The 285,048-nt window shown below is 46.8% G+C and overlaps 6 protein-coding genes and 1 long non-coding RNA gene across 16 annotated transcripts; 5 read left to right on the forward strand and 2 right to left on the reverse strand.

Annotated features, from left to right (window-relative positions):
• Nucleotides 1-12,444: 12,444 nt before the first annotated feature.
• DUSP1 (dual specificity phosphatase 1) lies at nucleotides 12,445-15,481 on the reverse strand. The gene is made up of 4 exons (XM_019741327.2): nucleotides 14,880-15,481; nucleotides 14,477-14,622; nucleotides 13,889-14,108; nucleotides 12,445-13,465 (listed from the first exon to the last, which is right to left on the reverse strand). The coding sequence occupies exons 1-4, from the start codon at nucleotides 15,244-15,246 to the stop codon at nucleotides 13,095-13,097; spliced, it is 1,104 nt and encodes a 367-aa protein (XP_019596886.2). The 5' UTR covers nucleotides 15,247-15,481; the 3' UTR covers nucleotides 12,445-13,094.
• A 9,559-nt stretch (nucleotides 15,482-25,040) lies between these two features.
• Nucleotides 25,041-56,262, reverse strand: LOC109452450 (uncharacterized). Of its 4 annotated transcripts, XR_012489882.1 has the most exons (6): nucleotides 56,015-56,262; nucleotides 50,156-50,215; nucleotides 49,169-49,269; nucleotides 36,324-36,423; nucleotides 34,609-34,693; nucleotides 34,256-34,384 (listed from the first exon to the last, which is right to left on the reverse strand). It is a non-coding gene; the product is annotated as an uncharacterized LOC109452450 (long non-coding RNA). The 4 variants fall into 4 exon arrangements; XR_012489884.1 differs by lacking the exons at nucleotides 34,256-34,384; nucleotides 50,156-50,215 and adding an exon at nucleotides 25,041-25,570; XR_012489881.1 differs by lacking the exon at nucleotides 50,156-50,215.
• On the forward strand, nucleotides 55,193-143,524 carry ERGIC1 (endoplasmic reticulum-golgi intermediate compartment 1). Its single transcript, XM_019741339.2, has 10 exons — nucleotides 55,193-55,363; nucleotides 97,667-97,728; nucleotides 103,966-104,038; nucleotides 113,796-113,890; nucleotides 117,631-117,755; nucleotides 120,271-120,375; nucleotides 123,789-123,849; nucleotides 128,672-128,772; nucleotides 131,372-131,494; nucleotides 141,671-143,524. The coding sequence occupies exons 1-10, from the start codon at nucleotides 55,344-55,346 to the stop codon at nucleotides 141,776-141,778; spliced, it is 873 nt and encodes a 290-aa protein (XP_019596898.2). The 5' UTR covers nucleotides 55,193-55,343; the 3' UTR covers nucleotides 141,779-143,524.
• A 4,867-nt stretch (nucleotides 143,525-148,391) lies between these two features.
• RPL26L1 (ribosomal protein L26 like 1) lies at nucleotides 148,392-151,370 on the forward strand. 2 transcript variants are annotated; one of them, XM_019741351.2, is made up of 4 exons: nucleotides 148,392-148,493; nucleotides 148,897-149,073; nucleotides 150,345-150,485; nucleotides 151,064-151,370. In XM_019741351.2, exons 2-4 carry the CDS (start codon nucleotides 148,906-148,908, stop codon nucleotides 151,190-151,192), a joined length of 438 nt encoding a protein of 145 aa, XP_019596910.1. In that variant the 5' UTR covers nucleotides 148,392-148,493; nucleotides 148,897-148,905; the 3' UTR covers nucleotides 151,193-151,370. The 2 variants fall into 2 exon arrangements, with proteins under 2 accessions (XP_019596910.1, XP_019596920.1); XM_019741361.2 differs by having other exon boundaries at nucleotides 148,457-148,503.
• Nucleotides 151,371-156,769: 5,399 nt separating this feature from the next.
• On the forward strand, nucleotides 156,770-180,966 carry ATP6V0E1 (ATPase H+ transporting V0 subunit e1). Of its 2 annotated transcripts, none has more exons than XR_012489880.1 (4): nucleotides 156,770-156,957; nucleotides 160,895-160,942; nucleotides 173,692-173,914; nucleotides 180,478-180,966. XR_012489880.1 is itself a non-coding variant. In XM_019741393.2 (4 exons), the coding sequence occupies exons 1-3, from the start codon at nucleotides 156,854-156,856 to the stop codon at nucleotides 173,783-173,785; spliced, it is 246 nt and encodes an 81-aa protein (XP_019596952.1). In that variant the 5' UTR covers nucleotides 156,775-156,853; the 3' UTR covers nucleotides 173,786-173,819; nucleotides 180,478-180,966. The 2 variants fall into 2 exon arrangements, 1 of the variants encoding a protein (XP_019596952.1); XM_019741393.2 differs by having other exon boundaries at nucleotides 156,775-156,957; nucleotides 173,692-173,819.
• A 10,815-nt stretch (nucleotides 180,967-191,781) lies between these two features.
• Nucleotides 191,782-244,253, forward strand: CREBRF (CREB3 regulatory factor). 3 transcript variants are annotated; one of them, XM_074313904.1, is made up of 10 exons: nucleotides 191,799-191,923; nucleotides 200,642-200,882; nucleotides 208,841-209,038; nucleotides 211,462-211,587; nucleotides 213,027-214,134; nucleotides 218,852-219,046; nucleotides 220,430-220,619; nucleotides 221,785-221,858; nucleotides 228,279-228,401; nucleotides 244,078-244,253. In XM_074313904.1, the coding sequence occupies exons 3-10, from the start codon at nucleotides 209,030-209,032 to the stop codon at nucleotides 244,251-244,253; spliced, it is 2,001 nt and encodes a 666-aa protein (XP_074170005.1). In that variant the 5' UTR covers nucleotides 191,799-191,923; nucleotides 200,642-200,882; nucleotides 208,841-209,029. The 3 variants fall into 3 exon arrangements, with proteins under 3 accessions (XP_074170004.1, XP_019596963.2, XP_074170005.1); XM_074313903.1 differs by lacking the exon at nucleotides 200,642-200,882 and having other exon boundaries at nucleotides 191,782-191,923; XM_019741404.2 differs by lacking the exons at nucleotides 200,642-200,882; nucleotides 244,078-244,253 and adding an exon at nucleotides 235,054-240,677 and having other exon boundaries at nucleotides 191,782-191,923.
• BNIP1 (BCL2 interacting protein 1) lies at nucleotides 244,212-258,219 on the forward strand. 3 transcript variants are annotated; one of them, XM_019741425.2, is made up of 7 exons: nucleotides 244,212-244,351; nucleotides 246,131-246,227; nucleotides 247,403-247,548; nucleotides 249,483-249,571; nucleotides 251,823-251,924; nucleotides 252,137-252,255; nucleotides 255,297-258,219. In XM_019741425.2, the coding sequence occupies exons 1-7, from the start codon at nucleotides 244,268-244,270 to the stop codon at nucleotides 255,491-255,493; spliced, it is 834 nt and encodes a 277-aa protein (XP_019596984.2). In that variant the 5' UTR covers nucleotides 244,212-244,267; the 3' UTR covers nucleotides 255,494-258,219. The 3 variants fall into 3 exon arrangements, with proteins under 3 accessions (XP_019596984.2, XP_074170006.1, XP_019596975.1); XM_074313905.1 differs by lacking the exon at nucleotides 247,403-247,548 and adding an exon at nucleotides 247,798-247,890 and having other exon boundaries at nucleotides 246,131-246,223; nucleotides 249,480-249,571; XM_019741416.2 differs by lacking the exon at nucleotides 247,403-247,548 and having other exon boundaries at nucleotides 246,131-246,223; nucleotides 249,480-249,571; nucleotides 255,297-258,138.
• The last annotated feature ends 26,829 nt before the right edge of the window (nucleotides 258,220-285,048 follow it).

Consider the following 285,048-nt stretch of genomic DNA (forward strand, 5'->3'; position numbering starts at 1 on the left):
GGTGCCAGACTTTTGGTGCTAAAATGGGGACACCTCAGGGAAAGCGGGAGGGATGGTCACTCATAATGACGCTGGTGTTTTAAAACTCCGCACTAATCTCCAAAGGGCAGGAGGATGGCTGTTGCATGCTCTCAGTGCTGGTGAATTTTCCCAGAAGCCTTCGGGCCCCACGCCCTTTGTCCTGGTCTCCCTTTTCTTCCCTTGCATAGCTGAAGGGAAACCAGACATTCCTAACATGAAAATTTTCCACATCCTTCAGGGCAATCTTCTGGTGCCAGAAATAGTCAGCAGGATTTGGGATTCAGCCCAGGCCACTAAAAATAGCTCCCAGGGCCCCCCTGGAAGGCCTGCACCATCTCGGTCCCAGGTGGCCTGCCACCCAATGAGCGGCCTGCCCCAGCCAGCACCTTAAATGACCATGAGCTCTGCTCATCCTGCTGACCAGTGGCAGCAGACACAGAGAAGCCTGGCTCCCACTAAGCTTCCTCAGGCCAGCTGTCAGGCCTTCCACCCAAAATGTGCCTTCCTCTGCCCCATGGCATGTACTTCCCCTCCATGCAGACAGGACAGCACACTGCATGTGTTCACACCTGGACAATTACACGAGGGCCTCAGCGCTGCTCACACAAGCAGGGACACACAGCTGCTCCCTCCCTGCCTGCCTATACCGGCACACCTCAGTACCCACAGAATAGCCACACATACACACAACAGGCATCTCATCTTCACAACTCAAATGTTTCCACATTCGTAAGGCAGTGTTTCCAAATCTTTATTGCCTTCACATCAATTCCTCCACGACCCCCACCCCTGAGAAGATTTTTGTCAAACTTGTTTTTCGCTGTTTGTACCTGGGGTTGACAATAAAGGTTGAATATGCACTTTCAAACTATTCCCAAGATTTGACATCTGCACGCCTGCCTACCTCCCATCGAGTTGGTGAGAACCCAAGGCCATCAGATGGGGAGGATGCCTGGGGGACACTGTGGGGGCTTGAGATTCTTGCCCAGCCTCCCGGCCTGAGCCTCACAGCCCTGGTCTGAGGTGCTCTACCCGGGGACAGGGCCCAGGGCTGGAGGCAGGGACTCCTGGGGATGTCACCACATGCTGGAGCAGCATGGCCTGTGCTCCCGGCCCACCCTAGTCTGTCTGCCTGCCTGCCTGCCCTCTGTGGGGGAAATGGAAGCGGAAGAGGGAGTGCGTTCCAGGACCAGCCCAACCAGGGAGCAGAGGCCACATCCTTGTTCTTGTGGGAAAGCAGAGGAAGGAGAAGTACCTGTGGGATTTGACAAGACCCAAGCATTGAGGAAGGAAGTTGAGTCCCAGTCAGGCAGCCCCACTCTGACCCGAGCAGGGTCCTTGCCCCTCACTCAACCTCAGCTCTACTGGTAGGTGGTTTGCACGGGGTGCCTTCCTGCACAGATAACCTGTGGCCCTGTTTGTGCATTCATCCCCCTAAATACTCATATGCATTGGAGCCTGTGTTGTGTTGTGTTGGGTGTGGGGATTAGAGTTCCAGACAGAGGGAAGGTTCAGTATAAATAAAATCAGTGTGGTTTATTGCCATGGTTGGGGGAAGAGGTACTATGCCAGTAGCAATATATACTGAGCACTTGACATGTGCCAGACACCGTGTTTACTAACTCATTTGGCCCTCACCACAACTTGATAAAGTAGTTCTATTTTGAATCCATTGTACAGATGTGGAAACTGAGGCACCAAAAGTTAAAGCACTTCCCCTAGGTCACAGACATAGGAAGCACGAGAATTTAAACCCCAGAGGCCTTGCTCTTAGCAATTCTGTCAGGGACCACACTAACGGGCCCATGGAGGCCACAGAGAGACGTGAGTTTTATTCTGGGTATGATAGGAAGCCCCTGGAAGGTTCTATGACTTCATGTATCAGTTAGAGTTAGGTTCAGTTGCAAGAAAAGTCCAGCGTTAGCAGTGGCTTAAACAGCAGAGGAATATAGAAATACAGTTTTTTCTCACCCAAAAATGCCCACCAGATTTAAGAGAAAGAAGATAAGTCAAAGCCTGGGAGACAATATTTGCAAAAGGCATATCAGATAAAGGATTGTTATCTAGAAAATACAAAGAACTCTCAAAACTCAACAATAAGAAAACCAACCACCTGATTTTGCAACTGGGTAAAAGATCTTACCAAAGAAGATATAAAGGTGTCAACATAATATGTCATCAGGGAAATGCAAATTAAAACAACAATGAGATACTGTTACATACCTATTAGGATGGCCAAAATCCAAACCACTAACAAGACCAAATGCTGGTGAGGATGTGGAGCAATAGGAACTCCCATTTATTGCTGGTGGGGATGCAAAATGCTACAACCACTCTGGATGACACTTTGTCAGATTCTTGCAAAATGAAACAGTCTTACAATACAGTCAAGCAATTGTGCTCCTTGTTATTTAACCAAAAAAGCTGAAAAAGTTATGTCTGCACAAAAACCTGCACACGGATGTTTATAACAGCTTTATTCATAATCGCCAGAATCTGGAAGCAACTAAAGTGTCTTTGAGTGGGAGAGTGGATAAACTGTGGTCCATCCAGACAAAGGAATATTATTCAGCACTAAAAAGAAATGGAAAGACATGGAAGAAAGTTAAGTGCGTATTACTAAGTGAAGGGAAAAAGCTAGTGCTTTTCAGCCTATCTCCCCTGGGGTCGTTTCCTTGGCTTGGGGGTATTACCGTGCCTACACTTTGCAATGTTCACATAGGAGGTACAGGGCACTGGTCCATTTGTGTAAGAATAGGGACTCTCATGTGGGCTCTGGAAAATTCAGTTCTAGGGCAAGTAGATTATGCCTGGGACAGGTCCTGAGGCCCTTCTTCCATCCATAAAATCTATTGAACAACAATAAATTGGCTTCAGACCATTCGTTCCTCATCCCCTGGGGACAGGGGTCCTTCCTGTGCCAGACTTCTAGGGCTCAAGGGTCGCTTTTCTCTAGGAAGCCTTTGCACCTTGTTCTTCCCTCTACCTGCTCCTCCCTGCATCTCCCCATCCCCTTGCCCATGCCCACATCTTGCCTGGCTTCCAGATCACTGCACTAAAAATCATGGGTCCACCCATCAGTCTCTGCCTTTGGCCAGGAGAACCCAAGGTCAGGGATCGTGTTTTCTCCATTCCTTTGTGTCCAGTGTCCAGTGCAAGGCCTGGTACCAGAGCTCAGTCGGGGCTGGTTTCATGACTGGACTGTGGGCTACAGCACCTATCTCACCAAGGACCATCTGCCTTAGCCTCTCTAGTGTCATCCACAGTGGACACCAAACCCCAACCCAGCTGGCACTGACAGCGCCCCCACCACCACCACTTTGAGGCTCTATCAGGCTAGCAATCCTAGAATGAGGTCCCTCATGATCCCTCAAATATGTCTTCATTTACTCAATCATTCACCTCCCCAACTTATGCCAAGCTGTGCATTGGAGGCTGGGGACACAGAAAGGAAAAAGGCATGATCCTACCCTTAGTGGCCCACAGTCTGGTGGGGGAGGCAGATGTCCTCTCCCCCGTCCTCCCTCCCTCCTCCCAGCTCTGTCCCTCCTAGTTTCCTTTCCTTTCTCTCTCTCATATATACTGATTGAGCAGCAAGCATACAACTACACAGAATGATGAGCGGCAGGAAGGTGCTGTTGTGAGCTCCGTGGGGGAGAACCCCCAAAGGTCACTAGAGACCTTGGCAAAGGACATTTCCAGGAGATTCCACATGGATATCTAATCCTCCTATTAGATGAGAAGCTGTGAGTCATAAGCCCCAAGCAGCCCTACAGACTTCCCCATGAATCACCCACTGCTCCGTTCTCCTCATTAGAGGCACACGCATGGGGAATTCTCCTTCGGACAAGAGGGAAGAAACATGGGGGAAGTGGTGGGAAGATGGGGTTCAGAGTGGAGTCTCTGAGTAGATTTTCCCACCATCGTCCTTTCCAGGATCACAGTCCTGACCCCAAGAACAGAGCCCCAGGATTGCAGGTCTTGGATAGCCAGGCCCCTCATGTTTCCTGCTTATAAAGTGCTTTTATATATTTTATTTGCACACCACTGTGTGTTACTGGAACGTCTCCAAGGGAAATTGCCTCATGTGGAAGGGAAAGAGGTTGGTTGAGCAGAAAAGAATCACTTCCCCATAGCTTGGGACCAGGATCCACCCCAAAGTGGGCGGGGGAGGGGAATTGTTTAACATCTTCAGAGTTCTTTCATTGATTCATCAGTTATTGAATACACTCTACATGCCAGCCAGTGTTCTAAGAGCAGGAGGCCCCCAGTGAACAAGACGAAGTCCCTGCCCTCAAAGTTTTACTTCCTAGTGGGGAGATAGACCATATACAAATAAAGGTGGTTATAAGGTGCTGTGTTGAGAAATAAAGCAGAGAAAGAAATATGGAACTGCCAGGGTTGGGAAAGGATGGTCAGGGAATGGCCCACTGATAAGATGACTTTTGAACAGATATCTGAAGGAAGATCGGTCCGGGCAGAAGGAAGAGCATGGGTGCCTGAAGCAAGAGTGAACTTTGCTCTTGCTGAAAAGAGTGACGGGGCCAAGTTGGCTGGCAGACATGAGAGGGAATAGTGGCAGAAGATGTGGTCAGAGACATATCATCAAGACAAGTCGTGTCAGGTCTTATAGCCTTTGTAAGGACATGGCCTTTATTCTGAGAGAGCTGGGAACCATGGGAAGGTGTTGAGTAGAGGAGAAAAATGATGTGTCAAAAGTTTCACTCTGGGTTTCTAAAAGTCTAACTCGCTTCCAGTCATGGCAGACCACATAACTCAAAACCACCCTACTGCTGAGCACTAGGAAAGTTGGACAAAACATCTTAAAATATTTCAGTTTGAGGACATTTGAGCACTAAAAGGGCAGTGAGGAATTATGGGATTAAAATCTGGAAGAAAACTCTGAGGGAAGGACACCGTATCTGGGGCCTCCTTTCCCCAAAGCGCAGTTGCCTCTTGGGTATTTGAAAGGTATCTGAAATAGGAGACTGAAAGGCTAAGAGGTAGAGAGCTTTAAAAAGACTCATGAGTCGAACGGGAGAGAAAGTAGAGTTCAGAGTACACCAAGGGGGAATCTGGTACGTCCCTAGGCTTTTTCGCATATTACCCAAAAAAGTAATCCAAGCTAGGGGGGGCCTGGTAAATTCCCCACACTTTTAGTTGAACCCCCTAAAGGATATACCCTCAGAATAAAGCTCAACTTCAAGTCCTCTCAAACCATCTCAATCTCTGCTTGGATTATGGTGATCTGGGATTCCTAGGCTCCCTAGCCACGTGCAATAAAGTAAAATCTCTCTAGAAGAGGGTAATACCACCTTAAGCAAAACTATTACTAAAAATTTTTATACACAGTGTCTGACAATCAAAAATAACCAGGCAAGCCGGCCCGGTGGCTCAGGTGGTTGGTGCTCCGTGCTCCTAACTCCGAAGGCTGCCGGTTCGATTCCCACATGGGCCAGTGGGCTCTCAACCACAAGGTTGCCGGTTCAACTCCTCGAGTCCCACAAGGGATGGTGGGCTCCGCCCCCTGCAACTAATATTGAACACGGCACCTTGAGCTGAGCTGCCTCCTGGATGGCTCAGTTGGTTGGAGCACGGCCTCTCAACCACAAGGTTGCCGGTTGGACTCCCGCAAGGGATGGTGGGCTGTGCCCCCTGCAACTAGCAACGGCAACTGGACCTGGAGCTGAGCTGCGCCCTCCACAACTAAGACTGAAAGGACAACTTGAAGCTGAACGGCACCCTCCACAACTAAGATTGAAAGGACAACAACTTGACTTGGAAAAAAGTCCTGGAAGTACACACTGTTCCCCAATAAAGTCCTGTTCCCCTTCCCCAATAAAAAAATCTAAAAAAAAAAAAAAAAAAAAAAAAAAAAGCATCTTATTAAAAAAAAGGTAAAACATTAAAATAAAACTACTAATGATGTATTTAAAAAATAATAATAAAAAAACAAAATAAAAATAACCAGGCATATGAGGGAATAAAATATGTTTAAAAAAACACACACAAGAGAAACAATAAGCAATAGATATAAACACAAGAGGATCCAAATAGTTATTGGTCACAGACATTAAAATAACTAGGTTTACTATGTGAAAGAATAGAAATGGAGAAAGAATTGAGAATTTTCTAAGCCTAATGAAAGACATTAGGCCCCAGATTCAAAAGCACCACAAATCACAAGCAATATAAGTAGAAAGAAAACTGCAGAGACATTATAATAAAACTGCTAAAGAAAAAAGAAAGACAAAGAGGAAATTCAAAGCAGCCAGAGAAAAAGACAGATTACCCTCAAAGGGACAACACTAAGATATTAAGCCAGCTTCTCATAAGATACAATGAAAGTCAGAAGACCATGGGATGTATCTTCAAAGCCGTTTAAAAAAATAAGGTTGCAACTAGAATTCTTTGCCCAGGGAAAATATTTTTTCAATAATGAAAGTAAATAAAAACATTTGTAGGGAAGCAAAAACAGAGACTTTGTCATAAGATGTGTGCTATATGCAATGCTAAAAGGATGCTTTGGCTTCTGGTTGCAGATAGACTCAGAGGGATGGTGCAGAAGCAGGGAGAACAGCCATGAAGCTTTTGCAAAAACATAGGCAGCATGATGGTAGCTGGACCAGAGAGGTAATTTTGGAAGTGATGAAATGTGGGTATATTTTGAAAACGGTTATATTTTGAAAATGAACCTGTCTCAATTTGTGGATGAATTAAATATGGATTATAAGAAAATGAGAGCAGTCAAGGATGTCTCCAAATTTTTTTACCTGAGCTAATGGAAGGATGAAGTGGCCATTAACAAGGGTGGGAAGACCGTGAGAGCCGGTTTGGGGGTAAATCAAAGGTTTGTTTTTGGAATTGCCTGGTTTGGAAGTCTATTTGACCAACAAATGGTTATGTCAAGGAGGCTATTGGATATACAAGTCTGCAGTTAGGGGAGAGGTCTGGGTTAGAGATTAAAGTTTGATAGCTGTCAATATATATTTGTTCCTTTTTTCATCTTTCCCTGATGATAATGATGATGAGGATGGTGGTGATACTGATGATGATGGTTAAAATCATTAACATTTATTGTTTACTGTGTGTGGAGTGCTGTGCAAAGCATTTTATGTACATTATTTCATTTAATCTTGATCCCATGTGAATGAAGCAAATAGCTTCATCCCTCCTTTCTTAAAGATGTAAAAACTGAGGGTTTGAGAGGAGAAGTAATCCACACGAGGTCATACAAATGTTAGTTGCCTATCAATTTTGTCCCAGGCTCTTGAAAGAATATCTCAGAATTTTCTTTGGATTAGTCTAACATCTACTGAACACCTTCTAGGGAATAACTGTTTCTCACTCCTTTATTCAGAAGACATATGTAAGTGCCAGCTGCTCACTCAGCCCTCGGCTGAGTCCCGGGGCCTAGAGATGCGTAAGGGAGGACCTTGACCTTGACAGACTCACAAACAGGTAGCTCCCAGCAGTCACACACACTCATAGCCAATGGGCTAGATCACAGCAAGGCTGCAATTTTTTGTTTGACCCACACAAAGTTTCTGAAATCAGTAGATTTTACATAAAAATGCAAATTCCTGTCTTCTTTTAAAAACAGGAAGTTCTGGCGACACTGGGTCTACATTTCCACCTTGACTGGCAGCTTTCCTGGGGTACAGAGCATGGACTTTTCCAATCACCACAGTCCTAGTGGCCCAATTCTCATTTATATGGCCTGCCTCACCCACGAGGTGGTTGGGTTACAGCAGTGGGGTGTAGCCAGATGTACTCAGGACGCCGTGTGATACACAGACAAGGAAGTCTTCAAGGTCAAAGAAGACTTTATGGATTTGGCCATATGTTGAATGGGGGGGAGATTATTTAAGCCACAGGAATAGCATTTCAAAGATAAGGGTAGCAAGAAACCATATTGTGCTATGATAACTACACGTCTCAATGTGCATGAAGGGCTAGTGGGGACAGGGAAAATGATGCTGGACATGAAGGCAGTGGTCACATCCTGGAGGGTCGTGGATTCTGTGCCCAAGTGACTCTGGTCTGAAGAGTGTAACAAGTTGAGAGAGAGAGAGAGAGGGAGGAATCAATAAACACATGAATGAATATGCAAAGAATGAAGAAGGAGGCAGCCAACCTCAAATGTCCATTCGTGGCAGCCTTGATGAAGCTTTTAAACCTGAGCTTTGCAATGTGGTACATGACAGAGGATTGCCCAGAGTTGGAGAGAAGAGCGGGCGAGGGGGCAGGAGTATGTGATGCTCCAGCAGGACATTGCGGGGGACCCATTTCTATAGGGATGAGTCATATCTCCATTACACCAACCCACCTTTCAAAGGTCTAGGACCCCTTTCTGCCCCTTCCCAAAAAGTGTCTATTTTCTCTCCCCTCTGTCTCCCTGAACCAGCCCAAATGAACCCCAGGGATTCCAGAGTCTTCCCAGGCTTGGGTGGGTGGGTGGGGGTGAGGGGACTTAAAGCTGACATTTGGGCCAGAAAGGAGGATAGATGAAGGTCACTTCAGGTGTTTCTTACAGATGAGAAAACTGAGGCCCAGAAAGGGTCACACCTTGCCCACAGTCAATGGAGCAGGGCTGGTGGTCTCCAAACAAAGGCCAAGCCCAAACAAAGCTCAACCCAATGTGAATGCAGGCCTGGGGTTATGTGTCAGGATGGGGCAAGACTACCCACTTCTCTGTTTCTTTTCTCTTCACCAGAACACTCTAGGGAGGGGTGCTGTTGCTCAAGTGACAGAATGGGGACCTGTTGAGTCACAACAGGACAATGAGCCTTTCCCAAGCCTCTCTGATGTGTCCAGAGGTGACCGCCTTTTGTTTAATCCTTGAAGAGCCTTTGAAGGTCACAGGTTATTGCCCCATGTTAGAGATGGGGAAACTGAGGTTTAAAGAGTTCGGTAAATTACCCCCAGTAAGTCACACAGCTAATAAGCGACAGAATCAGGACTTGAACTCAGGTCTAGCTAACCCTAAATCAAGTGCTCTATCCACCAGTCCACCAAGATCCCTCCCCCACTTCAAGTCTTTGCTGCCCGCTGACCTGGAACCCGCTTCACAGCTCACCCTTTAAATGAGCAACAGGGTTGTTATCATTCAGATCTTAGCTTAGCACCCCCAAAGAGGCCTCCCTGATCACCAAAATCTAAAGGAGCCCCCTTTCCCTTTCATTAGCCCACCTTCATGGTCTTCATCATCTTATTTCTTAATTACCTTATTTATATATCCCTTTCCGCACCCCATTGTTAGCTACTGGAGAGTAGGATCTGTGTCTTGTAAGGAAGTATCCTGGGCCTATAGTCAATAAATATTTGACGAGTGAATGAACGACAGGACGTGCTGCTTAGCTTAAAAGGCCACAGTCAAGATAAAGGTGGCTTTACAGTAGGTATTTCCTTAGTGGAGAAGTTTTGTGGTGCTAGCAACATGCGTACACTTTGTTTTCAGGAGGAAAGGGGAGCAGACGCTCCTCTGTCCCCAGAGATTGTTCTCCAACAGGCTTGCCCTGTAGAACTCCAGGAAAGTCCCCAGAGGTGGGCAGCCCTCCCACCTGCTCCCCAGAAAGCAACCTGCGGAGAAAAACAGCCTGGGGTGATTGAAAGCACTGGGGCGGCCAGGGAGGTGTGGGAAAGCCAGCTGGCCCGGCGCTGGGAGGGCCTACCCTGTGTGGCTCGGGCTTTGTTTGCTTCTGTGTATGGCAACCAGAAACCACCGCGGCCAGCACTTCTCACTGCCGCCTGCCGCCTCCCGAGGCCCCTGCCACCCCACTCCCCTCCCCCCTCCTCCCTCCCCCCCATCTTAATCTCTTAAACTGATTTGTCAGCAGCAGGAAGTGACATGACAGCTTTCCTCACAAAAGGGAAACTCCTCCGTGTTACCATGGGGATGGAGGTCACTGTATGATCACAGATTTATATAATCTTAAAGGTGTACACACCACGATGGCATCTTCGATGGGTGTGGGAAGGAGGGAGGAAAATGGAAATGGACGCCGGAGGCTGCAAGTTCAAAGCAAATTAGCTACGATTTGCAAAATTCCAAGGAAAGGAAAGGATGCTGTGGAGGCGTTTGGAGTTCAAAGTTCCTAATGGGATAATGGGTGCCTGGAAACCGCAGAAAAGCATAAAGTGTACATTGATACATTTTCTACGTCCTAGAATTAGAGCTGGGAGGAGCCTTACCCACCAGATCCAGTGCAAACTGACCATATTATGGTGGGGAAAACCCAAGAACTCCAGAGATCATTAGGAGAGGGAAAAAGGTCTAAGTGTTTCTCCAGGACCCACTCCCTACCAGGCACTTACATTCATGAGTCCATCTCCTCCTCACAAGTGAAGCAGGTTTTATTATCTTCATTTTACAGATGAGGAAATTGAGGCCCAAATGGATAAATAGCTTCCCAACCCCAAATTACATGATACGACCATGGTGACATCTGGTTGGCTACAAAGTTCATCTTTTCCCCACTCCCTCAAGCTGTCTTTTGGACTCAACTAGGACTTTGGTCCCCATTCTTCTTACAACGTCCTTTACTTGCTGTATGACCTTGAGCTAGAATTAGAGGGCTGTCGCTTAACCTCTCTGAGCCTCAGTTTCCTCCTCTGTACAATGGGTACTATTAAAGGTTTAATGCGAAGATATGCAAAGCAGTTAGCACAGTGACAGGCACATGGTACTAGCTCTGAAATTAACAGCTGTTATTACTACATTTCAGTATTAAATGATTGTCTCTATTTCAATCTCCCACTGAGAATCACACATTTTAATAGTTTAAGCATCTTTTCATCATGTTACCTTTTTTCTCCCCCCTAAGAAAAGCAGTTTCAGGCTAAAAGTGACATTTTTCTGGAGGACCTGAAGACCAGGAATCAGATACATGGGGAAGGGGGTTGTTACGGTGGCTCTCCCTGGCTGGCAGGAGGTGGAGTGGCTTGTGCTGGGAGAAGTGAGTGAATTGTTTTCACTGGAGGCTCTGTTAGGCAGCCGCTGTATTTTTCCACTGCGTGGATCACATTGGAGATTAATTTTGGTTCAACCAGTGCCTGCCAAATAGAAAGTGATGGCCGGAGCCCATGGGGAAATCAGCCGTGGCATCTGCATGGGCTTGAAGCTGCTGGTACATTTCCACGAAGGGAGATGCTGGCAATAGTAAATTCCTAGGGTTTGATAAAAACACTGGGTACAGTTTGTTTTGAAAGGTGTGAACAGACTTGCAATCGGAAGCCCAGTGGAGGAAATGAGCTTGCCAGCCCAGGCTAAGTTCTTAGAACTTAGAACACAGGGATCTTTCACGTCCTGGGAGGCAGGTGGCAGATGGTGAACCAGTAAAGAAAGGTCAAGGACACTGATTCTGTGTCAAGACCTTGAATGATGGGATTGGACAAGGATCACTACTCAGGGTGCTACTAGAGTTGAGTAGGATGTTTTCTTTCCTGCTTCCTACAACACTTTGTCCAGAAACAAGTAGTGGGGGCAGGAGTCAAGGGGCCAGTAAGCCAGGAGATTCACTCTTATTTAATTCAACATTATAGATTAGATTATGGGTTGGTGGTCAATTACACCTGCTGTTTTGGCCTGTTTGGCAATAGAGAGTAAAAACCCAGAATATTGCCCTAGAGCAAGTCAGATTTACTTGCCTATCTTTTTCACCAAAATTATGAAATCAGAGCAAGTGACCTGGAGGCAGCTACCAAAAACGCTGTGTACATAGGTAGAGATGGTGACTGGATGTGTGCCAAACGTAAGCCGTCAGGTTGGGGGTGGGACTTTCAGGTGATTTGTCTATGTTGTACTTGTTTCCAGTGCTTGGGTTTTTAACCATCTGACGTGTTATTTTCACAAAAAAATAAAGGTCTTTTCAAAAGCATAAAGAGAGTATCTGAGACAGGCAAGTGCAAAACATAGGATTAGAAAACAAAACAGATGTAGGCCCCATTCCCCCACTCCAGCCACTTGGCCCTGTGGGTCCCAGCATCTGTTTACAAAAGCTCTTGCTGAGTTGTTTTGGGAGCAGGGAGCACACACCGCTTTGCATGTAGTAGGAATGTATGTCAAGTGTTTTGGAAAACTATCGTCCTCATGACTAGCTTTATATATTACGCTGGGGAAGGTAGTAAATGAAAAAAACCAAACCCAAGCAAATGACAATTTCTTTCTAGCTTTGGCTCTGGGGACACAGGCCCCCTGGGTGACATGTTAAGGGATACATGGGGGGACACTTGGATACAATACTATGTGTTCAGCTGCGCCTGTCTACCCCCCTTACAATCTGGCCATCTTGTGGGACCGAGGGGCCACCAGAGTATAGCATCAGATCCCAACACACATCCTGGAGGTCCTTGCCCAGAGTCTCCCTCATTTCACTAGTGGGACAGGGATCAGGGGCTGCCCAAGAAATAAAGCATTGCGAGTTCAATAGAAATGCCATAATTTATTCTGTTGTATAAAAAAAGTCATCCTTATATAACAAAATGTCTTCTTAGAAGAAGAAATATATTATTTCAGGTCATAAATAATCAGCAAACATACAACTAAAAAAAATAACACTGGTGCTTTCCATCAGTGCTGAAAACAAACCTACTTAGGATATATTTACAGGGTATTACAGTACTCAAAACACAAAAATTGAGGTATTTGGTTCTAGGAGTTGACACATTTGTGAAGGCAGACCGCCTACACAAAAATAAATAAGGTATATTCTCATATGTATATGTCGTCAGGAATGGTAATACTGGTAGGTATGTCAAGCATGAAGTTTCTACAAAAAAAACAGGGGCAAGCAAGAAGAAATGGGCTCACACAGAGTCCTTTCTCTCTGCCTCTTTTTGTCAGGGGGACTTGATGTACCCAATATATATATTGGTCCCGAATGTGCTGAGTTCAGCAAACGTCTTGACACTAAATCATCACTGTGACTGCTCAGGAACCCAGTGGAACTCGGGTGAAATTAAATAAATAAGGACCAGCCCTCTTGAGCTCTCTCCCTGGGGTTATTGCATTTCTCCCCTCAAGAAGGAGCCTGGAGTCCCAGTGGATTGTGAAGATGGCTTCCCGTGGCCTTTCAGCAGCTGGGAGAGGTCGTAATGGGGCTCTGCAGGTAACTCAATGCACTGTTCGTGGAGTGAACGGGGATGGAGACTGGGAAGTTGAAGACTGTGGTGGTGGAGGTGCCCCGGTCCAACACAGACATGGCGGGGCTCCCAGCCTCTGCCGAGCAGTGTGGGGCCAGGACCTGAGACTCAAACTGCAGCAGCTGGCCCATGAAGCTAAAATTGGGGGAGATGATGCTTCTCCTTTGCTTCACAAATTCAAAGGCCTCGTCCAGCTTGACTCGGTTAGTCCGCATGAGGTAAGCGAGGCAGATGGTGGCTGAGCGGGAAATGCCTGCCTGGCAGTGGACAAACACCCTTCCTCCGGCATTCTTGATGGAGTCTGGAAAACAAAGGGCGGCTGGTTACTTGAGAGCTCAGGAGAATGGCCCCAACTCCAGGCATAGGGTGGCTAAAAAATGTCATGTGTGTCCTATGCAGACAATGTCACCTCATGCCATCACACAAACACTGTTTAGGCAATGTGGGCACTGTGCAAAGAACAGAGGGATTTAAACCCAGACTGAGCATCCAGTAAGCAGATGGATGTTGGGCAAATCAATTCAACTTTCTGAGCCTTAGTTTACTAATTTGTAAAGTGGGACATCAAATCTCTAATTTGCAGAGACGTTAACCCACACCAGACGGGTATTTAATGTCTGGAGGAAGGCTGAGAAGAATGCCATTCAAGTCCTTGCTGTAGTTTGGGCTCAGTGGCTAAGATTGGGGGAGTGAGGCAGAAGTCCCAGGAATCTGTTCCATTTACCTATAAAGTCGATTGCCTCGTTGAACCAGGAGCTGATGTCTGCCTTGTGGTTGTCCTCCACGGGAATGCTCTTGTATTGGTAGTGACCCTCAAAATGGTTGGGACAATTGGCTGAGACGTTGATCAAGGCAGTGATGCCCAAGGCATCCAGCATGTCCTTGCGGGAAGCATGATAGGCACTGCCCAGGTACAGAAAGGGCAGGATCTCCACCGGGCCACCCTGAAATTCAGAAATATCCAACACTTGTCAAGCTTTGCTCAAAGTTACTGCCAGTGCCCACACCCCCACAAAAACTCCCTGCTGGAAAAGTCAGTTTCACATATTGGCTGAACTTCTCAGCACTGTTGCTGGAGTACAAATAGGGGACTGAGCCCATTTGCCTGGGCAGGGCCAATGGTCATTTCTATGGTGCCAACGGTTAAGAGAATCAGCTCCATCAGACCATTTAACCACGGAATAAATAATATCCCTGAGTCCCCTCTGTTATAAATAGAGAAAGCCACTTTCTCTATTCTCACTAGCACTGCTTTTCCAGGCCTTTGCCAGCTAGCTGTTCCTGCTTCCCTCTGGCACGGCTCCCTACTAACCTGATCGTAGAGTGGGGTGCTGCAGGAACTGCACCCCGATTCGGCGCTGTCAGGGACGCTAGTACTCAGGGGAAGGCTGAGCCCCATGGGGGTCGACTGTTTGCTGCACAGCTCTGGGCAGGAAGCTGAAAAAGCTTCATATCCTCCTGAGAATACAAAGACATTCATTTTTTTCCATTAGTACCGCTGGGACAGGGCGCCTTCGTACAACTCCCCCACCCACCAGGACTGGAAGGTTACCCCGGGAGTCTTTGTTCCTGGAGCCAAACAAAGCCAATGACGAGTCCCCAGAATACGACTTGGGCGACCCCGCGGCTCCAGGTGGGGCAGGAGCTAGGGGCCGAGTCCCGCGCCAAGGCAGCAGGGGGCGTGCAGCCCGCCGCGAGCTTCCCGGAGCGCGTACCTTGGAGGAAGAAGACTTGCGCGGCGCGCGCCTCGCGGCAGAGCGCGCCGGCGGCCAAGGCCAGGGTGCCGTCGCGCTTGGCGGCGTCCAGGGCGGCGCTGCGCTCGTCCAGCAGCACCACGGCGTGGTAGGCGCCGGCCAGCAGACGGCCGCGCAGCTCGGCGTTGGGCACGATGTGCTCCAGGCCCATGGCGCCCTTGGCCCGGCGCCGCACGATGGTGCTGAAGCGCACGTTGACCGAGCCGGCGATGTGGCCGGCGTTAAAAGCGAAGAAGGAGCGGCAGTCCAGTAGCAGGCACTGCGCCGCACGCTCCCGCAGCAGCGTCCGCAGGCTTCCAGCATCCAGTGAGCCCACCTCCATGACCATGGCCGGTACCAGTGCCCCCAGCGTGTAAGTCCTCCTGTACTCTTTGTCTTCCAAGCCAAGGGCAGGGAGAAGGCTTTCCAGGAAAAGCCCGACCTTGGTGGCTTTCTTTGCGCGGTACCCAAAACTGCCTTTGGACTGAACAGGGGCTGTGTTGCGGGTTTCTGTGCTGCTCTCCTGACTACCCCTTTAGCCCGCGTCGCACCTTCAGCCTGGTCGTTCTTCGCAGTGAGCCCAGCCCCAAGAGTGCCTTTTTATGTGCCCTGGACAGGGGCGGGGCGGGCGCGCAGGGGGAGGGGGTTTGTTTGTTTGAATGGCGGTCACGTGACCGGGCGGTGACGTCACCCGCCCTGCCCATCTTGGCGCCTCCGGAGCTAGAGGCGAAGACGTCATCGGCTACAGAACGGGATCCGATGGCCGCGCGCTGGCTTGGTCCGCGGCCCCCAGCTCGGCCGTCCGGCCTGCGCCTGACGCGTCCCCGGAGACCCGGCTCGCGCCGCTCTCCCAGCCTAGCGCTGAGTAGAGGAGGGCGCGCTGCCAGCCGAGCGATGGCGGGGATGCGAGCGGTTGGGAGAGCAGGCAGCTTGCCACCGGCCTCTGCCTCCCTTCCCCACCTGCCGTGCCCCCTCCCCACACCCTCGCCGCTTCCCCGAGCGGAAAGTGGCTTCCTGCGCTGTTGCATACACGTGTGCCCCTTCTCATTTCCTGGCCCCAACTGGGGGAAACAGAGTCCCAAGGAGAAGCGATTTACTTGCCCAGTATTACACTGCCAGGTGGGGGATGGGGTAAGAGAGGAGCCTGAAATGAGGGTTGGAGAAAATTTTAGCAAATTTGTCCATAGAAATGTTCCTACCAAGAACAATCAGGGTGAGTTGGGATGAAGGGGTTCAAGGAAATGTTTTCCAGACTCCAATTACTTAAAAATACATACATTTAATAAGTAAAATGCGTTCCAATCCAACCCCTAGTAAAAAAAAAAAAAAGTTCTTCCTACTCGTGTGGCCTAGAAGACGTAGAGCCTAAAGCTAGCGGGTCAGGGGACTGAAATCTCAGTGGGGGGGTCGCAAGGCGCCCTTGTGAGGGGTTTGCCTTTTGAGAAGGCGATAGACAGCGCCCCCAGAGGCCACCAGGCATGTTTCTGGTCACGTTTGCTTAAGACAAGATGGGGCTGCTCAATCTCTTTACTCCACGAATATATACTGATTGGGGGCTTACTAGGGGCTGGGCTCGGGGGCCGCAACTAGGAACGAGAGCCGAGCCCGACACCCTCGCCCTGGTTCTCGCCATCTATATGGGCTGAATTTGAAATCCAATACTATGGCGCTTAAGGAGGATAGGATTTCCAGGACTTGGACAAACGTTTGGGAAGACCCCATGCGGTCACCAGCGCCCTGAGCCCTAGCGACGGCCCCCTGGGCAGTGGAGCCCGCTGCGTAACACCAACGTGCTAGGTACACAAACAAACATTGCGCCACCGGACCAGGGTGCCGAGTCAGGAACATTTTGCGGTTTCTTCCGCTCTCCTCCTGGGGGGGGGGGGGGGGATTTCATTGCCACACTGTGTCGTTGATCAGTGATTGTATCACCAGAGGCGACTTCTGCATTTGCCTCCCTTAGCTACCGTGTTCACACATGCCCAAACTTTGTGCCTAAGTTCTAGAAAAGTTCAGGGCTGAGTGCTTTTTTTTTTTTTTAAAGGGTGTCTTCTACCTGCAAATGAACATTGGTTGAGGGCAGCAGAAAGGTCCTCAGATAATGGTAACACCCACCCTGTGTTTAAAAAAAAAAGAATTTTTTTTTTGTTTATACTACTTATTTAGCTGAGGAATTCATATTTTTTGCATTGAATCATAAAATGTTACAGCTGCTGACTTTTCACAGCATACCAATTTGATCTGCCCCAATTTCTTTTTTTTTAACCAAGAGCATTCATTATACCTTTCCCTGCCCACGTTTTTAAAAAAGAAAACTGTTGGGGGAAAAAAAGTTTTTTAAATTAAAATAAAATACAAAAAGAGAACCATTGTATACAAATATTGATTGGTGGTCTGGCCCTGGAGTCAGGTGCCTGCTGAGTGCTGTGAAGTTTTCCTCCTTTTCCCCTTCTGGAAAGAGTATAGCTTGGACCCCAGGCTGTCATTTTGCTTCTCTGTGATCCTAGGTGAATCTCTTCCCCAACTAAGTCTCTGAGGTCACATCCATACAATGGGTTTACAACTGGCTACTTTGTGGATGATTGAGGTCCAGGTGAGAGATGGTGGGTGTAAGGAACCCAGGTCTTACTGCTCTCCTCCTTGTGATTCACTAAATCTCTTGGTTTTCTCCTTCCTGGCAGAGCAGTTCTTATATCACCATGGCACTGTGTACTTCCGGGCCTGGCACCAGAACCTGGGGAGGAGGTCACTACAAGACACCAGAAGGTGTGGTTAGGGACAGAGGCCCAGCTCAGGGAAAGGTCCTTCCTTGAGACCAACTAATACACCTGGTCAAGGGGTCTGATGGTAAAGATGTAGCCACTGAGACACCCAGTCTAGGCAGTGGAGATGCTGCTTCTGGCTGGCGAAGGAGCCAAAGAGAGGTCCCGCCTAATCTGGTCTGTGGTGACAGAAGACACAAAGGGCTGGAATTGTGGGCCTGGTGGGCAAAGGGCATGGAGGAGGATGAATCAGTGGACGCTGACTCGGAACAGAACGGGGCCTTTCAGAGCTGGGCTCTTCCTGATTTTAGACGTGCCTAGGAATATACCTGGAGACAGTGCAGGGTAGTGGGAAGGGTTTGACTCAGAAGGCCTGGCCCAGACACCCCACCTTTGTGTGTGGCCTTGCGGAAATCACTGCCCCTTGCTGAGCCTCTACTCGCTCCCCCTGTGATGGAGATAATAACATTATGTCTAGGGGTTGTGGAGAGACTCAGTGTAGCCAGGGTTGGCATTACCTAACAACCGTTGTCCGAATCCTGCCCTCAAAGTCAACTTTGGATCTGTCTTGGGGTCACAGGAGAAGAAAGGGTGGCACTCCCACAGATGACAGAAAGTAGCCCCAGCTCCCTGCTCTGTGATGTTGGACAAGAGGTTTAATGTTTCTGAGCCTCGGTTTCCCTATTTGTAAACTGGGAATATGATCCATGTAGGACTAAGTAAGACCATGTCTCAGAAAGGGCCTGGGGCTCTTGGGAAAGGGAGCTGGCTCCCACCATTCATGTTCTCTTTCAGAATCCACAGCCCTTTTACTGTCCTCCTTGGGCTGTCTGGTGGCTCCTCCCTCTGCTCAATACCCTCCATGACTCCCCTTCTCCCACCAGATCTAAAGCTCACCGTCACTGGGTCTCACCTACCCATCTGGCCCAGCTCCCAGCTACGCTCATTGACTCTCCAGTTGTTCTGTAGACAAACTCGGTGGGCCTATGTTCCCCGGATGTTTCTCATCCTTATCCACCCCCACACCTTTGCTCACACTGCTTCACCTCTCCCTGCCAGGCTTGAGTACAATCTTCCCTCATCCTTCAAGACCCAGCCAAAGTGCCATCACCATGAAGCCTTCCCTGGTTTTTCCAACTTCTCAGGCCCCTGGGCCCTGGGTAACTTTGTCCCAACATTCCGATTGTGTCAAAGTCCCTTAGGTCCTATCTTCCCCTCCCTGAACTTGCTTGAGGGCAGCGCTGTGATTATTTTTCCTCTTTGACCTCCCTACCTTCCTACCTTCAGTGCAGCCCTGGCACGTAGTAGGTCCACAATTCGTGGCATGCTGGAAGAATTTTTTCAAAGCACACTGTTGGAAACCACCAGAAGAGCAGGAAACAGACATGGCCATTTATTAGGTCTCTCCCCTATTCCAGCTGCATTGCAGGTATCATTTCATGAACTAATCATGAGAGGATTATGAACCGTGAAGTGGTTGTTACCGCCCGTTTCACAGGCAAGGAAACAGGCTCAGAGAGAGGACGAGTTCAAGGTCACACATCGGGTGATCATCAGACGGAGGTCCAGACCCTGGGCCTGTCTGACTGGGAGATGGAGCGGGTTTCACTGTCGGAACGTCCGCCGGTTGATGCCTCTGCCTGTGCGTTCCCACTCCAAGCAGCACTGGGAGGAGCCTCTGACTCCCAGCTTGCCTGGATCTCTGCTCGCGGGGCACAGCGGTCCCTGGCAGCAGTTTTGGGGGGAGCCTAGACTTCCTAGGACCCCCAATTCAGGCCCTGGTGTCCCTGCTGCCTCTCTGAAGCTACTCAGTGCTTGGGCCTTAGGGGCGCCACAGGCAGAGACTCAGCAGCCACTTGGCCCATCCTATGGGGCTGCTGAAGGGTGACTTCACCCTCCACACCCAGTCAGTTAGGACAGAGCCGGCTGCCATTGCACAATCCTTACAAACAGATCTCCACGGTCAGGGACCACAGAAAGTCATCTCAGCCGGCCCCCTCTTGGAGACAAGGGCCCAGAGAGGTTAGGCAACCTCTCCAAAGTCACTCAGTGTCCAGAACATTCTAATTCTAGTCAGCGTTGTGGGAACTGTATATTTTAACCCTTAAGTATTTATCCGTGGAGGTTAGGATTATTTTCATGCTCTTCTTTATAACTGTATGGTTTGAATAATTCAGCACAAATGTGGAACTTTTATAATCAGGAACAACAATCAGTGAAAAATATAAACAGGCAATGATAATTAAGGTTAAACCACATTGATAGTATTTAGGGTAACTTGTTAAAAGCAAGTTACAGCATTAGACTGCCTGGGTTATAATCCCAGTTTAACCACTCACCTGCTGTGTGTCTTTGGGCAAGTCACTTTAATCTCTCTGAGACTCAGTTTCCCCATGTGTACAAAGAGGGTAATAATAGCATCTGTCTCGTAGGGGCTATATCAAGATCATATGAGATGGTCATGCCGCAAACTATATAGCCCATGGGCCAAATCTAGCCCACTCCCTCCTTTTCTACAACCCACAAGCTAAGAATGGTTTATACATTTTAAATGGTTGGGGGACAAATCAAAAGAATACTTTGTGACACGTGAAAGTTGTAAAATTAAAATTTCAGTGACCATAAATAAAGTTTTACTGGAACACAACCACACCCATTCAGTTACTATCTTCTGTGGCTGCTTTCAAACTACAGTGGAAGGTGAGTAGTTGTGACACTGCATGGTTCACAAGCCTAAAATATTTACCTCTGTCCCTTTACAGGAAAAGTTTGCCAACCCTTGATATGAGGTCATGGATGAAAAGCACTTTAGAAGAATGCCTGGCACAGGGTAAGTGTTGAGTAAACTTTGATGTTATTAACATATGGATATTTATAAAATCTTCTCCCCCTAGGATGTGTTTAAAAGCAGTAATTGGTTTTATAGTGTATTTCGTTGGGCCTAAGGCAAGTTAAAAAATAAAATTCAATCGAGTAAATTTGACGATCTAATTTGCTTTATGAAGCGATTCATGATGGGGCCGTTAGCAACTAGAAGCGTGCTTTGAGGGGTTGTACAAAATGGAATGTTTTGATGGGCAGAAAGAGGGTGAGGCTAAGAAGTTAAAAGAGTGGATTATTTCCGGCAAGAACACCTTCCTTTAGGGGGAGGCAAGGGGTCTTATCAGGCACATGACCTCGCTAGTGTTGGTCAGGAAATTCCAGACTGATTAGTTTAAAATTCCACTCCTAGGAAAGGCTAAAACTGAAATTAGGTTAAGAATTAAGTTTGGTTCGGTGACGTGGCTTAGCAAAGGTGACTCCATTTTGGTGGCTGTTTCTTTTTCTGAATAGGCACATTTCTCATATTTTCACATTCGTCAAAGTGGAATAATTAGTAGTGTTTTTCTTTCTTAATGGTACATAAGTTAATGAGCGAAGGTCTTTTAACTGCTGACATCTTAGATCCAGTAGAATACAGTAACTTAAAACGGTTTAAAATGGGCAGTAATTAAAATGCTGCAGTCATTCAATTAGCACACATTCTAGCAGGGGGACCGACTTGCTAATAAACAGGTATAATCCAGGTGCTAAGTGCCAGGGTAGACATTGAGGAGGCCAGACAGGGTGCCCCCACTCACCTGAGAGAGGGTTATGAGGAAAAGATGCCGGGAGGAGGGCATGCCTCCCTGCAGACAAAGGCTGATGTAGAATAGAAATGTCTGGACGAAATACCTTGGAGAGATAGGTCTCTGTTATCTACCACTTTCCCCTTGGGAGCCTCAGTTTCCTCCCTTATAAAATGCGGCAGTCATAGCCCCAAGAGACCACCTCTCAGATTCTCTCTGAAACAAGATGAAGCCCCAGTAGCATGTGTGAACAGTCCGTAGGGCTGCCCATTTGTCTGTCCCACTAGCACAAACCTCAAAGCAGGTTTTTTGTTGGATAAACTCATGAAGATGAGCCTGGGAGCCCAGCAGAGGGACCAGGAAATAGCAGGGTCTCCATGAGTCAGGCAAGCCTGTCTCTGAACCAAGGACACAGCCCGCCAACACGGCCCGAAGCCACACCCCAGCTGCCGGGGGAACTGACACTGGGTGAGAAGTGACAGCTTTCTGTTATTAACTAATTTTTTTAGACAGAATACAAATGGAGATGTAACTTCCTTTTTGTAATTAGAAAACACTAATTAATGTTGGAGGGAGCAAATGAGGTCATAGTTTGTCTATTCCAAACTCTTCCCTGAGGGAAGGAGAAGAAAACGTTATTGTCGGTGTGTTCACCATCAATGGCTGAAGACGCCAAAATTGTGCACCCCAGTTTCACCTTTGTGGGTGACCTATTTGGGGGCACCTCTCATTAATAATACTTACCAATCTCTTGAGCACTTGCTATGAGCCTGGCACTTCGCTAAGTGCTTTATGGCTATTTCCTTGTGTGATAATGACACTGTGAGGCAGGAACCATTACCACCCCCATGCGAAGAGATGAGGTAACTGAGGCCCAGAGAAGTTAACTCACTTGTCCAAAGGCGCTCAGCAAGTGAGTGGCTCAGTTGGGTGCCTGGTGCTCCCTCCCTCCGTTTTCTAAGTCCTTTGTCCTTATCTCTCCATAGCACACAGTGGGTGTGTCATGAGGGTAGCATGTCACACCATTTCACCATTTCTTGGGATGATGACTCTTAGGGAGCTCCTTCTAGTTTCAAAAGGAAAGGGGAAAGGAAACATGCCCCACACTCAGGCTTTCTGCCTGGCGCTCCCTGACTCACCAAGCCACATTGCACAAATGATTCATTCACTGGCCCTGAGCTCAGTGGCTTTGGCCACCCATTGAGAGTGAAGTCACACCTCCAGCTTTCCAATGCATTCATTGGTTCACTCACCCAACTTCAGGCAGGCAAGAAGCAGGCCTGGTTGGGCTGGATTGGGTTCAGGGACAGGAAAGCACACAAGCGCCTCTTGATGTCCTAAAGTCACAGCTGGGCTGATCACTTCTGGCCTAAGAGACCCTCCGAGGGGTCTGTAGTAGTTTGCTAGGGCTGTTGTAACAAACTACCGCAAGTGGCGGGGCTTAAGACAACAGGAATGTGTTGTCCCACAGCTCTGGAGGCCAGAAGTCCTAGAACAAGGTGTTGGTGGGGCTGGTTCCTCCTGAGGGCTGTGAGGGAGAATCTGTTCCGGGCCCTCTTCTCGCTTCCGGTAGTTTGCCGGCACTTTGGCTTTCCTTGGCTTGTGGAGGTACCACCCTGATCTCTGCCTTCATCTTCACATGGTCTTCTCCCTGTGTGTGTGCCTGTGTCCCGATTTCCTCTTTGTATAAGGACACTAGTCATATTGGATTAGGTCCCACCTAATGACCTCATTTTAACTTGATTAACTCTGTAAAGACTGTGTTTCCAAATAAGGTCACGTTCTGAGATACTGGGGGTTAGGACTTAAGCGTATCATTTAGGAGGCAGATAATTCAACCCTTAACAGGGCCCGTACTTCCAAGATAGCCCCCTGATAATAATATGTTTAATACCATAAAAATGTCCATTTGGTCCAGGTAAATACATCCATTTCACGTGATCCTCATTGAAAATACTGAGGGTGTTCCCTCCCCTCCCCCAGAGTTAAATAAGTTGATTCTGAAGTTGATACAACATAATAAACAATCAAGAATAGCCAGGAAAACTAAAAAAGAAGGGCAGTGTGGTGGGGGTAAGCCTTATCAGATACTAAAACATGCCATAAAGCCTTAGCAATTAAACTGGTGTAGATGGGAACATGACTAGCCAGACAGATCAACAGAACAGAATAGGAAGGCCAGAAGTTGGCCCAAGTACAAGTGCAAATGTGGTGTATGACGAAGGTGGCATCTCCAATCACTGGGATGCAAGGGACTTTTTAATAAGTGATCTTGGGACAATCGGACAGCCACTTGGAAAAAAAAGACTCCAGACACCACAAATGGGCCAAAGATCGAAACCTTACCACTTGTAGAAGAAAACGTGAGGGGATTCCTTTATCACCTGTGAGTGAGGAAAGCTTTTTTCAATGTAGGACTCAAAAATGCAGAAATTATAAAAGAAAAGCCTGATACATTCAACTCCATAAAAATGAAAGCTAAAGTAAAAAAATCTTTTCACGGCAAAAGAAGCTCCATAAGCAAAGTTAAAAAAAATAAAAACCAAAAAACAACAAATGAGAGACAATATTTGTAACTTAAGGACAAAAGCTAATTTCGCCAATAGTTAAGGGGTTCTTAAAAATCGAGATAAACAACAACAACAACAAAGGATTTTAAAGTGGACAAAAGCCACAAGCAGATAGTTCACAGACAAAGAACTGCAGAAGGACCCTGAGCATGTACAAAGATGCTCATTCGTAATCACAATGTGAGACAAGAAAATTATTATAACTACAGTGACAGATTCTCATCCATCAGATTGGCAAAAACCCCCCAATTTGTCAGTACCCTCTGCTGAGACAGGGCAATTTGAATATGGACTGGAAGTTAGATGATATCATGGACGTGTTAGTTTTGGTGGTTACTTAGGAGAATGTCTTGTTCTTATGAAAGCACGCTGAAGAATTTAGCAGTGGAAAGAGATGATGTTAGCAACTTGCTCTAAATGTTCAGAAGAAAACACACACAAAGAAGGAAATATAGCAAAACGCTTAACAATTGTTGAGTCTATGTGGTAAGTATAAGGGTGTTCAGGGATGGTATTTTTCTTTCAACGTTTCTGTTGGCCTGAAATTTTTAATAATGATGTGTGGGGACCGGTCACATGGCCTCACAAGTGAACCCTGGGTGAAACGGAAGCTGTGAGCAAAAGCAGCTAGCTCAGCGGAGATGGTAAGAATTGTGAACCCGATGCAGAGCTTACTGTGGGTGCCAGCCCCAGTTTCAACAGTCAACTCATTAATCTTCATACTGTCCCCTCGAGGATGTCCCCACCTACAGACAAGGAAACCAAGGCCCCAACAATCTGCCACTTCCATGGAGATTTGTATTCCCCCAGCTCTGCCGATTGATTTTAATCTGATTCGTGAGCCAGTCCCTGGGAATCATGAGTAGGGTCTAGAGAAACAGCCTCACATTGGACTAAGTTACTAAAATTGGACTATGTTATTTTACTTAATGAAGCATCCAAAGGATTAACAGGGATCTTTCTGATACATCTTATAAGCACTGGTCATTTACAAAGACTAACATTCTGTTCTCTAATTTAGACTCAATAATTTCAGACACTACTTAAGGAGAGAGAACAAGGAGACTGTAAAAGAGAAACTGAGCCTTCAATCTAATAATTCATCTAGCAGCTGGGCAGTGGAAAACTATGGTATTCTTTATTTTTTTAACTAATTTATTTTCCAATTACAGTTGACATACAACATTATATTAGTTTCAGGTGTGCAACATAGTGGTTAGACATTTCTACCTTACGATGTGATTCCCCTGAGAAATCCAGTACCCATCTGACACCATACATAGTTATATAATCTGTTTAACAAACAGTGCTGGGACAGTTGGCTACACATCTAGATGCAAAAGGAGGAACTTAAACCCTTACCTCACACTACACATAAAAATTAATTCAAGATGGATCGTTGGCCTAAATGCTAAAAACAATAGAAGAAATTATAGGGGAAAAAAGTCTTCAAAACCTTGGGTTAGGCAAAAATTTCATAGCATGGTTTATTAAAAAAAAATTGTCACCCCAATAAATTAAAAACAAACAAACAAACAAAACGAAAAAAACAACAAAAAACCAATCAACCAGAAATTTACATTTCCAAAATGGAGGCATATAACGAGGGTCAGATTTGCAAGATGATTAGTGCCTCATACCAAGTCCCACAGCACAGGTCTGGGGAGACTTACACATGTCCTATGCCTGGAACTGGAGGTAAGTTCAGATGCCTGATGTGTTCATGTATCCTGCTTATGAAGAATAAAGGGATTCAGAAAACAGAAAAAAAAAAAAAGAATTGAAATTCATCAAGATTCAAAACTTTCATGCTAACCATTAAGAAAATGAAAAGAAAAGCAATAGACTAGGACAAAAATATTTGCAAAACCAAATCTCATAAAGCACTTCTTTCCAGTATTTACAAAGAACTTCTACAACTCGATAATACGACAAACAACCCAATCAAAAAAACCATATGAACAGATATTTCTCCAAAGAAGATATACCAATAGCTAATAGGCACAAGAACAGATATTCAACATCATTAGTCATTACAGACGTGCAAATGTGAAATGAGATCTGTATCATAACCCACTAGAATGACTTTAAGCAGAAAGACAGATAATAACACATGTTGGCTAACAGGTGGAGAAAACAGAACCCTTATGCATTATAGGTGGGAATGTAAAATGGGATGACATCTTTGGAAAATAGTTTGGTGGTTCCTCAAAAAGTTAAACAGAAACTTGCCATGTGACCCAGCAAGTCTGCGTTAAATATCTGCCTAAGAGAAATGAAAACATGTTCACACAAAGATTTGTGAGTCAGTGTTCTTGGCAGTATTATTCACAATAGCCCCAACTGGAAACAACCTAAATGCCCACCAACAGATGAATGGATAGGCAAAATGTGGTGAATCCATACACGGGAACACTGTTTAGCAATAAAAAGGAACAAACAAATGACGGGCTACCATGTGGATGAACCTCAGTGATGTTATAATAACGAAAGGAGCCAGACGCAGAGACCACACGGAGTGTCATTCCACTTCTATGTCCAGCAAAGGCAGATTGATAGAGACACTAAGTGGGTTAGTGGGTCTCTAGGGCTGGAGCGGGGACAGGGAGCCCCTGTAAATGGACATAAAAGAGGGATCTGACCAGGGGAACCCTGAGAATGTTCCAAAATTGATTTATCGTGATGGGTGCGCCACTTGGTAAAGTTACAAAAAAAGCATTGAATGGATAAGCTTATGGAGTTAATTTGTCATATTTAAGATCTAGCTCAATAAACCTGTTTTTTAAAAACCCTAGGTTGGGGTTGAGATTCAGTTTACCCCTGACCGAGGAAACCTTCCTGGGTTGTCATAGGCTGGGATAGGTGGCACCGTTTATCCGTAGAGAGCCATGGTTCATAGTGCCAGGCACAGCCTCTGTGTAGTGTCAGAATTGGTTACATACTGGACTCTCCATTTCAGTATAAGCTTCCTGAGGACACTAACGTAGTGTGTATGTGTGAAATCCTAGAACAAAGTCCAGGACTCCTGTGGGACTCGACAAAGGCTTGCTGAATGAATAAGTGTGGGTGGAAAGGCAGAGCCAAACAGAAAGAGAATGTGATTTCATGAGTGAGGTCTTTGATTGGGACCTACATGAGTGTGAGAATAATAAAAAAGAAAATGATAATGTGACAAAAGTACAGTATATTTACTATAATGCGATTTTATCCTATAAATAAGAATTTTGGGCAAAAGGGAAAAAATAAACCACCTGTATGTGATGAAGTGAGTAAACTCTTTCTTTTAAAGGGTTAGCAGGGATTAGAAAGTAAGAACAAAGAAAATATAGATATAGGTGAATGAAAACCTTGGTTAGGGTATTTGATGTACCTGGAGGATAAAGATACGACATGGAGGGGAGGGGAAAGCGGGAGGGGACAGGAGGGGGGGAAGAAAGGAAAGAAAGGGAGGGAGCGAGAGAAAGCATGGCTAGAGCAGCAGCGGGCCAGACCCCGTGGGGCCTGGAAGGCACTGAGAGAACCTGGGCTCCTCCTCCGAATGGAGCAGGAGCGTGGAGTCTGTGGGGAAAGCAGTGACAGGGAGGACGTGTGTCATCAACAGGATAATAATAGGATTCACTTCACTTGGGAGTGTGAGGACGCGCTGACTTCACAGTACAAAGTTGAAGCACAGTGACACATAGCAAGCACCAAACCCACTAGTTAGTGTCACGATCACTCTTTTCTCCCCCTAACACTGTAGGTCCAGAGAGGTAAAGCACACGCTCTCTTAAGGTCACAGCTGTCCGTCTTATGGCCCGTGGGCAGCCAAGGCTAAGCAAGCACCTGCTCTTCAGGGTGCTTGCTTAGGAAGCCCTACGGCAGATGGTCAGCTCCTAGGGGACGGGTGCTGGGCAGTGAAGAACAGGCAGAGTACAAGGTGACCGTGACCCACCCACCACCCCCACTTCCTTAGCCTCTGAACCTCCATTCCTCATCTGGGGATGGGAGAGTAGCAGCGTCACCTTCTACAGGGGCTCTAAGGGGCCAGAATAAGGCTGGGCCAGTGAGCCCTCAGCCCAGGGCCAGGAGTCGGCATCTCACAAACGGTGCTGCGGATTCCGGTTCCTTCATGTGACACATACTGATTGGTACACATCACTGGCTACACCAGCCGGGACGCTGGGGACACAAGGTGAACAAGAGATACTTCTCCAGACTACACACATACACACACACACACATACATACACACGCACCATTAGTAAGCTACCTGTCAAAACAACAAATTCCAGAATAGAGGTAATAAAATTCTTTCTGTAGAAATGAACACAGTGGGAGATACTTAGGCTTCCTTTCTCTAGGATAAACTGCCATTTTTCACTCGAAGCACGCATCATTAAAAAATATTAATAGTAAAGGAAATGATTTGCCAGCTGTTAAAGAAGCTACATGTTGACCTTCTTTCACTTCCTTTTTCTTTACCTATTCAAGGGACAGGAAACACCCAAAATTAGCCAGTAGGAAGGAAAGGTCAAGGTGGGGGCTGAGTCAGTGAGGCGAAGCCAGCAAGGGCTGAGCTGCCCCCACTTAGGCCTCCAAAATCCCTTCCAAAGTCCCTGGGCCTCTTCTGGGCCCGCAGCCTGGCCCCCCGACGGGCCGGGGTAATGGAGAAGCAAGGGCTGGAGCAGGACCCAGAGTCCTGGGCTGGTGGGTCCTGGGCTCCCAAGCCAGCTGCCCCACAGGAATCCAGCCTCAGCACTCCAATGGGTCATGGTCCCGGGTGACTCATCCTGGTGACCTCAGTGTGACACAGCCAGCTGGCCCTGCCTCTGGGTGTTTCAGAGAAAATTCCAGGCATCTGGTATAGAGAGCCCACCAAGGGCTGCGTTAGCTAACATAACTGCCACGTGATGCTCTGTGAGGGCTGTACCAGGGTCCTCCTTGCTACTGCTGAGGACACTGAGGCCAGGCTTAGGGTACCTGGGTGCTGGTCCTAAGCCACACAGGCCCCTGAATTATTTCAGGTCCCACAGCACCCTGTGGCCCACAAAGCCGGGCTGTGGTCAGGTGGTCTCCCTGCTAGACTCAGAGCAGGGGACCTGATAATGTCTGTGACCGAGATGAGACCCCCAGGAAACCTGAAGCACAGCAAAGCACTGAGAAAGCCCCTCCCCCAGCTGTAGGAAGGCCAAGGTCCCAGCAGCACCTGCGTCCCACCTACCAGAACAGAAACTGGCATTACTGGGACATCTGCTCCGTGCCAGGTGCCTAGAGAGATTAAGGTCTCCCCGGGTCCCCAGGTGACATTACAGACCAGCACTGGGGCTCAGAGCCATCGAGCACATGTCTGGAGTTCTGGAAAAGGGGGCAGAGCCCTACCCAGCACAGGCCCTGCGGCGCTCTCAGAGGACCCGAATGGTGAGGGGGCTGGATGGCTTTGTTCTCGGCCCTGGCCACCTCACCCAGGTCTCCGCCTCTGGCATCTACCGAGAGGCAAGCTTAGAGAAGGATCGGGGTCGGGGTAGGTCACAGCCTCACAGCTGGCCTTGGCCACCTGCGTGGGCTTAGCCAAGCTGGGCTGGAGGCTGGGGCCGCTGGGAGAGCCAGCCTCTGGGCCAGGAGCCAGGCTGACCTGCGGCCCTCAGGCTGGGACAAGTGTGTCCCTTCCCACCTCTCTCTTTCTTAGAAGCCCTCTCAGCCTTGCACTTCCTGAAATCTCTGCCTCAGTCCCAGCAACCTGCTTAATCCCTCGTCTCTCGGGGCCTCCTTTCCTACCCCAGGTGGGGCCTCTGGTTCCTGGGAAGCTGACTCAGAAGCAGAGGGGAAGGGTCCCAGGAATTCAGCTGCCATGGGGCTCGAGGGGAAGAGAATACACATCTGGGACCTTTGAGGGCTGCATTTCAGCATCAGCTATTACTCTGTGGCCTTGGAGGCATGGCCCCTCAGAGCCTCAGTTTCTTCAGCTATATATGGGGCTGAGCATGACAGCAGCTTTGCAGAGCACACTTGTCGATGGAATAATGAAACTTTGATAAGATACAAAATATGTTCTCTGGGCCAGGCACTGTCTCAACTTCTGGATATGCATTTCCTAATTAATTCTTCCCTTCACAACAAGCCAATGAGGCAAAAATCAGTGTTTTCCTCATTTTTCAGCCATGGGACAGAGAGGAGAGATAGTTGCCCAAGGTCACACTGCTGGTAAATGCTAGAGCTGGGGCAGCTGAGCCGAGACAGAGAGATCTTCCGTTTTGCCTCTGATGAGTACTAATACCACCTCATGGGATTTTTATATAGACTGTGACCCATGCAGGGAGCAGGCTGGCCCATTCACTGCGTGCCCCACCACATAGTAGGGAGCCTGGCACGGAGTAGGTGCTCTGAATGGAAGAAGAGCCAATAATTGGAGATTTTGGAGAGGAAGTACCCTGGGCTTATAATGAGACACCCCCAGTTTGCCAGCTCAGTCATTCCAAGTTTTGTGACTTTATATAATTGCCTCTACCTCTCGGAACCTCACGTCTCCTCATCCCAAAATGCAATAATAGTTACAATAATAGTATGAAAGGGTCACTGTGAGGATTAGAGGCATATAGAAAGGCCCCTTCACCTGCAACTTGGAAATGGTACCATATTATTCTTTTGAATTATTAATTCAAACTTTTGAATTTTATTCATTGAAATCAGAAAATGCCCGCAGAGAAACTTTGAAAAGCGTGACTCAGTATCTTCAGATGTGTTTTGATGCTATTGCTCTGCCTGAGGACACGGATCGAAGGAGACCTTTCCCAAGTCAGGATGGAGGTGGAGGTTGTCAGCTTGAGGGAGGGACGTGCAGGGACATTTGGTATCACGCTGTGAGCCAACATGTGATGAGCATGAGCAAGGATCTGAGACACAGCCTGAGACCTGCGTGGGGCCAGACCGGGAGCAGGCCTCCCGTGGGACGTTCAGACCAGAGCCCACTCCTGACTGCAGGCCAGCTGAACGGCCTTCACAAGACCACGCCTCTCACCTCGGCCTCATCATCCCAGTGGAAAAATGGACATCCAGAAGGGGCAGGGGCTGGCCAAGGGGACTGCAGACCATCAAGCACAGAGCAGAGGCCAGAATCTCCCTCACCTGACTGAGCATTCCCACAGAAGCCACTCTGCCCACTTCTGGTGCTCGGGTGGGTGCAGACTGTGGACAGGTGGGTTCCAACCCAGTGATGGCCAGCCCCAAGACTCATCTGACTCCCACTGTCACCTGTCCCTGGCTCAGCCCAGGCATGTGGTAAGGATCAGAAATACCTGCCAAGTCAATGACACGCTACTAGGTGCTGGGCCCAGGCTGGGACACTTGGAGCCTGAGAGGGCCGTGCAGGAGTTGACCTTGAGATCACAGATGTGAAAACTGGGGGAAGCAGTGAGAAGGGGGGCACAGATGTGAGAAGGGGGCACACCCCATCGGGGCAGAGGGGTGGTGTGGAGGGGCACAGGCTCTGGACCACACAGCCTAGGTTGAAGTCCCAGTTCCCCCATGGAATCTGGGGGCCTTGAGCCAGTTCCTTAGCCTCTCTGTGCCTCGGTTTGCTGGGGTCACAGCGTGCTCATTCCCAGGGTGCCGTGAAGACTCCTGAGACGCACACACTTGGCACAAGGCATGGCCCACAGTCCATGTTCAACAGATGGTAGCCGGTGTTATTGTCTAGCGTGGTTGTCTCTGAGCCACACATTTGCTCCCGTACACATGTGGCTTCCCCGGTAGCTGGATTGCTTCTGAGAGCAGGGCTGTCACCTCGACTCATTGGGGCAGAGCTCTGAAAGGCACCAGCGTTGCCCAGCTACTACCCTTGGTCCCCTCCAGTTCTTTCTGGATGATTCCAGTCGGTCTGAAGCCCCTTAGTTCCCGCCCTGGGCGGTCACACAGCGATTTTCCTGAAGCTGAGAAACTGAAGCCTGTGAGTAGCCTGACTCTAAACAGTCCCAGTCTGCTGGTGAAACAGGGTCAGCCAAGAGCACTGGACAGGGAAAAACGAGCTCGCAGCGACCCCCATCTGGGCATTCTCCCCTGTGGGCCTCCACATTCCCTGTGGTAAAATAAGGGGTGATCTAAAATAATGGCGATCTCCGTCCGCTGTCCCTTTGATGGCTCACTTCGCTCTGTGAGTCTCTTTTTGTGTTTTCTGTTAACAGAGGCATCATTCCCACAGTAGCCAGCACGGATGGAACACCTGCTGTACCCCAGAAACTAAACTTAGTGATTGATCGGATAACCACGATCAGTTATCAGTGATCGGATGTGATGAGGCACCGGCCATGAACACGTTACCAATTATCTCAGTCAGTCCTCACAGCAGTCCTATGTGTGGGGTCCTGACCATAATGGTGAGCAAGTAGTTTCCGTGGGAGGAGATGGCCTCATCCTGCTGGGATTGGGACCCGAGAGCCAGGCTCGTCATCGATAGCTGATGTCCAAGTCACTACCATGAGGTAGGAATTATCTCTGTTTTACTGATAAAATCAAAACCTGCAGCCCAGAGTGGGGAAGTGACTCAGCCCCTGTCACACTGTTGGAGATGATGGCTTCTGAGGATGTCCTGCTTCTACATCCCTATATTCTGATCGTTTCAGCTGAGGCATCAAAGAAATGCGCTTGGGGCTTTGTGACTGTCCCTTGCCACTCCGGTTAGTCCAGGCCCAGAGCTGAGCTCCAGATAACTGAGGGGCCAGCCTTTGGCAGGTCTGGCTTCCAGAGAAGCAGAGTCTTCATGCGGGAACAAAGACACAAATCACAGAAGGTCCCGCCCGTCCATGACCTGGTTCCTCAGTGAGATTCGGGGAGGGATTTATCCCACCAGGGCCCTTGCTCAGGCTTCACATTCGTCATCTTTGTGGCCCAGGACATTTCCAGATCCATATGACAACCTTCACTTTGCAGGAAACTGAGGTCAGAGGGTTTATCTATGCAGGAATCCATGACTAGTGCCCCCAGCAAGTTATATCATCAAGGAGACTTTTGAAAATTCCTGCAGATTATGGAGGTTGGGTTGTTTTTCCACTTTGGGGGAGAGAATTCGAAGGTGCAGCCAGGCAGAGAAAGAGGTGCTGAGGAGGAGAGGTGGCTGCGGCTTTAAATACGCCTTCACTGAGAAGTCTGTCCCCTTTCAGTGGCTGCCATGGAATGAATGGTGGCTTGATTCCTCTTTGCAATCTTCCCTTTATAGACTCACCACCCCCCACCCTTCCAGACCTCAGGAGCAAAGAAAAGGGGAAGCCGCTGTTTGATTTCTGAGGGCCCAGGCAAAGTGAGAATGGGAGCACTCTTAGGAGGAGGGTGACTCATTCCCCAAGCAGAAGAGGCCTTGGGAAGACCTGGGCTTTTGTTCCCTTTGGGACCAAAATGAATCACCGATCTCACCAAGTCACACAGGCCAGTCCCAAACTTTCCCAGGTAGAGCCAGCACGAGCATCGATGAGTCAGGTGAGGCCCCATCACTGGACAGGAGCCAGGGCCTAAAGCCTGAGCTGTCCTCACTCGTCCTACAGTTTGGTACGTGGAAGAGGCCAGACTGGTCTTGGTTCTTCTTGGAGCAAAGTGGAGACTGGAACCAGAAAAGGAAGTTTTGAGGCACAAGGCCTCTAACTGGACAGGTCAGCAAGGTGAGGACCCCATCTGCACGCTGGCTGTGCAGGACTGCAGCCAACGAATGTGCTTGTGCGTCCATGGATTCAGGCGGGAGAAGAGCGCTGACTGGACGCCCGCCCACCGGGTGCCGGGCGTGTGGCCTGCTATCCCTTCTCCAGAGCCTGCAAAGGAGGAATGCGATCCTCATGCACAGATAAGGAAACTGAGGCACTGGCCCGGGTGGCCCAGCCAGGGATCCATCCAAGAGCCTTGCTTCTTTTGACCCTGTGTCTGCATCAGCGGGTGGACAATGCCCTGTCCCACATGTCACCACCTGAGTTGGTCCAGGAGAGCCTAAAAAGCCCAAGACTTTTCTCAATGAAGCTGCCTGGGTTATTTCAGGAAAGGAGCCTGCTGCAAGGAGAAGCAGAAAGTTGGGCCCGTCCTGTGGGGCGCCAGCATTCCAGAGGCCAGATGTGTGAGCCTGATGTCACTCCCCATGTCGTGGCCCCGGTCCAGGCTGTGCTCTGCTGGCTGTGACCCTTGCTCCGCATGCGCTCCTCCTCCCATCCTCAGCATAAAAGCGACTGAGTGGTGCTGGCAGCTGCTCCGCAGCATCTGGCGGAACATTCTGGCCCATAGCTGGGCCCCTCTTACTCCCCAGCCATCCCTGGGGGCCACCAGTGACTCATATTTCCATTTTCAATGCAGAGCCAGGCACCAGATCTTTCCATGACCACCAGGACTGGCCATATTGGCTTCGGGATTAAGGACATGAGATATGACATCAGATAGGTTGAGTTCAAATCCTCCTTCTGCAGCTTATGGGCTGTGTGATTGCAGGCAACTAGCTTGCCCTCTCTGAGCCTCTGTTTCCCCATTTGTAAGTAGTGACCTCGTCTATCAACTCTGATATCTTCTTTGTTGAAAAAGTTTCTTCCCTTTTGCTTGCAGCTCTGAAAAATGAACCATTGCCTTCTATTAGCTTTCTTTTTTTATATACTCACCATTCATAAGCCAAAGAAAGAGGAAGCTGCTGGTATTGGAGTTCTTAAAATGGAACAGTAATATTTATATACAATTTACTACGTGCTAGGATTTATTATAAGGTGCTAAGATCCATCGTCAGCCCCATTTTATAGATGAGGAAACTGAGGCCCAGAGAGGTAAAGTAACTTACCTATGGTCACACAACCAGTCAGTGGCAGAGCTGAGATTCACACCCATACTGTCTGGCTTCAGAGTCCATGCTCTTAGTCGTTACGCTGAGAAAAGTAAAGATGAAACACATAAAGCACATTGCATGCTGCTGAATGTTTGCTGCTAGTATTATTACTATTATATTGTTGCTTTGCCATTACCAGGTCTCAGTCTTATTTTTGACCATGAGAAGAAGCGGGTCAGGGCTCCCTGCCCTTCTGGCCAAATCCAAGAGTCAAGAAACTCTTGATTTAAAGAGGGCCAGCTGGTCTACCCAAATGTGTGGTTCCCTTGACATGACAATTAAATGTTCTTTCCATCTGCCCTTGAGCAACTGACTTCATGTCTCTGGGCCTCAGTTTCCCCATATGTCAAATGGAGATGCTCTGTTATAACGTATCCGTGATTGGGAACAGGACAGAAAGGGCTAGGGGTGTACTGAGTGCACTGTTAAATATTGGCAGGTTCTCAGCAGACCCTCCGGCCCAAGCAGCCTGGCACCAGAGGCCTATATTAACCACTGGGACCTACTGCTTCCCAGATAGAATGTTCCTACTAAAAGGCAGAGCTTACAGTTTGGGCCCCAAACCCCCAAACCAAAAAGCCAATGAGATGCTCGTAACAGAAGAGCCACCTGAGACAAAGTGTCCCTGTGAGGTTGTAAGTGAAAGGCTAGATGTAGGATTATCAGGAAAAGACAAAAAGAGAGAAGGGCCAGCGATATTGATAACAGACAAAAGAGAATTTGAGGTAAAAAGTACTCAATTGAATGATACGGGGACCCTTAACCCTCTTTACCTCTGGGTGCGCCCCTCAATTGCCTTCCTGTTCTGTTAGGCTTCCCAGACCTTCTCCACTCATCTCATTCTTCCCTTGTCACTGCATGACCCAAGGGCTTGTCTTCATATTCCATGAGGGACTAGTTGGCTCCTCATGGCCTCTGCTCTGCTGTTTGGAGGCTGCTGGCATGTTGAGATCTTTCCTGCCTGCTCCTCTTTGACCAGACGGGGTATTGCCCCTCCCTCCCCCTATTCCCAAGGCCCCATCCTTGCCCGCTCTCAGGGTAGGAGGGAATTTGTCTTCCAGAAGGAATGGGGGGCAGCTGGGTACCCAAAGGACCGCCACCTGGTGAGGTGCTGGCACGGCCATCTCCAGCACTAGCCTGTGAGTGCAGGGCCTGGCCCACAGTCAGTACCTACTAGAGGTGTGTTGAGTGAACTTAAACTGAACCCTTCGTCTTTAAGATTTTGTTCTTTCAGCCTGAAAAATGTGATAAGGAGGTCTTGTCTGGCAGCATTTGTCCTGAGCTACAGAGAATTTTAAAAAAATTTCCTATCTAAGGTATTCGGCTACAAAATATGTCCACTGGAATCTTCCAAGCCCATACCCCACCCCTTCCTTCCTTCATTCAGTGTGTGCATTGATTGTTTGTGCTACCAAGTTCTCGGTGTTGCAAAATTGTGTAAAGCTTCGAACAGCTAACACTGCAAAAGGGACAGGAAATCCTCTAGCCATTGTTCCATGTCTATGGAGCATCAGCTATTGAGCGCAGATGTTTATTGCATGCGATACAGTTAGGGAACAAACACTTTATGGGGCTTACAATCTGGAGAGGGGAGGGTGATGACATCAACACCATCAGCATGGCAAGAGCCAGGCAGCCCCACACAAATAGCTACCTTTCAGGACACTCACTCTGGAGTCCAGCCAGACTGGCTTAGCATCTCGGCTTCTTCACTTTCTTCGGGTGACCTTGAGCAAGAGGTTTAAGCTCCTTGAGGCTCAGTTTCACTATCTGTAAAATGGAAATAATAATCACTTTCTTCTTAAGGTCATAATAAGAAACAACTCAAGTTGCTGGCGGGTTGTTTTTATTGTTATGATAACGATGATGACAATAGAATAACTACCAGATGAGTGGTACAGAGGAGGGAGGGGAATACTTCGCCTAGAGGGGGTGGTATAGATAAGGATAATTTTTAGGAGAAGGTGGTTGCTAGTGTTGAGTCTTAAAGGAGGTGTTGGATTTTTATACAAGGAAGTGGCCGAGAGTGAATCAGTTCAAAAGCAGAAAAATGAATGATTCAGAAGGTCATTAAAATAAAACAAAGAATCTAAACCAAATGACTGGATCCCTTAAAAATAGGACATTGCATTGCCAAACTAAGAAAGCATTAGTCAGGCGGGGGAGGTGGTTACTGGGAAATTTCACCCAGTTCAGCATTATTGAGAAGTTGGGGGTTCCTGGAGCCTTCAAGTGGGTGTTGTGCAATCCTGTGGGGTCAAGTTTGGTCCAGGGACTCAGAGGGAAGTGTTTAGGGCAGGATCGATACTAGAAAAAAGAAGCTACTTGAAAAGTAGAGCTGTCTCAAGAGAAAGTGGCTAAATGTGTTGGAGGTGTCTGCGGTGGCCCCATAGGCCAGCATACATCTGTCCCCAGGAACCATGACGTGGGACATCGGAAGGCAGGGATGGTGCATATCCAGGGGTCTGGGTCTGACCTACAGGGAAGACATACCCCAGTCCTTTCCCCCCAGTGTCCTGCAGCCCCTCCTCACTTTTCCCCACACTCTCACACTACAGGGACACAATGGCCTTCTCCATCCACCTGATGGAACTAGGCAGACAGGGCTCAAATCCCCGCTCTGCCATTTACGTGCTGTGTGATCTTAGGCAAGTCACTCCACCTCTCTGTGCCTTCATTTTTGTCTATAAAAAGGGGATCATTATATTCACTTCACTGGATTATGGTGGGGCGTTAATGAAACATACACCTGGCATATATAGGTGCGCAGAAAATGTCAGTTCTAGCACCTCCTCCCATTCTGTTTCTTTTTCTGACTTCACCCTTCCGTACCTATTCTGCTGATTTCTTGCTGGGGTAACCATGGATTCTACAGGCAAATAATTGAACACCTCCTACCTGGTGCCCTGCAAGTAAGGTCACTGACTCATTTGTATCTTTCGACTTACATTTATAAATACCTGTAAAGTGATGAGCATTGTTCTTTGGGTAAAGGCTATTATTATATAAAGACAAATGAGGGGCATACAAGAGATAAAGTGCCACAGTGCAAAGGAAATGAGAAGGAGAACCCAGCATTCACAGTGCCCCTACTGTGTGCTGGCTGTGGAGATGGACGTGCGGCATCAGGAGGTCAGGGTGGCACAGTCGGGCAGACAGACACACAAACCCAAATGCCAGTTGTGGGAACGCACAGAAGGCCGTGCTTTTATTGTCTCGGGCAAGATGGGGAAGGCTTCTGAGAGGAGGTGACAGATGAGCTGAGTGCCGAAGGGTGAGTATGCCCCAGGTGAATAAAGCCAGGAAGGGCATTTTAAACTGAGGGACAGCGTACGTGACAAAGGCCCAGCCACGTCAAAAGACAGAATATTTGGGGAACATTTGGGTGCCTCTTTAGAGGAATTGAAATACAATATTTTCATTTAGTACAAGAGCTGGCACAGAGTAAGTGCTCAATAAAAGCTGGTCATTATTACCATCAAATGGTCCATGAACTTGACTCCCAGTGGTTAGCTGATATTGCTAAGACTCGCTGCAGGCTCAGGGTGAGAAGCAGGAGAGAAGTAACTTTCAAACAAGGAGAGGCTGTGGTATGGGCCAGGCCAGGGCTCATTTCCTGTTTTAGGGGGCCGGGCTGGTGTCTGTTCTCCCTGGGGCTGCACGTTCTGTTCCCTTCTCCAAACATCTTGCCAGCTGAGCAGCGCTCTGCTAACGGGAAGGTGGGCTGTGCTGGGCCCCAAGTCATCTGCTCGTCCTGATGAGCCAGGCCCTGGGGATTCCGCTGGCCTCAGGGAGCATTTAGAGAAGTACCCAGCAAGTCATCTGCCCTGTGTGGTCACTGCTTGTCAGGGGTGCGTGGGGTAGGCGGGGAAATGGGCGGGTTGCAGCACTGAGCGCTGGGCCCGAGCTGCCTGCCTCCCTGGGTCTGTTACCAGATGACAGTTATGTAATGGGTTCACCCATGCCCTCAACAGTCGTGTGCTGAGTGCCAGCCAGGTGCCAGGCGTTGTTTCAGGCTCTGGGGACACCGCGGGAACAGACACAGCATCCCTGCTTCAGGGAGTCGACATTATGGAGGAAAAATATGTCCCCTAATGATGTCCTCTTGAATTGATGGAGGGTTTACTCTGTGCCAAGTCCTGTACTGTGCACTCTGCCAGCAGGATCTCATTTAATCTCAATCGCTTACTGTCTCATCATTTTAACACGTTGTGTACGGATCACGAGAATCTTCACGAGGGATTTAAACCCCGCCGTACGCAACGTGTTAATCCCGTTTTATAGATCTTATTCTCCCGCTTTGAGAACACACCCAGAGGGCCCCCCTTCCCCAGATCCATTCATCATTGCCTCTCAAAGGGGGTGAGCTGAGGTGAGGTGCAAACAATGACACCTAGCTTTACTCTCAGCTGGCTCACGGTGACCTAACGGGGCAGGAATGAGGGGCCTGGCAGCTTCTGATAACAGTCAGGCACCGCCCGCCCAAACTACTCTCCCAACTCCGAGAGCTTTCAGATGCTTTCAGGGCCTTGTAATCACATCCTTTCCCAACATTCCTTAATCATCATTACTCTGGACTCAGGCATTTAATTGCTCATCTGTTTCTTCCTTCTCTCATGAATGGAGAGTTTCTTTCATGATTGGATCAGGGCCAGAGCAGCCTTGGACCAAATGGTGCTGTAGCTGAGTCCCCCGCCCCGGGAACTGCCCTTCTGCCACTCACTCCCTTTACCTGTGCATGAGCCTCGCTATGTGCCAGGGTCTTGGGTCAGGAGCCCCCAGGGAGGCGCAGGAAGAACCAGGCCTGTGTTACGAGGGTGACAGATGGGAGGCTACTGCAAGAATCCAATAAATGCATTTGAAAAAACTTGAATGGATGGATGGCAGGCTCTTCTAGCAGCAGAAGCCATCTGTGGGCATGAGATCTCGTCTACTTTCAAGAATATGTCTTCTAATACCTGCAGCCTTTGGATAGATGATCGTGGGCTGGCAGCTGTCCAAGAGATAGTACTGAATTTTAAAATTAGGTTGCAGGAGAGTGTAATCCCTTTTGTACAAGAAAAGTGAGTGGATGGTAGATAGATGATAGCTAGCTAGCTAGATAGACAGATGCATAGACAGATAGGGAGGGAGGGAGGAGGGGAGGGAGGATGAAAACTGCATAGATACGTTACCCAGGGGGACGTGGCCCCTCCAGCTACCCTGCCCCTGAACTGAGGCTGGTCTCAGCATAGCCTGACCATCTCCCAAACCACAGACCCAATCCTGAAGTATTGCCAAATGTGTGAATTTTGTTTTTAATTTTCTTTATTATGGAATATACATGTAAAAAGTATAGAGGATCCGGTCTACCAAATTGCCAGAAATAGAAATCTCAGTGACAGCCTTTACTGCTGGTTTCCTATAGAAACGGAGGAGGGCTGGGGAGCCTTCTGGGAACTCCACTTAATCACCCCTGCTCCTTTCCCAGAGCCCCTCCGTCCACCTCGGCCCTGGCTCTCCACCCCCAGCTCTACCTGTAAACTCTCCTCCCGCTCTCCAAGCGCCTGGCGTCCTTTCCTTTCTTCTTGCCCTTCCTGGCATTTCCCACTTGGCAAGACCACAGCTAAGGGGACTGAACATTTGGCAACACAAACAGTGGGCCGATAGGCTGGGGCACGGCTGTGCTTCAGTGTCCCCAGGGTCTCACTTGTACCCACCAGAAACTATGCCATTTTCTACTCTTGGAACAATTAATTTCTTCTCTGGATTATATTAATTTCACATTTTAAACATAATTATACCCCTGTCCAGGCCTGTCCCCAACATTGCAGGGCCCCTGAGAGAGAGCGGAAGGAGGCCCCTGATCTCCCCTTACCTTCCTGTCCCTGATCAGCCTCTGGGCAGCTGTGGGGACAGCCCAGCCTGCATTTGCCCTGCCCACTCCCCCACACTCAAAAGCAGATCCTTTGTCACCCCAAGCCCTAGGTTGCCTTGAGAGCTAGGACCTGGAAAGAGGTCTCAGGAAGTGGACTTAGAAACAGTTAGGCAGGGAACGCCCAGGTCCTGGGTGCCCAGAACATGGAGAGGGCTGTTAATACTGCGTCCAGCCAGTGACAGGACTGCCAAGTCTCTCCTAAATTCAGTATTTTTGGAATAGTTTACATCTAGCGGCACAGTGTTAACCTTTATATGGCCCTCAAATTATCCAGCCACAGTTAGAGGAACCAAGACCATTGCAACATGCCGCAGGAACGGAGGACACAGCGAGGGGGAGGGCTGGCACTAGGTAGACCTGTAATGTATTTTGGATTTTGTCACGCCTCAGCTGAGGGTCCTTGAGCAAGTTCCCTTACTTAACTCTCTGAGTTTCAGTTTTCTTCTCTGTCAAACAGGAATCGAAATAACCACCTTTCAGGGGTATTGGAGAGATTGAATGGCCAGGCAAATGAGTGTCACAGAGAATTTTTAACATGTAATTACTACTATTTTTGAAATGTTAATCAATGCCAGGAATATTTTGACAATCCTCATGGGGTGGTTTCAACATGCTTATTTCCTGGTCCTACTCACTTTCTCCGTCACCCCTTCTGTCATTCTCAGCCCTTACTTACCTCACCACCATTCTCCCTGCCCTGCCTTTCTCTTCAGCCACCTCACCACTCCTGCCCCCACCCCCGCCACCTGCCTGGCTGGCGCAGCCTTAGATGTAAAGGGCCAGGGTACATACTTTCTCTTTTCCTTCAGGCTGCCCTTTTGACCTTCACCCTCTCCCTGACCCATTTCAGACCCTCTTTCTCACCTCTGTAGAAGCAGTGCGAACGAGGTCAAATCATGGGCTGACAGCTGTCCAAGAGATAGCATTGAATTTAAACATTAGGTTGCAGGACAGTACAATCCCTTTGTACAGGAAAAGTAAGTGGATGGTAGGTAGGAAGGCGGATGGATGGATGGATGGATGGATGGATGGATGGATGTGTCACCCTTCCCAGGCTCATTTGCATGTTACACTGGATTAAGCTGAGGCTTTGGTGCTTGGTGAGCAAGCCAAGGTACAGAGGGGAATAAACTGGCCCTGAGATCCAGAGACTCGGATTCAAATCCTATGTCTGTTCTTCCTAATTGTGGGGTCTCTGAGGAGTCATTGCATCTCTCTGAGCCTGAGCACCCTCATCTATAAAATGGAAGAATGATTCGTACCCAGCAGTGTTGTATCGCAGATCACCAATAGCATGGTTCCAGGATTTTAAATAAACAAAACAGCTACTATGACCTTCTAGTACATATTCCCCAGTGCACATGGGCAAGAGTTTTTCTAGTCATATAATTAAGAATGGAATTGCTGGATCATGACTAAAGCTGGCAAAACTGGCAGTTCAAATGGGGAAACAATACCCTTTGGCACACACACACACACACACACACAAAAATCAGGTCCAGGTGAGTGAAGGCCTTAAATGTGAAAGAAAAACCTGAAAACTCCTTTTAAAAGGAGAATTTTTTAAGAGAAGGAAATCCTGCTATTTGTGACAACATGGATGGATCTTGAGGGCACTATGCTAAGTGAACTGAGTCAGACAGAGAAAGGCAAATGCTATATGATCTCACTTACATGTGGAATCTAAAAAATACCGAACTCATAGAAAAAGATTGGTAGAGAACAGGGTCTGGGGGTGGGAGAGATGGGGAGATGTTGGTCAAAGGGTACAAAATTTCAGTCATAGGTGAATGAGTTCTGAGGATCTAGTGTACAGCATGGTGACTATATTACAATATATTTTATACTTCAAATTTGCTAAGAGAGTATCTCTTAAATGTTCTTACCACACACACAAAAATGGTAACTATGTGAGACGATGAATGTATGAACTAACCTCATTGTGGTATCATTTCACAATATACACGCATATTAAGTCACGTTGTATACCTGACACTTCTTTGATGCTATTTGTCAGTTATAGCTCAATAAATCTGGGGGGGGAAACTCTTAGAAGAAAATATGGGGTATCTTTATGATCTTAGATTGAGACAGATTTCTTAAGCAAAATACAGAAAGTACATCCACAAAGAAGAAGATTGATGCATTTAATGAAATTCAAATAATTTCTGGTCATCAAAAAAGATGAAATGACAAACCGTAAATTTGTAGAAGATATTTGTAATGTGTAATCAATACGTGATTAGTATCCAGAATAAAGAAGTCCTACAAGTTCATAAAATGAAGGCAAACAATCTAATAGGAAAATGTGCAAAAGACTTAAGCAGATATTTTACATAAGAGAAGGCAAATATGACCAAGAAACCTGTGACAAAGATGCTTAATCCTGTAATTACTCATGAACATGCCAACTAAAACCACATTGAAATATCATTTCACACCCACCAAAGTGGTGAAAATTACAAGTCTGGCAGTAAGTGTTAAAATGTGGAGCAACTAGAATAATCATCGACCTTTGATGATGGTGTACATTTGTACTGCTGCGCTGGGAAGTAACACGCACACGTATCTGATGACCTGGCAATTCCATTCTTAACTATATGACTAGAAAAACTCTTGCCCATGTGCACCAGAGTATAGGTACTAGAAAGGTCATAGCTGTTTTGTTTATTACAAGTCCTGGAACAATTTCACATACACATTAGGATGACTATTAAAAAACAAACAAAAACACCAGAAAACAAGTGCTGGTGAGCATGTGGGAAAATTGGAACCCTTGTCCTTTGCTCGTGGGAATATAAATGCTGCAGCCATTGTGGAAAATAACATGGCGGTTCCTCAAAAACTGAAAACAGAATTACCGTGTGATCCAGCAATTCCACTTCTGGGTAGATACTCAAAAGAACTCAGAGCAGGAGCTGGAACAGATATTTGTACACGCGTGTTCACAGAAGCATTATTCCCAAGAACAAAAAGTTTCAAACAACCCAAGTGTCCATCCACAGAGAAATGGATAATTTGTCAGGGAGGAAAAGTTTCCTCTACCCTTCAAGATTCTCCTGGGTGGCATAATGACCAAATTGACATGAGCCAGATTAGCAGGAGAACAGCAAAATGAAGATTAATAACACGAAGGGTTCACAATGGGCCTCCCCAAGACCTGCCGCTTGGGCATGTGAATTATTTTTGACTGAAGGCAATCGAGACCCTGCAGGCTCACGAGAAACTTTTACTTCTCCCTTAGAGAATTTAAACTTAAGACTTTGCCCATATTAAGAGTTATTACTAGAGATAACTTTTTATGACCTATTAAAGGGCAGGGTAAATTTCTAATGTTCAGTGACCTTCCTCCTCTCTAAAGCCCTAAGATGCCTTATCTCATCCTTAGCTCAGAATGTCACGTGTACCTTATTTTCTCTTTCTGTCTCTGAACTTTTCATGTGTTGGGGGCTCTGACTGTGTCATGTATGTGGGGTTCCCATACAAATATATGTAATGAAATTTGGTTATTTTCTCTTATTAATTTGTCTCATGTAAATTTAATTGTTAGACCAGCTGAAAGAACCTAGAAGGGTAGAGGAAAATTTCTTCCTCCTCCACACAACTGTATCTCCTGTATACATGGGAGAGACCCATGGACACTGAGTAACTCACCAAAATGGCAAAAGCCCTCCCCTTAAATATTACCTTCAGCTAAAGATAAAAGAAGATGTTGGGGGTGGGGAATCAGTTACAGAGGTGACCAGTAAGAGCACAGCAAACAACAGTAAGATTGTTCTGCTGAATTAGGTCCATGCCTTCTCCACTGATAACAGTTTCTAGAGATGTGGCAATCTTCCTCTTCCTGGTACAGTGAGGGAAGCACCCTTACAAATGGAGATTTCCCTTAGAAAGGTAAATGTCCTTTTACAAAGGGTAACTTCTACTTGGTTCTCAGAGCTTCCCCCATATCTGCTTCTTGAAATTATCCAGCCTAAAGCAATCAGTATCCCAAAGAGGCTTATTTTGGGGTGGCAAAACTGCTCCCCTTCAATAAACAAAATGTGCTAGATACAACAGAATATTATTCAGCCTTAAAAAGGAATGAAATCCTGACACATGCTACAACATGGATGATCCTTGCAGGCATTATGCTAAGTGAGATAAGCCAGTCAAAAAGATAAATACTGTATGATTCCACTTGTATGAGGTACCTGGAGTAGTCAAATTCACAGAGACAAAAAGTAAAAGGGTGGTTGTCAGGCGTTATAGAGAGAAAAGAGTGGGGAGTTATTGTTTAATGGGCACAGAGTTTCTGTTTGGATGATGGAAAAAGCTCTGGAGACGGATGGTGGTGATGGTTCCTAAACAGTGTGAATGTGCTTAATGCCACTGAACTGTACACATAAAAATGCTTAAAATGGAAAATTTTATGTTTATATATATTTTATGTCCTTAATCATTTCATTTACTAAAATATTTTAAAGATGAAAAAAATCCTGGAAACCATCCACATATCCATCAGCAGAAGAACAGATAAATCAGAGTACAGTATACCCATGCAATGGATCACTGTAAAACTATAAAGAAAAGCAAAAGGAGTAAGTCATACAAAATTCAAGATCATGGCTATCTCTGGGTGGGTTCAGAGGGAGGGGCACACGGGCTTCTAAGGTATTGGTGATGGTCTGTTTTCTTAAGCTGGGTGATGAATACATAGGTGTTTAGTCAATAATTCTTTAAATTGTACATCTGTGTTAGATACACTTTTTGGTATATCTGTTACATAATTTTAAAAAACTGTACATAGAGAAAAGGCTGGAAGAATGCTAAATGAGATGATGTCTCAGTAATGGGCTTTTTTCTCTTTCTATTTTTCTGTAATGTTAAAATATTCTTTTGTACTTTTATAGTGAAAGAGACATTAAATTATACTGAGAAAAAAAGAAATGAAGAGAGCTTTTCCCTCCAAGTTGTTCGGAGAAAAGGGAAGTGAGAGGAAAGGGGTGGAAGCTTTGGGCTTCCCCTACTTCTAGTAGTAACAGAAGATGACATTGGAGTTTTGAGGCAAAATGCTAATTAAGAGATAATGATGAGTTCTGTCCCCTTGAGGAGGGGACAGTTCCCCCAAAAAAGTGAACTCCCATGTCCTTCTTCTCAAAAAATCCCTGCCAGTTTCAGGAGTGGGCAGAGGATTTTAATGCCCTTTTGAAAGAAGGGACATAAGTCAGAAGATGAAGCCACGATGCCCAACCAGCCCTTGGCAGGATTGAGTTCAGAGGAAACCCTTGGTGTGCGCATCCCCTTTCAGTAGCTTTAAAGACCAGATGAAAGAGAAGAAAAAGAGCGCCATCGTGGAGCTAAGAGAAACCCTTGCGCTAGGAGATGGTTTGGGAAACTATGATCCCACAGTCGGCATACTTTTGGGTAATATGATTGCCATTTGGGTAAATTTAACTCAAGAGATATTGGGTTTGTCTTCCCGGTGCTGTCATGTTGCTGACCTTGTCATTCTCCATCATCACTGAAACGCCCCACACAAGATGAACTCAATCGTTTGCTCTCCAAGAAGCATTCGTTGTACTCCACACACGTGTAGGCAGTACCCCCCATGTCTTGCAGGGTTTGTTTGGGGTCGGGACGTATAGGTGAAGGAGACCGCCACTCACTTCAAGGAGCTCTCCCTCAAGAATGGGAGGCAGATATAATGGCGATTAGAAAGGATGGGAAGTGCTTTGGTAAGACGTTGTGGGCCATAGGGGCGTGACATCTAACCGAGCCTGGGAGTGACAGGGAGGGCAACCAAGAGGTCACGGCCGGCCTGCCGAGTCCTAAAGGAAGAGTTGCGGTAAACTAGGCAAAGGGGTCAGGGTGAGGAGCTGTCTTCTAGCCAGGGAGGATCGTATGGGTGAGCACATGGCATGACGCTACAGCCTTAAGTAGTTTGTTTTTCCTAGAGTGTGATATTGTGGTTTACAATAAGGAATGTGGATTTGGTCTTCCTCCCGTCTCTGGCACAGAGCTCCTAAAACCCTTGGAATTTTCTAAGTGATGAGAACAAGGTGTGTTGAAATTCATAACAAACCTCTAGCAATTACACCTGAGTTTATGTTAATGAGTGACTTTTGGAAAGTACCTAAGGAATGGGGCCGGTTCCCCTAGGGAACCAACCAGGCAATTAGAGGGTTGAGACTTAGCCCCCACCCCACCTTCAGGGAGTGGAGAGGGGCTGGAGATTGAGTTCAATCACCAGTGGCCAATGATTCAATCAGTCAGGCCTATGTTATGACTCCTCCATAAAAGCCCAAGAGGACGGGGTTCAGAGAGCTTCCAGGTTGGTGAACGTGCAGAGATGTGGGGATGGCAGCTGCCACAGAAGGCATGGAAGCTCCATGCCCTTTTCCCGTACTCTGCCCTATGTACTTCTTTATCTGGCTGTTCACCTGTATTCTTTATAATAAACTGATATACATGAGTACCGTGTTTCCCCAAAAATAAGACCTAACTGGAAAATAAGCCCTATCATGATTTTTCAGGATGACATCCCCTGAACATAAGCCCTAATGCGTCTTTTGGAGCAAAAATTAATATAAGATCCGGTCTTATTTTTGGGGAAAGACGGTATTAGGTTTGTGCAAAAGTAATTTCAGTTTTTACAATTATTTTTAACCTTTTAAACTGCAATTACTTTTGCACCAACCTAATAAATGTCTGTCCGAGTTCTGTGAGCCACTCTAGCAAATTAACTGAACCCATGGAGGGGGTCTTGGGAACCTCCCATTTAGAGCTGTTCAGTCAGCAGCACAGGTGATAACCTGGACTTGAGAATGGCATCTGAAGTAGAACAGTCTTGTGGGACTGAGCCCTTGACCTGTGGGATCTGATGGGCTCTCCAGGTAAAGAGTGTCAGAACTGAGTTAATTGCTTGGAGGTGTGGAAAGCGCATGTCAGTGGGAGGTTTAGCTTAATCTGTCAAGTTTTCATTTTGTTTACACAGAAAACGTATTCCTACACTACTTGTAGTATATTTAAAAATTAGTTTTAAAATAACCTAATAAAGCCCTTGACAGAGAGTGGGTGTTCAGTCAGTGTTCTTTCCTTTCCTCTTGCTTACAGTGAGATTTGGGGTCTCTCCAGGTCCATTTCCTAATTCACCCCAATTCCAACCCCAGCCCAAGGCCAGAGTTATTTCTATCCCATCGTAGTCACTCAATGAATATTTGTAGAACTTCTCTGATACGGTTAGTGGATCTCTTGGGAGTGAGTTAAAGGACCTGTTGGTGGACCCCTGACCCCAAGGTCTCCCCTGGAGACCACCCGAGGGACTGAACTCAGAGCTTGGCAGGGTCCCTGAGAACACTGCTGTCCCTCTATCCTTGTGGTGGACGCTCAACTCCTTGGCAAGTGCCCACTGTCCCTTCTCCATTCCAGGCCCAGAGCTCCTGGCTGGGAAAGCCGAGTGATGCCTGCCTCCATTGCCCTCCCAAAGAAAGGCCGGAGTCACCCCTGGCCCACCAGAAAGCCCAGTTCAGTGAAGAAAACCTTCAGAAGCGGTCAGTCGCCTGTGCTGGAGGCTGAGGGGACAAGAGAGACTTCACTCTCCATGTGGACCCTTTTCCCAGTTTGAATATCTTTTTTAATGTTACATTTTAAATTAAATAACTACTATTGCGTTAATTAAATAATTAGTTCATGTGAACAAACAGAAAGTTTCAGAAAAGCTAATTCTGTTTTAAAAACTCTGATTTAGGTCAGATTAGAGTTTTTGATGAATGTATGATGGTGGGGCAGGGCAGAAAGAACATTGGTTTCTTGATGGCTAAATATGAAGGATGGGGGGGTGACTCTTCTGGCGAGGAGGGTACAGCTGACGTCTGTGTCCATAACATAAGCACTTCCTGGGGCTAAGTGAGGATTTCTCGAGCTTAAGCCACATAGAAAGCCCTATCTAGGGTCTGCTGAAACTGTAGTTGTCTTGTAAAGGAGAAGAAAAGAATGACAAGGGAATGGATGAACTCAGAGTGAGGAGAGGCCTTGGTTATTCTGACAGATTTCACTTCACCAGTATGGCCACCAGACTAGTGAGGACGTGGGATGTGAGGTCCAGCTAGAACCAGATGCAAAACAGTGGGAGCTCTAACATGACCACAGAATAAACACTGGACCCTTCAACTACTCTGTGAAGTGGTTCTGTCTGCATTTTGCAGAGTAGGAAACAGGCTACGGTGGGAATGAGACGTCCTCAAGGTGGCCCAGATAGGAACTGACTGAGCTTGGCTTAGGACCCAGATCTCTGACCCCAAAGCTTCCTCTTACGCCCTTGACCTCACCTCTAGTGCGGTTCTTGGGCTTTACAGGGAGCCAGGTTTTCACTGAGCTTTCTCCATTTGCTGGCATCTTGGAACATGTGGATCTGGCTGGAGATGCCTGAACATATTATTATTGGGTTTATATTTATCATTATTTATGGTGCGCTTGCTCTTGTATGTGAAGGGAGTTGCTGTCCTGTTCGCTGGTGTATCATCAACTTGCAGATGGATGGATGGATGGCTTCTAATCCCTGCCGATGACCAGTTTACAGAGGAACAGGTTGGGACTCAGAGAAGTAAAGGGACTTACTTCAGTGACTCAGGAATCACACCCAGAGTCGCCCAGGTCTCCCTTTCCTGTTTCCTCTTCAGAGTCAAGGTCGATTTGACACTCAGACAGTCTCAGTCCACCTTGAGGAAGCATAGCACACTCATCAGCCAGGAGGACAGACCCACCTGCCCCTGGGTGTCAGAGCTGCCAACACACGGCGACACCCATGCACCATGACACACATTCACACTGAGGTCACACAAAGGTGTCCCGAAGCTCCCCGGGTCCAGCCAAGGAGCAGGAATGGAGGGAAGAGCCCGTGGGCGAGGGGCAGCAGCAGAGCCCTCTCAGAAGGAACCCACAGTGCAGACCCAGCCCAGTCCCAAGCCACGCCACTGGCAGTGGAGGGAAAGGTCCAGGTGAGCTCCAGGTTGGAAAGAGGTGAAGGTGAGTGAGCGGCGCTGAGTCACACAGCCTGCGAAGCTGACTGTTGGAGGCAGAAGTTAGCGGTGTCTGGCGAGAGACCTCAAACTTGTGAGCTTCACAGCTCTTGGAAAGTGTGGATAACATGCCAGACACTAGGCAGGCCAGAGGTCCACTGTTTGAGACAGAGGCCCCCTTCCTGTGTGGACCAAATGCTGCTACTCTGTATCCACCCTCCCTAGACTTCTCCTTGGAGTAGAAGGGTGTGGACAAACTGCCACTTTACTGAGCATGTACTATGTGTCCAATTCTATGTTAAGCTCTAGACCTGCATCAAGTAATTTAATATGATATACTCGTAAGCATTACTAATCCCAATTTACCAATGAGCAGATTGAGGCACAGAGTGGTTCAGTAACTTGTCCAGGCTCACACAGCCAGGAGAATGGAGGAGCCAGGATTGAAATGCATCTCCGTGTGTTCACCAGCCTGGAAGCTCTCTGAACCTGGTCCTTTATGGGTGTTCAGTTTTGAGTAATTTGTTATGCAGCAATAGATAACCAAGGCACCCAGCCTGTCTTCCTCCCCCTGATTAACACCTACTTGTTCTTCAGGTCTCAGCTCAGAGTCTTCCTCCTCCTCCTGGAAGCCTTCCCTGGTTCCCTGTAGAAGACACCTGATGATTTAGCCTTCCACCATCCTCTCCATCTTTGGCAATGCTGCCCTAACTCTTTTTTTGGGAAACCACCCTTCTCCCGTCTGAATCCGTGTGTGTGGCGTGAGACTGATCCTACTACAGGCCCTAAGGCCTGCCGTTCAGCCTAGGCCTGGCCAGTCAGCATGCTCCATGCTCCTGGAAGCCACTGTACAGGGCTGTGACCCGGCCAGGCCCCTGGGGGTCAGCCTAGGAGCCTTTTGCCGGAGGTATCAGGAAACAGGTCATCTTTATCTGCTGGAATTGCTTAGCTGGAAAACCTTAGCCTGCAGCTACAGGCAGACATTTTGCCAGCACGAAGGGGAGTTGGAGCCAGAAGGAAGAGCCTAGGGACGGGGGGAGAGATTCCTGATGCAACTGTGGAAGTGCTTGGATTAAACTGTGCCCGAAACCCAAGTCTACCTCTGGACTCTTCTCTTTGCCTGCCTGAGACAGTGTGCGTTGATTTGAGATGACTTCTGTCACATCAACTGAAGGAGTGCAGACCAGTTCATCCCATGGGTAGAATTAGGCACCCGCTCCCGGCCTCCCAGACCTCTGGTGCTGCCCTTACCACACAAAACTGCATCCACACAAGGACTTGGTGCCCCTGACCCTGGTTTTTGTAATGGCACTACACTCTTGCTTACCTCCTCCCTGCTTCTTCCAAACAGGGATGTGTCATGTTCATTTCTACATCCAGAGGACTTGTCATAAAGAAGTGCTCAGTGAGTAACTTGAATGAATGAATGTCTTCTGGTTGGTCAGGAGACTTTAATAGAGCAAGAAAGGAGAGTTGTTCGGTTGAGGCCCAAGTTACCCTTAAGACCTCTCTGAGCAGACACAGAATTATTATTTCTTAATCTCTTCATCTAGCTCACAGCTGAACCAGCCACACCCCATGGAACACAAACAAGTCTTCTATTACAGAAAAACAAATCTGACGTAGCCATTCCCCTGCTTAAAACAACTTTCAGTGATGTGTTTGATGGGAGGGGTGGAGGGGAATGAGCATTTGGGTCCAGGGAACATTCTATACTATAGAACATTCCACTGTTTATGGATTGATTCATTCAGCAAGCATTTAATCAGCACCTACTATGTGCTAGGCAATGGACATGTTATTTCACCTTCACAGCAAGCTTTTAGGGCCATGTATTTGTTATCTGTTGCTGCATAACAAATTACCCCAAACTTAGGGCTTAAAACAACAAATATTTGTTATCTTGCAGGATCCAGATACAGCTCAGCTGGATGCCTCTGGGTCAAGGTTTCCCATGAGGCTGCAGTGAAGCTCTCTGCCAGGGCTGCGGTCGTCTGAAGGTTCAATTGGGGCTGAAGGATCCATTTGCAAACTCACTCCCAGGGTTGTTGTCAGGCCTCACGATTCACTTACAAGCTCACCCACATGGGCTTCTGTCCCGGGCTGCCTTATGGCATGGCAGCTGGCCTGTCCAGGGCGATTGATCTGAGAGTCAGAGAGAGTGTCCAAGACAGAAGCCACCATCCTTTCATAACGTAGTCTTAGGAGCAAAATGCCATCACTTCTGTGACACTCTGTTCTTTGGACGTGAGTCATTAAGTCCAGCTTACACTTAAGGAAGGGGATTCCACAAAGACACAAATACCAGGAGGTAGAGTAATTGGGGTGGTGTGATTTTAGAGGCTACCTGCCACAGGTAAGGTATTATCCTTCATTTCATACTCAGACACCCAGCGAGTTACGCAGTGTGTCCAGGTTACCCAGCTAGAGTGTTGTCTGACTGAAGTGGTTTTCCGTTTTACTAGACCAGCTGGGGGATAGAGTCTGTATTAATTATCTCCTCTGTGTAACTGATTACCCACAATTTAGTGTCTTAAAATCAACATGTATTATCCACATAGTTTCTAAGGGCCAGAAATTCAGGAGTAGCTCAGCTGGGGCAGTTCCTTGCCACATGGACCCCTGTACAAAGGTGCTTGAGTATCTTTATGACACAGAAGCTGGCTTCCTCCAGAACGAGTGAGTCAGGAGAGCCTAAGCAGCCTCAATGCCCTTGACAGCCTGGCCTCAGGAGTCACACACTGTCATTTCTGCAATGTCCTGTTGCAGAACAGGTCAGCCCTATTCATTGAGGGAGGTGATTACACAAGGGCATGGGAATATCAGGAGACGGGGCTTACTGGAGGCTGGCGACACAGGGTGCCACCAGATTAGGAATCCTGAAACTCCACTGTTATTAAGTCACTGCCCTGTCAAAGAGCCCGAGCTTTCCCACTTACTCCTTAGCTCCATCTCCCTCTGTCTTTTGGGCAGATAGACCATCTGGGACTAGGAACCTCATTGTTTACAGACCTCAAGAGCCCCCAGAGATCCTTGTTGATGTGCCCCCTGCCCACCCTCTTTGTCTGTGGGAAGGCCTGCCTCCCTGGGAAGCCTCCATTCAGCTTTCCCCACATACTTATCGCACCCATTCCATGTGCAGACTCTGCTTGGATGCTGGGGTATGACAGTGAACAAACAGGCATCCATCGTCCTTGGAGAGCTTCCGGTCAGGATGGGAAAGTAGTCATTAGCCTATTAATAATGTAACAAGTTCTCCCAAGGAAAATGACAGGTGCCATGGCAGCCTATAATGGTGGGACCTGGCCCATGCTGCATATATTATTTGAGCCGAGTCAAATAATTAGTCTGGGCAGGTGTACTAGCACCTGGTTTGGGTGTAAGTGTCTGAAAATCCAAAATAACAGTAGCTCAAACAAGATGGATGTTTATTTCTCTCTTGCTTAGACATCTGTTGGTGTTTGAAGACAGGTACTGTGCCACTCAGTGATAGGGACCCAGGTTCCTTCTATCTTGTTGCTCTGCTCTATGTGGCCTTCACCACATGGTCCAGTCTGGTAAGCCAGATGGAGAAAGGGACACAGTGTAATATACCAACTATCCCTGAAGCTGTCATAAGATGCTTCCCTTTACATCTCAATGGCCGGAACTTAGTCAAGTGGCCACACCTAGCTGCAACGGAAGCTTGGAAATGGAACTTTCATCCTGAGCACCTATATGCCCAGTCAAAAGTTGAGAGCTCCATCATCGTACAAAAACAGCAAAGATAGTGAACCCTATCTTGCATTTGCTCTGTGCCAGGCACTGAGCTAAGTCCTTGACATACATCAATGCACTTCATCCTCATGATAGATTTATGAGGAAGGTACTAGTATTGTCCCTATTTTCCAGATGAGGAGACTGAGGCACAGAAATAAAATTAAGAAGTGCACAGGAAGCTGGACCATGAACTCATGCAGTTTAACTGTAGTCTGTTCACATAGTTAACAGGAAGAAAGGGAGAGTAGCTGATGGGAGACATGTGCATTCTCTGTCTATACAGCAGGGTGGGAGGCAGAGAGGGGAAAGTGCTCCAGGGAAAAGGAGCAGGAAATGCACCTCCAGGAGCCAGGTCCTTCATCACAGCAGTGCCTCTCAAATTTAAAAGTGCCAACAGATCGCTTGGAGATCATGTGAAATGCACACTTGATTCAATAGGTTTGGGCTGGGGCCGAGAATCTGCACCCTGGTACCCCAGCAGCTGGCCTGTGAACCACCAGCATGCTGCGGACCACATTTTGAGGAGGGAGGACTTGTGGTCAAGTCCACCACTGCATGACTCCCTCCTGCACAGAGCCAGCAAACAGTCCTTTGGGCCCAATGGCTGCTCAAGGCCCCTTCATCTTCCTGTTGCCCCCAGCTTTCCGGTTTAGGCTCAGATTGCCTCCTCTCTCCCTAGAGTACAAGGCCCCTTGTTGAATGATGAATGAATGAATGAATGAATGAATGAATGAATGAATGAATGAATGAATGAAAAGGGAATGCCAGAGGTCAGAGAGAAGGAGAGACAACTAACTGATCAGGCCATCTGCGTGCTGCAGGGCAAGAGATTGGTTCACAAGCCCACTCTGCACAGACCCTGTGCTGGCACTGTGAATTCCAAATCCTTCCAGAGGAACAGGTACCATGTTACCCTCTATTTATAGAGAAACAAACTGCCTGCAGGCCCTGCTCTTTGAACATGAGCCCCACCTTCCTCTCTTGGGATTTTTCAAACCCCATGTCACCGCAACCTAGGAGGTGGGGCCAATGACAGAACCTGGGGAAATTCAGAAGGAGTTTCCTCTACAGAAGTCTTCTGTGTTACCTCAACCACCATCTATCCTTTAGTCTGGGGAGATGTTGATTTACCTCGAATTTCACAGAAGGAAACAGGCTCAGAGAGGTCCGCCCTGGGCCAAGTCTGCCTTTATGACAACCTGCATTTCCTGACTACCATGGGAAGATGGAAGCAGAGACAGCTACTAGGCTAAGCACAGTAGCATCAGGTGACTGAGCCCTTAGAGGTGCCAGACGCTGCACTAAGCCAGACTGCAACTTTCTCATTTGAATCCCAGAAAAAAGCACCTCGAGTAATTGTCATCTCTGTCTTTGAGCAGAGGCGAAAAAGGGTGTGGCTCAGAGAGGCCAAGTGACTTTTCCAGAGAGGCACAGCAGTGAAATGCCCTTCTTTTTTTTTTTTTGGTAAAAATGTGCACTTTACAAATCTGCCCGAGCTCCTCCTTTCTCACCCAGTATTAGGCCCTTACTCGGAGCTAGACTCTGCACGGCCCAAATCAGGACCATTCCATTTAGTCTTCACAACTCAAGGAACCTGTTCTACAAATGCGGAAAACGGAGGTTCAGGTAGAGGGATTTGCCTGAAGCCACCAAGAGAAAGAGAGGGAGGCAGTGAAGGAAAACGCAATGGGGGTGGGGGGCTTGGAAGGACGAGTGCATCTTCGGGGGTTCCCTTCCCACCCGAGAGCCTCGACCCTGGCAGGCCAGCTCCTCCGCTGCCCCGGCCCGCGGGCCCCTTTAATCGAGCGGCGGAAGGGGCGTCCAGGGCCGGCGGCGCCCAATGGGCTGCGCGGAGCGTCACTTCCCGGCGGCGGGAGGTGAGCGGCGAGTGTCTGGGCTGGGGGCGGCCGGCGGGGGCGGGGCGGCCGGAGGAGGCGTTGGCAGCCGGCAGGGACCCACGCGGCGCCGCGGCCCGCCTGGCCTGCAGCGCTCCCACCCCCGGCGGCGACGGCACGATGCCCTTTGACTTCAGGAGGTGAGTGTGGCGACTCCGGCCACTGGGAAGCCCCCTCCGCGGGCACGGGGTGCTTGGGCACGCCGCGGACCCCTCCCGCCTGGCACGCAAATGCGGCCCCCGTCCCAGTGCATGCCTCGTTAGGCCCTCAGGGGCCCCGGGCCGGCCGCCATCCGCACACAAAGCCAGCCGGAGCCTCCGAGGGCTCCCTCGTGCAGCCCCCCACTTCCCCGCGCAAAGCCCCACCTCCCCGGGCCTCCCCACCTCTTCCCTCCGCGGAGCCCCTTCCACAGCCTGTCCTCACACCTCTCAAATCCGCATCCTTCTCCCCCCATACTGGGAAACAGATTTGCTCCTCCTCTAGATGGGAATACAGAAGCCATCCCCTTCCTCCTTTCCATAGAGCCCCCTTTCGTGGAACCCAACCCAGCTGACAGGTGCGACCCCCGGCACCTTGAATGAGCCCTCAGGGATCCGCAGGAATCTGCAGCCCAGCCCTGCCGGGTGGCAGCTGGAAGGTTTTAGGTTTCCATAGGCTCAGCCTGCCCCAGGCTGGGCAGAAGAGGGGGCCTGTCTCCCAGCCAGTCCTGGTCCTGTGCGCTGGGTATGGGGGCGCTATAGGGAGGGGAGGAGGCCATGGAGCTGGGGGCAGGACTCAGCAGAGGGTCTGACCTTGGCTTTCTGCAGTTACCACAATGGGTCCTTTGTGGATCCAACTGCCTCATGGTCCACGTTGTACTGGGTTAGGCCTCTGGAAGCCTGCCTGGGAAGGGGTATCCCCACACTTCTCCTTGAGGCATGGAGACCCAGGAGATGCCCTGGCCGGAGGCAGGCACACTGTGGGTGTCTGGCCAGGAAAACTAGCTGAATTCGAATCCTGGCTCTGTTCCCTCCACTGAGCAGCTGGCTGTATTCTAGAAGTTCAGATATTCTAGAAGTTAGGGCAAAGGCTCTGGGTTCAGACCTCCCCTTGGCTGCTCAGCTGGATGATCTGGGCAAGTGTCTTTGCCCTCTGAGTCTCCACGTCACCACCTGAGGATTGGGGCTAAATGTTAAGTTCCACTTGTGGGGACTGGGTACATGAGAAACTCTTTGTCAGCCTGGAGGGTTTAGAGCTTAGAAGTGGGAACTGGTGGATGAGCAGCTTCTCCATGAGGCCACAAAAATAGGGATTCTGGGACCTGCCTCACAGAAGGGAGCTCTCCCTCCCTGCATGCTCATTCCCTCCCTCCAGGTGTGAATGAAGTTGGTAAAGTGACAGCTTTCCGAAGTAAAGCCTGGCAGTGACCCCCATGGCAGGTGGGGATTAGGCCTGGAGAGGGTGTTGGCCTCGGACTTCTTGTACTGGCTGACGTGGTACTTCGCTTGTCCTGGGCACCGATGCCATCTTGCAAACATCTGTCAGCTTCCTGCCCCTTCCATGCATCCCTGAGGCTGGCACCAGGGTCTCAGACAAACGTTTGCAGACACTGGGCAGTTTCGAACAAGGAAAGCCCCTCTGATGGAATTCAGGGGCAGTCTTCATACCAACATTGACATCCAGGCTATGTCAGCTATGCTTGGCACATCGACTCCTGGATCCACAAAGCCTTCTCTCTTACCAGGCTGATAATTCCTGCCCCTTCCTCCATCCCCATGTGATTCAGTGATTTTGACCTTGTTGGGGGAAATGACTGCTTTTGGTCATTTCATCCCTTCACTCTGCACCTAATTCCCCCATCATCAGAGGAGGAAGTTGAGGTCCAGGGCTGAGGGTCTCGCCCTGGACCTCACAGCAGCTAGACTGAAGGGTGGGCCAGAGGCCCATTCATGGACAGCTCCTGACCCGGTGCCCATTGAGTTGGAGGTTGGAGTGTCCCGTGCCATGAGGGCCCCAACTTAATGAGGCATTTGAATTAATTCCTTGGGTGGCGTAGGCTCCCCATCTAATGGCAAGAGTGGCTTCAACACTTTACATTCACACCTTGGAAGATGAGCCATTTGTGCCCAGTAACCTGCACTCTTTAAGATGTATTAAATCCTTGGCTCAGGTTCTAAGAAAGGTTCCACCGTCCCAGGCACCTCTTCTGTGTTCATTTATCAAACCTTTACCACATTCGGCCCTCTGCCATGTGCCCCACGGAGCGGAGCTGGGAGACACATGGCCCTGTCCTCTCAGCACTGAAGAGGAGAAGGGAGGTGGGCATCGTGGGGTCCCGGGAGTGGGTGTGTGTGTGTACAGGCACTACTGTGGGGTGCAGTCTTGACGTCTGTTCCCTTGCACCTGTGAGAGAGTTTTAGTCTCATTTTAAATCAGAAGCAGGGAGACCATTTGCCGGTGGCCAAGGTGAGCTGGCAGAGCTGGGATTTGACGTTGGGGTCGTTAGCTCCAAAGCCTTAGCTCTGGGAAAAAAGGGAAGGCTTGGAGTGTCCCACAACCCTGTCACGTCTCTTAAAAACCATGGGGAGTGGAGGGGGGCAAACTCTGATTGGACCCCCTCCCCTACTTTGAGGCTTGGGGAAAAAACAGGTTTCCTGCTTGTTTTGTTCTCCTTAAAACAAAATCAGGAGGATTTTGCCCTTTCTTATCAATACTTTTTTTTTTTTTTTTTTTAACTGCCTATGGGACCTTGTGCAATTTACCTCCTGTGTGTTTTTCTGTCTGTGAACTGGGGATGACAACAGTATCCATTGTTGAGAAGATACATGGGATAATGTGTAAAGCATTTAGGCACAGAGTAAGCACCCAATACATTTTGGGTACTGTTTTCATTATTTGTGTTTTTTTTCATTTAAGGAGCTATATTTCCTAACATGGTATAATTCACTTAATTATTATGCTCATTTGCTTTCTCCCTTCCATTAAAACAAGAGCTCCCTAGGGCAAAGATTTTATCTGTGTTATTACCTGGTAACAACTAGAATAGTGCCTGGGCCAGACTGGCCCCTGGGAAGTGCCTCTCAAGGCCTCCAGGAAGGCAGAGGCATGTGCGATTTGACAGCCCCTTCACCAGGCAGATTTTCAGCTATTGGAGGTCTTCCTCCCTTCTTGCCTTGAGTTTGCTCTAAATTGTTGGGGTTGGGGGAGGAGGCAGAGTGAGAGGAAGGATCCGGGACCTTCAAAGGTTACTTGTGTTTGCTTTGCTCCTGTTGCATTGGACGTTGCCTTTGTGGAACTGGCCTTGTGACCCAGATCCGTGGGCGTTGGCCTGGATCAAACCCAGTTCCGGCTGGCGGGGGGCGGGACTGGTACCACCTGCTGCCTCGGGCTCCGCCTAGGGTAGGTGATGGGGGACAGTTCTGCAGCCCAGGTCCAGGGGAGACTCAGCACTGCTCTCAGGGAGGTGGAGGTGGCCAGCTTCCCCACAGTGGTGGCCCTCGAGTTGAAACCCGAAAACCTCGGGTGTGCGGCTCCCTGCCACTGACCAACGGCGCCCTGGGACAGTTAACTTACCTTCTTAGGGCCCCAGTTTCTTCATTTTAAAAAACGGGAGCATAACTTTCACTGCCTCACCTGGAAGGGTAGATGTAGGGCAAGTGAGATATTCCTGCAAGGTAGGGCTGGCTACATAATTTGGGGGGCTGAGTGCAAAATGAAAATGCAGAACTCCTTGTTGGAAAGGTGTTAAGAATTTGAGGATGGTGACAGCAGAGCATTAAGCTAAGCACGAACCCTGGGTTGGCTACACAGGTCGCACACCCATGACGCCAGTCCTGTTGCAATGCCTCTCACCCTGGCCTCCCCCCGGAGACCCCAGTGCTCTAACTCTGGAGCAACCCCGAGTGAGCTTTCGGAAGTGACCTTATTTTTTCATGTCCTGGTTTCAGCCTTCAAGCAGGGCCCATTGTTCTGAGAATCAAGTATGAATTCTTTAATTCCTCATGTGGTCTTGCCCAAGGGAGTCCCTGCAAACCCTGTACCCCCCTCACTCCCGTTGTCAAGCTGTACCCCAGCCACCACAGGGGGAGTTAATTAACACTCAGCAGATAGTAGCTAATTTGAGTGCCTGTATGTCTGCCCCATCTCCTTCCAGAAAGAATTTGGGGAAGCTGACAGGAACACAAACTTCACAGCAAGTTTTAAAAAATAGAACTAGACTTAAGCAATCAGGGCAAAGGGGAAATAAAGATTAGACCAGAGGAAAATTTATGTGGAAATTAAGCCAGTATTTCGAGTTTATTGAGCATGTACTAGGGCCTGGCCCTGTTGTAACGATCTTACGTATATCAACTCATTTAATCCCCCAGCAGCCCTACTAGGCAGACACTATTCTCCCACTTTACAGGTGAGCCAGCTGAGGTACAGCAGTTCAGGATCATGGTGGGTGGGCAGAAGACACTGGGATTGAAACCTTGCCATCTGGCCCCAGAGCCCCACTTGTGTCCTGTAGGCTCATCTCTGAAGCTTTTCCCCAAACATTCACTAAGTTCAGAGAGACTGGAACCTCCTCTCATTGGATTCCTTGACTTTCTTGTCACTAATGCTTTCCCAGCAGTGCTCATTGAGAACCTTGCAGTCATCAACCTCTTTTGCTTTTTTTTTTACTAGCCTCATGCGGTCTGATTCTGAAATTGTCTTTAAAGACCCCCACTGTGGTCTCACACCAATTTCTGAGCATCTTGCTCTAGAAGGTACAGGTTTTTCCTCTTCGGAACCCTGGGGCTTTAGAGCAAAAGGCATGTGTGTATCTGCTCGTCTGGACTCAGAATGGCGTGGAAACTCTCTCTTCCTGAGGTGCTTTGGATTCTTGGCCATGATATCATAATATCTTGAGACCCGGCTTTAGCCAGCTGTGGCCTTGTTGAGTTCCATTCCCCATCTGGTAATCCTTTCATACTTTGGAGTTGCTGTAGGCGGTTTTCCTCAGGCGTTGGCCAGGCAGGCAGGGTGTGGGGAGGGCATTTGGGGTGAGGCTCACCCGCATCACTGAACCTCCATTCTGGCTGTACGTTAGAATCACTGGGGGAACTTAGAACATCTCCAAACTCAGGCTGCATACCAGACCCAGCATTCAGGATCTGAGGGTGGGGACCCCAGGCATGAGTTTTTAAAGCTCCTCACGTGATTCCAGTGCCCAGCCAAGACTGAGATGGGTCTACGTCGGGAGAACCAATAGCAGCCGGATCGGGGAGTGGGTCCTTGGAGGGGAGGCCGGGGAGCCGAGTGTGGGCCCACCTGTCACTCCTGCATGACCTTGGGCAAGCCAGTTCCCTCCTCTGGGGTTGATCTCACCAGTAAAAGGGTCCCTAAGGGGGTCTTATCTTTCCACTGATATCCTTGCTCTTCAAAGTGTGGTCCCCAGACGAGTAGCTGCAGCATCACCCAGAGTCTGTTAGAAATGCAGAATCGGTGCCCACGCTGAATCGGAATCTAGGTTAACGAGACCCCCATGTGATTTGGATACACGGAAAGGATGAGGCCCTGTTCGCATGACTGACTTGATACAGCATCTCCCGGTCTATACTCCTCCACAGTGTCCCCTGCTTGGAGATTCACAGCATGTGCGAACTTGCTAAAGGCTCTGAGAAGTCCTGCATGAAAGGAACCAGAGTCACTTGGTTCAGCCCCGCTTTTGCCAAACTTACTGTCTAAGCCACCCTGTTATTCATAGAGCGCTGGGTACCATTACTCAGTGTAGTTGGGAAACAGCTCTAATTGATCCTTTAGAGGAAGTGGTGATTAGCCTAATTGTCTGTTGTCAACTTTAACATTTAGGTCTGTTGATTTAATTACGTTGGTTGTATGTGCAGCAAAAGTAAAGGACAGGACAAAATCTCCAACACTAGTATGTATTGGTTTTTAAAAATCTTGACGCTTGGGGGTGGGGTAGGGGTTGGCCAGTTAGCTCAGTTAGTTAGAGCGTGGTGCTGGTAGCACCAAGGTTGCAGGTTTGATCCCCGCATGGGCCACGGTGAGCTGGGTCCTCCTTAAAAAAAATCCTGACGCTTGGGAGAGGCAGGAACAACTCAGGGTTGCTTCTCTGTACTGCTGAGAGCTAGGGGACATGCAGAATGCTTTACTACTCTCCTGCCCTCTGAGTGGGCATCATTATTCCTGTTTCAAGTCCAGGGAAATAGTTTTTCAGAGATGCTGGGTCACAGTGAGGGGCCCTGGGGATCTATACACATCCGACACTGTATTCCTCCCCCTTGAACTCCAGCCTTCCTCCCAGAACCTGCCGGGCAGCACGGCTGGACAGGAAGCAAATCTGTTTGAAATGGACTAAATGTTCTGTTTAGCCAAAAGGTGGAAGCCCTAGAGGAGATGAGTGGAGATGAGAGGTCTGGCTGTTAGTCAACTTGAGGCTAGTCACAGGTCCCTGAAACACTGGGGAAGGGTGTTGTGACAGCCCCTCCCCAGCTAGTTTTAACTTTTTTCTCTCACATCCCAGTAACGCTGATCTTATAAGTAATGCCTGCTGGTTCCTCAACTTCTGACGTATGTTGCACTGTGCTGGACTCAAAAGTCACCCTGGCCCGCAAGAGAGATGTGATTATTAGGAATTTATTTTCTTTATTTTTTACGTTGACATATAGTCACATTGACCTTGCGGGAAGTGTACTCTCCTACGAAATTTAAGGCGGTGTATCATGTAACCACCCCCACAATCTAGGTACAGAACAGTTCACTCACCCCCAGAAACTGATGCTTTCACTTTATAATCACATGATTGATTCAATTTTTTACAAACTGTGGTCAGAACACTTAAGATGAGATCTACCCGCTTAACAGGTTTTTAAGGGCACAGCACCGTGTTGTTAACTCTGGGCAGTGTTGTCAAGAACTGACTCATCCTGTGTAACTGAAACTCCGAGGGGATTGAATAGCAGCTTCCCGTTTCCCCTTTCCCCGAGCCCCGGACACCCACCATCCTGCTTGCTGTAAGCCTGACTGTTTTAGATACGTCATCGAAGTGATGTCAGGTAGTTTTTGTGCATCATGACGGGCTTATTTCACTCAGTATAATGTGGTCCACGTTCATCCATGTTGTCGCATATGGCAGGATTTCCTTCTTTAAAGGCTGAATAATACTCCATTGCGTGTGTATATCATATTTTCTTTAGCCATTCATCCGTATGGGGGCATTTCGGTGGTTTCCCCCTTACTGTGAAGAATGCTGCAACGAACATTGGGGTGCACCTATTCCTTCAAGATCCTGATTCCAACTCTTTTGGATAAATACCCAGTCATGGGATTGCCGGGTCATATGACAGTTCTATTTTCAATTTTTGAGGAACCTCCGTACTCTTTTCCATAGTAGCTGAACCATTTTACATTCCCACCAACAGTGCACAAGGGCTCCTTTTTCTCCACATCTTTGCCAACACTTACTATCTCCTGTCTTTTTGATAATGGCGCTCCTAACAAGTGTGAGGTGACATCTCATGGTGGTTTTGTCTTGCATTTCCCTGATGATTAATGGTGCTGAGCACCTTTTCATGTACTTGTTGGCCATTTGTATGTCTTCTTTGGAGAAATGCCTATTCAATTCCTTTGCCCAGTGTTTGACTGGTGTTTGGTTTTGCTGTTGTTATTTTTGTTTGTTTGTTTTGGAGGGAGTGGATTTGAAGGAGTGTCTTATTGTTTTGGATATTAACCCCTTTTCAGATACATGGATTGCAAATATTTTCTCCCTTTTCACTCTGTTGTTTCCTTTATTAATTCAATTTTAAAACAGGAAGCTAAGGCTCAGCGCTGGGAAGTGACTGGCCCAGGGCACACGGCCGGGAAGGGCAGGGCTGGGAGTTGAACTGGGTGAGTCTGGAGCCAGGGGGCTTTACCACGTGGACACCTGGCCTCGCTGATTCCTTGTTGTTATTAATTTTTATGATTCCCCACTAGGTCTTCTCTCTCTAGCACCAGCCGCTGACATACTGAATTTCACCAAAACGTCCCTTGAGAACTTTGTGGGACCCTGGTGATATTTGGGCTGTGGTGATGTTTTGCCGGGTCCAAGAGTACGTTCATGGTATGGAAAAAGTGTCTCCAAATTTGCAGGGGAAAGTGTACTCTGGCCACCCCTGCAGAATATTCTACACTGAGGACCCCTCTCTCCAAGGGCTGCATACAGTGGGCTTCCCAGAGAGCATGGCCAGGCCCACCCTCAGAACAAACCCTCACATTGTGCCCATTTGGCAGATCTCTCTGGATTCGAATCCCTTCCTCGTGTTTTCTAGCCGTGGGACCCGGGGCAAGACACTGCCTCTGGGAACCTCAGTTTTCCTCATCTGCAAATTGGGGTGCTCATACTTTCCTCGCAGGTTTTTGTGAGGATGAGGTGGGCCCATGTGGAATGCCAGATGTGCTGAGAAAACGGGAATATGTTTGCCTCCTCCTGGCTTTGCCTGGCAGGATGTCCCCGTGCTTCTCACTGAGCCCCACGAGACCTCAGCAGGGGATCATCTGATGGGTGGACACAGTAAAACCAGGGCCCCTTGGGTCTGCAGGGCCAGTGACACACTCACGTGAGGACACCTGGGGAGGTTAGATCTGGAGCCAGACTCCTCTCTCTGAGTGGCTGCCACACAGTGACCCCAGACACCAAGGCATAATCTGTGGTGAGAGAGAAAGGGGTCAAACAGTCACCCACCCCGATGTTCCAGGGCCCAGGCAGGTGCCTCGGGGCGGGGGGGCGTCTGGGCAGGTGCAGGCTGTGACCCACCGGGTCACAGCAATGCTCCACGGGGAAGGGGCAGACCTAGCGCACTCTGTGACTTAGTGGGCTTGCACGTTCCGCAGTGTCAATGGCCTGTGGCTGGCAACGTGCAGGCTGGCCAGCTGGGCAGGACTTGGGGCAGAGCCCATGGACTCTTAGGACGTGTTCTGGTGGCACAGACTGGGAGCTGGAGGCAGAGCAGTGAGGGACCCACAGGTTTGGGGTGAGGCAGCCTCGGGGCACCCCTCCTCTGGTTGGCACTGGCATGGCACTGCCAGCTCTGCCACTGGACCTCACTTTCTTCTTCGGCAGTCCGGGGGCTGGCCAAAGCCCAGTCTGAGTGACACTCCCTTGTTCCAGATCCTTTAACACTTTCAGCCCCCAGGGTGTCTCTTTCAGGTGACTTCCCAGGGCTGTGCTGTAATAACAACGACAGTGCCCACAGTGGTCCCCATTTATCAAGTGTCAGGCTAAAGGCCTTTTGGGGTTCCTTCCGTTCATCCTCATAGGCGGTAGGACCCAGGTATTATTCCCATTTACGTGATGAAGATGCTGGGCACAGAGAGGGGACAGGACTTGGCCAAGGTCACACACACCGCAGGTGACGCAGCTGAAACTCGAGTGCTCCTCTGTGATGCCAGAGCTGGCTTTCTAAAACCACACATTCGTGCCTCCGGGGAGCGTTATCAGCTTGATATTTTTGGGGCCACTCCATGGACAACCCCAATGTCAGCTGCCATCTACTTAGTTGTGTTTATAGTTTGTTGCCATGGAAGCCTTGGGTGGCCTCTGGGTCGCTGCAGAGGAGGCTGGGCCAGGTGATCATTTCCTGTGTACTGTACGTATCTGTGGGTGGGAAATTACCACCGAACCCCTGCTGGGGAGCAAGGCAGGGGGTGCAGCCCTTCCTGTGGGGAGTGGGGGTGCTGCTCATCGTGCCCTTTTTCTGACCAGTTTTTGGAGCCCCCATTAACAGCCTCAAATACCACCTCCTGCGAGAAGCCCTCCCTGTTCTTCCTGAGTGGGGATGCTCCTCCCGCTGCACCGTGCTTTCCCACTGCCCTCCCTGACTGCTGCCCTCTTGTCTCCCTCTGACTCTGTGCCTCCCTTGCTCTCTTCCTGTGTCATTCACAGGCTTCCAGGCCCTGAGAGGCTCACACTTGTACTGTCTTCTGCAGGCCCCAGCCAGGGACTAGCCCACAGTCAGGGCGTGGCAGTCCCTGAGTGATGTGCTCAGCAGAGGCTGTGTGGCATTGTGGCAGAGCGAGGGCTTTGAGCATGTCTGACAGGCCTGGGATCAAGTCTCGGCTTCACTACTTTCGAAATATGTGACTTTGGGTAAGATGCTTCACCCCTCTGGGCCTCCGTCGCCTTTTTGAAAGTCAAACCTAATAATAAATAGTGCCCGGCTCCCAGGACTGTCATGAGGATTAATTGAGGCCATCTCAGCAAAGCCCTCAGGACCTTGGCCTTACAGCTGTTAGGTGCTCAGAAATTATTTGTTACAGAGTAAAGCACCAGGATATCCAGGCTGTCACAGAAGATTTTTGGGTTGGCAGGAAATTGGACTCCTTTATATTGGCGTAAGTCAGCTAATGCCCATAAACCCGAAAATCTCAGTGATTTAATGCAACAGAAGTTCATTTCTCTGTCATGTACAGTCCCAAGGTGGGTAGGGGTGTGCTGTCTGTTACTGGAACCCAGAGACCCAGGCTCCTGCCATCCTGTGTCTCTATCCTCCTGGCGGGTGTATTCATGGCCTGGCAGTGGGAGGAGAGAAAGGAGGACACGGAGGGCTGGGCACAGGGTCTGGATGTGGCACCATCACTTCTGTCCTTGAACTGGCCTCACCCTGCTCCAGGAGCGGTCAGGGATGTGGTCTAGCCATGTGCCCAGGAAGAAGAGAAAAGCCTGGGTTTTGATGCGCATGTCACTATCTCTGCTGTGGTAACCAGTCCACGTTCAACCTTTGGGTACCATCTTCATAATTTGGGGGCATATTCCTAAACAACATGTGTTGTTTGGTAATTTTTCTTTACTCAGTGTTTCGAAGTTAACATTTTTATTTAATCTTTGAAAATGGAAAAGCAGTATCACCTGCTGTAAATAGATACAAATCATTGCAGGGTTGTTCAGTCTTGGCTAGCTGGTGCCTGCCGAGGTTGGTAGGTCTGCTACAAAAGGGACTATTAGCAAGCACTAGAGATGAGAGGCTGAAGACCAAATAGCACTGTGCTGGGTGTTCTTTTCGATGATTTTGAAATTCTCAAATGAGAAGGGAATAACCTCACGGTGATGTCTGATGTCACTGAACCACCAGGTCCTGTATTGCCCTGAAATCACCTCAAGTTCCACTGGTGACATAGGTGCCATGTCACTATGGGAAATGCTGGCTTAGGGGACAGTGAGCACACAATTTGTACACAGACGAATCCAAAACTCGGAGCAGGGAGAGGTGGATGAAAATCGCCCTTTCATCTGTAACACTCATCACATTACGGTTTGTACCTTGATCTGTGAGGGAAGAATTAATGGTGTCACTTTACCAATGGGGAAATTGAGGCTCGGAGCAGAGCATGAGCCCTCTCCATTTCCCAGGGCCGCACAGCAGACTCGAGTGCTCTTTCCACTGTCCCTGGCTGCCTGCTGTCTTCGGTCTGGGAAGGCTTCCTGTCACCTGTGCGACCATACTGGACAGGGTCACGTTTATTCACTCTGTCCCTCCCATCTCTCTATTCCTTTTCCCATCGCCTGTCTGGTACATGTGGCTGTATTTATGCAAGAATGCCGGCCTGCTTTGAGGAGCCAGGAAATCAGAAGACAGCCCTGGGCATGCTTGGGAACTTGTCACCCATTTGCTGTCCCTGTGGGTGACATGATTTATTTGGTGACAGCATCAGAGGGCAGTGTTTATCTGCATGCTGTTGAAGGGAGTGTGCTCCCCGTGTGTCTGGCTTGTCTTTCTGCCATTGTTTTGTGCTCTTGACTCGGGTGGAGTCCATGAGTGATTTGTTCACAGGCAGAGGAGTCTGGCTTCCTGTCCTGCTCCCAGTTTCCCTCCCCTGATGTCCCACCCACCCAGGTTATAAGAGCACCAAGCCCTACCCATTGAAAACAGGTGTGTGCCCGGAATCACCCATACCATGGCTGAAAAGTAATGTCATTCCCATTGTGGGGACGAGGAAGTCGAGGCCCAGGGAAGTGGGACTTGTTCATGCATCCATCCATCCATCCATCCATCCATCCATCCATCCATCCATCCATCTGCTTACTCAAAGATTTATTGGGGAGGTTTCTAGGGAGTAAACAAGACTGACATGGTCTTTGCCTTCATTGCATCCCAGGGTGGTGGGGAAGGTAGGCAGGTGAACAAGTAAGTGCACAATAGTTCTTGTCCCTCGTGGTGAGTCCCGAGGAGGGAAGGGAGATGGGACGATGCAGGGCTTACAGAGGAGCCACTAACGGGGTTAGTTTGGCCGACTAGGACTCTTCCTCCAGAAAGAGCTCCCCAGACGACCTCTTCAGTCTCATTTGGGCCGCCCCCCACCCCTTCCCTGGCTGTACCTTTGTATCACACCTGGGCATGTCCTTCCCATCACGTAGCACAAGTGCAGTGATTTCTGTGGGTAGCCGTCAGTTAACGTCTGTTTGTCTCCATGGATTCTAAGCCCTTGAGAGCAGGGACCAAATCTATTCGATCATCACTGGATCTTGGTGCGGATCCCAGGGTCTGCACACAGCAGGTGCTCAGAAAATACTTATTCAGTGAAGGAAGGAAAGAGGCAGGGAGGGGGCCAGTTGAGTCAGAATCAGGTCCCAAGTCTGTGGATGTGGATGCTCCCCTCACCTCACACCTGCCACGAACCCCAGTTGAGATGAAATTCCCCGCCATGACCTGGCAGAGGAGGCCAACTCCACCTGCATTGGGTGCTTTGTCGCCATACCTCTGGAAAATGTTCCTGGTTTTCTCCTAAGGGTGTGAGTGCATCGGAAAAGATTTATTTCTCTCGCAGTGGGAATGGAAACTGTTCCCTATGGATTACGTCCGGAGGAATGGGGAAATCAGACATTACTCGGGCCCTGCCCAAAGGAGGAGAGGGTGGCCTGTCCTAATGGGAGGCTACCAGTAACCCCCACCTCCCTCTAGCTCCACTTAGGTGAAATGGAATGTTAGCCCCAGAATCAGAGGAAGGGCAGTTGATAGGGAGGGGACACCTGACATTCTACCCTCACCCCAGCCTGCGGGTTAGGCCTGATTATTCCCATTTTGAGGAAACGGAGGCTCAGAAAAGTTGAGAGCCTGGCTCCGAGTCACACAGCGGGCAGTGTAACAGAGCCAAGCCTTACACTCAAGACTTGCTCACCCCCCAGAATAGGTGTTGGCTCACCTATGCCTGGCGATCCAAGTTTGCCTGTTTTCCTGTTTCAGTCAAGCAAGTGTTCTCTCTAGAACTGGCAGGTTTCCCTGATCATCTAGGTCTTGTACTCCACTGCCCCTCACCTCTCTGGTCCAGTCTGCTCGGCCTGGAATGGACCTGGGAATCTGCATTTCCGAAGTGTCCTCAGTGATTCTTAGGATCAGGTAAGCTGGAGAAACCCTGAGGAAGGGTTCCTCATTGTGACTCACGTATGATTCTGGAACTGAGAACCACAAATCTTAATTGACTCAATAACAGTTATCACAAAAGTGTTGTATCGGACGTAAGTGTTTAGAAAGCCCTTAGAAGATGCGTGCGGTTTGGGGATCATTGTGTTCGCTGAGGAAACTGAGGTTCAGAGGGGTTAGGTAGCCAGAAAGGGGCCACAGAAACACAGCTCCCGTGAACTTGAATCTCATACTTTTTCTAGTCGACTGCAAGGGGCCTTTGCATCTTGAAGAGTGTTAGGTCCCCGGAGCCCTCCCAGTGACACAGCTGTGGGTTTGCTCTCTTTGTCACAGGTGCAGAGAACTAGACCTGACCCGACTCTGCACTCAGATGTTTCTAGAAGGAAGGAAGTGAGAAGCCACAGGTGCTAGACAGCTGGGTGGGGTTGTGATAATAGAAGTGAACACTTACAGAGCATCATCTGGGATCAGGCACAGTTCTAGATACTGTAAATAGATCTTATTTACTTCTCACAGCTAACCTAGGAAGCAGGGTCTTTCAGTGCCCTCATGTACAGGTGAGAAACCGAGGTGCAGTGATTTGCCACAGTGTTGGTGTGTGTTAAGGTTCTGGGCTGATTAGGGTCAGTAAATATGGGGGCTGCGAGGGCCTGGAGGTGGATACAGCCAGTCTCTTTATTTGGAGCTGGGGGCCCCAAGGGTCTGAAAGTGAGGGCCCTGCCCAGATTCACCCAGCAAGCCAGGTGGCAGGGGCTGGTTCTGCTCTTAGACCCGCCCGACCTTCCTCAACTCGCTTCAGTTGGCTGAGCAGCGAAACTGGGTCACGCTTGAAGCCAGATGGTTTGTCAGAACTGAGTTAACCTTGAGTCAAAGGAGGTACGAGAAGGTTCACCCAGCTGCCTCCTCCCTGTCCCTCCCCACCCCACCCCATCCTGGATCAGGTCCCTCGAAGTGGGGCCACACAGGCACGTCACCCCACTTGGACCTCTGCCTGCCCCACACTCACCGGAGCAGGACAAGTCGGGTACCCGAGACTCGGCTTGTCCTAGAGTGCTGTTGTGTGCTGCCAGGCAGACCTGGGACACATGGGCTCTGGAGCCTGACGCTTCCACCCACTCGCTGTGTGTGCTTGGGCAAGCTCACTTCACCTCTCTGAGCCTGCTTTCAGGTCTGCAAATGGGAACATGAACCCTGACTCCACAGGGTTGCTGCACAGAGTTAAGGAGAGAGCCTCCCCCAGTTCCTGGCGCATAGTAGGTCCTAATTCAATGTCATGGACCCTCTATTTTTCTTCCCTTATTTATGAAACTTCCTGACAGACTTGATCTAAAGCAGAGATTGTAAACTGGTAGCATTAGCAGTTGAATTCTGCCCAATCACAGATGTGATTATTGGGTCCCCACATTAAAAAAAAAAAAAATTAAGTTAAATACCAACGTTTTCAGATTAGGAGATTTCACATGAAAATCTGGATTTCCAGTGCCTCTAGAAAAATGGGGCTCCCTGCCCTCCCCCTCGAGCCATGTGACAGCATGCAGCTGTTACTAAGGGACATCCATGTCCTGTGGACGGGGCAGATGTTCTCCAGCTCCCTCCGTTCCCCATTGCCTCATACCCACCCTCATTTATGAGATCCGCACCCTAGTTCTTAATAGGCCAGCTTTTGGGGACAGGGTAGTCTGAAGAGAAATGGGCTACAGGCAGAAGTTGGGCTGGGCAGAGCCCTTGGACCCTGCAAGTGGGCAGGGAGGTGTGTGGGCTGGGGTCAGAGGCCCAGGGCCTAGACCGGGAGGTGTGTTGGTTTTGGGGTTTCAGGCACCTAATAGGTGCCTTTTGTCGGTGGATTAGCCTACAGCACCTGGTTTCTGCTGGCCAATGTCATCTACCCCAGGCCACCCCCCACAGGGTCTTCCTATGGGCCTCAAGCCAACAGTGGACCCAGGCAGGGAGGTCTCCCTATGGAAGGAGCCAGTGGCCTTTGGGAGACAAGAGACCAGGGTTAAGAGCTTGGTCTGTGAGTCTTCCACCAGCCTGTCAGTGCCCTGCTCTTCCTTGGTCACTGTTGAGTCCCCCAGGCCTGGGACAGTAATGGGCACACTAAAAAAAAGTTTCAAATAGTGAACGAGCAGTCTCCCTGGGGAGCAGCTGCTACCTACAGGCTCTCTGATTTGCTGGCACCTTACCCACGTCATCAGTGGGAATGGCAGTGTGCCATCCTCCTGGGGGACAGTAGAGCGTCAATGAGAGCACGTGGGTAAATCGCTCAGGGCGGCACCCTGCTGGGGTAAGTGCCCAGTACCTGTGGCTGTGACTGTCTTTCAGTTTGCACAGGTATTTCTGTGTGAACCTCAGTACAGGCTCCCACATGGGACTCTGGCCCTGTGGGTGTCAGTGTTAAACTGTCATTCTGGAATCTACCTGAGCATGCTGGTGTAACAGCCTAGGGGAGAGGCCCTCTGGGGCGGGCCAGCCTTGTTTGTCAAAGAGCGCCTGTGTGTCCTTATGTGTATGTAGGTGTGTGTGTGAGTGTGTACGTTGTGGAACTGTGTGTTCATGTCTTTGCTGACGGCCCACAAGATGACCGTCACTGCCGCATCTGGCGTCACACCGTGAGGCTCCCTAGGTTGGGGACATGGGTTGTGGGCCTGGTGTCCACCCTCTTACCTAGCTGAACCGATTTGCCATGTGCTGTGTGGTTGCCTGAAAAGATAATGCACAGAAGATACAATAAGGAGGAATATTTCCTCGGCCCAGCTGCTGGTGACTTGTGAGCAGCTCCTGGATCTGTTGCTGCCTCAGGTGGAAGCAGCTGGAAGAGTCCCAACTGCAGTCCCCTTGGTGCTGGATGCTGGCCTTCGGAGGTCGCTTTACAGCCTCGAGCGCTCCGGAAGTAGAAGCGGAGGGGCTGGTTGGGCTGCCCGGAGGTGTCTTCCTCAGTGGGACTTTCTACCAGGTACCCCTTCGCTGTTTCTAGAACACACACCCAGATTTCCCTCACTCATCTCCGTGAAAAGCTCACTGTGGGCTGAAAGGCAGAGTGGGGCAGTTAAGAGCTTCCTGTAGGGTCCGAGTGAAGGTGCTGGTGGTCTGCACTTCCCACACACCCGGCCCTTCTTTAATCACGCACTAGAAAGCGACTCAGGACTGGCTCTTAGCTAGACCAGAATCCTGTGTTTATGCAGAAGAAAAGTCACAGGCGCCAGGATTGTGTGTCCCGGAAGCCTGGGGTGGGGCCGAAGCCTTTGCTGCATCGCCAGCTATCCTGTGGCCATGAGGATAATAATCCAGGCCACTCCTGAGGAACCCAGGAAAGGCTGTCTTTTTAGACCCTGCTGTGCGCCCAGCAGATCCAAGTTGATAATCCCGCTGGGCATTGGGACGTGGTGGGACCGGTGGGAGTGCCCTTCTGTCCAAAAAAAGAGAACGGGGCCATGAGGGACTTGCCCAAGATCCCACGGCTCCTGCGTGCTGGGAGTTTGGGGCCAAAGTCCTTGCTTCCCTGCCCTCTAGGTAACACCGGAGAGAGCATGTCCCTCCTTGTTTCTGAAGCACTTTGGACTGTCACATCAGGTCAAGTTCTGTGTGTAGCCCACAGGGCCTGTGGCTCGGAGGGTGTGACTTCTGAGGCTCACGTTGCCTTTTTCTGCCACCTAGTTCAGGCTCCCTTTGTAGCTTCCTGGGCCATCCCCCCGCTCCCCAGGCCTGAGTGGGCAGTGAATGGCCTTACCCAGGAGGAGTCTGCTCCCTCATGTCCTCTCTGTGTCCCCACCCCCCAAATCATCCTTGGGCTTTGGGTTGAGGCAGGGCCGTTCCTGTAAATACCAGCCTCCTTACATGTGCATTTTTTCTCTATGATTTTTCCTGTTTTGATGAAACACTGCTCTTGGCTGTGCAGGGTCCCAAGAGGGGACTGAGGCCCTGGCCCGTCCAGCCGGTCATTCAGGAACTTTGCTCCCAGGCCCAGCCCCACACCCTGCCTGAATTCTCCTGGGGCCATAACCTTCCTGCTCTGTGTGAATGGGGCCCGTCCCTCACCCTCCCCTCACCCTCGATTCCCAGGGTTCCCAAGGTCACCTCCTTATCTCCTCTGCCAGCTGAGTGAAAAAGGCTGCATTCCAGCCAGAAATTAGCCTCGCCCCCCTCCTTTCTGTTTTCTTCCAGACTCGGGGTGTGAGAAAGAGAGAGTTCATAATCCATGCTCACCTGGTTTACAGGCTGGCTGTAGGAAAAGGACAGAAGGGGTGCCTGTTAAGTACATTAGCTCGTTCATTAGTTCACCTGTTCGGTCATCCATCAAATGCGCTGAGTACCTACTATGTGCCACGCATCGTTCTAGGCACTGGATATAAAAAGAGTGGAAGTTAAAAAGTGTCACGGAGGTAACAGTGCCGTCCGCCCGCCCTGTGAGTTGTAGCTGCTCTCACTGGCTCTTACTTTGTCAGGTTCCCTGGGGCTGCCACCTCTGTGGGGATCACTTTAAAAACTCCCCTTCTTTGTGTCCGCTGGAGCCCTGTACAGCCCGCACACTTCTTGGCTGAGCTGAGCGTGGACTAGATTCCAGCCCTCGCTCTCTGCCCTGGTCAGGTGTCATTAGGCAGGGGACAGCATGGCTAATGCGTAGGTGGTGGCTCCAGGATCTGGGAGCCAGGCGTCTCTAACTCCATAGTCAGTTCTTCGGGGCTCTTGGTGATCTAATGACCTGCTTATCTCCATTGCTTTATTTCCCTGTGGTGCTTCTGGCCTTTATGCTGTGCCGTGCCTGCCTGCAGGCCTTGTTTTAATCACCCCACTCGGCCAGAGGTGCTTTTGTTGAAAGTATTTGTCCTGAGTAATTCCAAGCTTTAGATCACCTTTGACGCACATTTACCCAGCCCATCCTCCTGCGTGTTTGTTCATTACTTATTCACTCTTTCAAAAAAAAAGGGAAAAAAGAAAGGAAGCATTTCTTCAGTGCCAGGCCCTCTGACAGGATCAGGAAGGACACCAGACGTGTCCCTGTCTTCAGGGAGCTCACAGGTAGAGGCAGTGAGAAGGTGGGCGGTGGCAAGAGACCCGATGGGAGTAGCCGACCCTGAAGTGCATTCTCAGGGCACCTGGGTCCTGCCTTCTCCCATCTATGAGCTCATGTCGTCCTCATGGCCACCCCTAGGAGGGTAGGATCTGTTATTATAAATATTTTGTACAGTGGGAAGCTGAGGCACAGAGAGGTTAACTCACTTGTCCCGGGTCACTTGGCTAGTGTCAGAGCCAAGATTTGAACCCAGGCCTCCCGGCTCCCGAGTCTGAGCTCTTCACCTTAGCAACATACTGCATGACTGTGAACTCGCTAGATAAAGAAGTGGTGGAACAGCACGTGCAAACCTCAGAACTACAAAAGAAAACAGAGTGCTCCAAGGCTTGTGTGGTGGAATTCAAGCCAATGGGCGCCTGGATGGAGCAGTCCTTGGGCTGCTGCCGAGTGCAGGCCCTGGGGGTCAGGGCAGGGGACAGACTGGGGTGCAGTCCTCCCAGAGCGGGCCTGCTGCATGATCTCGGTCTGTGCGAGGAGGCAGTCCAGGGTGTTCGCCACGCCTGTGTCTCTTTGTGAGCACAAAAACATCTTCCAAAGCCAGACCCTGAGTTCCACGGGGCTTGGAGCTCTGCCTGAGGACCTGGGCTGGTGCTGGGGGAGGAGGAAGGGCCTGGCGAGGGTGGATGTAGGCTAGGCCAGCCTCGGCCGGAGCCCGGCTCTGTTGCTGGCCGCTGGGGTCACTCTGGGTGAAACGTGGTCCTCCCTCCTGGACATTAAGTGCTCTGCTTTAAATCCAGCTCAGAGAACAATCCAGAACCCTTTCTTTGGCCTGCAGCGCCCGCGGGGTCCGTCCTTCCCCATCCTGGCTAACCTCTCCTTTGCCACCTCCCCTACCTGTGCTGCAGCCATGAGGCCATTGTTCCTCCCTGAGCAGATCGCCCTCACTCCCACCTCGGAGATTTAGCTGAACGCTGGCCATTCCCTGTGCTTGGAATGCCGTTCCTGGGCGCTTGGCCTGGGCGGCTCCTTCCCTTCCTTCAGGTCTTTGCTCAGAGGGGCCTTCCCTGACCACTCAGCCTGAAGTGTCCCCTGTCACGCTCTATCAGAGCACCCTGTGTGCTCCTTCCTGGCTCTTAGCATAGTTCAAAACAATCACATCTCGTTTGTTAGTCAAATGGTGATTTGTATGTTCCCTCCACGTAAATTCCTCATTCATGGGCCTCGCCTGGTTTGCTCACTGCCGTGTCCCAGCACCGTCCATGGTGCCTGGCACTGGTGGACATTAAATATTTGTTGGCTGAATGAATGATCCTTAGTTTCCTCCTCCATAAAACGGGAAGCATCTTACTGATCTACTAACGTTGGTGTAAAGATTAAATACGTGTGTTTAGATTAAGGTGCCTGGCACATAGTAGGTACTTAGGATTGGTAAATGGAGCCAGTGTTGAGCCAGTGTTGAGGCCCAGGTGTGATTTCCCAGCCTGGTTTGGACTCGGTGCAGACTGCAGAGCTATGTTCTTTCACATCGGCAGGCCAGCCTGGCACGCGCCGGCTCTAAACCTCAAGGCGATGGGCGGGCAGGAGGAGGTGAGGGAAGGAGAGAAGGAAGGACAGAAAAAGGAGAAGTCCTGGGGTTCAGTGGACTGTGTTTCAGAGGAAACATAGAAAGAGATGGTTTATCTCAAGGCTGGCTTCGCCCACTGGAAAGTTTGTAAATTTCTGCCAAGGACTTTTATTTTTTGGACCAAAAAAAAGTGGGGGTGGGGGTGGGGATGGGGGGGCTCAGGTATCCCAGTTAATAAATGTAGAAAGAATGATGGAATTTGGAAGTCACCGTTAGACCATCACAGTAATAACTGCTTCGATGAAAATCCACTGATGAGCGCTAAAACGAGTGAGCAAAAGTTTAAGCAGAAATAAGATATTTGTAGAGTCTCAGAGTATTTTTCCCCCTCCCCCAAGTACTTAGTCACTGCAAAGGGGAAAAGGTAGCTTCCAGCAGAGAATCCTGGCAGATCCCATATGAGCCCCGTGATCATGGCCAACATCACCGGTGACAGGACATACAGCCATCGTGTCCCTTTATGTGGCACAGTGACAAGGTCACATCACGGGGGGCGGGGGGGTTTCTTCCCAGAAACGCACAATCTGACTTAAGTCACAAGAAAAGACCAGACAAACCCAGTTTGAGAGGGAGTCTACAAAATAACTGACAAACACCCTTTAAAAGTGTCACAGTTATGACAGACAAGGCAGGACTCGGAACTGTCACAGATTGGAGGGGACACGAAAGCCAAACGCAGCGTGGGACCCTGCATTGGATTCTAGACCAGAAAAGGACATGAGGAGAACAACTGATGAAATCCTAATGAACTTGGCTGTTGCTTAATGGTGTCGTACCAAGGTTAAGTTCTTAGTTTTGAGAATTTTTCTGTGGTTTTCTATGGTTCTGTAAGATGTGAACGTTAGGGGAAGCTGGGTGAAGGGTATGCGGGAACTTTCTGTTCTCTTTCTGTAACTCTCCTGGAAGATTCAAATGATCTTGAAATAAAAAGTTGAGAAGGATGGCGTGAGATTCAGAGGAAAGATGAAGAAGTACAGAAGAGAAAAATGTGAGTGGGGACTTGTGGCATCAAGACCACACAAAGGAGCATGTGTTTGTAGAAAGCCTGGGGATGGTGATAGGAGCACGTACCTGTCAGTTGTAAAATTCTGTTTTCCGGAAGAATTTTTAGCGGCTGGTTGGCTGGCTGGCCTTGGCTTTGCTCTTCCTTAAGGAGATCTGGCCCTCCCCTCCGGAGCTCTGCCACCACTTGCTCAGCAGGAGGTGTGTTCTTTTGTGAGGCCCATTGATGTCAGGTTGTGAAAAACCAAGGCAGCCACAGACCAGGGAAGCCCTTAGCAGAGTTTGCCAAATTTCAACCACTCCTGGGCCACTTTCACACTTTTCACCATATCTACCTCTGCGCATACTGTTATAACCTTTATAGTTGATTTAAATGAGGTGATAAAAGACCTACTAGTACCAAGTGAGACTTTCTCCTCCGCTTGTTCAGGAGCAGTGGGACGGGAGTAACTCCCTCACTGGGTGATCCGTGGTATTTGCCAACCTTTCCGGGTTCCACCTAAGACCACCTTTTGCAGGATCACTGCAAAGCCCCCCCAGAGCCACCTGGCCCTTCCTGAGGGACAGGAAATATAGGACCCTGGGCCCAGCTGGCCACATTGTCATCCTGGGAGGCCCTGAGTCCCCCTGCCGCCTGGCCCAATTCTTTCTTTTAGCCCCAGGAATTCAAACCTGTCTTTGTATATGTCCAGGTCTGAAGCCACTTCCTCTAGGCAACTGTCCCTCATCTTCCCCACCTTCAGAGCACTATGGGCCTTTAAAAAAAAAAAACAAAACAAACATCTGATTTTCTTGGAAATAATTAGAATTATTCTCATCGTGCCTATTGTTCCTAGTTAATTCCAAGAACTGGGCTTTGTCACATTGAGCTGGTACCTGCTTTGTCACAGAGTTGCGTAGGGTTCTACAGATCAGGACTTTTAATTGCTCTTGACATCTACCCTTTGTAAGAAGTGCATTGTGTATCACAACCCAGTGTTCAATGTATAAAAACGCAATAGTGTTAACTTTATTATAGTCAATGTAAACATATTTTCTATTCTATTGTCTCATTTTTTTTCATGCTGGTTTGCAACCCCCTAAATTGAATTCTCAGCCCCACAAACTGGTCGTAACCTACAGTTGGTAAAACATTGCTCTAGAGGGTTAAAGCATGAACCCTAATAACAGATCCCATTTGTTCGAGCACTTAGTAGGTGCCAGGCACTGATGAACACTGTCTTGTTTAATCCTGACCTCGTTGGCACATCAGACCACTGAGTCTCAGAGGGGGTGTCACAACCCAGCTCATACAGCAGAAAGGGCAGAAGCAGGACCCCCACCTGGTTGCCCATGGCCTTTGGGCCTTGGAATACTTCCCCTGTGGCTCTGCCATTGAGCCTTGCTCAGGATTCTCCCCAGAGGATGTCTTGGTAGATATACGAATGACAGAACCAAACATCAAGTTGGCATAGAAAGAAATTCATAAACAGTCTCTTATATTATGCTATGCCCATGCAAGGGGTTCCCAAACCTGGCCGATGATTTGAGTGGTTTTTTTCTTCTTAAAATTATTTTTAAATTGCAGTATAGCTGATCATAAAGTGTTCTCATCTTAAGTGTGCAGCTGGACAGCTTTTTACATACATACCCGCGTGGCCGCCCCCAGGTAAGACACAGATTTCCAGCACCCTGGAAAGCTCCCACAGGACCCATCCCAGTCAGGACTCCCACCAAGAGGGAACCCTTCTCCTGACTTTCTTCACCGTTGATTAGTTTTGCCTATCCTTCCATGTCACTTAAATGGAATCCTATAGTACGCGTCAGTGTGTGTCCGTCTTCTTTCATTCAGTGTAACATCTGTGGGTTTCACCCACGTTGTTACGTGTATCAGTAATGCATTCATTTTTAGTTTCGTGGTGTCTGATTTGGAGGAGGTTCTTTTAAGCTCTTTAAAAAGCTTTTTCATAGAATATTACAGGCACATCAAATAGCATAGAAATCATCTGTACCCCTCCACCATTTTAAGAACCAAACCTTAAGCCCCCATCATTGCTCTTCTGCTTTCACGTATCCATCTGTGGTGCGTCCCCACCCCGATCCCCGGATAACTACTCTCCTAAATGTGATGTTGATTTTTCCTGTGCCTGTTGGTGAGTTTTTACTACCTATGTATGAATTCTTATTAGATCCTTAATTTGAGTGAGTGAGCGTGTGCGCACGCGTGCATATCACTTTTTTTTTTTTTTTTTTTTTTGCATTGTTCAGCCCAGATTTAAATAAACTTTGTTTTAATGTTCCAAGACTTTCTGGAATTCAGAACCTCAGCTCTGTGCTGCTGAGGTCAAGAGAGTTGGATCGGAGTCCAGGAGGAAAGGCCAGTCGGGGAGGGGCAGGAAGAGAGTAGAGTGGGGATTGAGGCCTGGGGCCTGGGGGGTGTTTGGAGGAGGTGCTGCCAGACTGTGTGAAGCAGCTATAACTGGGGGGTCCTTGGGGCCTCTGTCTTCATATCTGAGCTATGGGAACTCAACATACCCCTCATTCTGACCTGATTTCCTGGGTTCCCGGGTGCCACCTCTGCTGAGCCCACCCTCAGAAGGACTTGTGGGGGAGAACGAGGTTCTCCTTTGGAACAAACATGCTTAGTGTGGTCCTCTGTACCTCACACCCTCAGGTACTCGTAGTAACAGGTAAGGCGGTGAGCGCCCACTCACGGGGCCAGGCATTGTGCCTCAATAAACACTCTATGTATCCATACCTGGACCCCCTCAGAGCAACTCAAAGAGGTGGGCACTGTTTGACAGACTGGGACACTGAGGCACAGGGCAGTGAAGTATGTTCCCCAAGGCCACAGCTGGCGAGTGGTGGAGCTGGGTCTCACACCCAGAAAAGCTAGCTCACATTGTATCTCGAGGGCCTAATCCAGCACCCAGAGCAGAGTAGATACTAGTGATATGTGCGGAATTGATGCTGAGTGAATGGGCAACAGTGCAGATGCAGAGCTGTGGGAAGCCACCGTGAGGAGGCCTCCAAGTGCCATCTGCAAATCTGAGGCTTTGGTGAATCCAGAAGCCAAGGCTTTATGAGTCTCAGCTTCCATGCTCCTTAGCAGTGCCACCTCTGGGGACCATATCTTCCTCTTCTGGAAGGTAGAGACTATGACAACCCCTCCCTCCCGGGGTCACTGGGACTGCACGGTCAGGCTGTAACACAGCACAGACCTTTCTGGGCACAGGTGGGCCTCCCAGGTAGGCGGGTCCCAAAGACCGGGGTCCTCCTGTGGGAGAGCGTGGGAGTCATCGTTTAGGCCCATGGGATTCACAGGTGGGCACACACGAGCTGACCGACCCAACTGATGCTGCCCCTTAACTTTCCCGTGTCCGCGGGTCTCCCCGCGGAGGCCAGCCAGCTGCAGGAACAATGCTGACTGGCCCTGGCCACGGTCTCCGCCTTTCAGCCCTTTGCTGTCATGTGACACCAAGAAGACAGCCAGCCAGGCCTTGGCCAGCTGCAGAGGTGTCACTGCCCCTGGTCGGTCCTGGCTGTGTCCTGGCTGGGCAGGACAGCACTCGCCTCTCCCCACTCTCACTCTGCATTGAAGCCACCCTTCCTGGCTGGTAGTAACCAGCGGGCTCTCATCCCCACCCTCACATACCCCCACTGTTGACCTCTGCATTCTGTACTCAGCAGGGCGGTTCACAGGAAATCCAAGCACGTTTTCCTCACAGCCTGGAACTAAGCTTCTGTGAGTGCCTACTGAGTGCCCAGGGCTCTCTCTGCATTTTAGTGAGTGATCACATTTGTTTCTCAAAATCACGTTAAGAGAGGTGTAATCTCCCCCCCCCACCCATTTTACAGGTGAGTAAACTGAGGCTCAGAGAGGTCTAGCCAGTTGCTAGACATAGGCACAGTCACAGTCAGGATTTAAACCCCAGCCTGTGTTGTCTGTACTTCACCCCATGCTGCTTTGTAGAGAGAAGGCAAAAATAAGCCCATGAATTGTGGCAGCCACGGTACTGGTGATAGATGATAATTGCAGCCAGCACCTGCCACGTACGTGCGTGCTCCGTGCTGTGCACTGTAATCATTGCCTTCCATGTGCTCCCATTACAGTCCTTCCTTCCTGAGGTAGTTGGTCTTTTTATCCCCATCTTACAAGTGAAAAACACTGGAGGTTCCAGAGGCAGGCAGCAAATGCATGAGGGGGAGAGCCCTGCACATGTACACCTTGGGGATTGGAAACCAGGTACCATGTTTCCCCAAAAAGAAGACCTAGCCAGACAATCAGCTCTAATGCATCTCTTGGAGCAAAAATTAATATAAGACGCGGTCTTCTTTCACTATAAGACCTGGTATAATATATCATATCATATAATATATAATATATAATTAATATATAAATACCAGGTCTTATATTAATTTTTGCTCCAAAAGACGCATTATAGCTGACTGTCCGGCTAGGTCTCATTTTTGGGGAAACAGGGTACACTGTGGTCCATCTAGACACTGGAAGATTATTCAGTGCTAGAAAAACAATGAGCTACCATGCCCTGAAAAGACATGCATATTGCTGAGTGAAAGAAGCCAATCTGTAAAGGCTACATACTGTAGGATTCCAGTTATATGACATTGTGGAAAAGGGAAAACTATGGAGACGCGATCAGGGGTTCCCTGGGGTGGGGAGAGGGATGAATGGGCAGAGCTCAGGATTTTTAGGACAAGTGAAACCACTTTGTACACACTGTAATGATGGATGTATGTCATCATACATTTGTCCAAACCCATAGAAAGTGCCACCGCAACAGTGAATCCTCATGTAAACTATGGACTCCAGGTGACAATGACATGTCAATCTAGGTTCAGCCCCTGTAACAATGCCCCACACTGGTGGGAATTGTTGATAGTGGGAGAGACTGGGCATGTGTGGAAAATCTCTGCACCTTCCACTTAATTTTGCTAAAACTGTTCTAAACAATAGTCTATTTTTTATAAAAAGCAAAGAGGTATGCAGTGTACTTGGCAATGGAGCTGTCACCAGCCTGACCCCCTGGCATGTACTCTTCGCACGACCCCAGCAATGACGCGATGGGGGCGTGGCCCTGCTTATGACGGGGCTTCCCTGGCTGGATTATCTGTGGGCTCGTCTTTTCCAGGAGTTCTTCCAGGCCTGCTCTCAGGTGTGGCTTGAAATCCAGTCCAGGAGTGTGCAGTGTGTGGGGCGTCAGAGGGAAGCAGTGGTTGGAGCAAGGTGACCAGAAGAGGCCGAGGGAGGGCAGGCACACCCTGGCGCTCTGCCAGGGGTGGATTGATCCTCCCACTTGGGGGTGAGGAAGGAGGAGGTGAGGGAGGCGGTAACCACATTCTTTGGTCCCCATTCCCCGGGACAGTGTGTGCTCAGGCTGGCCTCGCCGCTGCCAGGGCGTTGCAAAATTCAGGCTCAGTTGAATCAATGTCCTTTGGAAAAGTACATTTTGCTCAGGAGCCAAGAAAAACTGAAGACTCTGCAGCCGGCACACTGGAGTCGAGAGCCAGCCGTGACTCACACCAAGTGGGAGGGCGGAGGGCTGAGCTCAGGGCAGGCCACGGCCCTCGCGTGGGCCCAGGCTCCCTCTGCTGCCAGGCCCCTCGGCCAGCTCAAGGCCCTCTGCTGGGACAGTGTGTGTGTGTGTGTGTGTGTGTGTGTTGTGTGCACACCCTGTGGTAGTATCCTCAGTCGGCTTCGTCAGGGCTCAGACCCCCCTCGCTGTTTAGAAAAGGTTCTGTCCCTCAGAAGCTATGGACAAAATGAATCGCTATAAAAATCAGATAACAGCTCCAAAAGCCTAAAGATTTAGGGGCACCTGGGGGTCTGGGAAGAGTCCCAGGTAGGACTCACAGGTATTTCTCACTTTTGACATTAGGAAATTTGGTGTCGCTTCCTGGACTTCAGTTTTTCTGCCTTAAAAATGGGCCTGGACTAAATCAGCCTTGAGGATACCCAGGAAGCATGTCGCTTGTGTACACATCCCCATAGGGTGGGGAGGAGAGGATTTATTAGGTCTCGGCAGACATTGCTAATCCATGTCAGCACTCGTCCACCAAGTCCACTGTCACCCTTAGCAGCTGGGCTGCTAAGTCCCCAGGCCAAATCTGAGCCACAGAAGTGTTTTCCTTGATTTGCATATTGTTTTATTTGAAGAAAAACTGGTTACCATCATTTTTAAATGGGTGATTTCGCCTTAGACCCCACATTTCTGGTTTTTCCTGATCTGACCACCCTGGGGCTCCTTGCTCTAGCCACGGGCCAAGCTGGGGGGCCTTCTACCCCCGTTAGATGGGCTCTGGACCCTCCAATTTACCCCAGGCCTCACCTAGCCCACTGCTCTCCTTTCCAGCACTTGCCTCGCCTCGCATTTTTCTACTCGGGAGAGTCGTCTTCTTTCAGAGACACGGAATGCCTAGTTGTCTCATTGGGTGACATGAGCAGCTAGGTGATCAATGCCTGGGCCCATTAATTCATTTGGGATGCTCAGTGTTTCCTAGAACCTTATTCAGAGGGAAAGGTATTTCCTATCTATGAATAATTACTCCCTGGTGAATTTGTTTTATTTCATTTCCCCACATAGGCTTTCCTTGAAGCAAGGGCTCAGATAAGCCATGAACTATTAAGGAAAACACAGGTTGAGGCAGATGTTGGACATAGGTGGTTGGGGCGGCGGTCCCATCCCCTCCCTGTCTTACTACCTCCCTGCCTCTCATCTGTGAAGTCTCATTGCTGGTGAGTGGTTAGGAGGCCAAGTGACTCCCTGAGGAAACTCACCTGCACATCTCAGGTGAGCTCCGCCTGGGAAAGACCCCCAGTCTTCTGTGGCTCAGTGTGCCTCTTGTTGCTTAAAGATGAGGCTCTCTACTTAAGATTGCAGTACCAGAGCCTCGGTCCCCAAGATGTATAAGGCCAGTTTCTGCTCTTGTGAAGTTCACAGCTTCATGGGGAAGACACCAATAATACCCTGTTTCCCCGAAAATAAGACCTACCTGGACCATCAGCTGTAATGCATCTTTTGGAGCAAAAATTAATATAAGACCCAGTTATATTATATTATATTGTATCATATCATATCATATCATATCATATCATATCATATCATATCATATCATATTTCATATTATATAAGGCCCGGTCTTATAGTATACTAAAATAAGACCGGGTCTTATGTTAATTTTTCCTCCAAAAGACGCTTTAGAGCTCATGGTCTGGCTAGGTCTTATTTTCGGGGAAACACGGTATTAATGAGACAGAGTGGGCTGGGCTATTCACTCATGAGTGTGGTCCACACATGTTAATGATACACACCATGTGCCAGCTGATGACAGATAGAAGTTCAGGGGCTGTGGCAGCCCAGAAGAGGATTTCTCAACAGGCCTGAGACTGATGGAGGTGGCTTCTCAGAGAAAAGGATGAATGAGCTGAGTTTTAAGGAATTACCTGGGGCTTCTGACGTCACCTCCCACTCCAACTGTATCAGCCTCCTTGCTGTTCCGGGAACCTGCCTATGTGCTCCCTGCCTCAGCCCCTTTGCACTCGCTGTCCTTTCTGCCTGGGATGCTCTTCCCTGCATATCCATATGGCTGCCTAGCTCACATAACTCAGATCTCTGTTTGCATGTCACCTTGTCACGTGAGCCTCCTCTGAGTCCCCTCACACCCCATCTAAAACAGCACCCACATTACACTCTCTCTCCTTAGCCTGTTTCAGTTTTCTTCATAGCACTTATCAGCGATGACATGATAGTTCACTTACTGTTTGTCTGCCTCACTAGGGTGTAAACTGGGTGAAGGCAAGGAGTTTCGTACCTGACCACTGTTGTATTCCTAGCTTGGTCCACAGTGGGCACTCAATTATGACAGAAAAAATGGATGAGCTGGTGAATGAGAGAGAAGGGGTGATGCAGACCTAGGGCACAGTGAATGCAAAGGCACAGGATGGACCCTTCTGGAACAAAACTTGGGCGGGGCAGTTGGGTGGGGCGAGGGGTGGGTGGGCGGATAATACACAGACAGGGGCTAGCTAGCCCAGAACAGGCCTAAAGACCCTGTCTTTGTTTCTCTCATTTACAACGTGTTTGTTATAGATCAACGGAAAAGTACTGAGACGTACCAAGTGCAAACGGTCACCAGCTAGCCTCTCACCCAGGCCAAGGAGAACACTTTGATCCCTTGCCCTGTGCCTTTTTGCATGAGCTTGTCTGAGAAATCTCACCTTCTAATTTGTGGGTGACACCTAGCTTTTGAAAGCACACAGCTGGACCCAGCACAGCGTGGTAACTCCCTGCTCAGAAGTTACTGAGGGCGCAAACCACAGCTTTGCCACATACCTGGACTGCTCCCTAGCAGGAGCTGTCACTCTACCTGAGACATCCTTCCAGTCTGTCCCCCAGCCTCATTTCTGCTTGTCTTTCTAGACTCAGGATCTTAGCCCGAGAGTCACCGTCTCTACACAGTCTCTTCTGAGCTTTAGTTTCTTTTGGTGTAAAAATGGGGACGAACCCCGTTTTTTTATCTTAGACCATTTTGAAGAGTCAATGAGATGACATGAGATAAGAGGCTGGCCTAATAAATCCTCTCCTTCCCCTTCCTATGACACCTGGTCCCTCTCCAGCTTTTTTCTCTGTGATTCTTTCCTCACCCTGCAAACCTCTTGAAATCTTAATCCTGTCCTAGGCTTTCACCGCCCAGGCCTGGCCAGAGCTCAGCCTTGACTGTTCAAGGTAGCGGAGAATGTTGTCCAAAAGGTGGTCTCATGGCACACAGTAAACTTGAACCCCCTGGGAAGGAGGAGGTCAAGGCCCTTTGGGATCCCCTCCCCGAAAGGGGCACCTCCCCCAGGTATCTTGGCATAGCTGTCTGTACCCCCAGTATTCTCCTCTTATGCTTGAAAACACAGGCACCAATAGCTCCTTCCTTTTAAATCTGTTGAAGGCCGTGCCCTGGCGGGGAGCCACAGCCATGAGAATCCAATCCCCGGAATAGCTCCTGCTGCTCAGCATTTAAATGCCGCCTGTATTTTTATCCGATGATGGGTCACTTCTGAAACACACCCCCCTCAAGTTCAGCCCCTCTAAGAATACATTTCCATTTATAGCTTCTGCCCTCGGGATGTTGTGTCCTGGGCCGAGGCCGGCGGCCACGGCCCGTTTCCAGTGATTTAGAAATACTTTGAGGCCCTAGCTGTCCCTCAGCCTGCGCTCCCTGTGGCCTTGACAGCAGAAAGCCTGACTCCCAGCCAGGCTCAGGCTCTGTCTGACACCAGGCCTTTCCTCTTTCCGTGAGAGCAGGAGCTCATCGGGCTGTTGCTGGTGGGGGACGCACATGGGGATGAGACCCCTGTCCAGCTGTGCTCTGCCAGGGCCTCTGGGTCGCACCACACCTCAGTATGGGACCCGTCCTCCTCTCCTCGCTGACAAGTACCCATAGACTGCTGTCTTGCCAGGTTCTATGTGGGCACAGGAGGACGGGTGAGCACGGGCAGCCAAGGCCCCCAAAGGCCAGTGTGGAACTTTGGGGAGGCCGCAGAGGGACCGCAGAGGGTCAGTCCAATCCTGATTCTGCTTCTTGGTGGCAGTGTGAGCTCAGACAAGTGGCTCCATTTCCACATTTGTGAATGGTATAAGTGTTGGGGAGGGTTCGGTGGGTAGCGTAGGTCAACTCTGTAAGTAGTGCTTGTCTTGTGGAGCAGGAGCCCAGGAAATACCAAGTCCCTTTCCCACCCCTCTGGTGACCTGTGGGGTAGGTACAAAGTGAAAATTAGGAGAAATAAATTAGGAGTTGGAAACAAACACGTGACTTACGCCTTACCCGTTCTAACACTGGCATCTCCTGAACTGCGCTTTTTCACAGTGCCAGTTCCTGCCCTCCCGCCCCCATTCTGGTTTAGTTCATTCTATGGGGGGGCCTGGAATCTGAAAATTTAACCATCATCCCAGGAGACTCTGAGGCCCATGGACCACACTTTGAGAACCGCTGCCTCCTTCATCCATTCCACAAGTGTTTCTGCAGACCCGCTGTGTGCCTGTTGCTTCTCTAGGCCCTGGGAATAGAGAGGAATTCAAAGGTAGGTGAGGTCCCTGCTCTCTTGTAGCATATCTTTTAATAGTGGATTGGGGCTGTGAACAAATACATAAAACACAGCATAATATCAGGTAGTGATCTTAAAAGCCGTGAAGAAAAAGCAGAGGAAGGAGATCAAAGATCAAAAGCGTGTTTTAGTTGGTGGCCAGGACTGGCCTTTCTGAGGAGGTGACATTGGAATATAGACTTCATGAAGTGAGGGAACAAGCCATGCAGCTGTCTCAGGGAAGGACATTCCAGATAGGACAGCAAAGGCCAAGGGCCTGAAGTGGGAGCAAGGAACAGATGGCATTAGAATGTAGAGCTGGAAGACCAGTGCCCCCTCCCTCCCTGCAGGGCCTGTGGCAGGAAGCTAGTCTTGGCTGAGTCTGCCCACTGTTGAGGGCGTAAGGGACCTGTGTCATTGTTAAGTGTTCTGCAAAGCAGGAGCTGTTTGTTACTTATCTCTTCTTCTTGTTGCTACAGAGCTGGATACTAGTATCTGCCATTGTTATGAAAAATCCTGAATTCTAACAGGTAAAGGGTGTGGTCTGGCCCAGGGAGGCCTCCATCTTTTTGCCAATTGACCATCTGAAACACTCTCTGAGAATCTTCTGGTCACCTTCCTGATCGGCTCATTTTACTTTCTTGCTCATCATCATTGCCCCAGCGGCCAGCACAGTGCGTCTCACCACTTCTCAGGCACTTGGAAAGCCCAGGAGGACACAGACGATGACTTGGAAAGAATCTGGAGGCCTTGTCTTTCACTAACACAAAATGCTGCTGCCCTGTCTGTGCTTCACTTTAACTCTCTGCAGATGAGCAAGTGTGGATGCCACACCCCCTGGGCTTCCTCCTACCTCTGTTGTTTTGGGATCCTAAGAACAGGTTTTGTGTGGGAAGCTGTTGAGTTTTAATCTGGGCGTGTGCAGTATGATTGGCAGGCAGGATGCCTCTGGGAATGAGGAAGCGCCGTTGGTGTCACTGTGTGGGCTCCAGAGGACAGGGTCCACATCTATCTCGGTGACTTTCTCCTGGCTCTCTGGAACTTGGCACAATAAATTAGGGCATAGAAGAGTTGACTGTGGGAGTTAAAAGAGAAAGGGCCTGAACCCAGATCCTTTGGGGTGTACCTGGATATCAGGGTCAGGCGGAAGAACGGGAGCAGACAAGAGGATCCTGAAGACTGAGGCTGCTTGAGGCAGCCAAACGAAGAGACAGATCCAAGAAGGGACAGTCAGTAGGCTCAGTGCGGGGGCAGTACTGAGGAGAGCCAATGGTATCTGGCCCTTGGAGACTCACGGGTGATTTTAGCTAGAGCAGGAAGAGAGAGTGGGTAAGGAGGGCTGGCATCACACTGCTGTGGGATAAGGCTGAAACGGAAGGTGAGATGTGAGGTTTTTATTTCTAGGTCAATCATTGAGAAGTATGCTGTGTGCTTCCTATAACATCACATTGAATGGTACAGAATAACTGGGTGTCTTCTCTGTGAGACGCTAAGATTGATCATTGGGTGCCGGTGGCAGCTACCTGATCCATCTATTCGCGAAATTTCCCATCATTGGTAATATTTGCCTAGATTCAGTATTTCATCAGAGGATGCACAGTGATGGTTTTTACAATTTTGTTCGTCCTTCCGCTTTATTCTTTGAAATTATTCTACAAAATAGAACTTAGTCCTCACCAACTAATTGGCTGCCTAGAAACACATTTTATATATACAATGAGTCAAAATAAGTGCTTTTCCTTTATCAATTTCAGAATAATGAGTTGGTGGCCTAGCATCTCCTAAGGTGTCCAATGAGGCTTTTTTGTTCTTGGAAGTATCATTATGAACTCATAGATTGTTTAATGTATATGATGTGTTTCAGTCATGAGTATCATTAAAAATTTTTTTTCTAACAGCTTTATTGAGATGTATTTGATATACAAGAAACTTTATATACTTAAGGTGTACAATTTGAGAAATTTGACATGTGTACACCCATGAAACGATCATCACAGTGGAGAATGATCACCTCCCAGAGTTTTCTCGTGATGTCCCTTCCTCCCTCCCCAGGCAGCTGGTGATCTGCTGTCATTCTAGATCACTTTACACTTTCTACAATTTTATATAGATGGAATCATACCATGTGTGCCCTGGTTTATTTTTCATTCAGCATAATTATTTTGAGAATCATCCATACTGTTGCTCAAATCGATACTCCCCTGCTTTTTATTGCTGAGTAATAGTCCATTGTGTGGATATGCCGTAACTTGTCTACCCATTTGCCTATTGACGGACATTTGGGTTATTTCCAGTTTGTGGCTATTACAAATTAAGCTGCCATGAATATTCATATATGTGTGTGTCTATGGGAATATGCTCTCATTTCTCTTGGGTAAATGTGTAGGGGTGGAAAGGCTGGATCATGTAGGTATATGTCTAGCTTTTAAGGAAACTACCAAACTTTCCTCTGTAATGGTTGTACGACTTTTCTTTCCCACCAGCAACGTCTGAGAGTTCCAGTTGCTCCACATTCTCACCAAACACTTGCTATGTTCAGTATTTATAATTTTAGCCATTCTAATAGGTATGGAGCAGTGTCTCATTGTGGTTTTAATTCACATGTCCCCAGTGACTTTGACATTAGCATAGTTTCATGTGGTTATTCACCATCAGTAAATCTTTGGTGAAATGCTCAAACCTGTTGCCTAGTTTTTAATGGGTCATTTTGTTTTCTTACTGCCGACTTTTGAGAGTTCTTAATATCACCTATAAATCCTTTATCAGACGTGTGGGTCACATATATTTTTCCCCATCTGTTGCTTGTCTTTTCATTCTTTTAATGGTGCCTTTCGAAGAGCAGAAGTTTTTCATCTTGATGAAGGCTTATTTACCAGTTTTTTCTTTTATGGATCCTGCTTTTAGTGTCTTATCTAAAAAATATTAAAAAATTAAAAAATAAAAAATTTTGCCTAACCAAAGATCACGAAGATTTTCTCGTTTTCTTCTAGAAGATTTATAGTAAGTCCTGAAGTCAGATCCAACTTTGTTCTTTTTCAGAGCTGTTTTGGCTATTCTGAGTCCTCTGTGATTCCATATGAATCTTGGAACCAGCTTGTCAATTTCTACAAAAACGTTTGCTGGGATTTTGTTTGGGATTGAGTTGAATCTGCAGATCAGTTTGGAAAGAAATGCCGTCTTAATAGTATTGAGTCTTCTGACCCATTAACACAGTCTATTTCTCTGTTTATTTAAGTCTTCTTTAATTTTCTCCATCAATGTTTTAGAGTTTTCCGTATCTGGGTCTTAAACTTCTTCTGTCAAATTTATCGCTAAATATTTAATAGTTTTTATGCATTTCCTAAGAATAATAGGAGTAACCATTGTGTTAGGTTTTGGTTACACCTTCTATTGTTTCTTTCTAAAGATACCAGCAAGGATGTAAATTTATTTTCATTTACCCCCCCCATCCCCCCACACAAACACACACGTAAAATTGAACAGAACACAGTGTTCAAAGCTCGGTTTTTTTCTCTTTCTGTACGGAGACCTTCCTCACTCTCCTTTACAGCTGTATCACCCTCCACTTCATGGATGGTCTGTAATTTATGCACCGGTCCCTGTGGATGGACGTTTGGATGGCCTCCAAGTCGTTTGCGATGAATAGCCCTGTGCACACGTCATTTTATGTTTTTCACCTGGAATTTACTGAATACCATTAACAGGCCAAGCCCTGCATGAACCACAGGAGATTTAGGGACAAAACTTGACCGGTACCAGCCCAGCAGGAGTGGAAGACCCTGCAGCAATGTCGGGGCTTGGCCAGGAATATATATGTATGCAGAGCCCTGGGAGGTGCAAGAGGCTACCTTGGGAGGGGCCTTCTGGAATTTCAGTGGTCGGATTTATTCCTCTTCCTCTTTGGCCAGACTTGGTGGCTTTTGTGGGAAGGAGGGGAGGAAAGAGGGCAGGATTTTGTGGTCTGAGAGAGTATTCTGACATGGGAGAGAGGTCACAGGTGGAGGTGTTTGGAGCTCAGAGGCTAGCCTGTAGATAGAGGCCTGCACATGGGCACCGAGATTTGAGGAGAGAGCCACAGGGGATGGGCTGGAGCGAGACACAGTTGTGTGTATTAGTGTTGCATGCAGAGGTTCATCACCCAAACCTCCTGTCAGTACAGGAGGTCGTCTCCCTGTCCCAGGCAGGCCTGTGGCACAGGGGTTAGACACAGATGCCGGGAGCCAAATTCGGGAGTTTGAGTCCTGACCCTACCTCTTGGGCTAGTGCAGTGGCAAGAACGAGGGTGTCGACCACACGCGAAAGCCCTCACTGTGGGGCCGGTCGTGAGGCTGTGCCTGCTACTCTTATTATTCCTCCCTCAGAGCTCCTCCATCTGGGCTGGAGAGGGAGACAGACAGACGTTTCTTTTCCTTCCTTTTGACACTCGAGGGAAGAGTGATGTGAGCTCATGTTAGCAGTTTGAATGTCAAGGACAGGATGGGGGTGCGGTGAGAATGATTCTAGGCTGCATTAGAACTGGTGCCTGCAGGCTCAGCTCTCGTGCGTTCATTTACCTCTCTGTTCTCCAACACGCGCACACACACACGTACACGCGCACACATGTATGTACACACGTACACACACACACCCCGGTGGTTCTCAAGGTAAAGGAAATGAGCAAGTGAGCAAACAAGCACACTGTTCACCTAACTCCCTGACACTCGGCGTTGAGGGCTCTGACAGGCTGGTGGGCAGGGCTGACCAGGCCCAAGAGCCAACTAAAACCCTTGCTGGCTATTTTTGGGACAAATGACCCACCACTTCCAATGACTTGCTCCTAAATGGCGTCTAATTTCATTAAGCCTTGGAAACAGTGACATCACAAGCGCCTGCCTAGTACCCGCCCACGTATGGCGAACCACAGAATGATCTGAGATTCTAGGGCAGAAGTGAGGTCCCAAGCAGCAAACGTTAAAATAGCAAAGCTGAGGCATTCTGTTATGAAAAGAAATTACAGAGGAAGTCCATTAGTCAGACATTTCCAGCGGCAGTTTTCCTTGCTTGGGAATGGGAGAAGACTTACGCCTGTTTATTTTAGGTGAGGCTATACAGCCATTCCTCGCCCTGTCGGCTAGCCGTGGCCCGTAAAGTGAATTTCTGTTAAGTAAATCCTATATTCTCATTGACTACTAGTGTCCATGTACATTTTATCCTAAGGAATGATGAACTGAGAGGCACAGATTCAGCACCTTTTTGATTAAACTAGTGACACGTGTACTTACTGTACCGCTAGAGAAAGTAACAAATCCGGACAGACGTTATTTTTCTCCCTGTGGGGTCCGGGTCCTTTGCCCAGTAGGCTCTGGCCTTCTCAGGCACAGAGCAAAGAGGGAGAGGGAAAGACCGCTTACTTTTACAGATTCCTGGTCTCCAGAGGGGCGATCAAGGCAGGGTCAGGCCTTCACCCAGCAGGAACAGAGGGAACCAGAGGCCTCTCGGAGAGGGCACAGGCTCGATGGCAAAAGGAGCTTCCTGCATGTGACGTTTTGGTCTGCGTACAACGGGAGTTCTCTGCTTTAGCACGAAGGACACTTTGGGCCCATAATCCTTTGTTGTGGGGACTGTCCCGTGCATTGTAGGATGTTTATCAGCATCCCCGGCCTCTACTCACTGGGTACCAGCAGCATCCCTAGTATGACAACCAAAAACGTCTCCAGAGATTGTCGACCGTCCCCTGGGGGGGCAAAATCACCCCTGATTGAGAACCACTCGCATGAGAGATAGCAAAGATTTCACCAGCTTTTTAATGGCTTGTTTTTGTTGTAAATACTCTGACTTTAATTATACCTTGAACTGGGCAGGTCACCCCTTTTCTTGGGGCTTCCGCTTTCTCATCTGTACAATGAATGGGTTGGACATGGTGACTTCCGAATACCTTCTCCACCTGACAGTGGAGAGTGTGAAAGGCAGGAGGCCCTCTGGGGTCTCTGTGTGAATCCTGTCCCAGCAGGTGGTAAGCCCGGGCCGCCTTGCCTGGGCGCTGCTCCTGTTCTGGCATCCAGGTCAGTCTTACTCTTAAATCCAGTTCATTATGCTTTTGCTTTCATTTAAGCCCATTTTGACTTTTTTTTCTAAGTGGAAATTTCTAAATATCCACAAAAGTGGAAGAGCCCCGGGGGCCCCTCACCCAGCTTCCTCACCATCCACTTCATTTTAATCTTGTTCCTAAGGCCAGCCAGTGGGCCTTTTCTCTATGCAGATTCATTCACAGACTCATTCGTTCAGGTCAGTTCCCCAAGGACTTGGGTTGGGCCGGGCTGGGCAACAAGGAGGCCCAAGTCCTGCCCTGGAGAAACTCATGGCTCAGTGGGGGGACAGGGAAAGAGCATCTTTCCTTTGACAACCATAAAGAATCCATCCTTTAGGTCTCTCTGTTCGAGACTAAGCAATTCCAATTCTTTAACCTTTCTCCCTAAGAAGTATTTTCCACCCACATGGTCTGGTTTGTCTCTGCATTATTGGGGAAAACAGCACGAACATAAATTAGGCCTGGATTCAGATCCTTGCTCTGGCACTTCATAGGTGGGCAACCTTAGCCAAATCACTGTCTTCTCTAAGCCTCATCTGTAAAATGGGTTAACAATCCTTAACTCGCAGGTGAGCCGAGAGAACTGGATAAGAACATGCTGGTCAAGGGCCTTGCATGAGCCAGGCACAAACTAGGTGTACAGTAAACATCCCTTCCCCCGCTCCCATTCTTCTTACCCTTTCTTTCACATTCTCTTGACAGTGAGTAGCCACGGCTAATCTCATCACCCATCATGCAGTGAGGGGCTGACTAATGTGAGACAAAGAGGATGGACGGCTCACTTCCTGGTCTGTCACATGCCTGAGTTCTCACCACCCTCCCAGTAGCCCATTTTCTTGGTGACATTCACTGCTGAGTCATTTGGCTTGTGGTCAGCTCTGAACCCAGGGTCTTTTTCAGCTCTCCCTTTATCCCACCACCACTCCTCAGCTTGGATTTGTGGTATGGGAATGGGATCATTATTAGAGAACATTCTATTTAGGTGACCCTAAATAGCAAAGCCAAAGGCATTGCTAGACCAGGGGCTATGTCTACATTAACCACTTTTATTTTCCCACCATCTAGAAGACTGACAGTAGGTATCTAGTAAATATCTGTTGAATGAATTAATGTGTTTTGAACTGGTCCCTGTCTTCCAAGAGATTCGCACCTGCTCTGAGGCAGCATCTCTGGAAAATCAAATAAAACCTTGTGACTTTAATTTACCAATAATTGAGTTCTAAATTGCTTCACAGAAGTGTGGACCCAGACTTGGGTTTGAATCCCAGCTCTGCTAATCATGGACTTGGTGACTTTAAGCAAATTGCTTATGGTTGAGCCTTAGTCTTTTCCTTGGGAAAATGGGATATCAGCATCTGCCAGGGTTATTGTGAGAATTAAATTTAAATATATATGTGCAAGAGCCCAGCACAGGCTAGCAGTGATCTTGGTTTCGTGTCATTGGCTCTTTCTGGATCACTTACCTCCTTTGATGGCTGTTGCCTCCAAGTCTAACCTCTTCTCTTAGACCTTTGTTCAGCCTTCTTCCCCCTTCCCGCCCCCATCAAGGACATACTCTGCCTGACACCAACTACATTCAGCAAACATTTGTTAAGCCAGTTCTTCAAATTCAGATGCCTACAGGGACCAGGCGTGTGTGAAGAAAGCAGGCTAGGTAGGATTTTTATGTGAAATCTCCCCCTTACATTTAAAAAAAAATTTCCTTTAAATTAATTTTTTTAACTTTTCATTTTGAAATAATTTCCAATTTGCAAAAAAAATTGCAAACAAACAATACAAAAACTTCCCACGTGCCCTTTCCTCAAGTTTCTCCAAATGGTAACATCTTATATAACCAAATACCATGATCAAAATCAGGAAGATAACACTGTGCAGTACTATTAACTAATCTACAGATCTAATTCCTGTCCCCTCTGTCGTCTCATGATGTCCTTTTTCTGATCTAGGACATCCCGCCCAATTTGGTGGTCACGTCTCTTCCACCTCTTCCAATCTCTGACAGTTCCTTAGTCTTTACTTGCCTTCATGACCTTGATACTTTTGACAAATGCTGGCCATTCATTTTGTAGCATGGCCCTCAATTTGGATTTGTTTGTTGGTTTCTTATGATTCATTTGAGCTTGTGCATTTGGAGCAAGATCCCCACAGCAGTGATGGTTTGCCCTCACCAGTACGTCATATCAGGAGGCAAATGACATGTCTCCTTACTAGTGACACTCACTTGGTCATTTGGTTATGATGATGTCTGTCTGCCAAGTTTCTTCTCTGGAAAGTTACTCTTTTTGCTTCTGTAATGAGTAAAGATTTTGTGGGGAGGTATTTTGAAGGTATATAAATAGCCTGTTTCTCATCAAACTTCTAATTTATTCATACCTTCATTTATAGCTATATAGATTCTTGCCTTTCTATTTTATCCAGTGGGTTATAATCTATTACTGTGATTATTGATTTTAGTGTTCACATTGTCCTTTCTTGGCCAGTGTGGGCCCCGTTAAACTGGTTTCTTGTCCTTTTCATACGTCCCCATCTTTCTTGCTTTCTGATATGAAATGATGCTCCAAGGTCATCTTTTATTTTCTCTGCCCCAGCCCTGGAATTAGCCATTTCTCCAAGGAGCTGCTGCTTTTGAGTAAAGAATGATATTTAGAAACCAAGATTTGAGCACCAGATGTGCCCATTGTTCTCTGGCTGTCACTGGTCCTGGACCCTCTCTGTGGAACGAGCTGGGAAATATATGTATATATGGTGTGTCTACACCTACATGGATATTTATGCATGTTGAAAACTATGAATTCACAGCGATTCTTCCATTTCCACTCCCCATCACAGGGTTTATTCTGCTTTTCTCTCTGTACCTCCCTTTCCCGACAGTGAGGCACCTGGGCCCCATTACCTCACTGTATTTACTTATTGGATCGGTCCCCCTGTATATAACAGTCTCCTGTCTCTCCTTCCTCATCCTTACTAGGTTCTGACACTCTGCCCTGGGCCACCCCCATCTTGTCACCCTGAGCCACCTTGGACTTCCCATAAAACTCCCAGGTTTGAAATGATAGTTCATATATTTTTAAAACTGTGAGGCCCAGCTTCTGCCCGTGGGCCTTGGATGGTGACTGGAGTAACTGGACCAGGAAGCTGGATTGTTAGCCCTTCCCACCTCTCACGGGGGGCACTCCCACTGTCCCCCTCCCAGCACCACTTGCAGGTGAACACAGCCTCCAGCACACCGGGATTCACACTCCTCTTGCCTCTGCTTTTGCTGTTCTCACTACCTGGGCTGCTCTTTGCCTGCATCCATGCTTCCTGCTTTGTTCAGACATCACCTCCTGTAGGACGCTTCACGGATTACCCCAGGGGCCTTTTCCGGGTTCTCTGGTGCCTCCAGCGAACCCCACGTTGGAACATCACTGCCTTCTCTTCCTATTGCTTTGTGTCTGCTGCTGAACTACAGACGCATGAGGCCGATTTCAGCTCCGTGTCCTAGTGCCTAAAAGAGAGCCCAGCACGTAGTAGGTGGTCATAAGTGTTACTCACATGAGCATTAATGATAGTAACAGCAGTACTCAAATAGCACTCCCTGGGTACCAGGCATGGTTCTAAGTGCTTTATGTGCTCTAAGACATTCAGTCATAACCCTTATGCTGTGAGATAGTTGTTGTTGCCCCATTTTAAGACAGAGGAACTGAGGCACAGGGAGGTTAAGTAAGGGATGTGCCCAGAGTCACACAGTGGTGGAGTCACATTTGAACCCAGGCAGGCTGACTCCACAGTTCTTGCTCTCACCTCTCAAATGCCTCTCATGGTAAAAGGGGTCCGCATTTTCAGAATAAGGGAGGTGTGTACGTATGGATTGTTGAGTCCCGTGGACCCCACCTTCCCAACCACATTGCCAGCCCCAATTTCTAGTGCCCTTATGGGCCCAAGCACCTGGCTGAACAGGCAGGAGAGAAAGTGGTCCCTTTTAACTCTGTGGCCCACAGAAATAGTTTCTCCCCTGAGGTCTTAGGAAACCAAGCACTGTTCACGTGTTGTTAGAGTGAGCACATGGGAGTCAAGTATCAGGTCTTACGCAAGATTTCCAAGTCATTGCATTGGGTTGGCAGGGCACTGACACTGTTTCCCAATCACCAAAGGGGAACCACACGCTGGCCCATCAACCCCGAGGGCTAGAGCAGCAGCGCTTCAAGCCAGGCTCTACCAGAGAGCCTGGGAACGATGTGTGTGGACTTGGAGCGCCATCAGTAAAGCTCATCGTGTGATAGCTGTCTGCTCAGGGTCAAGTGCAGGGGAGGAGGCTAAGTGTGTGACGAGCCTCCCCCGTGAACGCTCCATGTCAAATCTGCCAGACATTTATTTCCCTTATACCTCTCAGTAGCCTACTGGGGTCTGGCAGTAGTAGCCCTGTTTTTACAGACAAGGAAACTGAGGTTCAGAGAGGGGAAGTCGTTTGCCTAAAGTCACACAGCGAGGAAGGAGATTAGCCAAGATTTGAACGCAGGGCAGTCTGATCCAGGGCCTTACCTCTTAAACAGCTGGCCATATTTAAACCCATGGAGTCTGTCTGACTCCAATACCCCAAATCCTGCCACCACACCCCACAACCCCTGTCTCTGCCCTGATGGGATCCCATTGAGAGAAAGGCGCCTACGTCTGGGCCGGAAACCCACATTAAACGGGATCCAGATCCAGCACAAGCTGATGCGGAGACTGTGGGCCCCAGGCAGGATTTGATGTTAACCTCATGCCTTGGAGTTAAGAAGACTCTTCAGGAGCCTGAGGAAGTGCGGAGTGGAAACAGGAGAACGAGGAGGAGGCGGGAAAGGGAAGAGGGGGTGGAGAGCTGACGCCGGGCAAGATTGCAGCAGTGCCGTCATAGGACTCAGGAAAGACTGCATTTCCCTGTTTCCTTCAACGTCAGAGGAACCTGAGCCTTGGAGGGTTCAGTTCATTCCACAATGCCTATTGAGTGCTGACTATGTGCCAGGCCCTTGCTGGGGTCTGGGGACGTGGCAGGGGACAAAAGCTCACCAGGCCCCTGCCCTCATGGGGATGACGTTCTGATGGGGGAAGACCAACCAAGAAACATAACCAAGTGAGAGGTCAAGGTCCTCTCGGGTGCTGATAAGTGTCATGAGGAAGTGTGCCAAGGGTAAGGGCAGTCGGGGGGGCGGGGGGCACACCAGAGGGGGTGTCCCAAAGGAGTTGGTTCTGGGAAGAATCGTGGCTTGCCGAGACATGTGACACACGAGCTGCCTGAGCCCCATCCTTTGTGCCCACCTCACGTCTGTCCCCTTTGCTCTCTGCAGGTTTGACATCTACAGGAAGGTACCCAAGGACCTTACGCAGCCGACGTATACTGGGGCCATCAGTGAGTAATCAGCCGCCATTCTTACCGTTGTCCCCACCCCTACACGCCCCCGCCCCCGTACCTGTGCCCTCTCTCCCTCTGCAGACCTGCTGGGCCAGGGAGGAAAGGAGAGGGGAGGAGGGAAGAATTGATGGGCATCTCACCAGGCCCTCCATATAGTTCCTCGTCCCATCTCTGTCCTCAGCGTAACCTGTAAGGCATAGGTGGAATCTGTGTCTGGGAGGATACACCAGAAATCACTTGTACCTGCCCTGGGAGAGGAAACGGGGACTCGGGGATCAGGAAGAGACTTACATTTTATATCTTCTAAAATATTTGTGTTTTTGACATAAACATGTCTTTACCCATTTAAAAAAAATAAAAATCCCACCCAGATTTGGGTTCCTTTTATGCTTCAGTAAAAGGACCCAGGGCTCCTTGGAATAATGGCTGATTCTGGGGCTGGGGCTGGGAGGGCACAAAATGAGCCTAGAACAGCTTGTGCCAGAAAGGAAAGAGTTCTCCGGATTAAGAAAAAGATGGTGTGTGTCAGCAGGACACAGGAGCCAGCCTGGAAGAGACCAAAGACCAATGCTAGGGCAGTTTGAGTAACAATATAGTGGCATTATTGGCTTATAACCCAAAGAATTAAGAAAAAGGTCCATGAGTCCTTACTGATGTAAATAAATGGGGAAGAAGGGGCGATTATTCCTTAGGAAGCATTCCAAAGAATATATACGAATATGTCCCTGTCCAGGATTTAGAGCATAATTGTCCTCTCCTGGAGTGTGGGCTGGACTTGGTGACTCGCTCTTAAAGAGAAGAGACTGGAAAGGAAATAGTCACATTTCCTGATATGTGGAGCCGGCACCTTCACTGAATGATGACATTGGCATCAACCAGTGAGACCTCACGTGGATGTCACACACCCGCGATGGGACGCGATAGGAAGGGTGCCTAACCGCTGTGAGATCTTCCCTCAAACCACAACCCAGTCTAGTCATGAAGAAACATCAGCCCCAGGTTGGGACATTCCACAGGACACTTGACCACTACTGTTCCAAAGTGGCAAGGGCTTGAAAACCAAGGAAGGACTGAGGAAGTGTCACAGATTAAAGACTAAGGACATACAATGACTGAATATAAAGTGGGGTCCTGGGTTACTTCCTGGAACAGAAAAATGGCATTAGTGGGGAAACTGGTGAATAAGTCTGTAGCTTGATTAGTAATAGTATTGTACAATGTTAATTTCTCTCTCTTGACAAATACACCAGGGTATGTAAAATATTAACAGAAGGGGAAGCTGGGAGAAGGCTGTATGGGAATTTTCTGTACTATCGTTTTATCTATTATTACTCTACAATAAAAAGTTTATTTAGGAAAAATAAAAGCAAAGCATAATGGTCCTGCAAGCAGAAATGATTGAACTTCGTTTACTGGAAGAGAAAAGAGCTTAGAGCGAGGAAGTGACTTGTCTGAAGTTTCACAGCTTACAAAAGGTGGAGCCAGGACTGGGACTTGGGTGGGCCTCCCTGCGCCCGAGTGGTTGGTGTGGGAGCGGGACCTTCCCCCTGGATGTCCCTTGGAGCTGGGCAGCCAAGTTGACGTCCACTGTGGCCTCCCAGGGCAGGCCATTGTTTGGTAGGGGGATGACCTCGGGGATTGCCCCACCCTGGCCAGCGCTGCCGGGCTCTCCCTCCCGCCAGCTCAGCTCCTTGAAACCGTGGATGCCTTCTCGCGTCCTGGGTTTCCACATCTCTGGGGAAGGGCTGTTTGTCTTGCAGGCTCAGGAGTCCCGCAGAGCCCAGTTCATTCTCCCATTTGGCAGCTAGGTGGCCTTGGGCAAGTCACTTTACCTCTCTGAGCCTCAGTTTCTCAATCTGAAGATTAAAGGACATTGTGCCTGCCAAGTGTGGGGTATGTGCTAAGTCCTCAGTGCACGGATGACACTTCTTATCACCATTCTCCTGGAGCCCACAGAACCCTGAGTGTGACCACAGAAGCTGTGACACTTTGCGCCTTGATCCCCACAGAAAGGCTATTCGGGGGGCATGAGAAGAGGAAAGGGGCTTGTTCTATCTGTTCCTTTCCCACCACCGACTAAGAGCTCAAACCACTTCTCAGTTCTCCACAGTCTCTCCCTTGATAAGTATGTCTAACAATCAGGTGTGTATCCTTCTAGAATTGAAAAAAGTATATACGGTAGTCAGGCTTTGATATCCCTATATCATTGTTTGAAGCACAGATGGGAGCATGCTTTGCATCCACACCGTCTTCCCTGCCTTTTCTTCCGCTGACATGTCCTAGACACCGTCACACCGACACATAACCAGTCACCATTCTTCTTTCCAGCTGTGCATGTTCTGTTCTCTGGGCGACCCACGGTTTATGTAACCAGCCCACTGAGGGCGGGCATTTCTGATTTCAGTTGACTGCTATTGCAGACATTCTTGTCCATAGAGTTTTGTATCCTTGTATGGTTATTTGTGTGAGGTCACTTTCCTAGAAGAGGAATTACTGGGTCGAAGGGCACGCGTGCTGTAAAATTTAGAAGGTACCTTCCTGCCAGATGGCCCTCAGGAGACGTGGTCTGTGTTGCGGTCCTAGCCACAGCACACAGTGGCAAATTCCTTTACACAGAGGAAAGGTGTGTGGCCTGGGAAGCCAGCCTTTTGCTACTGTGTAGTGAACAAATATTTATGAACCAGGTCCTGGGGCCAGGCCCTGTGCCAAGTACTGCGACCACGTTGAAGGGGCTTTGGGGTTTGTACTGGAGGAGCGTGGGGCTGAGGGGGCAGCAGACACACAAACACCATTTCCTGACGTCGTGATCAGTGCTATTAATAACTGAAGGAACCCGCAAGGGCCTCGGAAACTCACTGGTCGGCTTTGAATTTTGCCTGCTCCTCTTAAGCATTAAGAATTTTGACCTTGGACAAAATTCATTGACTTCCCGGAATCTTGGATCTTGGGTCCAGTGCCCCCTTTGCTGGCTGCATCAGGTTGCCCACTCGCAAGCATTCTCCTGGGGTCACATTCCGACTGTCTAGTGCCTGAGTCAGTCTCGGAAGGCTGGAGTCAGACTCTTAGCATCTTGCCCAAACATGGATTGAAAAACCCTCATCAAGCCTTCAGAATCAGAGGCCATTCTGGCTGAAATGCTTCCTACCTGCCTTTGCATTTTTCATTCATTCCTTCAACAGGTATTTGTTTTGTACCTTCTCTGACCCAGGCTCTGTGCTAGACCCTGAGGCCGCAGTGGTGCTGAGACACCTGTTCGGTCCTCCCAGTCTGGGGCCAGGGCTGCGGGGAGCAGACACAGCACGTGTGATCGGGGCTGTTGAACGCTTGGGTTTTAGCTGAGCAGACTCGGTGTTCATCGTGTCCACCTGCCAGGTTGACCAGGGTTCCTGCAAGCCTTGAACAAAGCACATGGGTTTCAGGAAGAGGCCTTACCAACCCTGTCTCTCCACCTCCGATCTCGACAGAGTGAGAACTTGGGGGCCCAGTAGCAGGCTTGGGGCAAGGAAGGCAGCTAGAAGACCTGGATTTGGCTTACGTCAGCATTGACCTCCAAAAACCTTGTCATATTTTGTGCTTGTTCATCATTGCAGCATCCGATGGGTTGCTAGGGCTGAGGGTTGGGTGGGAGGGGTGAAAAGGGTTCTGATACGTGAGTCCCTGTGATATGATGCTGTTCAGAAACAGTGCAGGATACAGGTGAGGGGTGTTGAGCCCGCTCGGTGGGGTTTTTTTCCCAGCACACATTTGAACTGCAATTTACAGGTGAGAAGGAGAAGGGCATGAGCCACGAAACTTTGATTGACAGCTGATCCCCTGCAGTGGATTTGCTCAGCAGCTGGAGAAGACATTTGAAATTCACTTCTGTGCCATAAAAACAAAAACAAACAAACCTGGCCACTCTGTATAAACTGATGTGACACCTGCTTAGACATAGCTTGCTGAGTGAATAAAGCACAGCTGAAAAGATGTGTGTATATTATGCTGCTGTTTGTTTCGAGCGAAGAAAACAAGATTTATACGTTGATGCTCATGTGCTGATGGAGGTACACAAGTCTGTAAGGGCCACACCTCTGGGCTGTAGGGTCAGGAGCCAGGAAAAGACTCACATAATACGCCTTTTCAGGCAGCTTGAGTACGTTTCTTATCATATGTGTGTATCATCTCTTCCAAGTAAAGAAAAAAGTAAAACCCTTTAATGCTGCCCTATACGGCTTTTTCCAAGTTTGGGAGATTGGGGAGTAATTCTGATAGCCCCCATGTCTTCGTGTGTGTGGTTTTGGCAGTTAGTTGGGGACTCGGGATGTCCCTGTCCCGCCCTTCACTTGGACCCTGAATTCTTGGGGTTCCTCAGGGCCTTGGCTCTAGAATGCACAGGTTCCAGGCCTGTCCCCCCAGTGTGGTTCTGGGCTAGTCTCTTCGTCTCTCTTCCCGTCCATTTATACGCCCTTCACATGGGCTCATGCCCCCTGTCGGGAGTGTGCAATGGCAAGGTGTCCATGACATTCCCACAGCAGGGCACGTAGTAGGTGCCCAACAAACACTCATTCTCTTCCTCCTCGCCAGAATGCATCTTAGACTGTTCACTATAGACAGACAGACAGACAGACAGACAGACAGATAGATAGATAAAAATAATCACAACAATGGTGATGACAGCGATGACGACGATAAGTAACCGATGTCAGCGTCCAGGGCAGTGGCTCAGCCAGTCCAGGCGCAGTCTGTCAAGAATGTAGCGGAATCAGCAAGTAGGACTGGGAACCTTTTTCTCTTTGCAGGACACTAAGGATCAACCCATTTGTCATATCACCTTCCCCAAAACAGCAAACTTTCCCGGGTCTCTCTGATGAAAGTTCTAATAATGAGTTAATGCTTGAGCCATTATTACCTGCCAGGCACTATTTCCAGCCTCACCCTCTGGTGTGGACATTTTCAGAGCAGCCCCATAAGGCACGTACTATTACTGTTGCCATTTTACAGATGGGGAAATCGAGGCAGGATTAAGTACTTTACCCAGGAACACACCACGCGTGCTCTTGCTCACCATGTGGCCCTGTGATAAGCCCAGCTGAGGCCTGCTCAGCCCTCGTTCTGCCCTCTGGGGGGCTGACTCCTGCCTTACCCTTTACGGTGTGCCAGGCACTGGAGCCATGGAGTTTTTGCCTTCTGGGATATCAGTCTAGTGGGGGAAACAGCCACAGATAACCATTAAAGTGTGGAAAGTGTTCAAGCAGAGGCTGGGAACACAGAGGAAAGAGTGGCCAGCTCCAGGGACATTGGCGCTGGGCCTCAGCCTGGGAGGATGTGTAGGAGTTCACCACACAGAGGGGATGACCATGGAGGAGGAGGGAGGGTGGGGAAGGTCATTCCAGGCAAAGGAACAGAAACGAGACGCATATTTAGGCCTGATGTGACTGGGTGCTTGGATGTTGGGGGAGTGTTCAGAGATGAGAGCCAGATCCCAGGGTACTTAGGTCCTGCCCCAGGGAGTGACTCCAGGGCCACAAACTCCAACATCTTCAGAGGCCACGCAGGCGAAGTGAATACGAGTGCACTGGGCTGACCCTCGAGCTCGTCCACGCTCTGCATTTCAGCCTTGGACCATTCCTCACTTCCATAAAGAATGGCCCCTTCTCTTGCAGCACAACGCTCAGCATCCTCATTTTCCTCCTTCTGATGGGGACATGGGCACATGTGATATACCACAGGAGGTGGTGATATACCACAACCGACACTCTGCCTAGGAATCAGGGAAGCACGAGGGAGTGGTGGGGCCTGCGGCAAACTGGTGAGCTCTGGCCCCTGTGGGAACGGGCTGCAGTGGTCTGGAGCCGCCGGAAAGCTGGACTTTTTATCTCTGGATTGTTCAATGTCAACTCCAAACTTTAAAATAGGTATCCCTCAAGCCAAACAGAACACTTTTGGGGGCTCCCACTTTGTGGCCTCTGTTTTTGACTGACCTCTGCTTTAAAGGGTTCTTGTGGAAGAAAGCGCTGCCTGTAGTGGGGTCAGTCCACGGGGAGGGTCAGATCAGAACTAAAGGCGGCCCCCTTTCTGCTTCGTACCGAGGCCAAGGGTAGGAAGGGGCTTTGGAGGGTGTGCAGGTGGGAGTGGGGCCTCCCCCTCCCTCTAAGCAGCTTTTCTCTCAGGGCAGAGGGAGGGCAGGGGACTGGAGGGACCGGCCTCCCTCAACCAGTGCCCTCCACCCTAACGGTGTGTCTCTGTTTCTTCCAGTCTCTATCTGCTGCTGCCTCTTCATCCTCTTCCTCTTCCTTTCGGAGCTCACCGGATTCATAACGACAGAAGTGTAAGTTACATCCCCCACCCCCGTGGGACATTCCAGAGCTTTCCCAGATGAGAAGAGGGAGGGGCTTTAAAATGGAGAGAAACCTCAGAAGCTTCCAACTGCCAGTGCCAAGTCTGTGGCATCGGCACTCCTGTTTCTTAAAAGGGTTTTAAAGTTAGAGCAAAAGTGAATGCGGATTTGTTAAAGCTTTGAAGAAAGAATTTAGCTTGTGTTTTGTGTGTGTGTGGCGGGGGGAGGGATACGGCGGAGGGGAGTTCTGAATCCCCTGATGAACAGAAATCATTTGCTCTCTTTGCTGTCCCTTTGTTTGGCCAGGGGGCTTTTTTTCCTCTGAATCATCAGGGTCATTTGGTGTTAAAGCTGGAAGCATTCACAGAAACCCTGCAGTTTCCTATCCGAGGGGGCGACGGTGCTGACATCAGAGCCCGGCCCCTCTGCTAAGCCCCCTGCCCTCTTCCCAGGCCCACACTCAGTGAGGAATTGGTGTGGGCTTCCTGGCAGCGACTGACACATTGTGAATCCATCCTAATTCCTAATAAATGCTCTGGGCCGTGTGTAACACAGATGCCATTGGAATTATTCAGTCACGGCCTCATCCGACGCCCCTCTGAGAGGGGCTTAGGCCCAGGAGCTTCCTGCCTTGGCCTTGGCCACGGGCTTGAGGCTTCCAGGCCTCTTTGTTTCCACGTTTACAACCAAGAGTCATCACGGGGCTGGGTCCTGGCCACTCACTCCCCTGGTCAACACTGGCATTTTCTTTTTCACTCAGTGGAATTTCTTGATTTCCTTTGCCTCCCTCTCAGCTACAAGACAGTAGGAAACTGCAAACATAGCTGCTGCTTAGCCCAAGGAGAGCCTTGGTGCTGTACAAGCATTACCACCGTGAACCCTCAAACAGCCCTGGGAAGCAGTCATCCCCTCTTTACAGATGAGGAAACTGAGGCTCAGAGGGGCAGGGGACTTGCCCACAGTCACGCAGTTAGTAGGTGGCTCCTGAGACCTGCCATCTCTCCTCCCTTAACTCGTCTCTGGATGTAGCTTCTTACCCTCCACTGGCATGGGAAGGTTTGCCTTCCCTGCCCCTCTGAACCTAACCCTGGTGGCAGAAGGCCTCATGGAATGGTAGAAAGAGCACTGGACAAGGCATCAGGAGACCCAGGGCCCGGTCGCTGCTCGATTACCACTTTGCTGTGGGAAGCTGGGTGAGTTGTCGAACGTCTCTGGGTCTCAGTATTGCTGGCCAGACAAGGGACAGTGAATCAGAGTCACAACTCCCTTCCAGGTCGGGGGAGGTTTACCTGCTTCCCAAGATATGATCCCTGACCTTGCAGGGGTCAGAGAAAGGACTGTGTGTCCCCCCCCCCCCCAAACACACACACACACACCCAGCCCCTAATGGGGGATGACCTGTCTGAGCCAAGTATCTTCCATCACAGTTGGGCCATTGACGTCTAAGGGTCACCCCATCATGAGTTGGAGGTGGAAGCAGGGAGATCAAGAAATGGAGACCGGCTGGCATTATGAAGAACCTGCTGTGCAACAGGCACCTGCGGATCTTTCCAGGCTGTACCCCATTTCCTGGGAGGATTACTGTGCAGGCCCCTCATGTCCTGAGCAAGATGAGAGGGGTACATACGTGACAGCAACAATCCCTGACCATGCCCCAAGCACCAGGTGCGAGGCTTTACCTGTGTCAGGCAGGGTGCGAGCAAGTGCAAAGGCTCTGAGGCAGGAATTACCTGGTGTGTGTGAAGAGCAGATAGAAAGCTTGGTGTGGCTGGAGTAAAGGGAGCAAGCAGAGAAGGCAGCACATAGAGCAGGTGGAACCGAGTCAGGCCACGCCCTGTACACGCTGCTGTCTGTTAATGGCAATCATTCTCGGTCCTGAGCCCGTAGAAGCCAGGGGCCAGGTCTGCCTTATGCCGTGCTGTGTGGTTCCAAGCTCAAAGGAGCTGCAAATGCCAGCAATGGACACAGTCAACCAGCAAACCACACTAGAACATATCAATTAGTGATAAGGGCTCCGAAGGGAAAAACAAAGCAGGGTAGCACGTAGAGGAGGTGTGTGGCATTCTGTGAGGCGTACACAAGATCACAGGCGTATCTCAGAGATATTACGGGTCCAGACCTCCACAATGAAATGACTCATAGTCCTTTTGCTGGTGGAGGGTCTTGCCTTCCATTTGTAAAAACCCATGACGTGCAATAAAGCGAAGCATAATAAAACGAGGTCTGCCTGAAAGGTACTTGTGTAGCACTAGATATATTTCAACAGCAATAGGTCCATAGCTCTCTGCGCATTTACTGATAGCATATTTATTCCCCATCTAACCCTAAAAAAGGTGGTAAAGCTGCTTAGCACCTGGTACAGGTGCTCAGTGCTCCTTGAATGTTCATTTCCTTGTCCCCTCCCTTGAGTTAAGAACTGGCGGCCCTCACCTCCTGCTGACATTGGAGGGGTGGCTCAGTAAGCCCTTTGTCAGCCCAGCCTACGGTGAGGTAGGGTGCTGAGGCAGGGGGCCCCAGGCAAGTAAGTTTTGACGTCACAGCTTGCACCTGGAGCAGGTGGGGCCCCACCTGCTGGGTGCAGAGCCGCTCTAGCAAGCCTGAACAGCGCTTTCTGTTTATCCAGGGCAGGGCTCACTCCTGTCCCAGAAGCACAGTGTTCCCACAGCCCTGCCCCCTCCCCCTCTCCAGAACGTCCTTCTCCTGGCTCCCGGGGCGTCCTGAACACTGTGGTCCCACCATGTCCCTGGAGAGGAAGAAAGATGAAGGTGAGGGAAGGAATCAAAACACGAGAGGTCATTCATTGAGTGTCCACTTGTGTGCAGCCCTGCGCTAACAAGCGTTTCTGCATTTGCAGTGTGCGTGGCTGGAGAGAGGGGGGGAAGTGGGGACGAGGAGAGAGACCTGCTTGGGCCTGAGGCTCCATCTGTGATGATGCAGTGACCCTAGTGCCCCCTTTCTCTCTGCTGCCACCTAACCATGGTACAGAAATTGCCCAAAGGGAGTCTACAGGGACCGAGGACGCTTCAGAAAAACCCAGAGGGAAAAAGGATAGCTCCTTTGGGGTCTATCCTGTATTCAGAAGCTTGTCTGACCCCTGGAAAGCCCTGCCGATTTGGGAAGAACCGAAGGTCACAATTCTTTTCCTTTTGTGGGAGACTGGCCCTCCCTGGCAGTTGTGTGACCACAGTGGGTCGGTCCTCCACCCCCCATGAGACTGTAACCCAAGGAAATGAGGTCACCGCTGGTTGGATCAACATCGGTCCAACCCTGGCCTGTGGTTATCAGTGACATAAGACGCTATTCTGGCCCAGCCTGGTGGGAGAGAGGCCTGTTTGTTTGGGTGGTTGGACTCCAACCTGGGCCCAGGACAGGCCATTAATTATCCTTGGGAAATTGGCCCCACGGGGTGCTCTGAGGCCTGCGTTTCCAGGGGAGCAGTACACTCCACTCCCGCCCCTGCCACCCATCGGAGAACGTGGCCACAGAACATTCTAGCCTTTTACCGCCTGAGCTCTGGTTACTCTTAATTATTAACCTGATGAGGATGTATAATAAGAAACTGGGACTCCCTATTGATCATTTATAGCATAACATAACTCATTATAACTTCCAGTTCTGATTTATAGTACGTGAGCGAGTGCCAGCCGCCAAGTGAGCACTTTGTGATAATCAGCTCATGGAATCGTCACAAAACCCCTTGCGGTAGGTACGACTGTCGACGTTAGCCCCACTTTACAGCTGGGGAAACTGAGGCACCAGGAGGCTAAAACCACAATGAGGTTTATATAAGTGGTGGAACCAGAGTCAAACCCCGGTCTGTCTCGCGCCAGAGCGTCACCCTGGCCTGTCATCCCACCACCCTTTTCTGCTCAGAGCATTTTGGAGCCCCCGGCCTGGGAGCCACTGCTGTTTGGTCAGAGTAGTTGACCAGAAGCCTTCGGTGCACCTCCCTGGTGAGGTGGCCGAACAGGCAGTCAGAACTCTAGGAGGCCATTGGCCACCCGGTGGGAACTTGGGGCTTGCCTGACCTTGAGCGGGGTCCTCACGTCCCCCTCGCAGGCCCAGAGTGGGAGGCCAGTGGTTCAACCAGGAGGAGGAGCCCAGGTCACCCACTCAGGGCCAGGTCGAGAGCCACAGCTGTCACATGAAGGAGCAATAGGAGGCCTGAGGCTTCTGCGCACAGAGTGACAGGATCAGGTTTGCGCCTCAGGAAACTTACCTGGTGTGAAGATGGGTTTGGGGTGGGGTGACCCTGGAGGCCAGGGCAGAGAAGCTGAGGGCTCCTAGGGCACTGGCTGTAGAGAACAAGTGGGGACAGGACTAGATGTCTGCGAAGGGCTGATTTGTGGACATTACTACCTGGTCGGTAATAATGCACTTACACCTGGAGCGGTCAGGACGTAAAACGCAAGGGCCCAGAGAGCTGGCTTACGTAACCTGTGTCCTTTGCCTCCCTCTCCCACTCCTGGTTCTTGCTGCGGCCTCACTGCTGTGTAAGTTTCCATTAAATCCAGTTATTAAGCATGGAGGTCAGCGACTCTGGGCAGGAATCTGAACTATTCAAGTGCTCTTCTAAAAGCAAATAAAATTGTTTTCCGTCGATGTCATAGGACTCACGCCTCAGCCGAGAATTTCAAGGCCCTCCATCACATTCCACCTACGCTCCCCCTCATGCCTCCCCAGTCTCTCTCTCCGTCTCTCCCTACATGGCCATGGCTTACCCACCCCCACACAATCCGCCTGACTCCCTGACACTGTCTGGCATCCCCCACCTGGAATGTGCCCCCCACTTCCCCACCAGCGCAGTTCATTACTTCCTCCGTTTGTTCTGTCCACGGAGGCTGTGAGCATGTGCTCCGTGCTGGTGGCTCAGGGAGCCCTCATCCATTAGGGGAGTCAGATGCTGCCATCTACGGGGTGTGGCAGGTGGAGGTGGCAGGGAGGCTTGTGGGGCACAAAGGGAGAGGACCCCTGAGCACCTCCATGCCCTGTGGGTACTTGGGCCATGGGTGGGGTGGGGGATGGGCATCTGAAGATGATCAGAAAGACGGTGACACCTGCATCACAGGTCTGTTCGGGGTGACGTGCCCTCAGTTTTTCATTGATTCCTGTCCCATCCCATGTAATGCAACGGAAAGAGCATGGCTTGGGGCTCTGGTGGCTCCAGGTTCAGACCCTGCCTCTGCCTCTTCCTGTCAGGTGACCTTGCCCAGTTTTCATCTGTCTTCTCTGAGCCTGGTTTCATCCTTGTGAAAAGAGAAAAGTAACCCCTATGAAACACTGGCTTGTTCTGTGTGTTAAATGAGATGCTGTCACATGTAGATGTGAAAGCCCCCAGCGTCGTGCCTAGCACCAGCTGGGAGCTCAGCAGGGACGTCTCCTCTGATTCGTTATAAGTAAGGCCAAATTTAATGCAGGCCTTAGACTATACCAGGGCTGTGATGGGCACCTAACATATACGTGTTTAATCCTCACCACAATGGGACAAGACGGACGCTGCTGGTCTGGTCCACCTGTTATCATCAACTCGGTAAACACTGATATTAGTAACATTAAAAGTAGTGGACATTTATTGAGCACTTACTGTTTACTAAAATTGTACCCTGTCTATGATTGTGCCTGTTTTATATCTGGGGAAACTGCTGCTGATGGAGGCCAAGCCCCTTGGCCAAGGTCCATCTGCCAGTAGGTGGCAGAGCCAGGATTTGAACCCTGGGAGCCTGGACTTTCACTGTGCTATCTTATTCTCTTTATGGAGAAGGGCCTGTGCTAGGCCCTCAAGAGATAAGTGAGTGACGTACGCAGCCCTGCCCAGGCAGCCTGACACTTGATCGCCAGTCCTCACACAGTCCCGGGAAGTAGCTGGAATCCTTAGCCCTCTTTCTTCTTTCTCTCTTCTTTCCTCCTTTCTCCCTCCCCACCTTTTATTCTTTCCTTTCCTTTTTTTTTTTTTTTTTTTTTTTAAGTGGGGTGTATATAACTTACAGATAGCACAGTACACAAATCTTAAAGGTGAGACTTGAATGTTTGCCGGTATTTACACCCGTGTCACCATCATCCCATCAAGACAACACATTTCCACCAGCTGGAAGGTTCCCTTCCAGTCAGTAACTGCCCTCCTCACTATTCTGACTTCTATTACTATAGATTAATTTTGCTTATCTTTAAACTTCATAGAAAGCGTTCCCAGTTTTACAGTTGAGGAAACCAAGGCTCAGAGAGGAGAAGCCACTTGTCCCCAGTCCCCCAGCTTCTTACTGGCAGAGCCAGGAGGTGAGCTCACATCTGTCTGCCACTGCCCCGTGGGTCTTCTCATTGCTCTGACTAGTGACAAGGAATCAGGCCCATGAGAGTCCCCAAACAGCAGTGAATCCATAAAAAGCATTTACTTTAGCAACAGATGGGCTTATTCTGGCCATCATTCACCTTTTAAAATCAATTCAGCCCTAGGCAATAAGATCAGCTCGCCTTGGCAGGCACCTGCGAATGGCAGCTGTGAGTGAGGCTGCGGCACTGGCTGGGGGTGGCAGGAAGCCAGCAGCCCTGGAACATTTGGACATGGAAGGTGGCCACACTGACCTCATCGGGCGGGCGGCACAGGTGATTGAACTGTGTTTATCCCACAGCCCAGGACCCTTTAGGAAGGCACCTGGGAGCAGCCAGTTCAAGCCTTACATAACCAGACTGGCCCCGAGCTCTGCAGGTCAGTGCTGTTTCTGCCCCTCCCCAGCACTTGGGCCCCTTTGTCTGGGCAGCAACAGGGAGCTTCGCCTCCTGGGGCCTCGAGGGTGAGCTCACCTTGGCGCCACACCTAGGATTCACCTCGCTCTGCGCTGAGGTCACCTCCAGAGGATTGCCAGGGGATGACATCATCCCACAATTCCTCAGTGATGTGCAGAAGCCACGCCCCTCCAGGTGGGAGAGGTGAGTAGCTTCAAGGAAGAGTCTCACTGGGCAGGGAAGGGAAGCTACGGGCTCTCCCTTGGTGACCATTCTGTTATTCACCCAGCAGTCTCATTACTCAACAACCCTCCTGAGTTGCAGTTTAAGGCTGGGGTGGAAATTGGGCACGAAAGGCTAAGAAGGAGCGTTTGGCTGTGGAGAAGTCCGTCCTGAAGCGTAACCTCCCATGATCCTGTTCGCTCCTTCCCCACTGGCTCATTTGTTCTTCCTGTTCTTTGATGTGGGCCAACGCTGTGAACCTGCCAAGCACAGGCCCTTGTCTTCCCTTCCCACACCCTGTGGCCTCAGAGGGCCAGGGCCCCCCTCTTTTTCTCCCTTGACCCTGGATGCTGAGGACAAACGCGAGGGAGGCAGAGTGAGTCCTGGGGCTTGGGCAGAAGGCAGACCTGGGTTAGGGTTGCAGCTTAGCCATTTCCTGCTGTGTGATCTTGGGGGTGGGGCACACCCTCTCTGAGCCTCAGTTTCCTTAGAATGGAGATCAGGACACTTCACAGGGGCAGATGGGATAGTGTGAATGCACACAGACCCGACGGGGTCTTTCCTGGCTTAATGGGCTGGAGGCCCAGCCAGGCCTGTCAAGTCTCTCTCCAGGCACACCCTCGTGACCCTCACAAGGAAACAAGCCCCGGGTGTGTTTCTGGGCCCACCGTTTCTTGTTAACTGAACTCCGGCTGTATCGCACTAGGGGCTAGGGGCACAAAGGCAGGACCTTAGTAAAAACAAAATGCTCTCGTCCTGGCGACTCATTCTTGCCCAAAGAGGTGGCCGCTGACTCTTGTAGAGTCTAAACATTTAGAGCCGCAGTCCTTTATTTGATTTACATCCTGTGCACAGGACCCAGGGGGCCTCCTCAAGCACTGCCCATAGCTGCCCACTGAGCCTGCCTTTAGATTCAGCTCTCTGCCCCCATGGGGAATTATCTGGGAACCAGGCTTCAGACACGGTCCTCCAATGTCCACTCAGCGGTTCCTCAGGGGTGTCTCTAAGACACCTCGAGCTCAGCACGGAACTTGGTACCTTTCCCTCCCCACCAGTCCCATCCTTTCCCTCCCCACCAGTCCCATTCCTCTTCCAGGGGCTCCCAGCCCAATGCATGATTCCAGTTTGCCTGCGTGCCTCCTTCGACCCACCCTCACGCCCCGTCCATCAGCCAGTCCTGCCTCCTTTGGCACGTCCTACCCTCCTGTCCATCCCCACTGCGCCCCGGCCAGGCCGCCATCTCTCACCTGCACTGCAGCAGCCTCTGGTCTTATCTCGCCGGGGCAGTGGCCACTCCTATTGGTCTTCCTTGCAGCAGCCAGAGGGAGCCATAAGTGCAAGCCTGACCATGGTGCCCTGCTAGGATGGAGTGTGAGGCCTCTCATGGCCTCGGAGCCCTCCTGACCTGGCCCCCGACTGCACCCCACACCCCACTTTGCTCGACACTCCAACCACAGTGACCTTCATTCAGTTCCCAAATGAGCCGTGCCCTTCCCAGGTCCCCGCCTCTGCTGTTTGCCAGGACAGCCTCCTCACCCTTCAGATCTCAACTCCCGTCTCCCCACAGAAGTCTGCCCGTCCATCCCTCTCACGCCACCCACAGCTTCCCGTCAGAGCAGTAATCGTAGTTGGTATAAGGTATTTATATAGGAGGCGATGGTGTCTGTAAGCTCAGTGAAGGCAGAGACCACATCTGGCTGGTTCTTCACTCTTTCTAGTGCCTGAGAGGTTAGGTGCTCAAAAAGTATTTGCTGGATAAATGTGTGTTGCTAACAGATCCCAGTGTGATGCCACTGTCCCCAACAATAAAGTGTCATGGCTGTCCATGGAGCCACCTCCCCCAAACTATGCCTCCCCCCAGAGATGTCCATGACTCTATCCCCAAAACCTGTGAATATGTTACCTTTTGTAGCAAAATGAACTTTACAAATGTGATATGTCAAGGGCCTTGAGATGGGGACGTGATCCTGAGTTTTCCAGGTGGGCAGGATGAAATCACAGGCGTTCTTATAAGAGGGAGAAGGTCAGAGAGGAGAGAAGACGCCATGTGGCTGGCTTTGAAGATGGAGGGAGGGGCTGTGAGCTGAGGCGGCCTCCAGAAGCTGAAAAAGGCAAAGCGGATTCTCCCCTGGAGCCTGCAGGAGTGCAGCCCTGCAGACCCTTTCTAGACTAGACCTCCAGAAGGAGAAGATAATAAATGTGTGTTGTTCTAAGCCATTAACTTTGTGACAATTTGTTACAGCAGCCACAGGAAACTAATACATTAGCTTGGTTCTCTAACTTGATGACCTCCCAGAGATTTTTGTAAGAGCTGGGACTTGAAGATGGGATCCCCAACTTCACAGTGGGTGGGCGGGGCACACAAGAGATGAGGGGGAAAGGTGCTGTGTGCCTGCAGGTGCCAGGCTCTGATCCCTAGTGAGACCCACAGTTCTCACTGAAGTGTTCAGACCACCCCATTCACAGTGGGGGGTGGTAACCCATATAACAAATGGTTTCACAGAGCTGCCGTTTTCTGTCCAAGTTCACACAGAAAGTGGCAGAGCCAGGATTGGAACTTGAATCTGACTCGGAAGCCAAGCTCTTACCATCACCCCAGCCCCTTCCTCCGTGTGGGCAGGCCAGCATTTGGACAGCGCCGTGGAGATGGGAGCCCCGCTCCCCTGTGCCTGAGCAGGCGCAGGCTCCCCCCAGAGGGGAGTCCAGGTTATTGGAGCAGTAGTCACCAAGTCAAGTGTCCCTAGCTGTCCCTTACAGCCGGGGTGGGTGCCTCTGTCTCAACGAAGCTTATGCTTGTCTCCCTCAGCGTGAACGAGCTGTACGTCGATGACCCGGACAAAGACAGTGGGGGCAAAATCGACGTCAGCCTGAACATCAGTTTACCCAATTTGCACTGTGAATGTGAGTATTCCCAACAGCTCCATCAAGACACCTCCTTTAGGCAACGCTGTGTGTGCAGAAATGGCTAGATGACCAGGACCAGTAACGTGAACAGGGCAAGCTGCACACAACAGGTAGCATAAGAATCTCCCCACTGTTTTTAGGGGGAAAATGTAATCTAATGTGCATGCAGTTGGTGGTTTTCTGGAATAAAGAACACAAGAAATTGCTAATGGGGGTTACCTATGGAGAGTAGCCATTTTGGGGTGGGAAGTGTCTCTTAGGTCTGGTTCCCAAGAAGCAGAGTCTGAGGTTTTCCACAAGTGACTTATTGAGGGAGGGCTCACGGGAGGGACCTGAAAGGGCGAGAGGGAGGCCAGAGGATGAGCAGAGATGTATGGCGTGTGAATGACACCATAGTTTGCCCCACCCACTGGCAAGGGGCCGGGCTGTTACCAATACTCTTGATACCCTTAGCTAACGGCTACAGGGTGGTGCGTGGGTGATCGGCAGGGGTCGCATAACCTCCCAAGCATCTCAAGGCAAGGACACCTCCAACCAGCCAAGAGTAGTCACATGGGGAGGGAGGCAGCTCTGAGCTGTTAGCAGCCATCAGAAAACTTTTTTTTACTTCACACTTTATTTTGCTTGTTTGCTTCATTTGTTTCAATCAAGAGAATGAATTACTTGTATAAAACAAAACTCATTGGAAGTGAGGTGTGGAGTCAGATTCTGGCTCCTTTGCTCACTAAAGCTGTGTGGCCCTGGCTGAGGTAACCTTTCCGAGCCTCAGTTTCCTCATCAGTAAAATGGGTTTAGTGCTATCTGCTGCATGAGGTTGTTGGGAAGATCTGGTAAGCTGGTTCCTGGACTTGTTAGCAAGTGGACTGGGTGTCCCCTCCAAGACTGGGGTTCTAGCTGTCCCTCTGCCCCGGTCTGGCACATAACCACCCCTCCTTCTTACCCCTAGCCCCTCCCTTCCTATTGAAGGGAAGAACATTGGGTGGGTCTGCAGCCAAAGATAGGAAGAGATTCAATCCTGTTATTGCTTTTGGTGAGAATTACATCACAATTTTGAATCAACAGTGGGCTGGGAGCCCGGGAACCTGTTGGAATAGGTTGGTTTTATTTTTATTTTTTTCTTTCTCTTAGAGAAATAATTCATCTGGCAGCCCCTCGTTCAGGAGTTGGTAATGTCTCTGGAACAAGGAAATTCTTAGGCCAGAGGACTGGGACCAGTGGGGCAGGGGAGGGAAGGGATGTGGTTTTAGGCTGCGTCCCAGCTCCAGGCAGTGGCCCAAGAGGGGCTGGGCAGCCTCCAGCGGGGGCTGCACTGGACCACCAGGCTCCCCGGGGCATGACCCAAACTCGGGCAGCTCCCACTAGAGCCCCACACTGTGCTTTGCTTTTAAAAACTTCAAGTTTTTGTTATAGGAAAAAAAAAGCATGCTCATCATTGTCCCTTGGGAAAACCCAGAGCAGCAGAGAGAGAAGAAATCACCCATCATTCACCACCCCCCACAGCAGCGTCAGTGCACATTCGAGGCCATTCCGTTCCCGTTGGCCTTCCTTTCTGTACATTTCTAAACCCAGCTGAGATCATGCTGCATATGCAAGCTCATATCCTGCCTTTAAAAATAATGCTTTTTGTGTTACACAACTAACACAACAATACCTTTTTTATTTTTACTTTTTAAAGATACATGTTCAAAATACAGAAATAGATACAGAAAAAAGTAAAAGAAGGACATGTTCCTTGTTGTGCTGTCCCCCCCGGAGGGAGCCTCTGCTAGCAGTGGGGACCCCTTCCTGCACGTGTGTGTGTGTGTGTGTGTGTGTGTGTGTGTGTGTGTCTGCAAGCATATCATGTTTGGGTTTTTCTTTTTACATAATTGGGACCCGCTATAGGGGACCTTTCTGGGGTTTCTTGTGGGTTTTTTTCCCAGCTAATATCTTGGAGCTGTTCTTCTATTACTCAGAAGATTAGTAAAACAATAACAGCTGGCATTTATTCAGGTCGGAGTCCAGGCGAGGCCCAGGCTGAATACTTTGGCTGTGTTAGTTCATGAAGAGGAGAGGTGTTCTAGCAGAGTTGCTAAAGGGTGTGGGCTCTGGATCAAGACTCCATGGGTTCCAACCCAAAATTCATCATTTCTTAGCTGTGAGGTCTCGGGCAAGTTACTTAACCTCTCTGTGCCTCAGTGTCCCCCCACATAAGAGGGCCGGTAATAGTATCTTCCCCACAGGGATGTTCAGATGGGACGTTCTTACATAAAAGGCACTTAGAAGAGTGTCTAGCACATAGTAAGTGCTGTTTTAATTTTTTAAACCCTCACAAGCCTAGGGTAGAGGAGGAAGCTGAGGAACAGAAGAAAGGTGAGGTAACTTGGTCGAGGTACACTCTTAGCCACTGCCCTGCCCTGAGCTGCCTCTGCCCACATACGGATTGAGCTCATCCCTGTACCTGCTGTTCCACATTCCAGAGGGGCTGTTCCATTGACCAGTCCCCTGTTGACAGGCAGTTGGGCTGCTTCCAGTTGTCACGATGTCAAATAAGGTTGCCCGGAGCAGCCTTGCACACACGTCTGGACATGTGTGCATCTGGAGGATGGACTCCCGAGGAGGAGGGGGAACTGCTGAGTCAAATGGGGACCTGCTTGCATTTCTTATAAACCGAAGGCTGTGGCATCAGCCTTCCCCACATACTACAGACATGTGCGTGTCATATTTAATGACTGCATCACATTCCCTTCTATGGATGGGCTCTCGCTCACTTCCCCATCGCCGCTGAGGAGTCCGGGGGTGTTCCCGTTTTTCCCTTTTAGGGTTGGCTCACTTAAAAAATTACTCCCAGCTGCTCTTTCTCTATATTGCAGCCTCCTTCCTAGCGTTCCTTCCAGGGAAATTCTGCGTTTCTATAGTTTATCAGGAGCCCCCCCACCTCACCACTTGGACCATCTCAGGGAAAGTAGTTGGCATGCACCTGCCCATTTTACAGGTGGGGAAGCTGAGTCACAGAGGTGGTGGAGCCCCACTGGAGTCAAGGACCAGGACTCCAGGCCCCAGATTTCTCATTTAGTATACTAAAGAACCCCGAAAAGTGCCCAAGCTCCTGGAGGGCAGGGCCTGGAGGATTGGGCATTGGGTAAAGGAAGATGTGAATGAATGAGTGATGGATGAACAAATGACTACCTGAGCTTGTTCACTCAGTGAACCCAGAGAGACTGTCTGAGACACAGTAAGTGCTCACACGTATTGAACACTTGCCACTTCCTGTGCATCAGACTCTGTTCTAAACATTTTCTACACATATTAACTATTTGATCCTCATGATTTTCCAAGGAAGGTGAAATTATTATCCTTTCATTTTTCTGAGAAGGAAACTGAAGCATTGAGACGTTACATGCCTCAGCCAAGGTTGCACAGCTGATAAAAGGGCCAGGATTCAGGCAGCCTTTTAACCCTGACCCTCTGCCTCCTGCCTGTACCCTGTCGTCCTGCGTCCCTGGCCCCATTAGCTGCTGCCTCCTGAGCTGCAGGCAGTGGCAGAGGGGGACATGGGGTCTGGCTCCCTCTTAGTCCAGGATCACATTCTCCTCCTGCCCTTCCAGCTGACTTCTTCTCTGTGGCTCTGCGCTTCCTAGAGGTTCCCAGGCCCGCCTGTCCATGGAGTGGATGGAGGAGGGGTCCTGAGAGTAGGGGCCGCCCCCCTCTCGTTTCTCCAGGGGTTTGTGACTCTCTTCTCCCCTTGCCTCCCACAGTGGTTGGGCTCGACATCCAGGATGAGATGGGCAGGCATGAAGTGGGGCATATCGACAACTCCATGAAGATCCCACTGAACAACGGGGTGGGCTGCCGCTTCGAGGGGCAGTTCAGCATCAACAAGGTACAGAGGCCCTGGTGGCCTTCTCCCCGCTCCCCAGCCCCTAGGTCCCCTTCCTCCTGAGAAACCAATAGCTAAACTGTGCGCCCACTCAGCCTCCCCCCACGCAGTCCCTGGCAAGCACCTGGCAGTTCCTGCTGAGAATCTGGGTGGGGATTCCAGACTCGCTGGGGTTTGGAGCCCCTGCTGGCTGGTTCAGGAAGGGGCTACTCCTCTCCCCAGTGGGAAAAGCAGTGGGTCGTGAGAAGACCACGGCGTTTGTCTCTCTGAGCCCTGTGTTCGAGTCCTAGCTCTGTCCCCTCTTGGCCAAGCGACACCCTCCAAGTCAGTCAACCTGTCTTAGCCTCAGTTTTTACATTTTTAGGTTGATGGGATGATGATAATTATATAATGATACCCCCCCCACTTAACAAAGTTTGTGTGAGGACTAAATGAGCTATTACACATTCATTCCTTTCAGACATTTTTATCAAGCTCCTTCCAAGTTCTGGGATGGCTGTCAGCTCTGGGGCAATGCATTATGTCGGCGGGCAGAGCTCCAGTGCTGTTGGAGCTTCCGTTCTAGTGGAGCAAGAACAACAGTTTACAAACTGAAAAGCACTAGACCCCAGACAGCCTGGCCCCAGGGTTCCCACTCTTTTGCCCTGCGTCCCCCTGTTGCTTCTCGTCAACAGCTCAGTCACGTGTGCCATGACCAGTATGTCCATTCACTCCAAGCACAGCTCAGGCCAGCCTCTGCCCCGCACCCTTAGAGGGCTGGGGGTTTGTGCCTTCAAGGAACTCTCAGGCAAGGGGTGCTTGGATAAGGAAGCCAACTGGGACGATGGGCGAGGTCTGCAGCTGGCCCCCACCCCTTTATCTCCCAGCATCAGGCTTATATGTGCCCTGTGGCCTCCTCCTCTGTCCATCAGGAAGTTGGCCAGCAGCCAGAAGGGAGACTTCACATGTTTCCAGCTGTCCTGGCAGCCCCCAGCACCCCAGACTCCTTGCTTAATCACCCAGGCCCCCAGGAGGAGGGCAGGATGGGCTGGGGTTTGGGGCCTGGCACCATCTATATGTTTTTAAACTCCAGCAGAGGCGCTGACGTAGGTGCCCAAGTCACAGGCTCTAAAAGCGTCGTCTTTTCTTTCTTCAGCCCAGTGTGTGCTGGTGTGAGTCAGCCACCTGTGATGGAGGGGGAGTGGGTCACTGAGTCACAGCCTCTCGGGGCGCCAGCGGGTGGCAGATGTGAGGCAGCCAGCCTCTTTGGCTCACTTAACTCTGAGAGAGTGAGGCCCAGCCCCCAAACCCGATTCTGAACTCTGCCCACAGCGGGGTCCCTGGGAGGCCCCATGTGACTGCATAGAAACACTCTGAGGGACACACACTGGATGCTGTCAGTTTCTTACTTCCGGGGGTGGTAGGCAACGGGAACTTTAGTCTTGACTTTATCACATGAATATTTTATAATACAGATGTACCCAGGTATTATTTATATAAGTAAAAATGAAGTTAGAAATGTTTTTTAAATACAGTGGGCTTTTCCCCAGGCCCTGCCTTTGTTCATGCTGTTCCCTCTTCTGGGCGGGTCCTTCCTTCTTTCTCATGACAAACATGTCCATCCTACAAACCCAATCCAATAACAACTGCCATCAGTTTTGCACGTATCCCCTCATTTAATCCTCCCAATAACCCTTTGTGGTTATCTGCATTTTGCCGATGGGGAAACTGAGGCCCAGAGTGGTTACTGACCATTCCCAAGGCCCCCCAGCTAGGAAGTGGGGCCAGATGGGAGCCCATGTGTGGAAGCTGGCTGCTGCTCTGCCACAGGTGATTGGGCCCCCTGAAGTGGGCACTGCTGTCCCCCTGACCCTCCCATCTTGTCAAGCTGTCATTCCTGCTCACCCCAGGCCCAGTGGGTTGCCCCTTCCAAACTCCCAGGCACCATTCCAGCCCACTCAACTGTGAGCTTGCTGAGGCCGGGCCGTGCCTGTCGGCCAGGGACTTCCCATGTCGGCCCAAAGCTCAGGCCCTAGTGAAGACAGGAATATTCCTGTGAGAATATTCAAACACAAACAGCTTTGTGTTTGAAACGGCCATCCTTGTAAAATCAACAGACTCTGATGGGCAGCTGCTGAGCCGTCAGCCGTACTCCTTCCTCTAGTAGGTGACAGTGTTGATTTGGAGTTCAGGGAAGCTTCCTGGTCTGCAGGCCTAAAGGTCGTCCGCCAACCCACTGTGGGGACAACAGCCAGAGGGTTGATGGTGGGCAGCTGCCATTTCGAGCCCTGGCCTTGTACCGTGCGCCCGGTTGGCATGCTTTCATCCCATAGCCCTAGCAGCCCCCTCAGGTCGGACTGTTAGTGCCTCATTCTACAGATGAAGAGCCTGGGGATCAGAGAGGGGCAGTGGCTGCTCCAAGATCCCATGGCTGGGACCAAGGTTGGGGTTCAAATCCAGATCTGACTCTAGGTTGAAGCCCTGTGACCCACCCTCTGGGGAAGCTCACCAAACTGCTGAAACTTGCATCTCTCCCCAGGTCCCAGGCAACTTTCACGTGTCCACACACAGTGCCACGGCCCAGCCACAGAACCCAGACATGACCCATGTCATCCACAAGCTCTCCTTTGGGGACACACTACAGGTGAGCAGGACACACTCCAGGTGGTGTGGGTGGGGGTGGGCATGCAGGGGCTGTGTCCCAGAGCCTTCTGTCCTCCCTGGGCACAGGGAGACGCCCTCCCAAGGGACCGCTGCCTTTGAGCCTCTGCTCCATCACACAACCCTCTGTGATTCCTTCTGAGTGCGGCTGTCATGTCATCGTCAGTGCGCTGCCCTTGGGGCCTCAAGTTGAGACCTAAGGCCTGGGGAAAGGCACTCACTTTTCATGAGCAAGTACTAAGTACTGGTGCTTTCTCTCTGTCAGTGCAGCCTTATGAAGTGGGAGGGGGCACCTCATTTTATAGTCATGGAGCTGGGCCCAGAGAAGCCACTTGTCTGGGGTCCCCCAACAGATCTGTTTGACTCCACAGTGTAGCCCACTCCCCACCACGGCCCCCTGGGCCTTCCTGCTCAGGGCCCACATCCATTAAACAGGTAACGCAGTGAATGAAATATTCTGAAAATCCTTGTTACTGTGATCAACAGGGCCACCTGTAGCGGGCCCAGCCCAACAATTTCTCACCCACGACAGCAACACACAGGCATCAAACTCTGACCAGCCTGTCTGTGCCACCTGCGGGCAGGGGAGCTTTGGTGACCTCTCTCTTCTCCACCCACCACCGGTCCTGAAAGCAGATTGTGTTACACCCTATTTGACAAGGGGAACGAGGCTCAGAGAGGGAGATAACTGCCCAGCCCCAGCGCTGGGATTGGGAGCCTGGTGCTGACCCCAGGCCTTGCTGAGTGAGACCTGGCTTCCTGGTTGAGGATGTGGAGGGTGGGGTCCTCTGGCACATGATGTGCGCCAGGGGCTCACACAGGCCCACACCGACATGTGCGCCCATACTGTTAACGCCACTTATGTACACACACAGTCAGAATTCAAATCCAGTCTCTGCAGCGCACCACACCCTCCTCACGGAAACTCGGCACCTTCAGCCGTCACTGAAGCCTGCCCTTTCTCACTTAGAGAACAGCATTGTACATGCCCCTTGTTTAATCTCTCAGATCCTTCCTCAAGGATGCTGGGTGGGATTTATTTTTCCTGATAAGGAAACTGGGTCAGAGAAGTTTAGTCACTTGCCGAAGGTCACACAACTTGTAAGAAACCAGGTGTGTCTGGCTCAGGGTCTTACTTTATTGTGCCTTATACAGTCATGGATTCATCAGATCCTCTAGAAATTTCTGGTCTGTACCAGGCCCTGGGGTTATAGTAATGGACAAACAGTACAAGGTTCTCACCTTCAAACGAAGAAGAGCTCGAATGTAAATCAACATGATAACGTTGGACAAAGAGGGCTAAAGACAAGGGAGGCATAGGCTTCTGGGCAGTGATGAGGGGTGAGGGAGGGGTACCCCTGTAGCCTGGGAGGTCAGGAGGGCTTCCCAGAGGAGGTGACCTGTAAAGTGGCATCTAAGCCAAACCCTAAAAGCTGAGAAGGATTTGGCCAAGCACAGGACAGGGAAGTCTCATGGGCAGAGGGCATCTTACACAGCTCCCACTCTGTGGCTCACCCAACTGGTCAGTTTCACAAAAAAGGCCCTCACGGGTACTTTTAGGAAAAATGGGTTGGCAGGTGTCCACATCAGAATGATATTCTGATGTAGGTGAGGTGCCAGAGGCCAGGGGCTGAAAGCTGTTTCGAGTCAGCTAAGAGTGCTCAGAAGTATCCACTTGGAGGTGGAGCAGGGAGCTGGGTTTTATGTGGGGCGAGAGACCCCTGTTAGATTTAGGAGGGTGAGACTGACTAGGGGTTGGCATCTTAGAAAGAAAGAGCACCCATCTGTGTGGAAGATGCGCCCATGAGGCAAGGCTGGAGGCTGGGAGGTGAGGGAAGGCCCGTATTCCGGACCAGGGGAGAAGAGGACAGACGGGAGGGACAGGAGGCGGTCTTGCATTGGCGTGTGACACTCGCAGAAGCAGGACCGTAAGAGCCTTCTGCTTCGTCAGTGTTATGGCGGAAATAGGATTTTTCTTTAAATGTGAAATAACCTAGCGGAGGGTCCATCTACCTACCATTATCCATCCATCCATGCGATACATATTTATTGAACACTTACTGTGTGCTAGGTCTTGTACCCATATTGGTGAGGACGAGCATGGTCCCTGCCCATGTGGAGGTTACAGTCTAGAGGGAAAGACAGAGGTTAATCAGATAGTCATACAAATGAATGTGACATACAACCTGTGACATGATGGGAGGGAACGTTCTCGCACTCTTATCTCCAGAACCACTGTCCCCTTGGGTTAGAAACCATGTCTTCAGATGATCAATCCCAAGGCAGCAACAGACAAATTTTCCTTTCCTTTGGGCTTCTTGAGAGGGTGCAGTTCTGTTAAGTGCTCAGTAAACATCAGCCACCTGAGGCCAGCATCAGGGGTCACCCAGCTGCTGCCACTGTTCCTGGAGTGGCCCTCTCTGCAGGAACCTGTCCCCATCTACCTCTCTGACCTCCCTCCTTCCCACTCCTCACCCCCACTCCCTTCCTTTCTGGGCCATACAGCTCTCTGTCTATTCCTTCATCTGTAGGCTCATGTGTTTGCACATGCTGTTTGCCTGATTAACTTCCCACTGTCCTACAGATCTTGGGTCAGTGTCACTTCCTCCAGGAAGCCCCCCCAGAGTGTCTATCTTGGCAGCCCCTGTTAACCATGCTAATGGTCGCATGCCCCCTGTACCTGGTGTGCCATGCCCTGTTTTATTTAGATTGTCCTTGAAGCTGACCTGATTGCCCACTGTGCTCAGGGAAGAGGTGGGATGTAGTCTTCAGCCCTGCTCTACAGCAGCCCCTGCCAGGGGGTGTCACAGCCAGGCCGGCGGCTGCTGTGAAGAGAGGTCTCTTCACAAGTGTTATATGTTCTCTGCAGCAAACAGGGTAGGAGGCCAGAAGCCCTGTGCCTCCTTTCAGAGGGCTGTGGGAGTCTCAGAAGGAGTGTGCTGGGACCAGATCCACCTTTGCATGAGTTTTCTGCATGGCTTAATGGAAAGAGCTCAGGCCTGGAGTCAGACAGACCTAAATTTGGACTTTGGCTCAGCCATGTATCAGCTGTGGGACACTGGACAAATTTCCATGCTTTTCCAAGCCTTGATCTGCTCTTCTACAAAATGGGCCAAATGGTACATCAGTAAGGTCATTGAATGCGATGACACAAAGTACTCAGGACAGAGTGGCACATAGTAGCAGCTACCTAAGATGAGAAGCAAGCTGGTGCCTCCTGGGTACCAGGCCTGTGCTGTGTCTATCTTGGTTCCCATAACTTCCCTACGAGACAGACCCTGCTGGATCCCAGTTTTACGTACAGATGAGGTCTCTAAACCAGGTGGCAGTTGCCTCACAGCCAGGCCTGGAGGTGGTAGCATCTGAGGTCAGTCCCCTCACTGTGCTTCTCCACAGGTCCAGAATGTCCATGGAGCTTTCAACGCTCTCGGGGGAGCAGACAGACTCACCTCCAACCGTATGTATCTCCACGGGCAGCAGTCTCCTGCCACTGGGTTCCCAGTGCAGCAGATGTGGAATGGGGGAGGGGAGGGAACGTTTATCAAGCACTCCATGGAAGCCAGGCTCTTCATGCTTCTTTTCCACAGCTAGTTTCTGAGGAGAGTGCAATTACTCCTGTCTTACAGAGAAGGGAAGAAAAGTGACCTGTCCCTGGGGAAAGGAAAGTATGTGGCAGCCCTAGGCACTCCATAAGTGCGCAATGAGTACCAGCTATTATCATCACTTCTGTTATCATGACTGCCACATACTTGTTCTTAGTAGAGCTAATCACCCAAGGTCCCACAGGGAGTGAGGGCAGAGCCAGAATTCATCCTAGATCATGTGGCACCGTGAGAACAGGTCTGTGGGTGGCTCAGTCAGGTCTGGCCACCTGGGCCACCTCCCCCACCCCCACCCCAACCATCTCTTCCTGCTTGAGCCGCTCCTACCCACGAATGCCCCCTCCCTGAGCCCTGTCCCCTCTCAGCTCCCTGGCACCAGGCCCAGATCAAAGAGAACACCATGTCTTCGCACACACACAGAAAGCACACACACCCACTCAGGCGTGCTCACATACTTGGTGCCTTGCACATGTGCACAGAACAGGCCAGGGAGGCCTGTCTGCTCAAGCGGATCCCGTTGGATCCTGCAGGACAGGTTACCTTGCCTTTGCCTTTTCTTGTTTCCTCACCTGAGCTCACCTTTTTTTTTTTTTATATATAAAGATTTTATTGGGGAAGGGGAACAGGACTTTATTGGGGAATAGTGTGTACTTCCAGGACTTTTTACCAAGTCAAGTTGTTGTCCTTTCAGTCTTAGTTGTGGAGGGCTCAGCTCAGCTCCAGGTCCAGTTGCCATTGCTAGTTGCAGGGGGCACAGCCCACCATTCCTTGCGGGAGTCGAACCGGCAACCCTGTGGTTGAGAGGACGCGCTCCAACCAACTGAGCCGTCCAGGAGCTCAGCGGCAGCTCAGCTCAAGGTGCCGTGTTCAATCTTAATTGCAGGGGATGCTGCCTGCCATCCCTTGTGGGACTCGAGGAATTGAACCAGCAACCTTGTGGTTGAGAGCCCACTGGCCCATGTGGGAATCGAACTGGCAGCCTTTGGAGTTAGGAGCATGGAGCTCTAACCGCCTGAGCCACTGGGCCAGCCCCTGAGCTCACCTTTTCCATCCATAAGGCTTTTCTTGTCATTTCCCATTCTGCTCTGTTAACACATTCTGCTCTGTTAATAGTCAGAAACCCAAGCAAAAGAATACATCTCTCCATGACCTGCCCCTTCACCCCCCAACCCCCCCACCCCTCGCAAATCAAGCTTCTCTGTGACCCTGTGAATCTTGCTCCATGAGCAGAAGTCGTTTTTTCAAAGCATGGACAGTAGTTTCCCTCCTAATTTTTGTACTCGGCCTCATGACGTCACCACAGTGTGTGTTTAATTTTTTCAGTGGTGACGGAGGCATGGTCGCCCGCCTAGCAGCTCTGCCATGCTGTTTTCAGGCATTGCCTTTGCATGGAAAATGCCTGTTGTTTCCAGTTTTTCACCATCACAGTAATGCCACTGATATTCGTGCTATTTGCTTTAGTTACCCAGTGGCTTCCCAGCCAGGTCCACCCTCCAGCAGCATCTGAGTATGCGAGTTACCTCCTCCTGTTCATGAAAATGTCTGATTCCAGTCAAGGGAGGGCTCGTACGGTGGGCTCGTCATGGTAGTTCTGTGTGAGGGCAGCATGTTGTCCATCTGCAAGGTGGCCGTCCACACGTGCTTGCAGTTAGCACGGACCCCTCAGCTGCCTGATGTGGAAAGAGGAGCAAGCTAGGAAGGCCCAGAGTGTGCCAGCCGACAGAGGGTGTGGGCAGGAAACCTTCCCTGCTCTGGGGCGAGTGACAAAAGCCATCTCAGGCTGGCTTCGTGGAAAGAAAAATGTACAGAGTCAGGCTACAGCCAGCCAGGGGTAGGGCTGGCTTTCATTTCCTCCACTCTCGAACTCTTCCCCTCCCTGGCCCCCTGCTCTTGAGGGTTCCTCTCTTCTCAGGTCTTCCCATGGGGACTGCTTCTCATTCAGGTGTTGGCTCAAATGCCACCACCTCAGAGAGGCCCTCCCTGACCACCTTATCTAAAGTGACCCCCACTCCTAGTAACCTATGTTTCTTCTAGCACAGACCTTTCTCTTTGAATCAGATACCGAGGACTGATTGTTATTTGAGCTATGGTGATGGCAATGTGGTGGTAGTTGTGTGTTTTTGTAAGGAGTTCTTATCTTTTAGAGAGACATAACTAAAGTATCTGTGAACAAATTGATGTGATGTCTGGGAGTAGCTTCAAAATATAATGAGGGGAAAGGAGCAATTGGGTAGAGATGAAGCAAAATTGGCCATTGTTAATTGGTGACTCTGGGGAGTGGATCCATGGAGGTTTGTTATATGAGCCCCTATTTTTTTTAACGTTTGAGCTTTTCCATAATAAGATGACCGAAGGGTGGGAGGGAGCAGGAAGGGCCTGCCTGGATCAGGTTGGAGCCGGCAGCCCCCAGGAGGGGTCCGCTGACAAGGAATCCACGTGGGTGTGTTAGGTGCACTGTCTCTAATGGATGGTAGGCAAATTGCATCAAAGGCCTTAAAACTGGTCATTGCGTTTGAGTCATCAGTTCTACTCAGAAGAGAGTAAGCGAAGGAAATAATTAAGAGAGTGTACAAAGATTTAGGAGAATGACGTTCATGAGGTCATTGTTTATAAGAGTGAAAAGGAGGAACAGCGTCTCTGTCTAGCCACGAGTACACTGTACGTGGCCACGCCGTGGGGCCTCGGCCACCACTGACGGCCGTGTGTCAGAACCTTGCTGGCTTTCAGGCAGCAAAGATTTATTGACCACCCACTTCGTGCCAGGCACTGTGGTAGGGGACATGTGACGCATAAAACTGACACTTACATTCTGTGTCTTGGTCCTGAAGTGTCTGTGGGGTTCAGTTCTTAGAAAAAGATACAGTCTGATCCAATTTTAGAAAATCATAAATATATGGGTAAGTGTAAGTCTGGCAGTTTATACGTGAGAGTGCAAATCCACGGTTTTCTGTGGAGGGTAGATTTGTTTTCTTTATGATCATCTGCTTTCTGTACAAATGTTAACAGAACTATTTTTAAAATTTTATTTTTAATTAAATGGATTGGGGTACCATTGTTTAATAACATTACGTAAATTTCAGGTGTACAACGTTGTAATACAACATCTGTCTACACCATTATGTGCTCACCACCCAAAGTCTGGTCTCCTTCCATCACCATATATTTGACCCCCTTTGCCCTCTTCCTTCTCCCCCAGCCTCCTTCCCCTCTGGTAACCTTCATTCTGTTTAACAGAACTATTACAGGTGTGAGTTTCGTACCTTCAGAGTTTTAACCTGGGACGTGTGCAGTGGAGCACCATATTTCAAGTGTGGTCTTGGACTCCTGGTTTAAAATACACACAGATTCTGAGCCCCACTCCAGGACCACTGAGCAGGAGTTTCTGGGGGTGACGCTCACGTGTCTGCCTTTAAAATCCTGGGGTTGAGGGACGGGTGTTGGGGTCTTCATGGGCTTAGCCCTGAGGCTGCAGGGCTATCCCCAGGTTTTCAGAGGCGTCGGGTCTCCAGACAGTTCAGGAAGCACTGTCTTTTCCTTTACCAAGACTCAGTATTCGCAGGAAGAGGCCATGAGCACCATCTGTATCCCGTGCCTCTTACAGAAGCTGAGTTCCAGGTCTCAGGGCCACTCAGGGTCAGAGTTGGGATTAGAACCCGCAGGCCTAAATTTCTGTCTTATTTTAGCTCCATAGTCCCTGACCCAAAATTCTAGGAGGTAATAATAGAAGGGTCCTTGAGTTTCTCTTAGCCTCCCTGGGGGCCCAAGGGAACTCATGCCTTTCCCGAGTGATATTTGGCAGCTTTGGGTCCGCATTCTGTCAGCCTAGTGTGTGATTCTGGTTGCCTCACGCTTATCAGGAGCTGCTTCATCTGTTCTCCCATTCATGCCTCTGACCCGTCATCCTCCATCCGTTCATTCAGCCAATAAGTATTTGCTACTGTCCGCTCTGTACCAGGCCCTGCACGGGGTTCTGGGGCCACGGAGATGAGTAGGGCTCGGTCCCTGCCCTCTGCGGCCTCCCCGTCCCACGAGGGTGGGGGTAAGTTACAGTGGAATGTGACGGCCAGGGGGAGGGAGAACTGATCTCCCATTCATTGAAAATGGGGAAAGAAATTAATCCATGCTTCACAGATGCAGTGTTTTTGTTTGGTGGGCTCCTCTTTTTTAAAACTTAAACCCGGTGTGCCTCAAAGGTAACAGTATTCAAACAGGACCAGAGGGTGCGCAATGAAATGGGATCTTCATCACATCCTGCCTTCCTCCCCGGAGGCTACAACTGCTAATAGTTCTTTGGGCATCTTTCCAGAATCTTCTTCCATGCATTCCCCATATAGACAGAGTGAGCGCTCCCTGCCCCCGGTGTACGGACACACGCTATTCACCCTGCTCTGTGACTTGGTCCTTTTCACATAACAATCCATCTTGGAGAGTGGCCTCTCCCCGCACCTACCCACCCTTTAGGGGTTTCTCTACTGATAGGCATTGCGTTGTTTTCAGAATTTTAATATTAAATACAGCAGTAACCCGGTGTTCAAGGGGAGAAGTGAAGAGGGGTTGTTTGGTGATGAGAATGTGGCCCCCTGGCAGTGACAAGCAGGTGTAAGGTTGACATGACATAGAGCTGCCAGCTAGGCAGTGCCCGTCCCCCTGCTTCATCCTGCTGTGTCTTTCCTGCAGCCCTTGCCTCCCACGACTACATCTTGAAGATCGTACCCACGGTTTATGAGGACAAGAGTGGCAAGCAGCGGTACTCTTACCAGTACACGGTGGCCAACAAGGTACGTGGGCACGGCTGGGCCCAGCCGCGTGCAATTGCACCCTCTGCTGGCCGAGAGCAGGGGTGACAAGTGCCTCGGCGAGATTTCTCCTGGTTCCCTTGGAGGTGGAGGCCTTTTCTGGGAGGCTGCTCTGGCCAGGCTCTGTCCCTGGGTAAAGACAGGAGGCCAGTCTCAGGGTCAAAAGGAAGAAATCTACCAGGAAACAGGGTGTGATCTGTTTGAGAAAGAGCAGTCAGATGCCCTCCCACAAAGGTCCCAGGGGTTGCAAGTGTCTCCACAGCTTTGCATCTTCAGACTCTGGACCCTGATTGGTCAGCACACACCAGACGCTCTGGTTCCCAGGGCACAAACACTTTATCCAAAATCATAAGGCTCTTGAATTACACTGAATGGCTGTTGGTTAACAGGAATGTTCCAGGACCCCAATATTCAAAGTCATGGAGAAGCGGGCAGGCCTGGGTGGGAACAGCATGGCAGAGCCAGCAGAATGGGTAGTTTCAAGCCGGTACGGCCTCAGGCTTCCTTGGAGAAGACCCTGCCAGTGGGACGTGAAAGCCTCAAACACGTTGGTTGAGGCACCCCCAGTAGACCCCGTTACCACCAGGACTCCTTTTTCTTCTGTTCCAGGGCCATCCAAACCGCCTGCTAAGTGATGTATGCTTTAGCTCAGTTAATAATAATAATATAATAGTAAGAGCAGTAGCTGTCATTTATTGAGTCCTTCCAGTGGGTTGGACGTTATGCTAAGCTCCCTACCCCACCATCTTTTTCATCGTGACAGCTCTGACATTGGGACTATTATTGTCCCCATTTGACAGATTGGGCCATTGCAGCACTGAGAGGTGGTCGTTACGCTACAGAGTGGCCAAGTGGGGATTAGAACTGGGTTCTCCCCGTGCTCCAGAGCCTGGCCTCTTGAGCCTATCACCGCTTAGTCAATGAGGGGCAAGAGTCCGCTAGGCTAGGAGCTGCTCCCACTCTGGGGACTTGAGGTCCCTCTGCTCTGACCCACCTGTGCTGATGTTCTGTCTAAGTCTCCACAAGGAAACCTCTTTCTTTTATTCTCTGTTTCTTGGAGGGTGTCTCATTGTCACCCTCAAGTGTTGACAGCATCTGACAAACGGGGAAATGTGGATGCCGTCTGGGCAGAAAGTGTGTGAGCTATGGGCCCGGCTGCCGGTTCAGAGCTGTTCAGTCTCTAAGTCACAGAACCCGTTTACTTATTTGTAAAATGGTGCCCACCTCCTAAGATTACTGTCAAATGAGGCAATGCTTTTAAAACCACTTAGCCCACAAAGGCGGCTTTGGGTACATAGTACCTACCCCTGCTATGTTTCATTATTTTTCTCTGTGCCTCAGGCCTGGACTGTGACCGACAGTCACCCTGCCCCATCAGCTCTCCCTGGAGAAAGCTGATCTTGTTTTGCCCAAGGCTCCTTCCCTGAGGCTTTGGCAAGGGCCCAGCGGCCAGAACAGCTTGCTCAGCTCTATCTATGGCCTTGGCCCAGCCTGCCCTGTGAGCGACTGGGGCTGTGCCCGTCAGGGCCGGTGGCAATCCAACAGAGAGGGCAGGTCTCGCTCGCGCTTATCCCCAGGAGAAGCCTTGGAGCTCGGGCCCAGCATTTGGGGTTGGAGGTGCCCCGGTGGTTCAGCTTGGCCGCCTGTTGTAGATGAATGAGGGTAGCCTGGCGGTTTTCAGCGTCCTGAAGCACCCTGACCAGAGAGAGGACACACTGTTCATTCAGCCCCTTCGCGTCCTTTTAATCCCGGCCGGTGCCTTCTCAGGAAGGCTTGCGGGAGGGCAGCAGGGCCGAGCCCTCTGCCTTTCCAGTGCTGCGTGCTCCTTCTTCCAAGAAGCTCACTCCCCACATGGCCTTTATACTTCTCTCTCTCTCTCTCTCTCATGCACACAAATGCACACATACGTATACTCCTCAAGATGTCATGTGTGGCATAGAATGCCCCCTCCTCACCAAGCCTTCCAGATGCCCTGCAGAGACTTGGTCATTTGTTTATGCCCCCTCAGCCCAACATGTCCCTCTGTCACGGCATGTGCAATGTTGCAGTATTGCGGACATTTTCACATCTGCGTCCTCCAGACTATGACCCCCCCCTCTGGGGGTGATGGGGCTTACTCCCCTTTGGGGTCCCCAGCAGCCAACACATAGGAGAGCTGCTCAGTAAAGTATCGTTGAATAAATAAATGGGTTTTGCATGGCCCAGGAGTTGAACGGGGAAATAGGCCTTTACTTAGACTGAGCCCAAGTCACACTTGTCCCTTTCCATCTCTGCTCTCAGATTCCTATTTTGATTCTGGTGCTGCTTCCAGGTCATATAGTCAATTTCCAAAGAGCCAAAAGGGTCCAGCATGATCCCAGCAATGTTGTCTGTCCCGATACTGATGGCAGAGCCTCTGGGGAAGGGGTGTGAAAGGAGGGGCCGGTGGGGTCTGGCTCCCTGGGGGAGCGAGAGGGAGAAAAGAAAGCCCATTCTTGTGGGTTGCCGGGGAACCCTCTACAATCCAACCCCCACCCGCTGCGATGTGGTCTGTGTGCCTGAATCTCATGCCCTCTCCCCCTCGTCTCTTTCTCGGCCCCAGGAGTATGTTGCTTACAGCCACACCGGGCGTATCATCCCCGCCATCTGGTTCCGATACGACCTCAGCCCCATCACGGTCAAGTACACAGAGAGACGGCAGCCTCTGTACAGGTTCATCACCACGGTGAGTGGGTGGCGTGCCTGCTGGGGGCTCCTTCTCTTGGTGCCCCCACTGGTTCTCGAAGAAAGAGGGCACAGCCTTCAGGGCCAGGGGCTCAGGCTGTACACACTAGGCTCTAATCCCTAGGATGTTCAGAAATGTCATCAGAGCCACATCAATATCGGTGATGTTTCATCAGGAAAATACGTTCCAGCGGGGAATGCCACTAAATCCATTTCATTCCTTAAGCGGGTCTTTATACGGCTTGATCAGTCGTTCACATTTTCTCCAGTTTTTCATTTTTATGGAAAGGATGCTTAGCAGGGTTTATCCTTTTCTGTGTAAATATTTCATATCTGTTTTCCAACTATAGCTACTGATATTGTCAGGTGTTTTCTTTCTTTCCTTCCTGCCTGTTCTTTTTTTTTTTTGCCATTGTCTCCACCAAGTGCCCTACCACTTTTCTGTGGGGCAGCTTCAAGCTGATGTCAGTTTTTGTTTTTTTTTTAACGCTGATTATTTCTATCAAGTATACTCTTCCCTGGCCTCCCATTCAAAATGTCCTTGGAGTCAGAATAGCAGGGTCACCGTGTCCTGCTTCGGTCAAGGGTCTGAGTCAGCTGAGGTGAGGAAATGGGTGATTATCCCTACCTCACAGATTTGGAAACTGAGGCCTAATGGTCCTTATGCTTCTACACCTCTTTATACTTGTAATAATGATTCAGGATCAGGGGTCCAGTCCTGGCATTTTCATTTCCAGCTCTACCTAGATTTGTATTAGTCAGGACTCTGTTACAGAGTCAGAACTCTACATCAAGCTGGCTCGAGGGCTATGTAGGCCTCAGGCATGGCTGGATCCAGGTGTAAATGTTGTCTGGAATAGGTCTTCCTTCATCCTGGTTTCCTCTGCAGTGGTCTCATTTTCAAATAGGATTTACCAACAGAAGATGCCTCTTTCTCAGTAATTCCACCCTGAGTCCTGGATATGCTATTGCTGTCATTGTCCTGGCTCAGGTCCCATGCCATCCTTGTGGCCTGGAGAATGAATAGAATACCCCAGCTGGCCAGCCCCACTCAGATCACAGGAGAAAGATTACAAGAGAAAAACCAGGGGCCAGTTACTGGAGGAGTGAGGAGTGGGTGCTAGGAGGCAGAAGATCAGATAACCACAAAGTGTCCATCTCCTAATCTACAAAACAGGAATAATAATCCATATTCTTCCTACCTCCCAGGACCTCGTGAGACTCAGAGGAAATCCTGAAATGAAAGTTCTTTGCAATTACAGAAAGCCATCTGGATGAATGCGAAGGCTGTCAAAAATCTGGGGCTTACATGAGCCTCAGAACAGCCTTTTCCATTCTCTGACTCTATAAAAAAATTAAACTTCCATTCAACAAAGGACACCTAACATAAAGTTGAAACACCAGACACAAATAGGGAACAGATACTTGCCAAGCAAACAAGAAGTTTATATATAAAGAATTCCTACAAATCAGTAAGAAAAAGTTAAATGATCAAAAAGAAAAATGGGTAAGGACTAGCCCTTCACAGAAGAGCCCACACAGGAAGTGAAAAGATGCCCGAGTTCACTAGAAACTGGAGGAATGAGCTAGTAGGGGAGATAGGTGAGCACAGAGTGAGCTGCAGTCCCACCCAGCAGGGGCACCGATGGAACTGGGCAGCAGGTACGGCAGCGACAAAGAGGTGGGCACAGTCTTGTCTATTTGGAAAGCTCCCAGAAGGAAACCTTGAGATGGGTCCTGAAGGGTGAGGTGACATTTTCTAGACTGGTGCGTGAAGGAGAGAGTGTCTAAGCAAAGGGAATCGTACGTGCACAGGTGCCCAGCACAGCATGTCTTGTGAGGTCATGTGGCCTCTTTCGATGGGGAGGGACTTCTGAGAGCTGGAAAGCCCAAGAAGTCACGGGAGGAGCCTTCCCTTCATCACCCAGAGGCCAAACGCCTCTGTTTCTTTCTCCATTTGACCACCAGCCCCTCCTCCATCCCTGTCCCAGCCACCTCCACCTGAGTGTGAGCAATGCTGCAGGGAACCTCCAGACAGCATGAGCCTGGTAGTTTTTCTGAAGGCCCCATGATGCCATTTTAGTTGCATGGCAACTGTGGGGTCAGCCTCTCGTGAGCCGCTGGCTGTCCCTGGCAGATGGCGTCATTGTGGGGCTTCAAAGGCCCTTGTCACAGGACAGCAGATGTGGGGGATGACGTTTGCGTGCGGACACACAGCACAAAGACCCCCAGCAGCCCTTGCGCAGGGCGGGGTGGGGCCAGGATGGAAGTGGAGGCACCTGCTGTGACTTCTCTTTCACTCTTTTTAAAATCAAACACTTGTGTATAAAGCCCCTGAACCACAGATGGGGGTCTCTGCAAATAGCTCCTCGGAGGGGCTGCTGAAGAGGGGTCTTAAGCCAGGATGTCGTCATGTGACGGCTGCGGAGGCAGCTGTAGGTGGGCTGGAATGAGGGGTGGGTGTAGTGGGGGTGGGGGTCTCCCCGATGCAGCGCTAAGTATCAAGTGCCTGGCTTATTCAGGGCTGCCCCTCCAGGGTCTCATGGTCTGGAAAGGACTCGTTTAGTCCGAGCCTGAACGGAAGAGGGCTCCTCCTCCAGAAGTGCCCACCAGGCTGCCAGGGGCTCCTCTAACCACCCAGGGCGCCTTGCTCAGACCTCCGCTTTGTGGTCCTCCAGAAAATTCCACCACTAAGGAAATCAGCAGATGGTATTTAACAACATGCAAGTGACCCCCCTTCAAAGTGCCCCTCCCACACATGCACATTTGTCCCCTGCCACTTGCTGCAACCTCTTTTGTGAGATTGCCTTCAAGTGGGTTTTGGTGACAGATTGGATGTCTTCAGAGGAGTCACATCACTTTCCTTGTATGTTTTATTCTATTTGCGGGGAGCAGCCAGAAGTCACAAAGTATCAAATTGGGCCACTATGGCCGTGACAGTTTTTGTCCACCAAAAAGTACCAGCTGGTACTGACGTGCTTCCACTGCGCAGTAGGGGTCGCTGCATTAGACATGATCCCTCAAGGTGCTCCTTGCCAGTGAAAGAATCCCCCAAATTTGAGATTGCGCTGCATGGTTGCCAGGCAACTAGGTGTCCCCAGCATCTAGTACAGGGCCTGGCCTGGTCATAGGTGCTCAGAACAGAAACAAAGGACAGCTGCTTGGAGAAGTGATCACATAGCTACACTTACTGCGCACCTACTCTGTGCCAGGTAGTTTTACAGTTACCTCTTGTAACCCTCCCAGGAGCCCTCCAAGGTACATGATATCATTCCTATTTTATATGTGAGTTAATTGAGGCCCCGAGAGATAAAGAACCTTCGCTAAGATCACACAGTCAGTAAATGGCAAGGTTGGGATTTGATCCCAAAGCCCACCTCCCTCTTCCAAAACAACGGCTCTGGAGGATGGATGTTCCATGTGGCCCTTGGTAGGACACCAGGATCATTTGATACAGTGGCTTCTGTCCTGGGAATCAAGAAGAAGTAATAGCAGGAAACAAAGCGATGTTGTGAGCACCCGTGATACTCACAGTCATGCACATGCAAACCATGAAACAAAAAGGCAAACTGTTCAAACTTGTGTTTTGTAAGTTTTTCTGCCCTTATCTGATTACCTTTCGCTCATCTGTTTGGGCACCTGAAACAATATGCCGTAGACAGAAAGCCGCAGGTGCTTGGGGGTGGGGGAAGAGACGGTAAAAAGAATTAAGAGGAGACAAACTTAAAACTGAGAAGGTTTTACCTGCCAAGATTGTGTGAGTTGGGAAAAGACCAGCTTTGTAGCTGGACAGGCACGACCGCCTTTTCAGAGCCTCCATCCTCTCCTCCTGACGTTTCTGTGTCACGTCTCTCTCCCCGGACCGCGAGCTCCAGGAAGGCAGGGCTGGGTCTCTGTCACCTCTGGTCTCCAGACCTGGGACAGTGCAGGCAGGTGATAATAAACAGGTGTCACACAATGAACAAAGAGATGGAGGGGTACACATCTTGGCCCACTCCCAAGACAATTCCCGTTATCAGAGGAACAGAATAAACCCAGATTAGCAGCTCAGTTAGTTTGGAAATGTGCAAAAATCTTCAGTTCAGGTCCTTTCAGACGTCTGAGCAGAGCTAGATCTTCCAGAAGGCCGTGTACCAGGGATGGATGGTGCCAACTGGGTCTGAACACAGGTTTCTCAGTTGGATGGCAGCTTTTCTAAGGCAAATTCAGAGACGTATGAGGAATATTAGAATGGAGTGGGCTCCCTTTTACACACTATACTAATTTTTTATTTTTACAGCCATATACAGCTTCCTACTCCGTAAACTTTGCTGATAAGGGGCCCTTTACTTGAGGACATTGGATACGTAAAACTTAACAGAATTGAGAAAACAATATGAAGAAGCCATCCATGCATGACGAGGGGGACTGAGGGGCACCTTCAGTTTGGGCTGAAGTGGGGGTGTCTAACAGAAAAAAGCAGACCCTTTGCAGCCTCCCAGACCTGGATTCTTGTCACCCTTACCTACTTGGTGGCTGTGTGACCTTGGACAGCCCCTCTCTGAGCCTCTGTTTCCCCATCTGTGGAATGGGGTCACCCCATTTCCCCCAGCACTTGCAAGGATTGAATGAGAAGGCAGAGAAAAGTTCCATTTCAGGCCTGGCACATAGTAGGTGCTCAACCAAGGTGGGTTTTTTTCAGAGGGGGAGGTGGCTATGTTGCAGCTGCAGCCAATGTAAAAAGGGTAGGGAGAGGACTCCACTGTCTCCCCAGACCCTTGCAAAAGAGGGTGAGAGTGGACAGTCTGGCAGGCGTGACACCACTGTGAGGACCACCACACCTGCTCCTCCACCCCTCCCCCACCTTTCCAGAGCCCAGTCATTGGCTTCCCGTCTGTCACAGCCCCACCTCTGCCTAGTCATGGCACTGTGTTCTCATCCATGGCTCCAGTCTGTCTGCCGCCGCCAGCATCTGATGGGATTCCGATTCATTATTTATTTCTCATACTGTGCTTTTCCACAAGCTTTCCAAGCAACGCTAACTGGACGATGAAAGTGAATGAACAGCTCCCGGGCACTTACAGCATAGCAGGCAGCCAGACAGAGGTCATCTCAGTCCTCATAGGGGGCCCCATTTCACAGATAAGAGCAACTGAGGCTCAGAGAGGTAAACTGGCTTTCCCGGCCAGGGTCACAGAGCTGGGATCAGACCCCAGGAATATTTACTCCAGAAACCACAGTCTTCCCCACCTCTTGGTGGTGTGTCTGTCATGCTTCTTTGTTGTACTCTAGAGAGAAGTAAATGGGGGAGGGGTGGCAATGGATGGGGGAAGCGTTAGTGCTGCTGGGACACCAGAAGGATTCAGCTCTCCAGCCAGTGTGGTTGGAACACGTCCTTTCCATAGTATAAGGAATTAAGAGCTATAACTGAAATGTAAGGGAAACACACACACACACGCACGCGCGCGCGCACACACACACACACACACACACACACCACCCCCCACCTCCCACCCCCACCTTCTTTTCCAGGTAGACAAGCTAACTTCATTTTAGCCATAGTAGGCAGTCAGGAAGCTGGTAGAACCGCAGGGAGGAGGTCTCTGCAGAAGAACAAAGGGCTATTATTGATGACTTCTGCTGAAAGCAGAGTAATGGGCCTCTCTCAGACTCACTGGGGCCTGGATATCGAGTTGTCCTTGTTTTCGTTTCTAAAACTGGGGCTGCTGACCAGAGTAGGGGTTGCATGTGCTAGCTGTGGTGGCCCTTTCTGGCTCAGGGGCTCTGCTCCTTCACCCCCACCCCCACCCCCACACACACGTTGTCCCTCCTGTCTTGGGGCCTGGTCAGGAGGTACAAAACATGGCAGCGGTGAGGGAGCAGGGGAACAGGCATCCAAAGGTGGCATGGTCACTCATTTCATCCCACAGCTATCCTGATGGGTAATGATTAGCTTTCTCATTTATGAAAGTAAGGAAACAGGCACAGGGAGCTAGGGTGATGCAGGGCCCCCAGTGCAAGGGGCCGCAACCATCCTGAGTCTCCTGCACACCCCTAGCCCCTGGCTGACACCCCTGTGAGTGAGTCACCTCTGTCCCCTGCCTTGGGCATGGACCCCTGCTCCCTTCCTGAGCAAGTCATTTATTCATGCGTTTGTTCATTTAACACTCACTCTGCCACTCCCCATTCATTCTCGTTCACTCCTTTACTCACTCAGGAAGCATATCCTGAGTGTCTCCTGCATGCCAGGTACTTCTGCTGTCTTCTTTCCCGTGGGCTGTCAGGGAAACGAGAGTTTAAGCGGCAGGGTTGAGGTAGGGCATTGTGGGGGTATGAGGCACCCCCTGGTTGGCCAGAGAATGGAAACTACCTGTGGCCTAGGTGTGTTGCCTGGGTGGATGTTCTTCATCCCAAACACTTCTTGGTGCTTACCTGAGGACACATCCCATCTACGCCTCAGTTTCCCATCTGTAGAATGGGCCATTGGCGTTCTTGGGACCTGGGCAACTGCAAAGATTCTGCCTGTGGTCACCCTTGCTGTCCAGTCTCTCTGTAAATTGACTTCATCTGCTTCAATGAGCCAGGTAGAAAGTGGAAATCGAGACCCAAAGGCCTGATCTGGGGAATAAGTGACATTTTACCCATTGTTCTTAGAGTGGGTCTCGGAGAGCTTTAGAAAATCTCGGTCTTAACAGCAAGGTTGGAGCCTTCTGGATAACAGAACGATGAGATTGGGGGTCATTTACTGAGCACCTCCTAAGTGCTAGGACCTCCAGAGGCATTGCCTGCAGTACGACAAACTGGCAAGGTAGGGATGGTTTTCCTATTTTGTAGATGAGAAGACTGAGACCCAGAAAGGCTCTCCCAGGCCAGAGTAAGTGACAGCCACGACTCAGCTTCCGAAAGCTGCGAGCTCTTTGTGCCGCCGCAGCAGGGAAGGCCCCGGTGGACTCCCCGCGTCCTTACCTCACCCCAGTCTGCTCGAGCCCCTCTTCACATGTCCCCGGCCTCTGTGCCCCTTGGAGGCCCTGGTCTCCTTGCTCTTCCGCGTGTGGAGCAGCAGGCTGTGGGAACTGAGTGTCGTGGGCACAGTTCTCTTTATTTTCCTTTGTATTCATCTTGAGCCCGTCCCCACAGGTCAGGGAGATCAGTCACCATTCTCCCTGCTTCCAGCCGTTTCTTCAATCCGTTCTTGAGATCTGCTTCAGCCTCCTAACATCTGTCCATGGTCGTCGTGTCCCCCACCACACTCCCCCCGCCACCAAACACACACACCAGCCAAGAAATCACAAAGGAAGCCTTTTATTTTGCCACCACCTGAGTCCAAAGAACCACACCATTCGGGGAACCTCATGGCTACCTTTAGTTCCCTGTGTTTCACACGTAGGAACCGTGTGACAGATGGCGGGATGGCCATGACTGACCACCTCCTTGGACAAGTCCAGGTGTGCTGGGAGTTTCTGTGACCACCCATATATCAGAGAGCACCCCAGGACCCTTCTCACGAGGCTGCCTCACCTCACACTAGTCCCCACCTATGCATATGAGCATGTGAGAGAGGCCCGAGCAGGCTGAATAAGGAAAAATAATGAAAGCAGGGGCTATAGCAACATCAGGAGGGCTGCTAGATTTCTCTCAGCTTTTGAGCCACCCCCTCGAATGTGCCAGAATTCCCCTTCCTCAGTCGACCAGTGACCAGCACCTTCAACAGCTGTAGGATAGTGGGGAACATGTTGCTGAGCTGGGGGATACCAGTAGGTTCACTGCGGGGCCCCCTCAGTGGCTTAGCAGCTTCCATGCGCCCAGGGCCTCAGTTTCCCCACAGCTATGTGTTTTGGTGTTTTTTTTGGTACCTCAATGCATGTGTTGTCTCCTGCTCTGGGCCAGCCCAGTGAAAGGAGGCTTCAGACTGGGTGCCAGGTGTATGTGAATCATAGGAACACTCGAGTTTCAAAGTGTGTAGATGAATATAGATATGTGTGTGAGTGGTTATTTTTTATTTTTTTATTATTTGCTCCATTGCACTTAAGTCACATTTTCCTATCCTCTGATCCAAGCTCTAAAAGCATTTTGTGGTATAAAATCTCCCATCATCTGATCCACTCTACCAAAATAAACCAGCTCCCCTGCCGTCATCTTCCTTGAAAAGTGCCCCTGCGTCATGCTCTGAGGCTGGCAGAGAGAGGCCTGGCCCACTGAAGATACTCCACAATAATCCCCTCAGCGCCCCCAGCCTCTTCACTTCCTGGGGGGGCTGCTCCGGTTTCTTGGGCTGTTATTACTGGAATGCCAGCTGCTCCACTTACCACCCCTCCATACAGACCGGCTCTGTCTGCCTGGGGCCTCACAGGCCTCCGCTTAGCTCATCTCGTGGAAATATCATTTTAAAAATAAATGCCAGTTCGATTCACTCGCCCCTCTTGCCTCTGCTGTGCCTCCTGGCCTCCTCCACTTGGCACCAAAGAGTCCATTAAGGCACTGCCTTCTCCCCGAGTCCTCCAGTGGTCAAGTGTCGGTGACTGGCCAGCCACTGGTGGTGCCTTCAGCGCAGTCTCACGCCCTCTGGGGCTGCCCAACAGGGCTTCTTCTACATGGTCATTTAAGTGCCACGTAAATTTGGCATGTGGGGAAGAGTGAGAGCTCTGCGGGCAGACCGACTTGGCTCTGCCACATACTTGCTGTGTGGCCCTGGCCGTGAGGTGCCTCCCTCCGAGGCACATGGAGTGGTGGGTGGTATCGGTTCCTAGGAATGGCATAAAGTATGTGCTCAGGGGGAAAAATACATTTCATGTTTCCTTGCAAACCCTCTGTGGACTTCTTTTATCTTCCATCGCTCATACTTTGATTCTTTAATGGCACCAGACAGCAACTCATAGGTAGGCAAGAGTTTTGAGTACCACATGGCATGCATTTGGTACGTCACAAGAGTAGTTTTGACAGCTTCACAGCAAAGTGAGTTATTCACTTGGGTAGGCCGTTTCATGCCCGAGAAGCAGCAATGTCCTGTTCAGAGTGCAGACTCCACAGTTTGTACCCCCGTTCGGCCGTCAGTTGCTGTGGCTTTAGACAGGTGATTTGGTGTCTTTGTGCCTCAGTTTCCCTGGCTGGAAAATAGGTATAAGAATAGCACTTGCCTCGCTGGGTTGGCCCAGGGACTCAGTGACGGGAGCATGAAGCACATCAAGCCGAGCCTGGCACAGAGATGGTGCTGTGAGCACTGCTCTGTGGCGGTTACATTATTATGTGGCAGAAAATTATGAAGCACAGCCATACGGGTGACATTCACTCTTAACCCCTTACTACAGCCGCTTTTCATCAGGAGAATTGTGACCTCCAGGGGACATTTGACAATGTTTGGAGACATTTTGGTTGTCACAACAGGGACGAGAGGGTACTACTGGCTTGTCATGGGTAGAGGCCCAGGAAGCTGGTAAACATCCTTGAAAGGCACAGGACAGCCCCCCCACAACTCTGTGTGAGCTTTCTGGGAGCACCACGGCCCCCTCTCTCCTCCGGAGCACTTGTAATTTTGTATTTGTCTGTATGATTATTTGATTTTTACCCAACCCATGAACAGAGCACAAGATTTGCAGAATGAGAGGTTTGTTTCTCGCTCCAGTCCATCTAGGCCAGTGCTAGGTGGACTGATCCCGTCCAGCCCACCCCAGATCTCAGTCCTGGGCCGCACTGAGCCTGGACCTGTCAGACCCGGGTTCAAGTCCCACGATTGCCACTTGCTGGCCGTATGACCTTGGGCCAGTGGTGCCACCTTTTTGTACCTCCATTCCTTCATTTGTAAATGGGATTGTAAAAATAGCTGATAAATTTAGAATAGAAATTAAGACCGCAGGCTCCAAGGTCAAGATACACCTGAAGAGTTCAAGTCACAGGTCTGCTACTTACTGTGTGAACTTAGTTTCCTAACTAAGCCTCGGTTTTCTCACCTATGAAATGGGTCTAATAATCCCTTTCCTCCTTCAGAAGGTTAACATGGGAATTAAAGGAGCTGATGATTATGCTTTTGTTATTACTAAATTCATCATCCAACAAGTGGGGTTTTCTGAGGATGTTCCCGACCCCCTGGCTTACCATGTGGTAGGTGTAATGGGCATCTGCACTCGCTCATCTACTCGTGATTTGGGAGGGGTCAGGCGTGGCACTCCCTCCAATGCTGACCTCTGACCTCCCCCATTTTCAGATCTGTGCCATCATTGGCGGGACCTTCACCGTTGCTGGCATTCTGGACTCGTGTATCTTCACAGCCTCGGAGGCCTGGAAGAAGATCCAGCTGGGCAAGATGCATTGACGACCTGCCCAGCCCGACGGCCAAGGACCTATGGAGACTGAGACCGTCAGCCCTGCCTCCAGCGCCTCTATCTGGCCCAGGATCTGGCTGTCCCAAAGTGGGCGAGAGGGAGCCAGGGGGTGGCTCGTGGTTTCGCAGCTACCTCTTTCCCCCCCGCATTTAATTTTAGATGAATCACACTGCCTGAAGTTGTGATGCTGCCTCCCCTGGGGAGCACCAACCAAAATCAGGCAAGGGGTGCTCGGGGATGTTGGGGACCACTGCTAGAAGGGCTATAGTCCTTTCTCTCTTCCGGGAACAGCCCAGAATCCACGTCTACCAGCTCTCAGCCAGGCTTTGACAATCTCATAGCCTCCACCATTTAGACACACTAATCACTAATCACGTAGTTTCCCCCCTGAACAGCCAACCTGCAAACCTGGGCTGTCAGCTCTGGACCAGGCTGCCCAAAGGTACCCCCCCACCCCCCCCCCCCCCCCGGCGCCTTCAACAAAGAATGGTACTTCTGGGCAAGCCCCTGAGATGTGGCGCTGTAGCTGGAACCCTCACTGCTGCCCCATCCCTTTCTGCCCAGCCAAGAGCCCAGGCCTTCAGAGCCTCGCCTCCACCCCTTTCTTTTTCTCCCAAGAAGCAGATGCCCAGTTGTTAGGCCGCAGTGGTGAAGATTCAAGTCTCCCATTGGTCACTGGGCGGGTGGTGGGTTCCCCTTCCTCTCTTCACCTTGATCCTCTGAACCCCCCACCAATGTGCCTCAGCCCCCATGCTGTGTAACAGCAGCTTCTCTTGGTGGAGGGGCTCGTTGTGACTGGGAAGTCATCCTCTGAGAACCAGACAGCTTGTGCACTTATATCCAGATGCAAAGCATTTTTCTCTGCAACCCTAAAATAATCATGTCTCGGCCTCTCCCAGCCAGCTGCCATCAGTCCCAAGGCCTTAGGCAGGGTAAGCAAAGCAGACCCACCCTTCTCCCTCTGGACATCCGCCCTCTGGGCTCCCAGGGGCTGCACAGCCATGGCCCTCTCTACAGCCCAGTTGTGGCCCACTTGCCACTGAGCTCCCCCGTCGGCTGGCCACACACGAACACATTCCTGGTTCCTGGGTGGCTCCAATGTCTCCCCACTTGCTCTTGAGGTGGGACCCTACCCACTGCTCCCCCTCATCGTCCCCTTTAGTCCTGAAAGGGAGGGACAACGGTCCAGGCACTACTTCCACCCAGGGAATTTCAGGTATGCTCTGGTGTCCCAGGGACAGGGCCGCCCACCTGCTTTCCATTTATATCAAGATTGTTTGCATACTTTTGTAATTAAGGGGAGTGTCCAGTGGAAGCAGTTTTAACTTTATATTAATGGCTCATGTCACTGCCATTTGTAATTTTGGCTCGGGATTCCATATGCCCGGCTTGCGTATGAGTTGACTGATGTGCATTTGGTTATTTCTGGTATCTGTGGCCACTTAGATGGACTGTTTTTACGTTCTGTTCCCCAATTACAGAAAGGAGTCCCTTTGGTGTGTGAATATGTGGGCCTGTAGGGGGTGTGGGCGGGGCGGGGAAATGTGTGGCATGTCCAGGAGTTGAAATTCCACTTTTTGCATTAAAAAACTTTTGAGGACATAGAGGATGTCAGTTTCCTATGGAAGAGACACCTCCAACCCATTATAAAGAAAATCTTAAGGGAAAAAAATGTTTTCGTTCTTTTCCCCCCTCATTGGGTTCAAATAGATTAAATGGCTGATTTTCAGAAATAACGCTGTGTGTTTCTTGTACTTGATTGTGGCTGGGTAGCCCGGAGGCTCAATCCTAGAAGGGAATTTAATTCTAGAGGATAGAAATTGGGAAATGGGGGAAAGATCTGTGAGGATGAGCAGAAAGTCATCCTCTGGACTTAGCCCTTCCTTTGTTGAATCCCTACAGAATGTTCCTGGACCTGTCACGTTCTAGCTGTGTGCCTCAGGCCAGGTCCCTAACCGCTCAGTGCCTCAGTTTCCTCAGGTGATAATGGGGATAGTAATAAAACAACCTAGTAGGGCTGTTGCAGAAATTAAATCTCTAGTATGTGCAAGTCAATTATACTGGATTAGAATGAGCTCATGTGCAGGAAAATGATACATGGTAAATATTCAAAAATGGTAGTTGGTTCATATTTGGTGTCCCCAAACAGAATATAATCTTGAGACCAGAGCTAACATTTTCCCACAACTTTGCGCCAAAGGTTGCATAAATGAAGGTGTTTCATAAATTCTTCTTGATTGCCCAGGACCTGGCTTTCCTTTTTCAACCTTAAGCTCCACAAAGGGAGATCAGGACCAGCTGTGACAAAGGGACTTCCGTGGATATGTGCCAACCTTCACGGTCTTCTCTGGGACAGCAAACGTGGATAAGCACAGGAGGGATGAGTGTGGGAGTGAACCAGTCTGCAAGACACTCTTTATTCACCCTCCCCGTTCCTCTTTAACAGCCTGTCTCCTACTTGAGTTACCGTGACACTCAGAGCTGCTAGCGGTCAAGAGTAGTCTGCTCACCAGTAGTCAATTATGTGTGTTCCCGAGCCTGCTTCTGCAGCTGTGCGCTATGCTATAATGATGTGAATTAGTTAACCAGTGAAATATGACTCAAAAATGAAAGACTAGTAACACTAAGTTGACTACTTTGGAGAGACCTGATAAAGGTGAGTTGCTACTGAATTTGCTATGAACCAGACTACAGAACAGACTTGGGGGGCAGAGGAGAAGTCCTTGAGCATTCTGCATTGGCATCGAAAGTGTCTAAGTTCTCATTCCATGTTACTCTTAAAGAAACCAAAAACTGGAACTCTGGCGGGTTTAATGTAAGGAACATGAGGGAGAACCCCACTGGAGGTTTGCCAGTGAAAAAGCCTTGCTTCAGAGTCGAAAGGTTGGTGAATGTGCTTTAAGTTGGGTTAAAACATTTAAGGTATGTGTGTGTCATTTGTATGTTTTCTCCCTTAGACCAATTCTTTCCCTTGTCTCACCAAGCGCAGATTACAGTGTTTCCGTGTAAGATTTCTCAAGCAGGATTACAGTGCAGACCCAAGTTGGGGGAGGTGATAGGTTGGGGGCAGTGGTGATTCAGGCAGAAATGGCCTCTCCCGGGGAGGTGTTGCAGTTGCAGGAGAGATGACATGTAGAGAAAAGCTTGTATGCTGCACCCGCGCTGCCTGGGGTGGGACTGTAGGCAGAGGGGGTGTGAAGCTTGGGAAGAAGTGGGGCATAGTGATAGCACTCACACAGTAGCTGCGGCTTGTTTCTATCACTACAAGTCACAAATGAACATTTGACTCTTCACAGAAACAAAGATACCCATTTTCTCAATGGAGGTCCCACTGGTGGTCCTAGTCGCTTCATTAGCAGCTCTAACCATAGATGCAGCCAGCGGTCCAGGAATGTGAGAGGGGACAGGGACGAGGGGGACATTCATCCAAGACCCTATTCCTGCCCCACCAGTTGCCTTCTGTCAGTTATGTAATGATGAGCTCATGCACACTATTCTGACCAAAAACAAATTGTTTTTATGGTAACTCTTGTAGGAATAGCTACCAGGGCTTGGGCATTCTCCGCGTGCCAGGCAAGGAGTGATTGTTCAGGCCTTGTCTGTCTGAGTCCTCACAGCAATGCTAAGAGGAGGAGGTGGGCGTTACGCTTTTTTCGGAAGGACAAAACAGAGATTTAGTCATTGGTCTCCGTCACACAGCTAGCAGGTGCTAAAGCTGGAATGCAAGCCCATGGCCACCTGACTCCAAGAATGTGAAGAATTGTATGGTTGGTTCCCTCTCAGTCCCCAAGATTTTATCTGTGTCAAAAGGGAAAACTGACCCTCTTCCCCGCCAAACAAGGGAAAATTGAAAGTAGTGAGGGTACTTTCGTTTTCTTCCTTTTAAACAGCCTGCAGAGCAAAGCTAAACTGAACATTGGGGATTTTCTTAAACAAAAATGTTAAACTTTTAAAACATGATTTTTAATTACACAAATAATACATGCTTATAGCCCCATTGGAGGAAAATCAGAAAAGAGCAAAAAGTTAAATAGGGAAAATTAAAGTTATCCTGAATCCCATTAATCAGAGATAATCAATGTTAACATTTTAACAATGTTCTTCCATAAACAAAATGGGATCCTGCTGTTAATATTCTGTGGTTTACTTTTGTTCTCACTTAATAGACACCTTTCTATGTTAATAACTATGGCTCTCATCACTGTCTTTATTGGCTGCAAGATAACAACCATATGGAGTATCTGACGCTGGGTCATGTCCATTGCCTCTCCCATTTCATTCAGAGCCTATTTTCTCACCTGTAAAAGGGACAATTCGGAGGGTTGTTTACCAGATTAAATAACGTAATGTCTGTAAAGCTGTTAGCACAGTGCATGACAGTAAATGCTCAGCCTAATAAGATTGACCATTACTATTCATTTAATAATAACTTCTACCATCTATTACGTGCTTACTTGGTGCCAGGCACGGTGCTAAGGGTTTACTTAATCCTGACACTAAACCGATGACTTAAGTCCTATCATTCTCCCATTTCTCAGATGAGGAAAGTGAGTGACCGAGAGGCTAACTACCTTATCCAAAGCGACAGGGCCAGGACGTGGTGGAGATCCAAACCCAGGCAACGAGAATCCAGGACTCACACATTTCCCCACCACATCACCGTCTGCCTCTGGGACATAAAAATACACCCTGGGCATTTCCTCTGTGCCAGGCACTGTGCTAGGTCTTGGGGCTTCTACACCAGTCCCTGTGTCTGTTCTAGGGTGGGCATGAGGCAACATAGAAGCCAATCCCACTAAGCCCCACTTAGAGTGACAGCCTCAGGCTCTCATCTGGTGATGTCATGGCACCTGTCTTAATTTTACTGAGCCATGGAGGGTGGGTGTGGCAGGATGTAAAGAAATGCCTCTGCCCTGTTTGATCGTGAATACAGCTTGATTGTCTTGGGTTGTAATGATCTGTCCTCACTTGGTTGTCCTTCACCAGTGAGGCTCTGTGCTCCTTGGGAGCAGGGACCAGATCTCACTCCTCCCCAGATGTCTCTTATCTAGCCCTGTACCTGTGGCTCCATGTAGGTACCAAATAAATGGTGAATAAATGAATGAGTAGATGGATGCATGTGTGAGCAAATGAGTAGGAGAATGAGTTAATGAATGAGTGTGATAGAGAAGTGAATGAACTGAGGAGCCAGTGAGTAAGTGAGTGAATGAATGAATGAATGAATGCACAGATGAGTGAACTTACGGAGGGGAGGGGCTTGGGTCTGACGAATACTGCAAGGGCTGCTGCTCTGAGAACCCTCTTACTTTCCATGTGAACTGAGTCCTAACAGCATATGCTTCTGCCTTGCCCATAGAAAGTGACTTCCTTTTTTATTTTTTCTGTCCCTGGCTCTACTGTTATAAGTCAATGTAGTTGACTTATAACATTGCGTAAGTTTAAGGTGTACAACGTGCTGATCTGCTACACCTACATATTGAGAAGGAGACGGAATGCTTAACATCTCCAGCAGCTCACATACTGACCACGTCTTGTTTGTGGAGAGAACATTTAAGAGCTTCCTTTATGACTCCTTCCCCCGCCTCCTTACTCTGAGCCTCGGCGCATAAAGGGTGGCCTTTCAGTTGCCTTTGCCTAAACGACTTCCCCTCGGCTTACTCTGCTGCCCTGGCCTCTGCGAACAGACCAGGCGTGGCCATCCTCCCAGAGTCTGAAAGCCAGGCCTCCAACACTGACTGCCGGGGGTCTGGCATGAAACCTAAAATAGGTTCCAGCGAGTCCAGGGATCAAGTCGCAGGCCCTGGTTGACCATGAGTATTAGTAAATACCGGTGTTTAACAATTTCAACACCACATATCAGGAGACAAACGGAGAGGGCATGGGATATGCTGGCATCTAGCAAAACATTCTCCCCTCTCTGAATTTCTCGGTGCTCATCTGTTAACCGAACACCGCAAACTCTTCTATCTGGCATCTGGCACAAAGTAGGCGCTCAATGGATTTGAACTGAATGAAAGAATTAATCAGTTCAATCAATCAATCAATCAATCAATCAATCAGTCAATCAATGGGAGTTTCCCTCACAGCGAAGCCTACATCAGAGGGACCTTTCATCTCCAGGGGCCGCACAGGGTGTTTCAGACTAACGAACGGTTGGGTAGTGCCCGCACCTCTGGGCGGTCATCGGGGATGGGAGGCGGAGCCCTGGCACGACCCGGGCGGGTTTTGTAGGGCTGTGGTGGAACACGAAAATCTGCATTTTGAACAGGCTTCTCGATGATGTTAAGAAGCAAGTCAGCAGATTGCATTTGGAGCATTATGACGTTTAAAGTACCCTGATAAGAGGCCTAGATGACCTCTGCGCAGAGTAACTGGGCAAAGAAAGTTTGCGGTAGGAGAGAGACTATTGATGGTGCACCTATTAAAAGAACACCAATAAGCCTCTATTGCAGGTCCTACGAAAGTATACCCCTTCTCTCCAGAGGCGCTATGTCTTCGGGGTTCTGGGCATGACCTCCAGAGCCGCTTACCTCTCCGGTGGTCCCTGGAAACGAGGCCCTGCGATCCCACCCCAAGCCGCAGGGGGCACCATTCAGCTTCGTTCCGAGGGAATGGGGCACCGCTTTCTTTCTGCGCTTGCGCGCCAAGGCAGCCTCATTTCCTGCCCTGCGCGCGCATCGTCAGGGCATTTCCGGCGCCAGGCAGGTGAGCGGAGGTTTGTGCGTTTTGCGGCTGTGGCAGTCCCTTGGCTCCACAGGCTCTTTCCCCACTTGCTGCGGGGCTACCCGCTTTCCCAGAGATTTCTCTGCGTGACCCCCAACCATGCATTCTTTAGCCCAGGTCTCCCCCTTCCGTCAGCCTCGAGGCCCCAGTGCCGCCCTCTCCACAGGGCTCCTCGGGTTAGGCACGCGTCCTCTCCTGCACGCCTTACTCAGTGTAACACCCACACCTCCCTTCATGCCCCCCCTTCTCCCCCGAGTGCCTTCTTCCGAGGCCACCTCCTCCCGTAGAGCAATTGAGTGGGGATGGGGAGGAATGTCCTGATGGAGAGCCGGCGCTGGTACCCCACTGAGCGCCCTTTTGCTCCCTCCCTCATGATTCTCTGCAGACGGTCGCCATGAAGTTCAACCCCTTCGTGACCTCGGACCGCAGCAAAAATCGCAAACGCCACTTCAATGCCCCCTCACACGTGCGCCGGAAGATCATGTCGTCCCCGCTCTCCAAGGAGCTGCGGCAGAAGTACAACGTCCGCTCCATGCCCATCCGCAAGGACGACGAGGTCCAGGTACGTCCCCCCCAGGTTCTAGTTACCCACCTGCGTAGCGCGCGGGCGCCCCTTTGCCTAAGAACTTCGTGCGCGCTTGGACGTGGGGGAAGCCATAGACTCACCCTCAGGACCCTGGCACCTAATTGTGACCCTGCAGATGTGTTAGACGGCAGATGGAACGCAAAGCCACCAGCGAGCGCCTGCCCAGCATAATCAACAACATTCAAATTCGATTCTCTAATAATAATAGTTTCCTTTTAAAAACAGTGTGCCAGCCAAACTAAACTCTGCTGTTTGATTTAGCCCTTGTGGCAGCCAGCTTGCCAGGCAGGCATTGCTCAGGGTGTCTCTACACCAGACTCTGCAGGGGATGATTCCAGGTCTTTGTTACCGACCCGATGGCTTTCTAGCTGTCTATGGAATACTCCACTGGAATGTCTCCAGATATCTCAAACTCAACGTGTTACTATCTATTCTTTCCTAACATCTCTTTGTTCCCCCACGTTCCATGCCTCTGGGAAAGGCATATCTAGCCATCCAGTTGCCTAACCAGACTCGGTGTCATCCTTGCCTCTTCTCACTTTTTCAGTCCAGTTGATTTAGTCTGATCCCATCTCCTGCCCGCCTCCTCATTGGGTCAAGCGTTTATCTGCTTCTCTTTAACCCAACTGTTCCTTTGGACTCGTTTTATTAACATCTTCAGTCTTGATCTTTAGTAGACGCTTTTTAAGACTTCCATGTGAGAGAGTCTGGTCTATATAGAGTGTGCTGGATTCACAGTGAGGCATGGCTGTTCTCTTTACAACCTGAAAATCACCTTGGTAAATAAGGTGAACAATCTAGGTAGACATTTTTAGGAGTATTGCGATTCTCCGGTTTTTTAATACGTGGTACTTCATCTGTGCTTGTTAATGAGCGTCATTTATATTGTGGCTACTGTTTAATAGGCTCTTGCCATCAGAGAAACCATCATCTAGTTGACTTTTGAATTGAGTTGACCCCTGAGCAGATTTTTAGTACGCAAAACAGCCCACGAGAATTTTAACATTTACTTTTTTTTTTTGACTGTAAAACATTAGAATGAATTGTAGAAAGCTTGAAATTTGGAAGAATATAAATTTTAAAAATAGTCACCTGTAATCCTACTTCCTGCCTACTTGTAACCATTGTCAACATTGGGCTATATTTGCATTCTATCATGTTATATGCCGTATATTAAAACATACACACCTCACTCTGATGTTCATGCATTAGAAATGGGGGACGTTCTCCTTTGTGTTTTCTCTCAGGTGGTCCGAGGACACTACAAAGGTCAGCAGATCGGCAAGGTAGTCCAGGTATACCGAAAGAAGTATGTCATTTATATCGAGCGGGTGCAGCGTGAGAAGGCTAACGGCACAACTGTCCACGTGGGCATTCACCCGAGCAAGGTATGGCGTGGCCTGAGCAGTGGTAGCGGCCGTTGCTATTAGAGTTATTGACATGTTGCTGCGATCTACACAGGCGGCCCTGGAAGAACTTCCAGAGGAAGGTCAGGAAGGTCTGGAGGGAGAAGAGAGACCGTTTCTTCCTGTGGCTCTCACACCCATCTAGTGGAATACACTGTTGCTCCTTGCACTCCTGTTTTATACACTGTATTGTAGGGTCTCCTCCAGAATTTCAGATCCTTAAGGCAGAATAGAATGGTTGGGTCTTGCTTTCCCTTCTGATCCCTGTATTGCCCAATAGCTGAAAGGAATGCAGATGTTTCTTAAAATGTATTTTTGCCAGCCAAGGGACGATAGACAAACCAGAAACATGTTGATAGCATAATTTTTCCCGACTCAAAGGACATTTCATGTCACTAAACTATCTAAATGGTCTCCTAGATCCTCAGGAGTTAGTGGTAGGAGGTTGGTAACAGATGGAACCTAAGCTGTTGAGGAAAGCTCTGCTGTACAAAATAATCGTGATTACAAATCCTTTCACTTAAGAAACAAAGATCCATTTGTTTTCTCTCTCCTAATAGGTGGTTATCACCAGGCTCAAACTGGACAAAGACCGGAAAAAAATTCTTGAACGCAAAGCCAAATCTCGACAAGTTGGAAAAGAGAAAGGCAAATATAAGGAAGAACTTATTGAGAAAATGCAGGAATAAATATTAATATAACCTGTTGTCTGTGCGACCCCAGCTTAACTGCAGATTTTTAGCCTGGTTTTGAAGGTATCTCTGGAATATTTGTTTCCTTCTTGTTTTGTTATTGATATGTGGCTTTGTAAATCTACTTTTGCTGTTTTGATTTATGAATAAAAATTGGAAGTGTTTTCTAATTCCAGATGGAATTTGTGTTGTTTTATAGATAAAGTCCATCTTATTATCAATTCCCAGTTGGCAGTCTTTCAGGATTTCATCTGTGGAGCCGCAGAGTATTGATGGTTTAAAATGCACCAAGTAAATTTGGGAAAGTATGGATTAGGAGGTAGGTAAATATGTATACACACAGCATATGAAATAGGGTAGGTGCCCCACATAGCAGCTGTGTTATTAGTGCGTTGAGCTGTGTGTCTAGTCAGTATAATGAGCAGGTCAACCCAATAAGATCTATAGTTTGATTTTTCTCATTTGAGTTTTGTCTTTATTCTCAACCAACATGATTTAGGACCTCAAAAGTTGCATAGAAGTCAGCTTTCATACTAGATTAAGTTCATTGTAAGGATGACATATTCTGATGCCTGGTCTGGACCCTAGGCTCCAGCCAGTACTCTCATCACTAAAGTTAAATTATGATAATTTCTAGGAGTCAGACTTGGCCTGCTTCCAGCAACTTGTGTAATACGTGATAGAGATAAGGGCTTTGAAAGTTTATTACTTGAGATACTGCATGTAATGCACAGAGAGTTCAGCACATTTGAGCTATTGTCTTATAGGAGAATGGAAATGGGTTTGTTTGCAGGGGCAGAGGGAAAAGTTTCTCTCCAGGGAGTTCAGACAAATGCTGGTTCTTGAATGAAAGGGAGGGTTTAAGGGCAGCAGTATTATGTTATGGCTGCTGCAGGAAATGGAGACTGGAGAATGCCAGATGGGTGGGCCTGCCTACCAAGGTTCAGGCCCTGGGGTATTAGCATGTTTCCTGGAATGACTGAATTCAACAGTTTCCTACTGACCTTTCCATCAAATCTGCAGATGTCCCTTCGCTTGAGTGAGTCCCCTTGTGCTATTTTGGGAAGACTCCAAACGTTCAAACTTCAGATAACTGCTTCTGAGTGTCTGCTTTCATATTACACTAAGACATGAGGTGTTCAGCTCCAGAGCTTTCAGTGTGAGTTGGGTAGGCAAGTAATTGAATCTTCTGACAACCAGATGGAACTCTACGAAGCAAAAGTCCAGTGGTCTCTGCTGATGCTACAGGCGTTGAGCAGTTCCCACCTGGTGGTGGCTTGGGTCTTTTTTCATTGTTCTTTTAAACTAGTTGTTTTAAAGACGGAATGCTTAATATGGTACAACGTAAAAAGATGCACAATTAAATTTCCTTGTCACCTTGACTCTCAGTCATTTAGTTCTCCCCAGAAGCAGTCACTGCTTCTTTTGTATCCTTCCAGAAATAGTCTATCTATATACGATTGGGTGTTTACTAAAAGGTTGGTCCACGAAGAAGTCTACATGAGAAAGGCAGGTCGTCCAGATTGAAACAGCTATATAAGGTTGGTTTATTCCCTGAACACATAAAGGTGCAAATATTAAAATCTTTGTCCATTAGAAATAACTGAATCAACCACATCCTGATTCTAGAACAGATTTTTGATGGTCTCAGTAGGTGTGTCTATCTTGTTAAGTAGTGTGTAATTTAGGGTTTTTCTAACTATTTGAAATAGGAGAGGCAGCATGGCTTAGTGGGAAGAACCCAAGCTATGAATTCCTAACACTCAGATCCCAGTTCTGTCACTTAAAACAGCTAGACGGGGCCTGTTACAAATCTGAGCCTCTCTTTCCTAACGTAAAATGGATTTAATAATATTTCTGTTAGGTGTTGTGAGCATTGAATGAGACATAATTCAGAGTACCTAGTTCAGTGGCGTGTGGCCATCACTCAAGAAATGGTAGCTGCCATAATCATCAGTGGCCGCCCATAGCGCATGTCCGATACACGCGTGCTGAACAAATGAGTGGTGAAACATGCTAGAGCATTCGGCTTCTCTCGGAACTCCAGACTTCCAGAGGACCCCAGAAGGAGCTTTATGACTCCATGGCTTCATGACTGTGTGCTAGTTTTTATTCACAGGGCCAGGCTTAGGAAAGGGGCTCACTATAGCATGTCAGTCAGTTCTTATTTACTTTATCCCATTGGGGTTGCCTCTGAGACTTTTCCTCTAGGAGTGATTCTCAAACTTTTCAGTCTCGACCTCTGCTTACACATTTAAACATTACTGAGGACATAAGAATATAGTCCATAATGTTGCAACAATTGTGTATGGTGCCATGTGGGTACTAGACTAATTGGGGGGGATCACTGCATAAATGAAGTAAATGCCTAACCACTATGCTGTACACCTGACACTAATATAATACTGAATGTCGACTGTAACAAAAAAAATTTTAAAAATTGAGGACCCAAAAATCTTATATTTATGGGGGTTCTATCTGTCATATAATTTGCCACATTAGAAATTAAAATCTTAACATTTGCATTCACTTTAATAAAATAATGTTTAAACAACAAATCCAGAAATAACATTTTATGAAAAATATCTTTTCCAAAACAAAACAAAATGTAGTGAGAAGAGTGACATTGTATTACATTTTTGTAAAATTGCTTGATGTTGGCTTAATAGAAGAATGAATTCTTACAATGCTTCTGCATTCAGCAATATGCTGTTTGGGGTGAAGCCCAGGAAGAAAATTCATTGTCACACAGATTAGTTAGGGAAGAGAGGCACTCACAGACCTCTGGGGGAGAGTCTCACGGGCTCCCCAGGGGTCCTTGGACCACACTATCCAGCGTCTGATTTATTTCCCGAAGTGGACTTGAAGTGCCTGAAGGCAGGTAATATTCACTCGGGAGGCCCCTGAATCCTAGCTCCTGGCCTTCCCTACAGTTTTCCTTTGGAACGTGTGATAAAATGTTTTTGACAGATTCACTGGTAGAGGGAGCTATTGGCCAATACTAGCCCACAAATATAATACCGAGATTAAGGATTTTTCTCATTTCACACAGGATGAAACGGACATATTTACACAGAACTGGTATCTGAACTGCCACATCCCTGTGCTCCCCGACATCTGCTGCTCAAAGAGGCTGCTGAGAAGGTCAGGCAAAAGTTAGACTTAATGGGATCAACTTAAAAGATTTGCATTTTTTAAGGAATGGGAAAATTTCACAATAGCCAAGAAGTGGAAGCAACACAAATATCCACTGCCAGATGAATGGAGAAACAAAATGTGATCTATACGTACAGTGGAATATTATTCAGCCTTAAAAAGGAAATTCTGACACGTGCTTACAACATAGATGACTGTTGATGACATCATGCTGAGTGAAATAAGCCAGTCACAGAAGAACTCTGTGATTCTGTTACGGGCTCGGGGGGCCTTGCCACTCTCAGGATAGAAATCAAGCGAGTGGGCAAAACAGTTTTGCAGAGAGAAAGGTTTATTAAAATGAAAGCTTGATGCACCAAGGGAGTGCACTCAGGAAAAGAATGGATGTGGCTCCTCCAGGCTTATAGGCAGAGCAGTTTTATAGGCTCTTGGGATTGGGGGCCACCCCTTCCCTTTTCCTCTTTCCCTCCCCAAAGTATGTTGAGGTGGGTCCTACACTGCACCTGTGCAATGTACCCACATGCTACTTCATGCGAGACATGTCACATTAGCATCTTAAATCTCCACTCGGGAGTGTTTTTTACCATGATAATGAGGGAAAGCTAACTATAGGACAATTCTTTTAACTAATGTGCATGTGCAACTTTAGAAACTGTCCCTGGGCTCACTTATCTCTCCTGCAATTATGGTTCCGCTTGTTTTGTATTGGTCGGGGGATGTGGCTCAAGGTTCTCCCCAGCTTCAGGCTCCAGCTACGTGACCATCCTATGTGACCACTGACTACAATTGCACTCATCTGAGGTTTGTAGCAAGGTCAAACTTACAGAAACAGAAAGTAGGATTGTCAGGATCTGGGGGGAGGAAAGAATGGGGAATTGTTTGATGGGTATGAAAAAGTTCTGTTGATTGGGTGTACAACAATGTGAATATACTTAGCGCTATTGGATGTACACTTTTTAAGTGGTAAATTAAAATGGTAAATTTTGTGTTACGTATATTTTACCACAGTTAAATATACATTTTAACAAATGGGAAGTAAGTAGGAGCAAATTTCTTTCTCTAATTTAGTTCTGGTTGATCCCACCCTTTCTCAATTACCCAGTCCAGCTGTATAAGCGTTTATTGAGCACATTCTATATATAAAGTGCCCTAAGGAACAAAGATCAGTTAAACAGCGCCAGTTCTCAAGGAGTTTGCCCTCTAGTAGAGGGTTGGTTAAGATACACACACAAACGACTACAAGGCCACAAGAGATGCACCAGCAAAACGAAACAGGTCTTGGAGACAGCGGTGCTTGGACTGGAACTTAAGGACAACAGAATTTCTACTGAGGCTGAGTTTTGGGGAGCAGCATAAGCACAAAGGTGAGCAACGAGCTTCCTACCTTGTTGGTCAGGAAAAGGCTCGGACTCGTGTTTGAAGAGTTGGTACAGATGTTACAGATTATTGGTCCAACTTCCCATTTAAGAATCCATTCTACTTGATGAAGAAAAAAAGCGAGAGGTAACATGAGGGAAGGAAGGATGAGTATCGCAGGAAACTAGTCCACGGTAAAGCACATTGGATTCAGTGTAGAGATCTGCTTTCCATCTTGCTTCTTACCTGTGAGCTCTATCCATCTCCTTCGCCTCTCTGAGAATTGGTTGACTCCTGTTCAAGGGTTGTGTATACTGTAATTAACATATGGGAGAATCCTTGGCAAGCATTAGAAACGCCATGTTTATCTCCTCCTTACTATTCTAATTCCTACTCCGCTTTCAAGGCTCAGCTCAGGACTGGCTAGGGTGGAAAGTCGTGTACTGTTGTCCACTACCTTCGCTTCATTGAGTGGCTGGCTCGCGTCTACGTCCTCAGAAGCCTGTGAACTCCCTGACGGGGCCCGATTGGTTTCCATAGCCCAGAGCCTGGCACAGTGCACAAGACATACAACAGTGCAGTAGTGAAGAGAGGGAAGAGCCTGGCTTTGAACGCCACGCCATCAAAGGCTGAGCCCTGGCTCTGCCACTTACGAGCTATGCGACTTTGGGCCAGATCCTTAACCTCCTCCCTGGGCCTTACTTTCTTCGACTGCAAAGTGAGGATAATCATTAAAACTACCTCATAGGCTGCAGTGAGATGTTCAAAACGAAGTCAGGCACTTGAAGTTCATAGCGTAGTGACTGGCACACAGGTTGCATAAGGAGAAGATAAAGCTGTAGCTACGCTCTTTTCCTTAAAGGTCTACTCTTTACTGGAAAACCTGGCTGTGCCTCCGTGGCTTTACCCTTGGCTCTGGATCTCTGCGGTGAACAACGTCCCTCAACAAAGCTGTAGCCCCGAGACCCGCCAGGGGAGGGCGGAGCTCTGTCTCCAGGCCCCTGGAGGGGCGGAGTCGGCGCGCGGGTCACGTGGGGCGCGGGAGGCGGGTCCTTGCGCGCGCTGGTCACGCGGCCCGGTGTTGACACTTCCGGGTGGGACCAAAGTGAGGCGGTGGTGCAGGGCCTGCAAGCTCCCGCGGCCACCATGGCGTACAACGGCCTCACGGTGCCTCTCATAGTGATGAGTGTGTTCTGGGGCATCGTCGGCTTCCTGGTGCCCTGGTTCATCCCTAAGGGTCCCAACCGTGGGTAAGTGCGCCAGGCCCGCCTAGGGAGGGACGCGCGGCGGGGAGCGGCCGGGTCGGGCGGGGGAGGGGGCGACCCCGCTCGGCTCAGAGACCTTGGCGGGGTGGCCCGCACTCCAGAGTCAGGCCCCGAACCGCATGCAGCCCCCTGACTTCTTTATCGCAGCAGCGTCGGTGATCCCCGGTTCGAACATGAGGAGGTGACCTCCGGCGGACCCTCCTTGGAAGAGAGTTCAGGGGAATTTTTTTCTCATCATCGGCCTGTGTGGGGAGGGTGTAGTCGGAAACGGATTTATACCGACTCAAGAAGAAGTTGAGGTTCGTCCCTACACGACTTGCGCCCCTTGAGCCCTGCCCTCCACCCAAATGAGGCCTCGTTTGCCCGAACTTGAAAGAAAGGGGTCAAATAAAACAAATTGCCCTTTCTGCCTCCTATGTTGTCGCAGTTGCACAGGACAAGCTTGTGCAACAACGTCGAGCCCAGGCCTTGCATCTAGTGGCGCCAGTAGGTAGTTGGGGCCTGATCTAGAGCGAGATTAATTACCGAAGAGCAGGAGGTATTGTTTAGAAACCCCTGCGTCATACCTTTTGGAGGGCGCTCCCGTCCTGTGTGTAAGTGGTTAAGAAACACACTTTTTCACATATTAAATAGAGCTTTATCTATTTTGTAAGTAAACTTTTATTGGAACACCCCCCTTTTTTTTTTTTTTGCCTTTTAGTTCCTCTTTTGCCTGTTAGTCATTTTTTCTCAGTGCACGATCATGTGGGGTGAAACTTAGAATTGGAGTCACAGTTTGTCAGAAACACCGCGTTTTTATTCCTTGAAATTAATTAGTGGCTTCAGAGTGCTTTGCATGCATAGTAGGCATTGAGTAAATATCTGTTGAGTGGATAATTCTATTGCCTTTATTAAAGGAAAGAAAATGCTATTCCTTAATATTTTGTGACTTGAACCCCATTTGCTCTCTGGAATAAACTTGTATTAGACCTGTTACATCTATCTAGCTAAAAATGAAATATAATTTGTTTAAAAAGGAAAAATGGTAGATGAATTTCTATCAATTGGTAGCATCTTCCCTTCCTCCCTCCCATAAAACACGTTATGGAGGGTCATCTCTCCAGCCTGTAAGATAGAGTTTCAGAATCCCAGGGGTATTAAAACAATTTGTATTAATCAAATTTAATGTCTTAGACTGGTTTCTCCTACTGGGGTTAGAGAACAGCAAAGTACTTCTTTGTTTCTAGCTTCAACTGTTTCATTACCCTGCTGCCTGCTTTTCCAGCCTTCATACTCAGAAAAGCATTTATGAATGTGCTGGTAGCATTGACCACTCCTTTCTTAAGGACGCCCACCTGCCCAGCCTTGGGACTTGATGCCACTCTGTTATCCAGGGTAATGAAATGCCTGCCTCCTGCAGGACGTGGGCTGCTCAGTTTCTAGCCCTAGTGTCATGATTCAGGTTTAACCTGCTGGTGAAATGTTACCCTGGTCTAAGGCACCACCTCCACTCCAATCCTTGTGGTTACCCGCTCTTGGCAGGATTGAGCAGGTCTGAAAACACAGCAGCTCCTAGGAGTTACTGTATTACACTTTGAGAAACAGTGCCCCTAGCTGGGTGATCCCTGTGACCTTGGACAATTTAGTTAATTTTTCCACATTCCCATTTCCTCGCTGTAAAATGGAAATATTAGTACTGAATTAGGACTAGTTCCTCTTTACCTCCTGAAAAGACTGCAAATCCGTTTTTTGTGTTTTTTTAATACCTGAAGGAGCTGTATTGCTTCAAGGACTCTGATGAATTTTTAATACAGGAGAGCCTTTCTGATTTGAACGATTAAAAACACCTTCATTAAGGAGATAAACAAAGGTACTGTGTGTGAAGGGCAGAAGGAGACTTCGATGTCCCATCATCTTTCCTGCGAGACCCCTGCACATCAGAATGCAGAAAATTGGGTGGTGAGGTTTTCAGGACCTGGTGAGGCAGGGAGAAAAAGGGCAAAAGGGAAAACTCTTCTGAATCTGTGGACCTAAGGCAAACCCCTTTACCATTCTTTTCTACAACTAAGAAAGGGCAGGAAAAACCACGTCTGTCGGAATCAGCTTTCCCCGCCATTCCTGTTTTTCCTGATTTCCTTCATTTCACTTTAGGAATCCACAGATCTGTAAAAGCTTCAGGTTTTTTCCCAGTAGCTCCCTTAGTAGTAGGGGAGGAGGTGGGGATAGGCACAGGGATTGTGTGCCCGGACTTGTCAGCGCCAGTGTTTCCATGCAGAATATTTCCAAACATACAGAAAAGTAGAAAGAGTACGAGTGCTGTAGAATCAATGCCACCTCGAATCAATAATTGTGACGTATTCATATTTGTTTAATTTATCAATACTTGAGTGTGCATGTGTACATATCTCATACAGCACTGTTATCTCACTCCTGTGTACTCATGTCCTTTCCTGCTTTATTTTTCTCCATCAGCATTTATTAACCCTCTGGCATACAGATAGATAGATAGATAGATAGATAGATAGATAGATAGATAGATAGATCGATTAGATAGATAGATAGATAGATAGATCTTGTTTGTGTATTGTTCATCTTGTTTCTTGTCTGTCTGCCCCCACTCATGTCAACTTCATCAGTGCAGAGGTTTCCATCTATTTCCTTCACTCTTCTCTCCCCAGAGCCTGTACATACTAGACACTCGATGAAAATCTGTTGAATGAATGCATGGACGTACCAATGTATTACACACACACACACACACACACACACACACACACACAACTGCTAAAGGATGAGTTACAACTGAGTATAAACAGGAGTTCTGATTTTGCTTCCTGCCGTCTAGAAGGTAGTCTTGCTTGTTCCATGGGGTGTGGACCCTTCTCTTTGGACACTGCTCCTATGGATGATTGGGGGGCTCTGAAAGGTGTTAAGCTCTAGAGTGCTGTGATGAAAGGAACATTTTAGGAAGATTCATCTGAGGAGTTTGTGGCTAGAATGAAAGGGAAAGAAGGAAGTTTTGAACCTGCTAGCAGTTAGCCATGTGAACCTGCTGAATTTTGGTGCTAAGGGTGGAAATGGAAAGGAAAAAGTCTACATAGGGAAAGATGCTTCCCAGGACTAACCCACAGCGTCTGGTGTGACTGAGGATGCAGAGGGGGCCTGAGCAGAAAGATGACAGGTTTGGGGCGGGTGGGAGGGGTGGAAATGGCAGAGCTGCTTCTGGGGAGTAGGAGATTCAGACAGGGGGAGCCGTTGGAAAGAGAAATGGGACCAGTATCATGAATTCAATTTTAGCAGTGTTGAAATTCACCTGGTCAGGTATCCAGGTTTAACTCTTTTTCAGATAGGAGTGGAGACGGGGAGAGGTCAACACTAGAGAGTCATATTATTAGACGTATAGTGCCATTTCCTTGTAGAGAATAGTACCAAATAGGGTAGTTATTTGGGTGTCAAAACTCATTGTCACTGCAGCCTGTGTGTTCAGTTTCAGATGAGTTTGGATTAGACGCCTAAGCTGTGCACGCATATCCTTTTAAATACAAATCCATGTTTGATTATTTACTTAAACTTCTACCAAATGTACCCTGGCGTGCACTGCAGTCTATGGGTGTTTGAACAGATTCAAATGCATTTTCTTGGTGCACAGTCCATGCTGGTTTGCTAATTTGGGAAGGGGACTTGAACCACCCTGCAACGTCTGCATAGGTTGCAAATTATCCAATAATGTTTCCTTTTTTTAAGAAAAATTTATGTTTTAATTACAGTTGACATTCAGTATTAGTTTCAGGTGTACAGCATAGTGGTTAGACATTTATGTAACTTACAAAGTGATCCCCCCCATAAGTCTAGTACCCACCTGGTACCATACGTCGTTATTACAATATTATTGACTATATTCCCTATGCTGTACTTTACATCCCTGTCTTTTCTTTCGTTTTAGAGTTATCATAACCATGTTGGTGACCTGTTCAGTTTGCTGCTATCTCTTGTAAGTATGTTTCTCTTGTAAGTAGTTTTTCTTAAAATAAAAAGCATTATTCTTGGTGTTTATAATAATGTTTGTGATTGAAAATGAAATCATAGGCACATGATTTTGAAACTTCACAGCTTAGTTTCATCGCAGCTTGTCCCCCATATAACATCTAGAAATAGTGTCCTAAGATTGACAAGAGCACTCTTTTCCTGCTCAGCCCATTTACATAAGAACTGTACAGATGCTCTTCTCCCTCTGTCAACGTAAGTACAGTTTATTTGCCACAAGTTTAAAGCTTATAATTAGCCAGAAATTGTTATTGTACTACTTTTTATTTCACTATTGTGAAGTTTTGAAACCTCCTCATTTCGCTTAAATCTCTCACTGTGAAGCCAATAAAGCCATTCTTTATTGTGATTTGTGTTTATCTGATGAACAGAAGTTGAGCTAGAATTGTAATCAGAGTAAGGACAATTATTTTTTTAATTTCAAAAAAATTGTTCCAAGTATCATGTAATTATCATCTTGACTACATTATATAGTTTATGTAAACTATTGAATGGAAACTGTTTTAGGATATGTAAGGTAATTCCTCAGCATATGTTTTTGGAATGCTGTTTTTTACCTTTGTGAGTGTCAGAAATGGCAGAACTGCCAATTGAACTGTTGTAAAGATGTTTCCAGCTCTTGTTTACTTTCTCCCCTTTCAGGAAGAGTAGAACAAGTCAAGCCCCAGAAAATAAAAATTGAGTCTTCAGTCAGTTCCTGGAGAAAGTAACCATTTCAGAGTATTCAGAGGCTTTGTGGTTTCTTTTCTTTTTGAATTGAGATGTATTTCACATACCACAAAATGCATCCTTGTAGGGGTTTCTTCTTAGGGTCTTGAACCAGTGATTGTCCTTTCTGGCCTCCTGAGACTTGGTTATAAGGAGAGGACTGGTGTTGGCCAAAGTTTGGTTCGGTGCCCCCAGGAGGTAGGAAGCAGCAGTTCGAATCCTGGGATGAAAAGCTATGGCTCCCTGTGACTGCCTCTATGAATTTCTTACATCTTTGGGCTGGTCACTAAAGTTTTTCCAAGAACATGGGGATGAGCCAGTTCTAGTTCCTGGCATAGATTGAAACCCACCCCTGACAGAGTTATAACCGTGAATTTGACCTTCTGGCCAAGCATTCCATCACTTGTTTAAGAGCAGCTTTAAGTGTTTAAAGCTGAATCATAATGTTCCCTACAAGTGTGGCTGAGTGAGGATGGTGTTTGACTGCCTCCACATCAGGGCTTAGATGATGAGACTTTCCACAGTTGGCTGGTTTAGCCTTTTTTCTGGTGAGAGAGGTAAAAGAGGTTTTTTTGGGTGATAGCTCAGCCTCTAGAATGGAAGTCTGACAGGGAACACGTGGAGGGAACGAGCGAGTGTTCATTCCTCCACCAGCCCTGCTCAGCTCTAAAGGTTACATGAGGAACAATTTGCATCGTCAGGAATCGGTCATTCCAGTAGGGGTGACCGAGACCGTACACGGCCCTCCTCAGTCTCCTATTGAAATCCCAACAAGACAGCTCTTTACCAATCCAAGAGCCAAGGAGTGTCCTGTGATTGAAAAGGCCCTTTTTAAATTTCTTTGAAGATCTCTGCTGCCTGAGGTTGGTGGTGAGGTCTTAAAAAAGAAAGAAAATGTTGCACAGAGGAATGGCTTTAGATTAAACCAAGATAGGACAAAAACGTTTTGTGACTTTCTGGTCCCCCACCATCTTCGCAGTGCAGTGCATTTTCATGATATTCTCTTTAAAACAAACGAAAAACCTTTCTAATCACTCTCATGCCTCTCGTTTTCATTTCCAAGCGTAAGATGAATATTTGGACTTGGTTGGAAATTATATCACTTTGAGTCTTAATGATTCAATTGAGAACAGTCCGTGAGTCCTTTCCTCTTGTTGTCTAGACCACGCTTTTCCTTTCTCCCCATGTGCTCGTGATGGCTATGTCAGCAGTGGGTTAGTACTGCCGTCCGGGTGTTAGTAAAGGTGAAGCACAGCATTCCAACATGCTTCCGGAGGCCATTTTATGGGGAAGTGAGCTGGATAGCGTAGACTTTTTGAAATTATTTTTTCTTTGTTGTGTTTGAAACCTGGTCATGTATCCTCTTAGCAAAATATCTGCCTGAAACATGGGTGGAACTCAAGCCCTAAATATTGTACATACCTGATTCCACAAAGGGGTGGGATCCTATCATAAATTAGAAAGTCAAAGAAAACTTCACTGTTTGGTGCTAGTAATATGTTCTTGAAAATAACCTTTTTTGAAGGAAGACATTCAAAGAAACTGGATTTCCTAAACAAAGTCATGTTTTGAAATATGCTCATGAACTTTTAAATTGCCTTCTGTTTGTGGCATTTTTTTTTCTCTTTCCAGTTTGTTCTAGTCGAAGGTTAGATTCTGTGGGGCGTGACGTGTTTGAGCTCTGAATTAAGCCAGTACGACCAGTTCGGGTTAATAGTTCAGCAGAGGAAAGTCAGAATTTCAAAACAAAAATTCAGGTGGGGACATACTAGGATTGAGACAGACGCCCGTGTAACTTGTAAGAGCTATCATAGGGAATGGATACAAGGAGAGAGATTTGAGGCAATGAGACTGTCCGTAATTTCCTGAGGCAGTGGTTCTCGCCTGGGGCTGCTGCTGGCATCGGAGGGTAGAGGCCAGGGATGCCGCTGTCCTGCCTACAGTGGACAGGACAGCCACCTCCCAGCAAAGAATGATTCGGCCCCACTGTCAGTACCACTGAGGTTGAGCACCCTGCCCTAAGGGAAGGGGAGGGCAAGGGAAGGGCCAGAGCTGAGGTGCCAGCATTTAGATGTACAGATGGGCCAGAAAGGGGCAACCTTGAGCCTCCTCTGTTGAATTAGGAGGTGTGACTGGAACGGATGAAGGGATCAGACGGTAGTAAAATCAGCAGGCATACACCCCAGAGGAGAGGTCAGCTTTTCATAAGAGTGGGAGAGAACTGTCTGGAGGCAGCACAGGGGGAGCAAAGATGTTAAAATTAGTTCCCCTACTGCCAAATCCTGAGTTACTGGGGTATGAACAAGCAGCCCTTTCTGCTTGAGAGAACCTGGGGAGGGGGACAGGTTTCAGAGAAGCTGGAGGCAGCCGGAAGTGGGAGACTAGAAGGAGGTGTGTGAGTGAGTGGCAGCTTTGAGCACGGTACGAAGTGTGATCAAACAATACGGTGAGTGTTTAAATTTTAAAAACATTATTACAGTAAAAGACACATTGCTATTAATTCCCTTCAAAATACTCCCCTTCTCTTCAAACACTTATCCCATCGTTCTTGCCACTTTCTGAAGCAGTTCTGGAAGTTCTCTTTCGTGAGTGACGTCGTGACTGCCTCGATATCCGGAATCGTTTTGACTTTGGAGAAGAGCCAGAAGTCACATGGTGCCAGGTCTGGTGAATAAGGTGGATGAGGACACACTGTAATGTTTTTATTGGACAGAAACTGCCATATACCAGAGCCATTTGTGATATGGAGCATTGTCATGGTGGAGGATGAAATACGGCACACTTGAAAGTGCACCTTCCCTCACCTGTCGCTCACAGCCAACTGACTGCACCAAACAAGTTGAAACTAGTCACACACTGTTACTAAGGTTCAGTGCACCGCTTTCCGTATTGGAGATCCCTGCCTTTCCATTGGATGGCACTCGGCAGCAGCATTCACTGTATTTTGTGATCACAATGGAAAGTGATGTCACACATCACTTCTGGTATGGCAATTTCTGTCAAATAAAAACATTATGGTGTGTCATAAGGTGGATGAACCTTATTCACCGGATCTGGCACTGCCCGACTTCTGGCTCTTCCCCAAAGTCAAAATGACCATGAAAGGTAAACGTTTTGAATCGATTCAGGACACCGAGGTAACCATGACAGCACAACTAAAGACACGAAAGAGGACTTCCAGAACTGCTTCAGAAAGTGGCAAGAACGATGGGATAAGTGTGTTCAAAACGAGGGGGAGTATTTTTTTGGGGAGGGGAATAATGACAATGTGTCTTTTACTGTAATTTTAAAAATTTAAACATTTTTTGATCACACCTTGTACAGAGAACACAGTGGAAGAACAGGAAGGGCGGGAAGTTAGATCCTAAGTGGTGAGATGAGCAGAGCAGTCTGGGGATGGAGTTTGGATCATAATAGATGGTCCTGGGAGGTTTGGGGGAAAAAATTTTCAGAAAAAATTAAGGTAAGCAAAGATATGAGACCTGTTGAACTTAGCTCTTTCAGTTCCTGTAATTAGGCGAGGACTTGAGGCCTTCCACAGCAGCTTGGCAGTGGAGAGGCTTTGGCAGGTAGGCATGGCTGCTTCTGACGGCCACAGGCACTAGAATGGTGGGATCAAGCTTTAATGTGGTTTTGTGTTCCCAGTGTGGATATCCCGTTGTTGCTGCACCTCTGGTTGAAAAATTTCCTTTCTCCATTAAATTGCTTTGGCATCTTTGTTCGAAATGAACACATATGTGTGAATCTATTTCTATACTGACTATCTCTTCTGTTCATTGATCTCTTTGTCTAGCCTCATGACAATACCATACTCTTTTTTTTTCTTTTTAAAGATTTTATTGGGGAAGGGGAACAGGACTTTATTGGGGAACAGTGTGTACTTCCAGGACTTTCTTCCAAATTAAGTTGTTGTCCTTTCAGTCTTAGTTGTGGAGGGCACAGCTCAGCTCCAGGTCCAGTTGCCGTTTCTAGTTGCAGGGGGCACAGCCCACCATCCCTTGCGGGAGTCGAACCTGCAACCTTGTGGTTGAGAGGACGCGCTCCAACCAACTGAGCCATCCGGGAGCTCAGCTGCAGGTCAGCTCAAGGTGCCGTGTTCAATCTTAGTTGCAGGGGGCGCTGCCCACCATCCCTTGCGGGACTCGAGGAATCGAACTGGCAACCTTGTGGTTGAGAGGATGCGCTCCAACCAACTGGACCATCCAGGAGCTCAGCAGCTGCTCAGCTCAAGGTGCCATGTTCAATTTTAGTTGTATCCCTTACGGGACTCGAGGAATTGAACTGGCAACCTTGTGGTTGAGAGCCCACTGGCCCATGTGAGAATCAAACCAGCAGCCTTCGGAGTTAGGAGCGTGGCGTTCTAACCGCCTGAGCCACCGGGCTGGCCTGATAAATTGACATTTTTATCATTATAAAATGTCCTCTTTATCCTTGGTAATATTCCTTGACTGGATTTTTATTTTGTCTGATATTAATAATCATATGTAACCTTATGCTCATTGTATCTGTGTCTTTGTATTTAGAATGTGTCTTTTTGCATACAGCTGTCTTTTTTTATCTATTCTGACCATCTTTGCCTTTTAATTGGCAAATGGATAGTCCATATATGATTAATGTAATTACTGATATGTCTGGGTTTGGGTCCATTATTTTGCTCTTTTCTGTTTATCTCATCTGTTTCTTGTTCCTTTGTTCTTCCTTTTTTGCCTTATGTTTGGTCAATTGGATATTTTTTAGTATTCTGTTTTAATTCCTCTAAGAACTCTTTAGCTATACTTTTTTATATTTTTCTTTTTAGTGTTTGCTCTAGAGATTACAATGTACATTCTTAACTTTTCACATCTACTTAGAGTTAATATTGAACTACTTTGAGTAAAATGTAATAACTTTGCCACAATATAATTCATTTACTCCCCATCCTTTGTGCTATTATCATTTATTTTACATCTATAGATGTTATAAAACCCCTACTATAGTATTACAGCCTTTACCTTCAAGAATCATATGTTTTATAAAGAAATTAAGAGAAAGAATCTTTTATGTTTGCCCACATATTTACCATTTTTAGTGCTCTCTCTCTCTTTTCTTCCTTTTTTTGTAGATTTAAGTTTCTATCTGGTGTCCCTTCAGCCTAAAGAACTTACTTTTGGATTTGTTGTAGCACTGGTCCGCTGACAAATGCTCTCAGCTTTCATGTATCTGAAAATGTCTTTATTTCACTTAGTTTTGAAGGATTTTTTTTCAGGATAAAAAATTCTAGGTTGACAGGATTTTTTTTTCTTTCAAGCAATGTTAAGATGCTCTTTAATTGCCTTCCGAACTTACTGTTTCTGCTGAGAACTTAGCTGTAATTTGAATAGTTCTCTTTATGCATTCTTTTTCCTCTGGATGTTATCAAGATTTTCTCTTTCTTTTTAGTTTTCAGTAGTTTGACTGTGGTGTTTGTAGGTGTTGTTTTCTTCTAACTTATTCTGATTGGGGTTTATTTATTTCTTCTATTTTTTTTCCTGCTATATACTTTTTCTCCTTCTGAGAGTCCAGTTACATGTATGGTAGACTGTTTTGGGTTTTTTTTTCTTCCCAATATTTTTTTTCTTATTTCTTCAGATTGGATAGTTTCACTATTTCTTCTATCATCTCCAGTCAATTAGTAAACCCATCCAAGGATTTCTCAGTTTGTATATTATATGTTTTAGTTCTAAAATCTCCATTGTTTTTTTTTTTTTTAATTATAATTTATTTTCTGAAATTACCAATCTCTAGTACCATCAAGTAGTTGTTTTTCATATTTTGTTCAGAGTTTATAATTATTGTCCATAGGATGAGTCTGATAAAAGCTACTCTGCTATTACCAGAACCAGAACCTCACCTATTGACGTTTTTATTTTTTCATTTCTATAGAAATTCTTTTTGCTTCTTTTACAGTTGTGCTTCCCCCGTCCTTCTCTCCCTCCCTCTGTCTTTCTTCCTACACCTATTTTAAGCTTATCTTGTGTCTTTAAGGCATAGTTTATTTATAGTTCGTATCCGATGATTCCAGGATCTGTGTCCTTACCAGTCTGTGCCTGCTGTTTGCTGTCTGCTGCCTCTCACTCATGGTGCCTGGTTTCCATATATGCTAAGTTATATTTGACTGCCAGCTCTTCATTTTCCTGTAATTTTATGTGTATGACTTCTTTGAGGCCTGGTGTAAAGGTGGGCTCCTCCCAGAAGGAATTTACATTGCTTCTGCTAGATGCCTAAGGCCATCACCAGTGTGGGTTTAAATTAAGTAAAATTGTTGATATGTGGTTTTTTAAAGCCATGTAGAATGAATTTGAGTTCCAAACCTTCATGACGACCAATCCTCAGTGTCAGTGTTTTTTTTCTTCCTTCTCGGTTCTTATATTTGAGACGGGTGATTTTCCTAGCATTTCTTTTATGGGGATCCTGTCTGATTTATCCTTACCTTGAGTTAGGACCATTTGGGATCTCAACTATTTGTGGGGAGGTATGTGAAACTTGCATTAGACTCTCTACCTTGCATGGACCCTGGGCTTTGTCTGCTGTTTCTCATGCCCTGTGAGGTCTCCAGTACAGCTGTTTCAGTATATGCTCTCAAGGTACGGAAAGCAACCTGCAGTCACTTTCCTCTCCTCTCTGGATACTTGCCTTTACTTAGCTTTTTGGTCTGAGAATTGTTTACATTTCTCTCATGGATTCATTTAAAATATTTATGTATTGGCTGTTTATAGTGGAAGGTACCTAGCCTAGCATATTATTGTTTGCTGTATGAAAAAGTTTTTTTTCTTATTCTGACTTTATGATCTTCTTCTTTACAATTTGGCAGGTAAGAGGATGTTACAGACTTGGAACTAGAAGGCCTGGTTTAGAAAGTATGGGGAAAAGAAAGATATTTTAAGAACTGGCAAAAATAGGGCATGTCCCTGCGGTAGTGAAAGGGTCATGGTAGAGCTAGGGTTGGCATAAGATCAATGGAGAACAACTTTGTGCCTTCGCATCTGGAGCTTAGGTCCCTCTTCCAACCCCCTTGGCTGTGGCAGAATATAGTTCCTTGTGGTTGCAGCAATTCATCCTGTAGCGATCTGAGTCCATTAAGGAGCTGAAAACTACACAGTAGGTTAGACCGGGGAAGTTGAACATAATATAAAGGCTGATAAGAGAGTAACGGCAAGATATAAGTACACTTTATATGTTGCTCCAGGGCTGAGGGAGGCCCAAGGAAGGCCAAACTGGGAAGGGGTTCAGACCTCATTGGAGAAGGTGTGTTTGCCCACCCGATAGCAGAGAAGTTCCTAGGTCTGGTCAGGCTGGAGCTGGTCTGGAGTTGCTGGGAAGCAGTAGGCCGCCCACTGGAGGACAGGCAGGAGGGCGGGTGACCAGTGGCGTGGGTGGGTAGTGGGGTCCCTGTGCCAGTGCGAGCAGGAGGCCTTCAAAGCATGTCGGCCACGCAGGGGCTCTGGTTTCCGTGTGGAAAGGGCTGCAGGAAGGTTAGTTTCAGGCTGAGGCTACAAGATCAAAGAACAACCATGTTGTGGGTTGGAGCCTGCACAGGCTCCACCAAATGTCCTCAGCCATGCCGCCAACTTCCAGCCCTCCCCCCGCTGTGTCCCTGCAGCTCCCCCTACTGAGACAGTTCAGCATTGTGCTCACTCTAAAGGAGGAAAGAAGGAATTCGGTTGTTTATCACAGAGCACATATCACATCCGTAGCCCATCGGCAACAAACTCGTAAGTGACGCACACGCTCCATCCAACGCCTTTCATCAGGGAGAGTCCTGGCCCTTTCAGGAGCTCACCCGAGGTCACATCCACCCAGGATAATTTCCCTTTCTCAGAGCCAGCTGTGTCTTAGAATCTAATCACAGGAGCGACCATCCCATCATACTCACTGGCTTGGGTTTAGACAGGGTGTGTACGCCAGGGGATGGGAATCTTGGGGGAACATCCTAGAATTCCGCCTGCCACAGATGGGCGTGGAGGGAGGTGGAGACTCAGTGCCAGCTGAGAAACGCCCATGTAAAGTGCAGGTTGTATTTCATTCCTTGGCTTGAGTACATCTCAGCTGTCTCAGAGAAAGAGGGATGCCTGATATTTATTAAACATCTATTCGTCACCTACTCCACAGAGCACTTTCCTGTATTGTCTCTTTATTTCTTAACATCTTGAGGCAGAGGATATTACTCTCATTTTACAAAAGGGGAAACAAGTTCAGGGTTGTAAGGTCACTTGCCTAGAGACACTCCACTAATATTTGGTACAGCTGGAGTTAAATGCCACCCCTGCCTAATACTGAGTCCTGGGTTTTCTCATAGCGTCTCATAACACTGCTGCCTTCAAAAGAATTTGTGTCATTGCACTGAGATAAGGGGATATGGCAGAGGGCAGCTCGGGGGAGGGAGGGCAAGTCGTTCTCCTGCGTCTCTACTATCTCTACGGAGCCCCCTGACAGAGGTCACTGCTGCAATGGCCCTTGCTTGGAGGGACGGTGGCTCAGAAGAGACGTCCTTGCCAGACTTCCCTGTTCCAACAGGGGAGCTGGGCGGTTATGTGCGTCATGGGGAAGTAACCATGCCTCTGGTCCCTGTTCTCATATCTGAATGTGGAACAAAAGAACAAAGCAAGATTTGAGAGAGCTAAGGGTAGCCTTTTCTGCGGGAGAGGCCTCCTCTACACTTGGAGAATTCTAACAATCAGGAGCTGAGCGCATGACAAGTGACCGGGGGTGTTTGTAGAATGAGACCTCCCGTGTGGATCTCTATCAAAGCACATTCTACTGTTGTTCTGGTTCCTGTCTCACAAGCTTGGGAGCCCCTGCGTGGGGGTGGCCTCCCCTACCGATTTTCCTTGCAGCCTCAGAGCCTGACATGGGGCATAGCGTTGGTGAATGACTGCGGGATAGATCAGAACTCCTGGGCTGCTGGATTTGCTTCCGCCTGCTCTAGTGGGCCTCGGGAGCCCTGGGCCCCATGGCTGATTCACTCTGGGCCAGTCCGCTCCCTAGGACTTAGTTTCCTCATCCTTAGATTTAGGAACGTGGACTTGACTTCTGGGCCAAGTCCAGTTCTGCAGAAAGGTGTTACCGCGCCGTAACTGCTCAGTCGTTTGAATACTCTCAGGTGGTTGGTTATTAGGCTGGACTTGAGGTATGAAGACGTGTGGAACAGTTTGGGCAAATATGAAGGGTACGTATCGTTCTCTTCCCTTGGACCCATGAAGGAATAGACTCATTGGAATATAGTCTCTTCCTCCACCCTCTTCCATCAATGCAGACTGGATTTTTTTTTTCTCCTTCCAGTTCTTCACCGTGTTTCTCCGCTTTGAAGGGAGATTTTAAGTCAGGCGCGAGTCAGAAAGGCAGGCATAGAGCTCAGCTGGTCAGAGGGAGAATTCCTCCATGAAAATTCAAATGAACTGGCCTGGGCTGTTTCCCAAGGAACTTTCTTGAACTGTGGTTTGTTGGGGTTTTTTGTTTTTTTGTTAAGTGAGATGTTTTGCTTGAATCAAAGCATGAAAAATGGATTATGAATTAAATTCAAAGTTTCTGAATGCTAATCTGAGCAAGCAAAGTGTACTTCATTCCTGCTTCTGGATGTTTCCTCTTTATCTCAGGTACCAAAGGCTTGTGATGGACTGAATAATCAAGAAGTGGATTCTTTATTTCCTTAACTCCCAGACAGTTCAGGTTTAGCTAAATGAATACCTTCTGAAATGTCAGTTACAAAATTTTAGAAGGTAACTAATACGTAGTGGGAACATTAGTCTGCCTGAATTTCTGGTTCAGGGGTGCTACCACCTTGCTATATGGTGACCACAGACAAATCACTTAGCCTCTCTCTGCCTCAGTTTCCTTAACTATTATGGGAGAATTAAAAGGAACATTTCATGTGAACTAGAGCATCTGTATTTTTAAAAAGCTCCCTTATAATGTACAGCTAGGATTGAGAACCACTGCTACATAACATCATAGACAGTGCTGGGAGGGGGTGTTTTTATTTGGTATAAATTTTTGGCAAAGAAAGGAAACAGGCTAGTTTATGTTGTGGTATTTTTTTAATTTAGATTTCTAGCATTGGCCAGTTATTTCCGTCTCTTACGAAAGGACGGGCAACTTTTTATAGTCAGCTTCTATTGCCTGCTGGGATTGGGGAAATCCTGGGTCTGTGTGGAATTTTCCATGACTCTTAGCTCTGTACCAGCAGTGTTAGTGTTCACTGCTGTCACAGAGCTTTCCAGTGTGTCTGCCTGGGCTGTCCTCCTCTTTCTGTTCTGACAGTGTCAGATGTTAAACCTCAACTACACATCTTCGTCTTTTATTTGTGTTTAATACTCTAGTTCTAAGGACAGATCAGAGGATCTCATCTGAATTCACTTTTTGTTTATAAAGTGAGTCAGCTTGAGGTATCTATTTTGGCCCGATTTCCTCAGGTGTCATGTTTCCTGTCACAAAAGCACCTTTTGTGGGGCTGGGTGGGGAGGGCGGGTGCACTGTTTCTGTAGGCACAGGCTTGTGCAGTGTGGCGCTGGCAGGTTCTCCAGCAGTCTGGTCATTGCTGATCAGAATCGGCTGTTTGATCCTTTGGTGGGAAGAGTTCTAAAAATAATGGCAAATGGAAGAGAAGAGATCGGACCATATAATGGCTTGTTTGAATTTGGCTAGTTCCCCTCTTATAAGGGAAGATAAAGTCCTAAAATTTTAGAAGGAAACTACTGTAACAGTGTATCTCCCATTTCCCTAGAAAGCAATTCTCTGTATCTCATGCAAGGAAGATAGCAGTACCAGATTATGTGGCTAACATCTCCTCTCCCAGATCCCTCCGTGGAGGCTGGGCTTGGTTTCTGCACCCCCTCACCTCAGAAGAAGAGAAGTGCTGAAGTTCCTGTGTTTTGAATAGGAGTTAAAGGCAGTGTGTGTTGTGCGTCAGTCCTGTCCCCGCTCAAGCGGTACCTCCTTGGAGAGACCTTCCTGACCACCCTAGCAAGTCGGGCCCCCTCTCTCCCCCATTCTCTACTCCTTCATCCCACTTTCTCTCTTTCCTGTCATTATATTATGTGAGCTTCGTGTGAGTAATGACATTTCATTTTCTCCCTTCTCTAGGTGCTCATCAAATATTTGTTTAGTAAGTAAAACATGGAATGGTTTGAATGGCCAGGCATTTGCATACTGTCTTTGTTCCTGGCTTTGGTCTCAGCTCGGTGATGCTCAGACTTCATTGGGTGTGTGAATTACTATATCAGATGTAAAACCAACTTTACAGAACTTTGTGAGCAGTATAAGAAAACGTTAGACAGTTTTGACTCTGTGCTATTTTTCACGTCTAACCCTGAGGTAATACTATAACACCATTATACTTCCTCCATAATTAGTCTATAATACAGAGGAATAGCTTGTTAATTAGATTCTGAAGTAAGCAGGGAGGGTTAAATGCCCATTTAGTTCAGCTCTACTGGGGCCCAAAAGATGTTTTACATATTTTAGTGGAGAAGGGGCACTCAAGCGTTAAGAATCTAACTGGGAGATGGTGGGCTGAATTTTAACCTTGGCTGTATCCGTAAAATTGGCTGTGTCCATATCATTTGTGGGTCTTAGCATTTGGAGAATGGATAAAATAACACCCATTTTTCCTGAGCCTGGAAATTGTAGTGATACATTGAGATTAGGTAAAAATACTCTGAGGTAAAGATATCACATGAATTCAGGAAATCTTGGATACTTGGGATTAAGAAAATGAGAGAAAAGACAGAGATGTACTGTGATGAAGCCTCCTGGCTGGCTGTGTTATATATATGTAATATGTATCGAAGGAAGGCAGTGTATTTCTCTGAAAGCCCATGAGTACCGTCTGTTATGAACTTGTATGGAAGGTTTGATGTGAATAGAATAGACTTAAGTTTTACTAATGCACATTTTTTTCGTCCTAATTGAAAATGATCCTGTTCCCTCATATTTCATCACTTTTTGTGTCGTTCCTCCCCCATTATTTTTCAGTTGGTTGATTGCAATTCTGGCTCAACTCAACCCTCTCTTTGGACCACAGTTGAAAAATGAAACCATCTGGTATCTCAAGCATCACTGGCCTTGAGGAAGAGGACCTGCTCCGGCGCTCCGTCATCGAGGTGACTTTTCCCTTGACCTTGCACGGCAGTGCTGTCAGTCGGGCAGCTCGAGTTGCCTTGACTTTTTCTCAATTCTACGGCCATTTTAACCCTTGGTAAGGGCAGGCTGCTGAAAGTAAACATCATTTGAAGAGTAGAAGTAAATTTGGAACTTAAGCCATTCACTTTATCACAGGATTTATCCATAAGATTCTTTAAAGTTCTGCTGGTACCTTTCCATTTAACATGCAGGCTGATGCACAAGATTAGGACTGCACGCAGTCTTTTCCACACAGCTCAGGAGAGTGACCGTTGATACTTGGTGTCGTAAGACTCAGCAGCTTCAAGAAGTGGCCGGCAGGTTTGAAATTAAGAGCATTTCTGAATGTTTTGATAGAGACAGGTGCTTTTTGAAAACTTGTCTTAAAATTGCAGCTTTTATTAGTTCTGAGGATCAGAGAGGGAAAGAGTGGTATAATGGAAAGATTTACTCACTGGCTGAGAGTCAGAAAAGCTATCATTTATTTTGTTCCTCTGTCTCCATTATTTAGATAAATGGAAGTTAGCGCTAACTATTTGAGTAGATTCTGGTACAGCTTTTTGGGCAAGGGTACTTCTTCGTGCTACTGGGACCTTCGTATCACCTCATACACAAGATACACGGTGTTTGGCTCTCCTGTCTTTAGTGATGCTGAGATGTTTAATGGGTTCAGGTAACGACAGCCTGGACCCTCCAATTGTAAAGTTCTCTGTCAACCTTTCATCCAGAGATTTTTATCCATTGATGCTCTTAGCCTGAATTAAGCATTTCAGTAGAAATTGCAAAGTGGTGATTTTCTAGTTCTGTCATTGACTTCTACATTTGATTAGATGAACTGTTTCTATAAAGAGGAGCTTTCCCTCATCAACTAGGCTTATTTAATAACCTTGAAATACAGATCATACAGGAAAAGCAGAACACATATTTAATTCTTTTTGTTTTTAATTTTCAAAGTAAGATGTTGGTGCCCAAGTGACTTCTAGGGTATCCAGTGAGGTTTTCTTTTCTTTCCTCTTTAATTTTAGCCAGTTAACATTTATTATCCGTTTTATGTTCAATTGTTCTTTCTTTGACCTATGGGAGCTTGTCTAGACTGGCTATATGTCCTTTTGCTATTAGTCTTTGACACTTTCCTTATTCTCTGGCAACATCAAGATGCCCCAAGACCCCTCTCTGTATGTTTCATGTCCCAGACTTGGAACCAGCTGGTCTTCCAATTGCTTTAGAAATCTCCCACTGAAAGGGTCCTGGTTCACTAGTCAGTCCACAAGCCTAGCTGGCCCTGGGTCCTTTTAGTGGGAATGGTATTTAAAAACCAAGAGCTGATCGCTAGATGTGTCCATTATTTCTAGGATGTTATTGCTTTAAGTCTTTATAGTGGACAAAGCCAGGAAATGCGTACTTTTTCTTTAAATTTAAATCTTTGTTTGTTTGTTTGTTTGTTTTTTAATTTTATTGGAGAGCAGTGTGTTTCTCCAGGGCCATCAGCTCCAAGTCGTTGTCCTTCAATCTAGTTGTGGAGGGCGCAGCTCACTGGCCCATGTGGGAATCTGACCGGCAACCCTGTTGTTCAGAGCTCGCGCTCTAACCAACTGAGCCATCCCACCGCCCCATGGAACTGTGTACTTTTAAGAAGAAAAAGAATCAGTTCATGTTAGTATTTCTAATTCAAATTTAACATTACAGGGTTTTTACTTTTGTGTTCAATTCATAATAATTCTTTTATTTGCTATTCTTTTTTGAATACGTAAAACATATTTCCAAAGTCAAAATTATAAATAAGACATATTCAGAGAAGTCTATCCTTGCAGTGTTTCATTTTGCAAAGATAAGAAAATACATGCATTTGTGTGTGTGTCTGTCTCTTTGTCCCCATCCTCTCTGCACACACACAGCTGTTATAGAAGAGATATATAGAGGGTGCCAAAAAAATGTAGACACATTTTAAAAAAGGAAAGCTTGTAATACTCAATACATACTGAAAACAAAAGATGAATGCAAATCACGTTTGACATCTGCAATTACAAGAGGTGCTCAAAGTGGTTACCACCAGTGTCCAGACACTTCTGATTACTGTTTGATTACTGCTTGAGCAACATTGACCAAAGTGTCCACTTGTATACATTTTTTTGGCACTCTGGTATATACTATTTTGTAGCTTGCTTTATGAGAGTGCCTGTTTCCTGGATTTTTGCCAATTTGAAAAGTAACTAATCAGCTTGTTTTTCCCCTTACAGTTCTATCTTTGCCCAAAGGGGTTTTGATTTCCCTCTTATATAGGTTTTTTTTAAACATCTGATTAATGAGATTTTTTTTTTTTAACCTGCCATTTTTTCCTTCAAAGTCTCCTGTTTTCTATCCTTCCTGTTTAACTACAGTGGATGTTAGGTAAGGATTGATTAGGCTTTAAAGCTGAGGACTTAAGATCTTAGAATTGGATCTCGTTCTAGCATCGCCTTAACTTTTTCTGAGCCTCATTTCTTTTCCTGGTAACGAGATAATTGGGCATCTTTGGCTCTGGGTAACTAACACTGGGCATGCAGATCTGAAGGTTTCATTTGCTCATTCTTTTCAGTCTCGTGTGTGTTAACCTGATGACGAATTCCTAACGTTTGCACGCTGGTCCACAGCACCAACTGGGGCTGCTGCTTGAAACCCTTATATTAAAGATTGTTCCTTTAAAAATGAAATGCCAGGAAGTAGGAGGGCACGGGCCAGCAAACCCGAATTGTGAACTCCATGTTACCTTTATTCCGCGTTTGAGGTAGTGATTCTGGCGGTACCATACTCTAGGCCTTTGGAGTCGGCACAGGAGATCTAATTTCTGCTGAGCATTGGAGCAGACAGAACTCTCAAGACGTAACTTCTCTTTTCTTGGTGGGAAAATCAAGACTGCACTAAATCCCTTTTGAACTTTGAACTTGTACACAACAGTGGGATGAGAAAGGAGTGCAGAACCCAGATTTAGGCCTGTCTTCATTTGGTAAGGAAAAGTGTTCGATTTTGTACATGATCTGTTTAAGCGGCCAGATTTGGAAAGTAGGAGATGTAAGCTAGACATGGTGTTCAGCAAGAGAAAAACGGGGAACAGTCATGAAAGCTTGAGAGTAATTTTATACAAATGAAATCAACTTGATCTGAACAACACAGTTAAACATCTAGCTGATGTTTTGTTACTTTGCTCACGTTCCTTGCCCGCCTTGATTTTCTTTCATGTGCTGATGATGGGGTGAGTTATATACACATTATGTTTATTGGTTGGAAGTCTTGCCCAGGACTTCTAAGAACAGTGCTCACTCCATCTTTGCCCCTGCGAACCTTGACCCCCTTGCTTGTGGAACTGTCACATCAAGGTTGCTGTTTTTGTTGCTGTCCCGTTTTCCTATAGCCCTGGGGGTGTGATACTGGTGTGGAGTCTCTTTGGAGGGGATTTGGCTCCAGACCCAGTGTCCTGTATGTTAGTTCGTTTACCACACCATTGTAGTGCGTTACATGAGTTTACATGGTTTCCCACAGCCCTAAAGGGCAGAAAGTTGGAATTTTATTCCAAAGTCTGGACAGGAGAATAGAGGGTATTGGTAATTAGGCCTCTGCCCTGGCAGAGCTGTTTTTCTATGCATTCACAAAATATTTGCATGCTCATGAGGTGCATGGTACTGAGTGAGGGGGGATTTCAAGAAAGGCTGTGGGTGCTGGAGGGGTTTGTGATCTGTTGAGAGGTTGAAATGAAGCCATGCTTGTGACAAGTGGAGCAGTGCAAGGTGTTTTGTGGTGGAAAAGTGGATTTTTTACTATCAATCACTTCTTTCTCCTCTTCCTCAAATCCAGTCGGTCCTGTTAATGTCTCTACCTGCCTTTCCTTTCCTGCTGTGGACACCCTCATTTCTGACCCCGAACACTGCAGCTCTGATGTCCTGCAGTGGCTCGTTGGGTCTCCCTTGTCTCTAGGGCAGTATATCTACAAAACACCGCCCTGTTGATCTTCCCCATGTAGCTCTTCCTGAAACAGATCACTGCTTGCCCCGGAAACTCTTCTCCATGGAGTACAGCAGGGTTTTATTTTTTTTAACCCAAGGTCCCTGAATTCAGTGGGTACATGTCGCTTAAAATGCTATATAACATGTTGCAAGCACAGCTTTTTGTCAGGGTCACCAAAGGTCCCATGAGCCACAAGAGATAGGAATGACTAATCTGCAGGTTATATCCAGTTTTGTAATTTGGCGGTCATACCACCCACTCTGCCCTCAAACCACCTTTGCAGCCTTGTTTTCTTCCCTGACCTATTGGTAGCAGCCCTAACTGTTCTCTTGTTCTTGACCTAATTAGCTTTACCTGCCTCTTGCTACCCTTTGACAATCATTAATTTAGAAAGCAGGTTCCACCCACGACTGGCAAGAGCCGGCGGGGGCGGGGCGCAAGGCTCATAAGACCAGCGTGGGCCCGGGAGCTGTGTCTTACACACTAGGCTGAGAAAGAATGGCATGAACCAGAGTGGGGGTGGGAGGTGGAAGAAAGGGGGGAAAAAAGAAAGCAGATTCCTAAATACTCTTCTGCAAACATTGTTTCTGCTTTCTTGCCTCCACTCCCCCATTCTGTCTTACTTCTTTCTGATGTCTTCTCTTTGAGTGTCCAGCTTGTAAGTGTTTGCACTTCCTTTCCTGGCCACTTGTTTTCAAGGTGATTTCTTCTTTTCCCTAAATGTATTTAGCTCCCTGGTTTCTGCCATTTGTTTGGCGCATTGCCTTGACTTGTTAAATACACACATTCTTAGTTTGCTTAAATACCTCTTGTAGTTAATCTCATACAATAAATACATACCTTACGCATGATAATAAACAAGGAATTATTTTGTGAATTTATCTAAAATGAAAAAATAAAAATGACAACCTATCCTTGAATAACAAATATCTTCCCTCATCCTTCCCTGAACAGACTTCCTGGTTCTGTCCTTCATGTTTCTATGTTGTCTTCATTCTCAGTTTTATCTGAAAATAGCCTTAGCGATTCCCTTATTTTACAACATGAGAATGTGGACCCTTTGGTTGCATTCCCCACCCCCACCCCCACCTCTAAATGGCTACTTCATATCAGAGAGATGATCAGAATATGTGCTGCTTTAATTCACTCCAAAATCAAACCACAAATCTGTGCTATTTAATATAACAGTCACACTCAACATTTATCTTAAACTGGGTATCACTGAGCTTGAGTGAAAATTATCCCCGGTTTCTATGTGGTTTGTCAAAAATGAAGACCTGTTTTTCCGTTTTGTAATTGTTCATTTGTCCAAAAAGACCTAAACGCTGAGGAATTCTAACCAGCACGCTCTTCATAGAAAATGAACACACAAAACATCTGGATTCACTACTTCAGTGTTCTCATGTACTTTATAATCTTCCTGGTACTCAGGTCTGGGCAGAGGAGCTGTTCTGCTGGCCGAAGGAGGAGGAAAGAAAAAGATCAGATTAGAGGGAGGTTTCCCAAAGCTGGGGGCCACAAGAAAGCTCTGGTAGCTGCCCGTGCCTGGCCCACTGCGGTTACTTCCCAGGACACTGTAAAAACAGCCCTCTGATTACACCTGGAGGTGAATGTACTTCGTTTGCAGTGTCCTGCCCTAGCAGGTCCCTGGCTGTCTGGTGCTTTCCACCATCAGGGCGGTTGGCTGGTCCCAGCCTGCACCCAGGAGACCTAGCAGCAGTCTCGTGTCTGCTTCGGGGCACCTTGGAGCTCGGGCCTTGGGAAACCTTTTATCACACAAGGATTCTCCCTGGTCCGCGCACTGACTGGGAAAACCTCAAGGTTTTCTACATGCTCTTTGACCTTCAGTCCTGTCACTGCCTGCCACAAACCCTGTCTCGTTGAGTTTAGCCCGTCACCCCACCTGCACTTAACCCTCAACATTCTGGCAAATTGTGTGTCATCACCAGCTTGTTCTCTTATCTGCCAACTCAAGCCTTGTGTGGAAATTGTCTCTGAAAGACATTTTATTATTGTTTTAGTTTCAAAAGTAGTATATGTGGCTTTATTTATATAGACATTATAAAACAAGCTTTACATAAAGGAGTTTATGTGACTGCTATTAGCAGTTTGATGTGTGAAGATGCCTGTTTTAATATTTGCTCGCCCTGCAAAGGTGGTGTGCAGCTTGAAGCTCCTAGAAAAAGAAACTCACGTTCGTCACCTACACTTGTGGTGGCAAGAGCAGGGAGCAGACTAAGAGCAACTTCCGGTACCAAGGAGCCTGCTCTCTCTAGGAGTCCAACAGAGAAAAGCGTGCCTCGCCTGTGGGAACCGTGCTACCCTTCTGTAAGAGGGGAAGGGAAATACAGATTCTTGAAACCGAAGTGAACGCATTAGATTCCAGTACAATCGGTCTTAGTCAGCTTCGCTCTTCCTGCTTTCTATGACAGTCAAACCTACTTGTGACCCTCAGTTTGTTCTGTCCTTGGTAACGGGACCTCTTGGCATAGCCCTGCAACACCCGCCGAGGCTTACACGTTAGTTGAACCCACTGTGATTCAAGTGTGTGTTGAGTACCTGTACATTTTGAATTACTGGCCTGACTGACTGTCTTGATGGTAAACTTGCCCTCCTGAGGATGGTGTGAAGACCAGTGACTAGAACGGCTTTGTTTTGCAGGTCACAAAGAGAACTCTAGATGCAGAATCACCTCCAAACCCACCCACCTTCCTCGACTCGCCTGTTTTCGGCCATCAGCTGCCTTAAACATCCACACCACATTTGAATATCTTATTCTACAATGCAGTGTTTTTTTCCTCTCACCTTTTTTACACTTTGATGAAATACGTGCCTCCTGAATCTACACTGTGCTGATGCCATCAAATGTTTATGCGCTCTTCTAAGGTGGAAGGTGCTACTCTTCTAAGAAACGTCACTCTCTCCTTGGAACCTGTGGATTTGAAGATGGCTCCTGCCCACTCAACATGGGAATCAGCGAAGTGTTTCAAAACTGTCACAAGACACTGAGAGTCCAGTGCAGCAGCCACTAGGAGAACAAGTTCAAGGGAAGATCTGTCCCAACAGAATTACACCAAAGTATATTTTCGGGATGAATTTCTTATTTCTGCCATCTTTTGGAATAAATTATTTTTCTGCTTTCTATGGAAATCTGGTTTTGGTGTTTGTTAAGCTCATTTTTATAAGCTTTTCTATCTCTAGATAATGCCTTTTTAAAAAAAAAAAAGGATTTTATAGTGCAAAGTCTGGTTGGATGTATAAACCTGGCCAACTAGTTTGAGGTGCCTAAAGAGACTGGTAAGTACTTTCCTTGATCATTCAGTAAACATTTGATTGCCCACTATAGGCAAGGCACTGGAAGAATCTTAAGATGTGGAAATTGGGGTCCCTGCAAGTTCAAGGGCTGATATGCTACTTGGAGAGGTAAGATCGGTTATATGTGGAACTCTTAGGTAGGTGCAAAAGTAATTACAGTTTTGCAATTTTTTTTTTTTAACCTCTTAAACTGCAGTTACTTTTGCACCAACCGAATATAATACAAGGCCATAAAATGGTCCATAAAAAAGGCCACTGTCTATAAAAAAGTGATTATGATGGTCAGCAGGTCAGTCCCAGACATAGGGACAAGGTGGGACCAGCAGTTCTTGTACCATCGCGCCCTTAGACGTAAGACTGAGGAAGTCAGGAGTGAGTAAAAAGCCTGGGATGGGGGCGTAATTCTGTTTTGACAGCAAGCATTTCAATAATTCACTAATTTGGGGATTTTATTGGTTAAAATGGATCTAAATTTTCACCAGCTCATGGCTCTTTGACAGCCAGCCAAGAATGGATTTCCTGTTTTGCAGTTTTGTACTTTCCTATTCTTCCCAAACTCTGAACTCATTGCTTTGCTATTCTCGTGACCAAAGAGAGTTTTAAGTTGATATGGCTCTCCTGCTTTCATTTTTCTTTCCATTCTTTACTTTCCTTTTAACCTTAAAGTTTTCCTGAACATTCGGCAATCCCATCATTTATATTTGTACCAAAAGGGCCTCTTTACCTAATTTCATGGAATCCATAAAGCTGACGTTTTGACGTCAAAGGGACCATAGTGATATGTGGTAACTCCATCGTTTTATGGATAAGGGGTCTGAGCCCAGACAGGGAAAATCGCTTGCCCAGTTCAATGCCGCTGGTCAGAAGCAGACGGGGGGAGTGGGGTCCATGTCTTCCAAGTCCCACTCAGGAGCTCTTCTCACTTGCCACCCTGCCTCCCTCAATTGCATTGGCCAGTAGCCAGCAACTCTGGGCCTCGGGTGAGAGGGAAGAATTCTGCCATTGTGGGTGACCACACTGCCTGTCACTAGAGCAGCTTACTTGACCCTCAATCAATATTTGTCATCTGAGAAAGCAGTGCTGGTGGTTACTGTGGTTACACAGGATGCCACAGTCTTTGAGCCCAGACCGCGGGGGAAAGTGGGACTCTAGCACAGCAGTGTACCAAATTCTTCAGGTCAGGCCCTGCAGCCCATTTCGCTACGGGCCAGTCTGAAACCTTCCCAGCTCTTGCCCCGGACTGCTTTCCAGCAGCCCACCGTGGTTTTGTAGCTGAGCCTTATGACTGTCAGTCATGCAGTGGTACTTCCCCTTGAGTGTTGCTTTGCCTGTCCTGACTTCAGTGGACAGCAGCAGCTGCCAGGGAGCTGACCTCAGCCGTGGCCTGCTTACAGCACAGCTTGAGCGGTTGCCTTGGGAGCTCTTCTCATTCATGATCGTGGGTTGGCACATTTCCAATTTAATGGCATCGTTGAAGGCAGAGGTCACGAGCCTGGCCGATCTAAGTCCCCGAGTTCTGCCTTACTCTGTTACTTTGTACCGATCCATTTTTCTAGTTCTCGTTTGCTCGAAGTTAGACATTGGGAAGGAAACTGGATTACGTTACTTTTTTGCACTGGGACTTGCGCACCATTTGGCGGGATCCGATTCCTGCAGACACGAGGGAGGAAGAGGAGTGTGTTGGCGGCACTGACGAGGACAGGATCACTGAACGGACTGTACCAGGGACGTTGGATCATCCCTGGAAGGAAACGCAACGTCCTGCTCAGTACGCCTTCTAAGAAGGTAAAAGGCCCTAATAAATTAAGCAGCAGCTCAGGCCTGAACCTAGAGGGTTCGGCCTAAACCAGGGGTGTCCAAACTGCAGCCCGCGGGCCAACTGCAGCCCGCAAGCCGCAGCAAATTTCAAAAATATATTTAGTAGTTACTTAAATAAACCAGGTGAGGCAATACGTACTTCACCTCGAGTGAGTGGCCCGGCTGTTAGTGTATTTTGCCACATATGGCCCTTGGTGAAAAACGTTGAGAAAAGTTTGGACACCCCTGGTCTAAACCCTACTGGCACTTAATCCTAATGAGGCCATAATGGGCTCCACATAAAGCCTATGAAGAGGAAAGGAGCTCATTTCTTAGCCAAATTGGAACTAGAAAGATTGAGTGCCAGCTCCGAAAGGCCAGGTACTGTGACTGTCACCACCTGGCTGTATTACTATGACATGAGGGATGATGACATCAATTCAGATTTTGTAAGGGAAACTCAACAAGATCCCTTTGCCTAGGAAGTCACTTAACCCTTGAGCCTGGGTCCTCATTTATGAAAGGCTTGAGAATATTCAGTGCAGTTAATCTATAAACTCATGTGTGTTCCCATCTCATCTTGACAGTTGAACCCTTTTGTTAATGCCATGACCCAGCGTCTGAGGTGGATGCTTGTGAGTCATATTTCCTCTTCCAGTTCCCTTGTGGGGCCTCCAGAGCCTGTCCAGGTGAACATGTGTGGCCTCCGGGGACCACCTGTAGACTCGAGCTTTGCGTGCAGTCTTATTCCATCACTTGCTAGCTATGTAACTTGCGACAAATCATTTAATTTCTGAGCCTTAGTTTTTCCCTTTATGAAATGAGGATAATACCTGCCCTTTCTGCTATACGAGGTTGTCACCAAATGAGATGATGGTGGTGAAGATGATTTGTAAATTATAATACACAAAGGGTATTTTCCAAAGAAATGAAAATTTCCAGGATCCACTGACCGTACTTTTCTGTAAAGATAGGCCCCAGCAGAGCAGCCACCTGATTGGGTTTTCTACATGTGGTTTCTATTTTGATTAGCCATTTGTATTTGAGTTAACAGAAAAATTCAAGGCACGCACCAGGCTCCAGGCCTGGGCTCTCGCAGGGAGATGGATGACTTAGAAACAATAGTAGCATAAATGTCTGGACCACATCCTCCCTGCCCTTCCAGGTTCTACCTACTAGCTCTTGTACCAGAATGGAAGTGTTTGCAGCATGCTTTTGAAGATGGAGTCAGAGAGTCATTGATTTCTTTTAACATTGTTTTGTTGTTTCTTTAAACATACAGTGCTGTCTATATACCTTTATCACTGACCCAACAATTGTTATATCTTTCGTTGGTGTTGCTTCAGAAGTAGCACTTTTCTTGTTCATTTCTTCTAGCCAGTTTTTTAGCAGTGGTCAGTGTCCTGCCATGCTGAGGCAGATTTAGAATTAAGAAATTATTTTAAATTGTTGCTCAGACTCATGGAAGATTTTCATCTTCAAAAATTGGGAGAGTTAGTTGCTCCTTTATTAACTATATTGAAATGATATTTTTAAATATCTATGTAGGATTTTAGAATAGTTTCATTACCCCATCCATCAATGCAATTCTCTTTCATTTTGAGGAAAATGTATTTAAAATGGAGATGGACTCTTAAGCAAAAGTTACGTATTACATTTATCCCCAGCCCTTTATTTCAGCTGTCTCTCAAGAGTTGAATGGATGAAATTAATTGTAGAAAATCCGTACTTTTCAAAGGAAAAAAAGCACAATGTAAAACACCACTGTAAAGGATATTTATCACAGCACAATTAATGGAAAGTAACCTTAATGCCCAACATAGGGAGACGCTTAGATAAGTCGTGCTGCATCCAAATGAAGGAATATCACGGAGCATTTAATTGCAGTTTTTGCAGTTATTTTTAACATTTTAAACCGTGATTACGTTTGCACCAACTTAATAATTTTTTCCCCCAGAATATATGCCTAGAAATGAGAGTGAAAAGACAACAAAACTATTAACATTGCCTCTGGATGGTAATTGAAAATAATTTTATTTTTTTCCCCAGCATTTTCTCCAGGGAAAATGTAATGCTTCAGTAAAAAGAAGAAACAATAAAACTTACTTTAATAACAAAATATAATAGAATATTATGTTAGGAGGAAAAAAATGGGATTTTAAACTTATGTACATAGCAGAAGTCTTGGTAGGGAATAGACCAAAATGTTGATAATGATTATTTATTTTACAACTTTGGTGTGTTTTCCAAATTTTCCACAGAGAGTATGTGTTACTATTATAATCAGGAAAAAGAAATGGTGTTTTCAGAGGGGGGGACCATTGTTAGAATAATGTTAGTACTTTAAACATTATATAACACACTTTTTTTTTTTTTTTTTTTTTTTTTTTTAAGAGTAATTCAAAGTCAGGGGAAGTGAAGTCAGCCAGATTTATTAAAGCACTAAAGTGCTTCTGAATCAATGAAAACCAGTGGTTCACACAGCAATTCTGATTAACCGTTTTCATTGTGAGGACAGCACTGAGTATTCAGCTTAGAAAACTGGCCTCCTTTTGTGTAGGTGCTCACAGCGACAGCATGGGGAAATGAAAAGGGAGCAATGATTTTGATTCTGCCCACATAGGAAAGTGGAAGCCTGGGGTATTAATGTTCTGGGGTGCCACATGGGCTAGAAAAAGCCCCACTGTTCTCCTCCCAACTGCTCTAAGCAAGTCTTTCATTCAGGCTGTGCCCCTGCTTCAGTTAAAGCCCCCTCCTTGTGAAATGCATTGGCCCTTTTCCCCCCAACTCCCACTCCCCCCTCCGTGAGCCAACTCAAAGCAGTATTCTAGTGGCTGAGGATGCTGAGTGACTAATGCCTCCCGCTACCTGGAACACCTCTCACCCTTCTCAGCTCTGCCCGCTGACCCCAGAGTCAGGCCCTGGAGGCACTCGCCCACCTCCTCCCTTCTCAAGTTGTGACCCCTCTGGGGTTCCAGACCAGCCTTTGCTTATTTCTGTCACCCAACTGTATAATTTACAGGGTGTTTTCCCTGAGGTTGCAAAAGCTTTGCTGGGCTGGATCCCTGGCTTGTTCAACGGTGAGATCCCTGTAACCTTGCACACAGTAGGTGCACAATAAGTGTTATTTAATTTGTTGCGAGTCCTGTGGGAGGCCCGCTCTCAAATGAACATTTTGTGAATTCCATTTTCTAGCTGTTGCGTTTGCGTCAAGTACTGGTCAAGCTTCAGCTGTCTGACGTGGAGCTCTGAGGTCTTGCTGAGCCAGCTTCATGAGCCTGGGACCCCTGCTCCACCCTCAGGTGGCCCCGCACCTGGTTTAATGCTCTGTTATCGTCAGGATACTTAATACTTTTGAGTAAGGGTCCCTACGTCTTCCTTTTGCACTTGGCCCCACAAGTGATGCAGCTGTGCCTGCACACTGGAGTGTGTCCCTCTGACCTTGGTGGGTCCGAATAGGGCATTACACACATATCTGCACATTCCTGGAAATCACCTGCAAAATTAGATGCATGTATACTTGTGTACGTTTTTCTGGAGAGGAAGTCTGTGGCTTTCATCGGATCCCCAGAAAAGCTCAGAACCACTGTCAATAATGACAGCAATTGCGAACCTTTACCTGGTGTTTGTGTGCCAGGCCCTAAGGAATCTACAGGTGTTGTCTCACATGTCACCAAATTGTAACTGGGCCAGGGCAGGGCAGAGAGTGGTACTCCCAACTCCTCTTCTCACCCAGGGAGGAGAGAAGAAAACCACCAACAGGGTCCTCCCTGTTCTCGTGGCGATTGCTGGAGCCCTAACCTGTTACACTTCCTTTGTTAGGGGGAGAGAATTCCCCCCACGTTTTCCTAATCCCTCTTCAATTCCCAGTGCTACTCCCAGTTTTCCCAAAGGTGAAGTTTCTTTTGCCACGCTGGGATTGGGTAAGTGGGCAAGAAGCCCCCTCACGTCCAGCCAACTGGTTGTAGGGGCAGCGGGAAAGAGCTGTAGCCAGCTCTCTGGGACTCCTGCAGCCAGACTCTTTGACTTGAGCATGAGTGATGGGTGCACTGCCCAGGTTGGCAGGGAGCAGGTGCCCTCAGGGTGCGTATGGAAAGGCAGGTGGCCACTGAGTTACAGGGCTGAGTGAGGGCAAGGTTTCCCCCCGGTACTGCCCCTCCTAACACAATCTCCAGTTGCCATTCAGGTTTGTTCATGTCTTTATGTCTCACCGTGACAGGAGTGTGAGTGCAGCTGCAGGATATCGGACCCATTTACACATCTCACTCTTGAACCGGGCCTTCTGAAAACAGGATGAAAACAAAACTACTGGGCACCGTCCCGGTTTTGCTGTAGCGTGAAGAAAATTTATGACCTTGTGAACTTGTGGGGGGGAAACAGTTGGATACAGACGACCCCCCCAATGTCACCCTCAATTTTCTAAACATTTTATGATGTATTTCTTTCCCATAGCAATCTCTCTGAACTGTTTATTTCCTCTATTTGGAAACCCAGCATCACAGTTTGACACCAAATTGGGTCCTTTGGCGTGTGTGTCCATTTGTGGTTCAACAAACTATTATGGCTACAGGTCTTGGTTCCTGCTTCTTATCAATCTGTTCCTCCACTTTGTGTTTTTATCGTCCTACTTCTGGCCTCACCGACAAGAATGTCTCATTGTACCTGTCCTCTGGGAGTCTTTCCGACAACAAATGCTAGATTGTTCTCGCTCCCTCGCTTCCTGGTTTGCTATCAGAGTTGCTGATACTAACAGTGTGTGTTCAGCTCGGCACTGGCAAAAAACAAAACCAAAAAACAAAACCCACAGGAACTATTAGTTGTCCTAGAAGTTTTCAGTCTTAGTGAAACAGACGGAACAGGGACAGTGCCGGAAAATAATGGAATCAGAAAACAGTCTGAGTTGCTTGCTGCTTTCTCTTAACCATGCGACTTTCCCTTCTCTGTTGCTGCTTGTCTTCTCAGAAGCTTCCAGTCACATTCCCCCTGGCAGGTGGACGTGGGGAGGGGCGACCAGCACTGGGGAGCCCCTGTTATGCATCCGGTCCTGCGAGAAAGTGGCCTTGAAACCCACATTTGTCATGTTCTTTACAACCGCCCGAGGGCCACCCCTCTTGCAAACTCTCTCGTGATGTCGGCTTTCCATCTTAGTCTGCTTTACCAGGTTCCAAGTTCCTCCAGGGCAAGGACTGTGTCTTTGTGTACCCATTAGGCACTCAACAAATGTCACTCTCTTTATTTCTCTCCCTTCCCTTCCTCTACTCATCCCTAAACACAGACTTGAATATGCCATCTAATGACAATGCCTCGCATGCTCCATAATTCAAGGATATATTAGCGTTTAGGCACTTGATTTAATTGAAGAAATGATAATCAAGGCACATGATGTGAATAATACAAAGTAATAAGTCCATTAAGTGCTCAGTTGGGAGGCAGAGGAAAGGAGATTAATGAGGGCAGAAATAGATGAAGATGTGGGATCTCGAGTCATGGAGGATGAATAGGGTTTGGGGTGTTAATCTGTGCATTCAGATCACCAGTGGTTATTAAGCTCCTATCCCAGGGCCGGCCTGGTTCTAGGGATGGAGACTGAGGAATCAGGTAAATGGTAGACTAGGGAAAAGCATTCTGGACTGAATTTGGTGCTTTCTGGGAGAAGTGAGAAACAGAAGCTCAGAGCTGTCACTTAACACTATGTCCTCTTGAGAGAGGTAAGGCATGGGAAGAACCTATCTTTTTTCTTCCCCCAAAGAATATCTTTTAGGAAAGATGAATGAGGCATGGGTACCCACTGCCAGCCATCAATTAGTATATCTTTTAGATTCAGCCTCAGCAATGCTCGTCTTCTCAGGAAGAAAATCGGTTTTTAGAAGTAACAGAAGGACACAGCTTTTCCTGGAGATCTTCCAGCTTTGAATTAATTCATCTCACTTCTGAAGCTGTGAAATCTTAACATACCACACAGGTCCAGGGGGTTCTGAAAGGAAACACTTAGATGCAAAAGGATAACACTTACTTAGAAGGCGTAGGCATAATCAGCAGGCTGGGCTCAGTCTGTGCTCGAGCGAAGACGTACACACATGAAGCTTAACCTTTTAGGCCATAAGGAAAGTTAGGACCTATGGCAACTGCTTTAGTTTTTTTAAGAGAACTCAATGTTAAAGTTAGAAGTATTGTGGGGAACATCCGGTTCTAGTCCATATCCCTGCTGGTGAGGAACTTGGAACCCAGAGAGGTCCAGCCTCTCACCCTGGACTTCATAGTTGGTCAAGTTCAAATTGGGGTCTCGGGTGCAATAACAGTGTTCCAAATACATCTAGGTTTAAAGTGGGCGAAATGTCTGCGTAGACAAAGAATATCTCTAGAAAGATACACAGAGTGGGAAACTGGTTGCTTCTGAGAAGGGGAACACGGGTGGGAGGGAGACTTAATATTCACTGTACCATTTTTACCTTTTGAATTTTGTGCCATGTATATGTTACCTACTCAAAAAAGGAGCTAATTTATTTTTAAGAATTCAGTGGAGCCCTAAGTATTGTTTTGCTCTCCCTGTTGTCTCATGTTCTTGTAAAACATATTTTTCTGACTCAGGCTGTCCCAATATGATTCTGCAGGAGCAAGGTTAAGCACTTTGGAAGTGGCGATGGCAGTTGGTTACTAAATACTTTGTGGCTAGAACAAGAAGAGCCTCCTGAACCTCAGGCCAGTGCTATTCCAGAGCCCCAACTTCCAGTCAACTTTGTGGCATAATCTGGCAGGATAACACCCAGGGAAACACAGATTAATTAACAGTCAGTGATTTCATTCACTTCAGAACATGATATAGTCACGAACAAACCTTGATCGAAAGGTCTCTGTTAGCCAAAACTCTTTCCTTTCCAAGACAATGGAAGATGCAAAGGTGAGAATCCAAGGTAATTCACTAGTAAACGCCTTCAATGGGCACAGCCTAGTGCTAGAAGGATAAGGCTGGTCCTTGGCTCCAAGGAACTGGTGCCCGGTAGAGGCGGTGAAAATGCCTGTGTCCCAAGAGCAGTGTAACAATGGCAGAACTAACCATCTGCTGGAGTTTTTCCAAAAATAGTATTAAAAGAGAGGATAGCGTGTGGTGTATTCCAAGAAATGAATTTCATTGACTGAGTGAGAGGAGCATGGCACAAACTTCCCAAGCTAGTTTTTCTATTGGGGTTTCAATGTTAAACTCCAGTTGATATGGAAAATTAGAATGTATATGTTAGACTTAAAAAAGAAAAAAAATGCTATTTACCGTGCAGTAGGGAAAATATTCCTTCATTGGGTATTGAGATCTTATGGCATTTTGAAGGATGCAGAAGTGAGATTTACTTTTCTCTTAGGTATTTACATATATCTTCCTACTAATATTGTGTACAGAAGTACTATTTTAGTGGATGTTGAGCTGCTAAAGTCTGGAGTTATCCTTACTTGCTATTTCATCTACAGTAGATCTAGGATGTGTTTGAAACAATCCAGTAATAGTACTACCATTCATTAATTGTTCACTATACGTAATGTACTATGGTAAGAGCTTATATGAATTTTTTCACTGAATTCTCAGTGATAAGTACCATCAGCCCCATGAGGTACATATTATAGAGGAGCCTTGCAGAAATCGAATAATTTGTGCTGGTTCACATGTGGTAGAGAGCAGGGATCCAAATCCAGGTTGTTATTCAGCCAGTATTTAATGACTGCCTGTGTGCCAGGTAGAGGATAAACCTGGATAAAGGTAGAGGACAAACAACACACTGAGTCCCTGTCCTTCTGAAGCTTGTTATAGAAGTCTTTTGCACTCCCAAGTTCTTTGCTTTGACGTTGACATTATACACCTTCCTTAGATCAATGCAAAGAAGAGCTACGTGTTCAAAGTCGGTTACTCCTAAGACAAAACGCATCCTGAAGGAACCTGGCCAAGCATTTCAGTCCCCGAATCCTACATTCCCTATGCTTACTAAAATCAGATTTCTGTTCTGTGCTCAGAAGTAGAAAAGTAGTCTGGAAACACAGGCTGTGATAGCTGGGTCATTTACTAGCTGCCTGACCTTAAGTTTAACTTAACCCCTCTGAGCCTTAATTTCCCTGTCTGAAAATTGGTGTATTACCATTGCAGGAGCTTGTAGGAATAACTGAGGCAATAAGTCCCCCACATAGTACCCCTTCAATGATAAAGGGTCGCTATCGCTATTAATAGGATTAGGAAGCACAAGAAAACTTCAAGCCCACGTGTTACGAAGGCTTTTTCCATCCAAGCGCTTCTAGTAGTATAGTTTGTGTAAAGGTCTTGTCTCTCTTAAGGGTGCACGCAATCTGATTATCCCCGTGTCTGGGGCACAATGACCATTAGTTGAATGAATTAGTGGAGTGAATACTAGTTGAACGACTGAAGGCAAGGTCAGTCTCTCAGTGAATTACATTCAGATGGGTAGGATATTTATAAAACAAAGTCGATACAATCCCCCTTCTAATTAATGCCCTCTGTTCCCGTAGTTCCCTTCAAGTTTCATTGAACTGTAAAATGGGCATACGGACACGTCAGGCCCAACCGCGTAGTTGAGCGATGAGACAAAACGCTGCATGTGAAAAGCCTCCGTGAACGAACATCCTCTACAACGTGCGTGGGGCTGGAAGTCAGAGATGGCCCCCGCCCACGCTGCAGTGGCGGGCGCGGAGTCCACGCTCCGCCCCCTTCTTCCTGGTTTATCCCGGCAACCCGCCCCTCCGGCGTCATGTGACAGGGGTGCCTGCTGAGCCGAGCTCCTCATTGGCCGGGCTGTAGAACGCTTTGCGATTGGCCGGAGGCCGGCGGGCCCCCGCCTCCCTCCTCCTCCTCGCCGCGGCCCACGTGAGGGGGGCGAGTCACGCGATTTCCGGGAACCCGTCAGGAAGGACATAAACAAAACAAACCCGAGGCAGCATGGAGAGGGGCCGCGGCCCCTGCAGCGGAACCGGACCCAGCCCCTGAGCCACCCCACACCCACAGGTGAGCGCCGCTGCCTGCAGCCCGTAGCCCGCAAGGGCTTGGGCTGGGGGACGAGCCAGGCGGGGGGCGGAGGAGGGCCGCTGGCCTAGGAGGCAGCAGCGCCGGGGCTCTGAGCCGGGCCGGCACGGGGCGGGGGCCGGGACCAGGGCCGAGTCTAGGGGCGCGCGGGCCGCAGGCTGCCGCCTGCCGATCACGGGGGCTCCAGGCCCCCTCCCCCACCCTCGGCCCGGGAGTTATATAAAAGCGCGGGGCGGCGGTAGACGGGACCCACAGGCGGGAGGCAGGCTAGGCCAGGGATGGGCAGCACCGGGCGTCCGCCTTGCCGGGCCGCCAGCTCGTTCACCGCTGCCTCAGAGCCCGGGGCCGTGGCTGCCTGCAACCGGCCTGTCAGAGAAGCGAGCGGGTGGGAGGGGCCGGGGAAGGGAGGGGAAGCGAGGCTGGCGGGGGAGGAGGAGAGAGAGGGGCGTGTGAGTAAGGGCCGGAGCCACAAAGGTTGGAACCGGGCTGGCAGGAGACGGGGAAGCTCTGGCTGGGGGTAGAGGGGTCCAGGCAGGGGTGTCTCGGGCGTAGTTGATCCCCCTTTCCGTCCCCGCCCCAGCGATAGGCAAGAGGGGCCTCCCTCCCGGGATTTGTTTATATGTCTTCTCAAAGCAGCTTGAAGCTGCTCGGAGGCGGAGCCCTCGACGAGGAGTGGCAGGCCTTGCCGTCCAATAGGGCAGGCAGACGGGGGCAGTCTCACCAATGGGCGTAGGGGAGGCGGTGCCGCGGGACCCCAATTGGTTAGGCTGTGTCGGGGGTGGGCCGGGTGGGGCGGCCATGTTAGATGGGAGGGGACCGGTGGTGGTGGGTCCCTGAGAGGGGAGGAGACAGGGCAAAGGGCGAGGGAGCCGGGCTGGGGGCGCTTCGGGTGTCCGAAGGCGAGTCCGATCGGACCAGGAAGTAGCTCAGGGGAGCCTCACCCCGACCCGCCGCTCTCCCCACCCGAGCAGAGGAGGCAGGGAAGTACCGAGGGCAGTCCAGCCGCCCCTGGGGGTGGTTCCTGGGACTAGATGGAGCTCAGTCTCTGGATTCTCGCTCTTACTCGGCCCTACGCTTCCTGACAAGCCGGGCTGCCAAACCCTGTAACTGACCTCTAAATCAAGATAGTAAACCTTTCGCTGTTTCTGAGCGGACTTGAGCTTTAAGACTACCTTAAGAAGGTACTTGGATAACTAGAGGTCTGAATTTCTACACCAGGCCTCAGATAGAGTCAGACAGGGAGGAGGAAGTTCTGCTTTTCTGGATTTTGCACCGAGAAAACCAGGACTAGGAAAACAGACAAAGTTAAGGGCTTGTCGGGGTTTCCATTTTTTCATCAAGATACCTTCTAAAGATCAGTCTCTCACCCCCAACCCCTAGTCTTAATTTGCCCCCTTCACATTGGTAGCTCGTGTAAATGAACTTAATGAGAAAATTACGTTAGGTTTGAAGGTTCTTTAGGACGTTGTCTTGCGAATAATAACCTGCAGGTGAGAAATAGGATCAAGATCTGACTTTTTAAAAAGCAGAAAATAAGACTTTCTGGGTAAATCTTGTTATCTGTGGTAAACTGTCCCTTGATTGCACTTTAAATATTTTTTCCAGTTGTCTTTTTAAATCCAAAATAGTTAGGAGAAACACCACGGAAGAAGGGGGAAATGGTTTGAGTAGTTACAAAATCACTAATTGTACTTTAATTGTTTCGGCATCCTGTTGGCTTTATTAAATGCTTAATTTAACTTTATGTTAACATCAACTTACAACCTGTGACTACATTGGTATTGTCAAAGGTACCAGGCTGTTGATGATGCATCTTTGGTTAAGCACTTAGGGGTAGGAACATGCCTCAGATATATCATGCGAGGGCTGTTCAAGAGTTGACTGTATCATTTAGGTATTTGCATTGTCTACTATTTTGTTAACTGGAGAAAAAATAATTGGTAAATAAATGATTTATCAGTTTCTCTATTAATTTGACATGGTTGATTCACAGTTCTGTTAAGAATGGTACGTAAAAATATAATCCCTGTTTAGGTGGTAGACTTCAGTACTTAAATATAACTTTAACAGCAAATAAAAACATTAGCTTATTTTTTCCCCTCTTATTCTAAGAATGGCAAATAGATCCGCTAGAACTTACTTGGGTGTAATTCTTTTATATGACTGATCTAGCATCTTTGGGGTTTTTAAGTTCGTAAGCAAAGAAGAGGCTAACTACATCCAGAAGAAGAGATTTTTGTATGCTCCACTTGCCATCCCATTCTCTGTCTGTCATGGCAAGGGAAAAGAAACTTTTACAAAGACTTTGTCCTAGTTAGTTTATTAGTTCATTCATTGTGTGTGGGTTCTTGGATGTTAGCGTAAGGAGTAAAGGAACAACTAGTATGGTTCCTGGTGGTGGTTAACTAAGTACAAGTGACAGTACAGGTATGATGAACTTCTATGTTGATTCTTTAACGCAGTGCGGTTTTTAAAAGATTGAGAGGACCAGTCGCTTTTAAAGTTTACTTTATGATTGCTTTTACAGTTTATTTTTTAGTTAAGAGTGACAGTTTTGTGACTTTGAATCAGCAAATGTTCCATGTGGGTTTCTACTTGGATTTTTTTTGGGCAGAATTCTTTTTCACCATATTTCAGTTCATCTTCCAGGGTAGATAAACTCTTAGGCTGGACATAAATTTGTCAGACCATTGGTTCCGATGATTCTAAGGTAGGGGTCAACAGGCTTCCTCTGTACAGAGTCAAATCTTAAATGTTTAGGTTTTTGTGGTCCGTATAGTCTCTGTCACAATGACTCAGCTCTGCAAACTGTAGCATGAAAACAACCATGGATAACATGTTTGGGGCCATATTCCAATAAAACTTTATTTTCAAGAGCAGCCTGTGGTTGAAGGCTGTAGTTAGTTGGTCAAACCCTGTTTCCTGACATCAGTCACTGGGTTCTGAGTACTTTGATGTCAGATATTGCAGAACATAAACATGCACTTGAATTAATATTTGAGCATGTGCATCATGTATATATCTCCTGCCTTGGAGAATTTTTAGAATTAGAGCACATGGCAACCTTGTATTCTATATTTTTATTTCATTTGCAAATAGATGTTTTCCTGAAAACACATTTCAAATGAACGTTGGAATATTAAGTTCTATTTAAGAAATGCGTTCAGAATGAAAAAACTTTGGCTTTAAGATATGATACCTAAGAACCTTAACATATTCAAGGGTATGGTCCCATTGAAGTTTAAAAGTGCATTTATCATATCATTCCTTACAAAACCTCGTATAGCTGTTTCAAGAGCTGTTAGTCAAGTGATGAGTCAACACAGCTAGCTCATATATACATACATATATGTGTATATATATACACGTGTTTATACATATGTGTGTATATGTATATGTACATATAGTATATAAAATAATTCATTTGGAAGCCACATTGATTATGCTGGTGCCTGAGATATTTATAGAATTACCTAAGTAGGGTAGGATACTTTTTCAAATCAGACCCAGAAAGATACAGGTTGCACCACACCTCCTTGGAAAATGTCAAGTGATGCTAAGTGCCCACTGAAGCAGAGATGCCTTAACCTGAAAATATCACACAGGCAAATCCTTAATTTGTCAGCTTTTTTCTTTGTTTTAATGTGATATTTTCCCGTTGTTTTTTTTTATGTGAACTGGATTTCAAGTGCAAGTCTGAAAGTTTAGAAAGGAAAACATATTTTAACCTAAAACTGTATTGTCTACTTTCTAGTTCTAGTTAACCTACTGTTTGGCTTGGTGACTGTGGGTAACTCAGTTTATTAATTTGTAATGGTCAAGATTAATGATATTTTCTGTCTCACAGAGGGATATTGGGAAATTGTGTTCTCAGCTCTTGCACTTTGAATATGTATGCTAACACTTTGGGCTGCTTGGAACCACCTCTCAAATCTGGATTCGATTTTCTCTTGGCTTTATTGCTTCTTAGTGCTAATCTTTTTAGCACTTGCCTTACTCTACAGTATTTCTCTACCATTTAACAGGTGAGCTCCTTAAGGTTAGAGTCGGCCTCGTATTTCTATATCCCCCTGTCTCTGAACACTTTTTAGTGCTTCTGAACTGTTTAAATAAATGATGCTAAAAACTGTTTATCTGGAAGGTAATAAAGCCAGTCTGCTGTTAGTAGAGATGTTGGACTTTTCTTAGTTGGAAGGGAGGAATTAATCACCATCTGCGCAAATAGAAAGCCTTCGTTTAAAAACTGACCCTTTTTAACAAAGTTTATATAGAGGCTATTTTGGTGATGTCAAAAAATCCCTTGAATGCTTTTAACTTTTTTGTCAGATAAATTCCATTGGTTAGCCTTGTTGAATACTCCTTCCAGGCACAAAAAAACCTTGTCCTTTGTCCTTTGGATTTGTGTTTGGCTCTTGGCACACTTGGCAAATGTGAGAGGAATCTCATTTCTTAGCAGTTTGGGATAATTGTTCATCTATATATCAGGGTCCCCTTTTGGAAGGAAGCACTGTGATAAAATCATTCTTGCTAGTAATTCTGATTCACCACGGTGGGGAGGGCTAGACTTCGAGTTTGATGCAGGGGAATGCAGTGGTTCTTTGTGACTGCAGTACCACCCCATTCCGTCGCCAGCCAAGCCTTGTTTGCCTTTTCACCAGTTCATGACATTTCTTCCAAAATCTATACTGAAACACTCTTCCCTAAACAACTTTCTAAACTAGTCACTCCCTGCTTATTCCCAGCAACTGATCAGCCTGTCATTTTGTCCTTTTAATACCAAAACCACTTTCACAGCTTTTGTTACAAAGTCATGTTGTCACTTATCTCTGGGTATTGCTGACTTTGACAGTTTCCCATGAAAGTCATGAGCTTGCTGACTTCTTGTCCTGCTCCAGTTCTCTTCAGATTCTTGTTGTTGCTCATTTTCTTCAGTAAAGTCTTCTGCCGTTGAGAGTTTAAGGTGAGCCTTTTTTAGAGGAAGCCACTCCTTTGCTACACGCCGTTCCTCATGCAGTTTGTCTTCTCAATTCTGTTTGCCATGCACCGAGAAAATGAGACGCATTACAGAAATCAGACTTCAGAGCAAGTCCTGGACGGTTTGGGGAAGAACCAGGGGTAGGGTGGATGTACTCTTGTTCAAAAGATGCGCTTGTAGAATTCCCTTCAAACAGCAAGGCTCCTAGCGTCCTCCGTGTGTTGTGTAAGATGTGATGGCCTTGACAGTTTTTGGAACTGCTTTTTAGTAAGCGTTTTCCTTCTTACTATCGAATCCACTTTTGGAGCTGCCCGTAGACTAGTAGAGGAGACAGACATTGCAGCTCAACATTGTGATAATGTTTAGAACAACATGTTCTGAAAATATGGAAGAGGGACTACTAACTGCCTGGGAAAGTTGGAGAAGCTCCACAGAAAAGGTGGCATTTGAATTGGGTTTTGAAGACCAGTGAAGGAAGCATTCTCGTTAAGTCCAGGAGGTATAAAAAGTGTGCAAAGCGTGTGGGATGGGGTTGGGTGTGAGAGGGCTTCACCTAAGGGGGTGGGGGACTGGGGGTGGGAAGGAGCAGATGGACGCGCGGGAGGAGACTACTTTGCGAGATTTAGGAGGAAAGAACTTTCTTTCTCCTTATCCGCTAATTCTCCTGGGCCTGCCGTCAAGTCTCTGGGCTCTTTTCTCTGTAGCTCTGACTTTGGTTGGTCTTTTTCCCCAGTTTTTACGTTTACTTTTAATCCCTCAGGTTCTGACACGCTTCCCTTCTCTCTTCTAATCTGTCGGTACCAAGGTACCTTTGATTCTGACCCAGTGTGCCCCTAGTCTTTATTTCACCTCCTCGTCTTCATTCCACCTTTATTCCCTTGAGTGCCTTTTCCCCTTTTTGATTCTTCCTTTTCCTTTTGCTTTATTTAAAAACAAAACTTCTTTCACACTATCTGCTGCTTTTGCGTATGAACAACAATATATGTCTGAGGTGAGTCCCTCTTGGGAAATCTTGTAGGATCAACTTGTCTTTGATACCTATTCAAATACTAATTATCCATCTCTATCCATCTCTTTCCTTTTATGAAGCATTTTCCTTTGTATTCAGAGATGCTACTTCTCATAAAGACAGTGCAGAATGTGACTGCTTATATACCGTGTTTTCTGCTTCTTATGCACCTTAAAATGGTTCTATGATGAGATCAATTCAAAGCTCACCTCTTCCTGAAGCTTTCCCAGACTTTCCCAGGTGGAGATGGTTAGACTCTTCTCAGTGGTTTTATAGAATTTTTCTAAACAACGTCTTTTTAAAAGCAGCTTTATTGAGGTATAATTTACATAAAATGTACCCAATTTTCAGTTGTGACACATATATGCAGTCATCTAACCATCTCTGCAGTCATGATATGGAGCATTTCCATCACTGCGAAAAGTTTCCTCATGCTGCTCTTCACCCCTGGCCCCGAGTTTTCAAATTTTACTCTCTATGCCTATGGTTTTGTCTTTTTTGGAATTTCATATAAATGCAGTCATAGGATGTGTTGTCTTTTGAGTCTGGCTGCTTTTACTTAATGCTTTTGAGATTTATTCACGTCTTTTTGAGTAACAGTTGAATACTTGTTATTGTATAGACGTACCACAATTTGTCCATTGGATATTTGGGTTGCTTCCAGATTTTAGGCTGTTGTGAACAAAGCAGGTATAAACTTCATGTACAGGTCTTTTAAATATCTCTTTTAACGTTAACTACCTTTTATTTGGAGGTCAAGTTGCAGAATGGTTAAGAGTGCAAGTCCTGGAGTTAGCTATATTCCCAAACTTTTTGCTAGCTCTGTGGTTTTGAGAATCTCTAAGCTTAGATTCCCCATCTGTAAAATGGGACTGGCTGGAGATTGGAGCAAGCTGGAGAGCACAGTCCAGTTTAAAGGGATAACTCGGATTTCAATTGAAGTGATTTTGTTGGGAATCTGTATCCAGTGTTGTTACATCTAATTTTTTTTCCCCTAAGAGAGTGGCATTTGATAACAGGATTAAGAAACTTTATATGAAATTTCCAATTTAAATGCTGACAATTAAAATTTATTTTTTGGAAACATTAACGTGCTGAAAAAAACCCATATGTAGGCATTGATTTGTGGCTGCAGTACAGTTTGAGACTTTTGCTTTAAATCTTAAATCAGCTAATTTTGTCTTTTTGTTTTAAAATATATGTACGCCTGGTAGAGTGAACTTGTTAGGACTGTGTCTTATATATTAGCATAATAATTTGCTGGTTGTCCAAACTCCCAAGTTAAAAATGTATGAGTTACTGTAAATGAATTTTATTCTTTCCTCAGATTGGAGGGATATAAGAATTCTGAGTGTCTGATAGGAGGGTCGGACCAGGTTCTTGTTACACTTTGTACTTGTCTGATAGCTGCTGATTCTATTCAAAGCTGTGTTTTCCCAGCAGTTGAAATAGTCAGCTTCCTTTGTTTGATTTATTCAGAACCCTATTGAGACAAGTATGGCATAGATTAAACTGCATGTATGTTTATTAGAAACTGTAAGGTATTGTAGATATAAAGATAAATTTTCTATAGGTCCATTCCCTGAGTTGCCCAAAATCTATGGTGACTATAAACTATATATATAGTATAACTATAAAAAGAGATAAATCGTGTGTAATTGTTTGAACAATAAGCGCAGTAATCTCTCTGAGGAAGCCCTTTCCCCTATAATGTATCTGCCGATTCTTTATGGTGATACTGGTTTGCAGCTTTGTGAATTACTTTGTGAACCCAAAGATCCTTTTGTTGATTAAACCAGCATAATTGACGTTCACCCTCATAAAGCCAGGGCAAGGGTGTTAAATGACCTGTGTTGCCTGCGTATCCCTTATTCACCCTCGTTCCAGGCAGTTGGGTTTTTGTGATAATTAAGTGTGGAATTTAGACAATCTGAGATTGAGTTGAGTTTGGGTTCATAACTTCAGTTAGCAGCAACAACCCAGGAAAATCTTATACCAAGGAAGGAATCTGAAAATAAAATCAGCCACTACTTATTGTCTGTTTAGTGCCAGAGCTAGACACTTTACGTATTATCGTGAAGCACAATATTCTTGCAAAGTAAGAAGGGGAATTCCTGTATTTACAAATAAAAGAAGGCAAGGGCGAATCTGGAATGAAGTTCCAAATATTCAATGATAAAGGAAAACCTTTTATCTTGAATCTAGAGTTTGCTTCTCATAGAGGAAGCCTTTTAGGAGGATTAGAATCACAGAGGCAGCCAGCCTTTCTCAGTGTTGAAAGACATGACCTCAAAACTATATTCATCATCTCTCTGTGCTGTAACCTCTGTACCAGCTGTTCTGTAGTCTGGTGCCCATTTCACAGAGTAGGAAGGAATTGGAAGGGAATTTCAAAATTGTCTCTACATTCATGCTACTTTTTTTTTTTTTTTTTTTTAAAGATTTTATTGGGGAAGGGGAACAGGACTTTTATTGGGGAACAGTGTGTACTTCCAGGCCTTTTTTCCACGTCAAGTTGTTGTCCTTTCAGTCTTAGTTGTGGAGGGTGCAGCTCAGCTCCAGATCCAGTTGCTTTTTCTAGTTGCAGGGGGCACAGCCCACCATCCCTTGCGGGAGTCAAACCGGTAACCTTGTTGTTGAGAGGACACACTCCAAACAACTGAGCCATCCAGGAGCTCAGCAGCAGCTCAGCTCAAGGTGCCGTGTTCAATCTTAGTTGCAGGGGGCACAGCCCACCATCCTTTGCGGGACTCGAGGAATCGAACTGACAACCTTGTGGTTGAGAGCCCACTGGCCCATGTGGGATTCGAACCGGCAGCCTTCGGAGTTAGGAGCATGGAGCTCTAACCGCCTGAGCCACCGGGCCGGCCCCATTCATGCTACTTTTGAGAAGTGTCAAATCTGAGAAAGGAGGGAGGAGAAGAGCCCAGATCCTTCATAACAGAACCAAAGTTAGGGTATGTCCTGTGATGGGTATTTGCCTGGAATCTTGTTGTGTGGCCCAAGTGTGGTCTTTCCTTCAACACTGTCTGCTTTTATGCTGCTGCTGAACAACTCAGAAAATGAAATGATTCTTTAAAACTCCAACCTCAACTTGTATTACATATTTTGTTTTAATTAAAAGTGTGTGTGTGGGGGGGAGGGAGGGATGGAAGGGGGGGAGGAGAGAGAGAGAGAGAGAGAGAGAGAGAGAGACACCAGAGTAACATATCAGTCCCGTGCCTGGGTTCAGTTGGTTTAAATAAGTTTTAATCCTTGTCCTTTCTCTGCCATCTCCTCCCTAAACAAGAATTATCTCAGGTCTTTAAAAGTAACTGAACTTCAAACAGCACTCTTCCTGGAAATTTAGAAGAAAATTCAGGAGTACGGTTTTAAATATTTTTGCCATATGATACTACAGTGGTTCAAGACAAATTATCAAGCTACTGCACGATACTCAGAGCACGTAAAAGATGCTCAATAAATATATATTAAATGACTGACTTCTGTGTAATGTCCTCTTTGTGTATGAAGAACCTCACACCCCATCTCCTTATTCAGAAGGGCCTGTGATCTTGAGATTTCTCGTTCATTGTCAGTCAGCTTTGTCTGGATGTGTGTGCTGGGCAAGGCGTTGCTTTTGGCGTGCACTGTGGTGAAATAGACATGAGGTGTAATGATCATTCTCGGAGGTTTTACAATCTGGCAGTGGAGGCCAGGGGTTGGGGAGGATGAGGAAGAAGGAAAACGTTGTGAGCAAAGGCATACAAGGCCAGAGTCTCGCTGTTGGAGCTCCTTAGTGGAGCGGAGGGGAATTGAAAGTCCCTCACGGATTTGGGGGAAATTGAAAGATCAAGCAAATATTAGTGTTATAGAAGAGTAATGGAAGATGGGGTTGGAGAGATAGTTTCATTGTGTCTGAGTATCTTGAGCATTATCCAAGAGATGCTTTGGAGTTGCTGCAAACTTAGGAACACAGTGCTGATATGATGTGGTGGTTTAGGGAGAATAATTTATAATGGGGCAGAAGAACTGGAGAGGGAGAGGCTGGAGGCAGGAAAATCTGTAGGCAAATATTGGAATGGTAAACATAAAATGATGAGGTCCAAGTAAGGTTGAGAAAGTGGGAAGGGCCAAGTCAAACAGATGCCTGTGTGCTCACTACAAGGGAGGCTGTCAGTTGATCTGTGTTACAGAGAACAGGCATGATTTAAACTTGAGTGGGGAGGATGAGGAAAAGAGTCCGGGCTAAGATCAGTGTTCCACCCTGGATGTCTGAGAGCGATGGTACTACTGCAGAACAGCAAATGTTGGGATGGGGAGGTGGCATGTGAGCGAACATGGAAACACCTGTGTCTCAGATGAGAGAGTTCGTGCTTGCGTGTTTAGGATGAAAATGCAGATTTGGATGTCCTCTAGAAATGGTCTTTGAGGCACTGAGGGTGGAGATGGTGTCTGATGATAAGTTGGAATAGAGGCATCCTTTTACTGAATGACCTTGGACAAATCTCTTATCCTTGCTGAACTTCTTTTACTAATATAAAAACGGTTGGACAAAGGGTGGGGAGTTGTAATGATGCTAATACTTCCCTTGACTACTTCACCAAGTTGTTTTATGAAAGGACAGGGTGTAGCAATATGCTTTGTGATCTGTAAACAGCTACACAAATATAAAGTGAATATTTTGTTGCCAGTGGTAACCAAGTGTGGCTGGGGTTAGAAATGCATTCTTTGCTTCTGTCTAAAATTGTCCCATGCTCTTATTCTTGTGCCCTGAACAACTTAATTGGCGGGTGTCAAGGCTGCAGAAAGCCCCTGATATCTTGTAGTTGATAGTTTTCAGAAATAAAAAGTAGCTCTTCCCATTCAACTCACATTGATCCAAAAACCTGCTTTAATGGTCTTCCTTATTGGTTCCCGAAGTGTTTTAATTAAGCTCCCATATGTTGTTTCTGTAGCCCAAAGATTAAAGTTGGGTGAAACCTTTGGAAAGGAATTGAATAAAATTGTGAGCTGTCTTATGTGTTCTTCCAAGAGAGCATTCCAAGAAGAGATCACTTTTGAGATTTAGTATCTTTTCTTAGCTCCTCTGGGTTCTCAGTAAAATGTGGTTTCAATTACTTTAATTTTTGTGGCAAACCTAGCTCATCCCCCATATTCTGTAAACTCTTGTAGTGTGAGGATAAAAGGAGACTATTGCATTGACCCAGGGACAGAGTTCACTGTGTGGTATGGCGGAAGGAGCACTGCTGTTACAAGGTCATGCATGGTAAGTACTGCTTGGCTAGGAAAATGCCCATTCCTCTCCCAATCTGAGGGAAAAGATAGGTTTTCGCCCTCATTTCTCTCCTCTTTCCTTTATCTTCCCTCCTTAAAGACCAGCAGCATTAGGATTTAGAAAATAAATAGTGGGGATCTTGTGCTAATAATTCCTCACATAAACTATCACCATCTAGTTTCACGTTTACTTGCCTGTTTTCTAAATTTTGGAGTTCGGAGAACTGCTGTTGAAGGGTAGAGAATAGCTATTCACCGGCAGTTGTAGTCACAGGGTTTATATTACATAACACAGGGAGAACATGGCCTCACCTTTCCTCCAGTGTGTTCTTTGCATAGGCAGCCTCTGCTTCCTCAGTGGTGTGGAGATTTGGGGCTCTCTGGTTTCTGCTGCACCATAAAACAGGTAGTGGCTAGATTTAGTAATCATTGGAAGGACTGTTCAGCTTGTCTTTTGCTGAATAGTTTTCAGAAGGAGAGGACTTATTGAGTGGGACATATGAAGTGTAGCAGAATGGATGGAATCTGTGGTGGGTGGGTCTGGTCTGCTGAGGAGTCTTGCCAAACTAGGGGGTCTCCTGGGGTATACGCATGGGATATACTTTGAAATGACCAAGTCACTGGTCCTTCCTTTCTCCCTCTATCTCCCCTTTCTCTCCCCTCTCTTCCCTTTCTTTCAACTTTAGTTGGGGATTAAGCCTCAAAAGAAATGATTTATTTAAATTAGGGGTCAGGGCAGTTACTACCTCATTGTGGATCTGGTACAGTTTAAAGACAATGTGAAATGATGAGCGTGAACCAGCAAAGGTCAGGAAAGAGCAAAATAAACCACGATATATTAATTATGTAACAGTATAAATGTGTTGGCATTTCTTACCACAAACAAATTTTTTAAAATATTTTTAATTTTGGTAAAATAAACATAAAATTTTCCACTTAAACCATTTTTAAGTGTACAATTCAGTGGCATTAATTGCCGTGGCAGTCTTGTGTAACTATCACCACTGTCTATTTCTAGAACATTCTCATCATCACAAATAGAAACTCTGTATCCATTAAACACTAACTCTCCCAGCCTCTGGTAACCTCTATTCTACTTTCTATCTTTCTGAATTTGCCTATTCTGGCACCTCCTGTAAGTGGACTCATATAATATTTGTCCTTTTGTGTCTGGTTTATTTCACTTAGCATAATGTTTTCAAGGTTCATCCATGATGTATCATGTATCAGAATTTTATTTTTATGGCCGAATAATATTTTGTTGTGTGTATGTACCACATTTTGTTTTTGTATTCATCTGTTGATGGCCACTAGGGTTGTTTATACCTTTTGGCTCTTGTGAATAATGCTGGACGTGGGTGTACATGTATCTGTTTAAGTCCCTGCTTTCAGTTATTTTGGGTGCATATCCAGACAGGTTTTGCTGGATCATAGTACTAAGTTTGTGCTAAAGTAATTGCGGTTTAAAAGGTTGAAAATAATTGCAAAAACCACAATTAGTTTTGCATCAACCTAATAGTAAGTCTGTGTAACTTTCTGAGGAATGGCTACACTGTTTCCCAGCTGCACTATTTTACATTCCAACCAGCAATGCACAAGGGTTCCAATTTTTCCATATCCTCACCAACACTTGTTATTTTTCATTTTTTTGGATAATAACCATCCTGATGGTGTGTAAAAATGCTTTGAGCATCTCCTCTGATGCATGTTGGATGACTCTGAGTGCTGCTTACCATTGTGAGGGACCAGTTCCCTCGAGTTACTGAGAGAGCAGGGCCTAAGCCAAGGCCAGGTGAAGCAGGAGCTGTGAGGATTGCAACCGTCAGGTACAGTACCTGCTATTCCTAAGATATTTACATTTATAAAGAGGTTTCTGTTTCTCTTCTTGTCAACCTTTTTCTGTAGTGGACTCTCAGGGATCAGAAGAAACTCTCAGATTCAAAAGCGCACAATTGAGTAGCGCTTGGAGGTGTGTGAGCTGCCTGGGGCACACCAGTCAGCTCGTGGGTTTGGCTTTGAACGTTTGGATTAATGATTTGAGCAGTCCCAGAGGGGAGCCTTTGTAAGAAGGTCTTTGACCTTATCATCTGTCTTTACCTCTTGCCTTGCCTGATGTGCATAGTAAGCCTCTACATTCTTTCAAACGGAGAACCAAGAAAACTAGGAGGGCCCGGTGGAAATGGCTGTGAAAGCGATTGAAGGAAGTTCTGGTGTCTTCAAGTGGTGCCATTGCTGCTTATCAATCAATCCTTTGCCCCGTCTCACTGCTTCAGAGCTGGTTCTCTTACCAGAGTGTCTTCCTGTGCCTACGAGCTATTCAGTAGTTTTGAAGGAGCCCTGATAGAAAATCCATTGGTAAAGATTATTTCTTTCTGATGGACCACAGTCTTCTCTCCCTTGAGAAACAAAACTGGTGGGAACTGGTGAGCCAGAGCTGTGAATAAAAGGAAGTAAGGGGAAATAATTTAGCCTTTCCCCTAGTTTTTTTGTTTGTTTTTGTTTTGTTTTGGTAAGAAACACTAGTCTTGAGGTCAGCTTGAGGGCAGAGTGGAGGATTTTATGATCAAATAAGTTTGGGAAATGACATGTTTTATTCATCTCTTGGTGATCTGTAATGCGCCTTACACCTTAAAGTTTCCAAGAAGTCCTGCATAAATGCAGTATAACAGTTTTGTTTAATACAGCGTTTTCCAAACGTCAACAACCCTTTTTGTGAATAACCGTCTAACATTCCTTGGAGCCAATATTCCTCAGGTCACACAGTAGGAAATTAGATTATTGCTATTTATGTACGTTAGTATCAAAGCTTTGAGGAAAAGAGGAATATTCGGGAGCCCAAAGAAGTGTGAAGGCACCCTGAAAAGCAAGTCCTTACACCTTCCTCAGGTTCCTCAGCCATCTAAGCACTAACGTACCCTTGTGGATGGCTCCCTGGTATAGGGGATAGTTTCGGAGCCGTGTATCTTATGGAAGAGTCCGGGTAATGGTAATTGCTGTAGAAGCCTTTATTTAGTTATGTTTTCTTCCACTTTCAGGTGGGGGATTTTGTTGTTCATGGTTGTTTCTCAATATATGTTTGGAATGGTACCTATATGTTTGGAATGGTACCGAGCAAGCATTTCTGGGAAATGGGTGCAAAACGGGGATGAAGATACTTTGTTGTGAATTTGGGTCACTAGTTTTAGAGACCAGAAGAGTTTATTTATCAATGAAAAGAGATCCCACTGCTTAGGGGGTAGAGTTGGCCCTCCCCCATTTATGTTCACTGCTCCCTGAGACCCTAGAAGAAACTGAGGACCTTGAACTATCCCAGGCGAATGAGCTCAACCCTTTACATGGTGGAGACCCTCTCTTGGGAATGGGTGTCTTTAAAACATTCAGCCTCGCTGCCAATAGCTGTCACAGATGTTGAGTGTCTGAGCTGGACTAGTTATGGGACAGAAGAAAGCATTGGCAAAATATGTCTGTTGATAACAATCACCTTTCAGATTTATTACTGAACCCTAATTTAATATCTCATTTAATTCTCATAACATTCCTATTACATAGTTAAGGGAGAATAATTATAATCCCTCAGTCTGGGAGCTACGGCAAAAATTTAAGTAACTTGCTCCAGTTCATAAGTCTGTTTAGTTTTAATTATGGGATCAAAACTGGAATCCAGGTCTCCTGTCTCTCAAATAAGTGTTCTTTTTGCTAACTGCATTGACTGAAGTTTGCTTTGAGGCCAAGTGTCTAAATACAATTTTAAATAAATATTTATATTTGTGTGGAAGTGTTCTGGCGTGGAAAATTTGGTAGCCAGAGAAATGAGAAGAATGAGGCTTAGAAAGGTTGGCCCACCCAATGTTGTACTCGTATAGTTTTCAAGTGAGAGCTACAACTAGCTTTTCGGCTTTTTTGTTTGTTTGTTCAGTATTTTCCTGATAAACCAAATTGTTGGTAGATGGTATCTTTAGTGGATTCAAATAGATAGATGTTGAGTAGAACTCAATCTCTTTGAGTCCTCAACCTTGTTGCCAGTAAGGGTCAGTTTTAGGTTTTACAGAGAAGCAAACTTTTTCCCCAGATCCAGGTTATAGACCAGACTTACACTGGGACACTTTGTTGAATGCATCGCTTGAATCATATACCTTTTTGGGCTCTAAGTACTAGGTCTAGGAAAGGCAGCTGACCTTGTTTGTCACGGAATCAGAGGAAGAGTGAGTCAGGACTGAGACTAGATATCAGCAGTAGGACCAAGGCATGAGGCCACATCAGGAGCAGCTCGGCCAGAGCTGGTGTCAATCCACTTAGATGGTAGCAGTAGTTAATTCTGTTTCTAGGCCCAGGCTGGGCCCTTGATGATGGTGTTTCCTAGGCTAGAACAGAGAGCTCGGAATGACAACCCACCAGAGGGGAAAGCCCAGTGAAGATCCAGGAAATACAAATGGGCGTCAGTTTATTAATCTAATTAAGTGGAACAATGATCGCATCCCTTGTTGACTATCGCTTACATGTTCAGCAAGGGATCTTTGAAATTGAAATAATGTGCCACTCTAACCTTCTAGCCCAGAGAATGTGTTGACTACAGAAGGCAACTCAGCTCAAATTGACTCTTCACATGTTGAATAGAGCTCTTTATATTTGTGTGGAAGTGTTCTGGCGTGGAGAAATGATACTGGACATGGACTGAATGAGAGCAAGGAGGTCAGTGTAGGCAGTGGTTCTCAGCTTTTAGAGAGGGTCCGAGTCACCTAGAGGGCTTTGTTAAAACACACAGCTGGGCCCCACTCCCGGAGTTTTTGCTTTAGTAGGTCTGGGCTGGGGCTCAAGCTTTTGTACTTCTAACAGATTTCCAGGTTCATGCTGACGCTGCTGGTCCTGGGATCACACTTTGAGGACCACTGATCTATGAAAAGATGATGAAATGGATATAGCTATTTAGTTTCTATTAAGGCCTTCACAGAGGAGGGAAAAGGGAGCTAACATGTAAGTCTCTCCCACAGTCAAGACCTTGTGCCAAGTGATTTGCAATCATTGTTTAATTCAACCCTTAAAACCACTGCAAAGCAGTCTTTATTCTTCTTTCCCCCTCAGCGTACACGTTTAAAAACTTACTGGGATAATTCTTACTTCAAGGACAGCTTTCACTTATAACTCAAAGAATAATGTGTATACCATTACAAATATGATTTTGTCTAATGTAGAGGACATGTTAAATTCCGTCATTCACCACTATGTGTTCATCGCTCTTGTAGCTTTATGAGTAATTTAAGATGTTGATTAATTTAGCAGTAATGATTACACAATAGATGGAATTAAATGTTGAGACATTGTTCTCTTATATGCAACATAAAGTAAATGGGAGCTTTACTTTAACATTAAGTATAACACATCTTTCAGATCACAGGAAAAATGGGCTTGTTAATTTTTCCGGGTTTTTTGTTTGTTTGTTTTTTTAACGTGGCACATTGCTTATTGACCAATCCTGTTTTAGAAATAAATAAAGGAAAAAATGGTGAATTATAGAATAGTTGGTGCTAGGACCAAACACTTGATATTGTAATCACTTGAGTTTGTACTTCTTTAAAGTAGTCTTTGTTAATGTTTGTTTTTTGAAAGGTCAGCTTGTTTTTAATGGTTTTCATTGAAGTTACTTTGTGTTTTTGTTCCACAGATTCACACAGAATTATTTAAAAAAATAAAGCAGTGATCCAAGCAGTTGAATTGAAGGCGTTCTGGGGAAACCTGCCTCTGATTGTGAAAATCATCTTTGGTCTTGAAATTAAAAGTAAAGCTGGAAAGGAATTTACAAACGAGAAAAAAAAGAAGTTTGGGATCGGACTCACAGGATCTGGGCTTGGAAATGCCTCAGGTAAATCATACGGAGTAGGTGCAAGGCGTTACATTTTCCCACCACAGAAAGTCAATACCATTGGTTCTGTAAGTTCCCTGATTTTTTTTTATTAGTTTCAGGTGTACAAACAATTGAATAGTTAGAGATTTATATCCCACACAAAGTGATAACCACCCACGGCCCCAATCTACTACCCCTGTGACATCATATATAGCTGTTACAATTGCTGTGGCTGTATGTATATTAAATTATAGTTGTTCAGTATTATTCAGCTTCAGCTTCAGGTGTACAGAGCAGTGGTCAGGCATCTACACCGTCCATGAAATGGTCTTACTAATAAGACAAGTGCCCATCTGACACCCTATAGAATGTTTACAACATTATTGATTATATTCGAAAAAATATATGCACCCCTATGTTTATTGCAGTTCTCTGATTCTTAACACAATTTGACATACTGCCTTTTTAAGACATCTTACTTCAGATTTCAGGTAGTTTTGAATACATACCCTTCCTTCCACTGCTTCTGTTTCCTCCTCTGCTACAGTTTTACGTTTAATGAGCTTGATACAGGGAACACGGTAAATGAAAAGTTGGTTAAAAAGTGGACAGATCTGCTGACTTTATAAGGGCTAAACCAACTCCCCTGAAAATTAATCTGCCACACAAACTCTATTTCCATCTTCTCATTTTCTTCTTATTTCCCAATAGTTCCTTTCCGTTCATGCTTGTTGAATTTAAAAGTAATTAAGAAGAAATGGTGAGGGAGTTCAGCCTCTGTCTTTCATACACGTACACATATACCCAAACACACACGTCTATACCTCCCACGAAACATGTCTTATTAATGATTATGTCTGTTTATACTGCTACTTTGAATTGATCAGTTCTGCTTTGAGGCAATCACTGAAACAATAAATGAAGCCCTATTAGTCCCCACTTTGCAAGAAGTTCGTCCCAAACTTCTTCCCTTCCTCCTCCAGTGGTTACCTCTTAACCCCTCATCTCTTTGTGGTCAGGGCTGGGGAGAAATCTAGAAATAGTGAGAGGACAGGGATTCTTAGGTGGCTTTATGTCAGGCTAGGCAGAATTATGTAGTGAGCGCAGGAAATCAGCAACTTGATGGAACTGTCTGGTGACTTGGAGGCAGGCAGCAGAGGCAAAGAAAGGGGATTTGCTAGCTGCTATTAAAAAGACAGGTGGCCTACCTCCACCCCAAACTCCCTGCCAAGTGGACTACACATACTCATTTAGCGTTCTTTCCTGTTCAGGGTTTAATTTGCTATTTTAAAAAAATTGGAAAAAACATTCAGTTACAGTTGACATATAATACTACATTAGTTTCAGGTGTGCAACATAGTCATTAGACATTTATAATTTTCTGTTTACTGATACTTGAATGTAGGGCTATAAAACACCTATTTTGAGCTTGCAGCCTGGTAGTGTTGGAGAAAATCAGAGAAAGAAAAGAATGAAATAGAATAAAAAAACAAACAAACATGATATGAGAGTGTGTGTGATAGTCTGTGGTAGGTAGAAGGTATATGAATAGAAAAATACAAGCACATAGACTAATGCCATTTTTTAAAGTTTTGGCAGAAACTTGCAGAAGAACAAAAAGGCAAAGAAAGGATTTTTATTCTTTCCCATCTTCTTTTTTCGTGCGAGTTGGATTTCACAGCAAGGCCGTTCCCTGTTTGGGCCACTTTAGTTAGGAGTGTGAGCCCCACCTTCACTCTGGAGTGATTTGTAGAGATGTTGAAATGGAAAAGGGGGATGGAGTAAGTCTGGGTGCCGAGTCTGTTTCCCTTTCTTATTTATTATAGAATGAATTGTACCCTTGTCAGGGATCAGGATTAAGGCTCCTGAGCTCACGCCCAAGTTTCTGGTCTCACCCAGGGGATTTGTGCTATTTGGCTGATCCTATCTCCACCGCATTCCTGGAGGCATTTGTTGGACTAGAGATGCCCAAATTGTCTTCCAGCTTGTTTTGGGAAATAAGACAATGGACTCACTTAGGAGTACAGAGTCAGACTGACCTGCTTCCTTTGTGAAACCCAAGAAATTCTCCACTTCAGAGAATTAGAAAAGAGAGTGTAGTTAGAGATGGATTTGAAGAGTGTATATATATCTCCAAATAAAAGTACTGATTAGTGTATATGCTGACTCTGGTGGTTAAATAAGCTTTAGTTTTTAGAAATTAGGTGTTTGTTATTAACATTTGGCACTCTATTTCTTTTTCTATGTTTAAGCATCTTATTTTCCTAATATAAGTCCACCCTTTAATGCTAGTTAAATCTCTTAAATGTACTAAACAATAGAAAAAACATGGAATTGTTTTCTGAAAATAATGTTAGTAGACATGGGGGTGGGACATACATGTAATCAGTTGGTCTTGAAGTAGTCATTAATGTTCTGAAATTCACACCATTCTGTTGTAGCCCAGTGTAAGCGGGATGGATCCGCCTTTTGGGGACGCCTTTCGAAGCCACACATTTTCGGAACAGACTCTGATGAGCACAGATCTCTTAGCAAACAGTTCAGATCCAGATTTCATGTATGAACTGGTAAGTAACATTTTCCTGGATTCTGCTTTGATTTGGGGTTAAAGGGTTGTGGTAGAGTTTTTATTTATAAATGACTGAAAGCAAAAAGGATGTGATTAGCACAGATTTGGTTCTTGTGACTGTCAGTCTAATGATTTTAGAAGGATGTACGAACCCATTGAAAATAGTAAAAGGAAAGGTTATCTAAGTATCTTTAAGTCTGGTTTTTCATGATGAGGATGGGAAGCTGTCTTTTTTAATATGCCTAATGCTAAAGGACTTTTCAACGGAAAAATTTAGGATGATAACATTGAGCAAGGCACATGACACAGAATGTGAGACAAATACAGCAATTTTAAAGCAATACCTAGATATACTTATCGTTTGTTCTGGAGGTAAATAGACACTTAAAGTTCCTAAGAGAAACATTTAAAAAATAATTGTAATTAACATACAACTTAAGCAACACAGAAGCATATAAAAACTGGACAACTAAGAACACAACAAATTGGTTAATTTACTATCATTGAATGGTATACTTAATATAGGTGAATTTTATGGTATATAAAGTATACTTCAATAAAGCTGTTAATACACACACACACAAATACAAGCAAAAACAAAAACAAAACAAAGAACCCTAAAGTAATACAACAATGAAAACAACAAAAACAAACTGGGAAGCTGAAAACTTCCTTATTTTCTTCCTGAGCTTCCACCCTCCAAACCTTCTCTCCAAGGGTAACTGCTACTGACAGAGTTTTTCTATGTGTATGTAATCATATGAATATTTTTAATAGGATGGCATATTTATAGGTACAGTATTCTATAACCTTTTTTAATCTAAAATACATGGTAAGCAGCCTTTCATGTTAGTACATTAGAGCCTAACTGCATTCTTTTTAGTGGCTACATAGTCTTACTCACATTTTAAAAATTACATCTCTACTCATGAGTATTTTATTCCCTATGGCCAAGAGTTGTTACAAGGTCTTACCAAAGGTCTTACCCTTACAAGGTCTTAACAAAGGTCTTACCCTATAGAGAGTTCCAAGTCTCTCTATATATATTTAAGTTTTCTCAAGAAGACAAATTCTTCTGTGATGAAGGTAAAATCTTCATTATTTGCTTTGTAATTGAAGCTTGTTTCTAAGGAGATCTCCAAATCCTTCTAAGTCAAAGATCAGGAAATGTAAACTTTTCTTCAGGAGGAGTGTTTACAGTCAAGTTCAAGAGCCTTTGCTACTTGGACCATACCTAAGCGCCTCAGGGGACATATTTTCTCTCTTTTTTTTCTTGCCCAAGGAAATGATGTTATATGGAATGGTAAAGTGTCAAGTGAGGAGCCTTTATCTTAAACTAAAGCAGACCAGAGGTGGAATTTGATATGTGGAAGTGGATGGAGGTGACTATTTCTTTCCTAAAATACAGTGTGTAATTTTTTTTTAAACCTTTCTCAGGACAGAGAGATGAACTACCAACAGAATCCTAGAGACAACTTCCTTTCTTTGGAGGACTGCAAAGACATTGAAAACCTGGAGTCTTTCACAGATGTCCTGGATAATGAGGGCGCTTTAACCTCAAACTGGGAACAGTGGGATACATACTGTGAAGATTTAACGAAGTACACCAAACTAACCAGCTGTGACATCTGGGGAACAAAAGAAGTGGATTACTTGGGTCTCGATGACTTTTCTAGCCCTTACCAAGATGAAGAGGTCATAAGTAAGACTCCAACTTTGGCCCAGCTTAATAGCGAGGACTCCCAGTCTGTTTCTGATTCCCTTTATTACCCAGATTCACTTTTCAGTGTCAAACAAAATCCCTTGCCCTCTTCATTCCCTGGTAAAAAGATCGCAAGCAGAGCAGCTGCCCCCGTTTGTTCTTCTAAGACTCTTCAGGCTGAGGCCCCTTTGTCAGACTGTGTCCAGAAAGCAAGTAAACCCACGTCAAGCACACAAATCATGGTGAAGACCAACATGTACCACTCCGAGAAGGTGAATGTTCACGTTGAATGTAAGGACTATGTGAAAAAGGCAAAGGTAAAGATCAGCCCGGTGCAGCAGCCGCCGCCGCCGCAGAGCCGGCCGGCCTTGAGCCAGGCCCGCGCCGCCGACGCAGCCAAGGAGAACACCTGCTCCTGCGGGACGGTCGCAAGGAGGCCGGAGAAGAAGGGGACGGAGCCGCTTCAGGGTCCTGCCACTCCCGCTTTGCCTTTTAAAGAAACCCAGGAACTGTTACTCAGTCCCCTGCCCCAGGAGGGGCCTGGGTCAGCAGCGGCAGCGGCAGGAGAGAGTGGCAGCCTGTCTGCCAGCGCGTCGGTCTCAGACTCATCCCAGAAGAAAGAGGAGCACAATTACTCCCTGTTTGTCTCCGACAACGTGGGGGACCAGCCCAGCAAATGCAGCCCCGAGGAGGAGGACGAGGACGAGGAGGACGCCGAGGATGAGGACCACGATGAGGGCTTCGGCAGCGAGCACGAGCTCTCGGAGAACGAGGAGGAGGAAGAGGAGGAGGACTACGAGGATGACAAGGACGACGACATCAGTGACACCTTCTCTGAACCAGGTACGGTGACCCTCGCAGGCGGCCACACGGCCCTGCCTCCTGCTACCCGGAAGGAGGAGGTGCTGCTGCGCATGTTCCCTTTGTCTTAGTTTGCGGATTAGAAGACTTAGTGTGTTGGCTTGGACATGCAGTTGCGTTTTCCTGTTCAGACAGCTCTAAAACCACCTCTCTCGCTCCTGTAGTGGTTCATATGCCGATTCCTCGAGAGCTACTTCTCCATTTATTTTATGTTAAGTGACCCGATTTGTCACTCTCTTGAGCAGCTGCGCAAAGATGCCAAAATTGATTGGCTTAAAATCTATTCCTGTGGATGCACGTGTCCCCCTATTGCAGTTGAGGTAGGTGAGGAGCTCCGGTGTGAGCCCAGGGAGGATGGTTTGTGTTCCTCACGCCCATAACCAACAAAGCCTGCGGAATGGATAATGTGAGAGAGCCTTTGCTTTGTTTCTGCTGCGTCTTTCATTGGCACAGTATTTTTCCATTTAAGAAAAAGACATGCTATAATTGAATGAGCATGAAGGAGACTCTGCTGTCTTTACATACAGTGCTTACAAATAAAAGGGAGAAAGAAAATGAAACCTGTGGGGAACTGGTTCATTTCAGCATTTACATGCTTGGGCTATTGCCACTGTTGGCTCGTGCAGTTGATTTATGAAAACGGTGTTGCCAAGTGGCACACAGTTTAAAATGCACAAAGAAGAGGAGACCTTCAAGTTTAAGCAAAAGTTATATTTTTCAGAAATAACATTGACACTGTAACATGTACATAAAACACTAATTTACAAAAAAAAAAACGCCTTATAAATTGTCACAGAGTACCCTATTCCCTTTTGTTGTGATGATTGCTGGAACTTCCAGCAGTGTAAACATTGGTATTTAGTTTTTGGAAAGGTTTTTAAGGCATAGTAGCTGTTTTGTAGGCACTGGAGCACTATTACTGCTGAAAGACTCCTTTTACTGCCATCTTTCTGTTACACAAATGCTTAGATTTAGGTATTTGATAGAACCAAGTTGTTTGACTTGGGTGGAGTTGCAAGTAAGGAAAAGGTACTTTATGTTTAATGTGGAGGAAAAGGCGTTTTGCTTTTTCTTTGGTTTACTTTAGAACTCTGTATAGTCTAGATAGAACAATTGTCTTTTCTACTTAGCGGGAAATTTTTTCTCTCAACAAATTAATAAAATCTGCCTTGAGATGTTTCAAGGCGAGTTGTCTCTGTAACTGGTGCTAGGTTACTTCGTTTCCTCCCATAGGAAGATCAGAGTGCCATCTGTGAGGAGTCCTTAAGTCTGGCAGGTCAGCCTATTGGTTGAGTCCATGTAGAGGGTTGGATAGGAGGGTGGGGGGGTGACACAGACAGGAGATGGGTAATAACCAAGGGAAATTTACCAGCTGGTGCTTAAAGGAGTGTGTAAATCAGAAGGAGTAAGGGAATCCCACCATCACCAACCAGGCGAGGACTATGCTGCCTAGCCCACTTCTGGTTGTAGTTTTGCTTTTCTTTGACTTGGAACTCCACTTTAAATTCATTCTTGATCGTTTGACTTGGTTTCACCTGGATAAATGTGTTGAGAGATGAATAGGCCCATGAGGAGCGACCTCTTGGTGGGCTAACCCTCGTTTCCATTTTCTCAGCCTTTTGACTGTGATAGGAGGGGTGACCAGTGTTACAGTCGGTGTCCTGTCATGCCACATCCTCTTGCTGGTGGTAAGCGACCAGCACTGCTGTAAAGCAGAGATGGGTCAGCTGGTGCTCTGCTCCGCATGACGCCTCCTTGGCACTGCGTAACAGTGCTAACCGTGTGGATGGCGTTGCGTTTACTCACTTCCAGTGGACTTGAAGTAAAACCTCTTTGGTTAGTATTACTTGGACAATTCTCACAAACTTTAATGAATGACATTCTTTAAGCACAATTTTGTGGTTGTAATTTGGGCTCTATTCACATTTGCTAATGAAAATTTCCCTTTTTCTTTAAAGAAAGAGCTAAACAAGCGACTTCAGGAATGCAAAAGTGAATTATTGGTGAGAAGAGCAGGAGGAAATTCTTTGAAGCAGAGAAGTGGGGATAGTTAGAGTTTCTTCAGAGCGCTAGTTGTAGAGTGGGTTGATTGGTTTAATTCACAGCAGTTTACAAAGGCCCTTTTGTGATGGCTGGGTCCCTTGATGCTGGTTCTTGGCAGTTTGCTACAACAGTGCCTGAGCCTACAAAGCTCTAGGAAAGGTGTAAAATGGAGTTTCAGTCCTTATTCTGGACTGGCTCCCAAGTTTTAATAGAGCCTATTCTGTGGACATGCTACAGCTGCTTGGGGTCAGGGATTACATGGTTGTGAGACTAAGAACTGGGCCCGCAGAATGCGTTTATGTTGTAATCCCTGCTAAACGTGTTCACGATGCACTTTACCAGCTTCACGGCAGTCGTCCTCACTAGCCACAGGTGTGTGCTTGGCGTCCGAGGCAGTAAAGACGCCTTTTCGACTTCCTTTGGATAATCACGTCAGGAAGGAATGAGTGAGATCAGTTTGGTGATCCATCAAACGAAGGGAAAAGCCTCCTTGGGAAAGGCTGCATTAAACAAATCATCGACTTGTTAAAAAAAATCATTTTTTTTAATGAGTATCTCCTTTTGTGTCAGGCACTGTGTGTGTTAGGTGTTGTAGGGATTGGCCACACAGAGGTGGACAGACTAGACATGGTCCCTGTCTTCTTGGAACTTATTGCTGAGTAGGTTTACTTGCTGTTAGGATTTCTATCTTCTAATCTGCTTATGTGTGCTGTCACTTGGCAAGAGACAGATGCCGCGTGAGAGCTTCCTAAAACCTACCTGACCGTAGAACTCACTTGGGGATGAAGGCATATCTTGTAGTATAGTGTTCCTCAGAACATGCTTTGGGAAATAGTAATTACCTTAAATGCTAGAACGAGGGTCTAGGAATATAATTTTTCTGCATTCTACTAGATCGTGGTAGTCTCTATGTTGAAAAGTAGATGACCTTAACTAACAAATCCATTGTGTGTGTATGTGTGTGTGTCTGTGTGTGTGTTAGGGTGAATTTATGGTGTATACTAGTAGAAAATATTAAAATATTAGGTCAGAGAAAATTGACCGCCCTTAAATACTTTTTTTTGGAAACAGCATTTTTGGAATATATATAAACAAATAGAACTGGTAACTAATTTGGGTGGGACAGAAGAAATAGAAATCTTCATGAGTCTTTGAATTTAACGTGGAATGTATGTGAAATAAAATCCATTTAGACCTTTAATTGGGATAGGCACAGGGAAAGTGGGAAGCCCAGTAGGAGCTAGACTCCTTGAATCAGGGGGCCTAAGCCAGTCCCAGGCTCTGCCAAATCACTTATATCCACCATGAGCATGTTTCTTTGTGTAAATGGGGTTAATAATCTCTTATACCAGGTTCTTATAAGGCTCAAATGAAATATGTGTAAGTGAAATCTGTGCATACAAGTTGCTAGCTGAGGGAGCCTAGAAAATAAAGAGTTGTGCGGGTGGGTTCACCCCTTTTAACTGTACACGTCTGTGAGTTTTGACAAGTACATGCAGTCACGTAACCACCACCCCACAAGCAAGATATGGAAGAATTTAATCACCCCCGCCCCCCAGTTTCCCTCGTGTTCCTTTATAGTCAGCCTCTCCCTACACCCCCAACTCCTGGCAACCACTTTGTCCCTGTAGTTTTGCCTTTTCCACAATGTAATATAAATGGAATCATATTCTTAATTCTGAATTTGAAGAAAACCTGGTAAAATCCTAATTTTTTTCCCCAGACTCACAGACATCATCACTTTCTTAGTGTCAGTTCCAGAGGAGTCATGTTTTTTAGGAGGGAAAGTGGTTATTTTTGCTTGGCCAGTGCTGCCCAGGTTTTTCTGACTACCTAGGTGTAGGGCTGTACATCCTGGGCACGGCCCATCCCTACTACCCCATGTACCTAGCACTAAATACGTGGACTACATCTAAGATGGGCGTTCTCTGCGGGTATTTGAGACGGACAGGTCATCCTGTATTGGGTCTGACCAGCAGTTCTAGCAGCTCAGAATTAAGTATTTTCTGAAACTTCCCATTAGCAAGGAAAATAACTTCTTAAAAAGTGAAGTAAATGCAAATTCCTTCCAGTAAAATATTAGTTAGACTAAGCAAATGAGTTTTTAATTTGATAGCCTAGTGAAAACTTTCATTTTTACACTTTTACAAAAGGGTAGGGTGGGAGGTAGGAAGAAAACCACTGCTGCCTCACAGAGTCCGCTTAGTCGGGTACCGTTCCAGAAAGAGATACAGTCTTCTGTCTGGGGATGTTTCAGATGCATAAATATTAGAAAGAAGACATTTTAAAATCACAGTATAGTGGCCAAGTACTTTTATCTAATGGTGCTTTTGACATTTCTGTAGCTATATTTCATTATACAAGCAAGTGTGTCATATACTAACTTACAAAAACCAAAGAGAAACCCCAGGAAGATAAATAGTGTGATTATCTATGTTTTTTGATCTCTGAATAGCTTATGAGCTTTCTATATTAAAAGTTACATTATGGATCTGGTTTATTATCTTTGACGTGACAATAATAAACCATGATGTTTTCAGATGAAAGGAAATGTATCAAGTGACAAATAGAAGGGTTTTTTTTGTTTGTCCTGATTGGTTTATTGAAATTTATGGAACTTAAAAGTTGTGGGGGGGGCGGCTTTCTTTCTTTTAAGGCTATGAAAATGATTCCGTGGAAGACTTGAAGGAGATGACGTCAATATCCTCTCGGAAGAGAGGTAAGAGAAGGTACTTCTGGGAGTATAGTGAGCAACTCACACCATCGCAGCAAGAGAGGATGCTAAGGCCGTCTGAATGGAACCGAGACACCTTGCCAAGTAATATGTATCAGAAAAATGGCTTGCATCATGGTAAGAGGGGATTGCGGTCAAATATTTTGTATCAGTTTAAATAGAGATACTAAACCATAATGCTTAATCATTGTTTATAGGCGTTCAGCCCTTCCTAGGAAACTGGAGAGGGGAACAGTAGAGCTGCTTTGTTTGCTGTTCACTCACAAATAACTTTTCCAGCCTTGAGAGCCATCACCTAAACAGGGAGAAAGGCCTGTGCAATAACAATTTCATTTCTAGTCACTTCTCATTCTACTTATTCTACCCAGGAAATGGTCAGGAGACTGCTGAATCCTGACCTGTCACAGTTGCTATAAACCAGAAGGGTTGGGGAAAAAAGAGATTGGGATCAAAACGGTGGTGAGGAAAAAAGGGGGGGGGGGAGAAAGGAAGAATAGTTTTAAGAAAAGGAGAGAGAAGAGTGGAAAAGTAGGAGTTGGGAGAAACTTGTATCTTAGGTAGGTTACATTTCAAAATATGAACCCCGGCAGATGGAATTAAATAGAATTTCTTCTGCATAAATGTTATTTTTACATTAATCCAAAGTCTGTTGCATATTTTTACATCAGTCCAAAGGGGAGGGCACTAGTAAGTTTGGTGCTCAATATACAGTTTAGTAATCACTCATGCTACAGATTTAAGTTGCTAAGCATTTTTGACACTGGAATTGTGTCAGAAGTATATTTGTGACTCGTTTTCCCTTTCCACTGGCACCCAGGTCTGTACTCTACTGTCTCTCACTGAATAAAAACCTGGTTGTTTGCCTTCAGATCAATTTTCTACCAGAAATGAAAAGACAGGTCCAATAAATAGGTCCAGATAGCATGTGGCGAGTACTAGACAAGCTGTTTTGTGTGCTGTAGTTCTGAGCACAGAGCCTGCTGGGACAGGCTAGGGCCCCTGGAGTCTTCTGCAATGTTATTTATCAAACTAACCGAAGAAGAGCTTTCAACAAAGGCAAGCCTTACTTGTTGGACTTTTGAGTCCAACACAAGAATAGACGTATACATCTGACAAATTTTCAGTCATAGCATCAAAAAATCTTCAAACTCTCTTTCTGACTGTCTGTTACACCCTCGCCCGGATTAGTGTGCGCAGGGCAACTTGCGCTCCAGCCCCAACGTTTGAGGTGCTTATTACTGACCTGCAAATAACTAAGAATCTCATACGAGGGCAGGAAACCTTAAGGTGGAGAAAGACTTGGAAAAGGCTGGAACTGCCATCTGACACTCATTTCTTAGAGTCACACGTGGGGAGGAGAGGAGATCGGCTCTTCCAGGTTGTTAACATTCCAAGAAAGAAACGGAGATCGGGGGAGAGGACTGTGATTTTAAAATATGGCTGTAGAGTGTGTATCTGAAATAAAATGATCTAATTGAACTTATTTGAAACCATCTATAGGAAAATATGCAGTAAAGAAGTCACGGAGAACTGACGTGGAAGACCTGACTCCAAATCCTAAAAAACTGTTGCAGATCGGCAACGAGCTACGGAAGCTGAATAAGGTGATCAGCGACCTGACTCCGGTCAGTGAGCTTCCCTTAACAGCCCGGCCAAGGTCAAGGAAGGAAAAAAATAAGCTGGCTTCCAGGTAAACGCTAATCATGGTCACTCGTGTGAATACTGTCTAGAAGGGGAGGTTAGACGTTCCCTGAGCTTTTAGAGAAGCTCATCTGACCCTCAACCATTTATTCAGAAAAATACTTTTATAAAGACTACAATGAGCGTATTATAAGTTTTCCTTTGAAAGTAAAACAGTATTTATGCTTGATGGAAAACGTTTTTAAAGGAGAGAGCTGAATGGACTCAAGTCCCTCATAGTATAACAGTGAAACATTTTACCATTTTGGCTTTGTTTTTTATTTGTTCTGTAGTAATTAAAATTCATCCCTTTTAATGTACACTTCTATGAGTTTTGACAAACATATCCAATCATATAACCACCACCACAATCAAGGTATTGAACATTTTCATCATCTTAAAAAATGTCCTCATGCCTCTTTGTAAAGGTAAACCCCTTCTCCTACCCGGAAGCACTGACCTGGTATCTGTCCCTACAGTTTTGCATTTTCTAGAATGTTATGTAGATGGAATCCGACTATATGTAGCCTTTTGAGTCCAAGTTCTTTGATTGAATGTGATGCATTTGCGATTTGTCCATGTGGTTGTGAGGAGTAATAGTTTGTGCTCTTTATTGCTGACTGATAGTCCTCGGTAGGGGTATACTGCAGTGTATCCATTCACCAGTTGAAGGACTTTGGTTTCTAGTTTTTGGCAGTTATGAATGAAGCCACCATAAACACTCGCTTACAGGTGTTTATGTGAACCTAAGTTTTCATTTCTCTTGGGTAAATACCCAGGACTATATATTTAATTTTATAAAAAACTGCCAGAATAGCTATTTCCAAAGTAATAAAGTAAGATTTTTAAAAATTACTGTTTTCCACAGTAATTTACATTCCCACCTGCAACATATGAGGGTTTCACTTCACATCTTCTACAATTGTTATTGTCAGGTTTTGTTTGTTTATTTTGGTGTACTGGTCAGAGCTTTATGTTTGAATATGTGCTTAAAATTTTTAAAAATCAGTTTGGATAAATGATTATGTGTTTTTTGGTAACTGAGTTACTTATTATAAATATCAGTAGGCAGTGGTTTTTGGTTGCTATTAGAAAATGTCTGACAGCAGCAAAGAGAAGTATATTCTGAATGTTCACTTAAAAAAAAGTGAACTAATTGCTCCTTCCTTTCACAGGGCTTGTCGGTTAAAGAAAAAAGCCCAGTATGAAGCTAATAAAGTGAAATTATGGGGCCTCAACACAGAATATGGTAAACCTAAACTTTTAAGAATTTGATTAACCTCCTGTTACTTTGCTGACCACTCTCTTTTTGGTTTTGTTGTGTGCTTTCCCTTTATCCTGTCCAATTTAGGCCAGCCTCCTTTTCAAGTTCACCCATTCATTAAGCTCTGCTCTTCCTCATTCACGTCCTCCTCCCAGTGTGAGTGTCCGTCTGTGGCTCCCCAAGCCAGGTCTCGTCTCTGCCCTGAATAGCTTGTGTGCTTTGAATACAGTCGTTTCTCACTTCCTTTTTACAGTGGTGGTGCTGAGTTAGCCGGATCTATTGACTCGTGTTTATTTTAACCTGTGAGTGGATAGTTTAGAGCTCTGCTTTACAAATTGTATTGCTTATTGGAATCATCTCTGTACATGTTAAAATACAGATTCCTGGGCTTCTCCTCAGGTCCTCTGAATTGGAATCTATGCAACTGGAACCCAGGAATTTATATTTTTAACACCACCCGTTACTCTTAACGCAACCATCCTAGCACATACGTGGGAACTGTTGGTTTAGATCATTGCTTCCCAGTATTTCACATCATGGCACATGGAGAAAATGATCCATCTCTAAGGCATCCTGGAATATAACAGAGTAGGCTGCTCATAGGAGGAGGCACTTCTGGGCTGAGGCTCATTTTCACATCTGGAACCCTTCACAGCATCCTGGAGGCTGCGAAAGCTCTGGTTTTGATCTGTAGTAAGAACCTCCCCTCCTTTCCCCCGTGCTCCGTTACTGTCTCTTAAACTTGACATCATAAGAGCTTGCATGTTCCTTTGCCTCTAAAATTGTCCTCTTCACTGTGTAGCTCTTGGGCTAGTTGTATATAAAAATGAAACAGTGGCAAAATAATCCATTATTATTTGTTTTTAGAGATTTTCTTACATCCAGCATGATGTCTGGCACATAGGTGCTCATAAACCTTGTGCAGTTTTTCTCAGTCCTTTATCTCGATTATCTTGTTTTCATTTGTGAGGGCAAAAAGAGGATTTCCAACTGTGAAGTGTACAACTTAGAAAATGAACTGATGGTTTTGTTTATTAAAGGCCACTCAGGAACCCTAATCAAGGTAAATGAATTAGGTAAAACAATAGTTGGTTTGTAATAATGAGAAATATACCCATTTCTTATTATTCCTTCTTGCTGTTGAAACCCTTTGACCTTGAGCTCTGTGAGTATATTTATATAAAATGATTGCAATGTCATGGGCATTATTCATGTTTCTTTTAAAATCCGGCTGCTCACACTGCAGGGAGATAACGGTGAGCCACAGGGAGCCTTCTGGGTCTGTGTTTCTTTGGACACATGTTGGCATCCATCTCTGTGGTGTTCAGTTAATGTATTTATTCATAATTACAAGTATGTACATCTGTGTGGCTATATATTTTTGCATTTTTATATATACACACGTTTTGTGTCTGATGTAAATATATTCTGGGGTGTTGGTAAGGGTCAGGAGTACGTGTGTTTCTGAATGTGTTCTGTCTGAGATTGAGTTTTTATGGCTCCCTTAAAATTTTCTTGTTACCAAAGTTAACTTAAAGCCTCTGGTGTTTTCATGTAAACAAAGGCCTGTCTTTAAATAGTAGCAGTTTCTTATCAGTCAGCACTGAGGAAGGGGATCTTCTCATTCACTTATATATCTTCTTCTGTCTTACTGCCTTTTCTTCTGCAGTCTCTGGGAAAGAGCAAGAACAGCCTCAACTGTTGGTTCAGAAGCCATCTCAGAACCAGTGAGATGCTCTTTTATAGTTTGTCACATGGAGTTTGAAAATTATTCCCAGAGTTTCTGGTATATCTCCCAAGGGAATGGTACCCTTGATTGCTCTAAATACCTGGGAGTCACTCTGTCCTGCCTTTTGGAACACTTACTATCTATTAACCTAGTGGTTTCTAGAATTCGTGAGTCACAAATCAGTGACATTTGAACAAGATTTTGGGACTTGGCAACTATAAGGTTGCCAACTTTATATTTTGCCAGGTGAGGATATTGAAAAGAATGTCATCTGCAATTACTGTAATTTCATACAAGGAAGGCTATTTTAGCATTAAAAAATTGAGACAGGCATAATCTCAGCATAGCATAAAATTAGCTTTGTGAAAAGTGTACTCTGTTGTCCTTATTCTTTTTAATTTGTTACCAACTAGCACTGTTCCAAGGACTAGCTTCGGGGCCCCAGGGCTATACTGCTCATCCTCTGCTATCCTACCAAACCTCCTCCTCCTGCTGGTTCCTCCTGCCGAGGCTCACAAGAAGCGGTTCTGTTAATCAAATGTACATTTGTTGACTCAGAATGAGAAATAGAACTATTAAGTGGACATAACCATCACCCTGTCTGACGTATTTTGTCCCTGAGCAAGTTAGATAGGAAAATTAAAATTGGAAGTTTCTTGGATAAACATGGAATCAGCGCAGGAGGGATCTGTGTATAGATTTAATGTTTGGCCTCGGTTTCTGGGATCCAGATACCTCTCTTTTCCTGACAGAGGTTTACGGTAGTGAGAGCCCTTTGCCTACTGTCCCCGCCCCCAGTGTACTGGATGGACACCACCCAGGTTTGAGAGGAACTGTTCTGCTCTGTTTTAATTTTGATTTTCATAGTGTTCTTTTTTTTTTTTTTCTTTTCTGTTTCAAAAGTGGCCTTATTTACTCTTCCCTGCTGAGGGTAGGGGAACCTCATTGTTTCTCATAAGTCCAGTCTGCATATAAATGTCCTTACTTATATTTGAGTAAATGGTGTTCCCTCTTTTAGAAGCAGCATAAATTTCTTGTTTCATTTGATACAGGGAATCAGCTCTGCTTTCCTTGTTTAGTGACACATTTTACATACACTATCCCTGCATGTAGTTTTCAGCTGCCCACCCCTGGTATTTCTCACTTCCTTCTTCAACATCAGTCTATATTGGTCTCTTAGTATTACTAGATGAGGAATAAAAAATCACTGATTCCAAAGGCGTCTCTGAGGACGTAAAAATTTCAGGCCGTAGGATCTGTATGTTGAAATTGAATATCTGTTTTCCCCCTCCCAGCTTGTTTGAGGTATAATTAAAGTATAATAACTATACATATTTGAAGAGTGTAATTTGATTTGTTTGGACATATGTATATACCAATCAAGATAATGAACATTTTGATCACCCCCCAAAGTTTCCTAGGACCCCTTTGTAAGCTACCCCTCTATCTACTCTTATCCTCAGGCAGCCACGATCTATACTCTGTCACTATAGATTAATTTGCGTTTTCTAAAATTTTATATTAATGGGCTCCTAGAATATGTTCTCTCTTTCTGCCTGGCTACTTTTACTCGGCATAATTATTTTAAAATTTCACCATGTTGTTACCTGTATCAATAATTAGGTCCTTTTCATTGATGAGTAGTATTCTACTGTATTGGATACACTATAATTTATTTATCTGTTCAGTTGATGGATACTTGGGTTGTTTCTAGTTTTGGCTGTAAATAGCTGCTGTGAATATTCCTGTACAAGTGTTTGGGTGAACATATGTTTTAATTTCTCTTGGTTAAATACCTAGGAGTAGATTGGCTGGATCATGGTATAGATGGTATATATATTTAACTTTATAAGAAAACCCCAAACTGTTTCCCAAAGTGGCTGTTTCCATTGTACCTCTCAAAAACAGTGTAGGAGGGTTCTAGTTGATCCATACATACCCTTGCCAATGCTTAGTAGGGTCAGTTTTGTTAATTTTAACCAACTTAATGGGAGTGTGGCAGTATCTCATTATGGCCTTAGTTTGCATTTCTTTAATTAATGATATCAAACATCTTTCCTGTGCTTATTGGCTAGTCATATATTTTGTGTGTGTGTGTGAAATGTCTGTTCAAATATTTTGCCATTTTAAACATTTATTTGTCTTCTAAAAGTTTGTTATTCTAGATACAAGTTCTTTGATATATATATTTAAAATATTTTAGTTTTTGGCTGTTTTTTTTGTTTGCTCTTTGACATCTTTCAAAGAACAAAAGTTTTAATAATGAAGCTAAATTTGTCAGTTTTTCTTTTTGTGTTTCATATTTTTTGTGTTCTAAGAAATTTGGCCAACTCCAAAATTGCAAGTATTTTCTTAAATGTTTTCTCCTAGAATTTGTATAGTTTTAGGTTATACATTTAGGTTTATGATAAATTTTAGGCTAAATGTTATGTATGGTGTGGAGTAAGAGTTTATGTTCATTTTTTTCCGTATGACAATCCAGTTGATAAGCACCATTCATTGAAAAGAGCTTCCTTTCCCTATTGAATTGCTTTTGCACCATTGTTAAATCAATTGATCATGTATGTATGGGTCTACTCCTGGACTCTGCATTCTGTTCTATTGATCTATTTGTCTGTCTAAATACAAACTATCTTGATTACTGTATTTTATAGTAAATCTTAAAGTCAGGTAGTATTAATCCTTGTTAGTCCTCTAATTGTGTTCTTTTCTTTCAGAGTTGTTTTGGCTCTGCTAGGTCCGTGTATGACCATATAAATTTTAGAATCAGTTTTAACACTTCTTACAAAAGAGCTTACTGAAATTTGATTGGGATTGCTTTGAATCTATAGATCGATTTGGAGAGAATTACCATCTTAACAAAATGGAGTCTTCCAATCTATGAACTTGGTATCTTTCCATCTACTTAAGTCTTCTTTAATTTCTCTCCACCTTGGTTATATAGTTTTCAGTATAGAGTGCTTGAATGTCTTTTGCAAGATTGATTCCTGAGCATTTTTTATTTTTTTGCTACTGCTGTAAATGGAATCATTTTTGAAATTTTATTTTCAAACTCTTTGCTGCTTATAAATGCATAGAAAATGGATTTTGTGTATTACTCTTGTATCTTGTTATCTTGAAAAATTTATTAGTTCCAGTAGTAGGTATGTAGAAGCCCTGGGATTTTCTATTTAAGCAATCATCATTTGCAAATAGGGATGGATTTATTTCTTCCATTCTGATCTTTATACCTTTTATTTCTTTTTCTTGCCTTATTGCAATGTCTCAGATATTAATAGAAGTGGTGATTGCCTTGTTTGCAATCTCAGGGGGAAAACCTTTCACTTTTGTGTATGATGTTGGCTGTAGGCTGTTTTGTAGATGAGATGCCCTCTATCATTTTGAGCAAGTTCTCGTCTTTTCCTAGTTTCATTTATCATGAATGGGTATTGAGTATTGTCATATATGCAGTTTGGGTGGGGGTGAAAGGGAGCTTGCATTTATTGGAACAATCATGTTGTTCTCTTTCTTTTTTCTGGTAATATGTCACATACTCACCTGTTAATATGGTGAATACATTAACTGATTTTTGACTATTAAATCAACCTTGCATTCTTAGAATAAATTCTACTTGGTTATGATGTATTTTCCTTTTTATATTAGAGTCTATTGCAAATATTTTATAAGATTCTGTTCAAATATTTCTATTTTTAATATTTTGTTAAGTATTTTTGTGTCTATACTGAAGAGGGATATTTGTCTGTAATTTTCTTTTTTTGTAATGTCTTTGTCAGGTTTTGATATTTGGGCTATACTGGCCTTATACAGTGAATTCGGCCATGATCTTTCTTCCTCTAAAAAATGGGTTAAGGTTGACTTTATTACTTCATTGTATATTTGATAGAATTTGCCATTAAAAACTTCTGGGTTTTCTTTTGGGAATATTTTTTTATAAATTCAATTCCTTTACTAGAAATAGGCTGTTTGGATTTTCCATTTCTTCTTGTGTCAATTTTAAGTTGCATTTTCAGGAAGTTTGCCCATTATATCCAAGTTACTAAATTTCTTGGCATTTTCTTATTATCCTTTTAAAGGTTCTGGATTCTGAAGTGATAACCTCTTTTTCATTCCACATACAGGTGATTGATCAGTCTAGCTGGGGATGGGGCATAAGGGATATCAGTTTTGTTGATCTTTTGAAAGAACAAGCTTTTGGTTTTGTTAACTTTCTCTTATGTATTTGTGTTCTGTTTTATTGATTTCTGCTGTTATCTTTATTATTTCCCTCCTTCTATTTACTTTTGGTTAACTTTCCTCTTTCTTTCTAAGCTTCTTAAGGTGGGGAAATTTGTTTTTAAAGCTTTTGTCTTTGAAGGACTTTGTTTGATTTATATAATAAACATTTACTAAGATCTTATAATTCGATATACCGGACACTGTCATAGGTCTTAAAGCTAAGAGGACAAGTAAGGCAAGTTGCTTACAGGATAGTGGACATTGACACACATCTACAGTGTGTTATCAAAAGTGGTACATCATTTGATATTAGTCTCTTTGGATAAGAAAGCTTATAACCACCACTGCTTAATGTTTTCTTACACATTCTCCATTTTTAATTTACTATTTGTTATTACATAATTAAAAGTAAATTCTTCCATGTTAGTGACACGTTCCAAGTGTCTTGTTCTGTCTTACAGATAATTTATTGTTTGTAATCAACTCCATCAAGCAAGAGATTGTAAACCGGGTACAGAGTCCAAGAGAGGAGAGAGGACCCAACATGGGGCAGAAGCTTGAAATCCTCATTAAAGATACTCTTGGTAAGAAGAATCTTGGATAAATTAATAACAAATAATAATATGTAGTATAAGATATATAATTCAAGGGGATAAGGAAAAACTCAAGTGCTCTCATTGTAGTTATTCTCCTTTACAAGTAGTTTTTTATGTCTTTTGAGATTCAGCATTCATAAACATCTCGTGTACTGCTGGTTACCACAGTGTTTTATTTAGCCCTCATCACTGAACAACTTTAACCCTTAGGGAAGATAAACTTCTAGCAACTTTAACTTTCTCGGGGGAAGATAAAGATCCCTCAACTGTCAGGCCTACAGTTTATACTTTAGTGGAGGTACTTACCCATTTGTTTGACGCTAACGCATTTCACTGGATTCTAACAAACTGGGCTGTCTGGTTTCCATCCCTGTACAGATTATACAAGATGGGAAGAACAGAGAGGTGGGGTGGGCATTCCGAAGTTAGGCGGAGCAACACCTGACAGGCAGGCTAGAGAGCTGATACAGACAGAGACCTGAGAAGGCTAGAGGCCAGGAGCTTAGGTGCCAGGGGAGCAAATCCCTTACAGATGGGGAGCATCTCAAAGGTATCGCAGCAGGATGCAATCCATGAAAACCCTGAAGCATCGTGAAACGGCGTCAGCTGGTTATGTATTCTTTGTTTGACAATATTTGTTCCAAGACTATCTGTTGTAACTGGTTCTTACATAGTCATTGTGTTGAGTCGTAAACTTTAGTTACCTGAGAATTTTCTTCTAGTTCGTTTTTCCCCAGGATGCTGATCATGTATTGAATTAGGTCACTTCAAAGAATGAGAGCTTACTTTATAATCCTTAATTAGTTATTTACCTGAATTTTAGAGGAACAAACATTATAATTTGCTTTATTTTTTAAAATTGTAAATATCTTGGAATTTTTTTACATTTCTGCTAAGACAATTTTTCCTGACTTCCTGTTATTATAAATTCACTCATTCCACAACGTTTTTTTTTTCAGTGCCTACTATGTGCCTGGTATTGGGGGATATAGGGGCGTATAACAGAGACTGGGTTGCTACTCTTATGAAGCTTTTAGTCTAAAAATGGAAGAGAAAGCATAAACAGAAAAACAAATAATAGCAAATTGTGGTAAATGCTGTGAAGAAATCAGGATGCTTAGATGGAGGGAGTGAGCAAGAATAGTTTATTTCTATACAGAAATACTTCTCATAGCTACCAAAATGATTGTGTTTTCTTTCATTGAAAATAAATACATATTAAATACCTCCATGCACTTAGTACGTTTCTTTGAAATTGTTAGTTTCTCTTGGTAGCATTGTGTTCATACTGAATGTAAAGGGCAATTTAGAATCATTAGTACAATTAGCAATGCATATAGATTTTGACCCACCGGTTTCATGAAATTTGACAACTTTAATGTTTGAAGGTCAAAGGAGAAGATATAAGGAATCCTGGGGGAAAAAAAGGATTTCTTAGGAAAGGATACCAGCTAACATTTATTGAATACTTACTATGATCTAGGCCCTGTCTGTTAAGGTTGTTTGGTCATTTACTTCCACAATCCTATGAAGAAGGTATTATTATCCTGCTTTTACAAATGAAGGCTTGGAAGCCAAAGTCATATAACCAATAAGTGGGAGAACTAGGAGTAGAAGTAAGTTCTCCTAGCTGCATTGCTTACACTGTACCCACATGTCATCACTTGGCCCTGTCATCCAACACTCATCTCTATTATAGTTTCTGAACCATGTAGTTCCCAGGTGGCCCTCTAATTGCCTCATTCAGTAGGCTTACCTGCGGATTTCTTTTTCTTGATATTCTGTATAACATTTGATACTTTTGCATATTTTTGTCTTCAGTTTTGAAACATTTTCTTTAAGATATTTTAGGTTCTGCATGCCTTTTTTCCTATCTTTGTTACCAAAAACAAAAACAAACAAACAAAAAACACGCTAGTGGTTTCTCTGTGACTCTAGCAATACCTTACTGGTCATGTCTAGAAATTAAGATTATGTTTTCAGAAAACAAAAGCTCATGTAGCGTTTAAAGTCATATAGAGTGTTTGGAATCAGTTCTAGATTCAAATCCTGGCCCTGCCACTTACTATTTGAGAACCCTAAGGAAGTGACTTCACTTCCCTCAACCTACTTTTGTCCATCTTTAAAATGTGGACAGTGGTGTGGATTGAATGGGAAGAGTGCATATGAATAAAGCACTTGACACACTGCTGAGCACATAAATTCTCAGTACTCAGTAAGGATTAGTTCCTGTTTCCATATTACATCTTAAACATTCATTTGTGTTTTTTTCAAAAAGTATTTTATTTCCACATTGTTCCTGAAATACATCACTCACATTTTAGCAAACTGAAGATGTTTTTCTTGACTAAACCATTTAAAATCAGTTCAATGCCTAACTTGCACACTCACAACATAGCTTAACCTGGGATTATTTGTAATATAACTTGCTAAGAAAATAGGTATATTTTCTTATTTGAGTATTCCAAAAAGTATGGCATTTCAGTGATTATTGCTTATTAATAGTTAATAATTCCTTTTGCTAAGCTTTGAAAAATTATTTGTAGATAGTGACTGGGTATGTTGATAGAATAGTGAAATGAATTTGCAGTTATTTGCGGAATTTATTCAAAGAGTAGCATCGTAAATTCATATAAAAATAAAGTACATAAGAAATGAAACAAAACTAAGAATAATATATTTGTATGAAAAATTAACACAGTGAAAGGTCAAAAGTTTATCATGAACAAAACTATATTTACATTGGAAAAAATCTTAGGTGAAGAGTAGATCCCAAATATTAATATTTTCCTAAGCAACCCCTTCTTACCTTTATGTAGATTAATTCAAATATTAAGCAAATATTAAGCAAAACGGAATAGTAATGGTGAGTTTGCTTGACTTTTTGTTCAGATGGATTGGTGTTATTTTAATATGTAGTCTTTTCAGGGCATTTCTGTCTTTTCTTTCTTGTTCTTTGAAATCATTCTCAATCTTCCTTTGTTAGGTAGAGGGAGGAATTTAGTATTATAAGAAAAAAATCTTTTTACCTTCTTACTTTCTAATTTAAAGGCCTTGTTTGTAGCTAAGTGCGTGTATTCCTTTTATATCTAAAAGTCAGTTTTACCAGATACAAAATGCTTGACTCATATTTTCTTTGAGTGTTTTAAATGTATTTCTGTCTTTTTGTCTGGCATTAAATGTTGCTATTGAAAAGCTAATAATTGCTTTTTTTTTTCCTCCTTATAAGTCATTTGCTATTTTTGCCTAGGTGTCAACAGGATTTTTTTCTTTGTCTTTAAATTCCAGTAATTTTACTAGACTGTGTCTTGGAGTTAGTCATTTTAGGTTGGTATTCTCTTCTCATATGTCACTGTGATCTTTCAGTATGTGGCTTCCAATCTGGTTGGTACTTGATCTATTCCCTTGCTTTGGTTTTCTTCTTCAGGGACTCATTATTTGTGGGCTGGATTTTCTTTGCCCATCTTCAGTATTTTCTGAAGTATATTACATTTTTCTCAAATCTTTTTTTATCTTTTAATTGCTTTTTCATGTTAAAATTCTTTCTCCCTTTCACCTGTTTCTCTTAAAAGCATTGTGTTTTATGTTTGTTTGCTGCTCTTGTGTTCCTTTTAGTTTCACCTTAATTTCAAGAATTTTTTCTTTGTTTCTCATTCTTTTCTGAGTTCTGTTACCTTATTTCTGAATTTTTGTATTTCTGATTATGTTCTTTCATATCTTACAGCATTTCCTTTAATGTCTTTTAGTTCATTTTGAAATAATAGTGGATATAGTTTTCATCCATTTTGTGGTCATTCATCTCTTTTAGACACACTTTCAGTGTTTGTAGGAATCTTCTTATTTTCTTTGACTTACGGTGATTTTTTTTTGGTTTTTCACCTTGATACTTTTCTGTTGATCATTTGTATGTGAAATTAGTTTTTTTGAACTTTCAAAAGAAAGTTTGGTTCGGGATAACTTTTCTAACTTCAAACTTCACAGAATCTTGTTTTCACTTAATGTAAACAAAAAATGTTTATTGTATTTGTCATGAGATGGTCATTCACATCCAGCCAAAGGAGAGGACACAGGAAAGGAGCAGGAGAAGAAAGTTTATCCTAGAGAGACAAAGTGACTGCATGCCACCTTGGGGCCACCTGGAGGGAGTGCTGCGGACCCCGTGCCGGTGGGGAGGAGACAGAGAGAGAAACACATGAACCAGGGCAGGTGCTTTAATGGGGGTCAAGGTGGAGTGCAAACGCAGAGGATGTGAAGGGGTTTCTTTGATGCATTGGAATGTCAGTAGGCCACAATCAGGTGAGGGCAAGAAGAGGGACTTGTGGCATGGCCAGCCTTATCACACTGGTGCACATGGCAGCTTGCTCTTGGAGATTTCTTGTTCTGCACCCCTCCCCCATTTTATCTGGACATCTTTTTCTTTCCTATCCATTGTTCTGTCTTGCTCAGTTTTGGTTCTTATCAATCCTGGCTCCTGTCCTACAAGGGAGTCCTGGATGGTCATTTTTCTGAGTTCACAGAGGCTAGGTTGCTCCGGTCCCTTCACCTCTTACCGTGGGCAACTTGCACTCACCCTGTACTCACTGTTCGATTGGACAAAACCTCGCACAGCTTCATGTGTTCTCATTGACCTCCTGTACCTTCAGTGAACCTGTCGGCTATTTTACACTTCTTTTGTTCTCGGGTCCATTACTTCCTTTTGACTCATCCGCACAACCATTGGTATTGTTAATACTATGCAGGTCTTCTAGCTTTTTGTAGTTTGTTCCTACCCTTTTGAATTGTGGGTTCATGGAGATACATTGTCACTTGTTCAAGTTTTCAGCGGGTTTATGGTTTTGCTATTTAATTGCTCTGTTTTATGTGGGGAATTGAGGAGATTAAAAGTCTATGCTGCAATATAACCATCTTCCCAGAATTCCCCCTGGCGCAGTTTAAAATACATTGGGGTTTCCTTTTCTTAAAGGTTTGGTAGAATACTCTGTGAAACTTCAATCTGGTCCAGTGTAATTTTTGTGATTAACTCTGAAAACTTCTTCTGTGTGCCCTATGATAATTTGTCAGATTACAATAGCTTCTGAACTCAGTTTTGATAATTTAAAAATTCCTAGAAAACTATCCACTTCCTCCAGGCCATAAAATTTATTAAAATTGTCTTTGTTTTTTAATTTCCTCTGTATCGGTGGCTAGTGTTCCATTTTCATTTTTTATTTAATATCTCTTGTGTTCTTTATTTCTTGAGTCAGTTATAGTATATCTAATTCCCCTCCCCCAAGAACCAGCTCTTGAATTTATCAGTTCTTGTAATTTCTTCAGTTAAATGCTAAATTCATTTCTTTTTTTCCCTTTTTTGTTCATTAATACAATTAAAAGCCTTTAAAATGTCTTCCAAGTGCTGCTTTAGCCGTATTTCATAAATTCTGATGTCATATTTTAATTGTTTTCTGAATACTTTGAAATTTTAGGTTTGATTTACTCTTTGATCTAAGAATTGTTTGAGAGAGGTTTAAGATTTTCCAGAAAGCAGGCATTATTTTCTAGTTTTATCATTCTATTTTTTTGTGATTTATTGAGATTTTTTTTTTAGCTACCTGATACATGATTACAATTTTAAATGTTTTGTGGGCATTTGAAAAGAAGGTATATTTTCTGTTCTATATTAAAACTCTAATAAATGTCGGTTAGATATTCTTAATTAGGTCTTGTCTTCTTTTCCTTTTTATTTTTATAGGGGGTGCCCATTTACTCTCTGTAAAACTGAGAAAGACCTCCTCTAATGTGTTTCAGTTTATTATCATATTTTCTCTGTTTTTGCTTTTGAATGCTGGGATGTTTGAGTAGCATTCATTACTGCTCGATCTTTATAATAGATTATAGTCTTTATCATCATGAGGCATGTTTCTTTTGTCTTGCTTACAGCTTTTTCCTTGAATTCAGTCTTGTCTGATCCTACAATCATACATGCAGCTTTCTTATTAGGTATATTTGCTTCGTATCCCTTTGCCTACCCTTTTATTTTCAATCTTTCTCAATCACTTTATATTAGATACATCTCTTTTACAAAACATTTTAATTTAATTTAATTTTTCATTTACATACCATAAAATTCACTCTTAGATTTTTATATATAATACATTGTTGGGTTTTCTTTGTTAGTCAGTCTGGGAGTTTGTCTTTAACAGGTGAGTTGAGCTCGTATTTATTCTTGATACACGTTTGGTTTTAGTTCTGTCATCAAAAGATCTGTTAAGACCTATTCATATGTCTTCCTTTTTCCTTTTTATGTCATTTACTGTCCGATCATTATTATAGTCTAATTTTTGTATGTATCCTCTGATAATTTGCAAGCTCTGCATTTTTTTTTCCGGGCTGTTATTACTTGTCACTTACCCCACTTAAAATGTTGCTTAATTGTTCTTCATGGTTGTTTTTGGTTTCACCCTTCTAATCTTAAAATTGTAGGCTCTAATCTAGAGGGTAGGATTATTTTCTGGGCTGCAGTAACAATGAGCAGAGTGCTTCTCTGGGGTGAGTGTCACTCTGGGGGTCACCCTGACCCTCCGATTTTCTTGCTCCTTCCTTACTTTCCATTCCTGCCCTCTCCATTTCTGTGTCTAAGTGTGCCTTTTATTCCTTTCCTCAGGTCTCCCAGTTGCTGGGCAAACCTCAGAATTTGTTAACCAAGTGTTAGAGAAGACTGCAGAAGGCAATCCCACCGGAGGCCTTGTAGGACTAAGGATACCATCATCAAAAGTGTAATCAGCCTCATTCGGCCACTGGTCAGAAGTTTCTGAGTTTGTCATGTTCTTCATTGTAAATTTTCATTCTGTTTTGCATGTCAGTTTAGCATTATGTAAACATTTACAATTAGGTTACATTGTTTTAAGAACTAAGTAGCATTAAGTGAAGCATGACCCAAAATATTTGATTATTGCATTTTCAGAGCATAAACCATGGTTACAACTGCTACTGGCATCAGAATTGAATCGCATTCGTTTAAGTAAATGTTTAGATACAGAGTGCAGAAATCTGTTACAGCAAAACATGTTGGAGGAGTGACGATATTAGTAAATGCCAAATATTGTGGCAGGTTTATGCTCTGAACCACACACAAAAAAATTGAGGAAGCATTTTTTTTTTAAACAGTCAGTTTAGATTGTTTTTAGAATTATTGCTTTTTGTTCTCATTTTCCACAACCATTAATCTCACTCGTACATGGCACAACCCAGCACTCACGCCCGTGTGCCATATTAGATGTTCATTTTCTGAGCTCAATATGGTATATATAAATATATATATAAATATATATATAATGTCTGTGCAAGTAAGAAAAAAAAGCATATTCTTTGTGCCTTGTATTTTGGGGAAACTATAAAACTGGTAATATTTTGTATGATGAAAACCCTAATAAGGATAAACAAGATATATAGATGGAAAAATTATGGGGTTTAAATGTTTTTTTGTTCCAACTCTTTTTCAAATTTTTGAATGTATATAGGACTATGTTGAAATGTAGATATATGCCACAGAGTCTGTGTATTGTATAAAAAACAAAACAAAAAAACAAACAAAAAAAGATGGCTCTAGAAAACTCATATTTCGGTACTTGACCGGAAAAAGACAAATACTTGCACATTATTGCGATTGTTTTATTTTTTGTACCAAAGACAAATGCAACTGATATGGCAAACTGCCAGTCTAAGTAAAGTTTTGCACAGCTTACATGATACTGTATGAATGTATGAATAAAAGGAGGAAAAAAAAAGAAAAGGTCAGGGTTAGGGATCTTACTGAACTGTGAATTTTATTTCTGTTTGGGTCCAATTATCTACAGAAGGAGCATCCACACATACAAATATTATTTTGCTGTTCCTCTAGTTCGCTTCCATAGTAGATAAGTTGGTGGCCATTTAGGTGTCTGTAAATCTTTTTATTTCTGCACTTATTGTAGGAAATTTTAATATATTTCATTTTAGTAAGCTATTGATAAAATAGTTTTTGACCTTGAAATTTAAAAAAGTTTATTTAGCTTATTGTAGTATACTTCCACCAAACAACCAAAATACAGATTATTTTTATTGTATTATGTATGTATATATATGTAAAGACAAAGAAAAGCTAAAAATATCTAATTCTTTAGTTGCCACTTTTCCAATTGATGTATTATTGTGCATGTAATATTTTCAAAGATCAACACAAGCTTAAAACAAAAACAAAAAAATTTATAGATTTTTATATTTTTGTACAGGTATTTTCAAACTAGCTTCTTCAAACCTACATGTGACTTATTTTTCTTCTAGTTTCTAGAACTGAGAAATATTAACACATTTAGTTTTTAGGTGCTCTTTTTTGCTCACATAAAACAGCTTCATTAGTCAGTGTTTTAACTATGTTAAAGCTTTACCTCTTGATGAGAAATTTCTTGTATCAAGGCAGCATTATAAACCTTCCCCACAGATTTTTTCCTCCTGTCTCTCTTACTGTTTTATTCTCAAATCTTGTGGTTTGAACTCTGAAAACTGGTGACTTAAAAACTATAATTAAAAAAAAAAAATCCTATCTAGCCAAAAAAAAATACCAAAAATTTCAGACCTAGATGCTGGGAAAATATCTATTTCTCCAACTATTTCTCCATTACCCCTTGGAGAATTTTTTCTTTAATTGTATTTTGTCTGTATAGGGTATTTCCTTTTCTTTTAACACATTCTCCCCCCGCTCCCCATTCGTAAGCAATAGCCCATGAAGCTATAGCTTATAATCGTTTGATTCTAACACACAGTTAGAGTCAAACAGCTGAACAATGCCTGTGTGCTTCTTTGACATGGGGATCTGTGACGCACCAGCTTTCCTGGTGTGCTTGGTGGAAATGTACCTAGTTAATGCAGTCACACTGAACAGATGATAAGCTCACATCTGATGGTTGAATAGAATGTAAGTTCATTGTTTAAAGTTCTCATTTTTAGGTGGGAGAAGGCAAAGCACAGGTTTGTAACTTGGAATTATATGAGGTTTTGACAGTGTGTTTGGCAAATTTAAACGTATTCGAAAATATGGCAGTTTTGCAATCAGGTGAAAATCACTTCATGATAGATTCAGCTGATGAGGTTTATAAAATTGCCCCTTTCTAGCTGCTCTGTTAGGAATTCTGGTTTTTGATACTTTTTTCCTGTCTGCAAACCAGAATTTGATTTTTTGGTCTTGCATTTCAAAAAGACTTTGAATCTGTTTAGTAGATTACATATCCTTGCATTTCAGTGTTTTATATGTACTACTTAAGTTAAATAGTTAAAAGCTTTTAAATAGTTGAGCTTTTTAATGTTGACACTTTATTTTGTACCTATTTATATATGTATGTATATCTTAGAAAAGCACTTTGTTAAAAAAATTTGCATTTTATATGATTCCTGCCATTTGCTGCTAAATCTGGGCTGGTCAGAATGCTGCAGCGATACTTGATCTAAATAAAAACCTGGCGGTAAAATGTAGAGTGAAAGTTAAATCCTCTTGCTGTTTTAACTTTATCATAAAGATGACATAGGCAAGCTGTGCAGCTTTACATTTTAACCAGGGGACTCTGTGGCATTTAAAACCGTCTAGAAATGGTTGTACTTTAATGCCAGTAATAATCTGCTTCCTCTATTGTCATTAAAATATATACGTTTAGTGTATCACACAAGCAAATCTTATAAGGGTAATGTAAAAACCCCAACAATTGTACATGTTCTGTTTTTGAAATTGTGGCATGTATTTTTGGGTGAAGATCATTAGAGAAGAGCTCTCTAAAGGTTTTCTGTGTTCATACATGGTATACAGATAGCTCATAATGAAGTCCAGAATCTTACTTTAAGTGAAGGCATTGTGAATTCACCTCAAATAAACCCCATTGTTCCAAAAGCAATTATATAAACGTTGACTCTAGTACTACTATGACTTCAAAACAAAACAAAACAAAAAAGACAAAAAAACAAAAAATGTTCTTCCTCGTTTCAGATACACTGGATTCTTTATAGAGTTTGTCTCCACATGAAAGCATGCTGTCCAGTTGTTCTTGTTAATACGATCTTGTCTGAGTTTTGAATTGGGTGCCACACTTTTTCAGTCAATATGACCGCTTGTTCTACTGTACCATGTATGATTCTTGTCCTTTCCTAGATCCTTCATGACACATTATGATGTGGCTTTATATTGTGCCTTACTTGTACATGAAAACAAAACGTCTTCATTCTCTTCCACTTCCTAAATCTTTCACTTTGATCTTTTTAGTAAGAGAATCAGAGCTATTATAAAAACATCATGAAGGATTTCAGATGGGTCTGGTTTCAAGTTCCCTCTCTTTATAGTTATTTTATGTTTGTACGGAAGACCAGTTTTGAATGGTCTTTGAATATGAGGGGGAAAGAGTAGCAGTAATTTTACTACATCCCTTTTTTTCTAATGTTCATGCATTTGTCAGACATCTTCTTTCTGATGCTTGACTTTATTTGCTCCTTAGCAATAGTCTGCATTTAAAGAGATGTGTTCAGTTCATCAGCTTGAAATTTACTATTTCATTTTTCCAGAATTTTTTAGGAGAAGAGTACCCATTTTGTTTGTTTTATAAAACAGATGACAAGTCTCTTTAAAAGAAACAGAAGTACAGTAATTTTGAAACACAATGCTGTTAGTTTGGATTTCTTTTTTTATATATAATATTCATACAATTATCTGATGTTTGCCTTCATTAATAAAGCTGTTAGTTTATTCACGAAAATGTCAAGAATGGATGTGCTTTTCTTTATTCCATACATTTAAAACTATTTTAGCTGCTAAGATTTAGTCAACTTTCTAAGAGACGAATTCAAGTTGCCTTCAACAGGAAGTAACAAATTTATGTTCCCTTTCTATAGTCTTCCTGAAATTCTGTTTAAGTATTTTCTAGTTAATTATGTAACAGAATGTTAGCATCTCTCCAAATCTTGAAACTTGAATTTTGAGAATGCATTGAAGTATGCTTTCAGTGTTAAAGTAAAAGGTTTCAATTATCCTTCTAGTGAAGTCTATTGTGGAATACCATTTCCCGTGGAACTGAGGCCATTTCCACAACTTTGCACAGAACTGCAGTCTTGTTCTTCCCTCGAATCATGACAAATAAGTCTCACACAGTGCCGTAATACTTGTGGATTCTTTTGTAATCTTTGTAATCTTACTAAGGGCATTATGAGAAGATGACTCCATGTTTTTTTAATATTTCAAACACAATGGGATGTAACAATGTCAGCTGTAGGAATGGTTGTTTCGTTTTAAGGAATAAGCGCGTTAGGGAAAGATGATGAAAATGTACTACTGAAAGTCGGACCCTTCCATAGGCAGGTGGGGTTATGTGTTGAAGCATAATCCTCATGCTTAGTAAACTGACTGAAATTGTAGAAACTACACCTAGCAATGGAATTATGCCAAATTGCCATTTTTTTGTTTCGAAAAGAGAGATTTGGGGGTAGTAGTGAGGGAATAGAACCTTAAAACTACTTCCAGACAGTATTTTGGAATTGTAGACTTGGTGACTACTCAAGAACATCCGAGTTGGGTATTTCGGTGTGCCAAGTTCAGGTGAACGAGGTTTGCCTTTCGTAACTGTAAACACAATGGTGTCGTTGAATTCTGGGGGGACGGGAGCGGGACTGATTACTGTGTCTTGCCCTTCGCCCTATTTTTTTTCAGAACCAAATAACAGAAATGTGTATGTGTGTACTGTATCTGCCTTTTGACCACATTTTTATGACACTGTACTCCACTGCCTGCTTTTTTTTTTTTACCTTCTTTCCCTAGGATTTGTCCTATAACTTAGAATTTGTGGTTAACAGTGATACGAGGGCTGACCGCACATAAGTCACAAGAGCAGAAGGGCAAGAATTCAAAGCATTTGTTCATACAATGTGGCAACCTCTCTTGCATAGCTGTGTAGGATCCTGTTTGTAACGCTATCATAAATATTCTGTAGTTTTGTTTCCCCACCCCCCTCAACTGGAGCTATGAAACTTTTTATTGGATTCAGTCTTGTCTTTTGTCTAGAAAGAATTTTATCTTGTTGACGCATGAGCTGTTTAAAAATTATTCTATTAAATGTTGGTTAATAGTTGTGCAGTTTTTCTTTTCAGAAGAAAAGGCAATTCAGCTGTTGCCTTTGTTTTCTGTCATCTTCCAAGCCCTCAGCACTTCTAGTCAGATACAGATTCATCAGTGTATGCAACATCCTTTGTAATTTAAAATAAAAAAAGATGAAAAGAAAAGCTCTTGAATTGTTTGCCTCATGTTTTTGCCCTTCTGTCTCTTGCTTTTCTGTTGCTTACTGAGGTAACATCAACTCCTCTGCCAGAAAATCCACTGCAAAGAAATTCCAAACTAAAGACAGCAATGAACTATGGATCACGCCCCCCCTTCCCTTAGTGTAGTGTACAAAGAGCTAACTTTTTTTTTTTTTTTTTTTGACACTTTGGGCTGATTCTTCCAGTAATTTAGCAAAACTTAGCTATTATGTAGAATTATTTGTTGATAAAAACACTTGCATTCTTCATAGTTTAGAGCATAGTTTAGTTTATAGTTATTTCTCCTCTGATTCTTTGGGCAAGTGATTTCTCTGAGGGAAATTAAATATTTTGTTTCTTCTTCATTCAAACATCTGCAGGTTTTTGTGTGTTTAATAATTCCAAGTAAGTCCTCAAGCTAGGCTGGATATACATAGAGCCTTCAGTCGGGAGACCACTGTAGCAGTGAGTTCCTTTAGCCAACAAACAGACTTGTTCCTTCTGCCAAGACTTGTGGTAGGCACTGGGCTCTAAGGAGACTAGAGACTTCCAGTCTGCTGAGGGAGGTGGCCTGTGAACAGGACCACAGAACAACACAAGAGCTGTTACATATGCAAAGGGCTCTAGGTATGTCACCACTGAGTTATTTGCAAGGACACAGATACCACATCCAGTGGGGTATGTTAGAGAAGAATTGACAGGCTTGTGTTCCTACATGCCTGGACCCGTGAAGAGGAGCCCTTTTTGCTTCCCTTGAGTGACACTGAGGCCGTCAGGAAGCAAAGTGGACATGGCCTCCCATGGACTGGTTGTGCTTCAGGACTTGACCTCAAGACCACTCTTCACAGGAGCCTCTTTCATGGTCTAGGATCTTGAAGGAGCTGGGTGAGCCAGGTCTGTCTCGTCCTTAGGCAACTAAACCTCCTGTGTCACTCAGTTAGATGGGTCATTCAGTTGTCCCTGCTCATCAACATTGATTTCAGAGCCAGGAAAGCTCCTTAGCCACAAAAACATTAGTTGGGAAATCTTTTAATGTCCCAGCTGGAAGGTTCAGAACAGCAAGAAGGCGTGAGAAAGTCCTAGATGGCCAGGGTGGCATCCACGAAGCCCCTGGTTGGTGCTGTCCTGTCAGAGAACTCGGCTCCTGCTCTCAATTGCCCAGTGAAGTGGGTGGTCATCAACTAGACTCAGATAAGGGCACTCACCTCGGACCCAGCATATGATAACAGCTCCAATTCAAACTCCGTCTGTTGGCTGCACTCGGAAACAATTCATACTCATCTCTAAGGCCAAGTCACAGGCAATATTTGGATGGATGTCTGTGTAGGATGGAGATAATGGGCTTAGAATCTGAAAACCAGTAAGGACTAAAGTCAAAACCTAACATATTTAGTAACCAAAAGCGAGTCTCAGGATCAGTGGGTAAAGGTGATGAGAACAAAACAGCGTTGGCCGTTTGGCAGTGGGTCACCAAATTGCAAACCTATCTCTCAAAGATGGCCGCTAGCTGGCGGGCTTAGAATTGGATCTTTTTGTTAGAATGGAGTATGTCGGAGGGTAGAGAAATGGGGAGATGTGTTTTCTTCTTTAATTGCTGAGAGATGCAATTGGGAACTGTTGATTGCACAGGTATTTCCAGCAAGAAGCATGATGTGAAAGAGCCCAAGCTCACATGGGTAGATTGTCACTTGCAGACTTCCGGCTCCTTCACTGTCTGGAATAGGGAGCTTTTGTTTGGGGTCCAGAATGTATGACCCGAAAAATGTCAACCTCAGTTTCTTTAAAAGGTTTTAATTTTAACATTGTCAGGAATGAACTTAACTGCATGAGGTCTAAAGGAAACTTGAAAATGCTAAGGACACAGAAAACTTGAACAAATAACAAAGATAGACCAAGTTCTTGAACAGGAACAGTCTAAGAAAATGTTCAAGAGAACAAAGCTGTCAGTTCTAAGTTAAATAAAAAATGTAATGCCATCCCAATAAGGACATACCAATAGGGTTAAAAACAAAACTAAGTTCACATGAGGAAAACAATAGGGGGGAGATGCCAGGGAAGGAAAAGGGGGTACTCAATCCCAACATACTAAAACACATAAAACTATAATTGAAAGTCATTTTGGTACATGAATGAATAGACAGGCTAATGACAGAAATAGATTCAAACATAAGAATTTAGTAAATGTGGCATCCTGAACCTGTGAGAAAAAGATTCTTCAGAAAATACTGTTGGAAAAACTGGGTAGCCCTCTGGAAAAAATTAAGTTGGCTCTACACCTCACATTATAAGCCAACATACTTTTCAAAATGGGTAAAGAGCTAATGTAAAATTAAAAAAAAAAATCAGAAAAACAATTCCCGTGGGTGGGGAAAGGCCTTTTTAACTTGGATTCCAAATCCAGGAGTCATAAAGACTGATAAATTCTATGTGGAACAAAAATAAAGCAAAAAATTTTAAACTTTAAGGCCGAAAAAACACCATAAGCCAACTCATCATTCTCTAGGCTAAGAAAAAAGCTCACGGCTAACGGCTTAATCCTCCTAATACACAAAAAGCTCCTGGGAACTGATATGAAAAAGACCAACAACCCAATAGAGAAATGAGCCAACAAGTCAATACAAATAGTCCTCAACCTCATTCATGATAAGAAACATGCAAAATAAAAGATGGCGTTTTTCACTTAATCAAATTGGCAGAAATCCCAGTGTTTGTTAACACATCATGTTGGCAAGGCCGTGGGAAAGCGGGCATTTGTACCACATGGTAGCGGGAGTATAAACTGATATGACCTCTGTGAAGAGCAGTTTGGTCGCATGTAGCAGAATTTTTAAATGCATGTATCCTTGGACCTGGCAATTCCATTTGCGCCGGGCAAAGTTGTTATTCTCCTTGCCTATTTCCTCGTGTGTAAAATGGGATAATTCTTTCTCATGGGGTTGTTACGCGAGTTAAGTTAGATGATACACATAAAGCACTTAGTACAAGTACCTGGTGCAGAGGAAGTGCTCCCAAAGCGTAATAATAGCCGGCAAGGGGCCTTGTGTTCTTACCACATGTCGCATTACTACACTGTGCGAGGTGCTTTTCATGTCTTATTTAATCCTCAGCCCACCCTGTGATTCCACCAGGTGGCCTCTGAGGAAACTGAGGCACGAGACGTGAAGTGGGTACACTGTGAAATATGAAAATACAAGAAAGCTTAAATAAATATAAAACAAATTGTTAATGCCACCTTCCCGAGACATCCCAATCGATACTTTCTTTCCAGTCTTTTTTTTTTTCTCCCTATGCAAAAAAAGTCTGTAACCATTACAGTGGCAGATAATGGGGGAGAGGCCACCGCGAAAGCGTTCTTGATGTTCCCTCTTCCTCTCCGTTTTATTAGGACCACACCAAGAAACGAGGCCGACCCCCCCCCACCCCCCCCCACCCGGCGTCAAGGACAAGTCCCCACGACTCGGCGCCGCCACTCTCGCTCGCCTCGGGCCGGTCTATAGGGGGCGCTGCCGCGAGACCGGAGGCCGAAACGCGTTTAAACTTGGCCACCGCCGCTGCCTGTAGTCGGCGTCTCCAACATGGCGGCTGCCCAAGATGTCCACGTCCGGATCTGTAACCAAGAGATTGTCAAATTCGACTTGGAGGTGAAGGCGCTTATCCAGGTACGGATTCCCGGGACCCATGCTGGGCTCCAGCCGCCCTAAACCCGGGCTCCGCTGGTCTCCAGGGCGCTCCGCCGTCGCACTCTCGCGCTTTCCCCTCTTGGTCGGGACCCCAGCTGTGGGAGGACGCACAACGCGCCCCGAGCACTCAGAGGTCGCTCTGTGGCCGGCTACCTCCTCTCTGTGCCCCTTGATCCCTTCGCCTTGACCATGGGCCTTGAGCTTCCATCCGGGTGCCGTTGGCTCGCCCGCATCCGGGACACCCCCATGTCCCCCTCCCTGCCCAGGCTTCCCCTTCGTGGCCCTGCTTGGTCCCTCCCATCGCACCCCTGGCTGTCGCCTCGCCCAGGACCACCTCACAACCTACCTGTCACCCTGCTTGGCCCCGCCCCACTTTTGGGTGGCGTCTGGAGGCATTAGCCCTGCCCCCTGCTGGCCAGCTCCGCGGGGTCCGGTGCCCCGTGGCGCCCAAGACCACTTGGCGCGGATGAAATGAATGCAACCTGAACCGTGGTTGTGATTTTGTAAATGAGGGAGTCGAGTCAAGTGCCAGCGCCTGGATCAGGAGGCAGGTAGTAGCAAACCCGGGACCTGCAGGGGCAAAGTCAGCCTTCAGAAGGGACTTCGTCTCTACCCCGAGGTAATTGAAGGTGCTTTGGCCACTTAAATAAAGGCAGAAAGCTGTCCAATAAACCACGGCATAGGCAAGAGTTAGGAATGTAGACATAAATGGTTCCTGGAGTTTAGCAAAAGAAACCAAGAGTTTTAAACCCAGGTTTTAAGCAAGTCGTTTCCATTTCCAACAAATGTTACTGAACATTAGGCGTAGGCTCAAAGTTTGCAGCTAGCTGAGGCAAACAGTGAAGGAAAGTAGGGCTCCCCACGGAAACCAGATGTAAAATAAAACGAATTAGTGGTTTATCACATGGTGCCAGGAATTGTGATTTAATGAGTAAGCCAGAGAACAAATGAGGAAACTTGATATAAACATTTAAACTTCTTAGTTAATTCTCCCATGCATTAACTAAGAAAAGGACCAACTCTAGACTGATGAGAAAGGTTGATGATAGCTAGATTCATTGCACTCTTAACTGTGTTCCAGCCCCTATGCCAAGCACCTTCCATACATACATGGTCTATGAGTTAGGTAATGTGTTGATGAGGAAAGGGCCCAGACAACTCAAGTGACTTTTGCAAGGTTACATAGTAAATTGCTACAGCAAGAATCTGAATTCACATAGTCTGGCTGTAGGGCCTGCTCTAAAACCTGACTCCAGTAATTCTGAATGTTCAGGAACAAATTCTAAGTCTACCCTAGAATATGTGTATAAACACTGTGATTTATAGTAGGTGGTTTGTAGAATCAGATTGAAGTCAATCTTGTCCTATGATGCCAAGAATTTAGCACCCTGATTTTCAAGTTGGAAAGCTCTAAAGTTATGGTATCACTTTTGGCTGTGCATTCTAATTGAACACACAAGCTGCGTTAAGCCTTTCCTACCGGTCGGGTGGCATTTTGTTAAACTTTAGGAGCCAATAAGTCGAGACAGAGTTGTGTTTCTTTGTATCCTTTAATATTACCTGCTCAAAATTAATTTAAAGAGGGATGAGAAAAATGTAAATGGTAATGTTCTTGCTTGTGCCGCAGAGGTGAACAGCAGAGATCACGTCAGTAGGCCTACCTTAGTGGTGGTCTAAGCTAACTCTCTCACCCTACAGACAGTGTCATTTCATTTCATTGCCTTGAGAAAGGCCCCTCACCTCTTCGATGTCTCCTAGGATATTCGAGATTGTTCAGGACCATTAAGTGCACTGACTGAATTGAATACTAAAGTGAAAGAGAAGTTTCAACAGTTACGGCACCGAATCCAGGTGAGCGGCTGCAGAACTGAGATGCTGAGAGTGGGGGACTAACAAGGGGGCTTGGTCCTGGGACTCACCGCTGCTGTCCAGGTTCTTGAGGAAACGTTCAGACAGTGAGAGTAACTGTACTAAGCTGCTGTCCAGGTAAAAATGAGGAACTTGGGAGTGCAGAGCACTGCCAGCTGTGCTAAGTGGATGGCAGGGACACCAGTCGTCCTTGCTTGGAATTTTTCAACTTGAAAATTCTGAGGTCATTTGAACTGCTTTCTTTTCTCTCCCACTCTCTCCAATCCATCACCTTTGTCTCCTGGGTTGTTGTTTTTTTCAGGCTGCCGCTTTGCCCAGCCCCTTCCTTTCTGTTTTCTGTAGTGACCAATCACAGCATATGCACATATAACACTCTTGAATTCAACTGTGGTATAGGTGCCGTCTCAAAAAACGACAAAGGGAGAGGTACCAGTTTGAATAGTACTGGTGTTTCTGCCTCTGTGCCTTCAGTGAGGGTAAAATGGGAGGCGTGGATCTGCCCATCTCTGGGTGAGTCTTGCACACCTGGTCTGGCTGCATATGGTACTGAGGTTAAAGACTTGTGCTTTTCATATTGCATGGCCCCAGATGCCAGTCAGCAACCATTGTTCCTTAACAGAAGAAGACAGTCTGTTCCAAAACTGGTAGAAGAACTGGCCGTTTAGACCCTGAGAAACAGTATGTCTATGTCCTGTGTGTTTTTCAAGCCCAGTTTTAAAAATGCACAGTTTTTGTCATAGGAGTTCACTTTAGAATTTCAGCAGTGTCACTGAACGTAGTGTCTTTTCTGCCTCCACCTCTAGCACTGATTTAATCATTTTAATTTTTTTGAAAGGGTGTTGCTTTCACATGGTTTATACATATGTGTGTGTATGTGTGTAAATACTGGCATACAGTGAAGTCTCAGTTATGCCGCTTTTGTGTTCTCCAAACAAGTAACCAACCACCTTTATTTGTTACTTATGTATCTTTCCATAGTTTTTTCTACTCAGAGACTGAAAAAGGCAAATAACGTTATTTCTTTCCCATTTCTCATCTAAAAGGCAACATGCAAAAACACTGCCTTTTAAAACTTAACAATATGTATTGGAAACCTTTCCATATCAGTATTAGGGAGCTTCATCTTTCTTTCTTCATAGCCATTTATTTGTTTTTATTTAGTCCTCTATCAAAGGACATTTATTTGGATTGCCCTTTCTTCTTCTTTTTTTTTTTGCTTTTTAAAGCTAACTTATTCCCTAAAAGACCTTTCTTTCTTCAACTCACGTGACTTCAACTCTCCAACCATACCCACCAAATATTTCCTTGTTCTTTCTGTTAAGTGCCTGCTCACCCAATGTTTATTTCCTTCACTAATGCAAATTACCTCCCAGTACATTTACATATTTATTATGTCCATCCCCCGCCCCCCATCATCAGCTCCTCCTGGCACCAATCGAGGCCCTATGAGCACGTGGACAGTGAATGGGTAACCCCATCCCAGCTTTAATTTGTATTTCCTAAACATTTGTACCTGGAAATACATACAAGATTTCTATTTGTTTGAATTTTTTCAGATCTTACATCCTCCTTATATATTTGCAACAAGATTGTGTGATGCTAGGAGAATAATTGGCCCCATAGCCTCAGGATATGGTGTCCTGTACATAGTAAGTGCTGGGCAGTGACTGTGGAAATATCTGTGTGAGTGTCTTTGTGTGCGAACTACTTTACCCCTTTTCTTCCAGAACTATCTCTGGGTCTCTGTGAGTGAACTTCCAGGCAACCTTTCACGAGGAAACGGTACATTTTTCCCTCCCTCCGTCACCTCCCTTCCTCCCAAACATCCGTTCTTTCCTTGGAGAATTTGGTGCCTAACACGTATCAGGCACAAGGGGTATATTTAGTGAACACTAGATACAGCACTGCTTTTGCAGACTTCATATTCTAGTAAGAAATCTAGATTTTAAACAAAGAATTATGCCAATTAACTAATTACATTTGCAGAACTTTTCCAGTTCACATCCTTTTTCCTCTACCTCAGCAATATCTGGGGCCATAAGTTGGAAGTCACCTCCGAGCTATTGAAATGGTGGGTACAGACACTTGTTCTTGACCAGCATGTGCAAAGTGCAAATTAGTATATACATAATTGGTATAGAAATGAACGAATACAGTGTTGTTTTAGCATCAGTAGCTTGATTGAAACTGGAACTTGTTTAATCTGCAAACCAAAAAGCATGACTTGAGAGCTGAGGGGTGGAGCCATCTTTAATTAAGTCTGTCGGCAGTTCCGTGTCTGACGAGCTGGGTCTGGGGCTGCTGGCTCTTACGTGTGCGGCCCCTCGCGGTGGTGGACCGTTGGTTTCAGCGTTCGGCTGGGTGTAGGCCTCTCCAGCAGACCTTATCTGTGCAGAGAGCAGCCTGGCGTGAAGCTGAGTCTCGGAGGTTTTTGCGTTTGCTTTTGCCAGATCTCCTGGGATGACCACAGGCCTGGGAGCAGTTTTCATGTTCATTTCTCCTCCTGGAGGTTCTCGAACCACTCAGGGAGGATGCATTTGAACCCCAGGTCAGCATGAGGGTAGCTTCCTGGTTATAAATTCTCAGGCGCGGTGTTTCATTTCCCTCTAGCCAGAGCCCACAGCAAAAAAGGACAAGCTTCCGTGTTGTCTCTGTGCTGGTTGACAGACGTTTTCCTCGTTCACCTGTTCAGTGAGGGTGAAGTCCTGTGTAGGTCCTGCTTTGTGGTGTTCTCAGTCTGATTCCCAGCCTCAGGTGGCCTGGGCTTCATTTTCTGTCCCTACATGGGCTTTAAAACCAGCAGAATGTGTACCACCGGTCTGTAGTAAAATAGGTGCTGAGATTGGGAGTGAGCATTTAGAAGCATCTAGCAGTTTGCTGTGCCCATGAGGTCTGTGAGCCAATGGGTGGATCCTGTTCAATAATTTCTGTTCCTTTTCATTTCAGGCACGCGCTGCATTACAGGAGCGCACCCCCACTCCAGGGCAGCCATGCACCGCTCACGGGCTGACCGCACTGGCCCTTCGTTCCCTCCTCACTTTGGGGTCTTGGGATTTTCCCTAATTTCTTGCAAACCATCTATGAGGATGTTTGTTATATGTTACCTGTTGTTCCTAGGTGTTCTGTGCAAGGAGGGTGTACAAGTACTGTCGTATGACATCACTAGAAATAGACGTGCTCTCTAGCTTTTATGTTGGCTTGTAAAATCATTTTAATATAGAGCTGTTTTCTTCCAAAGGAGCTTGAACAGTCGGCTAAAGAGCAAGACAGAGAGTCGGAGAAGCAGGTTCTGCTCCAGGAAGTGGAGAGTCACAAAAAGCAGATGCTCAGGTAGGTGGGGCCTGGCCTCCTGCCCGTGGCCTCTGCTGCGCCACCTGCTTTGCCACCTGCTTCCTGGGAGGCTTGGGCCTGGGTTTGCCTAACCTGCGTTTAATAACTTAATTGTGTCGTTTATACACAGACTGAAGGTTCTCTCTGGATCAGTAATTCCCAAAGGGAGGGGCAAGCAGATAGTTTACAAAAGCATATTTAACATTACACTGTATTTTATATTTGTAAAACAAAACCAAAAAAAAAAAAAAAAAAAAAGTTGCTATTGTAATACAGGTCCTTTTTATCTAAGGAGAATTGATGCCAGAAAAAGTCTACCAAAAGTGAACCTGTTTAAGATGGATCAAAATGTAGAAACTTTTGAGTGGGACTTTATCTTAAAAAATGAAACAAACAATGCAAATAAGCTTATGTTATATTAAAAAAAATTGAGGTTATCATTGCAGCTATGTGCTAATACTTGATTATGTATTTGAGCTATTGTGCTATTTCTTGGTGTTGAATTAGGAGACTTTGCCAACAAAATTGTCTGATGGCATGAGACGGTACCTGTCCCTTCACGTTTGACTTTTTGCACCATAATGATAAGAGGGTTTTTATTACAAAAATACTTGAGGGCTCCATCACCTTATCCAATCCTCTGGTAGCCACATCATTTGTTGTTTAAAGCCCCTGCTTGGCTACCCTCCTCCGAGGCATTCTCTTCACTCTTATTAATTGGTCAAACTCTGTCACATCCGTATTTGTCTATGGCTTTGCTTCTGATTTGAGTAATGCTCCAGCATCTTCCTGGCTGACAGCAGCTGTGTTTATAGCACCCAGGAGCAGATGGACTGACAAAGACGTGGGCATGGTGGCGGCTAGTTAGGTAGGGAGGGGTGTAAGTGGTGACCAGTGTTCAAGTGCTTGGCTTAGTAGTCATACTTTGTGTCATGATGACTTTTGCTTCCATGGCCACCAAGAGCATCAGATTATACACACTGAGTAAAGAGCGCCCCTCATATGAAGTATATAGTAAGTAATGGCGGACAGAACCAACTCAGCATGGGTTTAAAGTTGAGCATGGCCGTTTGTGGTGTGGAGTTGCAAGTGGCAGGAGAGAAAACAGTAAAATCGTGCTTTGGCGGTTGTGTGCGCAGTGCCTGTGCTTGCCGGGGTGATCGTGCTTGTCACACCCAACAGTAAATATTTGCTTGCATGTCTTGCTTCCCGAGAAATGTGAGCCCCTTGAGGTCAGGCACTGTCGCTTGTTCACCTCTGCATCGCAGGGCCCAGCAGAACTCCCTTGCTAGCAATCTGAAAATGTGACTGATTCCTTTTAAATATCAGGTGTGAAATGGCAGAGCAGCTGCTGATCAGGGGTCAGAGAGTTCGTCTGAAGACTTTCCACATAGGGCTGCTGTTAGAAAACCACCCCATTAGTTCCTGTACTCCATGCTTGACTTTGTGGGTATTTCAGGGGTTAGCGCAGTTGATTTGAGCCAGCGCATAAGAGTTCTAGAATGAGAGTGCTTCTCTGAGGGACCCAGTTACCTTTATAGTCCTGGACAGAGGCTGCGCTGCTAACGCCAGCGGGCTGCCCACCAAATTGGACTTGTCTCTCGCAGGCAGGGCGGGTAAAGAATGTAAATAAACCACATCACCTCAGGCCCTGCTGAGGCGGTGTGTTCATGGGGTCCACAGTTTGTCCATGGTATATAAAGAACAGCAAACCTTGGAGAAATACTGAGGAAAACTGTCTTTGTATGATTTTCTACTTCTTACAACATACACTGCCTGAATAGCTAATGGGCCAGAAACTGTTGTTCTGGTGATACAAAGGCGGGTAGGCATGATTCTCGAAACAGGACCACCCAGCACACAGTGCAGAACTGTAAAGTATGAGAGGTGACCGGGCCTCATGCTCAGCAGGGGGCGGGAGGTGGGGGGGTTGGAGGTTCCCCTGAAATCTGGAGCTTTTCCGGGCTATACACAGAGCTGTGCCCTGGCTACACTGCTCCCTCTGGATGCCTGGGGGGAAGGGAACATCCCGGAGGCGGCCAGGGTCCAGATGAGAGGGTTGAGGCCCGAACTGGAGCTGTTGCTGGGGCAACCAAGGGGAGGACGTGGCGGGAGGTGGGGATGGGCACTGGGCCACACCTGGGTGCCCTTGCCCATCACTCCCTGCCCGAAGGAAGGACTGCTGTGACTTGAGCGGACTGGCAGCCGGGTGGAGTCAACAGAAACTCACGCATGACCCTTCTGATTCCAGCAATCAGGCCTCATGGAGGAAAGCAAACCTCACTTGCAAAATGGCTATCGACAATGTAGAGAAAGCAGAACTTCTCCAGGGAGGAGACCGCTTACGGCAAAGGTATCTCTCTCTGTTCCAGAAGGAAGCGCCAGCGTACGTGCCCACTGGTGCTCTTCGGGAGTGTGGTCTCGGCACACCTTTGCCAGCACTGACCATGAACATTTAAAAAGCGTCTGTTCATTTGATAGATTACAAATGGGATCTCATCTGCATATGGGGCTTTCTTGTAGCCTGGCTTTTATTGACTCCCTCCTCCCACTCTGGAATTCTAGGAAAACCGCCAAAGAGAGCCTGGCCCAGACGTCCAGCAGCATCACAGAGAACCTCATGGGGATCAGCAGGATGATGTCCCAGCAGGTCCAGCAGAGCGAGGAAGCCATCCAGACGCTAGGTAAGGCCAGGCCTGCAGTAGGAAGTCTGGCGCGGCACCGGTCCCAGGTCCCTCCCTTTCTGCCTCCCCCCGAAGCTGGCTAACTTGTGTGGCTCCTCACTTCTGTGACAGTGTGGCTTTACCCAGAGTGGGACATGCTGCTCTCATTTCTCTTTTGGTTTCTGTAGTACATCCCCATTAAAAAGTTTCCCCAGCAGAAGCTCTCCCAGGGGCTCGTGTGAAAAGCAGAGGTCCTCAGACCCTGTCCTGCGGAGTGGGTGCCCGCAGGGCTAGCAGAGGGGCCTGGGAGTCTGCTCTTCATCCAGGGCTCTCGGTAAACCCCAGAGGCCAGGCCGCTTTGGGAATCATTGGCCGGAGACACACTCACTGTATTGGCCGCCGGCCTGTCCGCTAGAACCTCAGCTTACAATTCTACTCCCCCAGTGTCAGTTTTACTATGAGCGCCTTTAAAAAGATAGAGGCCACAGAAGAAGCTGCCTGAGACAATCTGGTTCTCTCCAGCAGCTTTCCCATGGCATCTCCCTTGTAACGCAGAAGACAATCAGCCCTCTCCAGGGTCCTCCGCATAGGAAAACGGAAGAGCGCTTACTCCTCAAGACACTTGTGGAAGATTTCACACAGGACAAAAGTAGAGAGCATGGTGCCCGAACCCCACAAACCCATCAGCCCGCTCCAACAGCTGTCAACTCACCGCCAATCTTGTTTCAATTCTGCCCTCCCTGTGCCCCCACCTGGATGATTTTGAAGCAAATCCTAGACATCGTCGTAAATATCTCAGTCTGTCTCTACAAGACTCGTGAAACAAAAAACAAAAGAAAAAACCAAAACCACAATACCATTATCATCCTAAAAATTATCTGTAATTTCGAACTACTTTTTTTTTTCCCCCCCAAACCACACTATTCAAACAGGCCAAAGCAAAAGGACAGCTATCCCCACGGTCACTCCCTGTGTTTGAAACTTACCTGGGCATGTAGGCTCAGGACCAGCTGGTCCCTTCGTCTGAGAGGATGCTGGGCACACGGCCTGCACCTTGGGAAAGGCCTTGGAGACTGTGCAGAAGGGGCGCCTTTGAGTCAAGGGCTTCTCTGTTCTATGCAGGTGACAGGCACCCCACCCTCACATATGTATCAGAGGCAGAGGATGTATTTAAGGGGTGGGAAGTGAGCGCAGATGCTGATGGGTTCTGGGGTGTTGAGGACTATTCTTGAGGCACGTTTTGTAGGAGAGTTAGCTGTTGAAGAAAGAAGAATGCAGTTCTTAATCCTTTCCTGTGGCTCACAAACTCAGCTTGATTTAAAAGCCTATTAGGGCCACAATTTTTTTTAAAACAGTCTATTAGGGATACGATGTCTGGAATTTGCTGCAAAATTGTAGGAGTGGAGGGAACTGGGTGGGGGGTAACAAGGGGGCAAGATGGCCAGGGAATTGGTGGTTCTTCATGAGGGGTGATGGGTACGTGGCATTTTACGACACTATTCTGTCTACTTTTGTGATGGTTTAAAATTCTCTATGAAGAAAGTTTAAAACGAAAGACCTGTTAGGTTTTTGCTTAACAGGTTCTTACTTTGGTTTCTGAAATGCAGAGGCGTGGAGAGAGGGGGCTGAGAGGGAGTTTTTTTGTCAGTGTTCATGTGTTTTCCCCCCTTGTCTGCCTTTTTCAAAATACTTCTCCGTGTCTCCCAGTAATTTCTTTTATTTACGTATTAACTTTTAATCTTGTGAATAAGTCACATGGTTAAGGAAAAAGCCTTTAGGCCAGCACTGCCTGGTGGAAACATAACGTGTGCTACATACGTGACTTCCGGTTTTCTAGGAGGCACATCAAAAAAAGGAAACATGAAATTAATTTTAATAATACATTTTATCTAACCCATTATATGTAAAATACTACCATTTCAGTATGTAATTAATATTAAACATTATTGAGATATTTTACATTCCTCTTTTCCTCATACTAAGTCTTTGAAATCTTGTGGCTATTTTGTACTCACGCAGTTTTGATGGGCCCCATTTTACATGCTCAGGCACCACGTGTGTCTGCCGGCTGCCATATTGGACTGCACAGCCCTAGTGGAACGAGAAGGAAACAGAAAGACAGCCCTCCCTTTGACCACCCCCTCCGACCTCCAGGTCTGCTCCCCAGAGACCACCACTGTTACCGGATTCCTGTCTATCTATCCTGAGATCCCCAAGGCATGGATAGCAGAAGCAAATTACATTTTATTTCTCTCCCTCTTTCTTATGTAAATGGAAGCATTGTAAATGGAAGCATTTCACACCTTGCCTTTCCAACTTAACAACCCATTTCATTCTGTGGGTGTTCTGATGGTGCCTTGTTTTACTTCTGGGAGAATCGTGCCAGTTAAAGCTTCTTCCCCAGGTGTCAGGCCCAGATAAGTGGATGCCTGGGCACAGTGAACCTTAAGGGATATATGTGTGCTTCCTCTTAGGTTTCCGGTGTCCAGAGCTGGGTGTCACATCATTAAAGCTGCAGCCAGTGTCCCAGGACTGGGGACTGGTGTGTGTGAGGGCTTGTGGCAGGGCCCAGCCCAGCCTTTCGGGACCCCACAGAGAGCAGATCTGACCAGCAGGTGACCTGGCAGGGTGCCCCCCCCTGCAGATGGGAAGTCCTGCTGCCTCCCAGCTTCTGCCCCATCATCGGGTTAGTTTTGTGGCTGGTGGTTCTCAGCAGCACCTCCTGCTTCAGAAAGCTGAGGTAGACGGGGAGGAAGAACCCTCCTCTGTCCTTTTCCCTGGTGACGTCCACATTTGAGGATGCCTAGTTATGGCCCTGTGACATTGTATTGTACAGAAACAAGCCACATCCCTCTCTGAGCTGGATGGGACCTGGAGAAGTGCTTTTCCTTGTTTTCTCCTTGTTCTTTGCTCCTCGGCTTGTCTCTGTCCGCATTCTCTCCTGGCTCAAGGAACTTGCTTCCGAGTGCCATGTTGTTCGCCAGGCACCCAGCCAGCCCAGCCATCTTTGCATTCTCTGCTCTGTAGTCTCTGAGTCAGACTCCCTCCCTCTTATGTTTCAGCCAATTCTTCCCGGACGATCCTGGATGCCAATGAAGAATTCAAGTCCATGTCCGGGACCATCCAGTTGGGACGAAAGCTCATCACAAAATATAATCGCCGAGAACTGACGGACAAGCTTCTCATTTTCCTTGCCCTGGCTCTTTTTCTTGCTACGGTTCTCTATATCATAAAAAAGCGGCTCTTTCCATTTTTGTAAGATCTGAGAGCTGCCAGCTTCTGCCCTGTAAGCTCCAGTGTCAGGATCCAGTCACGCTCCTGAGCTCCGGCCCCCCTCCCCCAGTCGGCTCCAACTGCTCAGCAGGCTGGATGGAGAGTCCCCTGGGGCTTTGCAGGTGGCTTCCCTGTAAAGGGTGAGCAGAGCAAGGGGACGGAGACCTGTCATCAGGACACCTACAGGGACACACGAACTCTTAAGAACCATCGCACATTGTGGGTGGCTGCCATTGGGCACTCAGACCACCCTCAGGGATTTGATGATCCTGCTCTGGCTCCCTCTCCTGCTGTGGCCTCCACACGCATCTGCTGGAGGGAAGAGACCGCGGGGAGGAAGGATGATGAAAACTCATGTCCGTTCCTTGAATAAACTTGACTGCATTCAGTAGAGTGAAATGCATGTGTTTTTACAAGGTATCCCCCCAGGAATCTGCGTGCTTCTGTTTGCTGTCCGGATCTCTAGGACATGAGCTTAGATCATTCACTTGTTCATCCAACAAAGAAGTAGGAAGCCACAGCCACACGCAGTGTATGATAGACACTGCTGACTGTTACAAATACATCGATCAAGCAGCCGTGGTCCCTCCCCCAAGGAGCAAGAAGAACAAGCTCCCACAAGCGCTAAGGAAGGAGCCTGCCAACAGCCCCCACTGCAGGTGGCTCACCCGCCATCTGCAAAGCTGAGGCAGACAACCTCTCTCTGCACAGCAGCCTGGCCGGGGGTGTGCAGTGTCTCGGCTGGCCCACGCCTTTCTTTTTGAGGTCCAGAGCTAAATATAACCAAGGAGAGTGAGGCGAGTGATAGGCTGAGGCCTGTCTGGGCCTGAGTTCTGTTGAGGCCAAGGGGGTAGGGCCCAGGACAGGCCGGGCTAGAGATGTCAGTGTCTGTGCCACAGGCCTGGCTAACGTCGTCGCACATGAATCCCAGCCTCCCCCACTATTTATAGCCCCAGAGGCCCTGGGAGGGGTAATGTGGACAGAGCGTGGACTTTGAAGCTTGGTTCAAAGACTTGGTTTTGAGTCTTCGCTCTACGACTAATGGACCACATGAGGATGGGCTAGTTACCCTTGTCACTAAGCCTCAATTTCCCCACCTGTACAGTGGCCACGATAGTCCAGGTAGATGCTCGTGGAATGAACTTGACAATCAAATGAGACCATAAAGGAGCAGCTTCTGTCTGACTGAGCAGTGAGCTTCCCAAGGCGCCACCTCCAGGACCCTGGGCCCCCAGGTTTCCTGCAGCAAACAGCAGGGGCCTCAGGGAAAGCTAGTTGTTTAGATGTGTTTGAGCAGAAGGGGTCAGGTAAGGCCTCAGTTCTGAAGCGCCAGATCGTCACGGGACCACGTTACAGAGATTGGCCGCACACCCCAGACCCACTGGTGTAATGAGTAGGTTCTGAGTTAAAGTGTGTGTGTGTGTACCCTTCATGTGCGTCATCCTGAAACAATTTCTGGCCCCAGAAGACACTCGGTGCAAATGGAGCACGCATGTGTCTTATTTATAGTCAAATTAAAGCTGAGAATAAAGCACAGATGGGAAATTCCCGCTCAGATTCCAGCTGTAAGGGCAGCAGATGGATGTTATCAACTTAGGATTTTCTCGTCTTAACATTTTTCTTGACTGCTTCCCGCTAATTGTCAACATCCTCCTTACAATATGGAAATGTGTGGGCTCTGTACTCCCTAAAAATTCTCCCTTTGACTCTACTCCTCTTTACTTGCCTCCTTCTGAAAATAGTGTTGAATTTGACCCATTGGAAATATCATCGATAACATGTATCTTACAACCCCAGTCAGCCACCAGGTTAAAAGTGCTCCAAGCTGGCTGGCTGTGCAGGAGGCGGCCATCTCCACGTTCAACCAGGAGGGGGCAGTGTTCACATTCACTCTATGGTCTGGCCGAGTCCGTCTATATGAAATGCTCTTACGGATTTTTTCTTTAACAGATACCAGGTTTTTTGTTTTGTTTTTTGTTTTTTTAATGTACAAAGCTTATATATCTTGTTTTTGGAAGACGTTTCTTAAATGACTTTAATCTTCACTGTTAAACAGTAAGGCAAGCTTGTATGCTACATTTTAAGTAGTTGACAGTCAAGGAATTACAAGTATAGAACAGCCTGTCAAGAGATCTTTCATTCAGGTCTTTACTCAGCACCTACTTTGTGTCAGGCATTGTGTTTGGGTACATAGAGAACAAAACAGACTTCCTATCATCATGGAACTTATAGTCTGGGGGGGAAGGAGGGCAGATGATAAACAACATATAAACATTCATCGTGTTAGTAAGTGTTTGGGGGGAAAGTGGCGAAGGCTAATATGGATCTGGTAGGTAGGCATGGTCAGAGGTGGCCTCATTGACTTGAGGGGACACACACACACTCTTAGTAAGTGGACAGCCAAGAGAAGAGGGTTCCACGCAGGGACCAGCTAGAGCAAAGGCCTACGGTGGACGCATCTATGAAACTGATTTGTAATAAGAAATATATATTCAGTCTTAGTACTGTGCCTGGCACAGAGCCCCTAAAACCCTTGGAATTTTCCGTGAGGAGAGTGGTAAATATGTCCGATGTTAATGAGACTGCTTTCCTTTCATTGTAGAACTTGTTTATAAAAATTCATTCCTTGAAGTATTTGGATCCTTTTTAATATTAACTACAGCATTTGTACTGTTACTTTTTAATATATTGAAAAAAAGAAAGAAAAAACAGCATCGTGTACAGACAAGCAGTATATAGAGGAGATGCGGGAAGGCAGAAACTTAACATTTTACCAAACAATTCAACTTACCCCTTCACTTTCTGAATCTCTAGAAAACACAAAACTGTAGAGTTTTTGTGGTCATTTGAGCTGTGTTAATTTTTTGCACCTTTAAGTTTCAGTTGTATTCTTTTACCTGCATGTGTATATAACCCTTTTGGGATACAAAAGGCAACTATCCCTCATTTAGGTAAACATTTTGGGTCCACATTGAAATGTTCTTTGGAGGCTTCACATTTGGAATTGAGATCCTTCAGTTCCACTGTGTTTCTCGCCCTGGTTTTGTGCCACCTCGTAGTTCCTCTTCTACGCTGCAGCCAAGGGTCCTTTCTGGAGAACAAGTCGAATCAGATCTGTTAAGGGGACTGGTTGCCAGAGAAGCCAACCATGTGATTAGAGGGTTGGAGCTTCCAGTCCCTCCTCCGACCTCTGGGGAGGGGAGAGGGACCAGAAATGGAGTTCAATCACCAATGGCCAGTGATTGAATCAGTCATGCCTTTGTGAGGAAGCCTCCATAGAAACCCAAAAGGCCAAGGTTCAGAGAACTGGGTTGATGAACACGTGGACATTCAGGGACAGTGTCAGGAGAGTGAGTGTGGAGAGGACATGGACGTTCTACACCACTTCCCTATGCCTTGCTCCATGCATCTCTTCCATCTGTTCCTGAGTTATATCCTTTTATAATAAACCAGCGATCTAGTAATATCTCTGAATTCTGTGAGCTGCCCTAGCAAATTAATTGAACCCAAGGAAGGGGCCTCCAATCTGTTGCCTGTTGGTCACAAGCACAGGTGACAACCTGAACTTACCATTGGCATCTGAAGTGGAGGGAGAGGGCCGTCTTGTGGGACTGAGCCCTGAGCCTGTGGGACCTGAAGCTCTGTCCAGGTGGACAGTGTCAGAATTGAGTTGAATTGTAGGACACCCAGCGGGTGGCCGAGACTTGCTTGATGGTGTGGGAAAAACAGACACATGACATCTGGGTGCAGAACTGAGCATGACTGGTACATTTGGGGAATAGCAGGAAGGCAGCGTGGCTGGAGCAGAGTGTGAGAAGTGCAGGAGAAGTAACACTGGCGATCAGAGAGACACGGGACAACGTCACGAAAAGCCGTATAGGTCACTGGAAGGGTTGGCCTAGTGCTCTGAGTGACATGGGGAGCCATGGGGGGCTCTGAGCAGAGGGGTGACTTGATCTGACTATGGGTTGATAAAGTGAAGGGGACAAGGGTAGAGCAGAGAGACCAGTTAGGAGGACGTTGCAGCCATCCAGGTGGCAGATGATGGTGGCTTGTACCTGGCTGACAGCAGAAGACGTGGAGAGAGGTAGTCATATTCTGGATTTATTTTGAAGATAGAAACAACTGGATTGGGTTTCCTGAAGGAACGGACATCATTCTTGAAGGAATGAGAGCAAAAACCAAGATTTTGGCCTAAGTTACCAAAGGAGGAAGAAGACGAGGAGTTAGGTTTTGGACGTGTCAGGTTTGAGGTGTCTGTCAGACACCCACGTCGAGATGACAGGTAGGCAGGCGGCTATGTAACCTGGAGTTTGGGACCCCAATCGGGGCTAGGGGTGTACATGTGGAAGGCTCTGGCATATGGACGGAATTTAAAGCCATGAGGTTGGATGGGATCACCCAGAGATGTGAGTATATATAAAGAAGAAGTAAAGACAGAAGAAGAAGAACCAGCAAATGACTGAGAAGGAATGACCAGAGCCAGAGGAGGCGCTCTTACTAGTCAGACTTCTTGGGGGGTCGGTTATTTTAATCCCCCAAACAAAAGATTTTTTCATCTTCAAGAATCTGTAGCTTTCATCGTCATCACTCATCGTCATCAAAAGCATCAAATATTTGTCGAGTTGCCACTGTGTGGGAGGCACCTGAGGACTGCACATTAATATGAGGGCCCCTGTCCTTACAGGAAACCCAGGATGACAGCCCTGCCTGTGCCCTGGGTGCCACAGGGGATCTGCAGGGACGGGGTCCTCTGGGACTGGACGCCGAAGAGCTTGCTTCCCCTTGAGCCACCGCTGTTTCTTCTCTTTACTGCCCAGCTTCTGTGCAAATCTCCGCTGCCTCACCTCCCACTCCCCGTCCACTTTAGCCTGGCTTCTGCTACCGCCATCACTCTCCCCAAAACAAGCCTTGCTGAGGTCATCTGTTACCTCCGGACTGCTCAGCGGGAGGAGTTCGCCCCCACCTTTCCTCATGTCGCAGTTGTGGACCCTGTTGGTCACCGGCTCTTCCCAGGGACCTCCCGCTTGGTGACACCACGCTCTTCGTTTGCCTCTAGCCCCTCTGGCGACTCCTGCTTGCTCTTCCTTCTTCATCTTCTTCCTTCATCTTCTTTTCAGCCTGAAGTGCTGGCTTAGATCTTCTTCTCTCTTCTCCCTCTATATGTTCTCTCAAAGGCAGGGTCATCCATGGTTATCAGCAGTACTTCCACAGTTGTATCTCCACAGTAGATGCCTCAGGTGAGTGGGGGACCCCTCCCTCATCTCCATTCAGGAGCCTCTGGGCTTCTCCACCTCTGCAGGTCCTTGACCTTGACCTCTCCCTCCATACACAGCCCAGGCTTCCCCCACTCCCCTCACACCTCCCACTGCCCCTCCCGGGGTCCCCTCTCCCTTCACCAAGCCTCTCTCCCTGACGTCTCTTCTCACTGTCCCAGGAAGTGAGACTTCATTCAACAGATACCAGTCAACATTGTTCTGAAAGCACAATGGGTTGGTGAATTTAGGGACCTAAGTAGGCCCTGCTGGAGGCAGCGTGGCCCAGTGACTCAAGGTGGAGATGCTTCTAAGGAAAACCAGAGAGTAAAATGTAAAATAAGCTATGTTTTCTTAGCTAATGATGGCCTCCCCTGGGGCCCTGCTTGAGGGTTTGCCCAAGCTGTGTTTCTTCCTGAAGCAAGGGCAGAATAAAAATAGCTGGGGGCTAATCTAAGAGATACCAGATAGGAGTCTCAGCCACATTGTCCGGAATGAAGGGCTGCAGGCTGGGGTGAGGGGAGGGGGGGTGTTATCAACCCCCCTCCCTCAGCCCCCAGCAGCAAAGCCCAGACCCGAGGTATTGGAAACTTTCACTTTCAGTGGACCGAGGTGCCCAGTGGTCAAAGTGTGGCCTTTGGTGGCAGAGAGGCCTGGGTTCTACTTGTCCCCTTCCCAGACATGTGGCCGGGTCAGGGCTCGCCCCTCTGTCCTTTCCTCCTCAGGACACAAGGACAGCCGATGACTTTGACCCTTTAGGGGTGCTGGGAGGATAAAAGGACAAAGCTCGCACACCTCTCCCACCACAACCCCTGTGGCTACTCATTCCTCCCAAACCAAAGCACAGGGGCCTCATTACCCTTTCCTGTGGGGCTTTATTTTGGGGAGATGGTGCTTAGGCCTAGAGGAGGGATCCTGGGTTGGGAAGGAATCAGGACCCCAGGGTGGCATGGAGTTTCTGAGTGACAAAGGGCTGAGAGCAGAACCGAGCAGGCCGGGCAAACTGGCCAACTTTCCCAACCCATCAAAACATGTCCATGAATGAGCTCAATGGAAAATATCTTCTTTTTTATTACTGGGAAACCTTCGCTCTTCTCCACCTGTAGTCTTGTTTGCTGGCAGAGTGCTCCTGGATAACTTGAATCCATAAAGTAGCAAATGAATACGGACTGAAACGTGAGGTAACGGCCAATCTGTCTTCATCCGACGGTTTGACAAGTATGAAAACCACGAGTGCTTCGGACAGAAACCGCACAGTTTCTAAGAAAGCTGTTCCTGGTTTGCCAGAGCTGCCTCTTCCATGCTGTTCTCTGCTGCCACCTGAACAGGTGGAGGACCAGTGGATTAGAGGACCAAGGGGGTGTGCGTGGTTGGACTCCGCAGGCTCCTGGCTGCCTTCCTGAAAGACCTCACCCCCCTACCGCCACCCAATCCATTCCAGAATCTTATCGAGTGTGTGCTCTGGCTGCAGTCTGTGCTGGGCGCTGGACAGAAGAGGAAGTCCACCGGCCTTAGGGAGCCCGCTGCCCGTCGGAGACAGACCTGGAGCCAAACAGGTACACTAGCAGGTGGCAAGTGTCCTAGATGGGGCCCCAGGGGCCCTGGGGAGCCCCAAGTGATAAGCCCTTTAGACTGCTTAGAAACAGCAAATGGTAGGCAAAATGAAAATTGACGGTAAGCAATTATAATGAAACCAAAAGCATTATGGGTGAGGTGTTTAAGTCCCGTAGGTGATGACAATGGTAATAAACTTGCTCAGGGCTTGCTATGCCAGCTACTGTGCGTTGTGTCACTCGATCCAGCAATTCTACCAACACGTAATGTGATTACAGTGGACGCAGTGGAGGCCCAGAAAGGTCCAGAAACAAACCCAAGTTCCCACTCCCACCCCAGCCCTAAACAACCACTAATCTGTTTTCTGTCTCTAGAGCTGTCTTTATTCTAGGCTTTCCTATAATGGAAATCATATAGTATACGGTCTTTTGTGACTGGCTTCTTTCACTTGGCGTAATACTTTCAAGGTTCATCCATGTAGCAGGTATCAGAGCGGCATTCCTTTCTATGGCTGAATAATATTCCAGTGTGTGGATGGACCACATTTTGTTTATCCATTTGTCTGTTAATGGACCTTTTGGGTTGTTTAAAAGGTTGGACCTTTTTTTGGCTCTTGTGATTGTGTTATGAACATTTATGTAAAATTTTTTGTGGAGACATGGTTTCATTTCTCTTGGGTATATACCTAGGAGTGGAGTTGCCGGGTCACATGATAACTCTAGATTTGATGCTTTGAGGCACTGCCAGACTGTTTTCCACAGCGGCTGCAGCCGTTCATGTTCTCGGGCTCTGCCATTTCTGAGTTGTGTGATATTGAGCAAGTTCCTAAACTTCTCTGGGCCTCATCTCCTCTCAGCTTTAAAAAGAGACTGAAAACTCAGGGTTTGGGGGAGGATTAAATGAAAAAATGGATATAAGGACATTTTGCAAACTTGAAGTGGTTTAGTAAATCTAAGGGCAAGTTTTTTGTTTTATTTTAAATTTTTGCTCGATTATACGTGTACGTGTATTTGGTTCCATGATGAGGCACTTGCTTTCATCCGAGGACACTAATGAGCAGGAGACCCTGAAATGTCATTATCTTCTCTGACCTGTTCTGGATAAGGACACTTAGCCAGTCAGTAAGCCAGCACTGTCTGGAACTCGGGGTTCCTCCTCTCAGCCCTCTGCTCAGAGGGGCCCCTGAGTTTACAAACAGCTGCCATGACTGCCATTCAGTAGTGAAGTTGACCAAAGTCGGGGTCTATGGCATAGCTGAGATAGTCGGTCCATGCTGGCTGAGCCTGGCTCTCAGCTCCTTACAGCATTTCCAAATGACAAGTGGCACATGTAGTGTAGAAAACTCTCCCAAAGGCTCCGGCGAGTGGCCTGTACCCTCGGTCATGTCCCTTGTGCCGCATCCCTTCAGCGTGGCCATGCCAGCTGGTGTTTTATGGGGCACTCCCCTGGGCAAGCCCACCAGGACGGAGCTCGTCAGTTGGGAGGGAGGCAGTGGGAGCCCAGAGAGAGGCGCACCAAGCTTAGAAACCCAGACAGCCCTCAGAATGGGCGTAGCTGCCCTGTGGGCCTCTTCTGGAAGCTGCTTGTCGGAGAGCCTGTCCGGGTCCCTGGGAACCCCTGAAAGGTGAGCCGGGTGGGCGGTGCGTTGCTGGGAGTTTGGGGGCATGGCCCAGAGAGGAGTCTGTCTGTACAAGGCAGGATGGTCTGTGGACCCCGAAGCCCCAAAGGTGCCAGGAAACACAAGCAGCCAATGGAGGATGAAAGGGTCCACCTCAACTCGGAGCCTCCAACACGGAACTAGAACGGGTTACCCTGTGTTGCCCGCGAGAGCAGCACAATGAAAAAGCCCGTTGATTATTCGTGTTGGCAAAGGTGAGGGGTGAATGGGCACAAGCGTCATCCCAGTCCCCACGTGTGCTGGGTCGTGAATTTCAGACAGCAACAGGCTTTCCGGTCTTTCTTTAAATGGGAAAGACCCCACTGCATTCCCAGTCCATCCAGATCCCACCCCATCTGCCCAACTATCACGGCCAACGCACAGAGCGCCTTGGGGACTTGGACACACAGCCCATCAAACGTTTCCGCATACTATCAAGCATTTAAACGTTAAGCACACATAAAGTGAGTCTGCGTTCAACACAAAGTAATGCCATACAGTATCCAAAACAAATGACATTTTCCTCATTTATTTGTTTGTTTTGTCGTGAATTTATTATGTGTCACTCCTACCTCTCTTCTAGGTCTCTTAGGTGACAAACTTTTCTTCAGCTGATCTACTTGTTTTCTTAAACACCAGTTGTTGTACTTTTTACAAAGATGTTTTCACTGCATTGGGTGGGGTGCTTGACGTGCTATACCCAGCCCATTTGAACACCGTTAGTGGACTGCGACCCCGCAGAGCTGGTGGGACACACTGCCCCAGCCTGCCCTACAGGGTCATCACAGCCAGGTTTCCGCTCAGCCAGTGAACTTGGGGTAAACATTTCTACAAGCCACCACAGCGAACCTTCAGCTGGCCACAGCTGCCACCCCCGTACTCCTGTAAGCGAGGATAGTTGATGGAGCTTCTAAGAAGGGCGATTTGGCAAAAAGTATTGAGATACAGAATGTGCGTTGTTTTCACCAAGGAATTCCTCTCCTAGGTGTTAGTCCAAAGAAATCTTTACAGGTGTCCATTCCCGGACACACTGGGGAGTCCTTAGATGCCTTTGGAGACGTCCACACCCTGGGGTCCGAGGCAGAGTGAGAAGCTGTGAGGGGACGTCTGTAGTGGTGGGGAGCCCTCCAGGACACAGTGGTAAGTGAACAAAGGACTGCAGAACCAAACTCAGAAGGCATTCATGTAAAATCATCCACATTTGAAACAAAGCTACATGTTTTTATCTGGATGTGTGTGTGCATGCGTGCATGTGTGTGCATGTGTGAACACAGAATGGAAGGGATTGGTGGAGCTATTTCTAAGGAGGCAGCTGGGGGGGGCCAGGGGACTTTTTTATGACTCTGTACGCCTTTGTGTTATTCAGCAGTTTACAATGGTAACATGTTCATGTGCATTAGATTAAATTAATCAATAAGCAAAAAATGTAAAACAAACCAAACTGGACAGGTTGAAAGTACCTACCTTGCAGGCTGTTGGGCGGGCTGAGAGGCTGTGTCATGCTCCCCGCACCTTTTCCGGCAGCAGGAGGCCCTCAGTCCATGGGCCGCTTCCACCAGGTTCATGTGGAAAGGCCGCAGTGCTCGGGGAGTGCAGAGCTCAGAGTCGGGTAGCGGTCAGGGAGGTGGGAAAGGACAGACCCCGGAGATGTCCACATACATGTGACCCATCAATGCCTTCTGGGCAGATGAGGTCTCTCAGAGTGAGAAGGGAAGGGAGGGAGAGGGCTCTGTGTTTGACTCTGGGCCACAGGGATGCCCAGGGCACTGGGTGAACAGGAACCAGCAGGAGAGAATCACAGAGAGAAACACGGGAGAGGAAGCTGGGAGTGAGGGGCCCGGGAGGCAAGTGCAGAGAAGGAAAGAAGGGGCCATGGTGTTAAGGGTGAGGCAGGCCCAGGAGGCTGAGGTCTGAAGAAAAACCTGGGCCCTGCTGACCTGCCCAGAGCGGTTTCAGTGGGTGGGAGGGCGGACGGCAGCTTGCAAAAGGCGGGCAGTGAACGTGGACCATTCCATCAAGAAATGTGGACGAGATGGGCAAGAGAGAGACTGCTTGAAGGGGCTGCTGGGAAAGGAGACTTCCATTTTGCAAAGCAATACAAAGGCATTTACTGGGGAAGGCGGTGTAGTGCTTCCTCAAAAAATTAAACAGAGAATTACGTATGACCCAGCAATCCCACTTCTGGACATGTCCCCAAAGGAATTGAAAGCGGGGACTCAAACAGAAATTTGTACTCGCGTGTTCACAGCACTGACTCAGCCCAGATCAGAAAAGAGATTGCAAATATCTTCCTTCTGGAAAATGGATTTACATCGGAAGGTGAGCTTTCAGGATAATGTTTACATCCATCTTTCAGCCACGCTGCTCATGTTACTTCACGTCACCTTGACTTCAAACACTTGTACCCAGCAAGCACAGGCGTTGCCGTCCGCCACTGTCAGGAACAAATGTGGTCGTGTAATCCCAGGGCCTACAAGGAATGCAGCAGCAACTGACCAAATTATTAACCATTTTCTAAACAAGAAACCTAGAAAACAAATAGCAGAGGGATTCCTGAGCAGATAACATTAGTGATTCAGGATTTTATCAACCTTCCAACCAAAATCCACCCAGTTCCTTCTCACTTGAAAGACCCCACTCACGAGGTTAATGTTTTTCCTTATGCGTTTTAACACACTCAAAAGTGCTTTGCTTCTCTTGTTTTTTAGCAGTGATGTAACTGGTAGAAACGAGTGAGCAGAGCTGAAGGGGTAGGGAAATGGGCCTAGCAAAGCACAGATGTGCTTACGGGATTTGCTTGTGCCAGGGGCAGTCTGGGAGAAGGACCCCACTCCTGTCCCTTGAGCAGGGCAGCGATGTCCCTCTTCCCTTGGTTTGAGGGCTGAGGGGCAAATGTCCTGTGGTGGGCATCTGTCTGCTGTCTGCCTACCCCACATTCATTCTCACCTGGGAATAGCCCCCCTGGTTTTCCTTTGGAGAACTGCCCTTCCCCGCTTCAACCCACATGGTTAAAGTGGAGCTGACCCACCCCCGATGCCAGGGTTGAAGATGTGACCTGGACAGTGAGGGTCACAATGATTGGCTCACTGATTTGTTCACATGACCAAGGCGAGGCCACCTAGCATTAGTCCTGGGATATTTGCTGGAATTCTCTGGAAAGAAGCATTCTCTTTGGGGTCAGTAAGCTCATAGGAAGGGATCCTGGAGCTGCTGAGGGGTCTGGCCAAGAGAAGAGCTGAGAGACAGTGGACAAGGGCACAGCATCCTTTTCACATAATTTGAGCCCCTGGATCCAGCCATGCCTGAAGCTAGACTATCTCTGGTTTTCCTACTTAGGTCAGCCAAAAATGACCTTCTTTTACTTGGGCTTCTATCACATGCAACCTTACACGGGCTTCAGTGAGAATGGCAAAAGTTTGCTTCCTTGGAGGTGCTCTGCTTTGCTCTCTATGCCAGAGCATGTGAGCTGTCCCCGCCATACAGGTGTGCTTCTCTTGAAACTCAGGTGTGCCTGAGAGACTGACACCCCCATTCTTGGGGCAACCAGGCAGAGCCTGGGCAGCTGGAGCCCCTGGGCAGCTGGAGCCCCTGGGCTGTGAGCCGAACTTCAGGGAGGCCCAGGTGAGCAGGTGGGGCCCGGTGCTGGCCCAGTGGTGCCACTGTCTGTCTCTGGAGCATTGTCAGTCTCAGTGGCATGTGTTGATCTGGGCAGCGTGCGGGTGCAGCCAAGGAGATGCTGCCACCTGGACATCCATGGCAGTAGCCAGCCGCAGAGTGCCCTGCTGCCTGAGTTGGCAAGGGCCACGAGGCTGGTGGGACTTGTGTCCAGGTGCTCAGAAGCAGTAGGGACTGACGCAGGGAAAGAGGACGATGGGAGCAGGTGCCACGACAGGCACAGCTCCGGGCTGCTGGCTGAAGTCTCGGCTTCACACAGACACTTCTGCCGGTGTGGCTGATGGGTCCCTTCAGGGGTACCCATGCCACCTGCAGGCAACCGTCCTCACCATGCCTGAGTGTTCTATAGTTTGGTTCATCATCATTATTTTTTATTTTATTTTATTTTTTTGGGGAAGGGGAACAGGTCTTTATTGGGAACAGTGTGTACTTTCCAGGCCTTTTATCCAAGTCAAGTTGTTGTCCTTTCAGTCTTAGTTGTGGAGGGCGCAGCTCAGCTCCAGGTCCAGTTGCCGTTGCTAGTTGCAGGGGGTGCAGCCCATCATCCCTTGCAGGACTTGAGGACTTGAACTGGCAACCTTGTGGTTGAGAGCCCACTGGCCCGTGTGGGAATCGAACCGGCAGCCTTCGGAGTTAGGAGCATGGAGCTCCAACCGCCTGAGCCACCGGGCCGGCCCTCTTCATCATTATTTTGACACACTCTATATGAAGAAATGAGACTGGATTCAAAATCCCAAGAAGTTCCTACATTATACTTGCCAAAAAAAAAGAAAAGAAGAGATTCTTAAAATGTAGTTTTAATGTAAATTTTAATGTACATTTTTTGAAGTGGCAAAACAAAACTTCCTAAACCTTTTTTTAACCACTTGTGAAGCAACATTTCTTGGCAATGATGACTGTTTAGAATTCGAAGCTTTCATCATTGAAGCGGGGATCACAGGTGGCCGTGAGCTTGAAGCCGGTCGTGAAGGTTACATTTGGGAAAAGAAATTCTCATTTGCATTTTTGAAAAGATGTCATTCAAATTTCCCATGAAATATGTTTCCTAGCCTTTGTGATTTGTTTTTTTTTAATTGGAGATACACAACATGAAGGGGTAGCAAATTTTTTTCCGAAGCCCTACAGAGGCACGCCTGAAACCCCTCTTGTTTACGGCAGTTTGCCACAAAAACATTACCGTGTTGGTAAAACTGCTTTCTACCTCTTGGGATGTGAACTCAGGCTGTTCTCATGATCTGGAGGCTGTGGGTGGAAGGTGGGTGTGTTGTCCTGGTCACCTGGTCACCTCCAGCACTGAGCCCAGAAAAGGCTCTCAGTGACTATGTCTGATGGAAAGAACAAATGAATGAGTGAATGAATGAAGGGAAGGATGGAGGAAGGAAAGAATTCCCACTGCTTCCAAAGACTGAGGGTCCTTTTCCTTCTAGTTATCACTGTCGACTAGGAAGAGGTCTGGCTGCAGCTCGTCAACTGAAATGAGAAGTGGCTTCGTTTCCGGACGCTTAGTCCCCTCTGCTCCCACGGTCATCCATTTTGTTGGGGACCAGAGGTCACTGACGGCAGCAGTGCGTTCTTCCTGTCTCTCCTCTTGCCCTCCTGGCAGTGTGTATGGGTCCTTTTAACAGAGTGGCCCTTCCAGGTGTGGCCCTCTGTCTCCCCCTTGCTCAGTGCCCCACTGCTGGCTTCAAAGGCGGCCCTTTCAAGGGAGCAGACATGGCTCAGCTGTCCGTGCCCATGAATAGTTATGAATTTGGGCGGGAACACTAGGAAAATGCGAGCAGCTCTGATTCCTGTGCTTAGGGCCAGTCAATCCACCCGGCTTTGAAGCCCCAGCTGGGGCATCTGTGTAGCTTCCAGCGGAGCAGAGTTCAGGGGAGGAAGACAGATGGCTGAGTCGTTAGCAGAGGATGAGGGGACAGTATCCTCAGGCGAGAATCCAGAGTGTCACATGGGTTTCTGCATTTCTTTGGGGATCTGAGCCTTTGGAAGAATAAATCCAGGATGCCGCCTACCTCGATGGCACCTTTGGGAGTTGGAAAAGAGTCGCCCTCTGGGCATCACAGGTTCTCAGGCCTGTGGCTGGCCAGTGGGTGGCACCCTTGTGTGAGAGTAGTGTACCAGTCCCAGGGGAAAGCTCAGGTGCCAGGAAGAGACGTCTGGCATGCAGGCTGGGACAGGCTATGAAGGGCTGTGATGTCCCTGCCGATGGGTTTGGCCTCATCCTGTGTTTGAGGGCAGGGCCAGCATGTCCAGTCAAGTGAGGTGTACCCCAAAACCTAGACCTGAGGAAAATCTGGTCTCCTACCTAATGGATGTAATTGGCTCACGCGGTTTTGAAACGTGGCTGCAGAATGTTTGACACTTCTCCTGTGGAGGAGGAATCTGTGTATGTCCAGAGGCTCCATGTCCTTCTGGAAAGTCCATGGGCTTGGCACAGCTTTGAGCGATGCCCTACAGTGGAGGTGAGTCTGTATGACTTCCAAGGTTAAGGGGACACAAGCCTGTACAGCTTCCATCTGCTTCTCTGGAACCGTTGCCCTTGGAGAACTGAGCGGCCTTGGAAGAAGTTCAGTTACTCTGAGGGCAGCATGCTATGAGGAAGCCCAAGCCATGTGGAGAAGCCCGTGTAGGTGCCTGGGTTGTCAGTTCCAGCTGAGGCCAGCCTTTGAATCTTCTCAGCCCGGGCACCGGGCCAGTGAGTGAAGGAAACTCCTGATCCTTCCAGCCTCCAGCCAGTCCATCTCCCATCATGGAGTTGGGACGAGTCACCCACACAGAGCCGCCTCTGAATTCTTGCCCCACAGAAGAGTTAAGTGGTTGTTTTGTGCCACGAAGTTTGGGGTGTTTGTTACACAGCAACGGACAACTGGAACATGAACAGTAATCTGAGTGAGCCAGAGAGCTTAACCCCAGATGCTGTCACTAGGACAAGGCATGCAGTACAGGTGTGACAATGGGGCCTGGAGGAACCTGGAGCAAAAACACTGTCTGGCAAACGGAACACCCACCTGATGGCCGTGGAGTGAGCCCTGTGACATCTGGATTGAGCCGAAACACCTTGGTAAATATGAATGAAGCGTTTTAGGGACACCCCAAACTCCAGCCGATGTCATGTGGGGCAATCTCAGGGAGGACCAGCTGTTGAACAGGACGGTAGTTTCCAAACCAGAAGCCTTCGCTGTTGTGTTGCTCCCATCTGGAGAAGCAACCTGGGGTCATGTCAGGAAAGAGGACGGGGAGGGCCTCCCCCAGAGGCCTCGCCTCACAGCGCCCCCAGCTCTGTCCATCAGGTACGAGTGGGTCCTCCCCTCCCCCACCTCTGCTTCCAGTCTCGCCCACAAACACCTTTCCTGCCACCTCTGGCCCAGGCCCTGCACCAGCACCCCCCGGCCCCTAGGCCTCCAGATGTGTCCCCAGGGCCCAGCAAAGTGTCCTCACGTAGTAGTTGCTCAAAAGGTATTTGCTGCATGCGTAGGTGGCTTAAAACAACAGAAAATTATTGTCACATTTCTGACGGCTCGAAGTCTGAAGTCCAGGTTTCTGCAGGGCCTGCTCCGTCTGACGGCTCCAGGGGAGTCTCCTTCCTTGTTCTTTCAGCTTCTGGTGATTGCAGGCAGGTTGGTTTGAACGTTTCTTGGCTTGTGGCTGCGTCACTCCAAGCTTTGCCTGCCTCATCACACGGCTGTGCTCTCCCTCTGTGTCTTTACCGTATTCCCTCGGTGCACGTCTGTCGCTGTGTCCAGTTCTTCCTCTTTGTGAGGACACCAGTGACAGCGGATGAAGTTCACCCTAATGACCTCATCTTAACTAATTCCATTAGCAACGACCCTGTTTTCAAATAAGGTCACCTTCTGAGGTGCTGGGGGTTCGGACTCCACATATCTTTGTGGGGGACACAATTCAATCAGTACAGCTTGCATAACGTATGTGCACCCCTGGGACAAGGGTCCACTCCCAGGAAGCTGCTCCAAGCCTCTGAGCCAGCAACATGGGGGTGAGAGCCAAACCTGGGGGGATTCGCCAGGTGACCAGGGGCACCCACCCTCCTCCACCCTGGGGGACCCGTGGGAACCGCAGTGCATCAACTACACCTTAAGTTTACTGCCCGGTCTAAGGTGGTCCCCCCTTTTTATCATCTTTCTGCCTGTCTCTTCATATGGCAGCCCTCACTTCCTTATGTCAATATTTTATTCACTGTAAGCTCCAGGAAGGACAGGGAACTTCTGTATCTTATTAACCACATTCCCAGCCCCCAGCACAATGTTTCAATAAACATCGATCTAGTGCAGGGGTGTCCAAACTTTTTTCAACGTTTTTCACCAAGGGCCATATGCGGTAAAATACACAAACAGCTGGGCCACTCACTTGAGGTGAAGTACGTATTGCCTCACCTGGTTTATTTAAGTAAACTAAATATATTTTTGGAATTTGCTGCGGGCCAATAAAAAATAGATTGCGGGCCACAGTTGGCCCGCAGGCTGCAGTTTGGACACCCCTGATCTAGTGCATGCATGCATGAATGAATGGTGACTTGTTGGAGGGAAAAGGATTCAGAAAGCTCCCTTTGAACCACTGTGGCGGGGCAGAGACCAAAGTCCAGGGGACCAGGGAGGTGGCCGCAGCCACAGGCTGTCACATAGCATTTGAAAATTGACTTGTGGAGGTTTCAACCTGAAAGCAAATTGCCGCCTGAGCCTTCTGGGAGATAAGGCGTCCGTGTCCAGTGATAACGGTGGCCCTGGGAGCCAGGGAGGCTGGGCAGGGATCAGTGCACACTGGGCCCATGGAGACACTAGTGGGTGGTAAATATAGAACAGCCCGAGGGCAGGGACCCTGGCCCCCTCCTTCCAACTGTGTGGCGATCAAACACGACCAAGCAAGGCTTCTTAATCCGCCCCTTTCCAGGCCTGTCTTGCCCACTACACCTTTCCTTTCTACTCTCCAAGTGTGGCCAATATCACCAGGGTCCAGTGACAGCAGAGTGACATGTACAGTCAGCAAATCCTCTTGCAAGAAGCAGTCTTACTGGCTGGCTGCTGACCCGTGAACAGGCACAGCAAACATGAGAGTATGTTTCTGTTCAGTCCACATTATACAAAGCCCATTCAGTGGTTGCGAAATTCTTTATTAACTGCCACTGACTGAGAGCTTCCCTGCCTCGGTGTGTGCTCACAGCAGCTCCATGAGGTAGGACCTCGGCACCCCAGGGACACACAAGCAGAACCCGAGGCACAGGGGGAAGTGTCTTGGCCAAGGTCACGAGCTGGTAAGTGCTCAGGGCTGTCTGTGTCCAAAGCCGGGCTCTACCCACACTGCCACCCCACCTCCAACTGCACCCACCTGGTGAGGGAGGAGTCCCAGCTTTGGGACCTCAGACTGAAACCGCCTTAAGCCCAGTCTCTTGCTTGAGACAGAGGCCCATGAAAAGTGGAAAAGGGGGCTGACATTTGTGGAGAACGTGCATTATCCCATTCCATACCCCCAACAACATGGCGTGGGGGCTTTATTAGCCCCATTTTACAGTCCGGGGAATCAAGGCTCAGTGAGGAGGAGAAAGGCACCCAAAGTCTCATGATGGCAGAGCTGGGATAACAACGTAGGTTAGTGGGTGCTAAAACTAGTGCTTCTGCCACTACCCCGCGGCCCCTTCCAGAAGGAGACCTCTCTGCACCTCCCTCTACTCCCCCTACAGCAGGTCCTGTGTGTCCCGCAGGACTGGTCAGTCATGGGCCCTGCTTGCTTGTGGCTGTAGGAGGTGGCCGGTCCTCCCTCCAAGGCTGAGTGCCGTGGAGATTAGAGGGTGGGGACTGGGCATTTAGGGATGGGAACAGGCCTCATCCTGGCCAAGCGCAGGTGTTCACCCCAGGTAAGCAAAGCCCTCAGGAGCCTTTCCTTAGATTCAGGGTGAGGATCTGCAGGTAACCAGTGAAAGTTGACAAGGCCCCAGAGTGAGACACATGTAGAGATGGCCCCTGAGCTCCACTGGGTCAGTTCACTTGCAAAATGTTTACCAAGCCCTGGTCGGGGGGGTGGGGGGGGGTGGGGGATGGGCACTGGAGGAGAGGGGAGCCGCAGAGGCTGCAAGCTGAGGTTCTTAAGTCTGGCTTCCTGGATTCATATTCTTGCTCCTATAATTGTTATTCTGCCATGATAGCATTTGCTGTATCATCTCACACTCGCTACTTATAATTCTTTCTCTCTGTATCAGTTAGTTGCGACCACAATGAGGCTGCATAACAAAAGAAGTCGGTGAACTGCAGTGGCACTCACAGTAAGCAGCGGATTAGCTCTGTGGCTCTTGTGGACCAGCTGATGCCGGCTGGGGGTGGGCTGATCTTGCTGGCCCTCTCCACTCCATGCGTGTCGCCCCTCCTCCATCAGCCAGCAGGCCAGCCCTGTCTTGCTCTGCTCACGGTGGAAACAGACACACGGGAACACAAGCCAACCCTCCAGCCTTGGCTGCCGTTTCATTTGCTGACATCCTGTTGGCAAAGGCAAGTTACATGGCTGAGCCCAGAGTTGGGCCAGGAATGTACTCTCTGTCCATGAGATTGTGGGATGACAGGGAATATATGGGATAATAAAGAGATCTACCACATGTCCCCTCCACACGGGCTCCAGTGGGACATGTGTTGTTTGCTGGATTCCAAGTCCCTGGCACAGGGGTAGGAACACAGAATAGGCTGTCAACAGATGATAATAGTAAGAGCTAATATTGAATGAGCACCTACTATGTGCCAGGCACTGTGCTAAGAGCTTTACTTCTATTTTCTCATTTAATTGTCTTAACAACTCTGTGCCAATAGTCCCATTTCACAGATGAGAGCATTGTGGTCCAGAGAAGTTAAGTAAGTGGCCCCAGCACACACTAGGCCACCTGGGACCAAACTGATGTGAGATAAAAGAGACGTCAGTCTGGACCAGCACAGAACCTGTCTCCTTGTTATGGTGCAGAGAAGCAGCAAGATGTTTTTCTGAGCTCCTGGTATAAACTTTCCAGCCATTACATCAATATTCATGAAAATTATGTACGCAGAGAAGACAGAGAGGACAGGTCAGAGCCCAGGGCTCTGTGACTTCTCTTGGGAGCCTTGTCCCTGAGCCTCACCCTGATGTGTTGTCACCAGAGCACGGACAACCCAGTTTGGAAGCTGCACAGGAGTTCGGCTTGGGGTAAGGCAGCATTTCCCATGGTGTGATTTGCAGGTCTGGGGGAGGGGGCGTGAGAGACCATTCTAGATGGTACACAGAAAACATTTTTGTTTTCAATAGTTTTGCACTTATTTTGGTGGATCTTTGGGAAATACATCTGGCATATCAAAGCTGTGATTTCACAGGTATTATTGTTCAGGAGTAGGCGAGTAAAAGCCGTGAGTCGATTAAAGTGAACTTAACAGAAAATATGAAGTAAATAACCATGTGAGCGGTGAATGAACATTGTAGAAACTGTGAAGGCGGGACTTGAGTGATAGGCTGGCTTGAGTTCAGGTTTCCAGTTCAGTCCATGACTTTTGATTGCTTTTAGTCGCCTTGCCTATGCTGGACACTGGCTGGGTATTTGCCACAGACCAGGTCACTCATTGCCCATAATCTGCCTGGTAAGTCTTTTCGCCCTCATTTGAGGATAAGAAATCCTGAAGGTCAAGCGACTGGCTGGGACACTGACTCCCAGGTCAGTGGCTCTCAGGGACAGAGTGACCCAGGGACATTCTGATTGCAAACAGCTCCAAGAGGCGAGGCTGGGTGAGGGGTCCCCTGGCTTAGGGGCTGACCTTGGCCTGCAAGGGAAGGACATTTACCAAATGCTGTGTTGATTGAGCACTTGTTGTGGGGCTAGGTGCAGGGACAGCCAGACATTGTTTTGGTTTATCAACATACAATATATGTGTTTTAATTTTCCAAGGTAATATCTGATCATTCTAAAAATTCAGAAAGAAGAGAGAAAACAGATGCACGTAATCCCACGAGAGATGGCCAGTGTTAATGGCCAGACATTTTGGTCCAGCTTCATCGTCTCGAATCTAGAGGAAAGCATCTTTTCTTCATAAGAGCAGTGCCCCACTTTTGTGGTACCCCATCAGGTTGCCTCCCAAACAGCAAAGACATTTGACAGGTCCCAGGAGTTTTTCTTCATCTAATGGAACGTTCTGGTTCCTGCTTGCCGACTTCTGGTGTTACCCCACCGTCATGCTCTGCCGTCTCTCTTCTCCTCTGGCTGTCCTAACCCCGTCTGCCCATGCAGCAAAGTCTCCCCAAAGCTCGGCCTGACTGTTGTGATGCTGAAAACCCCTGACGTCCAATGCCCCCTGACAAGGTGAGTTTCCTGGTACAGCTCAGAACAAAATGCTCAGTGTTTCTGGTAAAAAGATTAGGAACTTAAAAAGGAGCAAGTGTCTGGGCATGGGAGCTAATGGCTGTGAGGCCTCCCCTGCGAAAGCCCCTGTGGCTCACCCACACTTGACTCTGGACCGCAGGCCCCAGAGGCTGTGGATGAAAGAGCGGACGGGAGGCATTCCAGCCTCTTGATTTCAGCCCACAGCCCGGACAGCTGCGGGAAGCCGGTCCCTGATCCCACGCGGGGAGACGGCCCAGCCATCTGGATGGTGGGAGTCGGGGCACTGTTAGCTTCTGCCAAATGCTGTGCTGAAACCAGGTTCTCTGGCTTTGAAGATGTTTCCTGAAGGACCAAACAGTTCTCGTTTCCTTAAGGACCAAACAGTTCTCGTTTCCTTGAGGGGAAACGCTGTCAATTTTAAAAGCCCTCATTCTCCAATGAGGTTGTGTGGCTCTCTCCTCATCTGTAAACTCTATTAAGGAGGGGCTTGGTTTCAGTTCTAACAAGCTTTACACTTAATGGGAACAGGGTGGCACAGGGAACAGGTGGACAGTTGAGCCATAGATGGCCCCAAATAGTTTTGTGTTGTCACTGTTTGATTTTCATCCAGGTGTTTGGTTTTAACCAATACAGCTGTGCTCTCTGCAGCCTTACCACTTTTTTAATAAGGACACACCACCTTTTCAGGCCTGTGACTGCTCCTCTAGATGACATCTATTCACATGCCACATATTTATTGAGCACCTACTGTGTGCCATGCAGTGGTGAATCAAATATAAGTAGTAGAGTCCAATGAATAAAAAGATGGGCTCTGGACCAGCCTGCCTGGGTCCCAAGTTCAGTCCTGGCTTTGCCCCTTATTCTGTGTCCTGTGAGCTAAGACTTTGGCCGTATCTATGAAACAAAGGTAATGACAGTGTCTACCTATGGGTTAATGTGAGGGTTCAACGTGATGTTGCAAGAGCAGTCTGAGGCTTCCTAGTTGCTCAGTAAACGTCGGCTAGGATTGCACGGTCCCTGCCCTCACAGTGCTTACAGTCTAGAAGGAAGAAAATACAACACACCTGTGTGGGGTGGGATCCCAGTGAGTCAGGGTGGGGTTCACCAGGCCAATCAGATTCAGATTTGGCTGTAAGCGTAGGGGGAGGGCTCAGCACAGGAAAGACCAGGAAAGCCAGCCTGCCTGCTGCAGGAGAAGAGGATTCCTCACAGAGAAAAGGCCAACTGTCCTCCAGCCCTCCTCCTGAAACAACACAACTGCCCGTCCCCCATATGTCTCCAACACCCCCTGAGTTACTGTCCCTCCGCTGGAGCCCAAGGTGAGGCCTGCGAGCGAGCGAGTCTGTGTGCGGGCCCTTTAAGAGGATGCCTGGGTTTCCCGCCGCCTCCCGTCCCACCCAGATGGTCGGAACCCCGTTATTTTTCGCAGCTGGATGCTGTAGGGGCTTCCTGGCACCAGTACTCAGGGCTGGAGAGGCTGGTGTGGGGCCAGGGTCCCTTGCTCCTCTGGGGGGAACCTCGGTGGCCGAGATGTCCTTCCCGGTTCTCAACTGCCACATGAAGGTTTGAGGTTAGCCAGTTCTGCGTCTCCGCCCCTCCTACCAGTCTTGACATGGCTTCTTCTTTATATCCTTGGGTATAAAACTTCTGTTCAGCCAGACTTCAGATGGTTCTCCAGGTTGCTTGTTCTATAATTCAGTTGTAATTTTAATTTGTTCGTGGAAGGAAGCAGGCCCAGTGTTGATCTACTCCGCCATCTTGGACCTCCCAAGGTCACTCTTAGTCCCCTGAGATTCTGTCTTTCTCCTTGGAACCATCTCTCCTATCCTCACTCCTTGATTGTTTTCTCTCTTCTGTTAACTGGGCTCTCTCTGCCAGGTCTTCATCTGCCTGTTGCCGTGGCTGTAAATGGAATAACACTTTCCTCAGCTTCCAGAAAATCTGCATCTTTTTCTTTTCTTTCTTTCTTTCTTTCTTTCTTTCTTTCTTTCTTTCTTTCTTTCTTTCTTTCTTTCTTTCTTTCTTTCTTTCTTTCTTTCTTCCTTCCTTCCTTCCTTCCTTCCTTCCTTCCTTCCTTCCTTTTTTCTTTAAATTTTGGGACTTAATCTTTTAAAATTGTGATAAAATATACATAACATAAAATTTACAATGTTAACCACTTTTATGTGTCCAGTGCAGTGGCATTAAGCACATTCACATTATTGTGCAAACATCACCACCATCTGTCTCCAGAAATTTCTCATCTTTCCAAACTAAAACTCTATACCCATTAAACACTAACTCCCACTCCACTCTCCCCAATCACCATTCTGCTTTCTGTCTCCTCCAGGGGCGTCATCTAAGTGGAATCATATAGTATTTTTTGTGTGTGTCTGGCTTATTTCACTGAGCATAATGTTGTCAAGGTTCATCCATGTTGTGGCCTGTGTCAAAACTTCCCTCCTTTTTAGGGCTGAATACTATTTCACTGTATGTGTATACCACATTTTGTGTAGTCATACATCTGCCAATAGACACTTGGGTTGCTTCCAACCCTTCGCTATTGTGAATACTGCTGCTATGAACGTGGCTGTGCACATCTATTTGAGTCCCTGCTTGCTTTTTTTAAGTGTTTACCCACATGTAGAATTGCTCAATCATATGATTAGTCCATGTTTCTTTCTTTTTGGGTGGGTGTGGGGGGGAATTGCCATGCTGTTTTCCACAGTGCCTGCACCATTTTATATTATGTAATATAATTCCCACCAGTAATGCACAGGCGTTCCTAGTTCTCCACATCATCACCAACACTTGTTATTTTCTGTTCTTTTTTTTTTTTTTTTTAAATAGTAGCCACCCTAGTGTTTATAAAGTGGTATCTCATTGTGGTTTTGATTTGCATTTCTCTAATGACTCATGATGTTGAGCATCTTTTCATGTGCTTGTTGGCCCTTTGCGTATCTTCTTTGGAGAAATGTCTATTCCAGTCCTTTGCCCATTTTAAAATTAAAACCCCACATCTCTTGGGATATTTATTGTTTCGTTGTGCAACTGAACGGCCTTATAAAGTTGCACTGGCTGACTGGGCGGCCACTCAAGGCTGCTTGGGACAAATGACTTGATTGGAGGCTGTGTTTCTCCTGAGTCCTGCAAGAATTTCTCTAGAGTAGGTATCTAGGCATGGCATTGCTGTTTAAATGAGGCCTACTTTTTAAAGTGGTCAGTTCATTAGTGATTATTTTTATTTTCTGAAGTCTTTCGTTTTTCTCTAAGACCTAGGCCAAGTGGTTTGGATAATAAATACTTAGAGCAAGAGAACCTAAGTACAGTGTTGTAGGTTTTGTTCTGTTTTGTTTTGTTTTGTTTCTTAGCCACTCCTTAGAAACTCGGTTCCTGGAAGCCCCCAAATATTCATTCAGGTTTCAGCACAGGACAATAAGCAGTGTTGCCCAGACCCTGGGATCAGTCTGATTTCCCAGGTCTCACCTGAAGGACAAACTGAATCAGAGTCCCTGGGGGAGGGGCCTGGGGAGCATCGTAGTATGATGGCCAAGTTTAGGAAACAGAATGAATGTAAAGCACGTAGCGATCAATATTTAGTCCATGTTACGCTAAGAACTGTTCAAGGCACTGAGAATTCCAAACTCCCAGCCCTCCTGGAGCTTCCCCTGAGGAATGTCACCCATTGATGGAGACAATGAGCCAAAGCACCATTATTGCTGGGAAGGATAATGTGGTGATTTTCCCCCCTCTGGCCTTGACCTCGAGCTCATATATTCCAGGCTGCTCCGTGAAAGGGCCTCCACATACTGCTCTCTCTATATATATTTACATTTTAAAACTTCGACTTTGTTTCTGGTAATCATTGTAAAAGACAGTCACGAGAAATCAGAGTTTATATTTTGTATTGTATGCCAACTTGAGTCATATTCTTTTGAAGTGGTGCAATACCCAAAGTGATCATTTCCCTTTAAGTGCAAAAACTTGCTGTTGTGTGAATTGTACTTTCCATTTAATCCTATTGCAAACCAGGCTTGAATTATGTGAGGTCCTAAGGAAGCCCGCCTGGTATAGAATTCGAGATTACCATTGGCCAGGCAGGTTTTGGTGTATTTTCTTCCCACTCCTCCTACTTCCATCCTTGGTTTGGTGTGATGGAGTGAGAGAAATGTAACTTCCAGTTTTCAGTCAGGCGCCTACAAGCTGGCTGACTTTTATGGTTCACTTCACCTCTGTTTCCTCAGTTTCAGTGATACCTGGAATCTCACAGAGTTGTCAGGAGACCCCAATGGGCATACGACTTAAAGGGCTCTGCGAGCAGCTGATTAAATGATACCTGACAGCTGGAAAACAATGGTTATTAGATAATCTAAAATAATCATCTGTCATGCATTCTAATTTATACGTATATGTGACTGTTTAAAAACATACTTGGGACGCTCCTGGAAGCACAGTTTTCATCTTCCTTCCTTTTACTATAAAATAAATCTTTCATGGAGCCTGTTTATCCTAAGGCTAAGTCCTGAAATTCAGGGCACCATGATTGATTTTGGGGTACACTTCCAAATTGTGAAATACAGCACACTACATACACACACACAAGAGTATTATAATTTGCAAAACTTAGTTGAGCTGCCCCCTTGAGGTTTAGACACTTGACTGTGTGTAAGTTATACCTGAATTAAAAAGTTGGAAAGTACTGTAATGGCATAAAGAGCATATATATGTACACTTTATAGAAAAATACAGTGAACTCACGAGTCCCCTTCATCCAGGCAAAGAGATAGGCCATGACCACACCTACCAATCCCCAGCCACTGCTGTCCGTTTTCTCTTCTCCAGAGGCAACCTTGACCTGAATTCTGAGTTACTCATTCACTTACGTTTCTTTATCGTTTTGACATCTGTGTGCACAGCCTAACAAATACACTTTGTTTTGCCCATTTTGATCATTATGTAAATAGAACTTCATGGTCTATATACTTCAATGACTCTCCTTTTGGTCACTTTTGAGCATTGGTTCACCTCTGAGATGGATGCATGTTGGTCAGTGTGGCAGAAGAGCCTCCATTTTCACTGCTGTATAATATTCCACTGTGCGAATCTCCTACAACTTATTTATCCATCCAACTGTTTGTAGGTGTTTGGGTTGTTTCCAGTCTATACTACTGTGTAGCAGGCTGTTTTTCACTTAATTACACATCTCCAAGTGCACATATACACTATCCCTGGGCCATAGTCCTAGGAGTTGGATTGCTGGATCTAAGAGGCTTATATTCAACTTCACTAAGTGGTGCCAAGCTGTCTGCTAAAGTCTTTGTACTTAGTCATACCTCTTCCAGGGGAAGAGTCCCCATACATGCCTCCTCTCCCAATTTCTGGTACTGACGACTCTAATTTTTGCTAGTCTGGTGGGTGAATTAGAGCATCTCATCATGACTTTTTGTTTTGCTAACTAATGAATAGATTGACTACATTTATATAAGTTGGGGCCATTTGTGCTTCCTGGTCTGTGAAATTCCTGTTCATTTCTCTTTCCGAGTTTTCCCTTTTGGGTGATTTATATTCATTCATTCATTCATTCAGCACATTTTACAGTATCTACAAGTGCCAGGCACTCTTCTAGATGCTTGGGGTATATCACTGCGCAAAACAGTGTATTAAAAGGTGAGAAGGGCTACAGGAGGAAACAAAGGGGTTGGCAGAGTATGTAGAGGGGTGCAATATTAAATAAAATAATCAGGTAAGGCGACAGTTGAGTCAAGACTTGAAACAGATGAAGCATTAGCCAGGCGGATCTCTGGGGGGAAGGTCAGGCCAAGCAAAGGGAACAAGTGCAAAGAAAGGCCCTGAGGCAGGAGCAGGCCAGGCTTGTGTGACAAACGTCCCCTAAAAAGCTGAGGATGGAGGAAACCAGTTTGGGGGGAGGGGCACAGCTAATGCGAGCCAGTGCTGCAAATGATGTTTCTGCACGTTGGAGTTTGGGTGGGGTACGGATAGCTGGGGGTGTACTGGAAAGGAGAGAATTTGGTGTTGAACCTCATCTTGGCTGCTTCCTCATTGTGAACAGGGCAAATGAAAAAAACCTGTGTAAGCCTCACTTTCCTCTGCAAAGTGGAGTCCACGATAATGAGGTGATTACGAGGCTTTAATGACCTCATGTAGACAGAGGGCCAGTGGAAAGCTGGGCACTCTGTAACCCCCCATGGGGGCTGTTACGCCTCTACTCCCCTGCCTGTGGGACCCCAGGGTAGAGCTTAGGATCTGGGCAGAACAGATGGACGTCTCTGAGCAATCCCCCCCAAATTCCTCTTCTCTCTTATGCAACACTGGCAGGCACTGGGCTGCATGAGCCACTGGGGTAACATCCTGGTCCCACCTGAGACAGGTGTCCAGGGAACCTCGCCCAACCTCTACCCATCTGCTTTCTTTCCACTGCCCGCCTCCCCTCTCCCAGGGTCCCCTGGGCTGCCTGGCTTGTGTTGTAGCCACTGGATCACAGCAAACGCACAGAGACCCTGAGATGGAAGAGCAGGGCCGGAAGAGGGGAAATCTGACTCCACTTTCTCCCGGGCCCCTAGAGCCGGAGCCTGAAGGGTCTGGGGCCTCTGTGAGTTGCGGTTCTCCAACTTGCCAGCTGATGAAAATCACCTGGTTACAAATTCAGTTTTGCTGGCCCCATCCCCGTGGAGTCCCATTCAAGGGAGCTGGGGCAGACTGGAGTTTGGGTTTGTCCCAGCCTCCAGCCGTTTCTGTCTTCAGGCAAGTTTGAGAACCACTGAGAGTGATTCGAAGAGCCAGGGCTCTGGGGGAACCACCTGGATTCAAGCACGCCCCCCACCAATCCCCACTACCAGAACAACTCAGGTAGGCAGTGTCCGTAACTTCTTTGGATTTCCATTTCCAGCTTGGGAAATGACAGAATGAGATTTGCAGAGTCAGCACTTAGCCCTGGCCTGGCACAAAGTAAACACGAACAGATGTTAGGCAGTGATCTGTACTGTTATTCCAAGCAGCTGTGGCAGCAGGGTGGGAGCCCCTGTGGGCTCTGGGTGACCAGCCTGTCAGGCCACTCGCTTCCCACCCCGCTCTCCTCTCTCGTATGCTCTCCTGAGAAACTGCCCCCTGGAAACCCAGCTGCCACGCCTCCGCATTGTGAGGTCTTGTGTGGGTCACTTCTCTCTGCCTCAGTTTTCTCTCCTCAACGTGAAGAGTGATTGTCCCGACCTCCTAGGAGTGTTATGCCTCACACAGAAATCTTCGCAGAATTGTTAGCTAGTATTATTACTGTACTCTTTAATCAATTGACAAATTCATTGTATTTGACTTGGTGCCTACTCTTTGAGCTGGAAGTGGGAGGGTACTGCGCTCTCAGACTCCAGACTGCCTGGCTTTTAAACTAAGCTCTGGCACTGACCAGCTGTGTGACCTTGAGCAAGTTACTCCTCCTCTCTGGGCCTAAGATTGATTCATCTATTTCTTCAGCAGAACTCAGGTGTGAAAGATTACTAGACAGGTTCACTTTGTAAAGAGCTCAGGACAGTGCCTGGAATGCAGTATGCTCAGAGAGCGATGAGTGAACCCCAAGCCACTGGCCCCTTTCTCCAGGAGCCCAGTCTAGGGGGCACATTTGCAAGACATGGGAGGTGCTGGCCTGAGCCTGGAATCCTTCCTAGTGGAGGCAAAGGACCCCAACAAAGGAAGGGCATGTTTGCCAACAAGCAGGGCAGGCTTCTGGCTGCTGTCAAGTTCTGGGTTTGCAGGTTTTGTGCATTCTTTTAAATACAAGTATTGAGATACACACATGGGATCAATTTAAAGGGAAATCTATACAAAATAAGAAGCTATTCTGATTTGGCAAATCCTGTGTCTGCTGGCTGGAAATAATGCAAGGAAGTGAGAGGACATTGGGGCGTGGCGGGGAGGGCTTCGGTGGCCTGGCGGGATGGATATGGCCTCTCGTCCTGGGGACCCCCTGCCTGCGGCTCTCCTATGCCAGCTTGCAGGGCTCCACCCCAGCTTCGTGAGCCAGCTGTTTTCTTTTTAATGTCACAGTTTACGTCTCCTTATTTTTTCAAACTGTTACATGTGCTTGTTTTATTTTTTTAAATGTATTAAATATAACTAGTTTCCTATGTGCCCGCTGGCGTCCACGCACTCAGAGCCCTACAGCGTCACCCCAATCTCCGCGTTTTGCCTCCTGGGAGGTGCTCGAAATTGTAGGTTTTTCTCACTTTTCTGTACTGGTTTAATTTTCTCACTCTGCACGCGTCGCTTACATAATAATTGAAAAACCAAACAAATATTACCAATCTGATTTAGGGAGGGATCGCTCTATCCATGCGGGCGTGACGTTAGTAAAGGATACTTCTGACCCTGCGCCCCTGGCGCCCGGGCTCTGAGACCCAGCATCCTCAGCTGGGCAAGAGTCTCCGGCCGCTTGCCAGAGCTCCGTGCTCTACAGATGGTCTCGTAATGAGCCTGGATGTCAAGCCTGAGAGCCTCACCCCACTGGTGAGAGCATGGTGTCAGCAGGGTGCAGTGACCGGGAGCAGTTCCCTCTGCATCTTTAGGAGAGAGACAAACGCTCTCGTTTCTTAAACAGGTCCCCAGCCCTTCAGGATTTGGCGGGTGCACTTCCCATAATCAGAAAATATATGACCTTGACCATTGATGGAACCTCAGTTTCCTGGTTTGCAGACTATGATGAGTTAGATTAGAGAGCCCCGTACAGCGTGCAGCCGGAATCCTGGCTCCGGCATCTGGCATGCCCAACTGCCAGCCAGCCATTGATTTTCTTTGGTGAGAGACCTTGTGATCACTCAGCTGGTCCCTGAAGGACGACAAAGAGGAAGGCATCAGAGAAAACTTCGCGGTATAAAGTCAGTGAAAGAAATACTATGTCTAATATTACCGCAGGCTAGTATAAGATGAAAAAGACCTGCAGCTGGGCAGAACCCCAGGGGGACGTGGGCAAATACACTCATCTGATTAAGAGCTTCAAGGTGGGTGAGTGCCAGGTAGAAAGATCCCTGCGATTATATGAGTTAGGCTGCCTGCTGAGACTGCAAGTCGGGGATGCGGGG

The sequence above is a fragment of the Rhinolophus sinicus genome, linkage group LG10 (genome assembly GCF_036562045.2).
Source record: "Rhinolophus sinicus isolate RSC01 linkage group LG10, ASM3656204v1, whole genome shotgun sequence".
Taxonomy (NCBI): Eukaryota; Metazoa; Chordata; class Mammalia; order Chiroptera; family Rhinolophidae; genus Rhinolophus; species Rhinolophus sinicus.

Coding starts and splice junctions, on each gene's coding strand:
- DUSP1 (XM_019741327.2), bottom strand. CDS start 15,246: ATGGTCATGGAGGTGGGCTCACTGGATGCTGGAAGCCTGCGGACGCTG. Junction 14,623..14,879: donor GCAAGTCTTCTTCCTCCAAG/GTACGCGCTCCG, acceptor TTGTATTCTCAG/GAGGATATGAAGCTTTTTCA. Junction 13,466..13,888: donor CGAGGCAATCGACTTTATAG/GTAAATGGAACA, acceptor TTTGTTTTCCAG/ACTCCATCAAGAATGCCGGA.
- ERGIC1 (XM_019741339.2), top strand. CDS start 55,344: ATGCCCTTTGACTTCAGGAG. Junction 55,364..97,666: donor ATGCCCTTTGACTTCAGGAG/GTGAGTGTGGCG, acceptor TGCTCTCTGCAG/GTTTGACATCTACAGGAAGG. Junction 113,891..117,630: donor ACCCAATTTGCACTGTGAAT/GTGAGTATTCCC, acceptor TGCCTCCCACAG/TGGTTGGGCTCGACATCCAG.
- RPL26L1 (XM_019741351.2), top strand. CDS start 148,906: ATGAAGTTCAACCCCTTCGTGACCTCGGACCGCAGCAAAAATCGCAAA. Junction 149,074..150,344: donor GCAAGGACGACGAGGTCCAG/GTACGTCCCCCC, acceptor GTTTTCTCTCAG/GTGGTCCGAGGACACTACAA. Junction 150,486..151,063: donor TGGGCATTCACCCGAGCAAG/GTATGGCGTGGC, acceptor CTCTCCTAATAG/GTGGTTATCACCAGGCTCAA.
- ATP6V0E1 (XM_019741393.2), top strand. CDS start 156,854: ATGGCGTACAACGGCCTCACGGTGCCTCTCATAGTGATGAGTGTGTTC. Junction 156,958..160,894: donor CCTAAGGGTCCCAACCGTGG/GTAAGTGCGCCA, acceptor CTTTCGTTTTAG/AGTTATCATAACCATGTTGG. Junction 160,943..173,691: donor TCAGTTTGCTGCTATCTCTT/GTAAGTATGTTT, acceptor ATTATTTTTCAG/TTGGTTGATTGCAATTCTGG.
- CREBRF (XM_074313903.1), top strand. Junction 211,588..213,026: donor CAGATTTCATGTATGAACTG/GTAAGTAACATT, acceptor AACCTTTCTCAG/GACAGAGAGATGAACTACCA. Junction 219,047..220,429: donor GAAAAATGGCTTGCATCATG/GTAAGAGGGGAT, acceptor AACCATCTATAG/GAAAATATGCAGTAAAGAAG.
- BNIP1 (XM_019741425.2), top strand. CDS start 244,268: ATGGCGGCTGCCCAAGATGTCCACGTCCGGATCTGTAACCAAGAGATT. Junction 246,228..247,402: donor ACGGCACCGAATCCAGGTGA/GCGGCTGCAGAA, acceptor GTTTTTATTTAG/TCCTCTATCAAAGGACATTT. Junction 247,549..249,482: donor TACCCACCAAATATTTCCTT/GTTCTTTCTGTT, acceptor CTTCCAAAGGAG/CTTGAACAGTCGGCTAAAGA.